This window comes from Salvelinus fontinalis, chromosome 13 (assembly GCF_029448725.1).
Source record: "Salvelinus fontinalis isolate EN_2023a chromosome 13, ASM2944872v1, whole genome shotgun sequence".
In the NCBI taxonomy this organism is placed as follows: domain Eukaryota; kingdom Metazoa; phylum Chordata; class Actinopteri; order Salmoniformes; family Salmonidae; genus Salvelinus; species Salvelinus fontinalis.
The window spans coordinates 53,674,190-53,950,011 of record NC_074677.1 but is presented as its reverse complement, the minus strand read 5'-3'; the positions used below and the strand labels follow the sequence as shown (position 1 = coordinate 53,950,011).

Below are 275,822 nucleotides of genomic sequence, written 5' to 3'. Positions count from 1 at the left end.
ATCCCCAGCCCCCCAGCCTGGAGGAGTGGAGCAGAGAGAGAGAGAGTGGAGAGGGGGGTGGGGGGGGTGGGCCAAGGCCATGTGATACGGAGAGCATGCGGGCACGGCTTCACCCCCAGGCAGAGCGAGCGGGGGCCTGCTGTGTCTCTCCTGCATGATTAATCTGGCTGAGGGGCAGGAGGACTGCCACAGCCCTGCCTGTGTGGTTAACTCCCTGCTCACCACGTCCTCACCATGTCCTCACATGCTCACACTAGCACACACTCCGAGATGTACACCTAAACGCACACACCTCTGTGGAAGACTGTAAAATACGGTCGGCAGGAGACAGTGGATTCACCTGCATAGAGAGCTCGGATTCATCCTCTCCGAGGTCCTACTATACTGTAGCTGTACTTTGCTTTAGCCAGCCTCCCAAAGTCACTAACAGAGCGATATACTGTATATCCACTGCCACTGTTATTTCTACCTACGGACAGTGTTCCCAGGCATGGCTACAGACATGAATAAAGAAGCTTTAAAAAGCCAACCTGTGGGAATGTCCACTGGACATGTGCTAGTTTCATGACATGATGAGGGACCATGTGATTAGCCCCCAGGTCTGTGACCGTCGTCTCATGTGACCGTCATCTCATGTGACCACCCTTAGTCATGTGACCATCATCTCCTTTGTCTCCGAGGCAACTTTGTGCCCGGTGTTTCATTATTATTTTCTTTACGTCTAGTTCACCCGAGGCAGACAGAGAGATTTGTCATACTCCTCCTTGTCTCTCAGGCACCAGTTATGTCATGGTCACAAATCACCATGACGGATACTCAGCTCCTTCGGCATCGCCGCGTTGTTTGAAAAAGTTACTCAGATATTCGCACCAACTTGACGTGACACATAGACGCAATACAAATATTAACATATCCTTTCAAACGGTGTCTTATATTTGGCCACTGGTCCGTTCTGGCGCTGTCCGGGCCTAGTGTTAGGTGTTTTCAGGTTGGTGTAGAGGCCTAGCACAGCACGAGGCCAGTGACCATGCAGCCAGGCAGGCATAGGGTTAACCTCCTGCAGTCCGCTCCGCATTGACTGGAAAGGAATGAAGTGTCAAGCGTGTTCTCACCGCAGCGAGACGGTCGAAACCCTGCCTCCTCCCCTCCAGCCGTCCCTCCACCCTCCTCCTCCTCCTCCTCCTCCTCCTCCTCCTCACCCCCCGCCCGCCTGCCCGCCCCCAGCAACCTCCCACAGCCGTGACCAAATTATTTTCTAGCCTCCTGAGATTCGCCTCGCCAGACAAAAATCTGCAGCGCAGCCCTGATTCAGTGCACAAACACGCAACCTCCCTCGTCTCTCAACGCCTCTCTGCCGCCACTTTGAAGAAAATAGGCCTTTTTTTTTTTTTACAGGGCCTCCACTAGGATGGCTCTGTCTGTTTACACTCGACAGATTTAAATGCTCCCAAAAACAGCACCCACAAAACAACTCTGCCTCCTCTCTCACAAGGTCCAGTCTCTCTCTCGCCTCTCTCACTCCATGTTTTTATGGCTGTTTTAGAGTACCATGATTTTAGAATGTTGTGTCAAAAAGTTGGTAATGACACGGTTAGTGTTTCGATCTAAAAAGTGCCCGAGTGTAAAGGGCGAATGAGAGTACGAGAGCGAGAAAGGGAAACCAAGACAGAGTGAGGATGGACACCCTGTGATTGAGGGGAGAAGAGAGCAGGGGGGAGAGAAAATAAGCCTCTCCAGTGGGTAGGACACACAGCCCTGCCAAACTGCTTTAAAAAAAAAAAAGCCCTCTGTTTTATTTATAGTGCGGTGTATCCATGGCAACCAGAGAGGTCAGGCAAGCTGGGTCTGCGCTTCACCCTGCTCTGGGGATTAGGATTTCACAGAGGTTCTCAGATGTGCGGAAGGTGGGCAAGAGCGGCTCGCTGCTCGCCGACGCAGGCAGCCCCGCTGCCTAGTGGGAAAGCTGGGCCCTCTGAGGGAAGAGAGGGGGAACAGCCAAGAGCCCAGGGAATTCTCTGGGAATAGCTGTGTGTGTGTGTGTGTGTGTGTGTGTGTGTGTGTGTGTGTGTGTGTGTGTGTGTGTGTGTGTGTGTGTGTAGGGGGTAGACTCATTCGCATGGAGAGAGGTGTGGAGCCAGATTTAATGAGCTAGGCCCTGTTCCACAGGGCTCGCTGGAGTTTGTTATGTATTTGGCTTTGTTTTTCACTCTCCTTTTCACCCAAATACAAGGACAACAAAAGGTCACACAAGGCCAGGGAACGCTTTGTATCCGTCAAACTCGCCTTGTGAATTATTTACACACACCTTAATTTACCCCTGGAAAGATATCAGTCTTGGCTCTCTATACAAAATATAGATACACATACAGCAGCAATTAAAGGGAAGATACAACTGGTCTGAAACAGGTTGGGAAAGTATTCTAGATCATTGTGACCCAATATAAGATTGAACAGTGAAAGACCAAACTGATATCGTGAAATTGTGATTCTCAGCAGTGTCATCTGGGAGGGTCATTATCCAGTGATCCCGAGAGACCAGCTGTGTTGGAGAGACGGTGCACCGTCGTCACTGCACGTCCAACCAGAAGAAGGAGAGCTCTGTGAGGCAGGGAGGGACATTTTTGTGGCCTTGTTATTTTCATCCCGAGGACTGCGTGAGAGAGCCCTTCCAAATCCTGGCGTGGGAGCCAGTTGGAGGAGACCAGCGTGAGGGAGAGGGGAAGAGAGCGAGGGAGAGGGAACGAGAGAGACACGGAGAGGGAGGGGGGAGTGGGGGGGGGGGTTGATTTGCCCTCCAAGAACTGCACCATGTGAGTGTTAGTGTACAGACCAACAGATTCCTCTCTGGGGCATGGGACGCAGTCAGCGTTGCTAGGAGACAGGCATTGGGGCTAGTGATGCCGTGCGTGGAGGTTGATAGTCTAATATGGAACTGGGATGGGACTCACTCTACCACTAAACCCCGTCTAGGAGTCAATGTGACAGGAAAACAAGCAGCACAAGATATGGGTGGCATCCCTATGCTGGAGTGTGTAATGTCTCGCCCTATCTCTAGGGGTCACCATCAACACCTGCGTCACATGGCTGGTTCAGCCAACATGGCCTCTGTGAGCAGTGACCACTCCAATAACTGTGGTTGCCAGGATACCGTTGATGTTGCGATCACATGATGGCTGTTGTTGCCTGGGGGGGGGGGGGGGGGGGGGGGGGGGTCGGTATGGCGTTCTGGGAGAAGGCCACAGTTCACGGGGGAAGGGGGGGGGGGGGGGTTAGAGAAGGGGGGGTGTCCATGTTTCTAGGAAATGAGCTCTGCCGGTGCTGGCTGCGTGTTAGGTTATTAGAGTGAGTGAGAGCAAGTGAAGCTAGCCAATCAAGTTCATTAAGCATGCCGGTCCAGAGCATGGAGATCAGGTCAGGGTTGTGCTCATTTTAATCCTCACCGACACTAGCTCAGATGACAGTGAGATTGAGGGGAAGACAGAGGGAAGTGAAGTATATGAGGAACTCGGTAAGACCAGGGTCTGTGTAGCTCTGTCCTTTCCCCAGGCGAGGGAGGGAGCAGGTCGCGTCAGTGCCGACCATTTCAGCCTCTTTATGGAAGGGGACACAGCAGGAACACATTAAACTGTGCCCTGGGAACAAAGACCACACGTAGCCAGACCACTCACACACACACACACACCACACACGCACACCAGACACCAGACACCACACACACACACACACACACACACACACACACACACACACACACACACACACACACACACACACACACACACACACACACGCACACCACACACACACCACACACACCACACACCACACACCACACACACACACACACACACACACACACACACACACACACACACACCACACACACACACACACACACAGACCATTAGCCATTCAGAATTCACACCGAGTAACACTGATACATACAAACACACAAACTCAGAGATTCTCTGAAATTTGTCTTTCAGTTTACACGTATGATTATGAGAAGTAACTGTCAAATTTCAGTTACCCAATTTAGAAAAGATAGGTTGTGATAATCAGAGGTATAAATATTGTAATACGCTTATTACCCAGCATCTCTGAGTTGTTTCTGATCTTAGCTGTAGGATGGAAAGTTTGGCAATTATCAATTGTTTTGTTATGATGACCAAACTGGCTATTTGGAAATGTTAGGTGTCTGAAGGTATTGAGTGTGTTTGATAATGCTGATGTATCTGTCTGGGAGTGTTGGGGTGTCTGTCTGGGAGTGTTGGGGTGTCTGTCTGGGAGTGTTGGGGTGTCTGTCTGGGAGTGTTGGGGTGTCTGTCTGGGAGTGTTGGGGTGTCTGTCTGGTAGTGTTGGTGTCTGTCTGGTAGTGTTGGGGTGTCTGTCTTGGAGTGTTGGGGTGTCTGTCTGGGAGTGTTGGGGTGTCTGTCTGGTAGTGTTGGGGTGTCTGTCTGGTAGTGTTGGTGTCTGTCTGGTAGTGTTGGGGTGTCTGTCTGGTAGTGTTGGGGTGTCTGTCTGGGAGTGTTGAGGTGTCTGTCTGGTAGTGTTGGGGTGTCTGTCTGGTAGTGTTGGGGTGTCTGTTTGATAATGCTGATTTATCTGTCTAGTAGTGTTGGGGTGTCTGTCTGGGAGTGTTGGGATGTCTGTCTGGTAGTGTTGGGGTGTCTGTTTGATAATGCTGATTTATCTGTCTGGTAGTGTTGGGGTGTCTGTCTGGGAGTGTTGGGGTGTCTGTCTGGTAGTGTTGGGGTGTCTGTCTGGTAGTGTTGGTGTCTGTCTGGTAGTGTTGGGGTGTCTGTCTGGTAGTGTTGGGGTGTCTGTCTGGTAGTGTTGGTGTCTGTCTGGTAGTGTTGGGGTGTCTGTTTGATAATGCTGAGTTATCTGTCTGGTAGTGTTGGGGTGTCTGTTTGATAATGCTGAGTTATCTGTATGGGAGTGTTGGGGTGTCTGTCTGGTAGTGTTGGGTTGTCTGTCTGGGAGTGTTGGGGTGTCTGTCTGGGAGTGTTGGGGTGTCTGTCTGGTAGTGTTGGTGTCTGTCTGGGAGTGTTGGGGTGTCTGTCTGGTAGTGTTGGTGTCTGTCTGGTAGTGTTGGGGTGTCTGTCTGGTAGTGTTGGGGTGTCTGTCTGTTAGTGTTGGTGTCTGTCTGGTAGTGTTGGGGTGTCTGTCTGGGAATGTTGAGGTGTCTGTCTGGGAGTGTTGAGGTGTCTGTCTGGGAGTGTTGAGGTGTCTGTCTGGGAGTGTTGAGGTGTCTGTCTGGTAGTGTTGGGGTGTCTGTCTGGGAGTGTTGGGGTGTCTGTCTGGTAGTGTTGGGGTGTCTGTCTGGGAGTGTTGAGGTGTCTGTCTGGTAGTGTTGGGGTGTCTGTCTGGTAGTGTTGGGGTGTCTGTTTGATAATGCTGTTATATCTGTCTAGTAGTGTTGGGGTGTCTGTCTGGGAGTGTTGGGATGTCTGTCTGGTAGTGTTGGGGTGTCTGTTTGATAATGCTGATTTATCTGTCTGGTAGTGTTGGGGTGTCTGTCTGGGAGTGTTGGGGTGTCTGTCTGGTAGTGTTGGGGTGTCTGTCTGGTAGTGTTGGTGTCTGTCTGGTAGTGTTGGGGTGTCTGTCAGGTAGTGTTGGGGTGTCTGTCTGGGAGTGTTGGGGTGTCTGTCTGGGAGTGTTGGGGTGTCTGTCTGGTAGTGTTGGGGTGTCTGTCTGGGAGTGTTGGGGTGTCTGTCTGGGAGTGTTTGGGTGTCTGTCTGAGCGTGTTGGGGTGTCTGTCTGAGCGTGTTGGGGTGTCTTTTGAGTGTTCAGTTATTTTTCTTTTGGGTTGTTGATCTAGTAGTGCTGGGATGTATGTTGGGTTTGGGGTATATATCGGTTGGTGGGGTATCAGTCTGCTATAGTATTGAGTTGTGTGTCTGGTATAGTGCTGAGCTATGTGTCTGGTATAGTATTGAGTTGTGTGTCTGGTATAGTGTTGAGCTATGTGTCTGGTATAGTATTGAGTTGTGTGTCTGGTATAGTGCTGAGCTATGTGTCTGGTATAGTGTTGAGTTGTGTGTCTGGTATAGTGTTGAGTTGTGTGTCTGGTATAGTGTTGAGTTGTGTGTCTGGTATAGTATTGAGTTGTGTGTCTGGTATAGTGTTGAGTTCTGTGTCTGGTATAGTGCTGAGTTGTGTGTCTGGTATAGTATTGAGTTGTGTGTCTGGTATAGTGTTGAGTTGTGTGTCTGGTATAGTATTGAGTTGTGTGTCTGGTATAGTGCTGAGCTATGTGTCTGGTATAGTATTGAGTTGTGTGTCTGGTATAGTGTTGAGTTGTGTGTCTGGTATAGTATTGAGTTGTGTATCTGGTATAGTATTGAGTTGTGTGTCTGGTATAGTATTGAGTTGTGTGTCTGGTATAGTATTGAGTTGTGTGTCTGGTATAGTATTGAGTTGTGTGTCTGGTATAGTATTGAGTTGTGTGTCTGGTAAATTATTGAGTTGTGTGTCTGGTATAGTATTGAGTTGTGTGTCTGGTATAGTATTGAGTTGTGTGTCTGGTATAGTGTTGAGCTATGTGTCTGGTATAGTATTGAGTTGTGTGTCTGGTATAGTGCTGAGCTATGTGTCTGGTATAGTATTGAGTTGTGTGTCTGGTATAGTGTTGAGTTGTGTGTCTGGTATAGTGTTGAGTTGTGTGTCTGGTATAGTGTTGAGTTGTGTGTCTGGTATAGTGTTGAGCTATGTGTCTGGTATAGTATTGAGTTGTGTGTCTGGTATAGTGTTGAGCTATGTGTCTGGTATAGTATTGAGTTGTGTGTCTGGTATAGTGTTGAGCTATGTGTCTGGTATAGTATTGAGTTGTGTGTCTGGTATAGTGCTGAGCTATGTGTCTGGTATAGTATTGAGTTGTGTGTCTGGTATAGTGTTGAGCTATGTGTCTGGTATAGTATTGAGTTGTGTGTCTGGTATAGTGTTGAGCTGTGTGTCTGGTAAAGTATTGAGTTGTGTGTCTGGTATAGTATTGAGCTGTGTGTCTGGTAAAGTATTGAGTTGTGTGTCTGGTATAGTATTGAGTTGTGTGTCTGGTATAGTATTGAGTTGTGTGTCTGGTATAGTGTTGAGTTGTGTGTCTGGTATAGTATTGAGTTGTGTGTCTGGTATAGTGTTGAGTTGTGTGTCTGGTATAGTGTTGAGTTGTGTGTCTGGTATAGTATTGAGTTGTGTGTCTGGTATAGTGTTGAGCTATGTGTCTGGTATAGTATTGAGCTGTGTGTCTGGTAAATTATTGAGTTGTGTGTCTGGTATAGTATTGAGTTGTGTGTCTGGTATAGTATTGAGTTGTGTGTCTGGTATAGTATTGAGTTGTGTGTCTGGTATAGTATTGAGTTGTGTGTCTGGTATAGTGTTGAGTTGTGTGTCTGGTATAGTATTGAGCTGTGTGTCTGGTAAAGTATTGAGTTGTGTGTCTGGTATAGTATTGAGTTGTGTGTCTGGTATAGTATTGAGTTGTGTGTCTGGTATAGTGTTGAGTTGTGTGTCTGGTATAGTATTGAGTTGTGTGTCTGGTATAGTGTTGAGTTGTGTGTCTGGTATAGTGTTGAGTTGTGTGTCTGGTATAGTATTGAGTTGTGTGTCTGGTATAGTGTTGAGCTATGTGTCTGGTATAGTATTGAGCTGTGTGTCTGGTAAATTATTGAGTTGTGTGTCTGGTATAGTATTGAGTTGTGTGTCTGGTATAGTATTGAGTTGTGTGTCTGGTATAGTATTGAGTTGTGTGTCTGGTATAGTGTTGAGCTATGTGTCTGGTATAGTATTGAGCTGTGTGTCTGGTATAGTGTTGAGTTGTGTGTCTGGTATAGTATTGAGTTGTGTGTCTGGTATAGTATTGAGTTGTGTGTCTGGTATAGTGTTGAGCTATGTGTCTGGTATAGTATTGAGCTGTGTGTCTGGTATAGTGTTGAGTTGTGTGTCTGGTATAGTATTGAGTTGTGTGTCTGGTATAGTATTGAGTTGTGTATCTGGTAAAGTATTGAGTTATGTATCTGGTATAGTGTTGAGTTGTGTGTCTGGTAAAGTATTGAGTTATGTATCTGGTATAGTGTTGAGTTGTGTGTCTGGTATAGTATTGAGCTGTGTGTCTGGTATAGTATTGAGTTGTGTGTCTGGTATAGTATTGAGCTGTGTGTCTGGTAAAGTATTGAGTTATGTATCTGGTATAGTGTTGAGTTGTGTGTCTGGTATAGTATTGAGTTGTGTGTCTGGTATAGTATTGAGTTATGTATCTGGTATAGTGTTGAGTTGTGTGTCTGGTAAAGTATTGAGTTATGTATCTGGTATAGTGTTGAGTTGTGTGTCTGGTATAGTATTGAGCTGTGTGTCTGGTATAGTATTGAGTTGTGTGTCTGGTATAGTATTGAGTTGTGTGTCTGGTATAGTGTTGAGTTGTGTGTCTGGTATAGTATTGAGTTGTGTGTCTGGTATAGTGTTGAGTTGTGTGTCTGGTATAGTATTGAGTTGTGTGTCTGGTATAGTGTTGAGCTATGTGTCTGGTATAGTATTGAGTTGTGTGTCTGGTATAGTATTGAGTTGTGTGTCTGGTATAGTGTTGAGTTGTGTGTCTGGTATAGTGTTGAGTTGTGTGTCTGGTATAGTGTTGAGTTGTGTGTCTGGTATAGTATTGAGCTGTGTGTCTGGTATAGTATTGAGTTGTGTGTCTGGTATAGTGTTGAGTTGTGTGTCTGGTATAGTATTGAGTTGTGTGTCTGGTATAGTGTTGAGTTGTGTGTCTTGTATAGTATTGAGTTGTGTGTCTGGTATAGTGTTGAGCTATGTGTCTGGTATAGTATTGAGTTGTGTGTCTGGTATAGTGTTGAGTTGTGTGTCTGGTATAGTGTTGAGTTGTGTGTCTGGTATAGTATTGAGTTGTGTGTCTGGTATAGTATTGAGTTGTGTGTCTGGTATAGTGTTGAGTTGTGTGTCTGGTATAGTGTTGAGTTGTGTGTCTTGTATAGTATTGAGTTGTGTGTCTGGTATAGTGTTGAGTTGTGTGTCTGGTATAGTATTGAGTTGTGTGTCTGGTATAGTGTTGAGTTGTGTGTCTGGTATAGTATTGAGTTGTGTGTCTGGTATAGTATTGAGTTGTGTGTCTGGTATAGTATTGAGTTGTGTGTCTGGTATAGTATTGAGTTGTGTGTCTGGTAAAGTATTGAGTTGTCTGAGACTCCTTTAGGTGCCTTTTGGCAAAATCCAAGCGGGCTGTCATGTGCCTTTTACTGAGGAGTGGCTTCCGTCTGGCCACTCTACCATAAATGCCTGATTGGTGGAGTGCTGCAGAGATGTTTGTCCTTCTGGAAGGTTCTCCCATCTCCACAGAGGAACTCTGGAGCTCTGTCAGAGTGACCATCAGGTTCTTGATCACCTCCCTTTCAAGGCCCTTCTCCTCCGATTGCTCAGTTTGGCCAGGCGGCCAACTCTAGGAAGAGTCTTGGTGGTTCCAAACTTCTTCCATTTAAGAATAATAGAAGCCACTGTGTTCTTGAGGACCTTCAATGCTGAAGAAAATGTTGGTACCCTTCCCCAGATCTGTGCCTCGACACAATCCTGTCTCGGAGCTCTACGGACAATTCCTTCGACCTCATGGCTTGGTTTTTGCTCTGACATGACCTGTCAACTGTGGGACCTTATATAGACAGGGGTGCAACTTTCCAAATCATGTCCAATCAATTGAATTTACTACAGGTGAACTCCAATCAAGTTGTAGAAACATCTCAAGGATGATCAATGGAAACAGGACGCACCTGAGCTCAAATTCGCATCTCATAGCAAAGGGTCTGAAAACTTATGTAAAAAAGGTATTTTTGTTTTTCGGTTTAAAAAACATGCAAAAAAAAATTTAAACCTGTTTTTGCTTTGTCATTATGTGGTATTGTGTGTAAATTAATAAGGAGAATTGTTTATTTAATCAATTTTAGAATAAGGCTGTAACGTAACAAAATATGGATAAAGGGAAGGGTTCTGAATACTGAATACTTTCCGAATGCATTGTATACCCTCCAGTGCTAGCTAGCTGTAACTTATGCTTTCAGTACTAGATTCATTCTCTGATCCTTTGATTGGGTGGGCAACATGTCAGTTCATGCTGCAAAAGCTCTGATAGGTTGGAGGACGTCCTCCGGAAGTTGTCATAATTACTGTGTAAGTCTATGGAAGGGAGTGAGAACCATGAGCCTCCTAGGTTTTGTATTGAAGTCAATGTACTCAGAGAGGGACAGAAGATAGCTGTCCTCCAGCTACACCATGGTGCTACCCTACAGAGTGCTGTTGAGGCTACTCCAGACCTTCATTGAAAAACAGTGTGTTTAAATAAATTATTTGGTGACATTAATATATTTACTACAGTTTTATCTTAAAAGGAAAACTTTTAAATATATATATATTTTTTAAATGAAATTCACTGAGGAGTATGAATTTCTGAGGAGCATCCACTGGTATAGTGTTAAGCTGTGTCCAGTCTAAGAAAGGAGGTTTGGGGCTCCGGTTATCAGGAGTGACAGACACAAAGGCCTCAGTGTGTTCCTCGGTAATTGGATCTGCACCATCCTGGTGCCCCCAAGACCCTAACCCTCCTGCTCCTTCTCCTCCTCCTGCTCTTGCTCCTGCACCTCCTCCTGCTCCTGCTCATCCTCCTGCTCTTGCTCCTCCTCCTCCTTATCCTGCTCCTTCTCCTCCTGCTCCTTCCCCTGCTCCTCCTGCTCCTCATCCTCCTTTTCCTCATCCTCCCTGCACACAGCCCCGTCACCCTGCCACGCCACGCCAATCACACACCCATTAGATTTGAGGGCTTTTGTATTATACGTTCCGTATTCCCACCCTCTAGCTAATGCAATGCATCAGAGTTGTCCTTCCTTATTTTCATCCACATCATCACGACAAATTGGACATTTATTTGTGTCATGCTTATGGTTGGCTTTACGAGTTCTTTATTAGGTTACACGTTTACCAGAGTCTCTTTAGTTCAGAAAGTATTTATAGTTAGGTCCTCATTATTCTACTAAACCTTACCCAGATTACAACAAACTGGTTCAATTGCCAACCCCGTGACTCCCCAATGTTTTCTTTTGTAGTTTCATTTTCTTTAAACAAAAATAAAACTTCTAGCCAGAATCGAGTGTTAAAGCACAACCCGGAGGTTATCAACCAAACAGTTGGGAAACACTAACCAGTGGTGTAAAGTCAAAATACTTTAAAGTACTACTTAAGTCGTTTTTGGGGGTATCTGTACTTTACTATTAACGTTTTTGACAGCTTTTACTTTTACTTCACTACATTCCTAAAGAAAAGTATGTACTTTTTACTCCATACATTTTCCCAGACACCCAAAAGTAGTCGTTAGATTTTGAATGCTTAGCAGGACAGGAAAATGGTCTCATTCCCACACTTATCAAGAGAACATCCCTGGTCATCCCTACTGCCTCTGATCTGGGAGACTCACTAAACACATGCTTCGTTTGTAAATTATGTCTGAGGGTTGGAGCGTGCCCCTAGCTAATAAAAAAAAAACTTGAAAATGTGTCCGTCTGCTTTGCCTAATATAAGGAATTTGAAAGGATTTGTACTTTTACTTATGACACTGAAGTACATTTGAGCGATTACATTTACTTTTGATACTTAAGTATATTTAAAACCAAATGCTTGTAGACTTTTACTTCAGTAGTTTTTTTACTGGGTGACTTTCACTTTTACTTGAGTCATTTTCTATTAAGGTATCTTTACTTTTACTCAAGTATGGCAATTGGGTACATTTTCCACCACTGACACTAACCACAACTTTCAACCAAAACCCTTATCTCCCACAGTGGTGTGTTACAGTAAAACAGGGATTAATGTATACTAGACCAGTGCTGCCGGCGGGATACAGTATGTCTGTCTAATGCACCCCAATGCAGCACCAGAGCAATTTGGGCATAAATAAACAGACACCACAGAAGAGTGGTGTCTGTTGTTACGTAATAAAGGTGTCTCATCTCATTACAGTAAACTCCTACTATTACCCTGTTCTGATGCATTCTTTCCCTACCCGGTCCCTCTACCTGTATTCATATTACTGTTCAGCATGCACTCTATGGGGATCAGACATTTTGCTTGGACGTTTCTCTAATTTGGCTTGGACAAGTGTCGTAATTCTGATTTTGGAAAACATATCTTGTGTGCGGCTACAAATGATTACAAATGAAAGTCAAATGATTTTGTATTGGTCTTCATTTTACTGCGTGACACTGTGTGGCCACACATCCAGCTGCTTCACTTGCAAACTCGAGGCAGAGAGATTAGTCCTCTCAAAATGGCTAACATTTTCCGTGAGAGCAGAGCGTGGCTTGAGAACGCAGTGTCCCATTTCTCTGCCGCAGCTTGGGTCCTGCTCCTCTCAGTTTTCTCTCTCTACATCTCTCCCTCTTGTTCATATTGTTCAACGATTCTGTTTGACATCACTTTTTTTTTGCGTTTCTCTTTTCCCCACCCAACACAATGAGCGGTGCTCACACCAGAGTCCAAAAGTCCAAAAGAAGCGCAGGGTGAGTGGGCGCCAGGCAGGCAGCTCTGCTCTGTGGGTCCAGAGAGACAGGCTCCAGCCAGCACTGTGAGAGAGAGGCTGAACTTGGTTCTGCTCCGGTTCTGGTGCTGGCTCACCGGCAGGCCCCCGCGGCTCGGGCCCCGCTCCAGGACGGGCGGCAGCAGAGCGGACAAAGGAGCTCAGTCTCTACAGGGGGTGTTGGGAGGGCGGGGGGGGGTGGAGGGGTGGGGGGGCGGTCTTATCCTCCCGGCTCAAACACACGCCACCAGCTGCTGCCCCCTTCCTGTGCTTTCATTAAAACAGCCTCCCTCCTGCTCCACTGCGTAATCCAGCGGGTTTACAGAATGTGGATGAGGTAAATATCTCTCTTTCTCTCTGTGTCCTCCATCTATTTCCCCATCCTTCTCTCCCGCTATAAATCTCACTTTGTACCTGGGTCTATCACTGGCTCTCCTCCCTCACTCTGTTTCAATGTTTCTTTCCTCCTCCAGTCCACTCCCCCAAATTCCTCTCCTTCTCTCTCTCAGTGCAGGGGCCAGAGCAGAGAGAGGTGGGAGTAGCCAGCTGTACATGCTTCTTCCTCTGCATCATTACCGTACAATGAAATATCTGTGTGTGTGTGTGTGTGTGTGTCTGTGTGTCTGTGTGTGTGTGTGTGTGTGTTTCGCTGTGGCTGCGCTGCGGTGGTGAACGGCAGTCCATTCTGTTCCATTGTGTGTGTCCATGGATCCTGTCAGAGCCTCAGTGTTTCCAGTGCTCAGCCCAAAGCCAAGCTGAAGCCAGGCACTGGCAGAGGGAGCGCCTGCAATGTAGGGCGCCCGGCAAGCTGGACGCAGGCAGAATATCAACGCTGCCTGCATGGCAGCCACTCCACCTCCCAGCAGCCCACCTGCCGACTTGCGCGCTCCAAGAGGAGGGGGGAGGATGGGGTGGGGGATAGGCTGAAGGAAATTGGCAGGTAGTTTCCAGACCCACTTCCCCGCGTCGCACCCAATTAATCAGAGCTGCATCCATGCTGGATGGACCCCTACCTCCAGGAGGGGGGGGGGGGGGGAGCCGGGGGTGAAGGGGTGTAAGAGAAAGGGAGTGTGGAGGTGAGAGTATGTTTAGGTGTGTGTGTGTGTTAGAGAGAGTAGGAGAGAGAGAGAGAGAGAGAGAGAGAGAGAGAGAGGGAGAGGGAGAGGGAGAGAGAGAGGGAGAGGGAGAGAGAAATAGAGAGGGAAAGACAGAGAAAGGGAAAGACAGAGAAAGGGAGAGGGAAACAACGAAGCAAGAGAGATGGGGAGAGAGGATGAGAGTATGGCGAGGATGAGGGTTGTCAGTGCTGGGTTGATTCCAGACTCACAGTCAGAACTACAATCATGTGCGCCCTTCTCTGGCCCGCTGCTCTCGTCCTCTTCCAGAGTGCTCTCTGTGTTCCAGGATGGATCAGCCTGGCTCTCTTTCTCTCTCTGCTGGGCCTCTCTCTCCAGGCACAGGATCAGGTTTCAGCAGCACCTGCGTAGCTGAGCGCCTCTATGTTTACTCCCCGTAGCTCCTAGCACACCTGGACTCAGGCTACCCCACCCCCCTTTGATCTCTCCTCTCCGCTTTTACTTCCCTCCTAATCTGTTGTCCCCTGAGTGGCTGGATGTTGCTCCTCCTGTTTCACCAAGTTCTCGTTCTTCATTTTCATTTTTCTGACCAATAACGTGTCACCTGTGAGTGTATTTGAGTTGGTGGTTGGGGCGGGGGGGTAATACATTCAAATGTGTGTGTTTGTGTGTTGCAGGTGTGTTTCTGGCATCTGCGTGTGTGTGTCTGGCTTGCATGTGTGTATGAGCACAGTATGTGTATGTGAGCAGTGTGTGTGGCACACAGTGCTGCGTGGAGGCCGGTTGAGGCACGGCGTGGCGCGGTGCAGAGCGAAGAGGGGAGACAGCTGCCCTGACAGATGCCGGGAGGCAGAACCCCACTGGGGAGCAGGGGGAGGGAGCTGGCACTCTCTCACCCCAACGGAAACACCACAGGCTGCAGAGGAAGTGGGCAGGGGGACAAACCAGGGGACCCAGAGAGAGAGAGAGCATGTATGTTGAGGAGATCTGCTTGTGTGCTTGTTCATTTGAAAGAGTAAATCCATATCACTGGTATATTCATTATGAACTCCATTAATAATGGTAAAGCTTGTATGTGACATAATTACTCATAGCTTTTGCAGAAGTACAAAGCATAGTAGCAGTGGTACTAATACCGTATTCATAGTGGTTGAGGGAGTGGGAGAGGTTGTGGTATAGGTAGTGGTAATGGTAGAGGTTGTGGTATAGGTAGTGGTAATGGTAGAGGTAGAGATAATGGTAGAGGTAGTGGTAATGGTAGAGGTAGTGATAGAGGTAGTGGTAGAGGTTGAGTAATGATAGAGGTAGTGGTAGAGGTAGTGGTAATGGTAGAGGTAGTGGTAGTGATAGAGGTACTAGTAGAGGTAGAGTAATGATAGAGGTAGTGGTAGTGGTAATGGTAGAGGTAGTGGTAGTGATAGAGGTACTGGTAGAGGTAGAGTAATGATAGAGGTAGTGGTAGAGGTAGTGGTAGTGATAGAGGTACTAGTAGAGGTAGAGTAATGATAGAGGTAGTGGTAGAGGTAGTGGTAGAGGTAGAGGTAGTGGTAGAGGTAGTGGTAGAGGTAGTGGTAGTGATATAGGTAGTGGTAGCGGTAGTGGTAGTGGTAGTGGTAATGATAGAATTAGAGGTAGTGATATAGGTAGTGGTAGTGATAAGGGTAGTGGTAGAGGTAGAGGTAGTGGTAGAGGTTGTGGTAAAGGTAGAGGTAGAGATAATTGTTGAGGTACTGATAGAAGTAGTGGTAGAGGTAGTGATAGTGATAGTGGTAGTGGTAGTGATAGAGGTAGTGATAGAGGTACATTAGTGGTAGTGGTAGAGGTAGTGATAGAGGTAGTGATAGAGGTACATTAGTGGTAGTGGTAGAGGTAGTGATAGAGGTAGTGATAGAGGTACATTAGTGGTAGTGATAGTGATAGAGGTAGAGGTAGTGATAGAGGTAGTGATAGAGGTAGTGATAGATGTAGTTATAGAGGTACATTAGTGGTAGTGGTAGTGGTAGTGATAGAGGTAGTGATAGAGGTACATTAGTGGTAGAGGTAGTGATAGTGATAGAGGTAGTGATAGTGATAGAGGTAGTGATAGAGGTAGTGGTAGTGATAGAGGTAGAGGTAGTGGTAGAGGTAGTGATAGAGGTAGTGATAGATGTAGTGATAGAGGTACATTAGTGGTAGTGGTAGTGATAGAGGTAGTGATAGAGGTAGTGATAGAGGTACATTAGTGGTAGAGGTAGTGGTAGTGATAGTGATAGAGGTAGTGATAGAGGTAGTGGTAGTGATAGAGGTAGAGGTAGTGGTAGAGGTAGTGGTAGTGGTAGTGATAGAGGTACATTAGTGGTAGAGGTAGTGGTAGTGGTAGTGATAGAGGTAGAGGTAGTGATAGAGGTAGTGGTAGTGATAGAGGTAGTGGTAGTGATAGAGGTACATTAGTGGTAGAGGTAATGGTAGAGGTAGTGATAGAGGTAGAGGTAGTGGTAGTGATAGAGGTAGTGGTAGTGATAGAGGTACATTAGTGGTAGAGGTAGTGGTAGTGATAGAGGTAGTGATAGAGGTACATTAGTGGTAGAGGTAGTGGTAGTGATAGTGATAGAGGTAGAGGTAGAGGTAGTGGTAGAGGTAGTGATAGAGGTAGTGGTAGAGGTAGTGATAGAGGTAGTGGTAGTGATAGAGGTAGTGGTAGTGATAGAGGTAGTGATAGAGGTACATTAGTGGTAGAGGTAGTGATAGTGATAGTGATAGTGGTAGAGGTAGTGGTAGTGGTAGAGGTTGAGGTAATGATAGAGGTAGAGGTAATGGTAGTGATGGTGGTAGTGGTAAAGGTAGAGGTAGTGGTAATTGTTGAGGTACTGATAGAAGTAGTGGTAGTGGTAGTGGTAGTGGTAGTGATAGAGGTAGTGATAGAGGTACATTAGTGGTAGAGGTTGAGGTAAAGATAGATGTAGAGGTAATGGTAGTGATGGAGGTAGTGATGGAGGTAGTGGTAGTGATAGAGGTAGTGATAGTGGTAGAGGTAGAGGTAGTGATAGTGGTAGTGATAGAGGTAGAGGCAGTGACAGAGGTGGAGGTAGTGGTAGAGGTAGTAATAGAGGTAGTGGTAGAGGTAGACATAGAGGTAGAGGTAGTGATATAGGTAGTGATAGAGGTAGAGGTAGCTATAGTGGTAGAGGTAGAGGTAGTGATAGTGGTAGAGGTAGAGGTAGTGGTAGTGGTAGAGGTAGTGATATAGGTAGTGATAGAGGTAGAGGTAGCTATAGTGGTAGAGGTAGAGGTAGTGATAGTGGTAGAGGTAGTGGTAGAGGTAGAGGTAGTGGTAGAGGTAGTGATAGAGGTAGTGGTAGAGGTAGTGATAGAGGTAGTGGTAGTGATAGAGGTAGTGGTAGAGGTAGTGATATAGGTAGTGATAGAGGTAGAGGTAGCTATAGTGGTAGAGGTAGAGGTAGTGATAGTGGTAGAGGTAGTGGTAGAGGTAGTGATAGTGATAGTGGTAGTGGTAGTGATAGAGGTAGTGATAGAGGTAGTGATAGAGGTAGTGATAGAGGTACATTAGTGGTAGTGGTAGAGGTAGTGATAGAGTTACATTAGTGGTAGTGGTAGAGGTAGTGATAGAGGTAGTGATAGAGGTACATTAGTGGTAGTGGTAGAGGTAGTGATAGAGGTAGTGATAGAGGTACATTAGTGGTAGAGGTAGTGATAGAGGTAGTGATAGATGTAGTGATAGAGGTACATTAGTGGTAGAGGTAGTGATAGTGATAGAGGTAGTGATAGTGATAGAGATAGTGATAGAGGTAGTGATAGAGGTAGAGGTAGTAGTAGAGGTAGTGGTAGAGGTAGTGATAGAGGTAGTGATAGAGGTACATTAGTGGTAGTGGTAGTGATAGAGGTAGTGATAGAGGTAGTGATAGAGGTAGTGATAGAGGTACATTAGTGGTAGAGGTAGTGGTAGTGATAGTGATAGAGGTAGTGGTAGTGATAGAGGTAGAGGTAGTGGTAGAGGTAGTGGTAGTGGTAGTGATAGAGGTACATTAGTGGTAGAGGTAGTGGTAGTGGTAGAGGTAGTGATAGAGGTAGAGGTAGTGATAGAGGTAGAGGTAGTGATAGAGGTACATTAGTGGTAGAGGTAGTGGTAGTGATAGAGGTAGTGATAGAGGTACATTAGTGGTAGAGGTAGTGGTAGTGATAGTGATAGAGGTAGAGGTAGTGATAGAGGTAGTGGTAGAGGTAGTGATAGAGGTAGTGGTAGTGATAGAGGTAGTGGTAGTGATAGAGGTAGTGATAGAGGTACATTAGTGGTAGAGGTAGTGGTAGTGATAGTGATAGTGATAGAGGTAGAGGTAGTGGTAGAGGTAGTGGTAGAGGTTGAGGTAATGATAGAGGTAGAGGTAATGGTAGTGATGGAGGTAGTGGTAGTGGTAAAGGTAGAGGTAGTGGTAATTGTTGAGGTACTGATAGAAGTAGTGGTAGTGGTAGTGGTAGTGATAGAGGTAGTGATAGAGGTACATTAGTGGTAGAGGTAGAGGTTGAGGTAAAGATAGATGTAGAGGTAATGGTAGTGATGGAGGTAGTGATGGAGGTAGTGGTAGTGATAGAGGTAGAGGTAGAGGTAGTGATAGTGGTAGTGATAGAGGTAGAGGCAGTGACAGAGGTGGAGGTAGTGGTAGAGGTAGTAATAGAGGTAGTGGTAGAGGTAGACATAGAGATAGAGGTAGTGATATAGGTAGTGATAGAGGTAGAGGTAGCTATAGTGGTAGAGGTAGAGGTAGTGATAGTGGTAGAGGTAGAGGTAGTGGTAGTGGTAGAGGTAGACATAGAGGTAGAGGTAGTGATATAGGTAGTGATAGAGGTAGTGATAGAGGTAGTGGTAGAGGTAGTGATAGTGATAGTGGTAGTGGTAGTGATAGAGGTAGTGATAGAGGTACATTAGTTGTAGTGGTAGTGGTAGTGATAGAGGTAGTGATAGAGGTAGAGGTAGTGATAGAGGTAGAGGTAGTGATAGAGGTACATTAGTGGTAGAGGTAGTGGTAGTGATAGAGGTAGTGGTAGTGATAGAGGTAGTGGTAGTGATAGAGGTAGTGATAGAGGTAGTGATAGAGGTACATTAGTGGTAGAGGTAGTGGTAGTGATAGTGATAGAGGTAGAGGTAGTGGTAGAGGTAGTGATAGAGGTAGTGGTAGAGGTAGTGGTAGAGGTAGTGATAGTGATAGAGGCAGTGATAGAGGTAGTGGTAGGATAGAGGTAGAGGTAGTGGTAGAGGTAGTGGTAGTGGTAGTGATAGAGGTACATTAGTGGTAGAGGTAGTGGTAGTGGTAGAGGTAATGATAGAGGTAGAGGTAATGGTAGTGATGGAGGTAGTGGTAGTGGTAAAGGTAGAGGTAGTGGTAATTGTTGAGGTACTGATAGAAGTAGTGGTAGTGATAGAGGTACATTAGTGGTAGAGGTAGAGGTTGAGGTAAAGATAGATGTAGAGGTAATGGTAGTGATGGAGGTAGTGATGGAGGTAGTGGTAGTGGTAGAGGTAGAGGTAGTGATAGTGGTAGAGGTAGTGATAGTGGTAGAGGTAGAGGTAGTGATAGTGGTAGTGATAGAGGTAGAGGCAGTGACAGAGGTGGAGGTAGTGGTAGAGGTAGACATAGAGGTAGAGGTAGTGATATAGGTAGTGATAGTGGTAGAGGTAGCTATAGTGGTAGAGGTAGCTATAGTGGTAGAGGTAGCTATAGTGGTAGAGGTAGAGGTAGTGGTAGTGGTAGAGATTGTGGTAGAGGCAGTGACAGAGGTGGAGGTAGTGGTAGAGGTAGTGGTAGAGGTAGACATAGAGGTAGTGGTAGTGATATAGGTAGTGATAGAGGTAGTGATATAGGTAGTGATAGTGGTAGAGGTAGTGGTAGAGGTAGTGATAGTGGTAGAGGTAGTGGTAGTGGTAGAGGTAGTGATATAGGTAGTGGTAGTGATATAGGTAGTGATATAGGTAGTGATATAGGTAGTGATATAGGTAGTGATATAGGTAGTGATAGAGGTAGTGGTAGAGGTAGAGGTAGTGGTAGAGGTAGTGGTAGTGGTAGAGGTAGTGATATAGGTAGTGATAGAGGTAGAGGTAGCTATAGTGGTAGAGGTAGTGGTAGAGGTAGAGGTAGTGGTAGTGGTAGAGATAGTGGTAGAGGTAGTAATAGAGGTAGTAATAGAGGTAGTGATATAGGTAGTGCTAGAGGTAGTGGTAGTGGTAGTGATAGAGGTAGAGGTAGTGATATAGGTAGTGATAGTGGTAGAGGTAGTGGTAGAGGTAGTGATAGTGGTAGAGGTAGTGGTAGTGGTAGAGGTAGTGATATAGGTAGTGGTAGTGATATAGGTAGTGATATAGGTAGTGATATAGGTAGTGATATAGGTAGTGATATAGGTAGTGATAGAGGTAGTGGTAGAGGTAGAGGTAGTGGTAGAGGTAGTGATAGAGGTAGAGGTAGCTATAGTGGTAGAGGTAGTGGTAGAGGTAGAGGTAGTGGTAGTGGTAGAGATAGTGGTAGAGGTAGTAATAGAGGTAGTAATAGAGGTAGTGATATAGGTAGTGCTAGAGGTAGTGGTAGAGGTAGTGGTAGTGATAGAGGTAGAGGTAGTGAAAGAGGTAGAGGTAGTGATAGTGGTAGTGGTAGAGGTAGTGGTAGTGGTTGAGGTAGAGGTAGAGGTAGTGATGGAGGTAGAGATAGAGGTAGTGGTAGTGATAGTGGTAGAGGTAGTGGTAGTGGTAGAGATAGTGGTAGAGGTAGAGATAGTGGTAGTGGTAGTGATAGTGGTTGAGGTAGAGGTAGTGATAGAGGTAGCTATAGTGGTAAAGGTAGTGGTAGAGGTAGAGGTAGTGGTAGTGATAGTGGTAACGGTAGAGGTAGAGGTAGTGATAGTGGTAGTGATAGAGGTAGAGGTAGTGATAGAGTTAGAGGCAGTGATAGGAGTAGTGGTAGAGGTAGAGGTAGTGGTAGAGGTAGTGATAGAGGTAGAGGTAGTGACAGAGGTAGTGGTAGTGCTAGTGGTAGTGGTAGAGGTAGTGATAGTGGTAGTTGTAGTGATAGAGGTAGAGGTAGTGGTAGTGATAGTGGTAGAGGTAGTGGTAGTGATAGTGGTAGAGGTAGTGGTAGAGGTAGTGATAGAGGTAGTGGTAGAGGTAGTGATAGTGGTAGTTGTAGTGGTAGAGGTAGTGATAGAGGTAGAGGTAGTGATAGAGGTAGAGGTAGTGATAGAGGTAGAGGTAGTGATAGTGGTAGAGGTAGTGATAGTGGTAGTGATAGAGGTAGTGATAGAGGTAGTGGTAGAGGTAGTGATAGTGGTAGTGGTAGAGGTAGAGGTAGTGATAGAGGTAGAGGTAGAGGTACATTAGTGGTAGAGGTAGTGATAGAGGTAGTGATAGATGTAGTGATAGAGGTACATTAGTGGTAGAGGTAGTGATAGTGATAGAGGTAGTGATAGTGATAGAGATAGTGATAGAGGTAGTGATAGAGGTAGAGGTAGTAGTAGAGGTAGTGGTAGAGGTAGTGATAGAGGTAGTGATAGAGGTACATTAGTGGTAGTGGTAGTGATAGAGGTAGTGATAGAGGTAGTGATAGAGGTAGTGATAGAGGTACATTAGTGGTAGAGGTAGTGGTAGTGATAGTGATAGAGGTAGTGGTAGTGATAGAGGTAGAGGTAGTGGTAGAGGTAGTGGTAGTGGTAGTGATAGAGGTACATTAGTGGTAGAGGTAGTGGTAGTGGTAGAGGTAGTGATAGAGGTAGAGGTAGTGATAGAGGTAGAGGTAGTGATAGAGGTACATTAGTGGTAGAGGTAGTGGTAGTGATAGAGGTAGTGATAGAGGTACATTAGTGGTAGAGGTAGTGGTAGTGATAGTGATAGAGGTAGAGGTAGTGATAGAGGTAGTGGTAGAGGTAGTGATAGAGGTAGTGGTAGTGATAGAGGTAGTGGTAGTGATAGAGGTAGTGATAGAGGTACATTAGTGGTAGAGGTAGTGGTAGTGATAGTGATAGTGATAGAGGTAGAGGTAGTGGTAGAGGTAGTGGTAGAGGTTGAGGTAATGATAGAGGTAGAGGTAATGGTAGTGATGGAGGTAGTGGTAGTGGTAAAGGTAGAGGTAGTGGTAATTGTTGAGGTACTGATAGAAGTAGTGGTAGTGGTAGTGGTAGTGATAGAGGTAGTGATAGAGGTACATTAGTGGTAGAGGTAGAGGTTGAGGTAAAGATAGATGTAGAGGTAATGGTAGTGATGGAGGTAGTGATGGAGGTAGTGGTAGTGATAGAGGTAGAGGTAGTGATAGTGGTAGAGGTAGAGGTAGTGATAGTGGTAGTGATAGAGGTAGAGGCAGTGACAGAGGTGGAGGTAGTGGTAGAGGTAGTAATAGAGGTAGTGGTAGAGGTAGACATAGAGATAGAGGTAGTGATATAGGTAGTGATAGAGGTAGAGGTAGCTATAGTGGTAGAGGTAGAGGTAGTGATAGTGGTAGAGGTAGAGGTAGTGGTAGTGGTAGAGGTAGACATAGAGGTAGAGGTAGTGATATAGGTAGTGATAGAGGTAGTGATAGAGGTAGTGGTAGAGGTAGTGATAGTGATAGTGGTAGTGGTAGTGATAGAGGTAGTGATAGAGGTACATTAGTTGTAGTGGTAGTGGTAGTGATAGAGGTAGTGATAGAGGTAGAGGTAGTGATAGAGGTAGAGGTAGTGATAGAGGTACATTAGTGGTAGAGGTAGTGGTAGTGATAGAGGTAGTGGTAGTGATAGAGGTAGTGGTAGTGATAGAGGTAGTGATAGAGGTAGTGATAGAGGTACATTAGTGGTAGAGGTAGTGGTAGTGATAGTGATAGAGGTAGAGGTAGTGGTAGAGGTAGTGATAGAGGTAGTGGTAGAGGTAGTGGTAGAGGTAGTGATAGTGATAGAGGCAGTGATAGAGGTAGTGGTAGGATAGAGGTAGAGGTAGTGGTAGAGGTAGTGGTAGTGGTAGTGATAGAGGTACATTAGTGGTAGAGGTAGTGGTAGTGGTAGAGGTAATGATAGAGGTAGAGGTAATGGTAGTGATGGAGGTAGTGGTAGTGGTAAAGGTAGAGGTAGTGGTAATTGTTGAGGTACTGATAGAAGTAGTGGTAGTGATAGAGGTACATTAGTGGTAGAGGTAGAGGTTGAGGTAAAGATAGATGTAGAGGTAATGGTAGTGATGGAGGTAGTGATGGAGGTAGTGGTAGTGGTAGAGGTAGAGGTAGTGATAGTGGTAGAGGTAGTGATAGTGGTAGAGGTAGAGGTAGTGATAGTGGTAGTGATAGAGGTAGAGGCAGTGACAGAGGTGGAGGTAGTGGTAGAGGTAGACATAGAGGTAGAGGTAGTGATATAGGTAGTGATAGTGGTAGAGGTAGCTATAGTGGTAGAGGTAGCTATAGTGGTAGAGGTAGCTATAGTGGTAGAGGTAGAGGTAGTGGTAGTGGTAGAGATTGTGGTAGAGGCAGTGACAGAGGTGGAGGTAGTGGTAGAGGTAGTGGTAGAGGTAGACATAGAGGTAGTGGTAGTGATATAGGTAGTGATAGAGGTAGTGATATAGGTAGTGATAGTGGTAGAGGTAGTGGTAGAGGTAGTGATAGTGGTAGAGGTAGTGGTAGTGGTAGAGGTAGTGATATAGGTAGTGGTAGTGATATAGGTAGTGATATAGGTAGTGATATAGGTAGTGATATAGGTAGTGATATAGGTAGTGATAGAGGTAGTGGTAGAGGTAGAGGTAGTGGTAGAGGTAGTGGTAGTGGTAGAGGTAGTGATATAGGTAGTGATAGAGGTAGAGGTAGCTATAGTGGTAGAGGTAGTGGTAGAGGTAGAGGTAGTGGTAGTGGTAGAGATAGTGGTAGAGGTAGTAATAGAGGTAGTAATAGAGGTAGTGATATAGGTAGTGCTAGAGGTAGTGGTAGTGGTAGTGATAGAGGTAGAGGTAGTGATATAGGTAGTGATAGTGGTAGAGGTAGTGGTAGAGGTAGTGATAGTGGTAGAGGTAGTGGTAGTGGTAGAGGTAGTGATATAGGTAGTGGTAGTGATATAGGTAGTGATATAGGTAGTGATATAGGTAGTGATATAGGTAGTGATATAGGTAGTGATAGAGGTAGTGGTAGAGGTAGAGGTAGTGGTAGAGGTAGTGATAGAGGTAGAGGTAGCTATAGTGGTAGAGGTAGTGGTAGAGGTAGAGGTAGTGGTAGTGGTAGAGATAGTGGTAGAGGTAGTAATAGAGGTAGTAATAGAGGTAGTGATATAGGTAGTGCTAGAGGTAGTGGTAGAGGTAGTGGTAGTGATAGAGGTAGAGGTAGTGAAAGAGGTAGAGGTAGTGATAGTGGTAGTGGTAGAGGTAGTGGTAGTGGTTGAGGTAGAGGTAGAGGTAGTGATGGAGGTAGAGATAGAGGTAGTGGTAGTGATAGTGGTAGAGGTAGTGGTAGTGGTAGAGATAGTGGTAGAGGTAGAGATAGTGGTAGTGGTAGTGATAGTGGTTGAGGTAGAGGTAGTGATAGAGGTAGCTATAGTGGTAAAGGTAGTGGTAGAGGTAGAGGTAGTGGTAGTGATAGTGGTAACGGTAGAGGTAGAGGTAGTGATAGTGGTAGTGATAGAGGTAGAGGTAGTGATAGAGTTAGAGGCAGTGATAGGAGTAGTGGTAGAGGTAGAGGTAGTGGTAGAGGTAGTGATAGAGGTAGAGGTAGTGACAGAGGTAGTGGTAGTGCTAGTGGTAGTGGTAGAGGTAGTGATAGTGGTAGTTGTAGTGATAGAGGTAGAGGTAGTGGTAGTGATAGTGGTAGAGGTAGTGGTAGTGATAGTGGTAGAGGTAGTGGTAGAGGTAGTGATAGAGGTAGTGGTAGAGGTAGTGATAGTGGTAGTTGTAGTGGTAGAGGTAGTGATAGAGGTAGAGGTAGTGATAGAGGTAGAGGTAGTGATAGAGGTAGAGGTAGTGATAGTGGTAGAGGTAGTGATAGTGGTAGTGATAGAGGTAGTGATAGAGGTAGTGGTAGAGGTAGTGATAGTGGTAGTGGTAGAGGTAGAGGTAGTGATAGAGGTAGAGGTAGTGGTAGAGGTAGAGGTAGAGGTAGAGGTAGAGGTAGTGGTAGTGATAGAGGTAGTGGTAGTGATAGAGGTAGTGGTAGAGGTAGTGGTAGAGGTAGTGGTAGTGATAGAGGTAGTGGTAGTGATAGAGGTAGTGATAGTGGTAGTGCTAGAGGTAGTGGTAGAGGTAGTGGTAGAGGTAGTGATAGAGGTAGAGGTAGTGAAAGAGGTAGAGGTAGTGATGATAGTCTTAAAAGAGTAGTCCACCCCAAATCCAATTTTGTTAGCGTCTATACACTGACTGCACAAAACTTTAGGAACACCTTCCTAATCTTGAGTTTCACCCCCTTTAACCCTCAGAACAGCCTCAACTCGTCAGGGCATGGACTCCACAAGGTGTCCAAGCATTCCACAGGGATGCTGGCCCATGTTGACTCCAATGCTTCCCACACTTGTGTCAAATTGGCTTGATGTCATTTGGGTTGTGAACCATTCTTGATACGTACAAGAAACTGTTAGGCTTGAAAAACCCAGCAATGTTGCAGTTCTCGATACACTCAAACCGGTGCGCCTGGCACCTACTACCATAACCCGTTCAAAGGAACTTAAATATTGTATCTTTCCCATTCATGCTCTGAATGGCACACAAATACAATCCATGTCTCAAGGCTTAACAATCCATCTTTAACCTAACAGGAGACATCAATAAGGGATCGTAGCTTTCACCTGGATTCATCTGGTCAATCTATGTCATAGAAAGACCAGATGTTCCTAATGTTTTGTACACTCAAAAAGTGGCATAGTCATGCCATTTTCCACGCCATCTGTTTGTGTAGATCCTGTTACATGCAATAGAAGACAGATACTGTTACATGCAATAGAAGAACTCTTTAGGTTTCAATCGCAAATGATTGGGAAAGATTGGCCACCATGTAATTCCAGCCCGAGTGTCGTAGTCTACATCCATCTCAAAGTTACACATGACTGGTTCATCCTTTCATTGATGTAACTTTAGAATTTGATCTCTGCATTAGAAGCCCGAAACGACCGATAAGGTGAACAACACGTCATCGTGCTCATGGAAGTGTAAGTGATTTTTAACCCCCCTACACATATCATGGTGAATTTAAATGAACTGTCCTCTGGCAGTTAGATTTTGCGTATCTTTCCTATTCGTTTGGGATCGAGACCTGAAGAAAACCTGTATACAGCGGGATCAACGGAACAGCTGCTGGGGAACGTGGACTGAGTTGACATCCCACTCTAAAGGTATGGAGATGTCGACCATTCATATTTTTTATGTACGCGAATGGTTGATGCGTGTGTACGTTACGCTCCTTTGTTTACATTGTGTATATCAATATCTGTAGATGTAATATACACCTGAGGGGAGAGAGAAAACGTGACACATGTTTTAATGGTGAAGCAAATGGATCTTCATTGAAAGAGCCAGGTTGAAATGTGATGATGGTGACCAGAAAGGTTTAAGGAAAGGCTCGACTGATGTAATGATTAGAAAGCAACATGCCAAGAATGTTTATGACTCAGTTTATGCTCTTACTTTTCCTTTTGTCTCCTTTCCACGGAGCATGTTCACCAACAGACATGATGAGAGTACAGCTCATCATGACTACATCAAGCTAATGCCTGTATGTATGAGTGTAGTAGAAGTTACAAGGTGTGTCCCTGTTTGATTGCGCGTGAGCTCTGCCGTATATACCACATTTGCAGTTAATTCCTGGATTCTGCGAATTGAGTGTCTGTTTTTGGACGTAGGGTACAATATCGTTCCCTGGGGTACAACAATATTCAAATACACATAATGTACCTTCAGAGGTACACACAATGATCTTACATGGTACTGTTCAGTAACTTTTAGGGTACATGTTTGGATAAAGAGTATAATGGTACATTTTTTGTTCCCAATGTTTTGAATTTAAAAAGGTACAATAATCACACTCTCACTCTTAAAAGAATGGGTACAGTGTGAAGGTACATTTCTGTTTCCCAAGGTAATTTTTTTTATTTTGAGTAGCCTCAATACCTACATATAATGTATAATTTTTGCCACCTAAAAGGAACTACTGGCTTTGTCTCTCGGGTGGTTCCCTAAAAAGGTCAAATTGTACCATAATAATTATCATTATAATATTTCCCACCATGCTCTACTGCAGGTGGATTATTATAATTTTATTTTTTGCATGTACAGTGATTGATTGATTAACGTTATATACACAAAGATGATTAACATTAGTATTTTTTTACAAAATCAATCAGTGTTTTCTAACCCTGGCAGTCATTATGAATGCAGGAACACAAATCCTAACTCTGGCTGGATTCCAATTACACATCACTTTTCAAACCAGCATAATGTGATTTACAGGTAGGGTTGCACAATCCCAGTAACTTTCCCAAATGTCCAAGGTGTTCCAGAAATCCAGCCTGGATGATTCCTGAAAACGAGAGGGAATACATGCCTGCAAAGCCACAACACAACACTAAACAAAACATTCATTGCAATATAACGGTGACAAACGGTGCCTACAAACTATTACATGAAAGCTGTCCCAACAGCAGAGCTTTCCTTTCAGCACCATGGAGTGAATCCTTACCACCGCTACACCTGGCTATCAGCAGAGCCTTGTCTGGCAGCGAAACAGTTCATTCAGCCTCATTTACTGCCTTTAAAAAAAACATAGCTGATATGGCTGACTTGCTTAAACAAATGTGGTTTCTACTGACTGCTTTTTTGTGTCGATAAGAACCGCATTCTCCTTCAATAATAACCAACGGCAAAATGAGTTTTGACTTTTGAACCATACACAAACGTTATTACATTTATGTTCAGTAAATTCACAATGTTTGCACTTATATCATTAACACTTAGCTCTAAGTATAAGCAAGTGCAAGCAGAGAGAGACTTGGTTATCCTACCATTTGTCTGACATTCTCTGGATTTATGGTGGTTTCAAGACAGGGAACGCTAAAAGCAACAAGTTTGAATCATGACATCAGTGATCTTCAGATCGGAGCTCTAGAAAGATGCCCAAGTTCCCGACTTGGAATTCCGAGTTGGATGACCGTTCAAAACAGTATTTTCCCAGTCAGAGCTCGTTTTATTCTGAGTTCCCAGTTGTCTTGAACTCACTGAAGTCTGAGATTTGCCAGTTCCGAGTTTCCAGTTGTTTTGAACGAGGCAGAAGTCATGCTGGATTGACAGCATGGTCGTTGTATTCAACCTTTTCTGGCCCATGGTGTTGTGTTTGAATGTTTGTCCTTTTAAACTTCGAAAAGAGACCCTTCCAGACACGGGAAGCAGAATAGGGATTGCTTTGCAACGCTTGCAGTTAGTCACTGATTCCTTCCAAATCACTTGTCACTTGTTCACCGATACGTTTTATCTATAATTTCTCTTCATATGACAAGGATTGAAAAGGATTTGCCAGTAGATTGTTGACTTGATTCATGATGATGACTGCTAGCTGAGATTTTGAAAGTATGATGTTGACAGGATCAGTCCAATCAAAGCTAAGGTAGATATAACGTGATTTAACGTCATTTTATCTGTGGCTAATGACCTTGAGCCTTCTTGGATGGGCACTTCTAATGGAAATTTATGGTAGCACCCAAGGGGGCTTGAACTGCCTAGCTCTCCCTGTAGATTCTGCAGTGACGTAGTGTCCCCATGAGTGACAGAACACTGAGCCAATCACGGCGCTACTAGAGAAGATTACCAAATCCTGCGCTCTGTATTTTCTGCTGGCTGCCCCTCCACCACAGAAAGCACTGAGCTAGGATGAAACACCTGCATTTTGAAGCTACCTTACTCAAGAAAGCAAGAAAGAGACCATATTTGTGTGTAGCTTTACTCACTCAATACATTTGTTTTTACAGTGTTTGCAAACTGATATGTGACACAAATTAATGCCAAAATAACATGCAAAATAGGCTAAAATAAATAAATAAATGTATTTAAAAAGGATGGGTCGCCACTGTATGTAATAGGTGGTAACTCTACAATTCACTCGAAAAGGCAAGGCACACTAGGAGATTATAGGGGGGGGGGGGGGGTTTGGCTTCCAGCTATTTATTTTTGACCACCCGTGAGTGGAAGTGTTGTACCAGTTTGTGGTCTATGGTAGAGGTACATTTATTGTCACTTACATATGGCTTTGTCACTGTGGTGGTTCCCTATAAAGGCAAATCCTACCTTTTCTAAAAGTACACTTTTGTACCTGTGGACTACAAACGATGACCTTACAGGGTCCACCCCTGTGACAAGCAGTTGTACCCCTTTAAGAACAACTCTGTATTTCTTAGAGTGTAGGTAGTGTGTGTGTGCGTGCGTGCGTGCGTGTGTGCGTTCGGCTACAGCCCCGGTTTACATGCAGTGCGCAGGCGGCTGATACAGCTGCAGGGCCTGCACAGTGGGAAGTGTTGCCATGGTGAGGCAGGCTGTCAGGGCCAGAGAGACTGTCCTCCCTGGTCCACTGTATGGTCACTGCAGCTGTCCTTGCAACGTGTGTCATCAATGTGTGAGTGTGATTGTCACTAAGTGCACCCAGCCTCTGTGTTTTCTGTAACATAAATACATTCAATAGTCTCTCTCTACCTGATGTTATGTGCGTCCACTCTTCTGACTGGCTCTTAGATTACCAAATGATCTGTCCTTTAACATTTATAAAGGGTCAAGTGTTTCTGATTTGTTTCTAGACTGTTAATCATCCCTTAACCTTAACCTATCCTTATGAATCAGTAATAAAATATGACTGTAGCTGTGCTTGACGTATGCAGCCATGACAAATTAGGTTGTATCATGGTTAGGTTGCATCATGGTTATCCTTAACCCTAACCCTAGCTTCTTGTCCATACCCCAGAATGCCTACACTTGATATGCAGATCAAAACACTACAAGCCATGTGATCCAATGAATGCTGAATAATCTAAAGATGATGAGAACTCTCTCACCTTGTTTACTGTAGTTTCATCCCCATAGTAGACCATCAAATATCACGCCCTCTATGCCCATCAGCCCTGTGGTTCTAGTCCAGCTGTCCTGAGGGGTCTGTCACTGTCCTGTTCTTCAACCCTCCATACTACCAGTCGATCTTCTGTGACTAGCGGCTCAGGGGACTGTAGGTGGACCTTGTCCCTGCTGCCCCAGGCTTCCTGTCCCAGCGGCGGGAGGGGAGCTGGGCCTCTCTGCTCTCAGCAGGGATAGATGAGTAGGGGTGTTTCTGATGTCCTTTACTTTGCCTGTCACAAAAGGCCCCTGGCCGTCCAATCACAGAGGGAGGATATCTGGTGGAGAGCAAGCAGCGTGTGTTTGGGGAAGCTCCTGCCCCATCCCACTGAAAAAGAAGCACGGAGACATTGTTGTCCACGGACACCATGTCCATGGAGACAGTGTCCATGGAGACAACACCCATAGCGGTCCAAGTACAAAGTGTCTATTACGGTTATCCATGTGTGACAGGTTGTGGATGGAAGGAGCTTATGGGATATGTGTATGTTTACTGGAGAAGAGGGGGGGGGGGGGGCACACCATAGACATTACATTGGCTATGACATCATCAGGAAGCATATCATATTTGTCATTACATCGACTATGACATCATCAGGGGAGCACATCATATTTGTCATTACATAGACTATGACATCATCAGGGGAGCACATCATATTTGTCATTACATAGACTATGACATCATCAGGGGAGCACATCATATTTGTCATTACATAGACTATGACATCACCAGTGAGCACATCATATTTCTAAGTGAGGACAACACTACATTCCAGTAACAACAATCTTCACCTGTTCAGTCCTCTGCTACCTAACATCAATTGCAACACAACCTCCATTCAGAAAGCCATGGCTTTGATGAATTCATTGTTTCACACTTATTTGTTGCAGACACCCTCAAGATTTGGAGTATACTTTCTTTGTTTATATTGTGCTGGTGTGTTTGTGCATGAAACTCTTGGGTTGTGCGTTGAGGTCTGTGTTGAGCTGCAGAGAGGCCCACTTCCTGCACTAATGAACTGATCCACACCTGAGAAACAGCACCTGAAACTCATTCTGACTGGCGCTGCCTCCCTTCTCTCTCTCACCCTCTCTTTTTCTCTCCCTCTCTTTTCGCTCATTGCCTCTGGACTCTCAGCCTCCCTCCATCCTGTATTTTTCTCTTCCTACTTCCTCTCACTCCCCTCTCGCTCTATCTCACTTTCCCCCAGTCCCCACTCTCTCCACCTCTACCTCCCTCTCTGTCCCTCACTCTGTCCTCCCTCGCTCTCCCTCCAGTTTCCCTCTATGGGCCTTATGCCTGACACTGTTGTCACCCTCCCAACCCCCCCGACATGCTCCACTTCATTTTACGAGCAGCACACGGCACCTCACCGTGAAAAAATAAGAAAAACTCCACAAAAAAGAGAGGCAGGCTAGGAGGGGGTGTTTGTAAGTGTGTGTGTGTGTGTGTGTGTGTGTGTGTGTGTGTGTGTGTGTGTGTGTGTGTGTGTGTGTGTGTGTGTGTGTGTGTGTGTGTGTGTGTGCGAGTGCGTGTGCGTGTGTGTGTGTGTGCGAGTGCGTGTGTGTGCGCGTGCGTGTGTAGGGGAGAGAAGGAAAAAAGTGAGTGTTTTCCAGGGAGAGGGAGAGGAGGGTAAATTAGAGGAAAAGGGAGAGAGTGAGGAAGAGAGGAAAGAGGAGAGAGAATGAGGAAGAGGGAGAGACTTTACGCATTTAGTCTGAGTTTGTTAATAATTCATATGTCACAGGTTTGCAAGATTGCCTGCCGCTTTCTTCCACCCTCTCCCTCTCTCCCTCTCTCCCTCTCTCCCTCTCTCCCTCTCTCCCTCCCTCTCTCTCTCCCTCCCACTGTCTTTATCTCCCTCCCTCCTTCTCTCCATCTTTCTCTCCTTCCCTCTACAGAATATATAGTCAGCCTAACTCCCAGGTGTATAGGAGAGGAGAGCAGAAACACGGAGGTAAAACACACTGGGGAGAGACCAGAGGGACAAGCTCTACCTTTTATCCCATCCAAGATGGCCGCCCTGACTCTACAGCCCATACTAGACGAAGACGACCAGAGAGTGGGCAGTGTTATAAACAGCCTCAATAGTACATGGCCCATAGGACTCTACCAAAACAATGAAATGGGAATGGGAACACACGCAGATTTCATTACACAGGACAAAGGAACAGGGACTATCCATACACGCATGATTGAGTGTTTTGTCAACAAACTAAAAAAAACATGCCTCACCTGATTAGAGTGAGAAATGAATTGAACAGTTGGTTGAATGTTATGGTCATGTGTCCCACACTTGACCAACTCCAACGCTGCTCTTGTCTGTGACCTGTCATCTCTCTGGTGCATATTAACATCACTGAAATACAAATGTTTATGAGCATACACACACGCATGCACAGACAGTAGTCTCGGAATATTTGAATCACATTTTGCAACTAAGTTTCCCTATATGTGTGGTAACTGACAAGTTTGCAGTATAATTGTGTTATACCTTTCTCTCTCTCTCTCCATCGCTCTCTTTCTGTCTCTCTCTCTCGCCGCAGTGCCCGTCACTATGCCAGCAGACTGGCGCTTCAGGGCGCTGGACTGCACGGGCGGCAGGTGACACGGATTTCAATAAAAGGGATTATAGATGTGGGGACTGCGGAGAGGAAAACACACACACACACACAGGCTTCCTCGGTAATGTACACACACGGCTACATGCGTATACTCTAGATACATGCTCATATGAATGACCACACCATTTGTCATTGATGCATACTGTGCATTCACATACTACACAAACAATGGCGTTCTAGGGAGAGAAACTCTGAAGAATCCTTGGAGACAATTAGATATTGTGCCCATAATGACGCTTCATCAAAGCACAGGAGGTTGGTGGCACCTGAATTGGGGAGGACGGGCTCGTGGTAATGGCTGGAGCGGAAAATGTGGAATGGTATCAAATACATCAAACACACGTGTTTGGTGCTATTCCATTTCACTCCGTTCCAGCCATTATTATGATCCGTCCTCCCCTCACCAGCCTCCACTGCACAGCAAAAATATCAGCTACTGCATCCCATTGCCACTAAATCAAACTTCAACTAAGAATCCTTCTCACCATGTTCCGCTCTTGGACCTCTGATCATGAGGCCGGTAGTCTACCTTGACGAAAAAGCCTCACCTGATCGAGTGTTTTCGCAAAGTTCACAATAGAATCTGCTGTCTATGGGAGTATTAACAGTGTGCCGGTAACGTCTGTTAGTTTATGTAATGGTACAGACAGGCATTCCCCTTCACTCTGTCCTAAGGGCAGTGTGTCTGGGCAGAGTGGTTAGGGTAGCAGGGTCTCAGTGGGTGGACGGCGGGAGAGAGCCGGACGGAGGGGCATGGCGTGACCTGCCACAGCCTCCGAGGACAGCCAGCCCTTCGCTGACATAATGAGGCCGGTAAACAAGCATCTGTCATCCCCACCTACAAGGAGAGGAGAGGAAGAGAACACTCGCCCAGACACGGCTCCCTATACCGCTCTTTATTACCCACTCTTGTCTTCTTCCTCTCCTTCTCCCTATCTGTCTAAATGCACTTCTTTCTCTATCTCTCCCATCCTTTCTGTCAACTGAGCCATTGCTATGGTCCACAGCCCACTGATATCAAATTAACACATCAGCAACTGGTCAAACTGGAAGATATTATTGGAGACACGTCCTCTGGAAAATGCCTGTATCCAAGACAATGACAGCATCTGACACAGGACTGAATTGAGTGAGTGGCATGTCACATAGAACTCTTTTGATTGTTTTCAAAAGAAATCTATGAAGCAAAGCTCACATGTATTCTTTGTCCTTTCCCTCTCTGTCCAAAATTACTGTGGAGGAATAGAAAAACAGAGAGGGGTTAGAGGAGGGGGCAGAGTGGGAGAGGGAGAGGGAGAGAGTGAAAGCTGGGGGAGAAAAGCTTGGGGCAATCTCAAGGGACTCGTGTCTTCTGCAGAAGGAAGGCGTGTTGACGAAACACAGCAGCGCCCAGCTTGAGGTCACCTCCCTGTGGCATCTCTGTCAGAGCCAATCCCCCCCAGCCCCCCACTCCCCCACTGCCTTTACACATGCACACACACTGGGCAATACACACACCACACACACAGGGCAATACACACACCACACAGACAGACAGGGGCTACCTCATTCCAGAATCCCCATTCCACTGCCATTCCACTTGGCTTGGTGCAGTGGACCTGGTTACAGAGAGAGTATAAGGGAGACCCAGGGACTAAAAACCTAATTTGCAAAGAGGCTGATTGATTCTCACAGATCAGTACAGTCATTTCCATGTCATTTGGGGAAGAAAAAAAGGCTGAACCTCAGATCTTTTAAAAAACCTGCCAGGAGATTTTTTTGTACTGCTACTGAGCAGGTAAGGAAAATAACACAAGGCAGAGACTGATCACGTCTTCTAAACACTGAGGACAAATTCCCAGCACGGCATACACCGCACGCTGCAGAGGACAGCTAGAAGTCAAGCCCATTCTTGTTAATGTCCCTCCTGATGCTAGAACACTGTCCCCAAAGTGACTAAAGGCCATCTTAGCAAGGGGACAAGTGAGGCAGAGAGAGGAGAGAGGGCCCGTGAGGGGGAGGACAGAGAGAGAGAGAGAGAAAGAGGGAGAGGGAGACATGCTGCAGAGAGGGGGGGGGGGGAGACATGCTGTAGAGAGAGAGAAGGGGGAGAGGGAGACATGCTGTAGAGAGAGAGGGGGAGAGGGAGACATGCTTTAGAGAGAGAGAGGGGGGAGAGGGAGACATGCTTTAGAGAGAGAGAGGGGGGAGAGGAAGACATGCTGTAGAGAGAGAGAGAGGGGGAGGCACATTGGCAGCCAGCCAGAACAGCCATGGGGCACCAGCGTTAGGCCGCAGTTGCAGCCACCACCGCAAAGATCAGCCCACGTAAGGGTCTTTTTTCCCCTTCTCCACCACGGCTGTGTGAGTCGCACAGAAACCAGGGGATTGGCAGAGATGAGATCAGGTTTTCCCGTTGGACAGTAGCCCGGGAGAGTGAGGCAGGCCGAGTGAGAGAAGGACAGAAAAAAAGAGAGAGAGGCAGAGAAACAGGGGAGGGATTGAAACTGTGAGAGAGAGAGAGAGAGAGAGAGAGAGAGAGAGAGAGAGAGAGAGAGAGAGAGAGAGAGAGAGAGAGGAGAGAGAGAGGAGAGAGAGAGAGAGAGAGGAGAGAGAGAGAGAGAGAGAGAGAGAGAGAGAGAGGAGAGAGAGAGAGAGGAGAGAGGAGAGAGAGAGAGAGAGAGAGAGAGAGAGAGAGAGAGAGAGAGAGAGAGAGAGAGAGAGAGAGAGAGAGAGAGAGAGAGAGAGAGAGAGAGAGAGAGAGCAAGGGGGGAGAATGGCGTCTCGGCCGGGCATAATTGGCAGTCTTTGTCGAAAGGGGCCCTTGATTTAATAGGCCCGGCTGGTGACTGAACCACTGGAGTGCGGAAATGTGCTGGAGCCTGGAGCCCTCCGGCCGGCCACCCCTCCCCCCTCGGTCTCTGAGGACAACTGACTCACAGCCTGACTGCCTGACTGCCTGCCCCGAGCCACACCGCATACCTCACACCGTACAGCCCAGCACACTATACTGCACACTCTCACACAGAGAGCACACTAAACTGCACACACACACACACGTACATCCACACACACTCACACATAGCAAACTGTACTACACATCACACACACTGCACATCACCCTGCGGAGTGTGAATTATACCTCTATTGAGTGAAACGTTTTTATGGGCCTACAAGTAAATACGTCATTTAAAGGTAAAAATGCATTACATTTTAATGTGGCATGAACACAGCCAGTCATTATGTGTTCATCTGATTGTCAAACGAATCACTTCCAAATGTGGCTACCTGCGCACGTTCGTCGACTCCAAAAAGAATTCCAGCATCCAAACAGCCATTTGATGAATGGAAAGAGACATCTGTTTCAAACACCTTAAGTGTAATGACATTAGGCCTACACAGCGGTGTGTTCACGGATGCCAAGGGAAGCCATGCTTCCCCAAACATTTTAACAATATAAACAAAATCAAAACGATGAAATCATTTTTCTTTCTTTGTCTCTCCATGTTTCATAATTTTCCTTCAATTTAGCTGAATCTATCTTACCGGACAAAGCATTTGAGGGAGCTACACATTGGCTACACATACTGAGATTTGCACTGTTTCGCTCGCTCGGATGCTCTCGGCAGTGACATTGACGTGTCTTGCACGTGCATCTAGGTCAAATTATCGATTTTTAGAGACCCCCCCCCCCCCCCAAAGTTTTGTTTTTGTTGCCTTTAGTTGAGCTTATGTCTCATTCATACAAGTGTATCTCAGCTGGTAATCACGATGTTTGAGGTACCACAAAGCAAAGACAGTGATGACGCTCATTGACATTGTTGCAAATGATGGGGAATAACCCATCCCAATGAGGCATCGCCAGCTGTGAACTCTATAGCACGCTTCAGACAAACACGTGAATGTGTCTGTACATCAAATGTTGCAATGGTAAAACGTTTGATATAACTTCCGCCTGACACGGTCACTTTGCCTATTCTTAATTATTGCCTAATATGTTAGCATGCACAACCTTTTAAAAAAATCAATTCTGAAGGTTGTTAAAAACGGAATTTTGACAATATTACCTATATCAACACACTTGGTAACTCGTTTAACAACTAAATCGTTTTGGCACAGTAGGCATCAATTCCCTTACCGATAATGTTGCATACATGGTTCGAAAGATCTATAATTTTCATTGAACACAATCAAAGTTAGCATAATTCATTCCTTCAATTGCCCAATTTATAGGTATGCCCAACGTAGGCATCTTTTTTAACAATCTGATGCTCCAACGGGTAACTTGAAATAACATACAGTAGGCAATTAAATAATCATAACAAAAATGTGTTTATTTATTAGCCTAGAAGTTATAAGTATTTAGGCATGTAACGTGAAATAGGCCTCTTGACAATAATTGTCAAAAGCGCAAGAGATAGCCGACTGGGCACAGATGTTAGTTCAACGTCTAGTTTTGATTTACATTTGGTTGAATTGTCAACTAACATGAATTCAACGTGAAATCAACACAAAATTCACCATACCATTGGATTTAGGTTCAAAGTTGGTTGAAAAAAATATGAAATTCCCTTACATTGATTTCGTTTTGCAAATCCAATCGGTTTCCTAAGTTGATTCAACATCATCACATTGATTTAGTTTGTTGAATTTTTTTTATTTTTTATTTTACCGTTATTTTACCGTTATTTTACCAGGTAAGTTGACTGAGAACACGTTCTCATTTGCAGCAACGACCTGGGGAATAGTTACAGGGGAGAGGAGGGGGATGAATGAGCCAATTGTAAAATGAGGCAGGGGGGCGGCAGGCAGGGTAGCCTAGTGGTTAGAGCGTTGGACTAGTAACCGGAAGGTTGCAAGTTCAAATCCCCGAGCTGACAAGGTACAAATCTGTCGTTCTGCCCCTGAACAGGCAGTTAACCCACTGTTCCTAGGCCGTCATTGAAAATAAGAATTTGTTCTTAGCTGACTTGCCTAGTTAAATAAAGGTAAAAAAAAAAAATATATATATATAAAAAAAAATGACGTGGAAACAATGTTGATTCAACGAGTTTTTGGGAGCCTACTGTTACACGTAGGACTTTGTTATTTATGGGTTGATCAGATCAAAACAGAAATATTAAAACGTTCTTTTAACCACCCCAAAGCAATTGCATGTGGCCCAGGAGGAACCACTGACACACTGCATTGTTCAATTATCAAGACATCTGCTGGTAACTCTTAACTGGTTAGGAGAGCTCATGAGGTCTCCTAAATATCTGTCAACTAGGTGGGAGTCTTATGACTAAAGAGGCTTCATGTATAGCTTTTTATTTTTACCCATAAGAGTAGGAGTAAAATGTCTACTCTCAGCTACGACCAATTTTCCACTCTGAGACTCTTTGTGGATATGGGCCCGGGTCTGTTTGGTATTTGAAGAAATGTATTTTGAAATAAGGATTTGAAAATACTTTCAAATAGTTGGCTATAGGAGTAGTTGTTTCGGGACATATTATTTGAAAATACAGAGAAAATAAGTAATTAAATAACAAATAATCATATACACATGTATTTGAACCCAGGTCTGGCGGTCTTACTCAGGTACTGGGGGAATGGTGAGTCAGAGGAGTTGTGTGTGTGAGGGAGAGAGAGGGAATGCGGTGCTGGGTACTGATGGGAGGGTAGAAGTGTAGAGTGGGGGTGGTGGGGGGCGGGGTGATGGGTTGTGAGGCTGGGCTGCGTCGTGGAGGCGGCCGTGATTAGTGCGGGCTGAGCTGCGCTCTTATTGATTGGCATAGCGGAGACACTGGGCTGCCTTCCACCACACTCTAATGAGAAGCCCTGACCTCCTCCAGTCAGCAAGGTCGCCAAAGCCTACTGTAATTGCGCTCGCTCTAATGGCGTCAGTCACGCACGCACTCCAGCCCCGGTAATGACAATTACCATAATGTCACTGGGCTCCACGGGGGCCTTTCAATCACACGACACTTTGGGAGAGGGGACGTTTGTCAGATGCCGCGTGGGAGATGAGGAACGACGTTGCGTCATTTTGGTCTGTTTATGTCTCTGGGACTGGGACTCGAGCTGTCACTGGCTAGCCGACGGTACAGGACAGGACAGCTATGGTTATATACAGTGCATTCGGAAAGTATTCAGACCCCTTGACTTTTTCCAGTTTGTTATGTTACAGCCTTATTCTAAAGTTGATTAAATACATGTATTTCCTCATCAATCTACACACAATATCCCTTAATGACAAAGCAAAAACAGGTATTTAGAAACTTTTGCTAAATAAAAAATGAAATACCTTATTTACATAGGTAGTCATACCCTCTGCTTGAGACTCAAAATTGAGCTCAGGTACATCCTGTTTCCATTGATCATCTTTGAGATGTTTCTACAACTTGATTGGAGTCCACCTGTGGTGAATTCAATTGATTGGACATGATTTGGAAAGGCGCGCACGACCCACGTGGAGTTCCAGGTCTCAGGCAACCTCTGGAACTGCCGATCTGCGGCCAACAAGGCAGAGTTCATCTCAGCCTATGCTTCCCTCCAGTCCCTCGACTTCTTGGCACTGACGGAAACATGGATTACCACTGATAACACTGCTACTCCTACTGCTCTCTCCTCGTCTGGCCACGTGTTCTCGCACACCCCGAGAGCTTCTGGTCAGCGGGGTGGTGGCACTGGGATCCTCATCTCTCCCAAGTGGACATTCTCTCTTTCTCCCCTGACCCATCTGTCTATCGCCTCCTTTGAATTCCATGCTGTCACAGTTACCAGCCCTTTCAAGCTTAACATCCTTATCATTTATCGCCCTCCAGGATCCCTTGGAGAGTTCATCAATGAGCTTGACGCCCTGATAAGTTCCTTTCCTGAGGATGGCTCACCTCTCACAGTTCTGGGTGACTTTAACCTCCCCACGTCTACCTTTGACTCATTCCTCTCTGCCTCCTTCTTTCCACTCCTCTCCTCTTTTGACCTCACCCTCTCACCTTCCCCCCCTACTCACAAGGCAGGCAATACGCTTGACCTCATCTTTACTAGATGCTGTTCTTCCTCTAATCTCATTGCAACTCCCCTCCAAGTCTCCGACCACTACCTTGTATCCTTTTCCCTCTCGCTCTCATCCAACACTTCCCACACTGCCCCTACTCGGATGGTATCGCGCCGTCCCAACCTTCGCTCTCTCTCCCCCGCTACTCTCTCCTCTTCCATCCTATCATCTCTTCCCTCTGCTCAAACCTTCTCCAACCTATCTCCTGATTCTGCCTCCTCAACCCTCCTCTCCTCCCTTTCTGCATCCTTTGACTCTCTATGTCCCCTATCCTCCAGGCCGGCTCGGTCCTCCCCTCCTGCTCCGTGGCTCGACGACTCATTGCGAGCTCACAGAACAGGGCTCCGGGCAGCCGAGCGGAAATGGAGGAAAACTCGCCTCCCTGCGGACCTGGCATCCTTTCACTCCATCCTCTCTACATTCTCCTCTTCTGTCTCTGCTGCTAAAGCCAATTTCTACCACTCTAAATTCCAAGCATCTGCCTCTAACCCTAGGAAGCTCTTTGCCACCTTCTCCTCCCTCCTGAATCCTCCTCCCCCTCCTCCCCCCTCCTCCCTCTCTGCTGATGACTTCGTCAACCATTTTGAAAAGAAGGTCGACGACATCCGATCCTCGTTTGCTAAGTCAAATGACACCGCTGGTTCTGCTCACACTGCCCTACCCTGTGCTTTGACCTCTTTCTCGCCTCTCTCTCCAGATGAAATCTCGCGTCTTGTGACGGCCGGCCGCCCAACAACCTGCCCGCTTGACCCTATCCCCTCCTCTCTTCTCCAGACCATTTCCGGAGACCTTCTCCCTTACCTCACCTCGCTCATCAACTCATCCTTGACCGCTGGCTACGTCCCTTCCGTCTTCAAGAGAGCGAGAGTTGCACCCCTTCTGAAAAAACCTACACTCGATCCCTCCGATGTCAACAACTACAGACCAGTATCCCTTCTTTCTTTTCTCTCCAAAACTCTTGAACGTGCCGTCCTTGGCCAGCTCTCCTGCTATCTCTCTCAGAATGACCTTCTTGATCCAAATCAGTCAGGTTTCAAGACTAGTCATTCAACTGAGACTGCTCTTCTCTGTGTCACGGAGGCGCTCCGCACTGCTAAAGCTAACTCTCTCTCCTCTGCTCTCATCCTTCTAGACCTATCGGCTGCCTTTGATACTGTGAACCATCAGATCCTCCTCTCCACCCTCTCCGAGCTGGGCATCTCCGGCGCGGCCCACGCTTGGATTGCGTCCTACCTGACAGGTCGCTCCTACCAGGTGGCGTGGCGAGAATCTGTCTCCGCACCACGTGCTCTCACCACTGGTGTCCCCCAGGGCTCTGTTCTAGGCCCTCTCCTATTCTCGCTATACACCAAGTCACTTGGCTCTGTCATATCCTCACATGGTCTCTCCTATCATTGCTATGCAGACGACACACAATTAATCTTCTCCTTTCCCCCCTCTGATAACCAGGTGGTGAATCGCATCTCTGCATGTCTGGCAGACATATCAGTGTGGATGACGGATCACCACCTCAAGCTGAACCTCGGCAAGACGGAGCTGCTCTTCCTCCCGGGGAAGGACTGCCCGTTCCATGATCTCGCCATCACGGTTGACAACTCCATTGTGTCCTCCTCCCAGAGTGCTAAGAACCTTGGCGTGATCCTGGACAACACCTTGTCGTTCTCAACTAACATCAAGGCGGTGACCCGTTCCTGTAGGTTCATGCTCTACAACATTCGCAGAGTACGACCCTGCCTCACGCAGGAAGCGGCGCAGGTCCTAATCCAGGCACTTGTCATCTCCCGTCTGGATTACTGCAACTCGCTGTTGGCTGGGCTCCCTGCCTGTGCCATTAAACCCCTACAACTCATCCAGAACGCCGCAGCCCGTCTGGTGTTCAACTTTCCCAAGTTCTCTCACGTCACCCCGCTCCTCCGCTCTCTCCACTGGCTTCCAGTTGAAGCTCGCATCCGCTACAAGACCATGGTGTTTGCCTACGGAGCTGTGAGGGGAACGGCACCTCCGTACCTTCAGGCTCTGATCAGGCCCTACACCCAAACAAGGGCACTGCGTTCATCCACCTCTGGCCTGCTCGCCTCCCTACCTCTGAGGAAGTACAGTTCCCGCTCAGCCCAGTCAAAACTGTTCGCTGCTCTGGCACCCCAATGGTGGAACAAACTCCCTTACGACGCCAGGTCAGCGGAGTCAATCACCACCTTCCGGAGACACCTGAAACCCCACCTCTTTAAGGAATACCTAGGATAGGATAAAGTAATCCTTCTAACCCCCCCCCCCCCCTTAAGAGAGTTAGATGCACTATTGTAAAGTGGTTGTTCCACTGGATATCATAAGGTGAATGCACCAATTTGTAAGTCGCTCTGGATAAGAGCGTCTGCTAAATGACTTAAATGTAAATGTAGTAAAAGGCACATGACAGGCCACTTGGAGTTTGCCAAAAGGCCCCTAAAGGACTCTCAGACCATGAGATACAATATTATCTGGTCTGATGAATCCAAGATTGAACTCTTTGGCCTGAATGCCAAGCGTCACGTCTGGAGGACACCTGGCACCATCCCTACGATGAAGCATGGTGGTGGCAGCGTCATGCTGTGGGGATGTTTTACAGTGGCAGGGGCTGTGAGACTAGTCAGGATTGAGGGAAAGATGAACGGAGCAAACTACAGAGAGATCCTCGATGAAAACCTGCTCCAGAGCGCTCAGGTTCACCTTCCAACAGGACAATGACTCTAAACACACAGCCAAGACAACGCAGGAGTGGCTTTGAGTCTAGTCTCTGAATGTCCTTGAGCGGCCCAGCCAGAGCCCAGACTTGAACCCGATCGAACATCTCTGGAGAGACCTGAAAATAGCTGTGCAGCGACACTCTCCATCCAACCTGAAAGAGTTTGAGAGGATCTGGAGAGAAGAATGGGAGAAACTCCCTAAATACAGGTGTGCCAAGCTTATAGCATCATACCGAAGAAGACTCAAGGCTGTAATCCCTGCCAAAGGTGCTTCAACAAGGTATTCAGTAAAGGGTCTGAATACTTATGTAAATGTGGTATTTTATTTTTTCATTTTTTATACATTTGCAAACATTTCTAAACATCTGTTTTTGCTTTGTCATTATGGGGTATTGTATGTACATTGTTGGGGGGGGGGGGGGGGCTATTCAATCCATTTAAAAAAAGGCTGTAACATAACAAAATGTGGAAAAAGGGAAGGGGTCTGAATACTTTCCGGATGCAGTGTAAAATAAACCCATGCCTGCTCAACTCACCAAGAGTCTCTCCGTAATTGCAGCCCATCCCTCTGCAATCAATATCTTTTGAACCCGACATTATCCATTTCAAAATGCCCATCAGCCAATTAACATCGTTGATTTACTTGCATATGATATGAACACTGAATTGTAGATGGTCCTATCAGATAACCTGGCACAGGTTAGTCCTATGTTAACCTCGCCAGATGACAGTCATTATTTCCTGTAACAAATTCCGTATCAGCCTATTAAAGACTTTATATCCACCAACCAATGGAATTGTCTTAAAATGAGTCAACTTGGCCACCAGAGGTGTATTTTAAAACCTCCAAATTCCACCTTTACTTTTGTTCTGACTGGACTGTAACAAAATGTTCTGTGCCAATATTGCACGATCATGCATCCTTGACTAAGCTACTAGCTACCGGTACTAATGTTAGACCAAAAACAATATGACAAGTTTTTGCTCATCCGTTTCACACATCCATGTGCCTTTACGAAGAAACTTAACGGAGGTCCTTCAATGAGGTACGTGAGTTTATTGTACGTTGTTAAAAAAAAGATGAGGAGCCTTATGGATTTCTGGATCAAACAGCTGTCATGTACCGTCATCGCCATCGCTTTAACTGTGACTTACAGCCCCCTCCTGTCAAGCTTTTTTTGTTAAGGAAAATACTGTTCCCTGCCGGTCCTCGATACTCGATTCAAATAACGCATATGACAAAGTGGTTGATTCTAATTAAGCAATAAGGCCCGGGGAGGGGGGGGGGGGGGGGGGTGGTATACGGCCAATATACCACGGCTAAGGGCCTGTTCTTATGCACAACGCACAACGTGTTCACGAGAAAGTGTTCGGTCACGTCCACCTATAGAAACCTTTGGAATTATCTGATGCAGAACTTGATTACAGATCACTGCCACTTGGTAATCACTGCCACTTGGTACGGTTAGCGTAGGACTAACATGTCCCCGCCTATCTGAAGGGACCAGACATAATGTAGCTTTCTATCACATGCAAGTAAATCAACGATTTGAATTGGCTGATGCCCATTTTGAGACGGAGAAACCGTTTCAAGTGAAACGTTTGTCTAATGTTTGCAAGTGTGGCCAGTACACCCTGACAAGTCCTGACAACCCCGCCGCTCCCTAACGCTTCGTTGCCTAACCTGCCAGCACGCTACCATGCCCTCAGTCATCTAACCCAGAACTTCTAATCTGGCATTTCCAAACATCTCTAGAAATCAGGAACAATCCACACACCCTATGTAAAAACCTCTGGCCACTTTATCTTACAAAAATATCATATAAATGAACCTTTCAATACTTGAATGAGATAATAACACCAGTAGTTATATAATGATATGAGTGACAAGTCTCTTTATGCGTTTGCAACACGTCCTCTGTCATCCTACATATCCTTCCTCTGTCTGTCTGGGAGTGGCTAAATATATCTGGCACTATTTGTAATGTGTTGTCGTTCGATGTGTGACGCAAACAGTTGCCTGCAATTTGTCGATGAACCCTGACAAACAAACTAGAGAATGTCTTGCAAACAGCTATGCAGCAATACATATTTCTATGGCCTGGACTTGGGCCCTTTAATCTAGGCCCAGCGTTTCCGACACTCGGTCCCCCGGGACCCCAAGGAGCGCACGTTTTTTGTTGTTGCCCTAACACTACACAGCTGATTGAAATGATCGAAGCTTGATGATTAGTTGATTATTTGAATCAGCTTTGTAGTGTTAGGGGGGGGGGGAAACTAAACGTGCACCCGGGGGGGGGGGGGGGGGGGGGGGGGCAAAGACCGAGTTTGGCAAACCCTAATCTAGCCCCACCTACAGGTGAAGGTGGTGAGGCCCAAAACATCCAAATCTCTATCATTATTGCAGGCAATGACCAGCAAATGACTAGATCTATACCTGTCATGTTGTAGAAGTGTGAGTAATGGTTCCTTCCTGCTTGAGTATTTCTTTTTTTTTTTTTATTGTTGCTAAGAGTGATGTATGAGGAAGTACCAAGGGATGATAATAACCCTCGCCGTCATTCACAACCAGGATCATGTTAACGCAACTACCTTTGTGTGCACGTGTTCACGTTTTATTAGACGCATGTACGGGATACGCGTGGCATACACCGCTCGACGAAGTGCTTGCTTGCAGGTTCCTTCTCGACAACGCAGCAACAATAAGAAATAATACAAGATATGAACGTAAAGTAAACGGCTCAGTGGAATAGAATAAACATTTTAGTATAAGTATAATACAGGAAGGCACAATTTAAAGTACAACATTTATACTTGTTTTGGGGAAGAGGGGATAAACTGAGCAGTATAATTAGAGTCTGGTAGCAGCAGTTGTGATGTGTGTGTAGCGTGAATGTATATGTGTGTGTCTGTGTGTGTGTGTGTGTGGGGGGGGGTGTATTTGCATGAGTGAGTGCATGTGTTGCTAAATTGTGGAGAATCCGAGCAGGTGTTCAGTCCAGCTCAAGTGTTCAGCAGTCTGATGGCTTGTAGATAGAAACAGTCTCTGAGCCTGTTGGTATTAGACCTCATGTTTCGATACCATCTGCCTGATGGTAAGGGAGAGAACAGCTCGTGTCTGGGGTGTGTGGGATCCTTGATGATGCTGCGGGCCTTCCTCAGGCACTGTTTCGAGTAGATATCCTGGATGGGTAGGAGCACGGTCCCAGTAACGTCCTGGGCAGTCTGCACCACCCGCTGGCGGGCCTTGTGGTCATGGACGGAGCGATTCCCGTACCAGGGTGTGACGCAACCGGCCAGGATGCTTTCGATGGTGCAGCGGTAATATTTGGCGAGGAACCCGGGGCGGCATTCCAAATTTCTTCAGCCGACTTAAGAAGTAGAGACGCTGCTGTGCCCTCTTGACAACAGTGGTGGTGTCGTTGGTCCTCTGTGACATAGAGTACCAGTCAAAAGTTTAGACACACGTACTCATATAAGGGTTTTTCTACATTTTCCCTATTTTCTACATTGTAGAATAATAGTGAAGACATCAAAACTATGAAATAACACATATGGAATCATGTAGTAACCAAAAAAGTGTAAACAAATCCAAATATATTTTTTCTTTGAGATTCTTCAAAATAGCCACCCTTTGCCTTGATGAGAGCTTTGCACACTCTTGGTATTCTCTCAACCAGCTTCACAAATCCCTCTTTTCTTTCTTTGTCGCCAGCGTAGCCTTCGGTCATCTCGGGCCAGGAGCGACAGGTAAGCCCGCTGTGTGCGGAACAAAAGAGCGAAGGTAGTATTCCTGATCCGGGAGGCTGAGAGACAAGTGTGTGGCTTCCAATTCATGATCCGGAAGAGTTTGTCGGAAGTAGGAAATTATTGCACGAACATTCTGAACAAACAAAGGAATAATTAACGCAAAAAATTGCCATAAATAAACAAAGTCGAGCATGAACCGGCAAGGCTCGCGCCCTCCTCAGCGCCGCCATCTTATCGTCTGTGTGCGTGCGTTTGCCTGCTTGTTGGGGTGTATTGCAGCAGAGACAGCGGAATTATAGCTGTGTGCTTCCCTGATGAGGGGCTAGGTTTATGGTGTTTGGCGGAAAGAGTGTGCGCTCAGCGTCCCAGATTTACTACTGCGTCTCTAATTTCAGCAGTGCGACGTATTTAAGAGCACGGGTCGTTAAGAAAAAAAGAGAGAAGGGGGAGAAAAAGAGTAAAAAAGATGGCCGGGGTTGGAGGTAGCTAAATCAGCGAGAACACAAAGAGGCAGCCGTCTGAGAGGTATTGACCCCCAAATTGATCTTCACAAGCTGCGTGCTCGTATTGACCAGATAGGGGAGAGACCTGAGGAGGCAGGCAGGCAGGCAGGCAGCACACTGCGCCCAACCACCCCACCGAGATACAGAGAGAGAGAAACACTGAGAGAAAAACAACCGTATATACACTTTGCGGACACTCGCTGTCCTACAAGTGTTCTCTCAGTATTTGCGTGTGTGTGTGTGTCCTACAAATTGCTGGCAGGAGGGCTCGGCTCATTCGCCGGTGTCCGAGGGCCTATCCCATCATGCACTAGTGAGAGGCTCCCTGCCCTGTCGGCCCTTGCTATCCGGGGACCGTGGGACGTCCAACTCTGACGTCACCCCGTTGATGTTGACATTTAAAATGGTTACGGTAAGGGTTAAGGTTAGGATTAGATAAAGGTTATGGTTATGGTTAGGGTAAGGGTAATGGTAGGGGTTAAGCTTAGGGTTAGCGTTTAGGGTAGAGACATCCCAAGGGTTAGTGCTGGATAGCACTAACCCTGCCCTGTCTTCTCTACGAGACCACATACAGTTTAACTGCTGACAACTAAAAGTGCAGCAATGCTCTCAACACAGGACTGTGTACCGCCTCAACCGTTTACCGAAACAAAACAAATTACTGGCGTCTTATGGCTGGCCATACAAGGTCTGAGACTGAATTTGCCAAAGGCAATCATATCAACAACAACAAAATCTCCTCCTTCCCCCTCTCTGCTTGGCGTGGAAGTTAGGGAGCATGGCGAGGGGAACACTACACTTCCTGTCTGTCCACTCAGCCGGAACCAAGGTCCACTGGTGCAGGTGACAGGAGACCTGGCAAACACGCAAAGACCAGATGGTCCCAGACCCCTCACACTGTCAAGGTGGGCCAGCTCAAGCCCAGGGTAGGGGACCTCTCTCTCTCTCTCTCATTAAACCCCCTGGATAATGTGAGGCAGCAAGTCCCTTATTAGTCCCTTCCACGGAGTAACAAACAAAGACATACAAAAAGTTACAAACCAAAGACTTCATGATCCATTTCGGTGTACAAATATCACTGTGTGTATGGCCCTGTAACAGGTTTTAGTTCAGAGATCCTTCAGCAAACCTTGACAACAGGTGCAGCAGCAGCCATGCTCCCCGGGGGCGATGCAGGATCTACTGCTGATAATTGGCGAGCAGGGCGTTACGTGGAACTGCAGCAGAGAGTTGTAGCGCTGGTGGTGGTGTGTGTGTGTCGGGGGAGGGGTGTTCTCTGAAGACAATGGAGACGTAAGAACGAGGAAACAGCTCTGAGCTCCAAGCACAGGAAAGTCGGGAGAGGAGGGGGGTCATTAAACTGGAAACCAGGAACCACATGGGAGGTAGAATTTTAAATGATCCCCCCCCCCCCCCCGTAGCAAGACCAGCCCAGCAGTACGTACAACTAAACCTCTCTTTTTCTCACTACCTCTCTCTTGCTCTCTCTCTCTTTCTACCCCTCTATCTCTCTTTCCCTCTCCCTCACTCCCTCTCTCCCTCTCGGAGATGCAATTAATTTGGATAGAGCCTGCCAAGAGTGCAGAGATAGAGGGATGCGGGGTGCACCCTCACACATGCAGGAGGGAGTATGGTCTCACAGTCACAGACACAGAACCAGACTCTTCGTCTCCTCCGAGTCCGCGACATCACAAACGCCTCTCTCTTCCTCCCGCTCTCTCTCTTCCTCCCCCCTCTCTCTCCCCCCTCTCTCTCTTCCTCCCCCTCTCTCTCATTCCAGGCCCTGCAACTCCCCGAGTCTGCCAGTGTCTGAGAAGCAGAGCAGAGGAGGCTCAATACAACAGATCTACACACAGTCCTGGGAGAGACGCCTCTCTGCACAGTAAACACGCACAGTGCGTAAACACACACAGAAACGTACATCAACACCATTACATCAATACCACTAAGCTATATCAGGGTACAAAACAGTTCTACCAAAAATATCAAAGTATAATAGGAAACATATATAGGCTAGTGTAGAGCATCTGAGCAAGGCTAGTCAAACTCTCACTGTGTGTATATTAGCAGACACTGTCAACTGTAGGACCTGATATAGACAGGTGCGTGCCTTTCCAAATCCTGTCAAATCAATTGAATTTACCACAGGTGGACTCAAGTTGTAGAAACATCTTAAGGATGATCAATGGAAACAGGATGCACCTGAGCTCAATTTTGAGTCTCATAGCAAAGGGTCTGAATACTTATGTAAATAAGGTATTTCTGTTTTTAATTTTTAATACATTTGCAATCATTTTGAAAAACCTGTTTTAGCTCTGTCGAAAAGGGAAGGGGTCTGAATACTTTTCAAATGCACTGTACAGTATATTGGCAGAGCACCCTGTTGGTGAGTCATCCATGCTCCTCCATATTGCTCTCCCCTAGGCCATAATGTGCATGGGACTGAACTGGACTGCAGGTGGGGAAAGCTGACGGCTGCCTGGCGGCTGGTGAGGGATTTGTTGTGGTGGATGGTCAGTTACTGTACCACCAACTGAATTTTGCTCTGCCCGGAGTACCCCTGAAGTACCCTCTTTTCCCGGTAAGCCTATGGTCTCATGAGTCCTCTCAAGTACCCCCTGTGGATTGGCCAAGTACCCCCAAGGGTTCTAGTACCCATGGTTGGGAACCACTGGTGTGGAAGATGTGTCATGGTACACAAAGCACGTGCCATGCAAAATGCAGGAGGGAGTGTAGCTCAGGGCCAGGGAAGCCGTCGATACCAGGGAAATTGATCGTAATCAAGCGAGCTGCAGAGAGTGAGCAGAGCACGGTCATCAACTCTCCTTCCTCTCCATCCCCAACCAGTCTCCCCATATGTACGTTTCTCTTGATTTCAAAGGAAATGTAAACAAGGGAGAAACCTTGTGATGTGGAAAGGGGTGCATCAGTATGTTACATGTATATTAGCTTGTATTTGTGTGTGTGTGTCTGTTTTAATTTCTTATTCAGACAAATTATTATAATTATGTTTGAATGACTCTTGCTGATAGGCTGTTGTCAATATTAAAATACAGATATTTGTGCCTTGTATCTTTCTGTATCATATTTTGAAGAGAGTAGACTTTACCTTTCACCATTTTGTATTTTGACATTTCTGAAATTCCCCAACAGAATCCTCCATCTATACTGTACCTGTCGGTTGTTACTGGACATAGCAAATTACACAGGAACAGAAAGGGAGGTGAAGGTCCATGGCTTTTTACATTTCTAATTTGAAGATTCTGGCCCAATTATAGCATAACACCTAGCCTTACGGTTACCATGGCTGCACGATGCATGCATCTGTCCCACGGGATGCACCATGGAGGAACGAGCGTCTTATCAGCCATCACCCTGGTAATAACACTCCCCCGTGTCTCAGCCGCCTGCATCAGGCCTTAACGAGAACCCTGGGCGAAATCTCTCTCCCATTCGAGCTACAGCCATTGATTTGGGCTTAATCTGTTTCTGTGTGTGCGTGTGCGTGTGCGCGTGTGTGTGTGTGTGTGTTTGGCTCGTGCGCAAGACAAGCTTAGATTTGCACGTGTTTTAGTGGGTGGGTAAATCTTAAATCATCTCTCTCTCTCTCTCTCTCTCTGTCTCTCTCTCTCTCTCTCTCTCTCTCTCTCTCTCTCTCTCTCTCTCTCTCTCTCTCTCTCTCTCTGTCTCTCTCTCTCTCTCTCTGTCTCTCTCTCTCTCTATGTTTTAACAGGTGTACATGTACCTAATACTTAATTCCTTTTCTGCAAACCTACACTGTCATTTATGTTGAAGTAGTAAACCATCCACACGATGCCCTATTTGGAATGCAGCATTGTTTGTCTGCTTAGGGTGATGCTGCATGCCAATTTTCACTATATCTATTTAAAAAAAAAACATTTGACATCAATACTGAAAAGTATCCTGCCATCATGAGGTATTAACGGTGAACTATTGTGTTATCATTGTGTATGCAAGTGATCCCCAAATAACAACTACAAGATGAATTGGTCTGGATGTAAATAAACACCAACCTATTGAAGAAGAAGAAGTCCCAAGTGGCCAGCTTGAGCATTAAATCAATGTTTCCAATGTGGTCTGTGGCCGTATCTACAAAGCGTCCAGGAAAGGTTCTAGGAATCCTGCTAAAACCGGTTTTAAGACTAAAATAACTCCCAGCTCAGAGTAGGTTTTAGGATGACGTTAACACACCGCCCAGACAAACTGAGCCAGGAGTAAAATCAACTCCTAACAGTTGATCTCGGTTGGTAATCACGACAGCTTGAGGTACTGCAAACGGAAGATAGTGGTGATAGACGCTCATTGACATTGTTGCAAGTGATAGGGAATAACCAATCGCGATGAGGCATCGCCATCTGTGGACGCTATACCAGCCAATCACGGTGAATGTGCCTGTACATCAAATGTTGCAATGGTAAAACGTTTGATATAACTTTCCCCTGACACGGTCCCTTTGCCTATTCTTAATTATTGCCTAATATGTTGACATGCACAACCTTTTTGATTTAACCAGTGTGTGCCCAGCGAGATGGTTGTTGTTAAAAGCAGATTTTGAATAACATTACTGTTATATCAACACACTTGTCACTCCTGTTCAACAGCTCTAAATTGCTTTGGCACAGTAGTCATCAAGTCACTTGCCGGTTGCATAAAACGTTTCAAGGGACTATCATTTTTACTGAACACAATCGAAGTTAAGCCCTGGACACAGTACCTTCAATTGCCCAATTCAGACATGTTTTTTTAACAACGTGATGTTGCACTCCAAAGGGATAACTTGAAATAACATGATGTAGGCTTATAATGAAATAATATATATATCTTTTAAGTGATTATTTATTAGCCAAGTGGTTTCAGTATTTAGGCATATCATGTGAATAAGGCCTTGTGAAATAATTGTCAAAAGCGCAATGGATACTGTTGCATCCCACGGGGCAAAAACGGATTGTTTCCACGTCATTTCAACCCCGAAAATAAATGTGACGACGTTGAATCAACGCGGAAAATCGATTGGATTTGCAAAAAGTCATCACCGTAAGGTCAATTCGTCTTTTTCTCACCCTACTTCTGACCTAAATACAATGACATGGTGACATGTGTTGATGATTGCAAGTGAAATTCACATTCGTTGACATCTCAACCCAATGTAAATCAAAACTAGATGTTTAACTGATGTCTGTGCCCAGTGGGATGTAGGTCTAGATTATTTATGGGTTGATCATATACAAATAGAAAAACTTTATTTCAACCACTTCCGAAGCAATTGCCTGTCTATGGCGCAGGAGGCACTGAATCGCTGCATTTTGCCATTATCAACACACCTGCTGGTAACTCTTAACTGGTCAGGACAGCTCACGAGGTCCCCTAAATACCTGTCGACTGAGTGGGACTCTTATGACTAAAGAGGCTTCAAGCGTAGCTTTTCTTTTCACCCATAAGAGCAGGAGTAAAATGTCTACATTCTCAGCACCAATGTTCTACTCTAAGATGCTTGGTAAATACAGCCCCTGACGTCCGAAAACAGGCTCCTTCCTTGTAAACGACAAATCCCCACTGACATAACATAACAGACTTAGGTAACGTAGTGATTGGCTTTTGGATGATCAATACATTCATCAATATATTCATCGTAGGCTGCCTTTTGTCTCATCTACATTTTCATCTATGGTGGATGTCTATAGACGCCCAGGTTTGGTCTCTCCTCATGAAGTTGGTCCTTGTTCCATATCAAAGTTATACAACCGGAACAAGTAGTGGAGATATTGTTGTGTATGTTCCTGCAAACAGTGAATTATTCATCTCTGTGACTGATATGGCAGTGGTGTTTTTTTTTTAATTCCTGGCCTGTCAATGTCCTCTTGTTACACAAGTCAGGCTTGTCAATATGATCTTTGCTAACTAACAGGATACAGGAATAGCCTGAGTGTGTCACTGAGCCATTATGCCTTAGTACCCTTCTATCTCCCTGCAGCAGCTCCCTCACAGCTCACACACAAACACAGGACAGGAGGTCCCCTGGGTAGTGGGGAGGGAGGTGTGTATGACGTCACCACCAGAGATGAGGCATAACCCCCCCCCCAGCTTTCAGACCCACACACAGTGTGTATAATTTGGTACGTTCAGCCGCTGGAAGCTCGTCATCATAACAGATACATTCTGAGGCTGGAGATTGACGCCTCTTGTCCTCATAGCAGACACCGTTATGCACACGACAAATAAGGGGGAGCGGTGTTGCTGGCCAATAGCACGAACTGCAAAGCCACGGCAGAAACAAAGATACAAGAGAGATGAGGGAAACGGTCATCACTGTTAGATTGATGTGCGTCAATCATCAGGACGTAACTGAGTTCACACCGCCTGCATCACCTAACCTAAGCCAGATGGAGGTCCGCTCAAAGTCAGTCACGCCAAAGCATAACATCTCACATACTGAGCAGTCACAGCGAAATCAGGCTTTTCCCTTCGCCACTGTCGACCATTGGCGGAGTATTAGCTAAGTTTGACGTTCATGCACAGTGGCTCTCAAACCAGCCAGGTATATTCACGGAGGTAAGTCATTTCATCACACCGAATAGTCATTTTAAATTCCTAAACATCTGTTTATTCTGGAAGCATACATCTTCCTCTTTCTTTTAAGACATTTCCTTTAGCCACAACAATAGAACTGCGTCGTCTCCTACTGTCTTCCCCTTGCGAGGAAGGAGGCGAGCGAAGCAGAGAGAGAAGGGGTCTGCCTGTGCAGGGGCATTTGGATGGGGGAATGGGGGAAGGGCACGTCTGCCGGCCAAGAGGGTGAGCAGATCAGTGCAGCTCAGTGTCTGCGAGGCGGTGATAAGATTCCAGGATTCTTACACTGTGACAGGCCCGGCTCACCCACTCTAGCACCACCCCTCTGTAGAGAAACACCTGCACCACCACCACTACCACCACCTAACCCTCAACTACAACTATACTGTACCACCTCACTGTAGTCACCAACCTCAATCAACTCTCTCCACACCTAGTGGTTTTGGACACTTGGGGGAGGAGGGTGGTTGGGGGGAGGAAGGTGGTCCGATTAATATCTGACCATTAGTGGTTTGTGTTCGTACCAGGGTTGGGGTCAATTCCATTTTGGAATTACAGTCAATTCCGAAAGTAAACCAAATTCCAATTCTACTTTTTTTTTTTTCATTGGAGAATTGGAATGTGAATATCAGTGTACTTCCTGAATGGACTAGAATTCAAATGGGATTTACCTCAACCCTGGGTCATACCACCATTTAAACCTATGAAGTAGTGTTTTTCTCAGCAGCAGGCATCAAATAGGAGTATAAGAATTAAACAGTGAGTCCACTCCACCTCAGATCCTCCTACACACAGGCACACAATCATTTTTGCTCTCTCGTTCTGCTGTCTTTCTTTATCTCCCCCCCTTCCCCTCCACCCCCCTCAATGATGACAGGTTGGGCAGTGAGCAGTGCTGTGCGGAGCGGTGCGGGCGGCGAGGAGCAGAGGAGGCGAGGAGGACGCCGCGGCGCACATTAATAATGCAGGGCCTCAGTCCCCCCCCTCGCCCCAGAGCCACAGCGATGGCACCAGCCCAGCGCTGTCACCAGGGGGGAAAGCTGGGAATACGCACTCTCCAACCCTCGCAACGCCAATCTGCTCACCAGCTCACGCACACGCACGTACACGCACACACGTGCACACTCACACACGCACTAGCTAGCCCACCACTCTCATTAGAAAAACAGACCATTATATCCACTGTAGAAACCTGTATCTACGTCCATAATGCTAACTCTAGTCAGGGTTTGCAATGATCTGATATCTTTATTATTTCTCAGGAATTGGACATTCACCTTCATGCCCTCTGTCCCATGTAGCCTACTAAGATATGCTCGGCAAAGCTCCGTGATCATGAAATTCCCATCATCGCAATCAAAGCCTCATTTGAACTGTTATACTTATTACCTCCAATACAATGTAATAACATCAGTTGAGGTCTTTTAGCCTACATTGGGGCTCATAAAGAGCGTGCGATTGGATAAAGGAACTGACTTTCGTAAAAGAGTGAAAACACACTGTTTACAACGCATGGCAATCCCTAGTTATTCGGATGTTCTCCCTGTTTGATGCAAAGCGAGGCTCAATGTGTTTCTTTAAGAAAAATGTAAGTAGAGTATTGTTGGTATGCCCAGAGATTTACTGAATTAATCTGTTGACTATCTTTAAATACAGCTGCTCCATGAAGAACAAAATCATGTTTAGTATGTTCCTGTGTCCCTTGCTCTTTCCCGTCTATAGGTAACGCCACACCTGTGTCACAGCAGCATGCTAGAGTGAAACTCCTGCCATCCAGAAAAGCCTCCCTTTGCACTTCAACAGCCCTCTCCTTCATGGCTTTGAGAACAAAGCCCTCCATCAGCGTTATTTAGTAAATATTAATTATTCATAGCTTTCTAATTGTGTGCTTTTTTTATTATTTTTTTACCTGTAAATGTCATGCGGCAGCAGGGGAGCAGGAGAGGACAGCTGAGAGACGTGGAGGAGCTGGTGACTCCATAGATTTGGAGGGACATTCCAGACAGAATCTTCTCCTCTATTCTTCTTTTAGATTTTGGTTCTACTTTAACGTTACAATGCTGCATCGATCCACCCGTTGCATGGGCCACACAGTCTGCGTACAATACCTTCAGAAAGTATTCACACCCCTTGACTTTTTCCACATTTTGTTGTGTTACAAAGTGGGATTCAAATGTATTTAATTGTCCATAATATGAAAGTGGAAGAAAAATTCTAACATTTGTAAAAAAAAAATACATATAAGAAAAATAGATGGTAATATATCTTGATTACATAAGTAGTCAACCCACTGAGTCAATACGTTAGAATCACCTTTGGCCGCGATTACAGCTGTGAATATTTCTGGTTAAGTCTCTAAGAGTGTTGCACACCTGGATTTGACAAGATTTGCACATTATTCTTTAAAAAATTCTTGTTGATCATTGCTTGACAGCCATTTTCAAATCTTGACATAGATTTTCAAACTGATAACCAGGCCACTCAGAAACATTCAATATCGTCTTGATAAGGAACTCCAGTGTATATTTGGCCTTGTGTTTCAGGTTATTGTCCTGTTGAAAGGTGAAGCATACTGAACCAGCCTTTCCTCTAGGATTCTGCCTGTTCTTAGCGGTTTCCATTTTTTTTTTGCTGATGAGAAGCATACCAATAACATGATGCAGCCACCACCATGCTTGAAAATATGAAGAGTGATACTCAGTGATGTGTTGTGTTGGATTTGCCTCAAACATAATGATTTGTATTCAGGACACATTTCTTGCAGTTTGACTTTAGTGCCTTGTTGCAAACAGGATACATTTTCTTGAATATTTTGAGTCTGTCGAGGCTTCCTTTTCATTCTATCAGTTAGGTTAGTATTGTGGAGTAACTACAATGTTGTTAATCCATCCTCAGTTTTCCCCTACACTATATATATATAGGTATGTGGAAACCCTTTCAAATTAATGGATTTGGCTATTTCAGCCACACCAGTTGCAGACAGGTATATAAATTGAAAACACAGCCATGCAATCTCCATAGCAAACATTGGCAGTAGAATGGCCTTACTGAAGAGCTCAGTAACTTTCAACGTGGCACTGTCATAGGATGCCACCTTTTCAACGAGTCAGTTTGTCAAATTTCTGCCCTGCTAGAGCTGCCCCGGTCAACTGTAAGTGCTGTTATTGTGAAGTGGAACTGTCTAGGAGCAACAATGGCTCAGCCGTGAAGTGGTAGGCCACACGAGCTCACAGAACGGGACCGCCGGGTGCTGAAGAGCGTGGAAATTGTTTGTCCTCAGTTACAACACTCACTAACGAGTTCCAAACTGCCTCTGGAAGCAACATAAGCACAATAACTGTTTGTCGGGAGCTTCATGAAATGGGTTTCCATGACCGAGCAGCCGTACACAAGCCTAAGATCACCATACGCAATACCAAGTGTCAGCTGGAGTGGTGTAAAGCTCCCCGCCATTGGACTCTGGAGCAGTGGAAACGCCTTCTCTGGAGTGATGAATCATGCTTCACCATCTGGCAGTCCGACGAACGAATCTGGATTTGGCGGATGCCAGGAGAACGCTACCTGCCAATTGTAAAGTTTGGTGTGGGAGGAAAAATAGTCTGGAGCTGTTTTTCATGGTTCGGGCTAGGCCCCTTAGTTCCAGTGAAGGGAAACCTTAACACTACAGCATACAATGACATTCTAGACAATTCTGTGCTTCCAACTTTGTGGCAACAGTTTGGGGAAGGCCCTTCCTTGTTTTAGCATGACAACGCCCCCGTGCACAAAGCGAGGTCCATACAGAAATGGTTTGTCGAGATTGGTGTGGAAGAACTTGAATGGCCTGCACAGAGCCCTGAATTGAAAATGCGGGCGGTGAGCCAGGCCTAATCGCCCAACATCAGTGCCCAACCTCACTGGCCTGCACAGAGCCCTGACCTCAACCCCATCGAACACCTTTGGGATGAATTGGAAATGCGGACGGTGAGCCAGGTCTAATAGCCCAACATCAGTGCCCAACCTCACTAATGCTCTTGTGGCTGAATGGAAGAAAGTCCCCGCAGCAATGTTCTAACATTAGTGGAAAGTACAGGCTTATATTGCAGCAAACTTCATATTAATGCCCATGCTTTTGGGGTGAGAAGTTTGACAAGTATGTGTCCACATACTTTTGGTCATATAGTGTATCATAGCCATTAAACTCTGTAACTGTTTTAAAGTCACCATTGGCCTCATGGTTAAATCCCTGAGCAGTTTCCTTCCTCTCCGGCAACTGAGTTAGGAAGGACACCTGTATCTTTGTAGTTACTGGGTGTATTGATACACCATCCAAAGTGTAATTAATAACTTCACCATGCTCAAAGGCATATTCAATGTCTGCTTTTCTTTTACCCATCTACCAATAGGTGTCCTTGTTTGCGTGGCATTGGAAAACCTCCTTGGTCTTTGTGGTTGAATCATTGTTTGAAATTCACTGCTCGACTGAGGGACCTTACAGATAATTGTATGTGTGGGGTACAGAGATGAGGTAGTCATTCAAAAATCCTGTTAAACACTGTTATTGTACACAGAGTGAGTCCATGCAACTTATTATGTGACTTGTTAAGCATATTGTTACTCCTGAACTTATTTAGGCTTGCCATAACAAAGGGGTTGAATATTTATTGATTCAAGACATTTCAGCTTTTCATTTTTAATTAATTTGCTAACATTTCAAAAACACAATTCCACTTTGACATTATGGGGTATTGTGTCTAGGCCAGTGACAAAATCTAAATGTAATCAATTTTAAATGCAGGCTGTAACACAACAAAATGTGGGAAAAGTCAAGGGGTGTGAATACTTGCTGAAGGTACTGTAGATCCTTCAGGTACTTGTCTATTGCCTGAGGAGAACTAATGTGTGTTTTTATACTTTCTGAGCTGTTCAACCCTTATTAGGGCATCCTGGGAAACACTGACCAAAATCGTGGTTCCTACCCTGTCACACTATGGCTGTTGTCTGTATTGACTATCTATGAATGAATGAAACCAAGGACTCATGGTGAAACTCACCATTTCCTGATTCTGCTTTAATGAGTTGTATTTCTCACCCCATCCATTTTATTATTATATCCAATGATATGAAAAGGGAACAAATGTTTAAGATTACCGGACATTTTCATACTTCAGAATTTTCTAAATTCCGTCATTGTTTTAGAAAAAAAACATGCAAAGACAAGTAAACAAACATCAGAACTGTAAATGTTTACACAAATACATGCATTCGTTTTTATTCACAAAACCAGTCCAATTTTCTAAATGAATACAAACATCGCTGTTGTTTCAAAAGATGTAGCTACCAGCAACATAAAGAAAGAAAAACGGGAAAAAAAACAAAGAGATCTTGTTTCAGTGCGTTCAAATGGGTAGACCCAGAGCTAAGCTATTCCAAGTGGAAGTGCTGTCTCCTAGTGCTGTCACCCTCTGTGCTATTCCAAATGGAAGTGCTGTCTCCTAGTGCTGTCGCCCTCTGTGTTGGGATCCTCATGACACACACTAGTTTGGGCCACAGGAACGTAAGGCTGCCAGTTTCACAAAATAAAAAGCTTGGAAATACAAGCGTGGAAAACACGGTTGGTTTGTTGGTTGGTTGGTTGGGGAGATCCCGGTTCTCTGGAGGATAGCATCATCCTGCTAAAGAGTCCCCTGGACGTCTGCCCGTTGGGATAACAGTTGCTATTTCATTTCGATAAGTATTTTTTTTACATTTTGAAATATTTCCTTTTTCTTTTAAAAGACAACCATTGATCCGTTTCAAAACAATATTCTTAAAACAAAACAAATCATGAAATAGACAAGGGTTTAAGTTTAAGAACAATGGTGCTAAAATTACAATAGTGCCTGCCATTAGCCACTGGTTTTAAAATATAGCCGTAAATGTACATTCTCTACACAAGTACTGTATCTTTCCACACGTGAACAACGTTAACACCAAACACACAAATGAGTTGATTGTCCAACACTCAGTCCGTCATTTCTGTTTGGCAATGAACAGTTCCATGTCTGAGAGACAGAAAAAACCTGCTGGAAAAAGGACAAAAGGTACCAAAATGGAAACATAGAAAAGGGAATGAAAGTTGCCATAGATATTTTTCTTTATGTTAAATTTTTGGTTCAAGGAATAAGCAGGTGCATCCATTACTCAATTGGTTATTTTTGTATAATTTCTGTTTAGTTCTTTTGTATATTTTCGTTGTTTGTTTGCTTGTCAGCCAGTGTCCGTGCCGAGACAATCCAAGCGAGAGTTGGCATTGCACTTGATCGCAGAGCTTTGGGTTTGGGTAGGTAGGGTTAAGGGTGGAGGAGGGTCAGAGTCTTACTGGAACCACCGGAATGCTGCTCCTGTAGGAAGCATCACCTTCTTAGAGAAACAAAAAAACAGAGAGAGCAGAGGGAAGGAGAGGGTTAGTAGATACAGGCTGAAGAAGACAACCCATCCTGAGACCCATTCTAAACTGCAACATCTGCAGTTTGTATTCTCTCTCTCTTTCTCTCTCTCTCTGTGGACGTTTTCCTCCCCCAGACTAATGATTGAATAGATTCAGAAAACATCAAATCTCCACATCAAACACATTTACAGACACCATAACCCTCCATATCTGCCGACTCCTGTCTTCTGCTCTCTCTCTCTCTCTCTCTCTCTCTCTCTCTCTCTCTCTCTCTCTCTCTCTCTCTCTCTCTCTCTCTCTCTCTCTCTCTCTCTCTCTCTCTCTCTCTCTCTCTCTCTCTCTCTCTCTCTCTCTCTCTCTCACTCTTGCTCTCTCTGTCTCTCTCTGTGTCTGTCTCTGTCTCTCTCTGTCTCTGTCTCTCTCTGTCTCTCTCTGTGTCTGTCTCCCCAAAGGCTCTATCAGTGAAATCACTGCGTCCCACACAGACATATTCCCAGCCCTCCATCACCTCTCTCTGGCCTTCTGGCCCACACCCCACCCTCCTCCCTCATCAGCCATGGGCAATGGCCTTGGCTCCACGCGAAACTCGATATGGCACATTCATTATTTAGTCACCACGCAGTCACAGACCTCTCCCACCACACCACACCACTCTCACGGGTGACACTGCTCTCTCTGTTCCTCCCTCACTCCTCTCTGTGTGGGATCTCCAGCTCTGACTGCATTGCACTAGGCAGGGCAGGCACCAATGCAATGCAGCTGCAGGGGTTCAGTGGTCGCCTGCCAGTCATAAGACAGAGGACCACTGGGGCTCAAGCTCAGTCCCCAGAGCTGCAGCACGGCTAGCGTTCTGAAAAGCACGACTCTACTGCGGCACAGAATCTCACGTTAGCTAGGACTGCCCGGGGCCAGTCAGGAGTAGCGCCACAAACACTTACGCACCCACGCACACTCATTCCCTCACCAGGGCTTGACTTGGACTGAAATAGGTGCCGGTTCTCCATTTGGGTACTGTTCATATTTAGGTGCAGGAGCTCCACAGTGCTGTTGAGCGAATATTCTACAAGAGGAACAGGAGCTGAAGCAGTAGAACATGTGAGGCTCCAGCGAGCTCCTGCCCGAGTCCAGCACTGTCCCTCACACACACTCACGCCTACCTCCACTCACGCATATGAACATGCAGACACACACCTCCACACACACAGGCACGAATCACAACCGCACAAAAAGCACACGATTCAGACACAAATCTAAACGACGTACACACCATACATAGTAAGAAGGTTGCAACTGGCTCGCCTGTCAGTCATACACACAGACAGCACGCGAAGGATTCGCACGTCAACACACACGCAGAGAAATACTGAAAATGTCATATATTTACAGCCAGGGCAAAAGTCCATCAATGTTGGACACTAGAAAAGCAACGAGGTCAAGGTGGTGCAAGGTCCATAAGCACCTCACTAATGACCTTTCACCTATGACACTCGGGCACATAGATGCTAACCTCAAGGTCTTTTTCACTGGGAACCGGTACATTTAAAAAGGAAAAAACTCTTGAGCCAACACCTGTGACCTCTACTCTGCATAAACACGGTTGTTTGTCATGTCTGGCCTAGGGGGAGGGGACTCCCAAGGTCACAATCCATTCCAGGTGTCCATTTCAATGTCCAGCATCTTAATCTCTGCTTATTGATTTAACTATGAATATGCTACTCCTACTTTCCTCAATGGACGCTGCATATAGCCTATGCCTTCCCCCACCCAGGGGCCTGCTAGCCTTCCTTCAGCACACATACTGAGAGAATTGGTTAGCAGAACAGGTCATACTCTGAAATGGCTCCAGTATCTAATTTGTTATCTTATTTGTCCTGGCACAGTTTGACTGTGGTGGGGACAGCTGATCCAGGACCTGCCCATAGGGGAGCATTCTCTTTAGAGCAGAGCATTAGGCTAAAGACTCCCATCAATCACTTCCCACTGGACAGCCCCAGGTCCACTTGTCACAAGAGCCCTTTCACCCTGACCCTTGATGCTGAGAGACCTCGGACAGTTTTAGACCGTGATGTCATCTCTCCCCTCTCGTAGGTAGGCTATGGGAGTCAATAACCCCACTGCTGTATGTGGGGTTAGCTGCCTGCAAGTACGTATGTCTGTCCGTACCTGTCTATCCTACTCCTAGCAGTTTGTGTGTCTGGCTGGCAACGTGCCTACTGATCTGTGCGTCTCAATGTCAGGCTGCATGCCTGTGTGTCTCTGCGTCAGTCTGTATGCCTGTGTGTCTCTGTGTCAGTCTGCATGCCTGTGTGTCTCTGCGTCAAGTCTGTATGCCTGTGTGTCTCTGCGTCAGTCTGCATGCCTGTGTGTCTCTGCGTCAGTCTGCATGCCTGTGTGTCTCTGCGTCCGTCTGCATGCCTGTGTGTCTCTGTGTCAGTCTGCTCTCCCAGTCTGCCATTTGGTTTCTGAGAGGGGGGGGGGGGTCACAACACTAAGTGAAAACTCTCTGGCTCCAGTGTCTGCATGCCTCAGACTGGCCATGTCACCAGACATCTAACGCCTGTAGTGGGTCGGCTTGATCTGTCATCAGACATACGATACTTGAGACACACCAACACAAACACACAGCCATAGCAGAATGTTCGTCAAGCAGTGATGTATACACTCAAACAAACAAACATTGACAAAAAAACAAAACAATCCCCCAGGCCCCAAGTGACCCTGACAAACAAATCCAAAACAACAGACCATAGTACAGAAACACACTAGCATTCAAATAAATACACAATATGAAAACCAATTTTGACCTAAAATCTATACTTTTCTCACCTAGACAGCAAATGGCAACAGTGAGACTGAGCCCGCTGTGAAAACGCAGCATGCTGCAGAAAGGGACTACTTCTCCATGGCTCCGTTTATTTCTGTTCGAACGTAGCGTTCCCAAAATAAATCCAGACATCTCCAGCCAGCGAGGTGTGAGGTGGCAAGGGCCTCGTCACGCTACCTCCCCCTAACTCTGTTTTTACAGCCATCTTTAGTCTGCCGTGAGGTTTCGACGGGAAACCTTCAACACCCCCAAAGCATCGAGCCGTCGGCCTCTCTTTCTACTCTCACATACACAGACCACATCAGACTGTATAAACTTCAACTAATGTCCACTCACGTGCATCAAAAACAAACAACTGACACACAGACCAACAATTAAAACCTGTAATAAAATCTGTTGCAAATTTGTAATAAAGGAATTATAAATATGTTATCAAAAGCAGTGATAGCCGCTGAGGTCTCTGAGAAAATGTATACAAAACACAAAAACAACCTGTTTTTCCCAGATTTCGGGCGTCTGAAGAGGTCAAAACAAACCAAGCATTAAAATACTTATTGAGCCATGACACATCTTTACGAACAAATACACTCACCCACCCCCCTCACTCACTCACTCACTCACTCACTCACTCACTCACTCACTCACTCACTCACTCACTCACTCTCACACTCACACTCACACACACACACACACACACACACACACACACACACACACACACACACACACACACACACACACACACACACACACACACACTACAAGCACTATGGCTAACAGTCTATGCCACCTCGCTAAGTGATCCCCATCCATTAGCCTCCCTGTTAGACAGCAGGCTGTGTGTATGTGAGATGTGACACTCTGGGGCTGTTTCCACTACACTCCAGCTGAAGCAAACAGCAGATGACTGTGGCGTGCTGCTTACGAGCCGGACCAGATGATCACGGGCATCCATTTTGTCCCGGGTGCTGCTGCCCTGGTGTCACTGAACATGTCCTAACCTCAGTGACCAAGAGTAATGAGTGGGTTGGGCAATATTTTTGAACCATTCCATAATTCCCCAGTTAACAGAACATAAAACAGAGTAAACTACATAATATTATCTGTACTGCCCACAGTGTGATGATGCTTAATAGGGGAATATAGGTTGATAGTACAAGCAGTGTAATCTACTGTACAGACTAAACGAACCCCCTCCATTGATGAACACAAACGGCAGTCCTCTCAGGCAAGCCCTAATAAATTATAAACACACAAATCTGGAAGATCAAAGTAGGATACTGAGGCCAAATGTGTTATTGTACAAAATATGTTTTGTGCCATTATTCTCACCTTTGACCTTCAGTACTATGAGGACACCTCGGTCTAACCTCTGACCTACTGACCGACTGTGCGAGTCTACTCTCTGACCTACAGGCCCGTGGACCAACGCTGGCCCTAACACAGAACAAGTTCTGGCCAGCATTGGCCTGCTGACGGCCAGTTCAGATCAGGCACACCATTTTTAAGACAGAAGAACTAACCCAATCTGAAGGAGAGGTCAACAGTTCATTCCATGCTAAGCTATTCCAAATGGAAACGCTAAACAGGTGTGTACATATTTGTCCCGTTAATATCACAGCAAGTCCCCTGCTATGACTGTACCGCCGATGCGCTGCATGAGGAAAACACCACAACAAGCAATCGGATTTTATTAGCAGCATAAAATCCTACTACTATCTGACATAAATCCATGGGAACCTGAGATTAGTTTGTGCGATTCTCCCTTGTGGTTTCGGGGGAACAAACGCAGACGTCGAGTTAATAGTAAAGGTTGCAGTCATGCATAGTGAATCACTTGTTGTTGATCCCATGCTGTGAACAATCGGTGGTCATTTCTACCATGTGACCATTGATAGCGTACTATCAATCCATATAACATACATACAGGAAATCATAACATACAGGGAATCCTATTACCAGCACACATCCACAAGCATCTGATTACTTAAGAGAACCGTTTCAGTGTAAGGTTATGGCTGTTCACAGTGAAACCATATGACGTGACATCTGAAGTGGAATCCTGTCTTGATCACAAAAGCGACGATGGGGGGGGGGGGACATGCGGGTCAAGCCCTGATTAATCTGAGTTGTTGCATGTGTGCACACACATATGCTCTGCCACACATACTACCCATCCAAAACATATACACACAAACACATCCACAATATCACGCACTGCAACACACACGGTCTCGGTCAAACATCTACAGAAACTCTTACAATCCTAAAAAGTCCATCACACCCTCTCTCGTTCTATCTCCTCATTCTTCCTTACACACAAACCCGCGAGGCCACACTAATTTAGTAACATACCACACAAAACATCACGCACACACACACATTTGTGTTAACAGAACATGCAGTGACCCCCCCCCCCCCCCCCCCCCACAGTCGAGAAACGCACAATCTACCTGTTCTGTGAGGGCGTAAAATAAGAGCTGTGTATCATGGTGGGTGTGGAGAGGGGTTTGCTCAGTGCGTGTGGAGGACAGATTAAAGAGACCCCATGGGGAATGTCTACCCCCCCCCCACACCCTCCCCCTCGTCACCACCTGTTATTCTCCTGCCCTGCTCAAAGCCTCGCCCCATCAAAAAGGCGCTCCACACCCTTCAGAGCTGTGTCACGCTCTATACATACACGCATAAAGTTGAGTTGTAAGTGTGTGTGGTTAAGGTAAACTCACAACACTCTTTCCACACCTATACTCTTTGGGCTCCAGGTAGAACCCTTTTTGGTTCCACGTAGAACCTTTTTGGGTTCCATATAGAACCCTCTGTGGAAAGGGTCCTACATGGAACCTAAAAAGGGTTGCACCTGGAACCAAAAGAGTTCTACCTGGGACTAAAAAATGGTTCTTCAAAGGGCTCCTATGGGAACAGCCGAAGAACCCTTTTAGGTTCTTGATAGCATCTTTTTTGTGTACTGTATTTTATTTAACTAGGCAAGTCAGTTAAGAACAAATTCGTATTTACAATGACGGCCTACACCGCCAAACCCGGACGACGCTGGGCCAATTGTGCGCCGCCCTATGAGACTCCCAATCACAGCCGGATGTGATACAGCCTGGATTCGAACCAGGGTGTCTGTAGGGACGCCTCTAGCACTGAGATGCAGTGTCTTAGACCTCTGTGCCACTCGGGAGCCCAACCTGCCTGACCCTTCTATGACACTCTATGACCCTCTATGACCCTCTATGACCCTCTATGACCCCTCTATGACCCTCTATGACCCCTCTATGACCCTTCTATGACCATTCTATGACCCTCTATGACCCTTCTATGACACTCTATGACCCTCTATGATACTCTATGACCCTCTATGACCCCTCTATGACCCTCTATGACCCCTCTATGACCCCTCTATGACCCTTCTATGACCCTCTATGACCCTTCTATGACACTCTATGACCCTCTATGACACTCTATGTCATCTCTTACCTCCAGAGCGGCAGACGGTTTCTTTTTCAGCTCCTCACATTTGCGGAACTTGCAGATCTGGTGGCCCGTTTTGCGGTTCCGGCAGCTGCTGCACGTCTCGCAGTTAATCCGCCGGCGGCAGGGCGGGCACATGCCGCAGCGTTTCCGCTTCTTTTTGCCGGAGTTGATGGCCGAGGCCAGCTCGCTCTGCGCCGGGTACTCGGCCAGGCCGGCCATGTGCAGCGCGCTGTCGGCCAAGAACACTCCTGCCGGTGTCATGATGAACAGCCCCGGGTTGAACGGGAAGCCGCCTCCAACACCGTACGGGAAGTCCGCAACACCGCCAACAGAGTCCACAGCAGACGCACCCTCCAAGTCGCTTGCCCCTGAGCCTGAATCGCTACCCCCCATCCCCATCCCCATGCCCCCCGGCAGCAGCATGTGCTCCATCCCAGCCCTCTTTAGCAGCTCCGCCGCCTGGGCAAAGTGCAGGAGGCCGTTCTGTCCCTCCAAGACCTGCTCCAGGGTCCGGTCCAGCTTGGCTGCCGCAAGCGCTGAGACGGTGGGCTGGGGCTGTGGGGGCGGCTGGGGCTTGGCCGGGTGGCTCTTGGCCTCTCCATTGTGGTGTGCGTGTCCATTAGTGTTGGTGGGGCAGGCTGCTGTGTACTGGGAGAGGGTGCGGGACCTCTTAAGGCTCTTACTCAGGGGCTCACTGATGATGCCACTGCGGTTCCTGCGCTCAATGACAGGGACATCCTCCGTGCAGCTGTTCCGCTCCAGGGCCTCGGCTGTCCGGTCTCGGCTTCCTTCCGACCGTCCGCTAGACATGGTCCAGTACGTGCAGGGCTGGGGGTCGGGGCGGGAGGGGGACAGGGGGCGAGCAGAGGAGGGGGAGCCGGTAGGTTCTCACAGTCTGCTCTGAGCCCAGGTGAGGTGGCGCCTCCCTGCTGTGGACGAATCGGCCAGCCAACCACAGGCAGGCCCTAGAGCCCTGGCTCTCGCTCTAAACCTCAGCCCTCATCCACATCCTTTCACTGGCAACCTACAAACTGACACAGAGAGAGAGGAGAGCGAGAAGGGTCCTTCAATAGCAGGCTCAGTGTTGGACCTAGACAGCATCTTAGTAAACAACCGACTCCATTGATATAAATGGGACAGCAACTCTGCCATGCCTTAATGTTTACCTGGTCATTAGATTGAACACAGCTCGTGGGGGGAAAGACAAAAGCTGCAAAAATAAGACAGCGTGTATCTTAACAACTCATGACCACAGTGTAATAGCCCGGGATGATGTGTCCACTTACACAACTAAATGTTCATCAACCCCCCCCCCCGGCTGCAATACACAATAGTACATTAAGAACAAAACATGAATTATACTACATGACGGCGACAGAAGAGAACAGACACCGCTATGTTTTCTCCTCCAATTTCACCAATTTACGAGCCAATTCCCACCCTTTAGGTTTAGGTTGAATGCGGCCATAGTATTTCCCACGAGAAAACCAAGAGGAGCTGGCCTGTGGAGACTCACTCTTTCCATCAAAGGGATTTGTAACAATAATTCCCACACACTACATGCAGACACAATTGAAATCCATTTTCACATGAATTAAGACATCAGACCATGAACAATCCCCACTTTGCCATCCCGCTCTCCTACTCACAGAAACGTAGACTTAGTGTTAGTGGTGGTACCGGTGCTGGTTAGGGTCACACTTCATGTTTTTGAAGGATCTCCTGGCATGTGGCAATGTTAAACATTTGTTTATTTATTTAATGGAAGAGTTTCATTCCAAAATGCAATATATCCAGTATTAGAAATATGGGGATATAAGCTTTTATTGTTTAAAGAACTTCTGAAAGAGATTGGTGTGTTTTTATCTAATCATGGCTTGGGGTGGTTCAAATGTGCTTGTTTGAAATCTATCACTTGATGGATTCATTTCAGAGAGACAAATAATCATGTTCTGCTGCAAAATGCTACATATCCGCCACACTCTCAGAGACATAATATTGCTTGGTTTTACAAAGTAAAATGTAACAAATAACTACATTTTTATTAAAGAACTATACAAATGATACATTTGTGACAAGCCCTTTTTTTCTCTCTCCAGTTTTACAAAATGTATCAGTAAAGTAATATGACTTCTGTATGTAAAATATGTACATTTTGTCATTTAGCAGATGCTCTTCTCCAGAGTGACATGCAGTTAGTCCATTCATCTTCAAATTGCTAGGTGAGACAACCACATATCACAGTCAAATATACAGGATATGAACGATCCATTCCAACTAAACAATGGATGTACGGCATTTTGCAACAAACCCCATTTTAATACTAAAATCCATGAATGAAAAATATGAGAACACTAATATTTTACAAACACATGAAGGTACCCATAAAAAAATACTTTCTGATGAAAAAATATGTGTGTATATTGTTCTGGAACAAATCTCTTCTATTGACTATAGCAAAGATGTTGACATAGTTTGCATATCTTGTGTATATAGGCATTCATCAAATCTTTGTAGATGAATAGTCACTTTAATAAATCTACCTACATGTACGTACATACAGTTAAAGCCGGAAGTTTACATACACCTTAGCCAAATACATTTAAACTCAGTTTTTCACAATCCCTGACATTTAGTCCGAGTAAAAAATCCCCGGTTTTAGGTCAGTTAGGATCACCACTTAATTTTAAGAATGTGAAATGTCAGAATAATAGTAGAGAGAATTATTTATTTCAGCTTTTCTTTCTTTCGTCACATTATCAGTGGGTCAGAAGTTTACATACACTCAATTAGTATTTGTTAGCATTACCTCAATTACCTTGACTTACCCGGTGCCCCGGCACATTGACTCTGTACCGGTACCCCTTGTATATAACCTCGCTATTGTTATTTTACTGCTGCTCTTTAATTATTTGTTGCTTTCATTTCTTACTTTTCAAAGGTATTTTTCCTAAAACTGCGTTGTTGGTTAAGGGCTTGTCAGTAAGCATTTCACTGTAAGGTCTACTACACCTGTTGTATATTCGGCGCATGTGACAAATAAAATTTGATTTTGAAATAACACACAAACAGCCATTTAGAAAAATAAACAAACACATCTTGACCACTTACAACACTGTAAGTTTGTTGGTTGTCATACTTCATGACATCATCCAACTCTTAAATAACATGTACAAAAGATAAGATACTAATGTTGTAATCTGAACTCATCATTATGCCTTGTGGAGGCCCTACTTTCGCTCCAATTAGCTGTATTCACATATAATGGTGGTATAGCCTATGATAATCAATACTGTTGTGTTCAAAAAAGAATGGAGGATGTGCACAGATAGTGGAGGACTCTTTTAACCCTCCTGCTGTGTTCAAGGTCAAATTGGACCGATTTACAAGTTCTCTCTCTGAAAAATGTAGTTTGTCCACACAGGGCATCTGAACACACAAGATACATTTGGATGATTTTCATTACATTTTGGGTGTTTTATTTAACTTTTGTGCACCTGTGGTGTTCCCGGTCAAAAATGACCAGTCATTAGGAATGAATGACTGAGACTACAATTAGTGCATAAAATTGAGTTCAGGCACATGCCCATTCATCAGATGGACACACTTCCTCTCCCAGACCCCCACATGCATGTGTGTTTGATCACACACACACACACACACACACACACACACACACACACACACACACACACACACACACACACACACACACACACACACACACACACACACACACACACACACACACACACACACACACACACACACACACACCTCACTCCCCTTCTTGGCTTCCATGGTAACCCCCCACGAGAACCTTTCCCCAATAGAATCTTTCCCCCATGGGAACCACACCTGTTGACATTCTCACAAACAATCACAACATTGTTTCAATAATATATAGAACTTTTCTCGCAGGTCTGGTATATAAAGCTTTTTTGAGGCATTGCTCACAATTCATTCTGTGGCAGCACAATGACCAAACGATATACTGTATGTGAGGCTCTTGATCATATCTTTGATCAAGACACTGGTGAGGAGGAGAGAGTCCTTGTTAAACTTTGATACAAAGTAGTCTGTGATAAATAGCACAAAATGTTTCATCTGAGTATTTGTTATTGTCATAATAATCCATACATTATGCTTTATTTACTCAAAAACGAGTTGTATGAGCTCAGGTCAATGAGGCCTACAGGCCATAAATAGCAAATAGAAGTTCAAAACTTGTAATGTTCATGATAACTTAAGTTGATAACGAGATCTAACACAACATTAGGTGATAATATATGTATTATTATGGATTTATATCCAGCTATAATGGGGCGGTCATTTTGGACCGGGAACACAGAATGAATTAACATGAAACAAACACAACAGGAGGGTTAAAATGCTGCTTGACAGTGTCTCTTGGGGAACATCTTATTATTCTCTATGAGTCCATTTAATTTGCACAATCCTTATTGAAAAACAACCAATTTGCTGGGTGGGTATTTTTCCCAATTCATTCATAAATTAAAATGGACTGAAATGGATTTGACTCCAATACTTTATCCAAAGATCTCAATGGCCAACCTCCTATGAAGAGACACACTATCCCACTGACCTGTCCCCACTCACAAACAAGCACCTCCCTGAGAAAAATGGAGGAAATGGCCGGGCCAGTCCTTATAAGGGAAACAAAGGGAAGGGGAGGGAGAGAGGATGGGGTCTGCGCAGTGTGTGGAAATTGGAAGGCCAAAATTAGTGGGAGGTAAAGCTTCAAAGGCAGGAGCGCAGCCCCCGCATTCTCACCAGCTCAGGGGTCCGTGGCGCCAGCAGACCGGAGCCAGCAACTCAGCTCCTCTCCTTGCTCTCCTGCTCTGAGTCTGACCAGGGCTCTGCTCTCTCTCGCTGCTGCTACAGGGCCGCCCGCCTGCTCCACTAACGTCTATGCCTGTGTGTGTGTGTGTGTCTCTCTCTCTCTCTTTCTGGTGTCCTTGCCTCACTCCATCTATGCTGAGAGTGTCTCTCTGTCTGTCTGACCCATATCCTTCGCACTCTTTCCATCTCCATCAAACGTGAACACGTCATTCACAGTCTATCTTTCCCAACCATCTCAATGCCTCCTTCTCACTCTCCCATCCGTCTTCCCATGTCAAGGCCATGACTTTATAATAGTCTCTGTCCCACCTCCATATCATTCACAGTGACTCCTTGCCCCTTAACCACATTCCTTCTTGTTTTCACTCGTTCTCCTAATATCAGTCTCACTCTGCTCCTCCGCCATGTCATTCACACACTCCCCCTGTGCAGGGGGCGGCAAGTAGCCTGGTGGTTAGAGCGTTGGGCTAGTAAGCGGAAGGTTGCTGGATCGAATCCCTGAAATGAGAAGGTAAAAATCTGTCGTTCTTCCCCTGAGCAAGGCAGTTAACCCACTGTTCCCCGGGCTTACAGAATACGTGGATGTCGATTAAGGCAGCCCCCCGCACCTCTCTGATTCAGAGGGGTTGGGTTAAATGCGGGAAACACATTTCAGTTGAATACATTCAGTTGGACAACTGAGTAATTATCCCCCTTTCCCATTCAAATGATATCTCTTCCTGACCCTAGACTGATCATCTCTTCTCTGTCACTCAACAGTCCCCCCAGTTTCTGTAACCAAAGTATTCTCTCTGAATTGAATTATCCCAAATGCTGATACTGTTGAGATGATGGTGATTAGAAAAGCAAGGATGAATGCATAATGAGGAACAGGTTGGTGCCAAAAAAACGTATATTACTGTGGAAAATGTATCTTCCTCCGTGACGTCATTACCCATCATGCGAATGGTAGCCGTAGGTTATAATTTCTACCACAGCTTCTTCCTCGTGCTCAACTTCTCCCAATAGCATCACAAATAGGACTGCCACTATAAAACATAATAATACTTTCCAACTATACTTCGACTGAAGCACCCACTCTCCCTGCTCGCGCACTGGTTACGTCAGGGGGGGGGGGGGGCTGCTAGAGACATGGCTCGTGCTTCATCCCTGGAGGTCAGCGCGCAGCGGTAATTGGCCCCTCTCTGCTGAATAAACCATCCCAAGGAGTCTGACCATACAGGCTCCCCAAGGCCAACGAGAAAGGGAGCTCTGTATGGAATATACAAACAAAATGGACTAACCCACTATCAGAACTGAACAATCTTTGAAATCTGCAAGTGGAAAAAGTCATACTGAAGTTTGCATGATATAGATATAGACCTAATGAATCATTTCGATTTTTAGAACATAGAATTAATATTCCGCAAAGTATTTGTATAAGTATAAAATCTTCATATAAAATCTTCATTAGGCCTATGAAAAATAACCACAGTCTATAAAAAGAGCGGGCCTAGTAGGCTAACAAATAAACAGATAGGCCTAAACTATTTGGGGTATTAAAATTGGGATAGATAATACTGTCAATACGGCATAATAGCGCCTTTATTGCAATAGTTTTCGGTCAATATTTGCTGTCAGTGTAAAAATAATATGTGGGCCTATTATTAAGAAATAAATATTCATTTTTGGCATCAATCATAACACCAAAACATCTAACAACAAGCCATGCCAAGTCTATGTTGTGGGACGCTGCAAGGTAGCTCAGCTAGAGGCTACTTATTGGTTCAGGTAATGCAGAACCAAAAACAACACTTGCCTTCCCTTCAAACGCACGATCACGCAGACACGCACACCTATCTTTCTAGTCCTCTCCCTCAGTCGCCCCCCCCCCCTGCTCTCTGGCACACACACTAGCACGCACACACGCCGTCAGGCACATTTGTGCACGAGACCCAAGGAAGTTTATAAAGACCAGAATTAAATATCCAACCTGCTGCGCCTCTCTGTTTTCCCCCCATTCCTGAGTTAAAATAAACAAAAGTATATCCATGCGATGGTGTGTTAAATCGTTACTAATTATTTGTGTTAAATCGTGACTAATTATTTGCATAAACATGCAGCATAAGAGCGCCACTACCGGTGGCGGATTGCGGCAGTACCAGGGGGGTCGCCGTAAATCCAGGCTTGCAGCCGCGATACAGCACAGAGACATCGCGCGCAAGAGACTGGCTGATCGTCGCATGCGGAACAATGAAGAACAAACACGTTCGCTCTACAATAAAATCACTCTGAGAACACCTGGCATACTGTTCTTCGGATGACTCGGCTATAGGCTAAATCCAAAACAAATCCCCAAAATCTTGCTCGTTTTTCAGCCATTAGGCTATGCATTTTCACAAAAGCATTTGTTGATGATTCAAGGGAACACTGCAGAAAATAAAAGTTCCGTTTAAATGTATCTCTAGGTAAAGAGATGCCTCATCTCCACCTGACATTAAAAGGATTACAACCATAAACGTCATCAAGACCCAATGCAAACTGACATAATTTCAATGGAAAATATTTCTGGAGAGCGTAGAGTTTCTTGAAGCGCATGTCATTAACAGATGATTCACACTTTCAATATTCACCCCACAAATCTTTGAATGAAAGAACAGCTCTCCACAATTCTACAAACCTCTAGAGCATTGCCAAATGATCGAAGAAAAATGTACAAATGAGGATAAAATGTGACAGCAGAATGACTTTTATGGCCATTCAAAAATAACAAGCCAATAACCGTGCATGCATCACATGCATCCGAGACCCGCGAATCCTAATTGTATCTAACATTAAAGCAGCACAAAAAAATACCTTTTGTCTGGACTCAATGATCTGAAACCCCGGTCCCTGCGGTGCCAGCGTATGGTCTGCACCAGCACGTTTGAGAAGAACCATTCTCCCATTCTCCCAGTTAACTTGATCGTTAGGAAGATGACATCCCAACTTTCAGCAGACTTCAACAAAGTATGATCCCCCCTCCCTCCTATGTATCTGCATATTTGCAAACACTGGCTTTTTTTTGTTCGCACCTACCAAAGCGGTTCCGAGTGGAGGGGAGGGCTCCCACTGTCCAAGCCGTCCGTCTCCAAGCCTACCGTAGAGCTTGATGTAAAAAAATAAATAAAGGAAAGAAACCTTACACTAAACCAATTAAATTAATATAGTCCTCGCCTGTATAGAACAAGAGGGAAATATAATAATAAATTATTGTAAAACGTACTTTCTCGGAAGCTGAGCGTGTGGGATCTCCAACCTTTTCGATTCTAGCAATTCCACCTACATCCCCGCTCGCGGAGAAGAACATGCGAACACATTTCATCGATTTTTGGAGCTTCTCGGAAAAACCGAACTGGACTTTCGGCAGCATGGCGACAGAAAATAATATATCACCTAAACCTTTTAAAATATAGAGATGTATTACTCTTCTCGAGGCTTTTAGGTGGTCGACTTTGAATATTCAAGGGGCGTGTAATGAAGAACATGTTTGTTATTAAAGCTTTACATATTTATGACTTTGAGATGCATTTAAGTGGTTGTTGTGGAGTGCCGGCTGTATGCACATTATGATGTGTTTCTCTCTGTATGAGCGCACGTTGATATTTCGTCATACCTCTTTAAGACTTAACTTTCCTTTAACATATTCATGTTTACACAAAACTTTTACAGTGCAATCCATCAATATGGAAACATATCCAATGGTTAATATTGCACGGACAAAAACGAATACTTTTCTCTTTTTTGATTTTCAGTGATGGACATCCACGTGTGTGTGAAACCTAGCCTGTTAATGCGAAGTGTCAAGGTCTAGGCTATTACCTTATTCAAAAAATCGCCTAATCCTACCAAAATATGGTAAATTGCGCTATTGCAATTCCCCTTTCCAGTAGCAATGAGTCTGATTTGCAAAACAACATAATTGTGTTGATGGTAGAACTTAATTATTATAAATTGACATCATGTTGTCCTTCATTAACATTTTAATGTTCTAATTTAGGATGATAACACGTTCGTGTGGCATGTCACTGGTGGTTTCTGATGGTAACCATGTTTATTTTACGCAGCGGCTGACGGTGCGTAATTAGGTAATTAGGCGATGGGTTGTTTTTCACACTCGAAGCGGTGTGTGCGCGCAGGAGTGGCCACACGGCGCTCAGTCGCTACTCGCTATGTTATCGCCCATGACCGGTGCGCTCGGCTCCTCTTCTCGCTCGAACCAAGAGTCCACTCCACCTCTTTCGAATGTCCTGTCTACTGGCAGGCAGCCAACCGAAGTGTGTGGAAATGACACCGCCAGGGCGGCAGAGATTTTCCTTCATTTCTCTCCTTCCCAATTGCAGACGGGCTGACATTGGCTAGAAAGTGGAGCAGCTCGTCAGGGACAATCAATGCGAATCGATCGAGCCGTGCGGTTGAGGTTCCGAGCTGGAAAATAACGCGGCAGCTTGAGAGAGAGGGAGGGGTGTTCAACACTGGCAGTAGTCAGCCAACCTCCCGCACACAAAAACACCCTCTCACTTGGACACACAAATATACACACACACAGTGAATAGTAAACCTTTATCTGTCACCAAACACAGCCTTGCGGTCACTATTACGCAGAGCAATTTCATGCGTAATGAGTAATGCATTAATGTGTAATTGTGTTCACATCCTCAAAAAGAAAAAATAAATAACCTATTTGGTAAACACTAATTGTAATTGACAAGTCCATGACCAACTTTATCATCCATGTTTAAGCATTGAATAATCCGCAAAAAAAAATGGGGTAAATTTGGGCACTTTAGAGCTATCCGTTGAAGCACCAAACATGGACTTAATTACTGGGTTTGATACCAAAGTTGAATTGTTATTACGCTCAATTCACACCTCACGTTCTGTGGAGGAATCACTAACGTGACAGGAGAGCACATTGATGGCCACCTGTGAATCGCTTGGTTTGGGATTCTTGTGATTACTTGTCTCCCTGTTTGTTTAACTCATCATGCAATTTGTTGTAATTTAGCCAAGCCAAACGTTTATATTCTCTCCATGTCAGTAGAATATAGGCTATAGGTTGGTGTTGTTAGACTACCTGTAGGGCCAAAATGTACCATTAATCTATTAAATTAATAGTGCTATTCCCCCATTTGGTTTATTATCATTTGAAAATTATTATTAGCATTTTTACCTGTAGGCTTCTGTGTTTACTGAGAGTGGCCGTGGGATAACAAGCAAGGGTTCCGTTCAAGGTAAGTGCACAATGGTCGCATCTATTCCCCCAAGACGCACTGCCGTGCATAAATTGGACACGCATTTCTCCGTAATCCCTGGAGTGTCTAGCACCGCTCTGGCAATATGCCTGGTCTCACCCTATCTCATATTAAGCAGACGTCAATCCCCTCGTCATCCCTTGCGCCTTTGGAAATCACTTTCATGCCGACCACCAGCCATACCAACTCCAAGCTCTGAGGCATGTGCATAGTGGAGTAGGGTGTGCACGAAATTTGAAGAACTGCGCGTATGCACTGCAAGGGGTCAATATTTACGACGTTACCAAAATATGTGTTATAACACTTATAACTGAACTCTTGTAATTGGTCACATGGGCCTATTCGTTTCAAATTGATTAAAAGCAGACATGAGTCCCTCACGTTGATTTGAAATATAGTGCAGAGGCGCCTGTGTATCCTTGTTATTTTAACATGTCCAGACTGACCACATTTTTCCTGTCCGCTCTAGGCTTGTCTACATTCCTGATCTGGACCCTCAGAAGTCAATCTCTCTCACACACTCACATACACACACACATAGGTTAGGCATCATAGTTTCCGAAAGGGTATTTTTTTCACGGGTATGGGGTGTGTCAGAGAGAGTGTTACATCGAGAGAGTAATGGGTGAGAGTGGCCATGGGTAGGAGGCAGCAGCAAGCTGTGACACAGGAGACGTTCTTGTGGGCGCGCTGAGCCCTGGGGCTGCAGCCACACTCAGCTCTTTGTTGTTTTCTCTCTGTGCTAAGCGAGGCAGAGTACTTTCCTGAGCCCGCCGGGGGGATTAGTGTTACACGGCCTCTTTCTCCAGCTGCACACATGACCAGCGCCACAGGATAGCCTCTAAAGGAAGCCTAAAAGAGGAGTGAGGGGTGAGAGGAAGGGAGAGAGGGGCGAGAGGAAGGGAGAGAGAGAGAGATGAACATCCGGTTTCTCAGACACTGAGTAATGTTGCAAGCCACGCAAGTTCTCCAAACATCACAGTGCAGCTCCCATTTCTCACCCCCAAACACCCTTATGAGAAGACAGTACCTCACCTCCCTGTGCAGCTGTCTTCCCCACCTTACACTTCCTGTTTTAGTCCAGAGGCTCATCCCATTCATCTGGCTGACCTCCCTCCACTCATTAGTCCCCTCAGTATTGCCAAATTCAAGGACACACAAAATGTGGAAGGGTATTGGGCCCTGCCTCGAGCCCCTGTAGTGAATGAAAGAACCATGGTTTTGTAGGTGATATGGGTTCTCTGTGTGGGTAAATGTCCTCGACCACAAGGTATATGACTCAAACATGCAGTAGAGTAGACTATAGTAGACTTAACCTGCGCCTCATCGCTCCAAGCTGCAGTGGGCTGCTGGCAGTCAGCACTGGCGTGATTTCAAGGATTTGCTGTTCAGACCGCAAGCAATCACATGTTCATTCTCTGCACTCAGAATGTGATAGGCCGCAAACTACCCTTGGGATCCACGGCAAATGGACATAGTCATTATATAGATTTAACATATGTTTACGGTATCTAATGGCATTTAACTAAGACATCTCATCCACCTCGTAATTGACTACAGCCACTGTAAATGCCACAGTGGCTAGCTGATTGTGGCCCTCAAATGAATGGCACAAGCCGTTAAGCATACATTATGAAAAATCGAACTAACAGAGCCAAAAACAATGATAGAGCGCCATCTAGTGGGAGAATAAAAAAAATATAATATGTTGCCTGGAAATAAAGACACCTTTATTTGTATATTGTACACAAGGTCTAACCCCTCCTAAATACATACTATAATTGAGCATCATGGTGAGACAGCTGAATTGGTGTAAGTATATTATGCGGCTCTTGGCCCAGCTTTAACCTTAAACTCCAGGACAGCGTTGTACAGTAGTCTCACAAATCAGACAGTTGTTTCTGAAACATTCCATACAACTTTTGGAGCAGCGTAGCACAAATATACAAGACTGGAATTCGGGTCCAGTGTAGTTGTAACTTTGCTTCAAATAATGTCTTAAATAATTGATTGAATTGGCTGGCAGTAATAAGAACAGCCAGGTCCCTAAATCTTAATGTAAAGTTTGCTGTAAAAGGGACCTGAGTGAGACAACATGATGGTGGGAATCAGGTGGAATAATAGGAAGGCAAAATGTTCCACAGTTGTATTAAAAAGGTTCATTTCGTAGGCTTCATTGTTGCTATCAAAACATCAGCAAAAACCTCAGACATGAATAGGGCACGTGAATGACTCGGCTAGCTAAATAAAAGGCTCAATCAACAAGAAAATACTAAAACAAACCGTACAAGACATTCATCTTTTCAAATTGACAAAGCCGTCAGAGAAATTTGTAATAGCACATATTTGAGCAAGGATATGAAATAAAACAGTGAAACCCACAACTTTAATAATCATGTTTATTACACAGTTTAATTAACACAAGCTCCATGAGCTCCTGGGTAATTAAATATACAGAAGTTTGTCGGTGTGGAACTCAAGTCCTTGAGTCCAGGGTTCTGAGATCCAGCCAATGAGTCATTGGAGCTAAGTCAACAATGGCAGCTCAAATATATAAAGTGTGAATACAGAATAATGAGTTCACTTTTTTTTTTTATGAAAATAACTGAAAATACACCCCAATCAGATCGTTTCCTTCAACTTAGCCCACTTGAGGGTAGACCGTTCAACTCTTATCATATTCGTCTAGTCTAGTGCTACTGTTGCTTAAAACATTTTAGAGCTTGTCTTGTGAAGTTGCCTTCAAATGTGATTTATTACTAATGTCAAAACTTTGTCCTTTCAGGCTAGATCAAATGGACGATCAAGCTGGATTAATACCATTTCAGTCACAAACTACTTGTACCCCCAACTTATCTGCCTAACATTGGCTTTTTCCAAATCAGACCTACACCAAAAAGAAAGATTTGCCACCATTGAGAGAAAATTTTTATAATGAAGGCTCAAAGGGCAATCTAAAAGGGTACTATTTTTATTCTTTAGCAAAAACAACAAGGAGTATATCATTTGACTAAGTTGAGGGAAAACAGTCATTTGGAAGTTATATTCAGATACTCCTATCAATAGATCGCTGTCTCATTATTCTATTTTCCCACTTCATACAGTGCGGATGGGTCCACGGGTACGTAACTATCATCTTAATGACAGTGATTAATATTGTGGTGGGGCTGAGGCGGGCTCCTGGGCATACCGTAGCCAAACAGAAAAAGTCCCCTAGAGGTTTCCAGAACCATGGTGACAGATTGAAAGCCATTTCTTATCATAGCCAAAAACACTCTCCGAGTCCCATCTCTCCCCACCCATACCATCATCTCACAGGATAGCTGGAAGCACAGAGGGAGGAAAAAATAATAAAAAATAAAAAGACAAAAAGACAAAAATCCCTCAACCTTGGGAAAGCAAACCTTGGGTTCATAAAAAAATTATAAGGAATGCTTCTTGGAATCAAATAAGAGTGGTCCTACATGGGTGCCGGTGAACATAGTGGCAGAAACAGACAGCGGGGTATACAATATGCAATCTGAAATATGTACAACACCGCAGCTGGACAGGTTTTGAAGGGGGTGAGGCAGGAGGATGGAGGTGAAGTGCGTAGGGATAGGGAGGGTGTGGCTCAAAGAAATCACTCCAATGGAAACCAACAAGACTTTTTTCCTCTTTTCGTTCAAAGCTCCATGCCTTTGAATATAAAGGCAGATTCTCTGCTGTTATGCCTTGCGACTACATTGCATATTTCTGCGTCCATTCCCGGGCTATTCTGTTGTATCTGGAATGACAGCAGGATACAAATCACTTTCCTTGTAGCAGACAGGTTATACAAAAATGTGTTGAATGTTGAAAATGTGTAAGACCTACTTTTCCCTGTCTGTCTTGTAGATGCGGGCGATCTCAGGAACTAGTGGGTCGTCTGGGTTTGGGTCACAGAGAAGTGAGCAGATGGACAGGAGGACTGTAGGACGACCAACAACAAGAGTCACCACAGTTCTGACAATCAACGTAAATCTCGGACCTCTTCCTGAGCATAATTCGGGACATACTTACCACAATCTGTTGTGAAAACTCAAACCATACTGGTTCAAGCCAACCAAAACAAATGATCTAGACCCACATACAAACATAAACCAAGAGCGCAATTTTGGATTTACCTTTGGAGATGGTGAGTGCTGGCGACCACTGCGACCTCAGGATGTCCAAGCAGATGCTGCCATTGCTGTTGATGTTTGGGTGGTAGATTCTTGTGGTGAATGCAACCTATAGAGAGGACATGTTTTTTTTCCTGTATCTTGCAAATGTATTACATTTACACCATCTCCTTTACCGCAATGACGAGACGTTGCATGCACTGAAAACAAACAGTCATGCATGACGGAATTTTATGATCAATGTAGATCTAGCTCATAGTTACATTAAAGGTCTGCCCACAAGTTCCAGGATACGTCCTTACCTTTGGTGGTTTGAAGGGATAGTCAGTGGGGAAGTGAATGGTCAAGAAGAACACGCCACCCTGATACGGACTGTCATTCTGCAGAAAGGAAAATAGATGGTTACTATATGAGCCAGAGTTAAAGGATGTGAACCCCTAAACTTTAAAGAGCAGAACAGGGGGGTCTACTTACAGGTCCCATTATTGTAGCCTGCCAGTGAAACACTAGATAAGAGAGGAGAAAACTGTTTTAATACACTATGAGCACCATTACAAGTAAATAGTGTTTCAATTAGATTTCCGTGCCAATATACAAATGACAACTGGTGTCACTGATGAATACCAGCATCAATCTTTATTGGCTCCCATCTACAGGCTACATTTCATCAACAGTAATCTTGGAGTCAAATACTGTTTTCTGTGATTAAAGATATGAACCATTAAGAATATTGATTGAAATTTGCGGGTGGTGGTGTTGTGTGATAGAGGTTGAGGTGACTTACTGTCATCCCCCACTGGTCCTGCGGAGCACTGTGCTGGAGGGTCACGAGCCAAATCATTTAACTCCTAGGAGAAAAAATAAAAAAAATAAAATTGAGTTCTGATTTCTTCCAAAAAGTATAATACTTCCATGAACAATGCCTGTATTGTATTAGTAATTCAGTCAAAATGCATACAATGTCTCCAATGCTGAATGTGGGCTGGTATGTAGTAGACTAGGCTCAGATTTGTTGCCAGAAGATAAAGACCTATCAAAATGTGACTCATTTCAAGGACTACAAACAACATTATGGCCAGACCTGTCCTGTACGGGTTAGCGAGATTCATGTTTACTACTGAGCATCGTTTCCACCACAGCCATAACTGAAAGTCAGTTAAATGTCCTCAATGAAACAGAAATAGTACTGGATTTAGAATAGCATGGAAGGATAAATATTTTCCTTTCAAAGTCTAACAATCTGTCAACTTCAATCGTTTTCGTGAATCATTGATCAGCCAGTGTCAGATGAAGGCAACAGAGCAACTTCATTTTGATACTGAAGACAATGCTGGTAAAACAATTGTATAGCTAATTACAGTAGTTAACTGGTTTGTTCAAGTCAAGTTGCTTAAGTAACTACTGGCATTAGACAGGTCAGGACCATGGTAGTTATGCCAAACGTGATTTTTGTTGGGGTGTAAACGATACCAGCAGCTGATGTTCATTTGTTTACTACAAGGAAGTAACGTTAGTAGGTAGTACTAACTAGGAAGGACTTTCCCGAAAAACGTTAGCTAGTTACACTTGGCAAGCTATGATTAAAGCTAGCTAGCTATTTAGCCAAACTAACTAGCTACACTGCCAGTATGCCAACTACCTAATTAACTAACTAACTAGCTTACTAATCAAATTAGTTAACGTCGTTGCCTAGCTAGCTAGTAGCCAACAACTCATAGTTTACGTTAGTTACCTTGTTAGCTAGCATAGCGCACTGTTATCGATGTCATCTGCCGCTAAACTGTGCTAGCTAACTGCCTAGTAGCCAGCTAGCTAACGCTAGTTAATAACAAAAGCAAATTAATCTGATCAGAAGTTAGCCACTGACCAGACGGCAGATGAGGAAAGCGGTCTAAATGTGGGCTAGCAAGCCGTTTTGCTTTAGTAGCCTAGCTCGTAATTGTGCCAAAAAGCGAAGGCCAAAAGGGGCTAGCTATTAGCTAGCACGGAAGTAAGATAACGTTACTTCCTTACCTTATGAATTCTTTTCAGGGCCATTGTTGTGTTCGTGCCGCTGTCAATGTATAGTCGGTTTACTTCTGCGAAACAACGATTATTGCCTCTCCACACAGATTTTACCCCCTGAGTTAAAATTATCTAGCTACGTTTTTTAATTGTTGTCTTACAGTACAATGCGGCGACTGACTATCGGAGTAGCCTAGCGAAACTGAAATACAGTGAGCTTCACCCGGCTCCTCCTAGCAGCTGTGGGCAGTGGGCACCGCATCACTTCTCGGTAGACTGTGACGCAATCGTCTGCTTGCGACACGCTACATCCGCTGGAAACCGTGGGACAGGTTAGAGCTATGCAACTGACATAAGTCTTTAGGCTACATAACTCCACTAGTTCCTCCCATATGACTCCATGATTTTATTAATTTGTGCTATATTTTCTAATGATTAGCTAGATGTATAAATAGGATAGCCCACTTGTATCCATAATTAGGCCTACCCATGTCATGGTCAACTTTATATTCATATACAATAACTGTGGAACCATATGTGTAAGAGATGGACCTGCAACATCATAGCTGTCAAAATGAAATAGGTCTACAGAGATTGTTTCACTGTTTTCAGAGCTTTATTTTGTTCATGTAATATGCATAAGGTTACATCATAGAACATTTAGCCAAGCACACACATTTCTACAGTCATCACAAAGTCCAAGCCCGTCATGCATACAAAATTCAGAGAAGACCCACCAATCCGCGACTTCTATTGTAGCCATAGGCCTACATGGGAATGAGCGGTGGTGGAAAAAGTACCCAATCGTCATACTTGAGTAAAAGTAAAGATACCTTAATAGAAAAGGCCTCAAGTAAAAGTTAAAGTCACAGAGTAAAATACTACCTTTGTAAAAGTATTTGGTGTGAAATATACTTAAGTATCAAAAGTTAAAGTATAAATCATTTCAAATTCCTTATATTAAACAAACCAGACAGCACGATTTCTTGTTTTTTAACAAATGTACTGATACCCACGGGCACACTCCAAAACTCAGACCTCATTTACAAACGAAGCATTTGTGTTTAGTGAGTCCACCAGATCAGAAGCATTAGGGGAGATGACCAGGTTCGTTCTATTGATAAGTGCATGAATTTGAGAATTTTCCTGCCCTGCTAAGCATTCAAAATGTAACGGCTACATTTGGGTGTCAGGGAAAATGTATGCAGTAAAAGGAAAAGTATTCTCTTTAGGAATGTAGCGAAGTAAAAGTAAAAGTTGTGAAAAATATATAAATAGTTAAGTACAGATACACCCCCCCCCCCCCCCCCCCCCCCCCCCCAAAAAAAACGACTTAAGTAGTACTTTAAAGTAGTCGTGCTTTTAAGTACTTTATACGTAAGTACTTTACCCCACTGGGAATGAGTAAGGCATCCCAGCCAAGTTGTTTGAGCTAAGTCATCAAAATTCGTTTCATTAGATGGATTCTTATGAGTTACAAATTGTAGAAATTACTAGAACAAAAATAAAATGTCACGGCCAATTAGGCCACATTATAGGCTGCACTGTATGTCTACCACCTGCCTATAATGTAAATTGTAAATGCTATTGTAAAGCGTATCCCCAATATACAGGTAGGTCTCTATAGGCTAAATTAAGATAGACCTACAATGTTCATGATCGCATCATATGCTACCTGTTTTTGGCCTGCTAAAAAGATAAATAAAAATAGTCTTCCAAGTGCTTGTGACACCACAGCACAGTATGTTGTTGAGGCGGCAAAACAAGTTGTCTGGTCTTTTGTAACTTACATTTTAGAATCGGCAGTGAATTTAGCCTACTGGAAGAAGCCCTACCTGCGCGCAAACATTCAGCACTACGCAGAGCGCTGCGATGAGCGCGGACTGACTGGTCGCTGATTTCAGAACCACGGACACTGAACAGCGCCGCGTTCTGGCAGTTCATATAATGAGAATATTCATTCAAAGCACCTGTTATGGGCTTGTGGCTGCAGGAAAACCTTCTGCTGTTAAGACTTCCACTTTCCTCTAATAGGCCTACTGATCGAAGATGGCTTTGGCATCCAGACACATTTGGTCTGAGAGGCAGAACAGTTTGCGCAACCACATGCCGTGGTTATTTGAACATTTCCAGGAAATGTGCTGTGTTGATTGGTTAGGTATTCAATGTGTTCTTGTCACACACACACACACACACACACACACACACACACACACACACACACACACACACACACACACACACACACACACACACACACACATATTTTGGCCTTGTCATCTCCTCTACGGATGCCACTTGTTCTCCCATAGGTCTCTCTGAATATTTAAAAATGTTGGAGAAATAACAAAAAATCAATGGCACAATGTTTTACCCCAGGAACCTTCACTGATACAACCATACTAAATACAGTAGGCGACAGACCTATGCGTCTCAGGCCACATCCCCACCCCTTTCAGCAAGCGCATAGAATACAAAAACATGGCGCGTGCGTGTTTTTGGGAAACCCCGGCTTTGCCTCCACCTGATGGCAGCATCAGGCAGCCCCGTGAAACATTTGCGTAGGAGTTCCCCTCAACGCCATGTCGGGGTGGTGCAGCGCGCAGTGAGGATCTCCTGAGCAGAGCTCTCTCTCTCTCTCTCCCACTCTCTCTCTCTCTCTTCCACCCCCTCCTAATTCGTTCCCTCCATCCTCCCCCACACGACAGCTTAGCACAGCACCCTCCTCAGCAGCATCCACCGTAACTGGGTAGCAGTAGTCATCCCCAGCGCAGGCAGTGATACACTGAGGGACGTATCCAAGTGATGCCACTGCACCAACCAAATCTCGCAACCGCGAAAACACACCGAGAATAAACAGTCACTTCCGCAAGGAGGACTAAAAACGAGTTTGCCTCAAGAGCGCAACTGCCCATGAAGATGTCTAACGTTGACATGGTCTTAAACGCCACCGATCGGGTAGTAAAAAGTGAGTGCATTTTCTTTGTTTTTTAATTATTTTATAGGCTATTAAGAGCTATACGCTATTAATTGTGTGCCGTTTAAGATCTCGTTTAGGGTTGGGTATTGCGGATGTGGATGTCTGATGTGCCATATACATAATTGTATTTTGCTCGGGACCTGTGATGTTGATAAACAGTGAAAGGCAGTGACTGTGTTTAAAGCTATAGCCTACAGACTGTGTGTGTGTGTGGAGGGAGGGGGGGGACTCTTCCTAATCGTGTCACGGCAATATGTTTTCTCTGTCCCAATGTGATTGAATTTAGTCATGGACAGGCAGAAGAAGAGACTAAATGAGGCCGTGTTGCCGTGGAGGTCTTTGCTGTTGAGGCAGTGATGCAGCATGATTTCGCTGGCGCTGTGATAGAGGGCGCTTGGTGAATACGTGGATCTACGTACTCACTTGGGGGATGGGGTGGGTTGCAATCTATATTGGAATTGTATGTGGCAGTTTTCACTGTCGATGAGTAAAACATATAGGTTATCTTTGCTTGGATCTTGAGTTTGGAACTACGCACTCGTTTCGATTAGGCCTATATTCACGTTTCTTTGGCACGTGTGCCAATAACGTCAATGCTGCTATGATGTAGGCTATTAGTATGCATATCATAGAAAATATAACATAATGTAGACCTGTAGTCTTTTCTTTCAATAGCCCTATTGTCTCTGCAATATCATTTTCTGGCGTCAAAAGTGCTGTAGTCTGCAATGATGTATAGGGGCTATGCCACTAGTAAAATAGTGTCTACTGAGCTTCAATAATACGTCACTGTCTTTGCAGTCTCGTTCATGTTAAATGGCGTTTTATTATAAATGTGCCATCCCGTGGGATTTATGACAGTTTTAGTCATTTTACGGTGGTGCGTCAGGGCTCCTCCTTGGGGTTGCCGCTTTCCAATATTGGAATAGTTTATTTCTGACGCATTTTATTTACAATTCGTGTCTCAATTGCACACCCAGCCCCATGGCACTTGTCTGCAATCATATTGCACTTGTCTGCAATCGCAGATGAGGTTTAATCTAATGTAAACGTGAGTTCGGTGCTGCAGCTATCCAGGCCCGGACAGCAGCATTGTGATATATTGAATATGCATTGTTTAAAATAAAAATACTATAGCACTTGATTGAAAATAGGGCTATAAATCTACTCTTCGGTTTATCGTAATGTAAGGGTGGGAACCTTATGTGGTCCGTGTTTCATAGGGGACTCTAATCTCTTGCAGAACATGTGCAAAGTATCTAATCAAGACGATCACTGCCTGCTAGACCCACCAAGCCCCTGACGACTGTCACATACAGGTCATGTGCACCTGCTCAGAAGTTGCATGCATCAACCAATGGCTGGGTGTCACGTCATCGACTGTTCTGCCAGGCACCAGATTGCTATAACATGTGGTTAGTTTATAAGTAAAATAACTATCTGGCATGCACTAATCTGTTGTGGAAAGATTCTGTTTGTAAACCAAGATAATCTGTTTGGATTTAATGGGATGCTAGGATAAGGAGCAGCACTAGTTCCCGTGTTTTGCTTGTCTTCACTGGTTATTTGGACAAATCACGATTTCGAAGGTGTTACAGGCTGACTACACCGCTCGCGCGACTCGAGCGTTGCAAAAGAAATGTAGAAATCTATATTATTCAATTATTGCACCCACACTGCTCGCGCGCACCAACGAGCGTTTGCGTTGCCAAGGGCTAAAATAGAAGTCAGTTCTATTTGTGACGCAGATCGCCCTGCCTCTCCCATCTCCTCATTGGTTTATAGAAGCAGGTACCCACGTGCCATCTCCTCATTGGTTATACGCGCGTGGGTGACTGAAAGACGAACGAGGTCAGTGGCGGTAATGCACCTAATTTATGAAAGTTGCCAATCGCAATATAAAGTCAAGAGAAGAAAAAGCCTGGAAGGAAGAGAGACTAGAAACGAGTCGGTTGACTGTTTTATTTGTGGATTAATTGGCGGTGTAGAGGACCTTGTGCATTTCAGGTAAAATAACTCAATGTTTATATCCCAGGGCAATTTAGCAACAGCAATCTAGCTAAATAGGACAAATTAGCTAGCAAGTGCAAGCTAACTAGCTAAATTGCCATAAATGTTTAATGCTTTTCGACCTGTCCCCAAATTAATATAATTGGTTCAGAGTTTGTTTTGATATTTTAACCTGCGTGTCATGATCGCATTTGGTGTGGGGGGGACAAAATAAATTTATGCATGATGGAGCACGCGCGCAACCGGTTTGGATTCCGTGTTAGCATTTTTCGAAATTTGGGAAGGGGATGTGGCGCATAACTTGTAAAGAGAGACGGTGGAGCTCCTCATTCTAACATTTCTTTATCTCTTCTCTTAACATGTATGGACCCAGAACTTCTTTTTTTTAAAGGGGTGGATCAGCTTAATATTGCGGAAAGATTGTTGCTTCCATCAATGTAATTGTCTGCATCATTTCCAATCCCCCATATGCATACATATACACATATATACATACACATACCTATATAGACATACATACTTTTTTTAGAATATACTTTTATTATTCCCCGCAAACCCTACCACCCTTCCCCCAATTGGAGTAAACCAATAAACAACAACACTTAGGCTTCTACCTTCAGTCCATACATCTTATACACATTTTACAGACAATCTATTTTACAACAGTTATATCTTGTTTGTTTTTAGTCCTTCCTCTTTTTCTGATATCCATCCAGTTTGATTTCCATTTGTAACTGTGCTATTTCACAACATTTCTGAACCCATATACATTTTACAGACCCCGTATGTTTTACGTTGGTTATCTTGATATTAGTCCCACCCTTCAGCTCCATTCAACCCCTCCCATCTCTCTCTCAACACCATCCATTTTGGATTTCTATTTGCCATATATTTTTCAACTGTGCTGTGATGCTTCACAAAAGTACTGGACCTTCCTATTCTCATAGCTTAAACAGATTGTAAATTAAAAATAAACATTTTTGCTAAAATAATCATTATATTACTGATTGATTGACTATGACTTTTCAAATCATCCAGTATTGCTATCTGCAGCGTTAGTTCTAGGAAAATGTTGCAATTCTTCAGCCATTCCTGGACCTGTGACCAAAAACGAGCTACATATGGACAATACCAAAATAAATGATCTAATGACTCTGCCTCCTCACAGCAAAATCTTCAGAGCTGGGAAGATTGTATCCCCCATATATATAACATTCTATTGGTTGCAAGAATTTTGTATAGTAATTTAAATTGAAAAATTAGAAGTTTTGAATCCGGCGTTGTTTTGCGTATCAGTTCATAAACCATGTGCCATGGAATGGATACATCGAAAATATCTTCCCAACTATTTTGCAATTTATATGGCACAACTGTCAGTTTTTGGTCCTTAAATGAAATTGGTATATGTTTTTATTTATCACACTTTCTTTAACCATTTATGTTCTTTAATACAGGGCCGACATACAAGTTCCTTACCTTTTTCCCCTTCTACTTGCCTCTTCCATTTTTGTGGTAATGCTGCAATTAGTTGGTTGTAATTTTCAGTAGAGCAGACATTTCCATATGTCTGTGTTAGCTGCATGTGTGACATAACTCCACCAGTCCTATTTATGATATAATTCACAAAAATTATACCTTTTTTAAAAAATTCTTCAAAAAATATGTTTTTTTAATCAATTAGTATATTTGAGTTTAACCACAATATTTGTTGTATTATTTGTTCTGTCTATTCAGGTGGATTAAACTGAAATTGCAACCAACTCTCTAAGGCTTGTTTAAAAAATAACGATATTTTGGAGATCGTCAAGATTGCCGTTGGAAGCTTACTCGGACCAACGCGCAGCGTGATATGGGTTCACATGTTTATTGAATGAAACGCACAAAAACAATAAAGAACGAACGAAACGTAAAGCTCATGCAGTGCTCACAGGCAACTACACAGAAACAAGATCCCACAAAACACAGTGGGGAAATGGCTGCCTAAATATGATCCCCAATCAGGGACAACGATAAACAGCTGCCTCTGATTGGGAACCATACCAGGCCAACATAGAAATTAACTACCTAGATAGGAACACCCCCCCCCTAGTCACACCCCGACCTAACCCAAAATAGAGAATAAAAAGGCTCTCTATGGTCAGGGCGTGACAATTATTTCCTTTTCAAACAACCGAAAGTGAGCAGGTGTAATCTGAATAAAGGGAAAAAGGCCATTCTTGAACATAGGATGAGACATTCCTACCAATTTACTAGAGAACCAGTTTAGATTTAAGCATAACTTTTGTATGACTGATGCCTTTAGTGAGAGGTCTTATGCTTTAATATTTAATCATTTCTGCCCTCCGAATTCATATTCGTTATATAAATAGGCCCTTTTAATTTTGTCTGGCTTGCCATTCCAAATAAAATTGAATATTATTTGTTCATATAATTTAAATAGCAGGTCACTAGGTGTAGGCAAAACCATAAGCAAATAGGTCAACTGTGATATGACTAAAGAGTTAATCAAGGTGATTTTTCAACAAATACAGATATTTTCCTTTCCATGGTAGCAAGATCTTATCTATTTTGCTAACTTTCTATAAACATTTATTGGAGTGAGATCATTTCTTTCTTTTGGGATTTGTATACTGAGTATGTCCACATCTCCGTCAGACCATTTAATTGGTAAACTACACAGTAATGTAAAATGTGAATTTTTTTGTGATTCAATATGGAATATAGTAAGTACACTTATCATAATTTGGTTTTAATCCAGAGAGGATAGCAAAAGTATCTAGATCCTCTAAAAGGCCGTGGATAGATTCTAATTGTGGTTAAAAAAGAAAACATGAATCATCAGCTTACAATGACACCTTAGATTTTAAGCCACGGATTTCTAATTCCTTAATATTATTGTTTGATCTAATTTAAACAGCTAACATTTCGATGGCAATAATAAATAGATATATTCTAGGCATTTATATATAAACTCCAGTCGTACTTTTTCAAAAGCCTTTTCAAAATCAGCTATGAAAACCAGGCCCGGTGTCCCCGATATTTCATAGTATTCTATTGTTTCCAGTATTTGTCTTATATTATCTCCAATGTATCGTCCATGTAAAAAAAACATTCTGATTAGGATTAATAATATCTGACAATACTTTAATTCTATGCGCCAAGCATTTTGCTATGATTTTTGCATCACAACACTGAAGTGTAAGAGGTCTCCAATTTTTTTTATGGACTAGATCTTTATATATATACACACTCATACATACATCACTTGGGTCCTGTTTCAGAAATAATGATATCAGAGCTTCTTGTTGCATGTCTGATAATCTACCATTTATATAGGAGTGGTTAAAACATGCTAATAATGGTCCTCTTGAGTATATCAAAAAAAGTTACTTCCACTGGTAGGCCATCCAGCCCTGGAGTTCCCAGCCTTAAAGGATTTAATTGCATCAAGAAGTTCCTCTGTAATTTGGCCTTCACATGAGTCTTTCTGTACAGATGTTAATTTTACGTTATTAGCAGAGACAAAAATCCATACAATTAGTTTCAGTTAGTGGAGATGAAGACTGAAATGAAAACATTCTTAAAGTACTTTACTTCCCCTTTCAAAATATCATTCGGTGAATCATGCGTGACTCCATTTGTAACAAGTTATCACATTTTTGGTAGCTTTTCTATATTGAAGATTGAAAAAGAATTTGGTGCATTTTTCCCCATCTTCCATCCAATTTGCTTTATTTTTATCATATATTACACTGGGTCTTTCTTGAATAAGTTCCTCCATTTCTTTGTTTTTCCTCTAACGTATTCGGTGCCTCTATGGTACAGCTTAAGTTCTGGACCCAGAACTTAAGCAGCTGACCAATTACATGAGACTTTAGTTCTGGGTTAACCGAGAGTACATATAAACCAGAGGCTGGTGGGAGGAGCTATAGGAGGACAGGCTCATTGTAATGGCTGTAATGGATTAAATAGAACTGTATCAAACATATTGAAACCACATTTGACTCAGCTCCATAAATTACATTCCAGCCATTACAATGAGCCCATCCTGCTATAGCTTTTCCCACCAGCCTCCTCTGATATAAACTGATAGGCCTATACAACATGGGAATATTTTCCAGTCTTGGATCTCGCCTCGGTTTGCTCTCCTCATGCAGGATTTGTAGGCGTAGGGTTTCGATTTGTTTCAGAATGAGCGAGCTCTTCAAATTGTCCCAGTGCGCCTACAGTACTACAATGGGCAGGGCAACATGATTTGATGATGCTATGCTGGGACCATCCCCACATCCAATAAGTCAAAGCTACAAAAACACAGATGTAGCCTATAATATGTTATACAGGCTCAGGCCTATACAGTTTAGATCGCTCCCACACATTAATATTGCCTACAGGTACTTGGGGAAAAATGGCATATATCATGACACAAGGTGAGACCCAGATGCAGATGGTTGGAGTCTTAATGTTTACTTATCCAAAAGGAGTAGGCAAGAGAATGGTCGTGGACAGGCAAAAGGTCAAAACCAGATCAGAGTCCAGGAGGTACAGAATAGCAGACAGGCTTGTGGTCAAGGCAGGCACAGAGTCCAGAAACAGGCAAGGGTCAAAACTGGGAAGACTAGAAAAAGGAGAATAGCAAAAAGCAGGCGAACGGGAAAACCACTGGCTGACTTGGCACATACAAGACAAACTGGCACAGAGACAGGAAACACAGGGATAAATACACTGGGGAAAACAAGCGACACCTGGAGGGGGTGGAGACAATAGCGAGGACAGGTGAAACTGATCAGGGTGTTACACATATATGACTGGTATTGGATATATCAACTTTTAGGGTGAATATGCATAGGCTGTCTTCTTGTAATGTGTTCCTGCATACTATCTAACTTCTTGTTAGTACAGTAGGTAACCAGTTCCATTGAAGACATCATCATTTATTTGTCATATGTTTAATCTTTTGGGGGCTATTGCCAATAGGGGAATTTAATAATAATCGCTTCAGAAGCAGAGCATATTTAAGTTGTAATGAGTTAGAAAAAGAATGTGCGGCAGGATCGTAAGTCAGCAAGCATTGCAAGGATGGATCCCTTCGTACTCAATTCCATTCTGAGAGGGCCTAGCTACATAGTTTTGGAAAGGGACTGTTTTGAACAGGTGACAATACAGAGACAGCAGACAGCTGTGTGTTGTCTGTGCTGCATCTCAACGAGTGAGCGTTTCTGCAGAGAGGACGAAGGGTTGACAGTGGAATGAGTTCACTCAAAGTTGACTGTAGTTGTTAATACAGAGCACAATTCTCTCCAAGGAACATCCCGTCTTCTGTGGGTCAGTTGCATCGTAAGGTAGGAGGGATATGCTGGATGAACCACTGCAACTGTGTATTGAATGTGAAGGGATTTCAGGATGACCACACCCAGATCAATGCCTGTGCCATCCCTGGCAGGACTGGTAAATGCAGCAATCTCATAGCACTAGAAATTCATTAACCGATCAATCAATTTGAGTAATATCTTCATGCTGCTCACAAAAACATCTCTTTTGAGGTGGCTGAAGATTGATGAATTGTGGTACTACTTGGTGCTTGTTTAGAGATCCTAATACTCTACACAGCTACAGCTGTGGCAAATACAGTACCAGTCAAAAGTTTGGCCACACCTACTCATTTTATATTTGATATTCTTCAAAGTAGACACCCTTTGCCTTGATGACAGCTTTGCACGCTCTTGGCATTCTCTCAAACAGCTTCATGAGGTAGTCACCTGGAATGCATTTCAATAAAGGTATGCCCTGTTAAATAGTGGAATTTCTTTCCTTCTTAATGTGTTTGAGCCAATCAGTTGTGTTGTGACAAGGTAGGGGTGGTAAAAGACCAAGTCCATATTATGGCAAGAACAGCTGAAATAAGCAAAGAGAAACGACAGTCCATCATAAAACAATTTTTGGACTGACCTTCAGTCAATCAGGAAAATGTCAAATAACAGACACATCTCAACATCAATTGTTCAGTGGAGACTGTAAATTAGGCCTTCATGGTCAAATCGGTGCAAATATGCAACTGCTAAAGGACACCAATAATAAGCTACTTTGAAGAATCTAAAGTATAAAATTTATTTTGATTTGTTTAACACTTCTTTTGGTTACTACATGATTCCATATGTGTTATTTCATAGTTTTGATGTCTTCACTATTATTCTACAATGTAGAAAATAGTACAAATAAAGAAAAGCTTACTTCATTGTTTTATTTTTTATTATTTTCATTGCATCAGGGATAGCGCGCAGGGTGCTGATTTCACACTAGAGTAGAGTACAGTATAATTGACGGTATTGTACTTTACTGTATTTTATACTGTACTGAACTATACTCTATTGTACTTTATCTACTGTATGCTGTACTGTGATGTCCAAACTTGTGAAACATAGATGTCTATGATTGGTAAAGATTTGGTCCACTCCGGACCAACCAAATCTTGAATTGATCTGGTCTTGTTTGGGTGCGGAGCTCATTAGAATAATAGCCAGTGTGTAAAAATAATATACAAACACTTATTGTAGTACAATAACCAAAACAGATACATTTTTTTAAAGTCAAGATGTCATAGCTGACACCCCATTCTTTCTACTGACATATTGGAATCTTAATTCGGAGTAGATATTTAACAGAGTTTTTGAAAAACACAGTCGCATAAAAATCGGTGGGAAGTTTGATTGTCATTCTGTTACTGAACCTTACATCTGAAGGTTCTTCTAGTAAATGTGTTGTTTTAAAATTTTCGGGGGAAATTGTTCAAAGTAGTCCTTGTGCGTAGAGTTGTATGGTTCGTTTAACTTTGCAACCAATGGTTTTTGTGTGGCAGAGTGTTAAAGTGAAAAATGGGAGTCTGCGTCATTCAGTTAACATGGAATTGCCCAGAAGCAGAGCTTAGCACACAGCTAAACATACTGGCCTATAAATGACTCACCTGTGTTTAAGCGTTTGTTTTCCCGTTTGATTTTACTCAGCGTTTATTTTTACAATGTCAAACTTACTCTTATGTTCTCTTACAGTTAGTTATATTTCAGGTGGTTAGATGTTAACCTCTGATTTTGTCACATAATTTCACTCTGGTACTCAGTGATGGATACTATCATATGTCCACTTGCCACATCCTCCCACGTAACAGGACAGCGTCACAATGGCATGTGCTACATTCACAGTGGCATGAGTACTGTTTCATTGGTTCAAGGAGAGCCCTCTATTTACAAGTAGGGTCTCGGGAGTGTGTATTGACCTCGCTCTTCAGCACTGTGATACATGATTGGCCCACACAGGAAATGTAACAGAGGGAAGAGGGTTCATTGAAAAAGCTGTCCTAGGTGCTGTTCTTCTGTTAATCAGCTGGACTACTGTATCTTCTCTGTGTCGGAGGGTGGGTGGCCACCAGGGATCATGGTGATTTTAGTCTTGGTATAGAGGAATGAGGATATTAGTGATGCCTATGAGTAGGGTTGTTGTGACCAGGACATGAACTGGCTATTGGAGGAGAGGAGACTGTCTGTCTGCCACTTGGCCTGGTCCCATGTCAGGGCATGTCTGGAGAGTGTGAACAAGCTAGGCTCAGAGCGGCCTACTTTCTCATAGAGTGATTCTAGGACATTATAGGTGTTAGTTCTGGTGGGGCTCGGTAAATCACTGTGGATTTTAAATCACGAATGCCTTTTGTCTGAGAGCGGGAACCCTCACAATACCAGATTTATTTTCAGAACAAAACGGAGACAATCATGGAAAGGGCTGACCTATCAGTAGAGGCACTTCTGGATTTAGACAGCCAGTCAGTAAGCACACAGGGGGAATCTCTCTTCTGAAATATGATTATGACATATGCAGTCGCTCAGTTTCTCTCTCCCAAAGCTTAGGCTGGATAGAGATCTTTCTAAAATTGGTGACCATCCTTTGGACATCCATATTTACAATAAACATTCAGCCGTTTCTGATCCGTTTCTCTACACCCACAATTAGATTTCTGACATTCACTGTGAAAATGCCCAGCTAGTTGTTGTGTGTTTGTGTTCCCACTGTTTGTGAAAGTAGTGGGATAGTGTGTTTTGGGTCAGATCGGGTTCACGTATAAGGGTCTGTGGGAGACGAGGCCTTTCCACCATTCTGCTATGCCTATGCTTGAGAAATGAGATTCACTTTTAGATGTCGTATAATGTTGGTATGATTCTGCTAGGTGTCTGTATCCATGGAAATGTCACTCTTTGTTGAATTATTTTCTGTGGATTTTTTTTGTTGTTGACGTGTCCTGTTCTCATAAGCGTTTGTGTGTTTTATTACTATCATGGATGCTATATAAGAAGGTGTGTGTGCGTTTTGTTTGTTTTTGAGAACAATATCAGTGACATGGTGGCTCATTGGCCAGACAGCGTAGAGCCCACCCCCAGAGATGTGTGGGCGTGGACGTGGTGGATCTTGATGGTGTGATACCCTGCGCCCAGCTTGCCCCCTCTGAAGGCTATCTGCATGCATGATACTCACAAGCTTTATTTAGCAGTGTGGGTGAATTATTTAAGGATTGGTTTGCAGCAGTGTTTTACTGCACACAGGCCTCTTACATAATGAAACTTCCCTGAGGTCTAGCAATGAGAGGGGGTAGAGGAGGGAGATGGAGTCAGAGAGAGTAGTGTAGTGGAGAGGACAAATCTAAAGGATAGAGTAAGGGGGGGTGGAGGAGAGACACTCGCACATGATTGCACACACGCATGAGAGCTCTTACAGTAGCAACAGTCATCAAGTTTATTTTATCCATCAGATATTGACTGAATTATGGCACATAAAACATTTTACTGGCACGTACAAATAATGAATGGAGTTCAAGGATTTTGGTGGGAATTTAGGTGTTCAATTTCCTGTCAAATTTCACTTTTGTTCACAGAATGTACTTATATAAGGTTTATATAAGATATACGTTGTGTCGTTTTTTTTAGATTTTGTGTTACAATAAAGAAAATGATGTTCTTAATTTGCATAAATATACGGTGTGTATTTGCATATACTGTATGAATTAATTAACGTAAAGGGGTGGAACATGGCTGCAAACACCAAAAATCGGGTAGGTGCACCCGATTCAGCTGCCCTGCACACGCCGGGTAGGCGACGTGTTCCCATTTTGAACCATTTATTATCTTTTTTTTTTTATACCCAATTTCGTGATATTCAATTGGTAGTTACAGTCTTGTCCCATCGCTGCAACTGCCGTATGGACTTGGGAGAGGTGAAGGTCGAGAGTCATGCGTAGGTCAAGAGTCAACACGACCCCGCCAAGCCGCACTGCTTCTTGACACACAGCTCGCTTAACTCGGAAGCCAGCCACACCAATGTGTCGGAGGAAACACCATACAGCTTGGTGACCGAAGTCGGCGTGCATGTGCCCGGGAGCAAATAAAATGCACTGTAGGCCTACCAATGGACAATCGGATGGCTCAGATTACCGTGTCTGCAGTAACGTAGCAGGCGTAAAAGAAAGCTACAGCACAATTGAGACTGAAATTTCAAAACTTTTAAAATTATGACTAAGAAGAGACTGTTAACGAATACAGCAAAGAGCTGCCATAAAATGTGCGTTCTACCTACTTCCACTCATGCTACAACCAGCAGTGAAGTTGCACTGAATGAGTAGGAGCGTGTATGGATAGGTTTACCTTGTTATTATTGGGTCTTTTTTTAATACTTTGGAATATTTCACTTTGTCAAGGCTCAGGCTAAGATCCAGATGCAGACACAGGAGGTAGATAATATGAGTCTCAGACTTTATTACAGTACAAGGGGCAGGCAATCGGTAGGTCAAGGCAGGCAAAGAGTCATAATCCAAATCAGAGTCAGGCAGGTACAGGATGGCAGGCAGGGTCAGGACAGGCAGAAAGGTCACAACTGGGAAAACTAGAAAAAGCAAAAACTAAAGCACGGGATCACGCTGGTAGGACTTGGCGGGAAAGACGGTGTCCCCTTTTGGTCAGTGTCAGTGGAGGAAAGTGAGAACAGAGGGACGTTGAGATGCGGACCCTCAGTCTGCTCCCCTCGAAGAGTGCAATTGGGGCCTGCAATTCGGCGGCGTTCCTGCATGTGGGTGTTCCTGCATCTCCGGTAACCCCTCTTTATTCTTCTATTGGTAACTTTTTAAACTAGGACAGGCAGGAGGTGGTGGTGCTCCAGTACAGTAGGTGGCGTTAATGCACAATAATGTTGGATGCCAGTCGCCAATAAACCCACAGAAGCAGAAGGAGCGAGGGTGACAACGGTACTTGGCTAGCTGTACACCAGTACTGTTTTTTAGCTAGCTGTCAGGCTCTGTTTTCCGGCAGTTCTGGTAATGATGGCGATGGCAGGTGGGAGCAAAGGACACTATGTTCTAGCTTAGCCAGCCAGTCCGATACACACCAGGCGGGAGGCGTGGCGACACCGGGTACTGGCTAGATAACTAGCATGCTAGCTTGCACACGGTGTCCCTAACTAGCAAGTTAGCTAGCCTTGATTTGCCTTGATGACAGCTTTGCACACTATTGGCATTCTCTCATCCAGCTTGACCTGGAATGCTTTTCCAACATTCTTGAAGGAGTTCCCACATATGCTGAGCACTTGTTGGCTGCTTTTCCTTCACTCTGCGGTCCAACTCATCCCAAACCATCTTAATTGGATTGAGGTTGGGTGATTGTGGAGGCCAAGTCATCTGATGCAGCACTCCATCACTCCCATTCTTGGTCAAATAGCCTTTACACAGCCTGGAGGTGTGTTGGGTCATTGTCCTGTTGAGAAACAAATGATAGTCCCACTAAGCGCAAACCAGATGGGATGGCATATCGCTGCAGAATGCTGTGGTAGCCATGCTGGTTAAGTGTGCCTTGAATTCTAAATAAATCCCAGACAGTGTCACCAGCAAAGCACCATCACACCTCCTCCATGCTTCACAGTGGGAACCACGCATGCGGAGATCGAATTGCAGCAATTCGACCATGAAGGCCTGATTCACTCAGTCTCCTCTGAACAGTTGATGTTGAGATGTGTCTGTTACTTGAACTCTGTGAAGCATTTATTTGGGCTGCAATTTCTGAGGCTGGTAACTCAAATAACTCATCCTCTGCAGCAGAGGTAACTCTGGGTCTTCCATTCCTGTGGCGGTCCTCATGAGAGCCAGTTTCATCATAGTGAGTGATGGTTTTTGCGATTCCACTTGAAGAAACTTTCAAAGTTCTTGAAATGTTCCTGATTGACTGACCTTCATATCTTAAAGTAATGATGGACTGTCGTTTCTCTTTGCTTATTTGAGCTGTTCTTGCCATACTATGGACTTTTACCAAATAGGGCTATCTTCTGTATACCACCCCTACCTTGTCACAACACAACTGATTGGCTCAAACGCATTAAGAAGGAAAGAAATTCCACAAATTAACAAGGAACACCTGTTAATTTAAATGCATTCCAGGTGTCTAACTGATTGTGCAAAGCTGTCATCAAGGCAAAGGGTGTCTACTTTGAAGAATCTCAACAACAAAAAAATGTGGTTACTACATTTATTTAACCCTTATTTGACCAGGTAAGTTGACTGAGAACACTTTCTCATTTACAGCAACAACCTGGGGAATAGTTAGAGGGGAGAGGAGGGAGAATGAATGAGACAATTGTAAGCTGGGGATGATTAGGTGACCGTGATGGTATGAGGGCCAGCTTGGGAATTTAGCCAGGACACCAGGGTTAATACCCCTACTCTTATAATAAGTGCCATGGGATCTTTAATGACCACAGAGTCAGGACACCTATTTAAATTCCCATCTGAAAGACGGCACCCTACACAGTGCAATGTTCCCAACCACTGCCCGGGGGTATTGGGATTTTTTTTTTTAGACCAGAGGAAAGGGTGCCTCCTACTGGCCGTCCAACACCACTTCCAGCAGCATCTGGTCTCCCGTTGAGGGACCGACCAGGACCAACCCTGCTTAGTCAGAAGCAAGCCAGCAGTAGGATTCCATATGTTATTTCATAGTTTATTCTACAATGTAGAAAATAGTAAAAATAAAGAAAAACTTTGGAATGAGTAGGTGTGTCCAAACTTTTGACTGGTACTGTATATTTTGAAATGGTCTGAGATTTAACAACAATGCATTGGCAGGGCGATTCAAGCACAGCCAATATGTGGTGATAATGCACATACCTTATTACTACAGAACTGTTTTTAATAGATTCAAAAATCTGAACAGTAGATATCGCTTGCATTTTGAAAGTCCTCTTGACTCAGAAAAGGTTGGTGTCCATTGATCTAGAGCTAGGTCTACCTGTGTCATGTAAAAAATCTTCCCAGCGTGAAATATTTCCAAGTCGTTCTGATCGTTCGGTGTTCTGGTTGTGACGTCATGCTGTAAAACTTCTCCCAGCGTGAATATGTTCCCAGTTCAATAATTGGACGCGCAGCTCTTTATGTGGATGGCTGAGCTCGCGCGGATTTTTCTCGCACACCCTCCTTCGACCTAGGAAAATTGTTCTGTAGGTACGCGCATTTGCTTCACACGTCTGCCAATTAATGGTGGCCAGGAGTATTGACTGACCAATCAGAAGCTTGTTGAGGCGTGAGGTCAGCATATAAATACCCAGACTCGCGCGTCGAAGTGCGGAGGGTTGATGTGAATGATTGTAAAGATATGGGCGTTTACGATTGACTGTGTGTGTGTGTGTGTGTGTGTGTGTGTGTGTGTGTGTGTGTGTGTGTGTGTGTGTATATATATATGAGGTATGTGCATTATCACCACGTATTGGCTGTGCTTGAATTGCCCTGCCGATGCATTGTTGTTAAATCTCAGACCATTTCAAAATATACAGTACCAGTCAAAAGTTTGGACACACATATATATATATATGAATGAATAAAATATTTGTTAGCTATACAAACAAGTTAAAATTGCACACTTCTGAGAACAAGCCATTAAGACCAGTTTACAGCTAATTATGCTAGTTAGCTAGCAAGGGCGAGGGGGTGTGAGAAAAACATCTGCACGAGCTCAGCCATCCACACAAACGCGCGTGCAATTATTTTCACGCTGTGAAAATGTTTACAACATGACGTCACAATCAGAACAATTGGTAACTATTTCATACCGGGAAGATATTAACAGGACAACCTGCCCTCACCTGCGCTGTCTAGACTGCTGCATTAATTACTGTTGTTGTCACGTTCTGTTGCATTATTCAACAAGTGTGTCAATAGCAGGATACCCTCGGATTAAAAATCAACAATCTTGGCTCCAGATTACACATATCTATACATACTTTACATTGTTTGTAAAATCACACATAATATCACTATAATCCAAGTGTTCCTTTTGGGAGGTTGCTTTCATTTCAGCGCATCTAATTTGGAAACATTTCAACTGTATTATATATTTTCTTTGCACAAAAAATGAACACCCCAAATAATCTTTCTTTCTTGTGATGCAAGAGTCGAGACAATATGTTACACCCCCGACAAAGTGTTAGCATTCTTATAGATGTAACGGAAAAACAATGTATTTAATTGAGCCCATTTCAGCCATTACCAGGATGTGTTTGATAAGCATTTCCACGGTCGCAATGTTTATTAAAGAAATGGCAGGCACAAGCAAGAGTATGAAAGAGTCTCAGGAGTAAAATGAAAGCAATCAATCCAGCGAAATGTAAGTGACAAGTGGACCCCTCAAACACAGGAAATAGATGGCTGAAATGTGCTACTTAAAGTATACAGTTTGGAGGGGGAGACAGCCTACCCTACGTGGTTTAATAGGGGACAGAACACTAACGGAACACCTAGAACATAGCACCTAGAAGATGGGTCATAGAACCAACTCCTATAACCATTACGGGGTGTTGACAAAAAGAGACATGAACCGATGACTGAGTTCTGCCATTTTGTGAATGTCCAAATGTATGCTCTGTGCATAATTGAGCTGAGTTTACCTGTTGTGGTTTTGGGACATTATCATCAGGATTGTAGGCTGGTCAAACAAACACTGCCTAGTGTCTACCCTGGCTGCTCTGTTCAGATCCCCGCTAACATGGCTTCCTCCTTGGCTCCTTCTCTTCCCAGTCTTTAGCATATTGGGTTTTCATGCATGGGCTGATCTGTGGGCCGCCAGCTGCCATACGGCCTGGCAGACTCCGTGCATGCAGGCAGAATGCACTTTAGGGCTCTGCACATTTGGGGTTTTGCACAGGAAAGAAACCGGGTCAACGTAGGTCCAATCAGTGAACACACTCATTTAGACATTTCAAACATTCGCATCACAGGCTTTTGAGTGCTATGATAACAAACCCTTCAGTTATCCCAACAGCACACAGTCCCAATTAAATTGAGTACGGTGATGATCACAACAATAATAACAGACGAAACAAAATAGATGGAACGTCAACATTGGTATTGAATGGACTCTTTAAAGGTCAGAGTAATTCACAGTGCACACAGGTACCGAACACAACATCTTGTCACCCAAGTGATTAGGCAACATTGTTTGCCATGTTATTTACAATATCTCCACGTGTCTCTAGTCTTGTCTATTGAGTCAAATACAAGCTTGCTGGCAACACTGCATATGGCTTCGACGAGAATCTATACTTAGGTAGTAAATTCTACTCTTAGTTATGTGCAATGTCCCTTTACAAAGTTAGGATGACATAAACCACAAGAGCCCGAGTCCTGGAGCAACGTCCTTCCCTGCCGCATATTCCTGTGTGGTAATGAAGACAGTCACAGGCCCAGATAGAGGGGGGACAGCAGGTTTGGTAGAAGCAGGGCTGAGACAAGTGACAGGTGCAGCTAGCTAACACAAACCTGGGCGAGAGACGTGACAGACAGACAGACAGACAGACAGACAGACAGACAGACAGACAGACAGACAGACAAGTGCACATAGATCCAGATGGACAGTAGCTACACACCTAGAGGATGAGTAGTGTGCTGTACGTGTTTACAAATTGACAGGATGCCAGGGCTGGATGGAGAGTATTCACTGCTGCTGTTGTATTAGTTAAGTAGAAACCTGGGCAGTGTTCGACCAACAGTTCCCCCGTCTCTCTCTCTGCAGCATCCAGCCTGGCAATGTTTCATGACAGCTGAACAGGTTGGTATACAGTAGTGGCTGTTAAAAAAGGACCTAGGCAATAAGGCATACATTACCATTTATTAATGAAGGTACAGTACATGTGTCTGGTGGTAATTAGTGTAGGCTGTGCAATGATGATAAGTCCATGGAATAGCAGAATGGGTGAAAAGCTATATGTGTTTTGTCAGTCTCCTGTTTATTGAAATCCTTCCACAATTATTAAGCTCCCTGCCCTTTCTGCGTTGTCTTGGGGAAATTGTGCTTCATAAAAGGAGAGAACGAGAGAACGTCTCTGATCCTCCCATGCAAATCGCAGTATTTCGCGCTGACACTGGCTGTACTCCAAAAGTTAGCTGCTGTTGCCCGGCAACATACACCACAGTTCAACTTAGCTTGGGCGCCCAGTTGAAGTGAGCTGTCTCCCATCTGAACCCCCCCCCCCCTCTCTCTCTTTCTCTCTTGTGTGTTTTCACCATGCCTGGTGCTCTCTCCCTCTAAATCCTCCCTCCTTTTTTCTGTTTCGTTATCTCTTGCTCCCTTCTACACTCTCATCTCTCTCCCTCTCGCCCTCTTTCTCGCCCCCTCTCTAATGTCCACCAGTAATCTCCCTGACTTCTCAGTCTTTTAGCATTGGAGAGTATCAGAAGGACAGTACTGTCTGTTGTGTAAAAAAACACACAGAAGGAAATGATGCACACTCTCAAACACATACAGCCATGTCTACAAACATACAGGACATGCAGTATCTCTAGTCTCTTTATTAGGCACAGTACCTACCACTGCAGTTCTACCATTAGGGCTGTTTTGAGTGTATTATAGTGGCTGTTCAGTGACGTCTGTAGGTAAGACTGAGATATAAACACACCAGACAGGCCACTGAGATTGTGACACGTTCTTTTGATCACCCAGCTCTGCCTCATCTCGCTCCTGCAATCTGTGACAACACAATCTGGTTTATAGCGTTGAGAGGGGAACTTTATTTGCTCCGAGTAGTTGCACAAACTCGTACATACACTGAGTGTACAAAACATGAAGAACACCTTCCTAATATTGAGCTGCACCCCCCTTTTGCCCTCAGAACAGCCTCAATTCGTCGGGGCATGGACTCTACATGGTGTCGAAAGCATTCCACAGGGATGCTGGCCCATGTTGAATGATTCCCACAGTTGTGTCAAGTTGGCTAAATGTCCTTTGGGTGGTGGACCATTCTTGATATACACGGGAAAGTGTTGAGTGTGAAGAATCCAGCAGCGTTGCAGTTCTTGACACACTCAAACCGGTGCGCCTGGCATCTACTACAGTACCATACCCCGTTCAAAGGCACTTAAATATTTTGTCTTGCCCATTCACACATACACAGTCCATGTTTCTGTTGTCTCAAGGCTTAAAAATCCTTCTTTAACCTGTCTCCTCCCCTTCATCTACACTGACTGAAGTGGATTCAACAAGTGACATCAATAAGGGGTCATAACTTTCACCTGGTCAGTCTAGGTCATCGAGTGTTTTGTACACTCAGTGTATATTTGGAAACACAATATAGTCAGGTATACACACCTACTGTATATGTAAGCACAGAGACAAACACGTTAAGATGCACCGTTCAGGCAAATACACAAGCCCAAAACATACGCACATAGACATATACTAACATGGACTTTCACACACAGACACATGCACAGATAAAACACAAACACACTGTTGAATGGGATTAATTTAACCTCAGTGAAAATCTCATGCCAGGCCTGGGCTCATTATCCCAGCAGCAGGAACATGAGATTTCTCTCTTTTCCCCCTCTAGTCAAGCATCCATTATTTAACAGCATGTTGATCACGTTGAGCCTCAGCTCGGAGAGCTCTCTGCTCTCTCCTATTCCCCCAGCGCCCCCCGCTCAGCAGCTCCCCATCGCCACATGCACTGAGCAACACAACTCTCTAGCCGACAAACTTGGCCATATTGCTATATTGCTCTGTGTACGTGTGTGTGTGCGTGTTTTCACGTCTCAGACAACCATATTGCAGGGGCTGGAGCACCACTCTGCTTTATGTCATGGTATCAGCTGGTTTTTATTATGACTTTTCAGTCAGCAACAGGTTTAGAGCTGAGACACTGGTGAGGGAATCACTATCCAATCAAATACTTTTATTGTAGGTTTGTACAGTAGTGTTATTGGCCGATGGAAACAATCAAGACCCCCAGGCCTATATAGTTGTGAGTTCACAGGTGCATTGTCCTATGGGTCAAAGGACCTGCCTGATGTGTGCTGTTTTCATTCTAACTGATCTGTCACGTTCTGACCTTAGTTCCTTTGTTTTGTCTTTTGTTTTTGTTGGTCAGGGTGTGAGTTGGGTGGGTAATCTATGTTTTCTATTTCTGTGTTGGTTTTCTGTGTTTGGCCTGATATGGTTCTCAATCAGAGGCAGCTGTCAATCGTTGTCCCTGATTGGGAACCATATTTAGGTAGCCTGTTTTCTGTTGGGTTTTGTGGGTGGTTGTTTTCAGTCTTTGTGTGTCTGCACCAGATAGAACTGTTTCGGTTTTCACTTTTGTTGTTTTGTATTTGAAGTGTCCTGGTTTTTGGGGATTTATTATTAAATTAAGATGAACACTAATCACGCTGCGCTTCCACCGACGAAAGCCGTTACATGGTCTGTGATATAAGAGCACAATGGTGTTGGATTTAGTATCCAATCTGAATCAAACATAATTGTCCATGACCGATTGATTGGAATGCAAACCTGCTTTCATAGTAAGGCCACAGGTCCAGCAGTGAGAAAGGCTGCTGCATCAGTAAGCGTGGCTACATGACCTTTTTGTATTATGCAGCACGCAAAGCCAACACCAAAGTCTTTTGACCACTGACGCAGATAGATTAGCTTCAGTGCAGAAAACTCCCTTTGTTGCTCCCAAAGCAATGGATGTGATGTTGGATGGGATGTTTTCAGAGGATGTCTGGCAGACAGGCGCTGTCTTATTCATGGGTTTAGATTTGTATTAACGACCCAGTGAAGTTATTCCTTCAGACTAAAGTTTTGTTCCCTGTCGTATTACAGTATTATTGGCTTCCTCATCAGAAATGACTGCACCCCCTGGTTGGAACACAACACAATCAGTTCCCTCTTTTTAAGGATCGGAGATACATACAGTAATTACTCGGATAGAGGGCTTCATTTGCCACCGCTATGTTCAGCAGACTTTTGTTAAGCTGTTCATACATACTGGATTGTTGACTCTCACTAAAAAAGAGGTTGTGTTATCTGGGGAAAATCACGTGGATATTTTTATTCCACACATCCGATTGTACATTTACAGCGATTCATAAATTTATAATATACTGTGGAAGCATCCATAATTAAAGTAGGCCACATTTTGGAAGAATTTGTTGACAGAACTTTTCCCCTCTGCAATTTCTGCATAAAGAAAAAAAAGCTTGACTTTCTTTTAGGTGTCTTGAAGGGCGGGGTTAGCTTTATGCATATAAGCACCATAATTGAACTGGCTGAGCAGTTTTAACCAAAGTATTGGAGGATAGAGTATCTGTTTTAGGCATTAGTTGTAACATGAATTGTAGAAGCCGGTACAATGAAGACATCTAACTAGCCTGCGGCAATCCCTTGTTGTGTCCTTATAGTGGTACACAAACGTTCAGCACCAGCACGAACTGAAACAAGGGGCTGGTCGCCGATTCAGCACCACGGCCATTAAACAGCGCCAGGCAGCTCATAATGAAATGTTTCAACGCACCTGTGTTGTGCTCTGTGTAGGTCTGCTGATAGACACTCTGCGACACTTTTATTGCCATACTGCTCTCAGACTATTTGGAATCCGGCATCTGAGGATGTCTAGCGGTTTCCCTCTGTGAGCTGGCTGTACAACTGATGCTCTGTATTCAACTGATATACAGTGTGAGGGTCTCTAAGTGGAGTGGTCTTTGTTCCCTGTCTCATGATGGTTTGATGGGTCTGTTTCCTCTTCTCATTGGCTCTCATCTGTCCCGCCCCCTATATCTGGGGCCCTCAGCGATTGGATTGTACATGAAGTCATGTTCCCTGGTACAATACATCCCGCAGAGGGAACTAATGTCATAGGAAGGACAAGCTAGCCAATGTAGAATAAACCTCTGCACCATCAATCTGGACCAGAGTTAAAGTAGCTTCCAAACATTATCACAAAGTAATTGGCCAGCTATTATTATTTTTTAAACAAAACATTATGCGATTAGAATTCTCTGGGATCTTTCCCCCGTGCTTAACTTTAAGTCTGAAGTATTTGTGTCCTAGTCTCAGAGCAGGTGATCACGGAATGTCTTGACGTCCCATTGGGGTGTGTTGTCTCACTGTGTTGTCTCCACAGCCGTGCCCTTCCCCCTGAGTCATCGCCTCACATTGAAGGAGGTTTTTGACAGTGAGGGGAAGCCCAGGGTGGACCTGCTCAAAGCCCACCTCACCAAGGAGGGCCGCGTGGAGGAAGCCGTGGCACTACGCATCGTCAACGAGGGCGCCGCCATCTTGCGCCAGGAGAAAACCATGCTGGACATAGAAGCACCAGTCACAGGTGAGGAAAAGAGATCACCTTTACCTTTTTGACTTTGGTGAAACAAACGTTGACTAACATTCACAGCGTTCATATCATGGTCCAACAGGAAGGAAGGAAGGGAGTCATATCAAAATGTTGAAGACAGACCTGTCAGAATAGATATGATTTCTTCTGGTCATTTGATCCAGTGGCGAGTGAGAAAGAGTATTATGAGTGACTAGGTTGCTGTGAGAGTGGGTCTGTGGGTCTAAAGTGGTTCAGACTGAGGGACTCTTATAAGCAGGTTAGCGTGAGAGTGAGTCTGAGCTCTGGAGTAAACCTGCACTGTAGAGAAGTTGGTATTTTGGCTATCTTGGAGAATGTACTTTCGTTTGATGTATAAATGTATGTGTGTGAAGGTGTCTTACTGTACTATGTCTGTAAGCAAATATTTGTGGGCAAGTAGAGTGTTTTGAAAGTGAAACAGGAAGACAAGCATAGAGAGACTGGGAGTGAGTGTGCAAATGAATGACCTGAAATACAAAAATAAACTCCAAAGCACCTGACTGGAGTTGAAATGAAGATGAAAAGTAGAGACAGCAAAGCAGGACTCTCTATATGCAGTGTCCCATAGCAGGTAGCTGTCACTTTCAAGTATTATAGTCATGTAAGAATAATACATTTTTCAAGCGCTCTGTATCTCTCTTTATCTTTCTTTTCAAGTATCAGAGCATCAATGTTGAGTGTTGTTTGAAGATACCTCTCAGACAGGCACTTATACATGATGAGGACCAGAGTACACTGAGGCTTGTTCAACCAATCATAGAAGTACAGCGGTTTGTCACCTCACCTGCATATAAAGGGTTTGATTCCAAAACGCAATAAACACACATTTTTCACATTTAGCATTTAAAAAAATCCCTGTCCCTTTCTATGAACATTTACTTTAGATGTGTTTTGTTGCAAAACGCAATATCGGATACTATGCGCTGTGCCCTGAGCCATGTGTTTAGACAGTTGGGACATTGAGGTTTCTGCATTATGATGCATTTACATGACACTACAACATTCTATGGCAGCCATGTTAGCTCCCGTTAACAGAATGAGAATTATGATGCCTTTAGCCTACATGACACTTCAAACACTTCAGCCATGGTAGCACCCCGTTAACATCACACATGGAGTTTAGTAAAAAATAAACAACAACATTAAAACAATATTACGAATTCAAAAAGTTGGCCAAACTCTCTAAATATATAGCTCTGGCTATATCCACTGTCCAGATGCATGGAACATTCCATATGTTTCTTGTCACTAGCGTAAAAGTGAATCATTTAGCGAATAATTTCCATTATATTTGTCTGTTCAGTCATAAGTTAGTTTTCTTTAAATATCTTTTCCACACTTAGGAACGTAATCGTATTACAGTTTTTTTTTTTATGCAATCGCTAGGACCCAGTTCTCAATACTTAGGTCACTTTTTCAAAACTCTTCACACAGTTCTCCTAACCAACTTTCAGTTGGCACAGCAGTTAATTTCACACCCAAAATGCACTAAAACTACCAAAACACTTCATACATGTCTCAAATAAACTCATTCTTCCATAACACTAGCAAAGGTTGTCACCCAACAAGTACACTGTCACTCATAAAACAACGACCTAAAAAACACTAACAACAGGTAGCATTACACAATGGTTTCTTTCGTCAAATTTCTTTACAAAACCAGAATGACACCTCTCCACTGTTTAGAATTCATTGCAGTATATGTTACAGGAATGAATCAGACATGATGCAATATGTTATGTCATTCTTTGGCATTGAGTAATTCCAAAATACAAGATTTTGTATATACACCATTTACAGGATACAGTAGCAATGCTGGTCAACCAAGTCTTCAGCATTTGGCCACAGGTTCTCATCCACATCACATCTTATGTCATCTTGGGCAATACACCTAGGAAAGAATCGTTTGGCATGCCTGGTCCATTCCTGGCAATCTTCCTCTGTCAGCCACTTCTCTATCTCCGGCTGGGTCCATGTTTACATTACAGTACAGCATTATTCCTAACATGTTCCCTTTTGTCTAGATGGTAATGAAATTGAAAGACTAACACCTGTGTAGGTGTTCAGCTACAATGGGAATCAGCTGTGGTTGGTCTAATTGATTTTATAGTATTTCCTTTTTTATATGTGGAATATATTTCAATACAGTATTACTGTAGAAATGTAGCAAATTGCTGTCTTATTCAATGTTGTGTTATGTTAGGTTTTGAACTTAAGTTTAACAGTTTTGAAAAGAGTATGTAAAAATGTGCAAATTGGCCTGTAGGTACATAGAGTTTTGGTGGTGCTCGTGAGTGAGAAAATAATTCAGGAAATTTGAAAGATGTAGTCATTGCTTTGGCATTTTGTGCCAAAGCAATGAACAACGATCAACAGTTTAGCCCACATAGACTGCTGTTGTACTCACTGTGTGAAGAGTTTTGAAAAAGTGACCTAAGTATTGAGAAATGGGTCCTAGTGATTATTAAAATGCAAACAAATTTAGGCTAACCGCTATCTTAGTCATCCAGATGCGGCGATAGACAGCTGTCACTCTCAGCTGTTAGCCAGCTGTCTACCTAGCATTACATTAGCTTTCAGCTCTTCGCTTTGCTCACACTTTCGCTGCTATTGCAGTCGGTGCATCCCAGAGATTGTTTCACGTTCATAAATCTGAAGGATACGTATTTTCATGTGGCTATACATCCTCCCCACAGAAAGTTTCGGGGGTTTCATTTCAAAGGTGTGGCCAAGAGTTTCTGGTCCTGGCTTTCGGGCTCTCCCTATCACTCCGCACCTTTTCTATGGTAGTGGAGGTGGCTTTGACACCGGTGCGGTGACAGGGGATCAGCGTATTGGCCTATCTGGAGCTCCACACTGCTGCGGTGATTTCCCAAATTAAGTCTCAGAGGTTCATAGCGAATCATGAGAAAAGTTGTTAGACTCTGGCTCAGCACTTTCAGTTTCTGGGTCTCATTCTGGACCCGGTTCTGAATCATGTGTTTTTGTCCCAACAGAGGAGAGTTGCATACTGGCTCTATCTGGCACGGTTTCAGCCGGGGCTTTTCACTTGTGCCAGTGATTATTGGGTCTGATGGCCAGTATAATAGCTGGGGTGCCTCTGGGACAGCTGTTGATGCGTCTGTGTCAGCGCTGGGTGACTGCTATGCATCTCGACAGAGCCATCGGTTGCTCAACGTATCCCTGTCTTGTCTAAGGGCGTTGACTCCTTGGAAGGACCCGTGTGGGTGATGGCGTGCATCAACAGGTAGGGACGGATGCGGTCTAAGGTCTTCACTTTTTTCCACAGACGCGAAATTCAGAGATCTGACCTGGGATCCGGGTCCTATATTCAGACTTTTGTCTCGGATCTGGGTCAGGTCTGATATAATTGCCACGAGTCTCGGGCATGTGCAATTAATATTGATTTACCGACTCGACCCGATTGGAACTGTCCTCTGTTAATTTAGTGTGTTGAGAACTGCTCAAATGTGTTATCTGTGTCAGCCAATTGAAACTCAATAAAACGTATAGCTTATGTCCAGCTGAAACTGGTTCCGGCTGCTCATCTCACTTACGCCTGCTGCTGAAGAGATATAGCGAGAGAGAAGGTGTGTAAAAAGAGCCTTGGTCTAGGCTACTGTTGATTGTGAAGATGGAGTCCTTTTTTGTTGAAGTTAAACAGAAGTTAGAGGAGAAAGAGTATAGTGAAAAGATGCCGAGTAGGAGAATGTTTTTATATTGTAGTGGACAAAGATGAGAAGAATGTTGGAGCGGCCAAATGGACTGTGTGCAACTCACTATTTTCTACTTATTTTCGTATTTGTTATAAATTCTTTAGTCATTATTATCATTGTAATTATTATTGTAGGCCTATTTAATCATCTAAACCAGTTATTTAAATAGCCTGTGCAAAAAGTGTTTTGTTTGATTTTGTTGAGCCATTTTTCTTGGCTAAATTAAGTTCCAAAGGCAGTGCGCACCGGCACACAAAACATTTTTTGATCATTTGTTTTTGTTTTTAAGGACACGTAACTGTGGATCATTTGGCCAATATCGCTTGTTAATTGATGGCGCTGGGAGGGCCCAGTTGTAGTTTTACAGTTGTTGTTTTTCTCCTCTCGGATCTGAACCAGACCCAAACGGGTCTGTTTGGGTCTGTTTCCCACGGTCCTTGTTGCAACAGGGCTGACTGTCCTGGGGTCTATTTGGAACGTGTCTATGTTTTATTTTATTTCATCTATGCATATGGGGGATCCATTTCCATCTTTTTAGACCCTTGAAGACCTCTAACTGGTCTCTCTCTCTCCTAAACCTGGCCCATTATCTGCTCGCGTGGAGCAGTGCGCATTTCCTATCTCTCAGGTTGACTTATCTTCCCAGGTCTCTCAACATGGATGCAGATATACGTTCCGGGGGTCCTATCTCTAGTAGTTGCCCAGATATGGTTCCAGTTCAGCAGGATCAACGTAGATCTTTACGCATTGCGAGAAAAAGTGCATTGTCGTCTGTTCTTCTCAATGAAGGATCTGAGCGCTCTGTTGGGAATGGATGCTTTGGCGTATTAGTAGCCTCTGACCCTGCTCTATACGTTTCCTCCGGTGGACCTGATTCAGGCAATTGTGGAGAGGGTCCGTCAGGAGGGTCTGTTGTTGATTCTGGTGGCTTCCCGTTGGCCCAGACAATCCTGGTTCCCGGAGATCATCCTCTTGTTGGGCGGGGACCCGTAGAGGGATATATTGTCCCAGGCGCACGGGAGAGTTTGGCACCCACAACCGCAGATATGGGATCTGTGTCCGGTGTGCGCTTTACGCATGTACACTACATGACCAAAAGTATGTGGACACCTGCTCGTCGAACATCTCATTCCAAAATCATGGGCATTAAAATGGAGTTGGTTCTCCCTTTGCTGCTATATCAGCCTCCACTCTTCTGGGAAGGCTTTCCACTAGATTTTGGAACATTGCTGCGGGGACTTGCTTCCATTCAGCCATAAGAGCTTTGGTGAGGTCGGGCACTGATGTTGAGCGATTAGACCTGGCTCACAGTCGGCGTTCCAATTCATCCCAAAGGTGTTCAATTGGGTTGAGGTCAGGACTCTGTGCAGGCCAGTCAAGTTCTTCCACAACGATCTTGACAAACCATTTCTGTGTGGACCTCAGTTTGTGCACGGGGCATTGTCATGCTAAAAGAGGAAAGGGCCTTCCCCAAACTGTTGCCACAACGTTGGAAGCACAGAATCGTCTAGAATGTCATTGTATGCTGTAGCTTTACGATTTCCCTTCACTGGAACTAAGGGGCCAAGCCCGAACCATAAAAAACAGCCCCAGATCATTATTCCTCCTCCACCAAACTTTACAGTATGCACTATGCATTCGGGTAGGTAGCGTTCTCCTGGCATCCACCAAACCCAGATTCATCTGTCGGACTGCCAGGTGGTGAAGCGTGATTCATCACTCCAGAGAACGCGTTTCTACTGATCCAGAGTCCAATGGCGGCGAGCTTTACACCACTCCAGCCGACGCTTGGCATTGCACATGGTGATCTTAGGCTTGTGTGCGGCTGCTCGGCCATGGAAACCCATTTCATAAAGCTCCCGACGAACAGTTCTTGTGCTGACATTGCTTCCAGAGGCAGTTTGGAAATCGGTAGTGAGTGTTGCAACCGAGAACAGACAATTTTTAGGCTCTACGCACTTGAGCACTCAGCACCCCGTTCTGTGAGCTTGTGTTGCCTACGACTATGCGGCTGAACCATTGTTGCTCCTAGACGTTTCCACTTCACAATAACAGCACTTTCAGTTGACCGGGGTAGATCTAGCAGGGCAGAACTTTGACGAACTGACTTGTTGGAAAGGTGGCATCTTATAACTGTGCCACGTTGAAAGTCACTGAGCTCTTCAGTAAGGCCATTCTACTGCCAATGTTTGTCTATGGAGATTGCATGGCTGTATACACCTGTCAGCAACGGGTGTGACTGAAATAGCCGAATCCACTTATTTGAAGGGGTGTCCACATACTGTTGTGTATATATAGTGTTTACGGATAGGACCAAGGATATCTGCATTGTGAGCAGCTTTTGTATATATTTTTTTCTAATCCAGCTCGGTGTAGAGCGCTTTCTAAGCCGCGTCTTTCTCATTGCATCGTGGAAGCTATGTCCCTGGCATATGACACCAAAGAATAATGGTTGCCTAGCGATATGCATACTCACTCCACTAGGGGTGTGACAGCTCCTTGGGCATTGTTCAGGAGCATGACAATTGGTGATACCTGTGCTGCAGCAAGTTGGGGTTCCCCACATACCTTTTGTGAGGTTTTATCACTTGGATGTAACTGCTCCTAGTGTGGCTCATAGTGTTCTTATGGCTGGGACCGGGAGTGGGTGTTAGGCAGCATGTAAATTGCGCATTATCAGGGTTACCACAGTTTCCTTTGGGCTTGCGCCTTGAGCTGCCGTGGCAGTGCGCGAGTATACAAGTTACTGCAGGTTTCCTGTGGGCTTGAGCCTCCAGCTGCCGTGGTTCATCGATGCTAGGCAGAGCACGTGTGCGCAATACCCAGTCACGACAGGTGTTCTGTTTTTTTGGGACTTGCAATTCCTTGTACGAGTTCTGACATTTCAGGCTCACAAGGTAAGTATTGTTCTTGGAACCGTGGGGTCTGTGGACTTAAGCTGTAGTGGCAGCGTGTCAGTACACATAGCCAAGTTGCAGCAGGTTCTTGTTCCCTAGATGGGGCTCTGACAGTTCAGTCCTCATCAGGCTCTGACAGTTCAGGCTTCAACGGTAAGTATTAGGGAAAAGGGTGGCTTCCGTAACCCCTTTTTGGAGTTGGTGAAACGTGTGTGTGTTTGGGCTGCCATGGGCCTCCTAGTTTGGTACCATCTGAGCCGGCTTGTGGCGTGATTGTATATCCCTTAGTATGTTATTCCGAGTGACCGATTGAAAGGGAACGTACGGTTATGAATATAATTACTGTTCCCTGAAGGTGGGAACGTGGTATAACATATGTTGGTCCAACATATTTGGGATCACTGAATTGAGGAAATGAACGGCAGCCCCAGTATTATAGCCAGGAAGGCGGGGCTTCCGAGGGCGGGCTCAGCATCCATTGGTCCGTTGGGCGTGATTTCAGTTTTCTTCAGGTGAAAATGATTGGTCGTTGTTTTTCCGTAGTATGTTATACCTCGTTCCCTCCTTCAGGGAACAATAGTTATATTCATAAGTGTTCATTCTCTTGTACAGTGACTCCACTCAGCCCACAGCGATGGTAGAGCTGGACAGTCCAGACAAATCCACAGCACTGAGCATGAGCACATCCCAGCGAAAGCTGCTTGGCTGCTGGAGCACCCAGGTGGTTCAAATGGACTAAGATACCCTTTCAAAACACTAGGCACCTTTTGGATATTGTAAACATGAGAAGCAATTGCGAGAGACGGAGAGCGTTTACGTGAGTGTGCATGCGTGTGTTTGTTGTAGATAGATATGTGAAATAGCTTTCTGGTAGCACTGGAGAACAATAATACAAGTAATAGTATTTACCATTACGTCTAATCACATAGCATATAATGTATACCTATTTAGCATTACGTCTAATCACATAACAGGTAGACCTATTTACCATTACGTCTAATCACATAGCAGGTCGACCTATTTACCATTACATCTAATCACATAGCATATAATGTATACCTAATTACAATTACGTCTAATCACATAGCAGGTAGACCTATTTACCATTACGTCTAATCACATAGCAGGTCGACCTATTTACCATTACATCTAATCACATAGCATATAATGTTGACCTATTTACCATTACATCTAATCACATAGCATATAATGTATACCTATTTACCATTACGTCTAATCACATAACATATTATGTATACCTAATTACAATTACGTCTAATCACATAGCAGGTAGACCTATTTACCATTACGTCTAATCACATATCAAGTAGACCTATTTACCATCAAAACAAATTTATTTATATAGCCCTTCGTACATCAGCTGATATCTCAAAGTGCTGTACAGAAACCCAGCCTAAAACCCCAAACAGCAAGCAATGCAAGTGTAGAAGCACGGTGGCTGAGAAAAACTCCATAGAAAGGCCAAAACCTAGGAAGAAACCTAGAGAGGAACGAGGATATGAGGGTGTGCCAGTCCTCTTCTGGCTGTGCCGGGTGGAGATTATAACAGAACATGGCCAAGATGTTCAAATGTTCATAAATGACCAGCATGGTCAAATAATAATAATCACAGTAGTTGTCGAGGGTGCAGCAAGTCAGCACCTCAGGAGTAAATGTCAGTTGGCTTTACCATGACATCTAATCACATAGCATATAATGTATACCTATTTACCATTACATCTAATCACATAGCATATAATGTATACCTATTTACCATTACGTCTAATCACATAGCATATAATGTATACCTATTTACAATTATGTCTAATCACATAGCATATAATGTAGACCTATTTACCATTACGTCTAATCACATAGCATATCATGTATACCTAATTACAATTACGTCTAATCACATAGCAGGTAGACCTATTTACCATTACACCTAATCACATAGCAGGTCGACCTATTTACCATTACATCTAATCACATAGCATATAATGTATACCTATTTACCATTACACCTAATCACATAGCAGGTCGACCTATTTACCATTACATCTAATCACATAGCATATAATGTATACCTATTTACCATTACATCTAATCGCATATAATGTATACCTATTTACCATTACATCTAATCACATAGCATATAATGTATACCTATTTACCATTACGTCTAATCACATAGCATATAATGTATACCTATTTACCATTACGTCTAATCACATAGCATATAATGTATACCTATTTACCATTACGTCTAATCACATAGCAAGTAGACCTATTTACCATTATGTCTAATCACATTGCAGGTAGACCTATCTACCATAAGCATTCTCAAAGCTACTTGTTTATTTGATACGGACTTGACATTAATAATAGACCATTTTCACGCATACTTTATTCATCTTTGTTTTGGCTTATCTGACCAAGTCATTATGAACAGATAGGGTTATACTAACTCACAACACGTGCACAAAAACAACCAGCACACAAAGCCGCTTACTGTACAAACACTCCCATATGCACGAGTCTCACGCACACACGCATACACAAACCTGCAAACACAACAGCACAGCAAAAGCACACTGGCACTCACACTCATTGGACATTGCTGGTTCACTCATATGCACATCCTTATCGGATTTAGTCTGGCCTCTGTCATTAAGACCAGCATTCATGGGATGCTAGATGCAGACTAACTTACACAATACTTCCTCAGCGAGAGAGAGAGAGACGAGGTTATCTTCTGTACACATCAGCCTTTTCTACTCTTCCCCCATGTCTGAATCCCCCGTCATACTATGGCCATGGAGGGAGTGGAAGGCTGGAGTGAGGCAGTAGAGGACACAGGAACTCAGCAGCTGGTGTCCACTTAGACTGGGCTGTAATGTGAGTCCCGACCCATTTGCTTTGTCAGATAACTGCCTATTTATCCTGTGTTTATACAGGTGATTACATTGAGATTAGAAATCTATTTGTACGGGGGTGCCTGCCTGTCCTTGTTCGTGTGCTATAATTGAGTTAAAAATAGGCACACTGTGTGTCACCGACATTAGGGGCCATAGGTTCTTCTAATTCTAGTTATTTCATTTGGTATTAGTACCCATTTTCATTTCATTCCTGCTCTGAAAAAGGCATTGGTTACCATTGTGCAGCATGTGTTACCAAGGTATACTAGGAGTTGTGAACATGATGAATAGACATAGCCCAATGTACAGATGGCTCCTCCCCTGGCACTGAGTGATTGATTGGTGGACTGACTGATTGATTGGTGGGAGATGGTAAATGGAGACGGGATACCTTAGTTACAGTACAGGGGTAGTCCTTCGACCCTCTGGTGAACAAGCGCCACAAACATGAGGGTCATATGCTTCATTTGTTGAGCATGAAATTTGGATGATGTGTGTATCAGTGCAAAGACATTCTTAAGAATAGAGTTGCAAGTGTGGATCTCTATGTAAGACGACTGTATTCTTGCTGTTGCTAGCACTGTCTTTGGATGTCTGTGCTTAGTCTTACGTTTGTGTGTGTGTGTGTATTTAAGCATTAATGTAATAGTGTATGTGCGGTGTGCATATGCTATTTGTGCGTGTGCGTGCAAGCATGTGTGCGTGTGTTGATTGCTTTACTCACACAAGCAGAGGCTCCCAGCTTTGAGTGGACAAAAGGCCACAGTGGAGCTGATAGAGGGAGACCGAGGCAGACAGAAGGAGGAGAGGGAGGGTGAGTGGGAGCGAGAGAGTGGTGATGATGAAAGAGAGGAGACGGGGAAAGATGACGAAATGAGATGCAGGTTTAGGCTGTAAAGCCACAGTGTTGAGTACCCAGGGTCCAGTTGTTATTGTCTCCAAGGGATTGGAGCCAGCCTCCCAGAGTCCCAGCCTCCCAGGCTCCCTCCCCAGGCCCAGGGTCCCTGAGCCACACCCACCTCCTACTGGGGGTAGAAAGAGAAAGGCCTCTGGGGGCAAACACCCAGGCAGCATCTCCATGCCAACACCATGCGAGGGCGAGATAAATAAAAACTCCCATTTATTTCATTATTTATTCTCATAAAAATCATATCACCATGGCAACAGGAGTTTGCAACTTCTCTCATCTCTCTCTCTCTCACACACCCTCTCTCTCTCTCTCACACTCTCTGAGAAAATCACTGAGCTGAGAAACAGCATGAATCTTCTACAGTCTAATTTACACAGGAAAAGCATGCATCACACAGGCACTCTCTTTTTCTCAGTACCACACACGCAGACTTACAAGAATGCAGACACACGCACACACACATACATACACACACACTTTATCATACAATTGAAGTCGGAAGTTTGCATACGCCTTAACCAAATACATTTAAACTCAGTTTTTCACAACTCCTGACATTTCATCCAGGTAAAAATTCCCTGTCTTAGGTCAGTTAGGATCACCACTTTATTTTAAGAATGTAAAATGTCAGAATAATAGTAGAGAGAATGATTTATTTCAGCTTTTATTTCTTTCATCACATTACCAGTGGGTCAGAAGTTTGCATACACTCAATTAGTATTTGGTAGCATTGTCTTTAAATTGTTTAACTTGGGTCAAACATTTTGGTTAGCCTTCCACAAGCTACCACAATAGGTTGGGTGAGTTTTGGCCCATTCCTCCTGACAGAGCTGGTGTAACTGAGTCAGGTTTGTAGGCCTCCTTGCTCGCACACGCTTTTTCAGTTCTGCCCACACATTTCCTATGGGATTGAGGTCAGGGCTTTGTGATGGCCACTCCAATACCTTGACTTTGTTGTCCTTAAGCCATTTTGCCACAAGTTTGGAAGTATGCTTGGGTCATTGTCCATTTGGAAGACCCATTTGTGACCAAGCTTCAACTTCCTGACTGATGTCTTGAGATGTTGTTTCAATATATCCACAAAATTTAGCTTCCTCATGATGCCATCTATTTTGTGAAGTGCACCAGTCCCTCCTGCATCAAAGCACCCCCACAACATGATGCTGCCACTCCTGTGCTTCATGGTTGGAATGGTGTTCTTCTTCTTGCAAGCATCCCCCTTTTTACTCCAAACATAACGATGGTCATTATGGCCAAACAGTTATATTTTTGTTTCATCAGACCACAGGACATTTCTCCAAAAAGTACGACCTTTGTCCCCATGTGTAGTTGCAAACTGTTGTCTGGCTTTTTTGTGGCGGTTTTGGAGCAATGGCTTCTTCCTTGCTGAGTGGCCTTTCAGGTTATGTCGATTTAGGACTGGTTTTACTGTGGACATAGATACTTTTGTACCTGTTTCCTCCAGCATCTTCACAAGGTCCGTTGCTGTTGTTCTGGGATTGATTTGCACTTTTCGCACCAAAGTATGTTCATCTCTAGGAGACAGAATGTGTCTCCTTCCTGAGCGGTATGACAGCTGCGTGGTCCCATGGTGTTTATACTTGCGTACTATTGTTTGTACAGATGAACTTGGTACCTTCAGGCATTTGGAAATTGCTCCCAAGGATGAACCAGACTTGTGGAGGTCTACAATTTGTTTTCTGAGGTCTTGGCTGATTTATTTTGATTTTCCCATGATGTCAATCAAAGAGGCACTGAGTTTGAAGGTAGGCCTTGAAATACATCCACAAGTACACCTCCAATTGACTCAAATGATGTCAATTAGCCTATCAGAAGCTTCTAAAGCCATGACATCATTTTCTAGAATTTCCCAAGCTGTTAAAGGCACAGTCAACTTAGTGTATGCAAACTTCTGACCCACTGGAATTGTGATACAGTGAATTATAGATGAAATAATCTGTCTGTAAACAATTGTTGGAAAAAATGACTTGTGTCATGCACAAAGTAGATGTCCTAACCGACTTGCCAAAACTATAGTTTGTTAACAAGAAATTTGTGGAGTGGTTGAAAAACAAGTTTGAATGACTCCAACCTAAGTGCATGTAAACTTCCGACTTCAACTGATATAAAATGCCCGCTGTGTACTGTATGTAGTGCTAACAGATCCAGTAATAATGTGCTCATCTTTTCTCCTGCTGTGGGATTTGATGTTTTGCAGTGTGCGGGGACATCCATGGGCAGTTCTTTGACCTTATGAAGCTGTTTGAGGTGGGTGGCTCGCCGGCCACGACGCGCTACCTCTTCCTGGGAGACTATGTGGACCGGGGATACTTCAGTATCGAGGTAAGAGACCTTTAGACTGGGAGGCATTCCTGTCGTTTCCACATGGAATGAGAGACAAATGGCATCTCTGTCCTGCTGCCTCCCTCCCTGTGCCACTCCGTGTGCTATGCTGCTTCCCCGCGCTGCTACAGTGGAGGAGCTATAGTGCACTGAAGCGCCGCAAAAACACCAGCGCTGCACTCGCTGTCACGCGGCCAGCTTCCCCCGGAATCTTCCGTGAGGAGGAAGGAGGAATCATCCCATCACATGCAATCGATGCTGACAAGTTGCATTTGCATAAAGGAAGGCTCTCCCGCTGGCCTGAGAGGTTGATTATCTGCAAACAGACTGGCTACACCAATTCTCATGACTAGCACACTATCTTTATCAGCTGTCAGCAAATCAATGGCTGGGGGTCCTCATCTGATATACACTGAACAAAAATATAAATCTAACATGTAAAGTGTTGATCCCATGTTTAATGAGCTGAAATAAAAGATCCAAGAAATGTTCCATGCGCACAGAAAACGTATTTCTCTAAAATGGTTGTTTACATCGCTGTTAGTGAGCATTTCTCCTTTGCCAAGATAATCCATTCACCTGACAGGTGTGGCATAGCAAGAAGCTGATTAAACACTATGATCATTACACAGGTGCACCTTGTGCTGGGGACAATAAAAGGCCACTCTAAAATGTGCAGTTTTGTCACGCAATGCCACAGATGTCTCAAGTTTTGAGGGAGCGTGCAATTGGCATGTTGATTGCAGGAATGTCCACCAGAGCTGTTGGCAGAGAATTTAATGTTCATTAATCTACCATAAACCGCCTCCAACGTCATTTTAGAGAATTTGGCAGTACGCCGAACCGGCCTCACAACCCACAGATCATGTGTAACCACACCAGCCCAGGACCTCCACATCCGGCTTTTTCAATTAGGGGATCGTCTGAGACCAGCCACCCAGACAGCCGATAAATCTGAGGAGTATTTCTGTCTGTAATAAAGCCCTTTTGTGGGGAAATACTCATTCTGATTGGCTAGGCCTGGCTCCCCAGTGGGCTGGGTTGGCTCCAAGTGGGTGGGCCTATGCCCTGCCCTCCCATGGCTGCGCCCCTGCCTAGTCATGTGAAATCAATAGATTAGGGCCTAATGAATTGTATTTCAATTGACTGGTTTACTTATATGAACTGTAACTCAGTAAAATCGTTGAATTTGTTGCGTTTTATATATTTTAAATAAAGGTCAATTTTCAGGCCCTTTCTGGTTTGAGCTCAAGGCAGTCATTGATCGTGATACGGTCTGATTTTATATCCAATGTCACGTTATATAACGTTGACGTTGTTATGGCCAAGCTGCAGCCTGATGCAGGCCTTTTTTCTTAGGTCCCAAACAGTGTATCATATCATTCCGTTTTTTTTTTGTGTGTATGTAAACTGATCTAATAACCCTTTATCTACTCTCTTGACAGTGTGTTTTGTACCTTTGGTCGCTGAAAATCCTCTACCCAAAGACGCTATATTTACTGCGAGGAAACCACGAATGTAGACATTTGACAGAATACTTCACCTTCAAACAAGAATGTGAGTACTCTCCAGAGATGTTCTATTTCTCTGTCATCTCGTGCATTGTTCCCTGAGAGGCTATGAAAGGATTCTTGAAAATGAACGCGTGCAACATTAGAGAGAAGTAGTGGATGGATGGTTCGAGCGGAGGTATCCCATGAGGAGAAGCAGGCAGGAGGCTACAAGTACAGGTAGACCTGGAACCTATTTCCGTATCTTCTCCGGTGGCAGATCACCATGGTTACCAATGCTGTGAAAGGTTGGGGATTAGAAGTTAATGAAAAAAGACTGCCATGGCATACAGACACACACAAACAAAGATGAAATCGGGCGAGCCTGGGGAGAAGTGTGAGAAGGTGTTGTGATGAATATCCGAGATCCCTTAGCTGGGAAGGAATAGGACAGAAGGTAGAGAGGTTCTCTGGGTCTTAGGTGATTTACCCAATAAATTACTGGGAGTTTATATATGAAGTGTGCGACTCTTTATTTTTATAGTTCTCTGGGCCTCTAACATCCATGGAGAAGTGCATGACGGGAGTCATCTTGTTCTTCTCTGCTCTGTCGGATCACACAATACAGTATATCTTCTTGAGAGAGGATGGTTGGATGTTATTACAAAAAAAACGTATGCACTCACTACTGTAAGTTGCTCTGGCGAAGAGTGCCTGCTAAATGACTCAAACGTAAATGCTTTTGACTGTGAGATATTGTGTTTGCTCTTACTCGGACTGTCTATTCCAGGTGGAAATCTCTCTTAAGCGTGAATCATGCATTAATGCCAATGGACAGCTTATGTAACAGTCAAAGTTATTAGCCCGTATCTCACGTCAGGATTTAACCTCGATGGATGACCTGTGTGGTCCCTGTCTGTATCGTTGCACTGATCCAGTTGTCTCTGTCTGTCGCTCTCTGTGGTGGACAGGTAAAATCAAGTACTCGGAGCAGGTGTATGACTCATGCATGGACGCTTTTGACTGCCTTCCCCTGGCTGCCCTCATGAACCAGCAGTTCCTGTGTGTCCATGGAGGACTCTCACCAGAAATACACAACTTAGATGACATAAAGAAGGTATTGAACTACCACCGTGGCACTGACAAGCCACGCATAGGAAAATCAAGTTAAATGTGTTTCACGTCTTTGCGTACTTCAGTATAGCACTCGTGCATTTTGTGTGTGTATTTTGTGGGTGAGTGCATGCGTGAGTACCTGTGTAGGTGCGAGAGTGTTGTTTTTGTGTTTGAATATTTGCTCGTGTTTGAATTCAGTATGTTTTTCTCTGCTGTAGATAGACCGGTTCAAGGAGCCTCCAGCGTTTGGGCCCATGTGTGACCTACTGTGGTCTGACCCTCTGGAGGACTTTGGCAATGAGAAAACCCAGGAGTACTTCAGCCACAACACAGTCCGAGGCTGCTCCTACTTCTACAGGTCAGCTCTCTCTCGCTCCACCTCAACACTTTCTTTCTTTCATAGCTAGTCCTCGTGTTTTTGAGATGTCAATTATCCCACTCTGGATCTGTCGACCAAACAATTACCTCCAAACCAAACAGCACGAAGCCTATCTCAAATTGTACACACACAGGGAAGTACAGCACATACACAGCCCCGATGTGCATCTGTGTTGCCGTGGTTCTGTATCCTGTCAGCCATAGTGTGTGCCGTTTGTATGTCATGTCTGTGTGAGATGCAGCCGCTGCACTGACCTACATTCTGGGTGCCGAGGGTATTTGGGCGGAAAGCCGTGGATGTATAGGGGCTGCATTCGGTAGGCTCTCAGTAGGTGCTCAGAGCACGGACGTTATTCGTTGCTTTTCTTTCCTGCCCAAAATCTTTGAACACTTAAATATTTCACACGCCGATGACAACTTAGATGGGGCGTGGCTGTAGGGAGGGGTAGAGGTGATGGTAGGATGGGATGGATGGAGATTTTGGTACAATACATGGCTGTGGTAGGTGAACACATCCTCATAAAAGGCTTCTTTTTTTTTACACACATAAGCAAGTACACACCTCAGGTCATTGGTCAGTCAGTTTGAGAGAGGGCATATGGGATCCCTGGGGATTAGTAGGTATTATTGGTGAATCTCAGCTGGCTTATGTCCATGTTTTAAAGGCTTTGTGTTCTTTTGTGGACTGTATCATTCTGACTGACCACAGCAATACATTAAGGGAACTATCAGACAGCCAAATAACACTGTATGTAGTCCCACCTGGCATCCTTTTTGTTAGGTGGTGGACTGGGCTTGTTTTGATATGATGAGGTGAAAGACCTACGGTCTGGTTTGTCAGTGAGGAGTTACAATAGTGTCTCTGGGGGAACAGTTCAGTAGTGCTTCTCATCTGTCACTCTGTAACCCGACGGCTTCAGCACCTGAAGGTTTCAGCACTACAGTGGTCCAGAGAAACGCCTCAGGAGCCAAATCTGACACAGACACGAGAGACCGACCTTCTCTGACCAACTGAGCCATGGATTTTAAAAACTGCAGCACATTTGGGTACAAATGCACAATCAATATGCCGGCTTGAGTCATCAGTATGTGCATAAACATTGTTTATAACCATGATGAAAGTAATCTGTTATTTTCAGATGTTTTTTTTATCATTTACCACAGCAATTTGCAGGTTCTATTCATGCTGATTGTAGTCTCTCTTTTTTATGTTCATGATCTCCTTGTATATAGTGAAAGTAGCATAGGGAAGCACTGTCGTAATTAGTCCGAGAGCTAGCTAGCAACCAGGGGCAGATTAAGAAATCATAGGCCCTGGGGCTTTGTTTTTTTTTATAACCTTTCCACCCTAACCGGCCTAACCGGCCCACCATCATTTTCTGTAAACAAATCCCTGCGCCAAGATGCAATTGGATGCGTGGTAATTTTACTGTTGAAGAGAAGAAAAAAAGCGTTATAATAAAACCATTATTTTTTTCTTTTTTTTATTATTTAACTAGGCAAGTCAGTTAAGGACAAATTCTTACTTTCAATGACAGCCTATGAACATTGGGTTAACTGCCTTGTTCAGGGGCAGAACAACAGATTTTTTCACCTTGTCAGCTCAGGGATTTGATCTGGCAACCTTTTGGTTACTGGCCCAACGCCCAACCCACTAGGCTAACTGCCATGACACAGATAGGTTACAGTTGAGCAGAGGCATATTTAGGATCCCCCCCCCCAAAAAAAATCTGCCTTTTCTAAACGCATTTCATGCAGTTCTAAGTAATGTACATGACAAAGACATTAGCGAAATCTTTTCTAATACCACACAAATGACCGAATTAACTGGCTACACTGACACTGACAGACTGAGATCAATATGGTCTTGAATTTAACAAACAATAGCCCAGGCCAATGAAGCGACACACAGAATGTACAATATTAGGAGGCAATATATACTGTATATACAGTATATATTGGCTACTAAATCAAAATTCCAGTTGTACGCTGACTCCCAAGTGGCGTAGCGGTCTAAGGCACTGCATCTCAGTGCAAGAGGCCTCACTACAGACCCTGGTTTGAATCCAGGCTGTATCATATCCGGCCTTGATTGGGAGTGCCATAGGGCGGCGTACAATTCGTCCGGGTTTGGCAATCATTGTAAATAATGTGTTCTTAACTGACTTGCCTGGTTAAATAAATAAAATAACCTAATGATGAAGATATAGGCTATTCACGGTGATGGCCCTATGTGCTCGTTGTGGCAATAGCCAATCTCAAGATGAGCTACTTTGAAAAACAGTGTTGCTGTTAGCTACAAAAAAAGTTATATTGGTTCTACAGGCAGATTAGTCTTCTCTTTTCAGCATTTGCTTTCCAAACTTTACGTTTTCCCTGATTTGTATTTTGAAATCTGCAAAAGGTAAACCGGTTTTCGCTTTGTCATTATGGGGAGTTTTAGAGTAAGGCTGTAACGTAACAAAATGTGGAAAAAGCCAAGGGGTCTGAATACTTTCTGATGGCACTGTATATAATATATACTGTATATCGTTCCTTCATCAGCCCCAGTAAGCCCCTATGTTCATCTTGCCCTGCTAACATCCACCACTGCTGTTTCCAAAATTGCCACCTTCGTTGGTCCTTTCAATCCCTGTGAATATGCCTGCAGAAGAAACACATCGACACACACTATGATTTTTAACCATATACACATCCTGGCTTCTTAACGTCTGTTAAGCTCATAGATTGAGAGGTCAAATTGGAGCTTCAGGAACTGGAATAGAATGGAGCTGAATCTCTATCAGCATCTCGGTCTGTCTGGATCAGCAGGATGGAGTGAGATACAGAGGGGGGTGGATATATTAGACAACTGCTGTTGTGAGGTTAAAGGAGAGGAATGTGGAGGAGATGAGATGGGGAGTAGGCGAGTACACGGGGATCTCCTACTCCACACCAGGCGGTTGAAATGCACCGTGGGTGAGGCGGAGTCGAGCGTGGAATAAAAGAAGGGCCAGTATCAACTCAACACTGCCGTCTATCCCACAATCCCCCTGGGGCTCTGCAATGAGCTGTTGCTATGACAACTCCCTCCTCCAGCCCAAACCGGAGCGAGTGATAGGAAGAGGGAGAGCTACAAGGGAAGGAGTGATCTGTGAAGAGGGAGAGAGGCGGAGGACCAATGCTGTCAAGCAGGCCGTCTCGTTAACAGTATGCCTAAAGGATGGTGGAAAATGTCCTAATCCTCACGACTTCCTGTCGGGTAGAACTGACAGCCAGTTAGCCGTCAAATGAGAGCTGACATGATGGTTTGTTGTGTTTTTTAAGGCCCAGTGAGTGGCATTAAGTTGCTTTGGGCGACCTGTGAGCCATGGGCTGGGATGGGCTGTTACGTCTCGCATCATGCTGGGCAGTGATCTGATAACAGCACACTGACGACTGCTGATGTTTTGTTTTAGGACAATGTCGATGTTCTACTCTGTGGCTGGACCAGGGGTGTCATGCTCGGTCATGCTCTGTTTCGTGAATGTAATATGCAGAAAAGAATGTTTGTATTCATTTGAATGTAATGTGTATGCTCTGTTATACACAATACTTCTGCATTCGGCACGCTGTTCGATTCCATAGGTCAGGCTGTGTTGCACTGCGATGTGTGTCAAACAGTGTAAATGTATCTATGACATCCCTAAACCCTCTATCTCTCTCGTTTCTGCCTTGCAGTTATCCAGCTGTATGTGAGTTCCTACAGAACAATAACTTATTATCAGTCATCCGAGCACATGAAGCACAAGATGCTGGGTAAGTACCCACACACACCTCTCTCTCTCTCACACACACACTTTTCAGTAGCTTTTATACAATTGATGATTCATCCAGATTATTAACCTGGAAACACCTCCCACTCTCTCTGTGGTGTCCAATAGCTACCGGATGTACCGCAAGAGCCAAACCACCGGCTTCCCCTCCCTCATCACCATCTTCTCAGCGCCAAACTACCTTGATGTTTACAACAACAAAGGTCAGTCTATCTGCTCCATGTATTTGTGGTGCTACTTTACGAATCTATGTGAACCAGTAAATATTTGTAGGGAATGTATGCTGGAGCAAGTGTTGGCTGGTGGGTGGTGTTCAATGTGTGGCTGGTGGAGATGAATAGTGGGACATGGGGAGAGCGTGGGAGGGACTGTCGGTATGACTGACTGTCTCCATGTGGCTTTATCTCTCCTGATGGAACTGTAACGGCATTTCTGGGGCTCAAGAGGGGCACCTAGTGGTTGATCATCGCATCTCATCTCTCTCTATGGGTCTCTGCCTGTCTCTTTCTTCCTGTGCCTCTGTTTCTCTCTCACTCTGTCTCTCTGCCTCAGTTTCCCTCTCACTCTGTCTCTCCTTCTGTATGTCTCTGCCTCTGTATGTTTCTTTGTCTGTCTCTGTGTTTCTGTGTCTGTCTCTCTCTCACACTCAAACACATATCAAGATGTGCACCCCCATAAGACTAAGAATGTTGCTACATGGCATTTTTGGGGCTCAAGAGGGGCACCTAGTGGTTGATCTCATTTCATCTCTCTCTATGGGTCTCTGCCTGTCTCTGTTTCTTCCTGTGCCTCTGTTTCCCTCTGCCTCTATCTGCCTCTGTTTCCCTCTCACTGTCTCTTTCTGTGTCTGTCTTTGTCTGTTTCTGTGTCTCTCTGCCTCTGTTTCCCTCTCACTCTGCCTCTGTCTGTCTCTGCCTCGTCTGTCTGTCTCTGTGTTTCTGTGTCTGTCTCTGCCTCTGTCTGTCCCTGAGTGTCTGTGTCCGTCTCTCTCTCACACGCAAACACATATCAAGATGTGCACCCCCATAAGACTAACAATGTTGCTCCAGCCTAGTATCTCCTTGCCACTCTGAAGAGACAGTGTGTTATACGAGCTCTACTCTTGGTTTCATTTTTTGCTTATTAGATGTCTTTCATTGTGGTGGTGTTTTATACAGTCATTCAAATAACGTGTGTTTTTAGATGTCATGGATTGTTTTACAATTTTTTGTAAAAAGGATCCTTCCTAAAGCATATATTTGTCAAGAGACGAAACTCCTATATCAAGCTTATACAGTATATAGTGGGAGTAGCATAGGGAAGCATTGTCATAATTATCCTAGTGCTAGCTAGCATCAGCCGCTGCTGCTGTTTCAAATACATGCAACAACAACAAAACATCAAAAATCAATCTCTGTGAATATCCCTGGGGAAGAAGCACATCAGATGCTTTGTGTTCTGTCTGCAACTGAAGGCATTAAACGTTGGTGTGAGAGGGGTGAAAAAACCATGGCGTCTTGGGACTTGACAGGATTTCGAACGCATTTCCATGCATACGCTCGCAGCAAAATAAACCATGCTGCGTCATTGACATAGGAGGGGGCTCAAAATGGACAATGTGATATTGAACCGTGAGCTGGAAGACATACAGGGCTTTAATAATGTATCACTCAACACACTGATGGTCATTTTTACTGTATTGTTTCTGTACATCTATGTTTTGTGTAGTATGTGTGTGTCCATGTAGAAATGTTTATGTTCCCGTGACCCCCTCAGTTGTTCTCCCTCCACAGCTGCAGTGCTGAAGTATGAGAACAACGTGATGAACATCCGCCAGTTCAACTGCTCCCCTCATCCCTACTGGCTGCCCAACTTCATGGACGTGTTCACCTGGTCCCTGCCCTTTGTGGGGGAGAAAGGTACCACCACCACCCTTTCTTATTCAGGAGTAGCGCATTTATCTGTGTAATGACTGATGAGTACAGTGGTGTTTTAATACTGGTTCATCACACTGCGCTAAGTTAGGGGTTCCCAAACCTTTTCTGCACACAACCCCAAATTGACACACAAAACAATGCAGGGGATCACTTTTTGGATTTTTAAAATGTATTTTCCTGACCCCAAGTTTGTGTTAAAAATCATCTTGATTTGATAGTATAGACTATGTTTGTATAGACTAACATTCAGCGCGACATATGCAGGCTCTTAGACTGCTACGATATGCAATGACTGTGTCCTTCCTCTATTTACCCTCGTACTACATTTGATCATAAACAAATATGTACGGCAGCACCCTCATCTGAGAACCTTTGACCCTTGTCCAGTCACAGAGATGCTGGTGAACGTGTTGAGCATCTGCTCTGACGACGAACTCATGAATGACGGAGACGACCAAGAGATCCTTGATGGTGAGTCACTCATATACTGTACTGTTAAGAGTCCAATGCAGCCATTTAAAAAAAAAAATCTCAATATCAAAGCATTTCTGGGTAACAATGAAGTACCTTACTGGTCAAAAAGAAACAAAAAATGCTTCTTAGCAAAGAGCAATTTCTCAAGCAATAATTTTGCTAGGACTGTCGGAGTGGTCTGAGTGGGGAGGGGAAAACTGAGAACTAGCTGTTATTGGCAGAGAGGTTTGGAACTCTTTCTTATTGGTCTATTAATGAATTTAATTGAATTCAGGTGGTCTTTTCATACAGCTCTTACACTGAAAGGGCATTGTCATAATTTTCACAGTATTATTATCCAACCTCAGAGAGTGGAAATATATACACTACCGTTCAAATGTTTGGTCACTAAGAAATGTCCTTGTTTTTGAAAGAAAAGCAATTTTTTTGTCCATTAAAAGATCAAATTGATCAGAAATACAGTGTAGACATTGCTAATGTTGTAAATGACTATTGTAGCTGGAAACGGCTGATTTTAAATGGAATACATAGGCGTACAGAGGCCCATTATCAGCAACCATCACTCCTGTGATCCAATGGCACGTTGTGTTATAAGTTTATAATTTTAAAAGGATAATTGATCACTAGAAAATCCTTTTGCGATTATGTTAGCACAGCTGAAATCTGTTGTGCTGATTAAAGAATCAATAAAACTGGCCTTCTTTAGACTAGTTGAGTATCTGGAGCATCAGCGTTTGTAGGTTCGATTACAGGCTCAAAATGGCCAGAAACAAAGACCTTTCTTCTGAAACGAGTCAGTCTATTCTTGTTCTGAGAAATTAAGGCTATTAAATGTGAGAAATTGCCAAGAAATTGAAGATCTCGTACAACGCTGTGTACTACTCCCTCCACAGAACAGCTCAAATTGTCTCTAACCGGAATAGAAAGAGGAGTGGGAGGCCCCAGTGCACAACTGAGCTAGAGGACAAGTACATTAGAGTGTCTAGTTTGAGAAACAGACGCCTCACAAGTCCTCAACTGGCAGCTTCATTAAATAGTACCCGCAAAACACCAATCTCAACGTCAACAGTGAAGAGGCGACTCCGGGATGCTGGCCTTCTAGGCAGAGTTGCAAAGAAAAAGCCATATCTCAGACTGGATAGTAAAAAGAAAAGATTAAGATGGGCAAAAGAACACAGACATTGGACAGAGGAACTCTGCCTAGAAGGCCAGCATCCCGGAGTCGCCTCTTCACTGTTGACATTGAGACTGGTGTTTTGCGGGTACTATTTAATGAAGTTGCTAGTTGAGGACTTGTGAGGCGTCTGTTTCTCAAACTAGACACTCTAATGCACTTGTCCTCTTGCTCAGTTGTGCACCGGGGTCTCCCAATCCACTTTCTATTCTGGTTAAAGCCAGTTTCCGCTGTTCTGTGAAGGGAGTAGTACACAGCGTTGTACGAGATCTTCAGTTTCTTGGCAATTTCTCACATGGAATAGCCTTCATTTCTCAGAACAAGAATAGACTGACGAGTTCAGAAGAAAGGTCTTTGTTTATAGCCATTTTGAGCCTGTAATCGAACCCAAATGCTGATGCTCCAGATACGCAACTAGTCTAAAGAAGGCCAGTTTTATTGCTTCTTTAATCAACACAACAGTTGTCAGCTGTGCTAACATAATTGCAAAAGGGTTTTCTAATGATCAATTATCATTTTAAAATTATAAACGTGGATTAGCTAACACAACATGCCATTGAAACACAGGAGTGATGGTTGCTGATAATGGGCCTCTGTACGCCTATGTATTCCATTTAAAATCAGCCGTTTCCAGCTACAATAGTCATTTACAACATTAGCAATGTCTACACTGTATTTCTGATCAATTTGACGTTATTTTAATGGACAAAAAAAAGGTGCTTTTCTTTCAAAAACAAGGACATTTTTAAGTGATCCCAAACTTTTGAACGATAGGGTATATAATACACAGGACAAATCAAGTTTTTGACTGCACTAGGCCTTTAAGAATCCATTCGTGCTGTAGTGTATCACATTCCCCTCCCTGGCATAGATCCTGATAAACAATTTAAATACAATGTATGTGTACAGTATATTAAATGGCCTCTGGATATTTGTTTGTTATGAGGGGCTCTTTGAATTACCTGTAAAGAATAGAAATGGATCACTTCAATGTGGCCCATAGACTCACTCCTGAGATCTGAAAATGAGTGTTCTCTCTTTCTAGCCAACGCAGCTGCAGCTCGGAAGGAGGTCATCAGGAACAAGATCCGCGCCATCGGGAAAATGGCCACGATGTTCAAAGTGCTTCGGTGAGAACGTTCTTCACCTCACTTCACATGAGCTGGTACACATCTCTAATGCGGAATAAGGATGCCCTTTGTGGATTCCCTCTGACCTGTGTGTGGTGATGTGTGTGTGTGTGTTGTCCTGCAGGGAGGAGAGTGAGAACGTGTTGACGCTGAAGGGCCTGACGCCTACTGGCATGCTGCCCAGTGGGGTGCTCTCTGGGGGAAAACAGACCCTGCAGAGTGGTGAGGACCAGGCCCAAGCCAGGCCATGGCTTTTCTATCCTCCCTCCCCCCGTCCCGCCTGCCCTCTCCTCCTCTCCCACCCTGTCTATCCGTTCCTCTTTCTATCACTGTGACTCTTACTCTCTTTCTGTCACAGTCTCCGTCGCTCTCCATCTCTCCCTGGGTCTTTGTCTTCGTATCCGTCCTCTGGTCCCTTTGTTTCTGACCCAGGTTTGTGCAGCCACCCGTGACTCTGGAGAACTGCAGATTCTGCCCTCTTTAGCTATAGCTCGACACTAGAGAGAGAGAGACAGTCATCTCACCTGTATTCACTCCCATCGAGTTGCTCTTTGAAAAGCTGGGTGAGGTGTCTGTGGGCCTCCAGAGTCACTCTAGCCCAGCCCTGGGGTGTTCCCCAGTCCTTTGGTCACTCAGTCTGTTGTGTTCTACAGAGACTGGAGTGGGCTGCTGATCCAGCCTGCCTGGCTGTATTGCTGGGTTACATGTGTGTCTCACTGGTCTCTGGCCAGCTGCCTACCTACCGCCGGGGGGCTGCATTCTACATTTGCATGGCTTTGTCAGAAGTAACTCGCTACCCTCCTTTCCCCCTCCCCCCAGCCACCACCGAGGCCATCGAAGCCATCGACACAGAAACTGAGGACGGAGAAGGTAAAGCTGCGTCCCCCACCCCACCCCTTTCAGCAGGACATGCACTGGGTCAACTACCCATCAGTGACAATAGCAGTTCATATTCAGCCTGCGTCGAACATCTCAGGGGGACAGTTGGTTTAGAGTGGGTAGCACGGAACTTTGCAGTACCTTGATTACCAGATATCTCAACTATATCAGTTATGATATAAGGGTCAGGATATATAACAATAATTACATAGTGTGCTCATGAAAAACAACGCTTTTTCACAAGTTTGATACCTTCCATAAAAATACAAATGCACATATATTAACAAATATACCGGTACATATAAACACATGGATTTGTATGGAAGTAATTTAAGCCATGCAAAGTGAGGTGCTACCAAGAGATGCATGATGGTTTCGGGTGCCTTTTTATGCTCAGGCATGATTCCTTCTTTTATTTTGGGGATTTGGCTTATCTTCCGCCCCCATCTGGTTGAAAGATGCATCGCATGCAGGGAGAACAGGACACAGGTGAGAGCGCTAAGGTGAAATACAGTATGCATCATGATGTCAACTGAATGATATCATGAGCGTGATGCTATCTGTGTGAACCATCGAGTCTCTGGACACTTAGTACCCATTTGACAGCTGCAGTTAAACAACTGCCTGCATCACGACAGGGTTGTGATGAACTAACACACTATCAGGACTACGTATGTAGCAGTGGAGGCTGCTGAGGGGAGAACGGCTCATAATAATGTGTAGAATGGAGTCAATGGAGTGGTATCAACCACATGGAAACCAAGTCTTTGATGTGTTTGATACTATTCCATTGACTCCATTCCAGACATTATTATGGGCCGTCCTCCCCTCACCAGCCTCCACTGGTATGTAGTATGACATGCTTATGCCATGTAGCTGGTACTGTAATGTCACGTTGGCTTCATGATGCATAATAATAACAACCGTAAAAGAAGGGTGCCCTTCAGGTAAAGGAGGGTGCTATTGTGGTAAACAAGGCTCCCATTTGAGTAAAGGAGGGTGCCATTTGAGTAAAGGAGGGTGCTGAGTGCTATTGTAGTAAACAAGGGTGTCATTCTAGTACAGGACACGAGGGTGCTATTATAGCCATGGTTGTTTCTCTGAGTGGCTGGGTGAGTCGTTGACTCATTATCTCAGATGTTTCTCTTAGAAGAGCCTGTGAACACCCCAAGGGTTCTGATATTACTCTGTCCACAATTAAATCTTATTCAAATCGTCTTCGTCTTAGTCGAAGCTGTGTTCAGACGTTCTCTCTAGACGCGTGTCAAATGATGTTTGAAATCACAATGCTAGCTTGTACTGCTGTGTGACATGAGAACGCTGTGTTTAAGGGACTGAAATACTGTAATGTTCTATTATGTTCAGGCCCAGTGTGGTACTTCCCAATAATATTTATTATATGAGCGTGCACAGAGAGGAATTTCAAAGGATTTCAAATCCAGGCTTATTATTTATGAATGCTGTCATGAGACAGGGATTCTGATCCCCTGTGTGTCCCCCCCTCTCTCCTCCCACCTGTCCCTCCCCTCAGCCATCCGTGGGTTCTCTCCCCAGCATAAGATCGCCAGCTTCGCAGAAGCTAAGGGGCTAGACCGTATCAACGAGCGCATGCCACCCCGCAGAGTCGGGGTCAACCACGTGGGACAGTCCATGGGGAAGATGAACATGTCCGAGGCCAACGGCACCGACGACAACGACAATGGCAACGTCCAGTGATGCTGAGGCCCACCCCAGAGCTCATGCTACTGCTGCGCTGTGCGACAAGACATCGCCAAAATCGTGATATCAGACCTCAGAATAAAGATACAACAAAACACAGACACAACACATCTGCATCTACCGCTGCTGCGCCTACATCCAATTAGAGAAACGAATCAAATGTTAAAGTCTCTTGTACAAATGGGTAAGGTGGTATATTTTTTGACGCCAGGTCACCACATGGGGGAACTGAGCTCAGAAGGGGAGCTCTGTGGTCTGTGGATTGGGAGGGGGTAGTGGGTTTGAGATTAGGGAAGGGACATGGAGGAGAGGCGAGCGGGGCGGGATGCAGGGGAACTTGTTGGGATGAAGGCCAGGGGGTATGGTCCTGTGGGTGTGTCTGCTGTTCCCTTTCTCAGTCCAATCGCAGACCGAGTAGGCAGGGTTTCGAGTCCTGAACTCTCTCCCATGTCCGCTACATCCTCAAAGGGTCTGATACGAGACACTCGTGTACAGTACCCATGCCACACACACATTTTACTATTTTGATTAAGAGTTTCACTCATGAACTCATCTCATACAGAAATAATCTCGCTACTCAACATGTTTTGCTACTAGTAGTAATAAAAACAAATACAAAAAGACAAAATGTTATTTGTAAGAAAGGGCATTTGAGAAGAAAAATATGTACATTTTACTACTTGCAATGCAATCTTACCTGAGAACGTTTCTTTCTTGATTTATTTTGTGGTAAGACGCCATGAGCCTGCAGAGGGTAGGGGTGGAACGTGGGCTTGACTGTGGCCTCTCCACCAACCAAAGCCACAGTCTGTCATGTTTAGGGGCTGCAGTTCCAGCTACCTTCTACCTACCTTCTACCTGATTGTTTTTCACTTGCCTGTAACTAAAGAGAGAGAATGCATATGGTATGTCAAATCTGCTGTCGCAGTAAAAAAAAAATCTTATATCTATATATATAATTCATTATAAAGATGGACAATAACAAAGATAATGATTTTTAACAGCATCTACGTTATGGAACGCATCAATGCATGCAATTAAGTTCCTTATTGATATGTACAATTTTTATTGTGATGTGTTTCAATAGAGTAGACTTGAATTATTTCCCTCTTCAACGATATATATTTTTTTTTTTATATATAATTTTTCATTCTTGCTTCCTTTTGATTTGTTTTTGTACATTTTTTTCATCAATATTATTTTTAATTTTATTACTGTTTTGTATTTTTATATCATTTCGCTCTACAGACACAGATGCTCTCTTTTTAAGGTGTGAAGCCTTGTTTTTTTTCCTGTTCTGTTGGTGTACAGAAGTTATTCAATCATTTGAATGAACATATTACTCCGTGATAAGCAACATTCAGGCTACCAAAGCATGCTCGCATGGTTTGTTCAAATGTAAACAAATTGGACATAATGAAAATCCTGTGTCTCACTTTCTTTTAAAAGGAAAAAATATATATTCTCATTATAGTTCTTGATGATATTCTTATGATTCTAACGATTAAGCTTACAGTTTTTTCCCCCCCTTCCACTGTTTTCTGACCCTTGATTGGTCTAGACATGGTTTATTTCAAGGAAGGAATTTCATGGATTTTAACTTGTGACAATTTTTCTTGTAATTTTCTCTGGAACTAATTTTTGGCATTTGAATTCCTAAACGATACACATATTGTAAGCATGCCCTATGGGACAAATCACATTTTTTACTCTTGAATAAAATATGCATGAACCAATAGTGTGGCTTCCAGTTTCTTATCAATAGATAGGAAATGTGTGCAACATGATGTAAATAGGATGTCTTTTCACAATTTATGCGAAGCCTAAACAGCATGCTCTGCGTGATGAAGTGTGTGTGTCTGCTGCGCATATTTCAACTTCTGCTTTTAAAAATCCACCTCTCTAAAAACAAGTCTCTCACCGTTGCCGCCTGCTATAGACCACCATCTGCCCCCAGCTGTGCTCTGGACACCATATGTGAACTGATTGCCCCCCATCTATCTTCAGAGCTCGTGCTGCTAGGTGATCTAAACTGGGACATGCTTAACACCCCAGCCATCCTACAATCTAAGCTTGATGCCCTCAATCTCACACAAATGATCAATGAACCTACCAGGTACCACCCCAAAGCCATAAACACGGGCACCCTCATAGATATCATCCTAACCAACTTGCCCTCTAAATACACCTCTGCTGTTTTCAACCAAGATCGCAGCGATCACTGCCTCATTGCCTGCATCCGTAATGGGATAGCGGTCAAACGACCTCCACTCATCACTGTCAAACGCTCCCTGAAACACTTCAGCGAGCAGGCCTTTCTAATCGACCTGGCCCGGGTATCCTGGAAGGATATTGACCTCATCCCGTCAGTAGAGGATGCCTGTTTTTATTTTTTTTAAATGCCTTCCTCACCATTTTAATAAGCATGCCCCATTCAAGAAATTTAGAACCAGGAACAGATATAGCCCTTGGTTCTCTCCAGACCTGACTGCCCTTAACCAACACAAAAACATCCTATGGCGTTCTGCATTAGCATCGAACAGCCCCCGTGATATGCAACTTTTCAGGGAAGTTAGAAACCAATATACACAGGCAGTTAGAAAAGCCAAGGCTAGCTTTTTCAAGCAGAAATTTGCTTCCTGCAACACAGACTCAAAAAAGTTCTGCGACACTGTAAAGTCCATGGAGAATATGAACACCTCCTCCCAGCTGCCCACTGCACTGAGGATAGGAAACTGTCACCACCGATAAATCCACTATAATTGAGAATTTCAATAAGCATTTTTCTACGGCTGGCCATGCTTTCCACCTGGCTACCCCTACCCCGGTCAACAGCACTGCACCCCCCACAGCAACTCGCCCAAGCCTTCCCCATTTCTCCTTCTCCCAAATCCAGTCAGCTGATGTTCTGAAATAGCTGCAAAATCTGGACCCCTACAAATCAGCTGGGCTAGACAATCTGGACCCTTTCTTTCTAAAATGATCTGCCGAAATTGTTGCAACCCCTATTACTAGCCTGTTCAACCTCTCTTTCGTTTCGTCTGAGATTCCCAAAGATTGGAAAGCAGCTGCGGTCATCCCCCTCTTCAATGGGGGGGAACACTCTTGACCCAAACTGCTATAGACCTATATCTATCCTACCCTGCCTTTCTAAGGTCTTCGAAAGCCAAGTCAACAAACAGATTACCGACCATTTCGAATCCCACCGCACCTTCTCCGCTATGCAATATGGTTTCAGAGCTGGTCATGGGTGCACCTCAGCCACGCTCAAGGTCCTAAACGATATCTTAACCGCCATCGATAAGAAACAATACTGTGCAGCCGTATTCATTGACCTGGCCAAGGCTTTCGACTCTGTCAATCACCACATCCTCATCGGCAGACATCGGCAGATAGCCTTGGTTTCTCAAATGGTTGCCTCGCCTGGTTCACCAACTACTTCTCTGATAGAGTTCAGTGTGTCAAATCGGAGGGCCTGTTGTCCGGGCCTCTGGCAGTCTCTATGGGGGTGCCACAGGGTTCAATTCTTGGACCGACTCTCTTCTCTGTATACATCAATGATGTCGCTCTTGCTGCTGGTGAGTCTCTGATCCACCTCTACGCAGACGACACCATTCTGTATACTTCTGGCCCTTCTTTGGACACTGCGTTAAAACGTCTCTAGGGTAGGGGGCAGCATTCGGAATTTTGGATGAAAAGCATGCCCAAATTAAACTGCCTGCTTCTCGGGCCCAGAAGGTACGATATGCATATAACTGGTAGATTTGGATAGAAAACACTCTAAAGTTTCCAAAACTATTAAAATATTGTATGTGAGTATAACAGAACTGATTTGGCAGGCGAAAACCTGAGAAAAATCCATTCGGGAAGTAATTTCTTTTTTGGTTTTGTAGTTTTCTATTCAATGCCATTACAGTATCCATTGACTTCGCACTCAAATTGCAGTTCCTATGCCTTCCACTAGATGTCAACAGTCTGTAGAAATTGTTTCAGGCTTGTATTCTGAAAAATGAGGACGTAAGAGCAGTCTGAATGAGTGGACCCTAAAGTGTCAAAGAGCTTTTTCATGCGTACGACCGAGAGAAATATAATGCTTATTTTTATACAAAATATCCTGATCGAAAGCGAACGAATTAACCTTCTACTGTAAATATATATATGTATGGAAGACGCAGTAGCCATCTGACATAAAGAAATGCATGTCGGTGTCTCAGATCGCGATATGCAGGCCGCATGCTATCTCTCTTAGGATAGGCCTAAGCTTCTCTTCCTTTATATAGACTATATTTTTTGTAAATATTAATATCATACAGTGGACATCTAAGCCTATTTGCCTATGCATGCAATTCACTCATGCATTTAGCGCTCAAATCTCCGACAGCTGAACCAAAAAATAGGCTATAAAGTTTTGCATATGCTACACATCGAAACAAAAGGAATAGTGTTTTTTTATGTGTTATAGTCCGTTTTTAAGGACACGTAAATGTGGTTCATTCGGCCAATATCCCTCGTTTACCAAATGTCTGGTAAATTAAAATATTCCCGGTCACGTTGTCCAGCGTCAAATCTTCCTGAAGGAAACCCTTAAATGTATGTGTCTATTGTTTTTATGCATATTTTAGAATATTCGCATGAAAATCGGTCGACAATTGCATGGAAACCTATAGACACACTAAAGACTATAAATGCGCTAGTCCAGTGTCACTTTGATTATGCCTGCAAATCATGGTTCACCAGCAGCCCCAAACATCTAAAGAATAAACTACAGACTAGGTTTGAATGTTTTAACAGTATTTTCATTTGGAGAATAATCACTTTTCTCCACGGTAACCATGTTTTCCCCGCTCAAACCGGAAGTGTAATTCTAAAGCATATTTCTTGATTTGATTAGCTTTGATCGGCATGACAATTCAAGTCTGATGCTACCTGAGCCTGACGAGCTAAAATACATTTTATGAGCCCAAGTCCAAAAAAAATAATGATTGTGTCCTTATCCAAAACATAGCCTATGTTATAGGCTACCGCACATTTCGTACGACAGAAAACCCCAAAGATGTAGCTATGTTAAAAAAACAAGACGACCCTGGAAGGCCAGGTGGAGATATGTAAGTTAAACGTGCATTCAGTCCTTATATTACTGTAGCATATGCTGCAGCAAATGTAGGGACCACAATGGAAATAAGTACCCAGCTTTATTGCGTAATCCCGACCACTTTTTAAATTATTTGTGTTTATACAGTGGGTTTTACGTTGGGGGGGGGGGGGGGTGCATTTTTTTAATGATATGTTGAGTTGGACCAGTCTCCCCCTCCCCCAGTAAATTTCACTTACATATGAACAAATATGAATGACTGTTTAGACAATTATTAAATACAGGTTATTGGTAAATTTTTTACTATTACCTCGGGGGGGTTTATTTAGAACGGTAAAAAAAATCCGTACCCCGGAAGTGATTGGTTAGGGCTGTGGTAACCTGAAACAAACCACACCAGTTCAATAATGTCGGTATTACATTTCTCTCAGTCATGCATGTATTTTTACTGCTTCAGTTTTGTATGTTGACTTGAATAGGCGCAATAGCACCGGTGTTCGTCTCTGACTTGTGGCAGTCGCCATCATCGCTATGATACCTGATAGTTACGGCGAAATCTCGTAGCTAACCGATTGCTGGCTAGCTTAGCTAACGTTAGCTTGTTATCTGGATGTAAACAAAGCTAGTTAGTTACCGTTAATTGAGTTGACATACAACGTCCAGGTACTTCTGAACATAAGATAGCTAGCTTAGCTAAAATATTAAAATTTCAGGCAGTCAACCGCATTTGTGTAGCGAGCGTACTGTAGCTAATTTGGGTTGCAGCCTCTGTGAGAATAAGCTAACGGTAACAAGCTAGCTACTGTAGTTAGCTATCGAACAGCTGTCAAAATGGATAAAGCGGAATCAGATCGGTTGATAGAGAAAGCAAAGCTGTGCTTGCGGTCAGGGCGGAGAGAAAAGGCCGTTCAACTGTTGTATGAAGCCCAGAAAATATTTCCCAGTACTCGGGCCAGAGGTAAGTGTCCCGTAATGGCCGTCTTGTTAGCCTTGCTTGCCAACTTGAATGTTAAAATAGAAAGTGCAACGTCTGTATCTTGTGAATTGCATAATGTATGCTCGAATCAGCGAATGTGTTATGCATGTCATCTGAATATTTACATGGTCAGGCTTATAATAAACAATATTTGTAGATGGCATGTTTGTGCCTTTTAAGTGGATTAACTTTTTCTAACCTGTAGGCCACACTACAATGTATAGCTACTGTAACTAGTAATTTTTATTTGACTTACTTGCCGTGTTATTAGTCAACCTGGAGGTGCAGCTTTCAGCCAGTCAAATTGTTTGTTATTGTTAATATACACGGAGTGTACAAGACATTTGGAACACCGGGGCGGCAGGTAGCCTAGTTGGGCCAGTAACCGAAAGGTTGCAGGATCAAATCCCCGAGCTGACAAGGTATAACATCTGTTTTTCTGCCCCTGAACAAGGCAGTTAACCCACTGTTCCCCGGTAGGCCGTCATTGTAAAATAAGAATTTGTTCTTAACTGTCTTGCCTAGTTAACATTAACACTTTGCCTTCCCGGCGCTAGGGCTGCTGAATCAAGTACACCTACCGCCAACAGCGCGAAACAAAAATAAATAGGAACGCAAGGCTTTATCGTTGGGTTTTTACAGAAATGTTTGGTGATCGACTAGGAATGCCTTAGAGATCGACCAGTTGGTGACCACTGGTGTAGATGAAGGGTAGGAGACGGGTTAAAGAAGTATTTTTAAGCTTTGAGACAATGATGGTGTATGTGTGCCATTCAGAGGGTGAATGGGCAAGACGAATGGCCTTTGAATGGGGTATGGTAGTAGGTACACCGGTGTGAGTGTGTCAAAAACTACAACGCTGCAGGGTTTTTCATGCTCAACTGCTTCCCGTGTGTATCAAGACTGTTCCACCACCCAAAGGACATTCAGCTAACTTGACACAACTGCGAGAGTCAACATGGGCTAGCATCCCAGTGGAACGCTTTTGACACCTTGTAGAGTCCATGCCCCGACAAATTGATGCTGTTCTGAGGGCAAAAGTGGGTGCAACTCAATATTAGGAAGGTGTTCCTAATGTTTTGTACACACAGTGTAAGTAACTAATCTTCGGAAGACAAGAAGGGACTAGGTTAGGGGAATACATGTTTCAGGTACATAATGTTACTTACACACCAAAAGTTAGGCCTGGCCAGACTGTCTATTTCTTCTATTAAAATGTGTCCCCATTCCTGATCTCTCCATCAGTGCTGATTGATGCCATAGTGAGGAATGGGAGCTCTGCTGCTCCAGAGGAGCCCCACATACCCCCACCGCGTGGCTTTCGATCCAATGAAGAGGACGGGGATCGAGAGGAAGCGCGCAAAGGGGCCAACGAGGAGAAGAAGACCTACACAGAGGATCAGCGTCAGGGTGTTCTCAGGTACCTGAGTGATAGGCCTACGTTCATTTTGAGCACTTTCAGACCATCGCTACATTTGTCAAGATATCCGCCCAGTGAAAGGGCAAATGCACGTTGCCCTGTTGTGGTATCAGATTTTGCACTAATCTTTGTGGGGTTTGATCCATTGCAGGATAAAGAAATGCAAGGACTTCTATGAGATCCTGGGCGTTCCTAAAGACTCTAGCGATGAAGATCTGAAGAAGGCATACAGGAAGCTGGCACTGAAGTTCCACCCTGACAAGAACTGTGCCCCGGGAGCCACTGATGCATTTAAAGGTAACCTGATCCAGGCCTCATCTGATTCACATCTTTCTCTGTGAGCTAAAAAAAAAAAAATCTAACAACAAAATAGATGAATAAATAGAGCCTCTGTATTTTGTGGGACCGCTGGTGCAGATAATTAGCTTCTTAATTATCATGCTATTGTGGCCCTGTATGTGCATCGAGTCAGACAACGTCACACTAAGCGCATCAGTCATAGGCCTGATAAGTGTTTTTTTCCCTCTACAGCCATAGGCAATGCGTATGCAGTGCTGAGCAATGCTGAGCAGCGTCAGAAGTATGACCAGTATGGAGAGCAGGCTCCCTCTGAGAGCACCACCCACCCCTCAGCCCAAGCTCGCCACGGACACTACCGCAACTTCAACAGGGACTTTGAGGCCGACATCTCCCCTGAAGAGCTTTTCAATATCTTCTTCGGAGGAAGATTTCCCACAGGTAAGATTTGCACGTGTGGGGAAGTCGAGGTTATTAGAGGAAACTGAAAAGGCTACAGCGTGATTGAAATTGAAAGGAAACATTCACGGGAAACGCTGCATATGTTCGGCTCAATCAGAAATGACCTTTACATTTCTATTCCGTAATCTGTAACGCTTCAGCGGTAGATTGAATGGAGCCCTAAAACAAATCATGAAGACTTTTGTGAACTGAAATAAAATGAAGAGACCCATTTGAAAAACTGAAACTAACTCAAATATGAAAAACCTCAAATTATGTTCTGTTTTAGTTTGTTTTCTTCTAAACTTTGGGCAAAAATGAAATGGGGATTTCAAGCTTTTTTCCCCCCAATGGGATTCTCATGCTTGCTGAATCTGGCAGGTAAATGCCACCAGGCGATGACCATGTTTCAAATAAGCCTAGCTTGTGCATCACTAGTCTCTCAAGACTTGACAGGTGGCCTCCCGCAATGTACCGATGTTCCTGCATACACGTCTGTAGAAGTGTCTGCGTCCGTTGGGACAGAGAGGAGTCGGAAATGGGATGCGTGTCACCGCCGTCTCTGCTTGTTGCCCAAGTGTAAAACATTCCCGCCGGATACAACGTATTATCTAGTTAGCAAGATGTAGAATGGTTATTTGTAATGAGTGCTTTTCGCCAGTGGCTAGTTTGGATCTACCTTCACTAAAACCAGTGCAAAGGCTTTGCCTGCTAACTTTAGTTTCTAATCGTGATGTTCTGGCCCGCCTACCCAAACTCATGAATTGTAGAGAGTTGTGTGTCTTAAGAAGACCGACCTAGCGCTGCTGTTGCCTAGGTCTGGGATTTCCGAGACTAGTGCATCACTATCACTAGCTAACAAATGTGCCATGACTTAATTTGTTGTTTTTTTCCCTCTTTTTCAGATATAGGTACTTGTTTCTTACATGTACTACTAAAGCTGAAAAAGCTTTAAAAATATTAGTGTAAAAATGGGCACGTTTTCTCCCATATTTCTGCAACCAGTCTAGGCACTAATTGTTTTAAATCCAAGTCACAATGAGGTTGACTTTACAATTTAAACCTATCCATTTATGTATTACTGCTCTGTGGCAAAAAGTCACATCACCCAAAATTATAGGCCTACAAAACTGAAATGTCTCTTAGCCTCCCACGCCTACTCTACTTTGTCCTTAACATTAGAACTGAAACTAAATAATATGAAAACTAAAACTAGTAAATCAAGTCGGAAAACAAACTTAAACACACATTTTAAATAAACATAGAAAAATGAATAGAAATAAAAACGCTAACCTGTGTGCATGTATGTGTCTGAAAGAGAGATGGCGTGTGCGTTTTCTCTTGTTCCTTTCATTTTGGATTAGTCACCTTGTCGGTTGTTGCGTAGTAGTTACGAGTATGTTCTGCTCCCTCAGGCAACATCCATGTGTACACAAACAGAGGCGCCACCTACTCTAACTTCTACCAGCCTCGTCGGCGACGTGCATATGAGAGGCGCGATGAGGAAGTGGAGGAGAACCGCAGTCCGGTCAGTCAGTGCCCACATGAGGAGGAATCTCCTAGAAACTCCCACCAGTTCACATCATAGATGTTCTGTAGCTGTGTGATTAACCAACAGAGCTACAGCGGATTGTTCTATGGGCGTACAGTTGAACTCACATGGCTACGGCGTATGTATTTCCTATGTGTTCACAATTAATGCTGGGCCTTAAATTTAGAGCCACCACTCTTTAAGGTTTGGTTTTTGATCCTGTCTCCCCCATTTTAGATATTATTTCCCTTTATACAGTGCTACAATAGGCAATAAAAATGAGAACCATATGCTGCTCCAGGAGGGTCAGTTACAGTAGGGGTTAAAGGTTGACCAATGAAATGGACCAGCTGTGAAAATGAGTAAACAAGCTTTTCTTTTCTTTTTTTGCAATCGAGTCCTAGAAACATTACTGCGGATTTGATTTTTAAATATATTTACAGGTATATGGTTTGTTGTAAACTTTTGCTTTAACATTTCTTTCTGGCTTTGCCTTTCCTCAGCAGAACACCTTCACGGCCTTCCTGCAGCTTCTTCCTGTGCTGGTGCTGATCCTCATATCTGTTGTGACCCAACTGATGGCCAACAACCCTCCCTACAGTCTCTTCTACAAACCGTGAGTCAACCACATCAACCAAGCATCTTAATGACACGTTTGTCTCTAAAGTAGACTGCGTATGAACCTCATTCAGACTAGTTCCATGGTAACGGCTGGGTGCAGAGTGCATGAGGACCCTTTTAAGAGCAGGGGTGGGCAACTCCAGTCCTCGAGGGCCTGATTGATGTCACACTTTTTCTCCATCCCTAGCAAACACAGCTGATTTAGTCAAATTGCATTCTAAACTGAAGATCATGATTAGGTGATTGGAGTCAGGTGTGTTAGCTGGGGAAAAACTGTGACACCAATCAGGACCTCGAGGACTGGAATTGCCCACCCCTGCGTAAGCGGGTGAGGTGTGACGTGTATTACCCTCTAAGTCTGCCTGTAGTGGGACTGACTGTATATTTGTCTTTCAGGGCCATGGGCCTGGTGGTCTCCCGGGAGACCCAGAATATGGGTGTGCCCTACTACGTGGACAAGGGCTTCCAGAAGGAGTACAGTGGGGAGTCCCTGGAAGAGCTGGAGAAGACCATAGAGAGTGACTACATTGAACACCTGCAGAGCAGCTGCTGGAAGGAGAAACAGCAGAGTAAGTCCAGCTGCAGTCAGGTCCTGGCAGCTTGGCGCTGTCCCCATTTGGAGACATGTTGACTGAGGCAGCCACGCATGGTTTATTCATGTTGCAGAGTATATATAAGAGTATATATATATATATAAGCTGATATGTTTTTCTCTCCATCCTCGTTCAGAGTCGGACTTGGCGAACCTTGCCCAACTGTACCGTGATGACAGGCTGAAGGCGAAGGCTGAGTCTCTGAAGCTGGACAACTGTGACAAGCTGTACCGCTTTGTGGGCCGACAGAGAGGAGAATGAGGGGCTTAGACAGGAGGAGAGGGAGGCATCTCTTTGCAGCTGGGAATTCGACACTACTCGTTTAATTTATTTTATTTTATTTATTCAAATCGGGTCACTTTTTTTTTTTTGAAGAAAAAGAAGAAGAATCGTCTCTTCTCTCTGGTTAGAGCACCGTGGCAGCCAAAGCCATTTTGAATTGAAACATTGTGCCTTCTCTCCTCTCGGGTGGAAGAAAGTGGAGGAGCATGTACTGTAAGCTGCCAAGCCTGGCTCTTTGTAGATAACATGAAGCCCTGCCTGGCTGGCTCTGGGATTGTTGTATTGATGTACAGGAGCCTTGTTTCTTCTTCCTTACATTAAGGAATATGGGCTTGCTTACAAGGTTTGAGAATATGGTTCTGTTCATACGTACACTTTCTGTTAGTCACCTGTTTGAAGCATGTTTAGTACTGGTGGGTTACTCATTTTTATCTTGGTTTCTATGGCGTGGGTTACATTGGAGTACATTGAGTAGGTATTGGGAAAGAGCATAGCTAGAGTCGTGAGTTTAGTTTTTGAATTGGGAAGAACGTTTTAATTGCGACGAAAGGCAAGGACCTGAAAGCCAGTAAGTTCTCGAAAAGGTTCAGATACAGAGGCAAACGACGTGAGAGATTCTATTTGAAAAGACAGATCTATATGGTCTTAAACTGTGAAGGAAAATGTGTAGATTTGTCACGCCTGCTCGTTAGAGAAACAAAGCAAGGCAAGAGCTATATATATCTCTAGCATATTAGATCCACTTACAATTTAACTGCGGATCTCTGTTTTATGTGAAGACAGATGCATTGATCCATTTTTTTTCTCTCCTTTTAATTTGCCGTGCATTAAGACTTTGCCAGACAGCGTTGCTGTAGTTGTATTTATTGTCCATTATTTGGTCATTTTGGTTCCTTCGAGCACATTTTTGATGCCGTTTTATTCTGAGCCCTACGTCCCTATTCCCTGATGCATGCATAGTTGATCCAGGTCTTTGTGTTACATCAGGTGCTCAGTCAGCCACTACACCACAACTCTCTGTGAAGGACTATTACGAGCAATCCACACATCCTGCCCATTTCATGTAATCGACTTACTTTACTAAAGAGCTTTTAAACATGCTTTAGGTTTGGTTTCTCCAAAGGAACAGTTGTTTCAGTGATAGTTTCAATCTTCTAATGCTTGACCTTTCCTTTTAGTCAGATCATAAATCCAGCAGATGGAGGGTTAACGGCCACACTAGTGGCAGACCGACAGGATGGGGTTGGGGGCGGTAATGGATTACAGATTAGACCTGATGCTAACTGGAGACCCATTGGCCTCTTGGCTAAACTCTGGTGTCCTGTTGATTTGTGATGCCAGAGCAGGTTTTCAAGCTGGTTGAATAAAATCTTAAACAATCTATTGGTGTCTCTGGGGAGCTTTTGTTTTGTTTCCTGATGCTATACTCCCATTTTCCCCAACTGATTCAGAATGTTTAATAGTCACATGTACAGGGTTACAGGTGTGATTGCAGGGTACAGTGAAAATCTTCGGCTTTGAGCTTCAACATGCAGTGAAATAGTGAAACTAGTGAAATAAAATAGAAATACAACTCTCTCTCTCATATACAGTTGAAGTTGGAAGTTTACATACACCTTAGCCAAATACATTTAAACTCAGTTTTTCACAATTCCTGACATTTTAATCCTAGTAAAAATTCCCTGTTTTAGGTCAGTTGGGATCACCACTTTATTTTAAGAATGTGAAATGTCAGAATAATAGTTGAGTGATTTATTTCGGCTTTTATTTCTTTCATCACATTCCCAGTGGGTCAGAAGTTTACATACACTCAATTAGTATTTGGTAGCATTGCCTTTAAATTGTTTAACTTGGGTCAAATGTTTTGGGTAGCCTTCCACAAGCTTAGCACAATAAGTTGGGTGAATTTTGGCCCATTCCTCCTGACAGAGCTGGTGTAACTGAGTCAGGTTTGTAGACCTCCTTGCTCGCACACGCTTTTTCAGTTCTGCCCACAAATTTTCTATAGGATTGAGGTCAGGGCTTTGTGATGGCCACTCCAATACCTTGACTTGGTTGTCCTTTAGCCATTTTGACACAACTTTGGAAGTATGCTTTGGGTCATTGTCCATTTGGAAGACTCATTTGCGACCAAGCTTTAACTTCCTGACTGATGTCTTGAGATGTTGCTTCAATATATCCACATCATTTTGCTTCCTCAAGTCCGACTCCCATTTATTTTGTGAAGTGCACCAGTCCCTCCTGCAGCAAAGCACCCCCAAAACATGACGCTGCCACCCCCGTGCTTCATGGTTGGGATGGTGTTCTTCGGCTTGCAAGCATCCCCCTTTTTCCTCCAAACATAACGATGGTCATTATGGCCATCGTTATTTTTGTTTCATCAGACCAGAGGACATTTCTCCAAAAGTAAGATCTTATATGTATATACACACACACACACACACTCAGCAAAAAAAGAAACATCCCTTAAGGACCCTGTCTTTCAAAGATCATTTGTAAAAATCCAAATAACTTCACAGATCTTCATTGTAAAGGGTTCACACACTGTTTCCCATGCATGTTCAATGAACCATAAACAATTAATGAACATGCACCTGTGGAACGGTCGTTAAGACACTAACAGCTTACAGACGGTAGGCAATTAAGTTCACAAGGTGTGAATGGAGGACCACCAGATCAAGACCCTGTCATGGCCAGTCCGATCTCCAGACCTGAACCCCATTGAAAACCTCTGGAATGTGATCAAGAGGAAGATGGTTAAAAGCCATAAAACAAAGCCAAGCTGCTTTTTGCGCCAGGAGTGGCATAAAGTCACACAACATCAATGTGAAAGACTGGTGGAGAGCATGCTAAGACGCATGAAAGCTGTGATTGAAAATCAGGGTTATTCCACCAAATAATGATTTCTGAACTCTTCCTAAGTTAAAACATTAATATTGTGTTGTTTAAAAATAAATATTAACTTATTTTCTTCGCATTATTCGAGGTCTGACAACACCATCTTTTTTGTTATTTTGACCAGTAATTTTATGCAAATAAATGCTCTAAATTACAATATTTTATTTGGAATTGGGAGAAAATGTCAGTTTATAGAATAAAACAAAAATGTTCATTTTACCCAAACACATACCTATAAATAGTATGTGTTTGCAGTGGTCTCTTAATTATATATATTTACCTTTATTTTTGATTAGGCAAGTCAGTTAAGAACAAATTCTTATTTACAACAACAGTCTAGGAACAGTGGGTTAACTCCCTTGCTCAGGGGCAAAACGACAGATTTTTACTTTGTCAGCTCAGGGATTCGATCTAGCAACCTTTCGGTTACTAGCCCAACGCTCTAACCACTCGGCTACCTGCCGCCCACTAATATATATTAGTGTACCAGTCAAAAGTTTGGCCACCTACTCATTCTATGGTTTTTCTTTATTTTTAATATTTTTACTATGAAAATAAACAAAGTTGACAGTGAGAGGACATTTCTTTTTTTGAGTTAGTACCAGTCAAAAGTACAGACACGCCTACTCGTTCAAGGGTTTTTCTTTATTTTTAATATTTTCTACATTGTAGAATAATAGTGAAGACATCAACACTATGAAATAACACATATGGAATCATGTAGTAACCAAAAAATTATTAAACAAATCAAAATATATTTATATTCGAGATTCTTCAAAGTAGCCACCCTTTGCCTTAATGACAGCAGTACGGACATTGCCTCCTTGCATCATGTCTAAGGCACGTTCACGCAGATAAGCAGGGACCCTGGGCATCTTTCTTTTGGTGTTTTTCAGAGTGCATAGAAAGGCCTCTTTAGTGTCTTAGGTTTTCATAACTGTGACCTTAATTGCCTACCGTCTGTAAGTTGTTCGTGTCTTAACGACCGTTGCACAGGTGCATGTTCATTAATTGTTTATGGTTCATTGAACAAGCATGGGAAACAGTGTTTAAACCCTTTGCAATGAAGATCTGTGAAGTTATTTGGATTTTTACTAATTATCTTTGACAGGGTCCTGAAAAAGAGACATTTCTGTTTTTGCTGAGTTTATATATATATATATATATATATATATATATATATATACACACACAGTCCATTTGGAAAGTATTCAGACCCCCTTGCCTTTTTACAAATGTTACGTTACAAACTTATTCTAAAATGTATTAAACTACCCACAATACCCCATAATGACAAAGGGAAAACAGGTTTTTAGAAATTTATTCAAAATATTTAATGCAAATTTATTGAAAATAAAAAACAAATACCTTATTTACCCTTTCCTATGAGACTCAAAATTGAGCTCAGGTGCATCCTGTTTCCATTGATCATCCTTAAGATGTTTCTACAACTTGGAGTCCACCTGTGGTAAATTCAATTGATTAGACTATATAAAGGTCCCACAGTTGACAGTGCAAGTCAGAGCAACAACCAAGCCATGAGGTCGAAGCAATTGTCCATAGAGCTCCAAGAGAGGATTGTGTCGAGGCACAGATCTGGGGAAAGGTACCAACACATGTCTGCAGCATTGAAGGTCCCCAAGAACACAGAGGCCTCCATCATTCTTAAATGGAAGAAGTTTGGAACCACCAAGCCTCTTCCTAGAGCTGGCCAAACTGAGCAATCGGGGAAGGGCCTTGGTCAGGGAGGTGACCAAGAACCCAATGGTCACTCCGACAGAGCTCCAGAGTTCCTCTGGGGAGATGGGAGAACCTTCCAGAAGGACAATCATCTATGCAGCACTCCACCAATCAGGCCTTTATGATGAGAGTGGCCAGACGGAAGCTACTCCTCATTAAAAAGGCACATGACAGCCCAGTTGGAGTTTGCCGAAAGGCACCTAAAAGGACTCTCAGACCATGAGAACAAGATTCTCTGGTCTGATGAAACCAAGATTGAACTCTTTGGCCTGAATGTCAAGCGTCACGTATGGAGGAAACCAGGCACCATCCCTACGGTGAAGCATGGTGGTGGCAGCATCATGCTGTTGGGGTGTTTTTCAGCGGCAGGGACTGGATCGGATCAGGATCGAGGGAAAGATTAACGAAGCAAAGTACAGAGAGAGTCTTGATTAAAACCTGCTCCAGAGCGCTTAGGACCTCAGACTGAGGCGAAGGTTCACATTCCAACAGGATAACGACCCTAAGCACCCAGCCAAGATAATGCTCAAATGGCATTAGGACAAGTCTCTGAATGACCTTGAGTGGCCCAGCCAGAGCCCAGACTTAAACTCGATCGAACATCTCTGGAGACCTGAAAATAGCTGTGCAGCCACTCTGGGGTCTGAATACTTTACGAATGCACTGTATATACTGGTGTTACACCCGAGCTTATGGCGGGATTTGGTTAAAATCACACGCTGTCGACAATGTGCCCATTTTCGATTGAGCCGACATGCAGCATTTACCATAAATGCCATCTCCACGAACTTGGGAACATTGCCTTTAAACAGCGCATTGTCGACAATGCTCAGACGGATTGCCTTAGAGTCCAAGCCTTAGTCCCTTTTGTTGGATTTCTTTAAAACAAAAATCACACACTAACTGGTTTGCTAAGTTGGGGGACCACAATCTTGCAACAAATATTTATTATTTTGAAACATTCATTGCCTTTAAAAAAGGCACCATATGTACACAAAGGGGCATGCCTGTTCAATACTATACAAAAGGACTTCAACTCATGAAACACATACACAATGCAAGGTATTTCAGTTTTGTGTTGACCGACACATACAGTACGACCCTAGTCATCTCATTCAGTCAACTGTTCCTCACTCTGTTTATCTACGTCACAATGCCTTGCTCAGTTTAAGAGGGGACTCGATTCAGGAGGTGGAGTGTGTGTTTCTCAGTGCTGGGGTTGCGTTTACTCTAAGCTGCAATTCAGGAACTGCATTGCTCTCTCAGCCAGACATACCATGTCCAGTTGAAGTGAGAGGACATGAAACGACATTGACCCAGACTTCGTTACCTTCATCAACTGGGACATGACCATGGATAGAGGATACCAATCAGTTGTACTCCATCCAGAGTCATCTGCAGGTGCTCCCTGCGACTCATTTCTTCATCTTCAGGTCAGCTTCTATGGCACAACGGCGCCCCCTGGTGCCCCCATCCTGTAGAAGCACAGAGAGGAGACGGGTTAACTCTGGTCCAAAGCCATCAACCTAGACAACACCGGACAGACCTCATATTTAGTGTTTGTTTGAACATGATAGGAAACATGGCTCAACATTTTGATTCAATGCAACTTGCAAACGCATGTGTCAATTAGCTTGTGTGCATGAAAGTTAGCGATCCAATTTGTGTTTCTTTGCCTGCATGTGTTTTTAGGAGCGTATGTGTGTGAGAGAAAGAAAGAGGGCGAGAAAGAGAGGACATTTAAGAAAGAGAATACTATAGAGCAGGGGTATTCAATTTGCCTGTCTACCCATCCGCATCGCTCCGGCCAAACGCCACTCCCACTAACGTTTCTTCTCCATGATGAGTCTGGATTTGCTTCTCGAATGAAAACACATTCTGACCGCTTTGATTGGTCCCCAGAAACCGATGGGGCTAGGCCAGAGCTGGCCTACACGAATCACGTCATTTTTGACGACAGCACAAACAACTTCCAGGATAGCAGGTTCCGCATGGAGCGATCGATAGAGCAACGGAATCAAATTCAGGATGAGTCGTCAGGCAAGTATTCAATCTGAATTGGGGCCAGAATGCAAATACCCCAGCTGTAGTCTTGCAGCTCATAACCTGCAGACTGGGTACTTACAAAGAGAGAGAGAAGGAAGGCAGGAGAAGCCATGGGGACACTGTCCTGTGAGAGGACAGAGGATAGTCAGAGAGAGGGAACAAAGACACACAGAACAAGGAAAGAAGAGGAGTAGTGGAGCATACACAGTGACGACACAGTGACGACACACTCCAAAAGAAAAGAGAACTGCATTAAAAAAAAAGAAGATAGACCCCCCTCCAAAAAGATGGAGAAATGAGGTGCATCATATACAGAAAAACATGGAGGGTATAAAATAAGTGAACACCACTACTCATGGACATTATAAATACTGTATTGAATATAAACCTGTGGGAACGCATACTGAAGCAGGACCCATCTTCTCACAGGAGTGGTCCAAGAACTGACCCAACTCCTTTACTTAAACGCAGGTGGGTGACCAATTCCTCACTTGGATTGTGACCATATCGTTGGAGCCTTTTTTGTGATTAACTAAATATAAGCGTTCCATCTTAAAACTTGAGCTCCAAAATGCAACAACAAGTACCAAGTGACTTTTGGCCAAATATGAAATTCTGTAGCATTGCAGATACTTATATAGTTGTAGTTTCAAAATACTATAATATAATACTCTTAGCAAAAATATGTATCTTTCATTTACAATCTGTAGAAACTACGAGAATAGAAAGGTTCAGAACTTTTGTGAAACATCAGTGGAAAATATGTGGCAGCTAGAAATCAAAACTGGATGAGACAGAGATAGATGGGAGGGGTTGGGGGTAGCTAAATCTAAATATATGTTATATTTGCGATTCTCCAAAGTAGCCAACCTTTGCCTTGATGACAACTTTGTACACTCTTGGCATTCTCTCAACCAACCAGATTCATGAGGTAGTCACCTGGAATGCATTTCAATTAACAGGTGTGCCTTGTTAAAAGTTAATTTGGGGAATTTCTTTCCTTCTTTATGCACTTGAACCAATCAGTTGTGTTGTGACAAGGTAGGGTTGGCATACAGAAGATTTACCAAATTGGTCTAAGACCAAGTCCATAAGACCAAGAACAGCTCTAATAAGCAAAGAGAAACAACAGTCCATCATTACTTTAAGACATGAAGGCCAGTCAATGTGGAACATTTCAAGAACTTTGAAAGTTTCTTCAAGTGTATTTGTAAAAACCATCAAGCTCTATGATGAAACTGGCTCTCATGAAGACAGCCACAGAAAAGGAAGACCCCGAGTTACCTCTGCTGCAGAGGATACGTTCATTTGAGTTACCAACCTCAGACTGGAGCCCAAATAAATGCTTCACAGAGTTCAAGTAACAGACACATCTCAACATCAACTGTTCAGAGGAGACTGCGTGAACCAGGCCGTCATGGTCGAATTGCTGCAAAGAAACCACTACTAAAGGACACTGATAGAAATAAGAGACTTGATTTGGCCAAGAAACACAAGCAATGGACATTAGACTGGTGGAAATCTGTCCTTTGGTCTGATGAGTCCAAATTTGAGATTCTTGGTTCCAACCGCCGTGTCTTTGTGAGACGCCGAGTAGGTGAACGGATGATCTCCGCATGTGTGGTTCCCACCGTGAAGCATGGAAGAGGAGGTGTTATGGTGTGGGGGCGCTTTGCTGGTGACACTGTCTGGGATTTATTTAGAATTCAAGGCACACTTAACCAGCATGGCTACCACAGCATTTTGCAGCGATACGCCATCCCATCTGGTTTGCGCTTAGTGGAACTATAATTTGTTTCTCAACAGGACAATGACCCAACACACCTCCAGGCTGTGTAAAGGCTATTTGACCAAGAATGGGAGTGATGGAGTGCTGCATCAGATGACTTGGCCTCCACAATCACCCAACCTCAATCCAATTAAGATGGTTTGGGATGAGTTGGACCGCAGAGTGAAGGAAAAGCAGCCAACAAGTGCTCAGCATATGTGGGAACTCCTTCAAGAATGTTGGAAAAGCATTCCAGGTGAAGCTGGTTGAGAAAATGCCAATAGTGTGCAAAGCTGTCATCAAGGCAAAGGGTGTCTACTTCGAAGAATCTCAAATATAAATATATTTTTTTGTTTAACACTTTTTTGGTTACTACATGATTCCATATGTCTCATTTCATAGTTTTGATGTCTTCCCTATTTTTCTTTATTTTCAATAAAGAAAAACCTTTGAATGAGTAGGTGTGTCCAAACTTCTGACTGGTACTGTATTTTGTTTAAACATAAAGGGGATTGGAAATGATGCAGACAATTACACTGATAGAAGCCACAATATTAAAGCTGACCCACCCCTAAAAAATATATTTAAAAAAATACTATAATACAAATTGGATTTGCCCTACTAAATCCCAAATAACTAATTCTACCCCCCCCCCACCCCTAAACCTTGACCCTCTCTCCTGCTTTGATACTATCTACCAGCCAGAGACACTGGAGGAACACAAGGTCGGAGCGCTGCCATGGCTATGTCTTTACACACATTGATGCACTGAAGTGGGGTACACACACACACGACAGACACAAACACAGATCAATGAAGCTAACAAAAAGCTAACACACACACAAGCGTAGACACAGAGGCAGTGAAAAGATGAAGGATGAGAAAGAAAATATCAGTATGAGTGTGTGTGTATCAGATTGACAGTTGAGCGAGTTGAGAGAAATTTAACCAGATTACAAATGCATAGCCTTACCTAAACTTTCACCAGTATCCCTGACATTGATTGGTAATGTACTGGTTCTGATCTTGTATACAGTGTATTTTCTGGTGTGTATTTATTTTACATGACTCTCAACTGCATGTTGAGGAAGAGCTTGCAAAGCAAGCATTTCACTCCCCTGTTAACACCTGCTGTATCCTGTGCACGTGACAAATCAACTTTGATTTGATTTCAACTGCGTGGACTCGCAGGGATCTCTGTCTCGCGTTGTCCCTATATCTGCACAGGTATGGGTGCAGTGCATGCGTCGGACTATTTTGTGTTCTTGTCTGTAATGCAATTCAACAGCATTAGCAGTATTATCAGAGGGAGTCAGGTTCCTATCTACTTTCATGAGTTTATCACCATCTAAGCCCATGAAGCCCACCCACAGTATGGCCTCCATCGATGGCAACTCAGAATGGAGACGAGAGAAGGATGTCAGTGGGGAAATGGATAAAATGAACACCGAAGCACATGATCATGCATTAGGAAAACACCATGACTGACATACATGGCGCCCTCCTATAAAATCTAGGAATGTGTTCAGCTGCCTTCCAAAAGGTTAGAGACTTGTGTCCTCTCCTTTCCTCTGCAGTTAAACAGATCCCTAACCTGTCTCTTCTTGCATCCCCAAATCCTCACTTTCCTTTCCTCTCCTCGACACTCCATTCCCAATACTCTCTCCTCCTATTCCCATCTAAAGACCCTCCATCCCGTGCGGTCCCACTGAGAGGAGCACCTTGTCCGAGGGGTCCTGCTTGCGGGTGCTCTCTCGGCCCCTCAGGCTCTTGGCGCTGACGCCCGACTCGGAGGTCTGCATGATGAGCTGTGTGGCCAGGAACTGCTGGATCTGTTCCAGGACGTCCCTCTGCATCTCCAGGGCCATGTGGAACACGTCGTGGTCACAGCTGTTGTACATCACCGCGTTCTGGAACATCAGCATGATGTCCCGCTGGAACTCTGCCGTGGTGCGGATCAGACCGGTCTCAATGTTCTTCTTAATGGTGGACAGGTCCATGGGCCTGGGGCGGAGGAGAACGGAGGGGGTCAGAGTGTCCAACAGATCCACTAAGTGGGGCGACCAAGCCAGCAGAGAAAGCGCCTGTCCCCTGTGTCAGTGGTCAGTGCTTACCTGTGCACAATACTGTGATACCCCGGGGCAATGTCATCAGTCACAGGCTGCAGGAACACATTAGCATACCTGCGCCAGGAAAACAGCAAGGGCATCACTTTCAAAAGCTAAAATGAGAGGCAGGCTGCATGGTGCATGGTCCTGCTGTAGACCTGGGTTCCATGAGCGAGCTTGTTACCTGTGATTGGCGGCTGCTCGCCATACCAGCATGATGGCTTTCCTCCAGATCTTCTGAGCCTGCATGGCCTCCTGGTCCTCACTGCACATCGAACTGCATAGACCAAGAAAAGGAAGAAGGCGTTTTGACATGATATAGACATGCTTGGTGGTGTGTGTGTGTGTGTGTGTGTGTGTGTGTGTGTGTGTGTGTGTGTGTGTGTGTGTGAGAGAGACTCACAACTGGGAGGAGGCAGGGCTGCTGGGGATAGAGTCTGCAGTGGTGTGCAGCTGCAGAGAGGAGGAGGCTGTGTGCAGACTATAGCTGTCCTCACTCTCACTGGCTGGGGGCTCCAGCTCCGTCTCCCCTTCTGCCTCAGACAGGTAGGCCTCCTCATCCCCCCCATCCAGGCCCTCTTTAGTCTCTGAGGCACTCCTCTCCTCTCCGTCGCTCACCCCCTCCTCTTCCTCCTTCACACGCAACACGGGTACAGAGAGATGGGGACAGAGACTGTGTTAGATACCTACAGTAGAAAAGAGGAGGATTCTTTGTCCTCCTAATATTGAGCAAATTCCACTCATCAGAGTATCTCACACAGGCTTTGAAAAAGGACCTGCTAGTCTTACGAGTTCATACTTCCTCTTCCAATTATAATGTGTGGGAGGTCAAATTAACGAAAAACTATCTACCAAATCAATTCATTTGAAAATGTTGATTACTTCTTCTTGTCATTACCACTCACCTGATAATTCACCTTTTACTCCTGTTGCACCCTCTACAACCACTGTGATTATTATTTGACCCTGCTGGTCATCTATGAACATCTTGAAGAACAATCTAGCCTTAATGGCCACGTACTGTTATAATCTCCACCCGGCACAGCCAGAAGAGGACTGGCCACCCCTCAGAGCCTGGTTCCTCTAGGTTTCTTCCTAGGTTCCTGCCTTTCTAGAGAGTTTTTCCTAGCCACCGTGCTTCTACGTCTGCATTGCTTGCTGTTTGGGGTTTTAGGCTGGGTTTCTGTATAAGCACTTAGTGGCATCTGCTGATGTAAAAAGGGCTTTATAAATGAATGTGACTGATAATAAGACAGGACCTTTTTTTGTTAACTTATGATGGGGTTTCCCTGGGTTGCCTGGGTGGGGGTCCCTTGGCAAGAAAAGGTTGAAGAGCCCTGTTCGAACAAAAGGAAAACAGGTCTCAGCACAAGTCTGTTCTCTCTTCAGTGGGACGTGTACCTTGGAGTGTTCTCTTGTCATGGGGCCACCCTCAGAGTCTGAGGGGAAAAGTGAAAAGAGAGAGAGAGAAACAGGCAGTCATGCTAAGAACATAACAGGTTGATTTTGGCATCTTGTATGGCTGTCAGTTTGATGTGCCGGGGCTATGAGTGTGTCTATACCTGCGTGTGGTGTGTTAGCTCCTTGCTGCGTCCACTCTTCACTCTCACACTTGATGGTGGCATGGGGAGAGACAGGGCTTCCCTCCCCATCGGCCCCGCCCATGACCCCATGCTGCAGACGAGCGCCAATAGGCTGGCTGTGCTCCAGCATCATAGACGAGCAGGAGGGAGGAAGGCCACTGATGCCCAGGGGGTGTGTGTACCCTGAGGTACAGATGTCCTGGCTGTCACATGCAGAGGCCCCACCCCGTATCTCCAGTCTCTCCCTCTTCACCTCCAGACTGCCGTGGATGGAGGAGGAGTAGGAGGAGGCTTGTGGGGCCCGTGTGGGGGCGGCAGGGTTACACTCAGGGGGCTTGAAGGGCCCGGGCTCCCAGGGGGGGCCAGACAGGGCGTGGCCAGTCTCCTCACACAGGGACAGAGCGGCCTCCACTGCAGCCGCATCCAGAGCCTCTGCATTCTCATCACCCTATAGGGTGAGAGGTTAGAGCCTGTCACTTCATTTTGACATTTTTTGTCATTTAGCAGGAGCAATTTGGTTTAAATGCTTTGCTCAAGGGAACATAAACAGATTTTTCACCAAGTCTGCTCTGGGATTCGAACCAGCGACCTTTCGGTTTCTGACCCAATGCACTTAAAACGCTAGGCTACCAGCACAACTTCAGAACACCTCAGAAAGACCTATTATGTAGTTATTATTAGAGAGAAGGCTGATATAACTATGGCTTTATAGGCAGAACAGGTATCCATCAACGTTTTTAGGTGCGTGAGGCGGAAGACGAGCACCTTATCCTCAATGATGGCGATGATGTCCCCCACTGTCTCCAGGTCCAATTCATCTCCCATGTAGGGCACCGTCACTAGGCCCTCTTCTGTCCCCTCCCCTGGGCCAGGCTGGGAGGCCTCCACCTCATCCCTGCCTATATACAGACACACACATATATAGGTAGTATTAACAGCCTTATAATATGATTCATATTTAATCTCCGTGTAAAGACAACAGATGGAGGACATGATCATGGTGACAGGCTTCACGTTCATGTCGGAGGAGATGAGATGGAATGAGATGCCATGTACAGTAGTGTGACGGTCAGATGAAAAGACACAGAAAAGATGCTGGGGAGGAAGTGACGAGAAAAGAAGGAAGAGGTTCTGTATAAAAGCAGAGAGAGGGAGGGAGGGAACGGGAGAGACCTGTGTGTAGTGAGGCGGGGGAGTCCATAGTGGGGGGTGCAGCAGCAGTGAGAAGGGCACTGGAGGAGTCTGTGCTGCTGGCCAAGGAGCCCAGCGGAGCTGAGAACTGAGGCCCAGCCTCCAGCAGACGAGAGAGTGTAGGGGCACCTAGCGCACACGGACACACACACACACGCACACGCACAGCGCACAGAGCCTTGATCTATAATCACAAATGCCACGCTAAGCAATACAACATTTGTACTATTTGACTACCTAAGTTTAGCAAACGCATACATGGACAGGTACACATCTGCAAACATTCTAGAAGCAAGCTTTTTGCTGGGTGTTTATGCAAAAGCACAAGTGTGAGTGTGTGTTGTGTGTGTACCTGTTGCTAGACAGCCAGGGAGAATGGAGCCTGTGAGCTGTAGGTCATGTGCTATTGTCATATTACCAGGCAGGTCACCATCTCCAACCTATAAGACAAACACATCACTCTGTAACTGCAACAGGAGTCATCTGACGACGAGTCTGAGATGTTGAAACGGCTATGGGTCGTTACATGTGGATGTTTTTAAATAGTATGGAAGTGAACAATCCCTATGGCATAATATAGTGTTTCCTCTCGGACATACCAGTCTGGGGCTTGTGGGTATGAAACTGCCTTTCTTCAGTAGCTCAGAGAGGAGAGGGGATGGTGGTGGCGTGGCTTTCTGGCCCAAGAGCTTCTTTTGTGGGGAGTCATCCAGAAGAGTGCCCAGGCCTGACTCTGCACCAACCAGCCCACAGGCTTCAGTCAGGTGCATGAACCCTGCTGCTTCTGGGGCCTACGGAGAGGAGGGGGGAAATGAAGTTGGGAAACAGGAAAAGGAGGGATATAACATGCAAGGGAATAGGGCAGGCAGACCGAAGAAAATGCATTTTGTGTAGCATGTGGCAGCACATCAAATCGACAATGACAAATTGACAAAAACAGAATGTTTTTACTGAACTCCAATCATCTCTCTACCTGCCCCTGCCCCTGCCCCGTTCCCCTGTAGCTGACAGGGACTCACAGTCACTGAGGTGCTGGGGTCCTCGGGTGTGCTCTGGGGTGTGTCCCCTTGGCAGAACTCGAGGCTTGGCGAGCCGCACCCCGGGGGAGAGCGCACGGTCACACTGGGCACTCTTTTAGGGGTGTTCTTCACCGCCTGTCTGGCTGGAAGGGGGGTGGGGCGTCGGGGTGAGACTGTTCTTAGTTTGACCAATCACACTACAGTTGATCCACTAATTACTTTGACCAGCGTTTGTGGCTGTGTACACATCTATCTCAGCCTGAGACATACTTTCTGATAGAGCTCCTCATCCAAACCCCGTGGCATGATTTTTATTTCAACATCCCCTGTGGGTTTATTGAATCATTCAAGAAACAGAAAACGCATCTGAATCAACCTGTATACTGCCTGGTATATTGAGTTCTACAAGGTCTGGAATAAGACGGATATAAAGGGGTGACCAAGGAGCAATAGCAGGAAATACTGTTATATTTACTGAGCAGATAAAGAAAAGCTACAGGCAAAAGCAGCTGGTGGTGTGCATGAAGTGGGTTATCTTTTACCTAGATAGGCTGTCTCTATGGCCTTTCTTTTCACGTCTGCCTCGTCCTGTTCCTGTTTCTCCTTCCTGACAGGAACAGAAAGTCATTTTCCCCCCAGAAAAACACAAATAGATACAGGTAATTAGATACAGAAATAGGAACAGAAAGTCTCATACTGCACAATCTCTCCCGATAGCTCCTCAAGTTTGGAGTCCAGGTGTCCGGCTTGGATCAGCTCTGCCTCTTTCTTCAGCTTCCTGTGAATGCAGCAGACCAACAGTTTACATCAGCTTTGGGTCAATAAAGCGGCAGCAAAGATCTACTGAAGGCCGTGGGTCTCTTGAATAGATAGTCCCACCTCTATCAGAGATAGCACAAAGCCTGTGTACCTGTGCTTCTCCTGTGTGTCTTTGATCAAGCGCTTCAGCTCCTCGATCCTCTCGGCCGTGAGCCTGCGGACGATCACGTCCTCCACCGTCTCCACCGCCTCACCTTTCTCGCCGCGCTTCCGTCTGGCGAGAGATACCCGTGTCATGAACATGAACCCATCCAGACAAGATCATGTCATCCATAAACCATTTGCCTGCCTCCTTCAGACTAACACGCTAGCCACACTATCCGTGTTCTCCAACCGCCTCTGGTCATAGGAAATGCAACAGCAGAACCATCACAGACCCAGTCGCACACAGGAAAAGACATCAACACAACAGTTACTGCTGTGCTCACTTTGGGGTCTCTGTCGTCTCCAGGAGTTCTGAGTACTGGGAGGCACAGTGCTAGATGAAAAAGAGAGCGATAGGGAGAGAGAAGAATAAGGCAGTTATTTCCTTGAATTCAACAGGCTGCATATACACTGAGTGTACAAAACATTAAGAACACCTTCCTAATATTGAGTTGCACCACCCCCTTTTGCCCTCAGAACAGACTCCATTTGTAGGGGCATGGACTATACAAGGTGTCGAAAGCGTTCCACAGGGATGCTGGCCCATATTGACAATGCTTCCCACAGTTGTGTCAAGTTGGCTAGATGTCCTTTGGGTGGTGGACGATTCTTGATGCACACGGGAAACTGTTGAGAGTAAAACACCCAGCAGCGTTGCAGTTCTTGACACAAACTGGTGCGCCTGGCACCTACTACCATACCCCATTCATAGGCACTTAAATATTTTGTCTTGCCCATTCACCCTCTGAAAGGCACACATACACAATCCATGTCTCAATTGCCTTTGGGCTTAAAAATCCTTCTTTAACCTGTCTCCTCCCATTCATCTACACTGATTGAAGTTGATTTAACAAGTGACATGAATAAGGGATCATAGCTTTCACCTGGATTTACCTGGTCAGTCTATGTCATGGAAAGAGCAGGTGTTCATAATGTTTTGTACACTCAGTTTGACAGTCCAGGGCAGTGGAAGAGGAAAATGAACATGGCTCGGGAAAGTATTTAATGCAAAGTACCAGTGTTTTCCCAAGGATTTTTTTCAGCAGCAGTGGCAAAGTTAGTGTGAGGGGGGCGGGGCTGTGGGTGTGACCATCAGCACCGTTTTAGAGGCCCTCCTCTTGGCAGCAGAGACAAAATGTTGCTGTTTTAAAGCTAATTTCCTGCAATTCTACATATTCTTCCATGGCTTATGCCATGTTCTTATGCTATCTGAGTGACTCAAAGATTATAATTAAATCAATGGGGGTCCCATGCCATCTTTTTCATTTTAGATTCTCCTCAACTGTCTAGTTTTTATTTTGATAATTGTTAGTTCTCAAAGATGATCTTGTTTAAAAACATATTGGTCAATTACATTTTCTACATACTTTATATCTGGTATTAGTTGTTCAACTTTACACTTAAAACATGTAACCATCCCAAAAATTATCACTTTTTTTTTTTTTTTTTTTTATGAATACAGCGGTGTGCTGTTGTTAAATGCATATAGGCGAAACGTTGAAGGACGCATGCCACCTATCTCACTCAATCAACCATTTCGGCAAGAGTCCATAAGGTTACTGCATTGTGGTCACCAAGGCTAATATGTTTTAGATGCTATCATCAGGTTCTTGTTTGTTCATGGCGTTCATCTATTGAAGCATAGCCTACCTTTTGTGAGAACCAGTCAGGGGGTCGTCCTGGCTCTGCAAATGGTTTGATGGCTCGACTGACAGACACCCTGTGGGTATGGATATCCTATAATTGCATCATCACAATTCCTGTTCGACTGACCAGTTCTATTCGAAAATCTTTCCTCACATAATCAATTGCCCGACAATTACCCTATTGCTTGTTTCCATTAATGGAAGTCTTACTCAGTGAAAGTTGGTGGCTGGCTAAGATTCGACTGGTCTGTCCCAAAAAATTATTACAGTAACATGATGTAGGTCGACAAGCGTGCTGCATTACCAGTTCTGGTCCCCACTCTTCATGACAGAGGTGGCCAAGCACAGCTTCTCCCTCACCGACCATGGCTCCGTTGGCCCCATGGCAAGCAACTTGTGTTCTGCAGATAAGGAGTGGATAGGGGGGGGACGCCCACTTATTAGTCAGGACAGGTAATATATATATTTTTTGACACATTTATGGTAGTCACATTATATTTTACAGCTCAGAATGTCCCAAGATCCTGCAAAACAAATCCCGTTGTGTTAACTAACAATTATGAAAGAAGACCTCAGACAAATAACTAAGAAGGTTAGGCCACACTGAATATGTACGGACGGGTGAAAATAAATGTTGCGCTAGCTAGAGCTAGCTACCACCTTGAGAGCAGTGTTACGAAATGCCCTACGAATATTTCAAAAGTCATGAAGCACCCATATCAACACCTTTCTAAGCGGACATATGAAACTACTAACTTCCGCACAAATACGCACAAGCACATACTAGCAATGTTTTGCTGGTGACTTACTACAGCTAACTAGCGAGCTTCTGCTAACTGGTCAGCTAACGAAGAGAAGAGTGAGCCATTCATTCAAAGCTCGTGCTAGCAGGGGTAGGCTAGTAAGAATTGACCGATCTGCAATGCCGTCTAACTTTAGATAAATTACATGACTATCGTGTGCAAACGGTTCATGAACACTTGGATGCCATGCATTAAAAAGCATATACAGTATCTAATTTGACAGCAGGCTCATTTACTCACTTCCAACCCCGCTCGCCATCTTCTGGTCATACAATTACTCCACCCACCCAATATGACTCAGTACAGTATAAGCCAAATTAGATCGTTCATATGAAAAAGGGAAATGTTAATTTTGCGCAGACTCACTGTGGCTGCCGCTGTGTAGAAGTAATAAGTACATTAACTGAACAATTGACATCACCATAGTGATGTGTTTGATAACTATTCGTTTATAAACTCATATGGTCCCGTACCGACACATCGGGGGATTAGCTCAAATGGTAGAGCGCTCGCTTAGCATGCGAGAGGTAGCGGGATCGATGCCCGCATCCTCCAATATTTTTGTGAATTAAAAAATGTCCACCTTGTATTGATGTCGCATCTTAATAAAATAGATACCCTGCCCTGTGTACAGTTCATTTTTAAAATGGTTATTCCTCTCCGTATGGAAGAGGTCGGCGATGCTGCCTGGTTCAAGTTTTCTTTTCAAACCCTCATTGCTACATTGGTGACATAAATCCCATCCCTGTACTCACAGCATATAGTGTTTTTGCTCTCTAACCACAAAATCACCATTTCCCTCATTCAGCAGTTCCCCTTAGATTTGATAGACTAAACCTAGTCATAGTCTTGGACTACAACCGGTCCGGATTATCTTTTATCCAGGACAAGGGTCCATGCAATGGCATTTTCCTAGATAACAGACAGTATTAGAACATTTGTATATATAAAATAACCTACAAATAACAAAAACATTCAAATGATAAAAGAAACACTTTCTAAATTCGCATTCTTTAGTCATTTTAGTTGACCAATAGAATACTATGTCTGTAGCCACGAACTTCGTATTGGTCGGCATTTGTGTAACCTTTTTCCTGTGATTGGTTGTGCACATGAAGCGCGATGTTTGAATTGGTTGAATCAGTAGTCGCGTTGGGGGAAGTGGCTGTGCGCGAAGGCTAACAAGGGGACATTTGCAAGGTGGAGTTTCATGGCTAGATCGAGTAAGTTGTTTCGGTTTCAAAAGTTCGATTTTTGGCATTTACGAGGATAACTCACAGACGCCGCTCATCCCCTTGACTGACGAGGTAAATAATTCAGCATTGACTTGATAAAGAAGCCTGAAGGGAAGGACCTTGGCTTTGCTAACATACGTTAACAGTAACTGTCTACGGTAGCAACTACTAGGATATCTTGTTTTTGCTAATCCGCTAGCTAGACTTGAAGAAAAAAAAGAACCTTCAACACATAGCTAATTAGTTTTATTATTATTAAGAAACGATGTTAACTATTAAAATGTTAGCTAGCTAAACAAACCAGGTAGTCTGCTTGCGTGTGACGTTACCTGCCATTAACAGACAGCCAATGGATTGCTTTAGGTGGGTTCAAAAATCTTGGCTGCATTTTCAGCTCTGCAGCAACAGTCCTGTAGCTACTTTTATGTCTAAAAGTAATAATGCCGTCGTTCCATTTTGGATTGAGGCATAAAAATAACGTTAACTGGCTCTACACAACAGATGAGGTGGGACTTAGTTGGACATTAAACCACTTTTGAGAGAGGAAAACAAACGGGGATAACAACCCTCTCTAGAATAACCACCAGTCTTGTCTTTTGCAGACCTGCAAACTTGACTTTTGGCTCTCAATTTATGTAAGATCCCCTTCTAACAGATTGCCTTGTGTGTGTATATATGAAAGTGGACCCTTTTCACCAACTAACTAAGTAAACCTGGAAAACATGTTGATGTAGATCTCACTTACCCGTGACAGCTCTGTGATCCCAGAATCTTCATTCAGTCACCCAACAGGTTGTTATGGCATTATCTATGGCGTCTCCGTGTGGAGTCCTGTCTAACGAGGAAGATGGCATGGCTGTGTTTGAATCCACGGCAGCTGACATCGGAGGCCGACTGAACGGGGTCACTCTGCCTGAGCTCTCCATCATCTCCCCGGGGCTAGAACATCGGCCATCCATCAGAGAGGTGAGGCCTTCACTCTGAAGTAATAACATTGCGCTCAAAAGATATCCAAGGTTCCTTTTATTACAGGCCTACTGGTACATCAGCGAAAGTAACACGACATTGTGATGACTTCCTGTTTCCGGTGACCGCTTTTATCAATGACTCTTCTGCTACAGTTGATACAGCTGTTTAGCAGTTAGTGAAGTTGGAGACTATTTGTGAGTGTTTGAGTTTTCCCAGACTGTGTCCCTTTTCTTTGCAAAGGGCTTTAGGGTAGACGCTGGACAGTTATTTATTGGGCGTGATGCCCTCCAACAACTTGTCACACAGCAACGAGAGAGGCCATCTTTTCACAATAAGAGCTTTATAACACACAAACACTGTAATCCTTTATCCTCTGGTCAAACCATTTGCTTAGTGACCATTTTCTCGGAAATGCTCAGAGCCATTCTGACCTATCAATCCTGTCTGTCGTTTTTTTCTTCTTCTTGTCATTTATTCATTCGCAAACATTTTGCACCTCGAACACCGCTTTCCATTGATACTTTCTAAGTGTGTAGCTGATTTACACAAAAGGGGATCGGGGATAGGCCTATAGTATGAAAATGTTCAACGATACATACAACTCCATTGCTCATCACAGAAATACAGTACTGTCGCACATATCTGTCCGATTTATTTAGAAAACGTTGGTGAAGCCTGGAGTGGCCAGAAAAGGCAACGGTGACGAGGGGAGCACTGACAGAGTGAAGGTGTTTCTGCGTATCCGCCCTCTGACCGAGGGAGAGAAGGAAAGAGGAGAGGAACAGGTACGATCTGCACTTAATCATTGCGTCTCGCTCATTATGACATTCCCCGCGTCAAGGCGTGTCATTTTCCTCCCTCTCATTTCAGGGCTGTGTGTGTGTGCAAGATGAAGAGAGCCTGATGCTCAAAGCCCCCAAAGACTCCCAGAACATGAAGTGTGCAGAGAGGGGAGTCGCCCAGAGCGTGCACAAATTCAGCTACTCACGGGTAATAGATTCCCGTTCATAAACAACCTGCGAGATGAAAGACTTTACTATGACGCACATAATACGTTGTAACATACACGTTCGCGATGCTCACTGGCGTCTTTTCATATGTACCTCTGCAGATCTTTGGCCCGGAGACCACACAACAGGATTTCTATGAGAGCACAATGAAGGAGATGGTGAGAGACGTGCTTCGTGGAGAGAGCCGTCTCCTCTACACATACGGCGTCACCAACTCTGGCAAGACCTACACCGTTCAGGGTGAGATTGGATTGTTGATGTAACCACAGAAAGGCAAACGTTTCTACTGCAGTGTGTTTATCTGTTTGGTAAGTATATGACCATATTAACAGTGGAGATCTCACCGAGCGCCGACGTGACCTTTCCCCCTTTAGGAGTGGGTCGAGAGGCAGGCCTCCTTCCCAGAGCCCTGGTGTCTGTGTTCAGGAAGCTGCAGGGCCGCCTCTACGGGGCCATGGACCTCAAGCCTGTCCTCTACCGGGAGGTACGCCAGCTGAACGCCGGTGAGGTCCGGGCTGAGGAGATCCGCAGAGACTCTCTGCTCAAAGAGGTGAGGGAGACTGGGAGAACGGGTCAGGAAGTGAAGTGTGGAAGTATTTTACGGCCAGGTTGCTGTAAGTCACGTTGTGACACGTGCACCACCCCCTCCCCCCCTCTATCACAGGAGGGTGGCATGACTTCTCGGATGCGTGACGGCACCAGTACCTGGGACAGCGGCATCGGTGGACTCTCCATAACCAGCCACATCGCCACCCAGCTAGAAGGTAATGTTCTGAATGTAACATTGCTCGGGTCTCTGACGCCCAGTGGGCCCTAAAGCAGAGTCTAGAGTTAGGCCTATGTACACAGCTTTACAAAGCTGCTTATTATTATTATATAGGCATTGGAAATATGTAGTATTTTCCTTTTTGTATAATCCTGGTGGTTGCCTATCCACCGCTCAACATGCCCTTGTCTCTCGCTCCCGGCAGACTCAGACAACAGTGTGTTTCTGGAACCCGACAGCCTGTCCCACAGTGGAGGGGAGGACCTGGAGGAGGGAGTGCAGTTCTCTGTGTGGGTGGCCTTCTATGAGATCTACAACGAATTCCTGTACGACCTGCTGGAGGCTCCGCCCTCCCTGCAGCCCAAGAAGAGGGCCACTCTGCGGCTGAGTGACGACAAGCAGGGGAACCCTTACGTGAAAGGTAACACACACACTTATATTCACAAAGAGAATGGTTTCTAATCGTGATTATATTATGCAGATCATCTTGGAGAGCTTTTCGTTGTAGTTTGTTCACATTACTGACAGTTTTGCTACTGTTTGTGTTGTGCAGACCTCACCTGGGTGCAGGTCCGCAGTGCAGAGGAGGCTTGGAGAGTGCTCAGGGCTGGCCGGAGGAACCAGAGCTTTGCCAGCACTCACCTCAACCACAACTCCAGCCGCAGCCACAGCATCTTCTCCACCCGGATCCTGCACGTCCACCCAGAGGCTGACCAGGGCCAGGCCACACTCGTCAGCGAGTACGTCCCATCCACGCTTCTCATTCTCCGGCCCACTGTCTTATCCTGAGTGTCCGTGGCCTGGCAATTAGTAACAGTGATTCTGTCCCACTAGGCTGTCTGTCTGCGACCTGGCTGGCTCAGAGCGTTGTAAAGACCAGCGCAATGGGGAGCGGATGAAGGAGGCCAACAATATCAACACCTCCCTCCACACCCTGGGCCGCTGTATCGCTGCTCTGAGGCACAACCAGAACAACAAGTAGGCCACACACTCTATTCCAGAACAGGAATTCATCAAATACATCAATCAAATGAAATTTAGAAAGCCTTTTTTTACATCCGCATATGTCACTAAGTGCTTGTACAGAAACCCAGCCTAAAACTCCAAACAGCAAGCGATGTAGAAGCACGGTGGCTAGGAAGAACTCCCTAGAATAGGAAGAAACCCAGAGAGGAACCAGGCTCTGAGGAGTGGCCAGTCCTCTTCTGACTGTGCCGGGTGGAGATTATAACAGTACATGGCCATTAAGGCTAGGTTGTTCTCCAAGATGTTCAAACGTTTATAGATGACCAGCAGGCTCAAATAATAATCACAGTGGTTGTAGAGGGTGCAACAGGTCAGTACATCAGAAGTAAATGTCACTTGGCTTTTTATAGCCGGGCTGTCGAAACAACAGCAGGTGTGGTAGAGAGTTGGTTGAAAACAGCAGGTCTGGGACAAGGTAGCACGTCTGGTGAACCGGTCAGGGTTCCATAGCCGCAGGCAGAACAGTTGAAACTGGAGCAGCAGCACAACCAAGTCGACTCGCAACAGCAAGGAGTCATCAGGCCAGGTCGTCCTGAGGCATGACCCTAGGGCCCGACAGCCCCCTGGAGAGAATTAGATTAGAGGGAGCATATTTGCATTCACACAGGACAAGACAGGAGAATTACACCAGATAACAGACTGAGCCTAGCCCCCCGGCACATCGACTGTTGCCTCATAGATACTAGAGGCTGAGACGGGGGGGGGGGGGGGTATAAAATGTGCTGTCCAGATGGTCTCTTGATGAACCCATTCTCCTGTCCCTAGGCCTCGAGCCCCTCAGGTGGTGCCGTTCAGAGACTGTAAACTGACCCGAGTGCTCCAGGGCTTCTTCTGCGGCCACGGGCGCTCCAGTATGGTGGTCAACATCAACCCCTGTGCTTCGACCTACGACGAGACCCTCCAGGCCCTCAAGTTCTCTGCCATCGCCACACAGGTACAAACCCATCTCACCATGCCTTACCTTGCAGTTACACAGCCCTGGCATCAGAGAGAGCCGGCCAGTGGGTGTAGTTGGGACGTTTGCCGGGGTCGTGTTTAATGCAGGATTTTGCGTTTTTCGCGCAGAAAAGGGAAGGTAAAACGGCAAAATATCTTGCTGTGTTTTTGTAAACGCAGATCTAAAATGCTTCTTGTTGTAAATTTTACTCGGCTTCAGTCGGGTCGGCTCCAAATCATGAATGGAAAAGGACTGCGTTTGTGCTTCAGTTGCACCTCCTCTTGGATAAAATATCTTTGTTCTTGTATCACCAGACAGCGCTCTGACTGATGTATAGGCTATTTTTCTCCGGTACCTTCCTCCAGTGTAGTTTTTCTACAGTAGCAAGTTAAAATGCAAGATTAACTTCAATCAAACATTTTGAAATGTAGCTGGCTAAATTCTTACTCTGATAAGCATTAGAAATGATGGCCATGCATGTTTTTTGCAAAAAAAATACCCTGCATTTTAATTTTAATCTAATTTACTTGTGTGGCTGCTAGTCAAATAGCGTTGCACTTTCATCTGATAAACGATTTCCTGACAAATGTGTTGCACTAATGTATTTTGTTTGAAGGAAAAACTATAGGTGCACTGTTTTGATGATCTGCGTTTTGAAAGTGACGATTTCTGAAAGCTAATGCGGCCCCTGCGTCGGTGTGGTCTGTCTCCTCTCTCAGCTGGTCCATGGGCCGCCGACTAAGACCCGGGTGGCCTACATCCTGTCCCTGCTGCGGGAGCCCCAGCCTCACTCCGATGACACCACTCTGATGGAGGACAACGAGGACAGTGATGGTGAAGAGGGGGACATCACCATGTTCGATTCAGATGTATGTCGCCCCTCCACCCCCCTCTCTCTCTTTGTGAAGAAATGGTCAACCTGTTTGCATGTGGAGACCTGTAAGCTCAACCAGTGTGCATGACTGAGTCACGTCTGTGCTGTGTTCAGGCTCTGCTGCGGGCCATCGAGGTGCTGAAGAGGGAGGTGCAGCGGCAGCGGGAGGAGAAGGAGGTGCTGGAGGCCAACATCAGGGAGCAGGTGTTCTCTGAGATGATGGAGGTCATCTCTGGCATGGAGAAGGACTTCAGCCAGACCCTAGAGACAGAGAGGGCTCTGTTGGAGGAGAGGTTTGAGGACAAGATCAACAACCTTCAGAAAAGTCTCAAGAGATACTACAACCAGGAAATCGAGGTGAGAGGGATAGGACAGTCTTTCGGTGATGAGTTATCAGCTACTTCGGTTGGTTTTAAAATGGTGACGTTCTCATGCTACGGAGGGTTGAGTATTTCCCACATTCCCACCCATCCTAGGAGCGTGATGAACAGATAGTGGCTCTGAATGCTGCCTTGGAGAAGGGAGGGGTAGCGCTAGCAGAGCCAGCCCCCCTTCCCCTCTTCCCACCCATGGCCCTGGGAGGAGTCTCGGAGGGGCCCGCCCCCCGTCGCTCCCAGCGCCTGGCCTCCACAACCACAGGAGAGCTGAGCAGAGTGCAGGCTGAGCTGCTGGAGAAAAAACAAGGTTAGAAGAAAGGGAGGGACAGGATGATGAGTGTGGGAACAAGAGGGAAGTCTAAACTGTTGTGTTGATTGGAGCTGGGTCTTTCTAACTAGGATTCTCTTTTTGTCTCCCAGAGCTGAGGTGTTTCCAGGGGCAGCGCACACCACCAGAGCCCTCAGACGCCCTGACCAACACTGCCAACCGCAAGCTGGTGGAGGGCCAAAAGGTCAGTACCCAGAGGCCTAGTCTTCTCTCAGACATTCTGTATGAAACACTATAACCGGGTATGGTTACTGGGGTTGGAACGTGTTTGTGCCTCTCCTGCAGAACCTGCGTCAGTTGCGTCTGGACCTGCAGAAGCTGGGTTTGAACCTGCAGTCTGGAGAGAGGGCATGCTGCCGCAACACAGACGGGGAGAGGCTGCGCCATGCGCTCGCAGCTGCAGACGGCACGCTGGCCAAACAGGTACACGTCTATTCTAGCATAGAATTCTCCCTCGAGCCAGGGTTGGACTTTGTTGAGGTTGGGCGGGGCTGCTGCTAGTTTGTGTGTCTTTGCATCGGACGTTTCTGTTACTCTGAAAAGTAACTTATTTATTCAGGTGGGAGTCAGCATTAGTTTCCCCTACCATTTCTATGATTTCCCACAGTGTGAAGAGATGTTTCAATCTGTAGACACTGCCCTAGACCAATACCTTTTCATTGTTTCTCCCCATCTTCTTCTTTCCTCTTACTCAACCCACTGTCAGGTTTAACACTAAACTAAAAAAGACTTAACACAACTGCACCAGGTGGCGTTTCTCCTTCCACTCACCCGCCCCGCCATCCTCTCTAACCCTGTCCACTCCTGTCCGTCTCCTCCTGTCCCTCCCTCAGGACCAGACCTTGGTGGAGCTGCAGAACGGCCTGCTGCTGGTCAAGGCTGACCTGAGGAGGAAGGCAGAGTGCCTGGCCCAGATGCAGATGCCCCCCTCTGCCTCTGCTACCCCCGGCTCCTGTAAGAAGAGGGGCTGTGGGGCAGGGGCAGCAGCAGGCAACACTGAGAACCAGCCCCCAGAGAAAAGACCCTTCTTCCTCTCCTTTTTCCCACAACGCACCCCGTCACGAAACAAACAGGGACGCCGTGAGGATCAAACCACACGCCACTCACGGATTCTGTGCTCCCACCTGACTCCTTCCTCTAGTCCCTGCCCCTCTGGCAGGTACAGGGTCACAAAGTGTTAACTTGAGAGCTGAAAATCAGGAGTCTGTATTTATATTCTTATCCTATTATGCAAACCAAATTGTAAATGTGTACTGTTGTAATGGCACATTTCAAATATGTCACTTTATTTTATACCAAATGTTACTGTAAATACACGAAGATGTGTTTTTGTAGAGCAGTGCTTCAACTCTTGTGGGCCCCTAGACAGTTCCATTTTTTTTTGTAATCCCGAACTAGCACACCTGATTCAAGTGTCTTAATGATTAGTTGACAAGGGGAATCGGGTGTGCGAGCCATGGAATAGTTAATATACATGGAACAGCTGGGGGTTGTAGAGGAGAGGTTGTTGTAGAGGATTTCAAATATCTTGTTTGAGTATTAAACACATTTATGATCTGAATAAATGAGTAATGTTTGTCAATGTAGGATAACTTGAGATTCTAGTTGTATGACTTAATCTCCTTTTGTCCATTTTTAAAATGTCTTAAAGATGAACTGTTATATCCCCCCAAAAATAATTTGTTGACTGATGCAGTATTATTAACTAGATTGTTCCTCAATCTTGGAAAGAAGTGAATTTATTCTCCATGCCATTTCCACTGACACTTCAGACCGTTAGTTCATCTCATATTCAAAAGTGGCAACTCCTGCACCTCACTATGTAAACTTACACAGATAATATTTACATTCATTTGGAGAGACAAAAAGGGCTAGTCATTTCCAAACAATCTCTTCGATGACAATGCACAGATGAGGTTGTCCCATTATGGAGTCAAAGTGAAGCGGGGCTTTTTGCTAGCCAGTGGGGTAGAGAAGGTATCGTGTCAGGGGGTGAAGGAGGACAAGTCGAGGGGGGACACCCTCCTGATGGGAGTGTTGTTGGAGGAGAGCGGTCCAAACAGGTCTGTGGTTGAGGACTCCGTCTGGTCTCTGACCTGGGAGAGCTGTCGGAGCAGAGCCTTCCCTTCCTCACGAGCCTGGTGGAAGAACGCACCGTACCTCAGACAAGACTGACACATTACCTATACAGGACAAGCAGTACGCGTGTATCTCATTATCAAAAATAAATACTTTACAGGTAACGAACACTACTGGTTCAATTTGAAGAGTGAGGTTGTACAGGGAGCGCTTACGTCGTTGTAGTCACAGCAGCGTTGTGCACAGAGTGACGCCTCGTCATAGAGCTTGTTTTTGAAGTAGTACTGGCCCAGGTACCGCAGGGCCGTGCTCACCTCCGCATGCTCCAGCTGCTCCTGTTGGCACAAACCTCTTTCACACCAAACACTTGGGGGGGGGGGGGGGCCTTTCCATAGAGACTGACTCGATGGTCAAAACATACCTATATACAGTCAGGTCCATAATTATTGGCACCCTTGATAAAGATGAGGAAAATATGATTGATTTTACACTAATACAATTTCTCAGAAAGATTTTATTAAAACAAGTAATCTCTACAAGATGGGGTGTCACTTGTTAAAGTCAATGGCATCATGAACTCTACCAAGTATCAGGACATTTTAGACAAAAACTTGGTTGCCTCTGCCAGGAGGCTGACACTTGTCCGCAAGTGGAACTTCCAGCAAGACAACCCCAAGCACTACTCAAAACTGACATTTTGCAATGGCCATTCAGTCTCTGGACTTGAACCCCATTGAAACCCTGGGGTTTGAATTGAAGAGGGCAGTCCATAAGAACAGATGAAGGATAACTAGGATCTGGAAAGATTCTGTATGGAGGAATGGTCTAAGATCCCTTCCAACGTGTTTCTCCAATCTCAAAACATTTTAGAAAAAGGAAATCCCAAAAAATATTCCTTACACAAGAACATTTAAACTGGTGACTATCCGGGAGAACAAAGAAAAAAAGGTGCACTCAGTTGCTGCGTAAATTTGACAGATTTATTGACGGGACATGTAAACAAAAGTCGGCTTACGTTTCGGCATGAAATCGCCTTCATCAGAGCTTTACGTAGGAAGAAAAGGAAGCACCTAGAGTACATACGCTCGCAGGGGACTGTCCCACTCATGTCAATAGTACCAACTGCACAGGTTATCAAGCAAGAGTATGACCATCATTCAAGATTCCTACGCATACATTCCACTTGAATAGCAAAAAAAGACAGAAATAAACAAAGTAATTACAAAAAAGGATGAGAAAGAGAGCTGTTCATTCAGACACTTTGGCTCGACACAATCTAAGCAGTCGATTCAAAGTGCCTCTCAAACAACTTTCTCAATTCACCAGAATTTCAAAGTTGAGGCTGAGGCATGATTAGCATTAAGGTAATGCTACGCAATCAAATGGTCCATATTTTTGTGCGGACAGAGGTGGTCTTCAGCTATTGCTAATTTGTGCGCGTGTTTCGGCTGACCAATGCAAACAGGCCAACATGGGATGTTGAGCATGTATTGTACTACAACAGCCTGTCATTACGTTTAACCTGGGCTGCGTTTACCTTCTTTCCATTTTAGAAAGAGGCGCAGTGTCGTTATCCTCGCAAGGAGAGTGTGCTATAGCAGGGATGGTAAACTCGAAAGTCTGGGTCTCAATTTACTGTTGTGAGTTGGCAAAGTAGAATATACTTGCTTTAAAACTGCAACATATTCTCTACAACCATGGCAAAATTGTGTAGAGCTGCACAAAATAAACTCCAAAACGTTATCTTTGCTGTCGAGAGGGGACCACTAAAATGTTTTGCTCGCAACGTGGATGTGGGTACGCAGACCCACGAGCAACTGCAGCCCCTCATGAGTTCAGATTTTCTATGGCCCCCACCCCCATTAAAGTTGCCCATCCCTATACTGAAAACAGGGTGCCAATAATTTTGACCCCACCCCCCATCTTTGAGATTTGTTTTGTTACTTGTTAAACAAAATCTCTTTCTATGAGCAATTGTATTACTATAAAATTATATAATTCCAGGGAAAAAAACGTGCATAAAATGTTGCTCAGTATTTGTATTTATTTCATACAGTCTTTTTTTCTCATCTTTATCAAGGGTGTCAACAATTATGGACCTGACTGTATATACACACACACACACAGAGGACAGTTAGGTTGCTCACCCCACAGGAGAAGATGTCTTGGATGTATATGATATAACACTGGGCCGCGTCGTCAGATTCGTTAAGCTGCTCGTGAAGTCTGTCAACAAAAAAAACATGTTAGGGGATGTTAGGTCGGGATTCAACCCGATCAGCGGTAGATCCACGTTATAGTCCGCTTGACATTTAAAAAGTCCTATCTGATTGAGCCAACATCTGCAGCGTTCACAGTGAACGCTGTCGCCGCAAACACAGAATCATTACCTTTAAAAAAAATAAAAAAAATAAGACCAAGCGTAACTGGATTGAATCGCGGCACCAAGTCACAAAAACACATCATTAAGCAGGTACACACAAGTACACGCTAAGATCTCCTTACTTTGCCAGCTTCAGTAGGGCCATCCTCTCCACGTCCCCCACAGAGTACGCCCTCCAGTAACACTGGCCAAAAAGGAAGAATAGAACTTAAATGACAACTTACAGGAGTGACAAAAATATGACATTGAAATATACAGGAAAAGGAAAACTAGTGACGGGAATACAATGGTGCTGTTGCTAACCTTCTTGGCCTCGACGTGCTGTGAGAGTTTCTCGTAGCTCTCTCCCAGAGCAACCAGCATACGAGAGTCATTGGGCCTGAGGAGGGCCACAGTGACACGTCATTCACACTACAGTATGTGACCATTTGGTAATACACTTAACTACACGATAAGAAGCACCAGCAAGAAAAACCCTCTCCCTTGTTTTTTACACAAATGCACACCTGAGCTGGTGGGCTTTTCGATAGTAGTACAGGCAGTAGAAGGGCATCTTGAGGATCTCATAAGTCTGTCCCAGGCCATACCAGGCACGGTAGTCTCGCTTGTTCACTTCTATAGCGTGCCTGAACAAAGAAAACATACACAGAACTATTAAAAAAAACAAGAGGATCAACTCCCCCGGGACCCATAGGATGAGCCATGCCATAGTGGAGTGTCAGTCTGACCTGTAGGCCTGGATGGCAGCGGAGGTGTTCTTCATCTCCATATACTCGTGGCCCATCAGAGTCCAGGCCCCCAGGCAGCGAGGGTTCAGCTTCAGAGCCCTCTGGAAGTACAGCGCTGCCTTTTCGTGCTGCGACCGCAGGCTGTAGTAGTTCCCTACACACAGGACAGACAGCACTTGGTCAGAGACAACACTTCTTAAGACTGTTGGAAGGTCTAGTTTCAGTCTCATTGCGTGGTCTGGGTCTTGCACTGAACGTAGTAAGAGTTTTGATATGGGTTTATGTCTGGAGTTGAGGTGTGGCTTTCGGGTCCGCTGTGTGGTGGCGGGACCCTTACCGATGACACAGCAGGTCTCTACCCTGTACTTGTCTATCTCCACCAGGTTGTGGGCCAGGTAGCTGAGCTCTGGCTTCATGCTCTGTGGAAACAACAGACACAGGTCAATAAAGACGGAGAGACTTCCGGATGGAGACAGGCATTACTGTGGTGCAGCAGTGGGGTCTCACCCTGACATAGAGCAGGTTGGAGAATGTGTCCATGTTCTCAATGCGAAAGGGATCCTGCTTCCGCAACTCATTGAACAGAGCCAGAGCCTGGTCAATATCTAAATCACAAAGAAAAGCACAGACTGGAAAATGGATAAAATACTTCGGACCTGCTTGAGAAGGTTAATAATATATTTTTTCACATTGCTCATTTAAATTGATACAGCAAAGCATGAAATAAACCCACCTCTGATGTTGTGGTAGGCCACAGCAATCTGTGACATGATATACGTGCTCTTGGAGAAACCTGCCTCTATCAGGCTCTGGTATTTCTGCAGCGCCTCCTTGATCATCTGCAGCTCTGTGTACATGTGGGCCATGAAGAAGTCTCTGATCCAACAGTCTGGCAGAGACAGGGACTTCAGCTGACGAAATGGAGAGGAGACACAAGTATATCAGTGGAATATGCCATAGAAGCTCATGGACATGTTTTGTAGTCTAGTAGATCTGGGAACTATTGTAGTGGGTACAAAAGAGAATCTGTTTAAGTTGTGAGTATGTGTGCATTACCATTTCAATGTTGGTGATGAGGTTACAGAGCTCCAACCATGCTCCCCAGTGTAGAGGTAAGGCATGGGTCGCCTCCACAAACACATCCACCGCCTCCTTCAGCAGATCCAGCTTCCGCAGCACCACCCCATACCTGTAAACACAAACACGCGCAAAGACATTACAGCTTTAAGAGGTTAAAGACTGACTAGACATGTGTGTCAGGCATGTCCAAGTCCACTGAGTGGGTGTGTGTGATATTGTGGGAGGGGCTTACAGGTACAGAGCGAATCCATCCAGCTCTCCAGCACTGTGTTTCTTACTCAGCTCCACCCTCAGCTCTCGCAGAGCCTCGTTCCGCACCTGACCTTTTTCCAGAGGCCCTGCAGTCAAATCACAGACCAAAACAAATAGAACCAATCAAGACATTGAACTCTGTCTAGAGACAAAGCTTTGATTGAGGCAGCAGAGAAAGCTTAGCTCCTCACCCAGGCTGTCCACTGTCTCATCATCTTTTTTCTTTTCCCCAGACTGGAAAACAAAGGAAAAATAAGAGCCTGACAGAATTGACAGGCTACACACAGGATGGCCATCGTGGAGGAGTTGCAAGGATTCAGGCAAAAATCTCTATTCTCATTTTTAAAAAGTAGATTTCTAGAGGCGATGTTACTGTGAATGCTGAAACCTCATCTCACCAGATAGCGGGAGTACATGTACAGGAAGTATGCTTTCTGGCTGCAGCAGCCCCGAAGGAAGTAGGCAGCTCGGTCATACTCTTTCAGGTCAAAGTAGGACTTGGCCAGGCCAAGAGCATCCAGGTCCTGAGCATCCTCCTACAACCAGGAGGTCAGACAGAGTAGAGAGAGACAGTAACAAACATTCAAATGATCTCCAATTCAACGGCGATCAATTCAAAAAGATCAGCAGCTTGTTCATGCATTTGTGAGGACAATATTATCGTGAACTAGCCATTACTGGGCACAAACCTCAGTAAAAAATGTGGGTGGGGGTAGTTCATTCTTGGGCAGGGGGTCCAGGGCAAATGCCAACTCTGATGCCCTGAAATAATGTCACACAAACATCGGTGATATCACTGACGTGGTTAATTCCTTGTGTTATCTACTTCAATGTGAACCCTGTATTCAGAAAATATGAAGGCTTCATGTCTGACTCTGAACAAAATAGATTCGACTAAACTTGCAAGCTGTCATTAGCTAGCTCGTCAGCCAAAAGGATCCGACTATTTCCCCTTCTATTTTTTTTAGTCGGAATGGTGCTATGTCGGAACGTGGACAGCCAGAGCCCGGAGTGGTATATGGCTGCGAAAACGTAACTCAATCCAGGGATGGAATGTCGTTATACGCATAATCATCCCGAAATGATTAAAAGTTAATTGAGAAGACTGAAATACTGTTCGTTTTTAATTAAATTGCCGTTTTCACCAGCATGCTAGGGTAGCTAATGCTAGAGCAGCCCATTGGATTCTATGAGAATGCAACGCGTAGTGTTGGAGTGAGTAACTACCAGAAGAAGTGTTGTTAAATCCACTGGGTTGCTTAGCATTAACTAGCCTAATATGCTTACGAAAACGGCAATTTAATTCAAATCTACCAGCATTTCAATAACGTTATTCTCGATTCACCTTTCATCATTTGAAGATTATAGGGAGTACAAAAACATATTCCTTCCCTGGATTGAGGTACGTTTTCACAGCCATATAATTTACAGCTCTGGCTGTCCACATTCAGACAGCACCATTCCAATGAATTAAGACAAGCGATAAATGAACGAAAATGTTGGATCTTTTTGGCTAGCTGGCTAACAACTGTGAGATCACCAAATCTAGCTATTCTATACTGAAAGGAACAGTGATCATAATAACATCAAGAAGAGCGCTACTTACCATTTCACGCTATGTACAAGTCCTCTTTCTTTACAAAGCGATATTACAGATATCAGTTGTTTTTTTATTTGAACTAAATCACCAAACTCACTACACAAGGCCGCCATTTTTCATACCATGATTGGTACGTCATGAAAACACAAATTGTGATTGGACAGCGTTCTTGACCAATCATATTTTAGCTCTAGTTTTTCTGCTTATTATCTGAAGTGATTCATTACATAGTTTTTATTTTTAACAATTTAAAACAGTTTTCGAAATCTGTGGAAGTATTTTAAGAATAGGCTACCTAAATAATAAGATGTAAATCAACTACAATGCAGTTCAGAATGTATCCACGGGGTGGCAGCATATACCACAGAACACAGTTAACTTTACAGAATGCTGCTTTGAAAGACAGCTAGACTGTGTACCCGTGTGATAAAATGAGAGAAAGCAAGCAATCACAAAATCCCAATTCCCCCTCTAATACTTACTGTCCTCAATTCAAGGTACAATCAATTTGCCCGTACCTGGCACATTGATTGGCTTTTGCATTGAGGACAGTGAGCTTCAAATCCAATCAAGGTCCATTTTTGGTGCGTTCAGTTTGATTCAACGTTTGCTACGTTGCGTGACGATTTCAACGACACGTTTCCCCTAAACGGTGCGCACAGTTCTTCCACAAACATTGAGGTCCGTTTACTCCTGTTTGATGGGTTTGGTAAGATGTGGCCTCATCAATATGGGTGTGACCTTTTAAATTGCAAAACTCGTGCAGCACACAAGTCCCTCTGGGCCACCATAATCACAGCATTCATCAACTGGTCGTTCAGTACAGTACCGTTTCCGTTGAATGAAATGTTGAACACATCGTTTTGTCTTACTGAATGCACCCCTGTTGTGTCTGCTCATGCTGTGCCCTCTGAACTTTACACATGAATTGGCCCTTCACAAACATGGCTGACAGGTTGAGAGCAAGATCATAATGCATTTTAGGTTTAAACATGACGCAAAACATCTTTGCCGTTGTTGCTTTCTGAACAGAATGTTGCTTTGATAACAGCTTGTGGGAGTATGTTTTACCCACTGTGTCTGATGCTGCTAATCTGTAGTTTGTTATGTGGAGCACAGTCATGGGTTTGTGGCATGCTACAGTGGCATGGTTCTCCCTAGAAGCCTCCTCTGGAAGACCTTAAGATCTTTTAGCAGGACGCATGGTTTGGAACATTCAGACAGAAATATGCTAGGTAGAACAAACATGCGTCTCTGACTTGTAGAATAAGGAATGTAAGCTTTATTTGTAATATTTATATCTGCAACCATAGCCGAAGGAAGTAGGGGCGCTGAAAAGAAGAAAAAAATATATAATATATATTATTTAAAAAAATGTATGTTTTGACAAAAGTAGTGCTCTGGGCCTTTACTAGTATTAGTGGACCAATATAGACCTCTGTAGCACAGGCAACAAAGGCAACAAAGCCACTCCACTTTGGCAAAAAAAGGTAGTTGTATCATTAAGAACAGAATCTTGCAGGTTTCAATAGTTGGAACTGTAAGAGTTGTTGCCCCGTCCCTTTCTCTGTGACTGTCATTAGAATGGAATCCAGAAAGAACAAAATCCTGCCCTCAAACATTTACATCAAAAGGTGCAAAGTTATGGGAAAAGTCACAAACATCCACATCAAATGAAATATTTTTCTTGATCAAATAACAAGGAAAACAACCACATTTTGTTGTGCAGTATTCATTTACCATCCTTAAAAAAACACTTAACGTAAATGTACATTACTGTATTGTACATAGGCTGGTCATCTAGGTTTGTACCTGTAGACTTTATCAGCATGAAGAAAAACAATGACCAATACAGTAACTGAGTACATTGAGACATCAAGTGGTTTGTGATGATGTAATGTGATGATGTGGCTCAGTTGGTAGAGCATGGAGCTTGCAATGCTATGGTTGGAGGATTGATTCCCATGGGGGGGACCAGTATGAAAATGTGTGCACTCACTACTGTAAATTGCTCTGGATAAGAGTGTCTACTAAAAAGGAATGAATAGACCATTTCAGCATAGAGATACGTAGCATTTCAAGAAACTGGAAAACGTATCAAGCATTTTTATATTCCACAAGTATTATCAGATTAACTGTTTTGTACAGATAATTATCAGACTCAATTTACAAATGCCGGTAAACACTCGAATACATTTAGTTAAATATTTTTCACAAAAGTAGTGCACTGGGCCTTTACTAGTCCTGAATTAGCGGACCTATATAGACCTCAGCGTGGGCAATTTATTTTTCCTGCATCCCCTAAGTCCACCTCCCCTCAGTTGCTTCTCTCTCTCTCTCTCCATTTCCCTATATCTCCTCCAGTGTAAAAGCCGCTTTAATAGACTGACAAGGTAATAAAGTATTGTCAGAGAGTTTACAAGTGCAACCACATGGCTCACTGAACAGGTTGAAAGATTCACAATAAGACAGGTTATACACCCGCTCCCCATCCTCCTCTTTCTTTCTTTCTCTATTTCTATCTCTATTTCTATCTCACACACACACACACACACACACACACACACACACACACACACACACACACACACACACACACACACACACACACACACACACACACACAGTCATGCCCTGGAGGTAGAGCAGTGAACTGCGTGAGTAAGTTGCTCGGAGACTTTTGAGAATGCCGCGTAATTAAAAGGGACAATATCCCACTAGTGTGCCTGGCTCTATTTCTGTGCTCCACAGAGCACTACACCATGGGACCCAAAGCTGTGTACACAGAGATAGCCTCCCCTGCCACCTCCACCTCTCTCAGTCACACTCTCTTTCATTACACGTCCCTATTCTCTTTCACGTCAGATCAAATTTGTCTTCATCTAATGCAGCTCTGTATCCTCACCCCTTCTTCTCTTCTGGTTGTGTGTGTGGGCTGAGGGCACAAAGTATGCAGTATATTCTATGCCACCTCATCTCTGAGCGTTGTGAATGTGTTCCTGCTGTACTGGCACGGTCCGTCTAAGCCAGACCTCAGTACTCGGAGGCCAAGTGCAGGACTGTGATGAGGCTGTGATGATGCCGTCACATTGGATTGAGGACAGCAGCCAGCAGCTTGGACTCATTAGGGCAGCCACCACCTGAGCCCCTGGCTGCACCACAGACACAGCCAGAGTCTGGCCAGCATACTGACTGCCTGACTGCAGCCCAGAGATGGGTTCTACTGTACTTATGATCGTATTTTATATTTAGCATACAAAAAATGTGAACGACATACATTTAAGATATCAACTGAAACATGTCTTACTATACTACTCCCTAACCCCTAACACAACTCTAATCCTTACCCTAACCCTAACCTTAACTCCTAACCCTAATTCTAACCCTCACCCTAATTCTAAACCTAAAACCTATGCCTAAAAATAGCCTTTTTTACAAGTGAGGAATGGCAAAATGTCCTAACTTCTCTGAATATTTGTTGGTTTACTATCATTGTGAGGACTTTTGGTATTCACAAGTACAGTAAAATGCACACACACACACACACACACACACACACACACACACACACACACACACACACACACACACACACACACACACACACACACACACACACACACACACACACACACACACACACACACACACACACACACACACACACACAGACGGTGAGAGGTAGTGGACAGATCCTTTATAGCAAGGTGCTGTATGATGTCTTCCAGAGAGGTGTCAGGCTGTGGATAATGATTGAGACAGAAGTATAATGTCTGGGCATCGAGGCAGCCAGTGAGGGAAGGGGGCCGTATTTAGGGCATGTGATTAATATGCCCCCTGGGACAGTTGGGGGTGGAGTTGGAGGAGAAGTGTGTTTGAGTGCTAACCTGAGTTAACAGGGGGAAATCATAACGGCAAGCCTAACATGAGCATCTGATGGGGGTTAGCTATCGATGAAGTATGTCACTGACATTCCTGTAAATATGAAGAGCTGCATCTCATTCATACGCAATAGCTCAGTCAACACCCTGTTTGACCCCAGGGTTATTATTTATTGTAATGTGATACACTCCCTTGTTTTGGTCCCTTGTTGAGGACTGTGGGTTTTGGGTACAGAGTTAGGAAATGCTGCTCCCAGATGGACGTTCAGCTTAGAAGTTGTCTGCCGGTGAAAATAGGGAACCAAGGAATACATTCCTGGCTATACATCACATTAAATCAGTCAGCTCGTCACAATTTACGTGAAAGAAGGTCAACTTTTCCCCTCAGATTTGATTAAAACCCAGTCTTTGGTTATTTCATATTGTACGTAACTCACTGGGTCCTGTGTGTATGAGTGTGTGTAAGGCTAGCAGTGCGGACAGCCCACTTTAACTTAATTCCCCGACAGATGTAACTCATCGGGTGTACCAAGGAGGCAAGCCGCAAAGCGAGAGAAAGAGAGAGAGAGAGCGAGAGAAAGAGAGAGAGCGCAGAGAGAGAGAGAGAGAGAGAGAGAGAGAGAGAGAGAGAGAGAGAGATAGAGAGAGAGAGACACAGCAGAGCAGGGTGAGAGAGGAGTCATCATCCTTGAACTTCTGTCCCCCTGTCCTGCCGTTCTCTAGATCTGTTCCCTCCTCCATAATGCCAGCATAAACATAGATCTAGAGGGGGGGGGGGAGCAGGAAATAAATTGAGGGGAGAGAGAGAAAAAGAGAGCGAGAAAGAGATTATTGGAAGGCTGTCTGTATGTTCCACTGAAACAGGTGGAGGTTTGGCACACAATGCTCATGTTATCGAATCACAACAATAGTTGAATCATGCAGGACACTAAAGGCTGTGTAAACTTTCAGAATGTATACTAATAGTTTTCCGGAGCAAATCAAGTCTTGGGATTTCTCCTCATTTACAGAACCCTGACCTAGCATTACCAAAATCCAGCAGAGCCGCTTATTCACAGCTCAGTAGAAAGAGTTACAGCCCGTACGGGAAAAAATACATTTAAAATACAGTGCATCCGGAATTATTCAGCCCCCTTTACTTTTTTCACATTTTGTTATGTTACAGCCTTATTTTAAAATTGATTAAAACAAAAAAAAATCCTCATCAATCTATACACAATATTGCATAATGACAAAGCAAAAACAGGTTTTTAGACTTTTTTACACATTTATTAAAATATTACATTTACATAAGTATTCAGACCCTTTACTGAGTACTTTGTTAAAGAACCTTTGGCAGAGATTACATTCTCAACTCTTATTTGGTATGACAAGCTTTGCACACCTGTATTTGGGGAGTTTCTCCCATTCTTCTATGCAGATCCTCTCAAGCTCTGTCAGGTTGGATGGGGAGTGTTGCTGCACAGCTATTTTCAGGTCTCTCCAGAGATGTTAGATCGGGTTCAAGTCCGGGCTCTGGCTGGGCCCCTCAAGGACATTCAGAGACTTGTCCCGAAGCCACTCCTGTGTTGTCTTGGCTGTGTGCTTAGGGTCGTTGTCCTGTTGGAAGGTGAACCTGACCGCTCTGGAGCAGGTTTTCATCAAGGATCTCTCTGTACTTTTCTACGTTAATCTTTTTTTCATCTTTCCCTTGATCCTGACTAGTCTCTCAGTCCCTGCCGCAAATAAACATCCCCACAGCATGATGCTGCCACCACCATACTTCACCGTAGGGATGGTGCCAGGTTTCCTCCAGACGTGACGCTTGGTATTCAGGCCAAAGAGTTCAGTCTTGCTTTCATCAGAACGGAGAATCTTGTTTTTCATGGTCTGAGAGTCCTTTACGTGCCTTTTACTGAGGAATGGCTTTCGTCTGGCCACTCTACAATACAGGCCTGATTGGTGGAGTGCTGCAGAAATGGTTGTCTTTTTGGAAGGTTCTCCATCTCCATAGAGGAAGTCTGGAGCTCTGTCAGTGACCATCGGGTTCTTGGTCACCTCCTTGACCAAGGCCCTTCTCCACCGATTGCTCAGTCTGGCCCGGGCGGCCAGCTCTAGGAAGGGTCTTGGTGGTCCCAAACTTCTTCCATTTAGGAATGAGGCAGTGTGTTCTTGGGGACCTTCAATGCTGCATAAATGTTTTAGTACCCTTCCACAGATATGTGCCTCGACACAATCCTGTCTCTGAGTTCTACCTACTATTAATTCGACCTCATGGCTTGGTTTTTGCTCTGACATCCACTGTCAACTGTGGGGCCTTATATAGACAGTGTGCCTTTCCAAATCATGTCTAATCAGTTGAATTTACCCCATGTCGACTCCAATCAAGTTGTAGAAACATCTCAAGAATGATCAATGGAAACAGGATGCACCTGAGCTCAATTTCACGTCTCATAGCAAAGGGTCTGAATACTTATGTAAATAAGGTATTTCTGTTTTTCTTTTTAATAAATGTTTCAACATTTCTAAAAACCCTTTGTCGCTTTTTCATTATGGGGTATTGTGTGTAGACGGATGTAGACGGATGAGGGGAAAAAATCATGTAATACATTTTAGAATAAGGCTGCAATGTAACAAAATGTGGAAAAAATCAAGGGGTCTGAATACTTTCCGAATGCACTGTATATTTTTGTTTAAAAAAATGTGGATGCATGTGAAATATAAAACATTTGCAAAATAATGTATTTAAAAACAATCGATTTAATACATTTGAAATACATTCCAACATATATTACAGAATGTATTTAAAATGTAGATGTAAATATATGTATAATGCACATCAGAATATATGTTAAATGCATTGCAAAATGTATTTCAAAATACATTCAGACATATTTTATAATATATATAACATGTATTCATCAATATATTTGGTACATATTTTTTTGTAATGTATTTGTAGAGAAGACATCAAAACTATGAAATAACACATACGGAATCATGTAGTAATCAAAAAAGTGTTAAACAAATCAAAATATATTTTATATTTGAGATTCTTCGAAGTAGCCATTCTTTGCCTTGATGACAGCTTTGCACACTCTTGGCATTCTCTCAACCAGCTTCACCTGGAATGCTTTTCCAACAGTCTTGAAGGAGTTCCCACGTATGCTTGTTGGCTGCTTTTTCTTCACTCTTCCAGGTCTGTACCCAAACAATTTGAACTTCTACTTTAAAAAAAACATCTCTCTAAAAACAATTCTCTCACCGTTGCCGCCTGCTATAGACCACCCTCCGCCCCCAGCTGTGCTCTGGACACCATATGTGAACTGATTGCCCCCCATCTATCTTCAGAGCTCGTGCTGCTTGGTGACCTAAACTGGGACATGCTTAACACCCCGGCCATCCTACAATCTAAGCTTGATGCCCTCAATCTCACACAAATTATCAATGAACCTACCAGGTACCACCACAAAGCCGTAAACATGGGCACTCTCATAGATATCATCCTAACCAACTTGCCCTCTAAATACACCTCTGCTGTTTTCAACCAAGATCTCAGCGATCACTGCCTCATTGCCTGCCTCATTGCCTCATTGCATGCATCCGTAATGGGTCAGCGGTCAAACGACCTCCACTCATCACTGTCAAACGCTACCTGAAACAATTCAGCGAGCAGGCCTTTCTAATTCGAGCTGGCCCAGGTATCCTGGAAGGTTATTGGCCTCATCCCGTCAGTATGCCTGGCTATTTTTTTGAAATGCCTTCCTCACCATCTTAAATAAGCATGCCCCATTCAAGAAATTTAGAACCAGGAACAGATATAGCCCTTGGTTCTCTCCAGACCTGACTGCCCTTAACCAACACAAAAACATCCTATGGCGTTCTGCATTAGCATCGAACAGCCCCCGTGATATGCAACTTTTCAGGGAAGTTAGAAACCAATATACACAGGCAGTTAGAAAAGCCAAGGCTAGCTTTTTCAAGCAGAAATTTGCTTCCTGCAACACAAACTCAAAAAAGTTCTGGGACACTGTAAAGTCCATGGAGAATAAGAACACCTCCTCCCAGCTGCCCTGGCTTCCTATTTCGCAAACAAAGCATCCTTCACTCATGCTGCCAAACACACCCTCGTAAAACTGACCATCCTACCGATCCTCGACTTAGGCGATGTCATTTACAAAATAGCCTCCAATACCCTACTCAATAAATTGGATGCAGTCTATCACAGTGCCATCCGTTTTGTCACCAAAGCCCCATATTCTAACCACCACCGTGACCTGTACGCTCTCGTTGGCTGGCCCTCGCTTCATACTCGTCGCCAACCCCACTGGCTCCAGGTCATCTACAGACCCTGCTAGGTAAAGTCCCCCCTTATCTCAGCTCACTGGTCACCATAGCAGCACCCACCTGTAGCACGCGCTCCAGCAGGTATATCTCTCTGGTCACCCTCAAAACCAATTCCTCCTTTGGCCGCCACTCCTTCCAGTTCTCTGCTGCCAATGACTGGAAGAAACTACAAAAATCTCTGAAACTGTAAACACTTATCTCCCTCACTAGCTTTAAGCACCAGCTGTCAGAGCAGCTCACAGATTACTGCACCTGTACATAGCCCATCTATAATTTAGCCCAAACAACTACCTCTTCCCCCTACTGTATTTATTTATTTGTTTATTTTGCTCCTTTGCACCCCATTATTTAAATTTCTACTTTGCACATTCTTACACTGCAAATCTACCATTCCAGTGTTTTACTTGCTACATTGTATTTACTTCGCCACCATGGCCTTTTTTTGCCTTTATCTCCCTTATCTCACCTCATTTGCTCTCCAGGCAAAAAAAGGCCATGGTGGCGAAGTAAATACAATGTAGCAAGTAAAACACTGGAATGGTAGATTTGCAGTGTAAGAATGTGCAAAGTAGAAATTTAAATAATGGGGTGCAAAGGAGCAAAATAAATAAATAAATGAATACAGTAGGGGGAAGAGACTTATTTTTCTACTGTATTATTGACTGTATGTTTGTTTTACTCCATGTGTAACTCTGTGTTGTTGTATGTGTCGAACTGCTTTGCTTTATCTTGGCCAGGTCGCAATTGTAAATGAGAACTTGTTCTCAACTTGCCTACCCGGTTAAATAAAGGTGAAATACATTTTAAAAATTAAACTCTGCAGTCCAACTCATCCCAAACCATCTCAATTGGTTTGAGGTCAGGTGATTGTGGAGGCCAGGTCATTTGATGCAACACTCCATGACTATTATTCTACAATGTAGAAAATAGTACAAATTAAGAAAAACCCTTGAATGAGTAGGTGTGTCCAAACTTTTAGTGGTACTGTATTTGTAAGAAATATATTTTTTAAATAAATAATAAATAATATTAAACATGCTAAATCATATTGTAACAAAATAGTGACTGTCTTGACAATTCAACTTTAGTGGGCTCTTTGGTATGACATGCATTTATGTCAGTCTCACTAACATTTATGTCAGTCTGCACTAACAACAAGCTCACATTTTAAATACAAGAAAGCTAATGAGACCATTGGGAAAAACTGAGAGTTTTCTCAAATGTTTTTATTGTTTGGCTAAATAATTTAACAGTGTACCAGGGTACTTGCTACTGTGATTCCTGAAATGCAGATCCTGTTGATGGAGTATTTTTAATATACTTTTGTTACATTGTTCGCTAGCTCAGGTGGTTAGCTAGCTCTCAGTTTTATTGACCACCAAACATCGCTAATGCTAGCTAAATAGCTAGCTACTTCATATATCCTGTTTTCTGAAAATGTATGTTAGTTAGCTAAATTAGCCAAACTCCTATTTGCTGTTGACATCAGGATATGATTTGAGAGCACCCGTGTGCTCCAAAAGTTGTTCTAGCTTTGACTGCATGCTCACAGTGAATTCAGAGCCATTCAGTGGCTTACCAAGTGTGATACTACAAACATAGCTCATTTTACCAGGTTCCTGTGAAGCAATTGTAATGACAGTCCATCACAAAATACTTTCCTGATTAGCAAAGTGTAGTCTGTGTTTAATTTTTTTTGTCTACCTCTACGGGTTTGGTGACCCTAAACCGGGACGGTTGTTGCTAACGTGCGCTAATGTGACTAGAATGACATTGTAAGTAACAGCCAACTTTCCAGGACATAGGCATGTCTTATATGGGCAGAAAGCTGAAATTCTTCTTAATCTAACTACAATGTCCAATTTACAGTAGCTATTACAGTGAAAACATACCATGCTATTGTTTGAGGAGAGTGCACAACAACAAAACACTTTTATCACGGCAACTGGTTTGATACATTCACCTCTGAAGGTAATAATAATAATGTACTTACCTTCAGGAATCTTGCTCTGATTTGTCATCCTGAGGGTCCCAGAGACTAAATGTAGCATAGTTTTGTTTGATAAAATCCGTTTTTTATTCAAATGTAGGAACTGGGTTCTACAGTTTGAATCCCTGCTATCTCTGGACCCACACGCACCCCGTGTTTTTTCTGTAGGGAAGCTAATTATCAATCATGTATGACATTCCTAGATGAGTGTAAACGTGAATTTTTTATTACCATAGCATTTTTGTAAGTTCTCTATAGTTATGTACTTGAAAATGTATCAATTGACCAATTCGGCACTTTTGGGCAAACTCCTGGCAGACTTGATACAAAATATAGTGTAGTAATGTAATGCTTCACTGGATCCGTCTGAAACTTTGCACACACACTGCTGCCATCTGATGGCCAAAATCTGTATTACACCTAAACTCCTATCTGATTGTATGGCCTTTCTCTTGCATTTCAAAGATGATGGAACAATTATATTATTATGAACAATTGTATTATCTTTTACGAGGTCTAATGTGTTATATTCTCCTACATTAATTTTACATTTCCACAAACTTCAAAGTGTTTCCTTTTAAATGGTATCAAGAATATGCATATCCTTGCTTCAGGTCCTGAGCTACAGGCAGTTAGATTTGGGTATGACGTTTTAGGCGGAAATTGAAAAAAAAGGGTCCGATCCTTAAAAGGTTTAACCTGTTGATATGAGGAAATCTTTTTTTGATGAAGTGGAACATATGGCGGGTCACACAGGATGCCTGTCTTGCTGTGGCAGGGCTCGCTGGGCATCCTGTGTCCTGTTAGGACCCAGGCCACCCCTTTTCTATTGTTTATTGTCAAGTTTGAAAGTTGTCACTGTGTTGATGTTGTTGTCTTTGTAAATGGAAAATGAACAAGTATAACTACAAAAAGTTGAACATGTGCTCTTCATGACCGAATGTTAAAATCAGGTGAAATCAAACAGATTTTTTTTTTTTTACCCACCGTCACAATTGAAATTATATCACTGCCAAATGTTTGGCTTGTTGGCCCAAAGAAATATCTCAATTGATCAATATGTAAAGAGTAATTTAAGAAGCCGAATAAGTAACCACTTTGGCCACCCTGTAGACTTGATGTCACAGCCATGGATTTTTCTGGAATATTGTCAGGCATTACACGATGAAAAATATTCTACATGTATTTGAAATACATTTCATTTTGAATAAAAACCTATAAAATATGATATTCAACTGCTCCTCCTTTAGGAATATGATTTCCCTTCAACGTCATGCTTCAATCAAGTGAACCAACTGCTATTTTCTTCACATCTTACACAAGCATGAACTAATGCTGACATTTCCAAGCTGTTTGTAACGGTGGAAAACGAATTTACAAAAGTCCTAAGATCAATGTGGGAAACAAAGGCATGTGAAAAGCTTTCAAAAGATGACTGCCTATATACAATCTTCTGACAGCTTTGAGGTTTTTGCTTTGCAAGTAAACATCATTATCTCTTTTGAAAGTGTTGGCTGTTTTTCTGTAAAAGAGAAAAATAAATAACAACACATTTACTGTGGCCTCATACAACATAATAGCCACAAAAACATTTATATGACAGAGCACAATGGGAGCTGATTGCAAAACACATCAAGAAGCAAGTAAATGTTCCTGAGTGATGAAAACAGGTCATATAACAGCAGACACGTCAGAGAAGACAATGATACATACTGGCAATTGCTGTCAACGAGACAGAGAGGCAAGAAGAATTGAGCTCAGTTGAGATTAAATCAGAGATTAAAAGTCAAGAGAAATGGAATCGAGATGAAAACAGTAGCTTTTCAAATTAACAGTCTCTAATGTAGCGCAACATTGGACAAATCAAAAGCTCTTTAGTTGTCGGTTTGATATTGAAGAGGATGTGTTTGTGCCTGGTCAATGCACAAGGCTGTGGAAGCCTCTATTTAAACCAAGCTGGTGAAACGGAAAGGAGAAGGAGAGATGGGAAGTGATAGAATCCTGGGAGACCTTCTGGTGTGACAAATAAAGCTATGAGACTCCTGACGTGACAAATGAATAGGGTGCAATATGTCAAAATGCTCCAGTAAAATTCAGTGGCCCATTTTTTCTGTGGCTCTTGTCTGCAGCCTAAGCGGCATGAAAGAGTTGATCCTTGATCAAATGGATATGAAGATCCATTTTTCATCCTTAAAAATATTTCAGGACAACCACAGGCAGTTCTTAAGGAGATTGCCAAATGCCTTTTCACTCACTCTCCTCCCTCTCTTGTCTTTTCCTGGGATCCTTCCCCACTGGGCTCAAATGTCAGTTCAACGTCTAGTTTTGATGGTTGAGTTGTCAACTCACGTGAATTCAACGTGAAATCACCCAATCACCCTGCCATTGGATTGAGGTAAAAGTTGTCTGAAAAAAAATACAAAATTCCCTTCCGTTGAGGACTTTTTTGCAAATCCAATCAGTTTCCCACGTCGATTCAACGTCATCACGTCGAATTAACTTGGTTGAAATGACGTGCAAACAACATTGACTCAACCAGCTTTTGCCCAGTGGGTCCCTTCTGCCTCAGTGGAGTGAATTAGTAAGAAGAGAGCACTAATAAAAGACTGGCCAGGCGGAGCTGGCTGATTGAATTAGCGGAGATACCGTCCCCTGGCTAATCTGGAACGCTATCTCCCGGACAGTGCATTAGGAGCATTAACTCTGCTGCTGCTACCTGCCTCCCTGTCCCATCTCTAAATCTGGCCCCCTCCCCCAGTTCCAGCTGATATGATCCATTACTGTCAGCCTCCTCTCCTCCTAATTGCTGTAGATAGGAGATTACTGCTGCTGGTAGAAGAGAAAACTTGCAGCCCCCTCCATTTATTTTAGCACCCTGATATAGGGACCATAATTGGAAGGCTAAAAGCAGATCTCAGCAACAGCCTCTCTGCTCCCCTACACCTGTAACAACATGAGTGCACTAAATTTACCCAGAAAGCATGCTCTGCGCGCGTGTACTTTTCATTCATCTCGACTCTCAGGTTCAATGCAAGTGTTGAGATGACGAGTCGTGACTTGAGATGGCAAGTCTTGTAGGCGGAGGCAACAGCTTATGACTGCGTGATATAAGGTTGGCAGGTTGTGTGCATGTGTTTGCGTGTAAAAAGGGCGATTGGGGCGGTGAGGCTGGAGTGGGAGAGAAATCCGGTGCCGATTTGTTGCCGCTCTGAAAGGTTGCAGAAACCAGTGCCATACCACATCTAGAAATGTGAAGCGGAGCAGAGGTCAGAAAGATAGACTTTTGATAAGAACTCCGAGCACCTTTTCAATCTCTCTCTCCTCCACCCTGACCCCCTAGCTATTCCATCGTGAACTGAAAGGTCCAGCTAACCTCTCTGGCATTGTATACAGGTCAGCCTTGATGGGTTCTGACTTTTAGATATTAAATATACTTGTTCATGTCACTGAGGGAGAGAGAAAAATGTATGACGTCAATCAATTATGTCAGGATATGTTAATGTTAGCCACCAGGGATCCTATGGGAGGAGAAGAGACACAGTCTGGTACCAGTCACCATGACAGCCGTGTGCTGGGGAGCAGTGAGCAATTTGGGGCAGAAGTCAGGTTAGATGAAGTGAGGAAGAACATATGTCACTAATCTTCTGGTTAGCAACAGAGTTGTATTGGCTGTTCAGATGTGTAAGGAGGGGCTCAGCATAGGAGAAAGGGTTAAATACCAATGCTTGTGTGACTATGTTCTTTGTCTGTGCAGCTGTATGACCCAATGGGTGAATAAACTTGGTTTGAGCTTCACTAATCGTCCGTGGAATTTTATAGGGTTCATTTAGAACCTAACAGCATACAGTACAGTGTGCCTGCAGTGTGTTGAGGTTAAACAGAGCAGAGCAGGGAGAGCGTTGTGTCTGTCTCAGCCCTGGCAACACAACACTGAGGTACCAACCCACATGACATCATCCACGCACGCACGCACGCACGCACGCACGCACGCACGCACGCACGCACGCACGCACGCACGCACGCACGCACGCACGCACGCACGCACGCACGCACGCACGCACGCACGCACGCACGCACGCACGCACGCACGCACGCACGCACGCACGCACGCACGCACGCACACACACACACACACACACACACACACACACACACACACACACACACACACACACACACACACACACACACACACACACACACACACACACACACACACACACACACACACACACACACACACACACACACACACACACACACACACACACACACACACACACACACACTCTGACATGTCTCCTTACAACACACACTGAAACACACAGACACAGATGCACACGTGCACAATCCCTTTGAAATCTCTCCTGACAAAAGCAAATACTCTCATTCCATAACACGAAGCCATTGTAATCTTGCTCACCCCCTCGTCGTGCGTACTGATGCCGTCCGCCTTGACCTCTCCGCGTTATTTATTCCCAGTATCAGTGTTTATTTATTCACAGAGGCCGTGTAAGTGATCAGGGTGTCCGTGGCGACTCACGATGACAAGCAGTGCCGGGTGATATCCAGCCTATTAACTTGTTGACACTTTGGGGTCAGGCTGACGCTGGGCTAATGTCGAGTGTGACAGAGCGGAACCTCTTCATTATCCCACTGTAATGTTCTCATTGCTGAAGGCTTGCTCACTCTCTCATTCCTCTCTTTTTTCCCTCTCTCCCTCTGTCTCTCTCTGGCTCAACCTCTCAGTCTCGCTCTCTCTCTATTCTTCCCTGCCCTCTCATCTTGCCCCTCCATCTCTTGGAACGTCCGGGTACTCTTTTTCCACTTTCCCTCTTTTCTGTCGATCCCAGCTTTTTTCCTCTCTCCATCCCTCTCTTATTTCATCACCTCTCACTCACCTACTTGCCCTCTTTTTTCTTATTCTCATTTGGCTCTGCCTTGAGATGGTCCCATCAGTCTGCTCTATCCCCTTTCTATTATTTGTACATCTTCTTCCCATCTCTCCTCCTGGCCTGACACCCTCCCTATTTGTCTGCAATTCTCTCTCTCTCTCTCTCTCTCTCTCTCTCTCTCTCTCTCTCCTCTCTCTCTCTCTCTCTCTCTCTCTCTCTCTCTCTCTCTCTCTCTCTCTCTCTCTCTCTCTCTCTCTCTCTCTCTCTCTCTCTCTCTCTCCTCTCTCTCTCTCTCTCTCTCTCTCTCTCTCTCTCTCTCTCTCTCTCTCTCTCTCTCTCTCTCTCTCTCTCTCTCTCTCCTCTCTCTCTCTCTCTCTCTCTCTCTCTCTCTCTCTCTCTCTCTCTCTCTCTCTCTCTTCTTGTTGCGACACAAACCACTCACTTAGAGGTTTGGTAACAGACTCACCGGCTGCATGTCCGCATGCAGTGGAAACTATGGAGAGAGTTAACAACAGCCGAATCATAATGCGTTACAAGCACAATGAGTAATACTGAACTGCCAGGAGAAATATCTCTCACTCTCTCCTCTCCCTCTCCTCCTTCGTCATCTTGTCACTTGTTCTCTCTTACTGTACCTCCTGAATGATGCTGGCGTGCATGCATATAATGTACACTTTATTTATTTTTTAAACTTTTTTTGTAAAACTGCATGTAAAAGTTTGGTGCAGTTCTCCTTATTATATTGAAAGGAAGTATGGAGGTTGAGTGTGAGAGAGAGAGAGAGAGAGAGAGAGAGAGAGAGAGAGAGAGAGAGAGAGAGAGAGAGAGAGAGAGAGAGAGAGAGAGAGAGAAAGAGAGAGAGAGAGAAAGAAAGAGAGAGAGAGAGAAAGAGAGAGAGAGAGAAAGAGAAAGAGAGAGAGAGAAAGAGAAAGAGAGAGAGAGAGAGAAAGCGTGAGAGATAGTGAGAGAGAGTGATAGAGAGTGAGAGAGAGTGGTGGTAGTTCAGTTTATCATAGAAGAAAGACCTTGATGTGGGCAGGTAGAAGGTGATGAAAATGTCATGCATGAGTGCTATTGTCGTGGGATGTTGTTTTGTATTCATTCACTCATTCGCCTGAACAGCACAATTGGTAAATGTGTGACAATTATTTTGGCAAAAGATCAACTGGTCATAGCAATATACTGTACATCTGACGAAGGGGAGGTCACAAAAACCATATACATGAGGGAAGTAAAGTTATTGGCTGTCATTATTGAAATAATTTGTGTGCACTTTAGTATGTTTGTGTGTGTGTAGTTTTGTGCTTACGTGAGTATGCTCATTAATGTGTTTGTACATTTTGCCAGTCCCCACGATGAAAAATGCTATTTTAGACTTTTAGGTTGGTTTTAGGGTTAGGGTTACAATTAGGGTTAGGGTTACAATCATGGTTAGGGGTTAGGAGTCAGGGGTTTGGGGTTAAGGTTAGGGTAAGGTTAGGTTAAGGGTTAGTGTTAGGGTTAAGCAGTGGTGTGAAGTACTTTAAAGTACTAAAGTCATTTGGGGGGGTATCTGTACTTTACTATGTATATTTCTGACAACTTTTACTTTTACTTCACTGCATTCCTAAAGAAGATAATGTACTTTTTACTCCATACATTTTCCCTGACACCCACAAGTGCTCATTACATTTTGAATGCTTAGCAAGACAGGAAGATTGTCATCCTTACTGACTCTGATCTGGCAGACTCACTAAACACAAATGCTTTGTTTCTGAATGATGTCTGAGTGTTGGAGTGTGCCCCTGGCTTTAAGGAATTTGAAAAGATTTATTCTTTCACTTTTGAAACTTAAGTAAAAGTTTGCAATTACAATAACTTTTGATACTTAAGCACATTCAAAACCAAATACTTTTAGACTCAAGTAGTATTTTACTGGGTGACTTTCCCTACTTTCCCTATTACTGGGTGACTTTCCCCGGGTGGCAGGTAGCCTAGTGGTTAGAGCGTTGGACCAATAACTGAAAGGTTGCTAGATTGAATCCCCGAGCTGAAAAAGTAAAAATCTGTAACTCTGCCTCTGAACACGGTAGTTAACCCACTGTTCCTAGGCCCTCATTGTAAATAAGAATTTGTTCTTAATTTTACCTTTATTTAACTAGGCAAGTCAGTTAAGAACAAATTCTTATTTACAATGACAGCCCACCAAAAGGCAAAAGACCTCCTGCGAGGATGGCGGGCCTGGGATTAAAAATTAAAAAAATAAATACCAGATAGGACAAAACACACATCACAACAAGAGAGACAACACAACACTAGATAAAGAGAGACGTAAGACAACAACATAGCAAGGCAGCAACACATGCCAACACAGCATGGTAGCAACACAACATGACAACAACATGGTTGCAACACAACATGATAGCAGACCAAAACATGGTACAAACATTATTGGGCACAGACAACAGCACAGAGGGCAAGAAGGTAGAGACAACAATACATCACGCAAAGCAGCCACACCTGTCAGTAAGAGTGTCCATGATTGAGTCTTTGAATGAAGAGATTGAGATAAAACTGTCCAGTTCGAGTGTTTGTTGCAGCTCGTTCCAGTCGCTGGCTGCAGCGAACTGAAAAGATGAGCGACCCAGGGATGTGTGTGCTTTGGGGACCTTTAACAGAATGTGACTGGCAGAATGGGTGTTGTATGTGGAGGATGAGGGCTGCGGTAGATATCTGAGATAGGGAGGAGTGAGGCCTAAGAGGGTTTTATAAATAAGCGTCAACCAGTGGGTCTTGCGGCGAGTATACAGAGATGGCCAGTTTACAGAGGAGTATATGTGATGTGTCCTATAAGGAGCATCGGTGGCAAATCCGATGGCCGAATGGTAAAGAACATCTAGCCGCTCGAGAGCACCCTTACCCTCTGATCTATAAATTCTGTCTCCGTAATATAGCCTGGGTAGGATGGTCATCTGAATCAGGGTTAGTTTGGCAGCTAGGGTGGAAGAGGAGTGATTACTATAGAGTAAACCAAATCTAGATGTAACTTTAGCCTGCAACTTTGATATGTGCTGAGAGAAGGACAGTGTACCGTCTAGCCATGCTCCCAAGTTCTTGTATGAAGTGACTACCTCAAGCTCTAAACCCTCAGAAGTAGTAATAACACCTGTGGGAGGAGGGGCATTCTTCTTACCAAACCACATGACCTTTGTTTTGGAGGTGTTCAGAATAAGGTTAAGGGTAGAGCATTTAACACAAAATCCGGGGAGGGGCCAGCTGAGTATAAGACTGTATGATCTGCATATAAATGGATGAGAGAGCTTCTTACTGCCTGAGCTATGCTGTTGATGTAAATTGAGAAGAGCATGGGGCCTAGGATCGAGCCTTGGGGTACTCCCTTGGTGACAGGCAGTGGTTGAGACAGCAGATTTTCTGACTTTATTGTAACGGCAGCCTTCCTCCTCTTCGTCTGAAGAGGAAGTGTAACAGGGATCGGACCAAGACGCAGCGTAGCTCGTGTTCAACATGTTTAATTACAAATGAAAACTGTGAACACTTACAACAATTACAAAATAACAAAACATAACAAACCGAAACAGCCCTGTCTGGTGCAGAGAAAACACAGAGACAGGAAACAACCACCCACAATCCCCAACACAAAACAAGCCACCTATATATGATTCCCAATCAGAGACAACACAAAACATCTGCCTCTGAATGAGAACCATATTAGGCCAAACATAGAAACGGACAAACAAGACACACAACATAGAATGCCCACCCAGCTCACGTCCTGACCAACACTAAAACAAGCACAACACACAAGAACTATGATAAGAACGTGACATTTATACACTGCACTCTTTGAGAGGTAGTTAGCAAACCAGGCCAAAGACCCCTCAGAGACACCAATATTCCTTAGCTGGCCCACAAGAATGGAATGGTCTACCGTATCAAAAGCTTTGGCCAAGTCAATGAAAATATCAGCACAATATTGCTTAGAATCAAGGAAAATGGGGACATCATTAAGGTCCTTTAAGGTTGCAGTGACACATCCATAACCTGAGTGGAAACCAGATTGCATACCCGAGAGAATACTATAGACATCAAGAAAGCCAGTCAGTTGATTATTAAGTGTACATTTTTTCCAACACTTTTGATTAACAGGACAAAATAGAAATAGGCCTATTACAGAGGATCAGTTTGATCTCCCCCTTTAAATTAAGGACGAACTGTGGCTGCCTTACAAGCAATGGGAGCCTCCCCAGAAAGGAGAGACAGGTTAAAAAAGGTTGGAGATAGGCTTGGCGATGATAGGGGCAGCAACCTTAAAGAAGAAAGGGTTTAAACCATCTGACCCAGATTGTTTTTTGGGGTCAAGATTAAGGAGCTCCTTTAGCGCCTCGGACTCAGTGACTGCCTGCAGGGAGAAACTTTGTAGCAAGGCAGGGGAAAAAGAGGGAGAAGCATCGGGGGATAGTCGCATTAGAAGGGGTGGGAGATGAGGAAATGTTGGACGAGCAAGAAGGCATGACTGAGTCAAATAGGAATGCTGACTTCATGAAGTGGTGATTAAAGAGCTCAGCCATGTGCTTCTTGTCAATAACATCCGCATCATCAACATTAAGGGACATGAGCAGCTGTGAGGAGGAGGGTTTATTCTCCAGGTCTTTAACCATTTCCCAGAAATTCTTGGGGTTAGACCCACAGAGAAAGAACTGCTCCTTAAAGTAACTAACTTTGGCCTTCCGGATAGCCTGAGTACACTTATTTCTCATTTTCTTGAACGAGAGCCAGTCAGCCTGAGTATGCGTGTGCCGAGCCTTTCGCCAAATGCAATTCTTGAGGTGGAGTAACTGCAAGATCTTGGTCGAACCAGGGGCGTGTTTGTTAACAATACCACTGAAAATATCAAAAAGAAGGTCCAAGCGTCTTCGACAGAGGGGATCAAGCTGATTCTATACCATTTTACAGAGGCCAGTTCATGAAGGAAGGCTTGCTCATTAAAGTTTTTTAGCAAGCATCTATGACAAATCAGGTCAGGTAATTTCACTGAGCAGCCATTACGATCACAGGCTGTAAAACAGTGATCACTAAGGCCATTACAGAAAACACTAGACTGATACCTATCAGGATTACTTGTGAGGATAACATCGTGGAGAGTAACCTTTTCTGTGTGTTTGGAGGCATTCCTTGTGGGATTGGTAATAATCTGAGAAAGATTTAGGGAGTCCCGTTGCTTTTTGACTTGGTCAGGTGATTTAAGCATGTCCCAGTTTATGTCACCTAGCAGGACAAATTCAGCCTTAGTGTAAGGGGCCAGGAGAGAGTTTAGGGCAGGTAGGGTACAGGCCGGTGCTGATGGAGGACAATAGCATCCAGCAACAGTCAACAAAGAGCTATTTGAAAGTTTAATGCTTAAACCAGCAAATCAAATTGTTTGGGGACAGACATGGTGGAGACAACCGAGCACTGAAGGTGATCCTTGGTAAAGATTGCCACTCCCCCAACTTAAGAAGATCTGTCTTGTCGAAAAAGACTATAACCAGAAAGGTTAACATCAGTATTCAAAACACTCTTCCTTAACCACGTCTCAGTAATGACCATCACATCTGGATTGGAGCTGTGAACCCACACTTTCAATTGATCCTATTTAGGTAATAAGCTTCTAGTGTTAACGTGCAGAAAACCCAGGCTTTTACGGGAGCAGAAATCAGTGAAGCAGATTTAAGAGCACAAGTCAGAATTGGGGCTAGCAACAGTAGATGGGCCAGGGTGTACATGCACATTTCCAGATATCATCAACAGTAATACAATCAAGGCACGGCATAGGACAGGGAGAGCTCTGCACTGCTGATTTATGACATCTGAATGTGGATTAGATGGCAACAAGATCATATTGAACAGCAATTTCATCAGGCAACATGAATACAAAGCCGGCGAGAGGTGATTCGAATAGGATGGGAGGCCAAAAGCCTGTGTAACCAATAGAGAGTCCCGAGTGTGGGAACAAACATAGGCTGTCCCACGGTCAGGTAAAGAAAGTTTGTAATCAACAAAGTATGCAGGAGTCATGAGGCAAATAGCAAAATGCACAAGAAAAAATCTAATATATAACAACTTGGGGCTAGCCATTGTAAGTTCAGAGTCCCTCGCCCCAACAGTGCGTGTGTGCTGGAGGCGAGCGAAAGCTCGGGAGAGAGGGGTGAGTGTGGTGGAGGTACCTGTACCAGACAGGGGGAGACAGGCCAGGGCAGACGGTGAACAGATCACCAGGTGGAATCCAAGCAGCAGTGCAGCAGTCAACGGGCGTAGGCGTCACACCCACTTGGGAGAAGCTGATCGGCTATGAAAAGCCAACTGACATTTACTCCTGAGGTGCTGACTTGCTGCACCCTCGACAACTACTGTGATTATTATGATTTGACCATGCTGGTCATTTTTGAACATTTGAACATCTTGGCCATGTTCTGTTATAATCTCCACCCGGCACAGCCAGAAGAGGACTGGCCACCCCTCATAGCCTGGTTCCTCTCTAGGTTTCTTCCTAGGTTTTGGCCTTTCTATGGAGTTTTTCCAAGCCACCGTGCTTCTACACCTGCATTGCTTGTTGTTTGGGGTTTTAGGCTGGGTTTCTGTACAGCACTTTGATATATCAGCTGATGTAAGGGCTATATAAATACATTTGATTTTGATTTAGAAAATGCCAGTGACTGGTCTTTGAACAGCAGGAGGGGGCTTCAGAGGACGCTTCAAAGACTCCTGCCACTTGTTGGGCCCAAAGGCCTTTACTTCACACATTAGTGCTAATTGAATTTGTATCTGGCCTGTCCTTACAAGCCTGGGAGCCTTCACTCAGCATTCAGTCCCCATAAAGTAAAATATGTCATTGTAATGTACTTTATTTTTATTTCTTTTTCTTTTTTCTTTTTCTTCTTAGCTTTCGAAATAGCATCAGACCAAACACTACTCACTCAGTTCCAGGTTGGAATGGTGTCCTCAGGTCTCTGCTGTTTGTTTGCTAGAGCACCCTCCGTATAACTTGGGCAAAGAAAGCCTTGGAAGCAGTAATCTCTCCTCTTAATTTTGGTCAAAATTAGGTTGTAGGTTTGGAGTTTTGATCTGGAGCGAAGGCCATGCAGTGGAGGGTAGCATCCTGTATGTGTATCTGCTGATAAATCCAAGTTGATCTAACTCCAAATCTATACTTTTGGAAAAAACATGTTGAAAAATGTGAGAGCTCACATCCAGCTGTGTCTCTCTCTGAGTGGGGTGTGTATTAAGACTTTCCCTGTTCAGGTATCTTTACTTTTCCTCAAGTATGACAATTGGGTACTTTTTCCACCACTGGGGTTAGGGTAAGAGAATCAGTTGTTTGGTCCCCACAAGGATAGTAAAACAAACATGTGTGTGTGTGTGTCTCTGTGCTCTGATTGCCTTTGCATTGATCATGGCGCTAATCAACGCCTCCTCCCTGCCTGATTAACTGACATGCAGACACATTCAAAACATCACATCCTAATTGGCCCAGCGGTTAAAGTGCATTAAAGTCAACTAGCAGGCACCAGACTTCCAAGAGCCATGCATCATTAGTGTGTCTTGTTGACAGTCAGTCAGCCCTATATATGGACCGGTGGGGATGACTGACAGAGTGGCTCTCCATCTGACCTGCCTGGTACATAAGTAACCCTTTCTTGTATGGGGCTCCCTGGCTGCATAGACTCCATACCCAGTGGACCAGTGCCCCTGACCTCAGTGCCCTCTACGCGAGTGCACCTGTCCTGGTACATAAGTACCCCTGACTTGTATGGGTCTCCCGTCCCTGCACAAAGTCTCCATAATCAGTTAGCCAGTGCCCTTGCCCTCAATGCCCTCTATGCCAGGGCAACAGTCCAGTTAGAGTGGCTGCCTGGTCTCAGTCCCCCCAGCAGTGTTCCAGTGTGAGGATAGGTGTCTGTGAGATGTGCTTTCTGCTCGTCTTATGGGTTATTCATTAGTGCAGTAAATGAGGTGTCAGAGTGGTCCAGAATGATTTCTCTCTGTCTGCCCCCAACCTGCCATACGCAGCTCTTATTGATTATGATGAGGCCTTCATCTCTCCAGTTATTCAAATATTGATCTCAGGCAGATGAAGGTGAGAGGTGTAGAGGAGTGTGACTGGAGAGGGAAGAAGTTCTGGACAGGTAGGAGGAGTCAGGATTACTGAGAGGGAGTGGGATAGATGGTATGGGAGTAAAGCACACAATCGAAAGGGGGGTAGAATACTAAAGGAACAAGTCAGTGTGTGGGGCTTGGGTAGGCTGTGAGGGTGAGTTATCTGGATGACACACAGCTGTACATTTCAATGAAACATGGTGAAGCCCCAAAATTGCCCTCGCTAGAAGCCTGTGTTTCAGACATAAGGAAGTGGTTGGCTGCAAACTTTCTACTTTTAAACTCGGACAAAACAGAGATGCTTATTCTAGGTCCCAAGAAACAAAGAGATCTTCTGTTGAATCTGACAATTAATCTTGATGGTTGTACAGTCGTCTCAAATAAAACTGTGAAGGACCTCGGCAATACTCTGGACCCTGATCTCTCTTTTGACGAACATATCAAGACTGTTTCAAGGACAGCTTTTTTACATCTACGTAACATTGCAAAACTCTGAAATTTTCTGTCCAAAAATGATGCTGAAAAATGTATCCATGCTTTTGTTACTTCTAGGTTAGACTACTGGAATGCTCTACTTTCCGGGTGCCCGGATAAAGCACTAAATAAACTTCAGTTAGTGCTAAATACGGCTGCTAGAATCCTGACTAGAACCAAAACATTTGATCATATTACTCCAGTGCTAGCCTCTCTACACTGGCTTCCTGTTAAGGCAAGGGCTGATTTCAAGGTTTTACTGCTAACCTACAAAGCATTGCATGGGCTTGCTCCTACCTATCTTTCAGATTTGGTCCTGCCGTACATACCTACACGTACGCTACGGTCACAAGACGCAGGCCTCCTAATTGTCCCTAGAATTTCTAAGCAAACAGCTGGAGGCAGGGCTTTCTCCTATGGAGCTCCATTTTTATGGAATGGTCTGCCTACCCATGTGAGAGACACAGACTCGGTCTCAACCTGTAAGTCTTTATTGAAGACTCATCTCTTCAGTAGGTCCTACGATTGAGTGTAGTCTGGCCCAGGAGTGTGAAGGTGAACGGAAAGGCACTGGAGCAACAAACCGCCCTTGCTGTCTCTGCCTGGCCGGTTCCCCTCTCTCCACTCTCCATTACAGGGGCTGAGTCACTGGCTTACTGGTGCTCTTCCATGCCGTCCCTAGGAGGGGTGCGTCACTTGAGTGGGTTGAGTCACTGACGTGGTCTTCCTGTCTGGGTTGGCGCCCCCCCTTGGGTTGTGCTGTGGGGGAGATCTTTGTGGGCTATACTCGGCCTTGTCTCAGGATGGTAAGTTGGTGGTTGTAGATATCCCTCTAGTGGTGTGGGGGCTGTGCTTTGGCAAAGCGGATGGGGTTATATCCTGCCTGTTTGGCCCTGTCCGGGGGTATCATCGGATGGGGCCACAGTGTCTCCTGACCCCTCCTGTCTCAGCCTCCAGTATTTATGCTGCAGTAGTTTATGTGTCGGGGGTCTAGGGTCAGTCTGTAATATCTGGAGTATTTCTCCTGTCTTATCCGGTGTCCTGTGTGAATTTAAGTATGCTCTCTCTAATTCTCTCTTTCTTTCTCTCCCTCGGAGGACCTGAGCCCTAGGACCATGCCTCAGGACTACCTGGCATGATGACTCCTTGCTGTTCCCAGTCCACCTGGCCGTGCTGCTGCTCCAGTTTCAACTGTTCTGCCTGCGGCTATGGAACCCTGACCTGTTCACTGTGATTGCTATTATTTGACCATGCTGGTCATTTATGAACATTTGAACATCTTGGCCATGTTCTGTTATAATCTCCACCCGGCACAGCCAGAAGAGGACTGGCCACCCCTCATAGCCTGGTTCCTCTCTAGGTTTCTTCCTAGGTTTTGGCCTTTCTAGGGAGTTTTTCCTAGCCACAATGCTTCTACACCTGCATTGCTTGCTGTTTGGGGGTTTAGGCTGGGTTTCTGTATAGCACTTTGATATATCAGCTGATGTAAGAAGGGCTATATAAATACATTTGATTTGATTTGATCTGATGTGACCAAGCAACAAAAGTGTAAATACGGATTGCAGTACTTTCCCTCCAGTTTTCCTGTAAATACATTCTGTAGTGTATGTCTGGGGAGGACTCCTCCTTCCTCTGCTTCATTCATATGTGTGGCTGTTTGCTCTCCTCTGTGCTACAAACACAGCCTCCCCTGGAGTGCGACCTCAATTACAGAGACAGGCAGATTAGGGGCCAGAATTAATACCACTGTTAATCTGTGCACACACTCGTCTCGCTCTCCAGCTCCCTCTATCTCCCCCTCCTCTATCGCAACTTCATTGTGAGCGTGTCGATCCAGTAAACAGGAGATAGCTTGACCGCTCAATGCACTCGCCCCCCTCCTCCCCTCTATCTCGCCCCACTTCCTCTATCATGTATCTGTCTATCACACACACACACACACACACGCACGCACGCACGCACGCACGCACGCACGCACACACACCTGTCTCTGCCAGTCCCGTCTCTCCACCCCCCTCCTCTCCTCTGCAGTTTTAGATTTTCTATCGAAAACTGTTTCTCCTCCACACCTGAGAAAATTGTTTCTCCTCCACACCTGAGAACCCTGTTTCTCCTCCACACCTGATAAAACTGTTTCTCCTCCACACCCGAGAAAACTGTTTCTCCTCCACACCTGAGAAAATTGTTTCTCCTCCACACCTGAGAAAATTGTTTCTCCTCCACACCTGAGAACCCTGTTTCTCCTCCACACCTGAGAAAACTGTTTCTCCTCCACACCTGAGAAAATTGTTTCTCCTCCACACCTGAGAAAATTGTTTCTCCTCCACACCTGAGAAAATTGTTTCTCCTCCACACCTGAGAAAATTGTTTCTCCTCCACACCTGAGAAAATTGTTTCTCCTCCACACCTGAGAAAACTGTTTCTCCTCCACACCTGAGAACCCTGTTTCTCCTCCACACCTGAGAAAACTGTTTCTCCTCCACACCTGAGAAAATTGTTTCTCCTCCACACCTGAGAAAATTGTTTCTCCTCCACACCTGAGAAAATTGTTTCTCCTCCACACCTGAGAAAATTGTTTCTCCTCCACACCTGAGAAAATTGTTTCTCCTCCACACCTGAGAAAACTGTTTCTCCTCCACACCTGAGAACCCTGTTTCTCCTCCACACCTGAGAAAACTGTTTCTCCTCCACACCTGAGAACCCTGTTTCTCCTCCACACCTGAGAAAACTGTTTCTCCTCCACACCTGAGAAAACTGTTTCTCCTCCACACCTGAGAAAACTGTTTCTCCTCCACACCTGAGAAAACTGTTTCTCCTCCACACCTGATAAAACTGTTTCTCCTCCACACCTGAGAAAACTGTTTATCTTCCACACCTGAGAAAATTGTTTATCCTCCACACCTGAGAAAATTGTTTCTCCTCCACACCCGAGAAAACTGTTTCTCCTCCACACCTGAGAACCCTGTTTCTCCTCCACACCTGAGAAAACTGTTTCTCCTCCACACCTGAGAAAACTGTTTTCTCCTCCACACCTGATAAAACGGTTTCTCCTCCACACCTGAGAAAACTGTTTCTCCTCCACACCTGAGAAAATTGTTTCTCCTCCACACCTGAGAAAATTGTTTCTCCTCCACACCTGAGAAAACTGTTTCTCCTCCACACCTGAGAACCCTGTTTCTCCTCCACACCTGAGAAAACTGTTTCTCCTCCACACCTGAGAAAACTGTTTATCCTCCACACCTGAGAAAATTGTTTCTCCTCCACACCTGAGAAAATTGTTTCTCCTCCACACCTGAGAACCCTGTTTCTCCTCCACACCTGAGAAAATTGTTTATCCTCCACACCTGAGAAAATTGTTTCTCCTCCACACCTGAGAAAATTGTTTCTCCTCCACACCTGAGAAAATTGTTTCTCCTCCACACCTGAGAAAATTGTTTCTCCTCCACACCTGAGAAAACTGTTTCTCCTCCCCCCTTGAGAACCCTGTTTCTCCTCCACACCTGAGAAAACTGTTTTTCTCCTCCACACCTGAGAAAACGGTTTATCCTCCACACCTGAGAAAATGGTTTATCCTCCACACCTGAGAAAATTGTTTCTCCTCCACACCCGAGAAAACTGTTACTCTTCCACACCTGAGAAAACTGTTTCTCCTCCACACCTGAGAACCCTGTTTCTCCTCCACACCCGAGAAAACTGTTTCTCCTCCACACCCGAGAAAACTGTTTCTCCTCCACACCTGAGAACCCTGTTTCTCCTCCACACCCGAGAAAACTGTTTCTCCTCCACACCCGAGAAAACTGTTTCTCCTCCACACCTGAGAACCCTGTTTCTCCTCCACAACTGAGAAAACTGTTTCTCCTCCACACCTGAGAAAACTGTTTCTCCTCCACACCTGAGAAAACTGTTTCTCCTCCACACCTGAGAAAGTGCCCAATCTTCCACATACAATACACTTCTCCTCCAACCCCCTCACTCAGCACATCTCCCTCATGTTGCAGAATAGGGAACATAAACACACTCATAAAAAATACAGAATAAGTTTTATATTGATACACACACAGATACATACGCCCCCCCCCCCCAGCCCCCACACACACACACACAGTCTAAGACATAGACATTATACAGTACAGTAATACTGTTCTCTTTCAATCTTCCTCAAACACTCTCACACTCATTTTCTTTCACTCCATCTCACACCTGTACAGACAAAGGTCTGTACATAACATACACACACCCAGACACACACACACACACACACACACCCACACACACACCCAGACACACACCCAGACACACACACACACACACACACACACACACACACACACACACACACACACACACACACACACACACACACACACACACAGGCCAGTGTTGTGAGCCTTGGGCACCCAGGCAGCATGCGAAATTAGAGTGGAGGCAAGCTATTAAAAACATGACACCATACATCAGAGAGGAATTTTGTGTTCCCGACTTATCTCTCTGCTTTCTACGCAAACCGCATCCTAATAAAACTACAACAGCACTGGCAACCATGAATAAAGAAGAGAAATGTCACTGCTGTGGGGAATTCCAAAGCTCCAGTCAGGCCCAAGCATTTATTGCATGAGGGCAGATATCGGAGACAAGAGATGATAACGGGAAGGGAGTAGGTGTGGAAAATGAAGAGACACAGAAAAATATAGAGAGAAAGAGGGACGCCAAGGGATGTTCTGAGGAAAACAAAAATTGAGAAATGTTTTTATGTGCCTCCATCTTCACAGGAGAGAAATTGCTTTTGATACCCCCCACAATACACACACACACACACACACACACACACACACACACACACACACACACACACACACACACACACACACACACACACACACACACACACACACACACACACACACACACACACACACACACACAGTCACGTTCCTGACCTTATTTCCTTTGTTTTGTCTTTGTTTAGTTGGTCAGGACGTGAGCTGGGTGGGCATTCTATGTTATGTGTTTCTATGTTGGGTTCATTTTCAATTAGCCTGATATGGTTCTCAATCAGGGGCATGTGTTTTACGTTTCCTCTGATTGAGAACCATATTAAGGTAGGCTGTTCTCACTGTTTGTTGGTGGGTGATTGTTCCTGTGTCAGTGTTTGCGCCACACGGGACTGTTTCGTTCGTTCGTGTGTTCCTTCCTGTTCGTGCGTTCTTGTTTTGTTCTCAAGTTCAGGTCTGTTCACGTCGTTTATTGTTTTGTAGTTTGTTTAAGTGTTTTTCCATCTTCGTTTAATAAACATTAAGTATGTATTCAAACCACGCTGCATATTGGTCCGATCCTTGCTCATCCTCAGACGAGGAGGAGGACGAGCGTTACACACACACACACACGGTCACCCTGCAACTAGTCACTAGCCGCCTGCCCTCCCCCTACCCATCCCCTTGGGCGGTAATAAAATGTAAGAGCCAGGAGGGAGAGGAGGAGAAGAGGAGGATGAGAGAAGTGGAGGAGAGGAGGCGGGGGAGATGGAGAGTGGGAAGCAATGCTCTTAGTAAAATTGTTATTTCCGATTAATGTGCAGAATAGATAAACTGTTGCCTCCCCTTCCCCCCTTTTCCTCCTCAATTTCTTTCTCTCCCACTCACCCATTATTTTTTTTACTCCCAGTCGCCTCTCCCTTTCCCACTATTTCTTAACCCCCCCCCCGACTCTCCCTCTTTCTTTTGAGATGAGCGGTATCAATCTGTCCTTTTGCTAATTCAATAACCTCTTATCCACTTATCATGTGTCGCTGCCGAGGCTCCCAGGGCCAACCCAAATATTATTACTGACAGAGACGTTCTATACAGATTCACAGGCCAGAGGGCAGGGGTGCAAGTGAGTGTGGGGTGCTTTGTGATGATGTCATGATATATCTGCCCAGAAGGGTGAGAATACACACATGCCGACCCCAGAGGCAGACACACGGGGGGACGACAGGGTGGAGAGGGGGGTAATGTTGCTTAATGGCGTACAATAAACTGGTGCTGACCCCAGCCGCAATGATTATTACCTCTCTTCAGTCTGGACAGGAGCTCGTAACTTAGTGGTTTTTATTCCTTGGCTCCTTTGTCAAACCCGCAGGCCTTCCTCCATCTACTGTGAAATGTACTGCAGCATAAACATCAGGCAGAACGGAATTCAAATACTCTTTCAATGATATCTGTGGCCACATTTGTATACTGTAAAAAAACTCATGTTCAATCATAGCATAACACTAGGTATAAAACAGACAAGGTTCTCTGTGTCAACAGTGGCCTACTGTCACAGAGCTAATATGTACTCCTCTCAATCTTCATAATTACCTTCCATAGGGGAAATTGCTCATTGACATAACCAGTCCGTGTGAGCAGCTTGTAGATGTGGTACACCCACACGCCCTGTTCTCCTCTGTTAGTAGGCCAGGACCAAGTCTTCCCTGCTCTCTGTCCCAAACACCACCGCCCGCTCACCTACAGCACGTTCACCGGGATCCCACCTCAAACGACACACATGGATCGTTGTCAGAGGCATGGAGATGATCTCAGGTCTTCCCCTCTCTCCCCTCCTCTCTGTCATTTCCTCCACGTTGTTTATGTCAGGACTATAGGAGATGAAAGGTAATGAGCAACAGCTGTTTCTCCGTGTTATCACTGTTTAATGGTTACTTCATTCGTTTCACACAGAATTCAATTTGAAAAAGCCCTGGGGTGTGGTTTATATTTAATAAAGTTGCATTTGAGAGTGAGTGTCTCTGTGTGCATATGCGTTTGTGTGTGTGTGTGTGTATGAGTTTGTGTGTGTGTGTGTGTGTGTGTGTGTGTGTGTGTGTGTGTGTGTGTGTGTGTGTGTGTGTGTGTGTGTGTGTGTGTGTGTGTGTGTGTGTGTGTGTGTGTGTGTGTGTGTGTGTGTGTGTGTGTGTGTGTTTGAGTTTGTGTGTGTATGTGCTGTCTGGGTAATGGAGTGATCGAACAGGGCAAACCTGGGGCAGCGATTCAATTACTTCAGTCTGGTATCCCTCAAACAGAAGGCCTCCCAGCACTACCCCGACAGGGACGATGGGGACAGGAGAGGATCTCATCTCATCCTCATCTCAGGTGGTACAACCCTTTTGTCTCAATTCAGACAAATGAAACACAACTCATCATATCACTGACGTTGTAAAGTCCCCGATCTTCTTTTACACGGGAGGTTACAGTGAGTCCGTGTGCGTGTTTGCATATAACACTTGACTTTATGGATGTGAGCTGAACAAGATCAAGCCATCAGCAGATGAATGAAAGTGATTCCATAAAGATAAGAGCATTAAATAGAGAGGGACCTAAGAGAGGGAGAAGGACGGTGACAAAAATCAAAATTGAATGTGAGCTAAAAGGAATAACAGATTTGAGAATCCCCCCAGGAATCGATACCTCTCACTAGCGAGCCGGGGCAGAGAAAATTAGATGTCCATTGAAGAGGCATCATTATTTGTATCATTTTCATTTATATGGTTTTAACTTCCTTACCACAGGTCTTACAATAAAACGGCCATCGATTCCAGTAATATCCGTGGGAGGCACGTTGTTTATGAACATCTACCCACTCAGAGCAATTAGGCCCTGCAGTCTGTGTTTGGTCATTAGAGCGTCCCTTACCTGAGCTATTATGATGATAGTGTTCTAGTAACACCTCGCTGTCGTGTAACATGTCATAGCACATCTGTCTCTACCACAACGCCATTAGTCTCTACCACAACACTTTATGACAGCCGTTAGTCATTCAACGTCTATGAATATGTATGAACTCCGTAACATTCTACTGTACGAGCATTATGAATGTATGGATTCAAGAAGGTAGAAAATTCCCAAAGCGGCATATTCCCAATCTAACGTGCCAGGGTTTTTTTTTCTTCTTGGGGGCCTTAATTGTCAGCTGTTTTCAGTGGTGTAATCTAAATGTTTGTCTATTTCTGACACAAAGGCTATAGCTAATTGCTGGAGATGTACCCTTTTAGTCCAGGAGCACCTGGCCACATCTACAGAAGTCCTGGAGACATGCTGGGAGGATCTCAATGAACTACATAATGGACATCAGCTCTCTGGCCAGAGGTCCAGTGCTCTAACCGCTGGTACTAATCGCTGGTCCACTGGGCCGTTTTGTAGCTGGGCACTTCAGATGGACGCTATAGGATCATCGGACCTCAGATAATGACACCAGCGCTGAGCTCCTCTCACGATAATTGTCTCCACAGAAAAACTCTTTATGTTCTTTTACCATCAACTTGAGAACATATTTTCTGCTTCTCCTAATCCTTTTGTGCCCCTCCATGTGAACGTGCGGGATGCTTATGGGCAGTGTAACAGTGTAATGTGTGCGTGTGTATGTGTGTATGTACTGTATGTATGTGAGAGAGATACACACACACACACACACACACACACACACACACACACACACACACACACACACACACACACACACACACACACACACACACACACACACACACACACACAGACAGACAGACAGACAGACAGACAGACAGTCTTCTCGGCAGGAAAGAGGCAGGATTAAAGCTCTAAAGCCCCTGGCTCCATCTTTACCGCTGAGATACCCCATCTTCCCTCCTCCTTTCTCTCTCTCTCTCTCTTTCTCTCTCTTTCTTGCATGCCTTTATCCCTCTGCGACCCTCTATAATCCCTAACAATGTGGTGCATTCTCTCCATCTCAACAGAGAAGCACTGAGAAGCATCCATTAGGTTGCATAATTTACCCACAAAGCACAAAAAATCAACAACAAAAAAAGGGCCACTTCCATGGAGTGCATTTCACTGCTGAAAATGTGCATTTGTGCCCCACTCACCCAGCCAGGACGCAGACTTAAAGGTACAGACCTCATACATGAGAGCCAAATCCCCACCCTCCTGCCTCGCCACTGACCCCATCTTCACAGAGCACTTAATGGTCACACACAGATTAAATCACTTATGGTCCAAGTTTTACACACATTTTCACAGTAGAAAACCGTGGAACAAAGTAGCAACATATCCTCAGAGCAGTTGAAGCAACGTGTGTGTGTGTGATGGTACTTTTGTATAACAGCGTGCCATCTTTGGGGACAAGATGGAACTGTCATGCTCGTGAAACGCATTCCAACAGAACCAAGTTCTCAGGCACACGCTGGCGTATTAACCGTACCATAACAGTCCCATCTGTTATCCACGTGTGTGTGTGTGTGCATGTGCGTGTATATGCTTGTTTGTGTGCACGTACAGTACAAGTCAAATGTTTGGACACACCTACTCATTCCAGGGTTTTTCTTTATTTGTACTATTTTATATATTGTAGAATAATAGTGAAGACATCAAAACTATTAAATAACACATATGGAATCATGTAGTAACCAAAAAAGTGTCAAAATATATTTTTTATTTGAGATTCTTCAAAGTAGCCACCCTTTGCCTTGATGACAGCTTTGCACACTCTTGGCATTCTCTCAACCAGCTTCATGAGGTAGTCACCTGGAATGCATTTCAATTAACAGGTGTGCCTTGGAAAAAGTTAATTTGTGTCATTTCTTTCCTCCTTAATGCGTTTGAGCCAATTGTGACAAGGTAGGGGTGGTATACAGAAGATTTGGTAAAAGACCAAGTCCATATTATGGCAAGAACAGCTCAAATAAGCAAAGAGTAACGACAGTCCATCATTACTTTAAGACAAATCATTTTTTCAAGAACTTTTAACATTTCTTCAAGTGCAGTCGCAAAAAACCTCAAGCGCTATGATGAAGCTGGCGCTCATGAGGACCGCCACAGGAAAGGAAAACCCAGAGTTACCGCTGCTGCAGAGGATAAGTTCATTGGAGTTACCAGCCTCAGAAATTGTAGCCCAAATAAAGTAATAGACACTTCTCAACATCAACTGTTCAGAGGAGACTGCGTGATCCAGGCCTTCATGGTCGAATTGCTGCAAAGAAACCATTACTAAAGGAAACCAATAAGAAGAAGAGACTTGCTTGGGCCAAGAAACACAACCAATGGATATTCGACCAGTGGAAATCTGTCCTTTGGTCTGATGAGTCCAAATTTTAGATTTTTGGTTCCAACCGCCGTGTCTTTGTGAAATGCAGAGTAGGTGAACAGATGATCTCCGCATGTGTGGTTCCGACCGTGAAGCATGGAGGAGGAGGTGTGATGGTGTGGGGGTGCTTTGCTGGTGACGCTGTCAGTGATTTATTTACAATTCAAGGCACACTTAACCAGCATGGCTACCACAGAATTCTGCAGCAATACACCATCCCATCCGATTTGTGCTTAGGGGAACCAGGCTGTGTAAGGGCTATTTGACCAAGAAGGACAGTGATGGAGTGCTGCATCAGATAACCTGGCATCCACAATCGCTCAACCTCAACCCAATTGAGATGGTTTGGGATGAGTTGGACCGCAGAGTGAAGGAAAAGCAGCCAACAAGTGCTCAGCATATGTGGGAACTCCTTCAAGACTGTTGGAAAAGAATTCAAGGTGAAGCTGGTTGAGAGAATGCCAAGAGTTTGCAAAGCTGTCATCAAGGCAAAGGGTGGCTACTTTGAAGAATCTCAAATATAAAAAATATTTAGATTTGTTTACCACTTTTTTGTTACTAGATGATTCCATATGTGTTATTTCATAGTTGTGATGTTTTCACTATTATTCTACAGTATAGAAAATAATAAAAAATAAAGAAAAACCCTTGAATGAGAAGGTGTGTCCAAACTTTTGACTGGTACTGTACGTGTTGTGAAAGTTATAAAAGCAACAGAAAGTGCAGAGAATAAAAAAACCAGGAGATGAGGAGATGCGTATTGATTAGCTATATAGCCAAGGTGGTAGTGAAAAACAAGACACTCCAACAACACTGCTGTCTGTGATAGAAGTAGAGGCCCTGACTCCAACAACACTACTGTCTGTAGTAGAAGTCAGAGGAAGGACAGGTTTGGGAGCCCTGGAAGCAGGGCAGGCACAGAAAAGGCCTGCAGCCCAAACACAGCTGCCCACTGAATAAGTCAGGCCACCCAGAGGACGAGAGGAGCCAAAAAAGAAGAGGGGAAGAGAGGGAGAGAGAGAATTCCCACACACTCTATCAAAGCAACAGCACGAGAGAGAGAGAACGAGTGGGAGGAAAACAAAGATCCTCCCCTCTTTGTTTCTCAGACATATCCTCATCATCAAATAAAGAGAGAGTGAGTGAGAAGAACATTGATGGAAGCAATAAATATTAATAGCAGATTAAAAATGAGGAAAAATAAGAAAACAGTATATGTATGGTGTTTACGTTGTTGCAGTACATTGCCACTATATACACAGGTTACCTGAAACCACAGATGTACCTAGTGAAGGACTGGCAGGACGAGTTAGTGAGACACGAGAGAGGGAGAGAAGAAAGTGATAGCGTGGAGAGGAGTGAGAGACATGAGGTGACAGATGGAGAGAAAGGAGCTATGGGGCTGACAGAGAGGTGACCCTCCAGAGAGGAGAGAATAGAAGAGAGGAGAGTAAAGGAGAGAATAGAAAAAGATAGATGCTGATTCTAAATGATTGAGAAATAGATGTAGACTTATAGAGAGGAGGCCAGGCAGTGAGACAGAGCAGGTGCTTGAGTACCGGAGAAAAACAGACTCAATCATAAATGCAATTCATTGTTAGAGCAGCTTTGCTTCACCTTATTACAAACATTGGAGGAAGAGAGATTGCATTATAAAAAAACAGAGCTGGTGGAAGGTGTGGGAGATGAAGTATGTTTGTTTTTGCGACAACAGGAGTTATAAACAAACACTTCAGAGATTAAAGGGGTTAAGAATCCACAATCTCAATAAAAAAATATATACCTGCCTCGATAAGTGAGTTGTAAAGATGCTGAACAATCTTGCATCTCTGCCAAAAGCATCTGTAAGTTGACAGCTTGATCAACTCCTGTTCCTCTACAGAGTGAATTGCCTCTACTGTTGTGCAGATAGATTTATGAATCATATATCTAGACACCTAGTGATATAGTTGTTCATGGTGATGTAAGTATTGCGATGATATTATTATAACACTACTCTGATATACTAGCTGCCGTGGCAGTAAAGTAGTAGTACAGTAATGGATGTAATTGTATGGGTGGTAACCAGAGGAATATATTTATAATAAGGTAGGCTAGTCTTTAAACTAAGAAAGTGACAGGCAGCAATCCCATAGCTATACAGCACATGTAATCAGAAAATAGCTCAAAATGCCATTTGGTAAATGCTGCATGAGCAGAAGCTGGCATAGCAGTGATGGGATCCTCTGAGCAGAGGGAACTCAGGTCTGGACACAGATGGGAGGTCATCACCCTCTAATGGAAAAAAGATTATATTCCAACCCAAGTCTTCTTTTGGGGGATTTGTATCTTGTCCAGGCAAAGACAGCAATCTGAATGTGCAGAACTTTTCTCAACTTCACTGGGATTTAAATGGTTCATCTCGCCAGGCTGAATTTACAACACTCCAAAATAGGAATCAATATTTATGGAAGTTGGAAAATAACTGAGTTAGAGGAATAGAGTCCATTCGGTAATACTTCATTTTAAGGGGTCCGTAATTACAGTGTAATTACATGTGTAAATACATTAAAAGTATTGTAACTAATTGTAATAATTCATAGTTACACTGTTTTCACAAGTAAATGGTGGTAATTGTGATCTGTAATTACAAAGGTGCAACAATGAACGCTTGTTACCGGGCTTGTTACAAATGTTCAAGTTTCCGATAGCATCCAAATGCAAAAACGTTCAGCCTGCACAAGCCATGTCATAAGTGTTAGCCAATTGAAAACCAACCACTTCATTGACACAACTCTGCTATTAAAGGCTCTGGAGTCTGATGCCCAGGCCCAGATCAAGATTTCGTTTGAAATGCATGGACGCTTATGAGCACTACGGCAAAAACAGAGGACTATCAACAAAAATGGTTTCAATTGTCAAATCATTTAACGGTGCATTTGATCTACATAGCGACAGTAGCTAAGCAGGGCGGGGCTTAACCATCAATCAATACATGTTAACACATTAATAAGCAGTCATGGTTAAAGCTGCAATCCATAGCAGTGAAACTGCCACGTCCGTTTGCAACATTACAACAACAAAGACTTCAAACAACAAAAAACAGTTTTCTTTTGTACATCATTGCAGGGGCGATAACACAGCAGAGTACAGTATGTACAGTATGTACAGGATGGTCATTAGTAGCCTACCAAACTTGCTAACTGCCTGGTACTCAGCACTCTATTGTCCCTCTAATGACTCTGACATCAATGTAAATGTAATTGAAAATCTAATCAAACACCTCCTGAGTGCCCATGACCTCATGTTGCGCAACATTTCTATAAGCTAAGCAATTGTGTGAGAAAACAGAGTTTTTATGGCCTCAATTAAAAAGAGGAGGATCCCATCAGCTTTCTATAGGCTAGGCCTGTTACATTTTATTTGTCAACTTTCCTATTTATAGCCTACCTGGCTGGCATGAAAATGAACCATGTGAAAAGAGTCCTCCATTTTTATTTAAGTGCGACGATTCAATGTTTTTTTCCCCCCAGAACGAAATGTACCTTTATAATACCTTTATAATAGAAATGTACCTTTATAATAAAGCAAATACATGCATAATTGCATTTGCCATCACTTTCGAGAACAGTGTTTTCCCGCTAATTGATTGAATTTTAGGGTGGCACGTAGCCTAGTGGTTAGAGCGTTGGACTAGTATCCGGAAGGTTGCAAAATCAAATCCCCGAGCTGACAAGGTAAAAATCTGGCGTTCTGCCCCTGAACAAGGCAGATAACCCACTGTTCCTAGGCCGTCATTGAAAATAAGAATTTGTTCTTAACTGACTTTCCTAGTCAAATAATGGTAAAATTAAAAATAACAAAATTATAATTTTGTAACATTCGCGCTTATAGCCTACTGCCGTATGTGCATTGCTGAGCTTATAATGTGAAAAAAATGTAATAATAGTTTAACAACATTTTAAGCTAAACAATCAGCCTCATTGCTTTTAAACGTTTTTTTTGATGCGAGTGGTTGTATTCATTTGGAATCTATCACATCCCACAATTGCCCCAAAGTATGTTTGGAATATTAATTTATTGCACAGAAGAACAAGTTGACCAATAGAATACACTTTGTATTCAGGACAAAAAGATAATTGCTTTGCCAATTATTTTTGCATTATTAATTGAGTGTTTTTTTGCCAACAGGATGCATCTTTTGGATTCATCTTTTGGATTTGTATTCTGTACAGGCTTTCTTATTTTCACTCTGTCATTTAGGTTAGTATTGTGGAGTAACTACAATGTTGTTGATCCATTCTCAGTTTTTTCCTACCACAGCCCTTCAACTCTGTAACTGTTTTAAAGTCACCATTTCCCTCATGGTGAAATCCCTGAGCAGATTCCTTCCTTTCCAGCAACTGAGTTAAGAAGGATGCCTGTATCTTTGTAGTGACTGGGTGTATTGATATTGATCATTATTAGCTTCACCATGTTCAAAGGTATATTCAATGTCTCTGTTTTTTTACCCTTCTACTAATAGGTGTCCTTCTTTGCGAGGCATTGGAAAATCTCCCTGGTCTTTGTGGTTGAATCTATTTGAAATTCACTGCTCGACAAATAATTGTATGTGTGTGGTACAGAGATGAGGTAGTCATTAAAAAATCATGTTAAACACTATTATTGCCCACAATTTATTATGTGAGTTATAAGCAAATGTTTACTCGTGAAATGATTTAGGCTTGCCATAACAAAGTCATTGAATACTTATTAACTCAAGACATTTCAGCTTTTCATTTTTCATTAATTAGGAAACAATTCAAAAAACATAATTCCACTTTGACATTATGAGGTATTGTGTGTAAGCCAGTGACAAATGCATCTCAACGTAATCCATTTTCGATTCAGGCTGTAACACAACAAAATGTGGAAAAAGTCCAGGGGTGTGAATACTTTCTGAAGGCACTGTATAGGGAGGAGGTCAGAGACCTGGATGTGTTGTGCCAGGAAAACAGCCTCTCCCTCAACGTGGGCTAGAAAAATGAGCTTATTGTGGACTATAGGAAATGGAGGACCGAACACTCCCCCATTCACTTTGACTTGACTGTAGTGTAGCGGTTCTTATTTATCCTTTCGCCAAGTCACTTTACACCTACCTCTATATGTACATACCGTATCTACCTCAATTTCCTCGTACCCCTGCACATCGTCTCCATACCCCATATACTATATATAGCCAACCTATTATTGCTCAATGTCTATTTATTCCTAGCGTTCATTTTTTCTCTTCCTATTATTATTATTATTGTTTATTTTGTATTGTATTCTGCATGGTTGGGAAGGGCCCGTAAGTAAGCATTTCACTGTTAGTCTACACGGATCTGGACAGTGAAACCATTTAAACCATCATTATCTCCCCTTTAAAAATCATTGATAGGTGGCACCATTGATTTATGGCATAAATATGTTTTTATTTTATTTTACCTTTATTAACTTGGCAAGGTTAAGAACAAATTCTTATTATATGTCTTAAAATAAATAAATAAATATAATTTTGAAAGACTAGCTGTCAAATCATTTTCATACAGGGAATGTGGTCAAAATGTCACATTTTAATACCAAATGTAGCACAGGAGGTTGGTGGCACCTTAATTGGGGAGGACAGGCTCATGGTAATGGCTGGAGTGGAATGAATGTAATGGTGTCAAATACATCAAACACATGGTTTATATGCATTTGATGCCAGCTCCCCTCAGCAGCCTAGACATATTTTAAAAAATGTGGGCACAAACAGAATGTGGGCAAGATCAGGGCAAAGGACGAATGTTAGCACCCGGTACAGTATAAACAAGGCTATAGTGAGACAGTGCGCAAAGAACCGCGATCAAGAAGATGGTTTTGTGCAATATCCAGCTAGCTATCCAACTACCTTAGTTGTCCAGCGGAATGCCAAAAACGACCTAGCTAGCTAGCAAACGTTAGCTGCCATTTTTATAGGCCTACCAACTAGGATAGCTAGCTTGCTAGCTTCGTTTTTGTATTTGAATTTATTAGAGATCCCCATTAGCTGCTACCAAGGCAACAGCTACTCTTCCTGGGCTCCAAACACATTAAAACATTGTTTTAAAAAATCACGATCGACCAGTTGGTGACCACTCCTGTCGGTCGTGATTTTTTTTAACCATTTCATGTGTCTTAGGTTAGAACTCCGCTTACCCGGCAGTCCCAGAGAGCAAATCAAGTGCACGTATTAGTCTACAGCTGGCCAACCAGACAGCTCAGATCACTGTGTCTGTACAGTTTCCTCGTACTGTAGTCTGTAAGAAGAAGCCTCGAACGCACAGCAAAGTTGATCATGTGAGATTTCAAAACTTTTAAAACCATGGCTAAAGACTCAACGAATACAGCAAGGAACTGCTGTTTTTATGAGTCAGTTAATTTTAAAGTTTTTATTCAGCACTGTCAACACTTTATCCAACACTTTCATAAGCCATGAAATGTGAGTTTTCCCTACTTCCGCTCATGCTACAACCAGCAATGCAGCGGCAATGAATGAGTAGGAAAGTGTTTCGACAAGCTTGCGTTGTTATTGTTAGCGGCTTGTGTCTTTTTTAATATCGAGGAATATTTTCCTTTCTCTGGTCATAGGAGTAACAACATGAATTGGTGCATGAGGCAGAAATAATGCGGTGCGACTTAAGTTTCGCCATCAGCTGGAAGACTGTGTCCTCTTTTCTCAGGAGAGAGGAGGGAGGATGATTCGGGTGAGAGGCAACCTCACAGCTGCTCCCTCCCCTCAGACTGACCATCAGATGCAGGCCATCAGTTCAGTAAAAAAAAACTCATGATTATGCTCTCTCAGCTGTGCCTCACAAGTAATACAACCAATTATCTATTACCAGTGTGATCATATACAGTACCTAACATTTTTAAATATAATTTCAAAATGGTCTGAGAAGAACAACATTGGCAGGCCAATTTAAGCATAGCCAATATGTAGTGGGAATGTATTGGGTCTATAGCCTACTGCACAGACCTCATTGCTACATAACTGTTTTTAATTGGTTAATGTTGCATAGACTTAAGTTTTTTTTAAGCTACTTGTGTCAACACACCTCATTTTCAATAGCGGAGGTGCATAGCAGAGGTGCACTTACCAAAAATATTGGTAAGTATGCCGTACCCCCTAAAAAATATAAAAATAAAGTTTGCGGGATTGTACATTGTACTTTATTACTCTTTTTTTGGCAATGATTATTAGCACAGTATATATGATCCTAAATTTTGCTTCAAGACGCCTGGGAAATTGAAAAAAACGGAAAACTAGATTGTGCTGATTTAATGGCACATATTGGCCATAGTTTATAAACTCAGTGGATAGTGCTGAAACAATGACGTCAAACCTGAATCTTTAAGCACGTTCGCCAATGAAACACGAGCTAGCTTCTTTGTGCTAGCAAGCAACATTTTTAGTATAATGCTTGCTGGATAACACAACAATTAGGTAGCTAGGCCTAACTATAGGCCTACACCCCAAATGATAGAAATCATGTCAGCTAATGAATATAGAAGAGATATTGGAGGAAGGTCTCTATATTGTCTCTGACAATAGCTAGCTAGGCTAATTGAAGAGAGTCTTTGCTAAATTGCCATACATCATTCTTCTCTACCACAAAGTCCCACAAGGTCTCAGACTCCAGGATGGGAAAATGCTTACAAGAAAGAAACAGGTGAAGAGACAGATGTTGTCGATTTCCATTGTTACTTGTAATGTGGATTTCCTGTTTTCTCTGAATTGGCTAGCTAGTATTTTCACTTGCTAATGAGTAGTAAGTAAGTATATGTTAATTGCTATATATGTAGGTAACTTACTATGTAGGTACACAATAATCACAAGTACCACTCAATATACACTTCATTCTAAGTAGCTAAATCCTGTGCAACACCTAGTAATTATAGTACATTGTACTTAAGCAGATATTACATGTACTCTGTGTTGTACTAGTGTGTTTATCCTCCAACTTGGATGGCAAGGAGGTTTAAGTTGTCATAACTGGTAACGTACATATTAATTACATATATGCTTTTTAAAAAGGGATCACAACTGTATGACCCCCAGCGATGTCGACCTATATTTGAGCTGTTTCTGTAAACACAACCAAGTTAATCCATACGGTACACTTTTTGGTGCTAGTTGAGGGGAGATTTTGAATAGTGCATTCACGGGTAGGTAATTAGAGCCCATTAAGCCTCCGACCTTTGTAATCGAGGACACCCACAGCACATCTGTCCACGAGAGACTACCTTTGACCGTTGCTACTGAATTGGATGTAGTTGAGAGGAAACAAAACACTAAGTTCAAATCTCCTAAGCTTTATCACGTGATAGACAGAAGAACTGACCAGGTGACTAATAAGTGAATCAAAATCAAAGCTGTGCTCCATTGGGCATAACACACGTAGTGTGTTATTCAGTGTTGTATAACACAACATAGGAGCTACTCAGCTATCATCAACCAGCACGCAAAGGGTTACACCTCATCCTTCACAACTCCTTATCCAGGCCCGAGGGGGCCTTCTGTATTACCCTCAGTCCCCTTTCCCCAGGCTCCTCTCTGAAGTAAGCTGGCCTCTACCAAACTTTTAGATATTCATTCACTTATTTATCTTTTTCTGCCTGCTCCAGCAGGTATATTTAATTTATTTACATTTTACCGATTTTCTTTTCTTCTGAGAGTTTGTAAGGGTTTCGCTTCGGGACTGCGAGGAGAGATAACTCTCAAAACCTTTTCCGTACACACATGCGAGGGCGCATACACACGCATACACACACACGTCACACAAACACGAACACTCCCCTTCCCTTCATCGGTGGGAGTCAATCTCTCTCTACCATGTGCAGTTATAAAGACTGCATAAGCCACATTCACTTGGTACTACTAAACTTCAGTTAAAGTGGAAGTAATCTTTCACACATTTGCCTTCCAAACATTTTTGCCTGCCCTCATGAACAACAGTGGAGTACCACACACCCCCGCAGTGAGGGGGGACCCACAAGCTCTGGGGGCCCCCTGGAGGTCGGGGCCTTTCCCCCAGATAGAATATGAACCAATCATAAGACTTTTTTTTTTGGAATAACAGGACATTAGTTTTAAAGCTGTAATAATATCTCTCAGCCTCATGGCTAAGTGTGTAGAAGGCCTAGCTGTTAAGAGCGTTGGGCCAGTAACTGAAAGGTTGCTGGTTCGAATCCCTGAGCCGACTAGGTGAAAAATCTGTTATTGAGCAAGACACTTAACCCTAATTGGTCCTGTACGTCACTCTGGATAAGAGTGTCTGCTAAAATGCAATATGTAGGACTGCAGGAAATTAGCTATGAAACAGCACATTTTTCTCTCTGTCCCATGGCAAAATCTGCAGAATTGCCTGAAATTTGCTGTTTATTTTGGGGGGACTTGTTCGGACATTGCAGGTGGGCGCTGCGAAACTGCGGAATGCCAGTGTGAAAAAGGGCTATGATCACACTGCTGTCCTCCTTAAACCCTCTGTACATATATTCTCATGATTCCAAAGTCTTTGAGTTTGCGGATCCTGAATTAGCTTCAAGAAAAAAATGACTCCTCCATCCACCCGTTTAATCAGGCCAACTCCAACTACAGATGTGCCGCAGGAAGCATGCATGCCCAGTCCTCTTGTACACACCTGGCTGGCTAGCTGTGTGCCCACTTCCCACCAATCCTAGGACTTTCTTCGCCTCAGGCTGATAGTACAATGTCCCTCAGTCCAGACAGACATACTGTCACAATGTATTACTATGAAGGAGTTATTCACCCAGTCTCTCACAGACATCTTAAAATCCCCACTATTCCCTGCTTTTTGGTTTCTGTTATGTGTTTGTGTCCTTAGCTTGGCCTAGGTCTATTTAGGCTGCTCTTTATGTGGTCCCTCACCACAAAATGGCAAGTGTATTCTGATTAGTATATAGGCTACATGCTGCATGCATTAGAACATTTACAATATAGGCCCATTTGAGACCCAGAGAATGAAATGCTCTTATTAAGGATATACACTATATATGCAAAAGTATGTGGACACCCCTTCCAATGAGTGGATTTGGCTATTTCAGCTGACAGGTGTATAAAATTGAGCACACAGCCATGCAATCTCCATAGACAAACATTAGTAGTAGAATGGCCTTATTGAAGAGCTCAGTGACTTTCAATGTGGCACCGTTCTAGGATGCCACCTTTCCTACAAATCAATTCGTCACATTTCTGCTCTGCTAGAGCTGCCCCGATTCAACTGCAAGTGCTGTTATTATGGAAACGTCTTGGAGCAACAACGGCTCAGCCGCGAAGTGATAGACCACACAAGCTCACAGAACGGGACCGCCGAGTGCTGAAGCGTGTAGTGCGTAAAAATCATCTGTCCTCGGTTTCAACACTCAATACCGAGTTCCAAACTGCCTCTGGAAGAAACATCAGCACAAGAACTATTCGAGCTTCATGAAATGGGTTTCCATAGCCGAGCAGCCGCACACAAGCCTAAGATCACCATGTGCAATGCCAAGTAGTGTAGTGTAAAGCTCGCCCCATTCGGGCTAGGCCCCTTAGTTCAAGTGAAAATAAATCTTAAAGCTACAGCATACAATGACATTCTAGACGATTCTGTGCTTCCAACTTTGTGTCGAACGTTTGGGGAAGGCCCTTTCCTGTTTCAGCATGACAATGCCCCTGTGCACAAACCGAGGTCCATACAGAATTGGTTTGTCGAGATCGGTGTGGAAGAACTTGATTGGCCTGCACAGAGCCCTGACCTCAACCCCATCGAACACCTTTGGGATGAATTGGAATACCGACTACGAGCCAGGCCTAATTGCCCAACATCACCGACCTCACTAATGCTCTTGTGGCTGAATTGAAGCAAGTCCCCGCAGCAATGTTCCAACATCTAGTGAAAACCCTTCCCAGAAGAGTGGAGGCTGTTATAGCAGCAAAGGGGGGACCAACTCCATATAAATGCCTATGATTTTGGAATGAGATGTTAGACGAGCAGGTGTCCACATACTTTTGGTGTGTAACCAAATATGGACCTATAGGCATATGGCTTTTAGTCTAATAATTCTTGCTATTATAATTCTGCTCACAGATGCAGGCAGCTCTGATAGAATGTCGCCCATTACACAAAGCCATTAACGGATTAAAAGCTTTCCGTGGTCTTCTGGTTGCTTCACCTACCTCATCCTTTAGAGCAGTCAAAAGACAAGATGGGCTCCCCTGAGAGTTGAGCAAAAAGGGAATCAGAAGATATTTCACTGTGCACGCGCCAAAGACTGGTGAGGGCGGAACTGAATCAGCTCAAATAGGACGGGAGACATCCCAGGTGTGGAGGCTCTCCTGTTTAGAAAATTACCATGATAAGTACTTATCATGCACTTTCGCAGGGTAAATCATTGGGCCCCACCATGGCAGCGATATGGACGTGAGGAGATAAGAGTGCTGAGTAGTTGAATTAAAACAGCTTATATGCATTCTGGAGCTCAGGGTTGTGGTTCGGGATAGACTAGCAGTCACCGATTTGGATCCGTAATGGACTTGTTTGTTTTCTATGTGTTTGCATTTTGCACAAATTGGCAAAGGTTTTCTAGGTTATTGCAAAGATTATCTATTATATTACCAAGACAGTCGTGTGACCGTACTAACAATGGAAATACCTTGTCCTCAAACATTTCTAATAACCTGTTTTCGCTTTGGATTAAAATAAAAATGTGATCCATTTTAGAATAAGGCTGTAACGTAACAAAATGTGGAAAGTCAAGTGGTCTGAATACTGTATATCAGTGCATTTGCAACAGCCTAAACATTACGAAACTTCTATTCGATCAAATAAGCCTCATGTACAGTAATTCAGCACTCTCATAGACTTTGATACAAAAAAATCCACACTTAGGTCGGCTTAACTCACGAGGGCAGTTTTTGGGGGGAATAAATCTGGCCTGATGTCCTTGATATTTGTCCTCAAAGCTTTTCTGAACATTATCATGTCAACTCATAGATTTGGGGGGGTTGGCAAGTCAGAAGGGTCCGCGTCTTTCGTCCTTCCTGATTCGTCTACTTTATGCACCTGCAATAACACTGCATCACACAGTCATTGAAACCATCTATTCTTCTAACCTTTAATATGCTCAGATAAAACTGTGGAACACCATTGATCTATGCGTCAGACAAAGGGGTCGGCACGTTAGTGAAAAGTCAAATCATCCAGATCCCCATCCAGACATGCAAAAAGTTCCACACCGAAAACAATAATGTTTTACATTTTTATTATTGTACGTAGTCTTTTTCACACAGCATTGTAAATTCTCACATTTGATGGAGAACCACACAGTGCTCACACCTGATTGTAAACTCACACCATCAGGCATGAATAGGGCACGGCGGAACTCATGGCCATGAAGGTGGATGGTGTGACACAGGTAGGGATGAGGAGGGCACTGTGTGGCTTAAAGCAGCGGCGATGGCTGGGACATTTTGGCATTGCTGGACACTGAAGTTCGAGATACCTCATTGTCAAAATAAGGATCGATATCGCCCCTAATCCGGTGGCTGTTTCATGTTAAACTCAGCCCACTGTAGTGTCCTTCATTCCTTTCTCCAACTGAAGTCTACATAGGCACGGTCAGTGCAATGTGCTTACTATGTTACTTGGATAGTTTCTAAGTGTCTCACTGGCCTCATCCATAAATAACAAGGGTCCATTTTCTAAATGGCGACCATTTTGATACTAATGGACAGAGCCCAAGACTGTTTGAGAGGGCTGGCAGAGAGGCCGGCAACTGCTCAAGTTGAAAGTATTAACCGGCTTGCCAACTGAGGATCACTTTCAAGAAGTGGCCTTACACCATATCCACAGAGTGTTCATTCAACAACTCTCAGGAGTGGTGTGATTCAGACAGCTAATCCTATTTTACACAACTGTGCGGGGCTTGGTGGCGTCGGCTTTGTAAATGAGCAGTTTGATTCTAATGTGGAACATGATGATCATATACCATACTAAAAATGACCATCAACATGGATATCAAGGTCAACACAAGCAGGACACCGCAGAACAACAGTGTTTCACTGTTACAAACAGACAGAGAGACTGACAGATGCTTGACCATAATCTGTACATATACACTTACAAGAGGCATACATAAGATCCTGTAACAGGGCAGATCCAGCCCTATATGGCACAGCTCACTCTCAATGATAATTACAACAAGAGAAAAGAAAACACAAAATATATATACACATTTTCTGTTTAAAGCATACATAAGCCTACCATAAAATAAAGCTTTGTACAAGTATTTGATGGTACAGTGTTTGTTGTTTCAACATGAAAGGAAAAGAGTAGTAGATGTAGAGGCATGTTGTCTGTGAGGGGCAGCAGATGATGGTAAAATACACACGGCGGCAGAGAGTGATGGGCATGCATGTACGGGAGAGTAGCGTTGTCTGTCTGTGAGGCCAAACTGAGGTGGAGGCACACAGTTCAGGACGTTAAAGCACACGAGTAATAGAGTGGAACAGACACTCGCCTCATAGCCACGGGCATGAAAGTCAATCTGAGAGGGCCTGACTACAACAGCAATGCTACTGAAAGCTTTAAGAGCCCTTTCTCTCTCTCTCTCTCTCTGCATCTACGTCTGTCACTCTCCCCATCTTTCCCAAATCCCCCACTGTCTCACTTTTTCCATTCGCTCCCTCTCTACCTCTCCCTTTAACTGTGGATTTATTTGAGTACAAAAACATTATATCAACTCTGCATTGGGTATGGTAATAGATTACAAGATATTTTTGTTCTGAGTGATTAACCAAAATGATTTGAATTTCATTTAGTTCATTTTCTTTCTGTGAGCCCGTTGCTAAGTTTCTGTAGAGGTAAATCAGATCAAGCCCAAACTGTGTGATGTAGTAGAGAGTTGTAGTTTCCAACAGGCTAATATTCTACATAGTTTAAGGCAGAAAATGTGGTAATTAACCACAATGACCATATTCCAAACGGAGAACTCGATAATGGAGATGGAGAGAAGAGAGGACGTACGAGATGGATAGAAAGCAGTTGCTTTGTGAGGTATCTCTACATGAAAATACATGATTTAAGTGATTGATAGTTGGTATTCAGCAGTCATAAAAGTATGCCTTATTTACTTTGAAGAATTACTTAAATAGTGATTTTGTCAGACAGCATAGGCGGCCGCTCTATAGAGATAAGATGATGACTTGGAATGAAATAATAAAACCATCAAATAAAACAAAATATTGTATTAAAGCAAAGTAATGTGAATAAATGATGGTTAATAAGTGATGAGCAGTAATGGACAGTCACTACCACCATGGGACTTTTACTTGACTTTTTATTCTGTGTTACAGAATTCAACCCACATAATGCTTAGTGCATTTAATGTGTAAAAAAAAAAAGATTGAAACCGAAATCGAAAACCGCGATTACTTTTTAAATAATCGAATCGAAACCGAACCGACCTCAAGAAGCGCCCTCATGGGTCAGCACTAACGTCATTGGATATTATTAAAACCATTTGGCCATGGGGGAAATATGTGTGAATACAGCTGTACAAACAAAACCAACGTGATACATTTAGAGTTGGCACGCTCGTTCTCTCTTGCTGTTCGCTTGTATGGCTTATGCTCATATTTATTTAGGCTGCTTCAGTGTGTAAATCAAGGCTTGTCGCTCTCACATCATCTCTTGTGCGGTCACTCACTTTGATGACCACTAGCAGAAGGATCCATTGCCAGGCAGTGAGAAATGACAGTGCCTATTAAAAAAGAACAGCAGTCGTCTTGAACGTCACTGTCCAGATTGGAGATGGTGTTAGACTGCACTAATGCCATCTTGCCTGCTTAATTAATACTCAGAATTAAGTCCCAGCGACTCCCCTCACTGGTGGCAGATGAAGTAAAGAGCTGCAGCACAAATATGCCCTGTAAATATTTATCTCGTTTTAGCATCATGTAGTATCTGTGAGAGCATGAGTCAGATCTAACATCTCTCTCTAGAACGGAAAGAAGTCGATGAATACAAGTCACGTACACAATTCCACAGTCGAGTAGTTTCCCCCTTTAACTATCACCGACAGCCCTTTACCTACTTCCCCTCAGGTGGGAGTTAATTTTGCAAGTTCACAAGAAAATGAGCGATGCAAGAAAGAAAAACATTAACATCAGCAAAAGATTTATCAGGCAGCGAGAAAGAGGCTCAATGTGATGCTCAATGATCAGAGCTGCCAGAGGCTCTATAGTACCCCCCCCCCCTCTCCTCCTACTCAAACACAGGCAGGAAAGGTATAGCTACGTGTGATAGTGTCTCTCCAAAACTATAACAACACCTAGGGATAGAGAGCACTTGTGAACTGCAGACAGCAGTAAATTGGTTCCTCTATCCCCTGAGCTCAAATCCAGACGGCCCCAGCACCTGCCCGCTGAGCCATCTGATTTCATGTTTTATTGCTTATGTTGTTTTCCTCTGCCATTGTCATTATTCGAATTTGGTATAATTATTGTGCCTGTGGTGGGTTTCTCAGATCTCCTCCACAGGGCTGAGAATAAGTGGTGTACAAACTGGAGAGGTCATTGGCATCTAGTCTGAGGTGGTGAAGAGGGGTGCAAACAAGGAGAGCAACAGAGAGACAGGAAGGAAGTGCAACAGAGGTCTCTATGGTTTAGCACAGAGTGGCTTGCCCAACAACCCTCGTATCCAAGGGATGATGAAAGAAAGGAAGTTAACGAAGGAGAAAGAAAAGGTGAGGTGAGGCATGGCACAAAAATCAAAGGAATGAACTGTCATGGTTCCACCAATCACTGGTCATGTTTTCTTTGAGAAGGGTGCTGTTTACTGGCCTTGGGCGATGAGCTCCTCATGAAGAGGGAGAGTGGAGCTGGATAGCCAATCTTGAGACAGGCACCGGACAGACAGCCATATCGATTCATCCAGACAGACCTTATTAATTCAGCCATTGACTTATTTATCGGCCCAGGTTGTTCAACTACGTCTACTTATGTGAGAGAGGAGCAAAGAGATGGGCAGCTATGAATACTAAAACAGATCGCAAGTAGACAGAGCAGGAGAGGAAAGATAGAGATTACAGAAAAAGACCAGTTGTTGGAAAGTAAGAAAGTAAAACAGAAATCATGAAAGTAATGTAAAACAGAAGAAATGTCCATTTCCTCCTTGTGGTCGATCTTCCCTCAGCCTTAAGTCTCCCCATCAGTCCATTCTATCTCATTGCCATGGTGGAGGTGACCCAGTGGATGTGATACTGTAGCTGAGCATAAGGGAGGTAGAAGGGGGGTTCGTTAACCCTGACACCCCCAGCCCAGCATGGCAGCGGGCAGCAGCAGCAGCAGCAGAGGCAGCATGGGTACTGTTTGGCCTGCCGCTCCTCTATGGCCCCCTCGGGCCCCAGAGCCCACACTAGACTTCTCCTTCTCAGAATATTGAGGGATAACGTTGAATTCCTGACTTTCCTCCTCTTCTTCCTCTTCAGTGTCTTTCACCTGAGAGAGAGAGGGAATGTGATAATTCAGAATTCAAACAGAGCCAGGGGCGCACCTTTGGTTTTAGAAGTGGGGGACACACATTGTTTTTTAAATATCCGGTCGGATAAACACTCCAAACAGCCTACCCGACTGCTTGGTAGGCGTCCGCATAGTCCTAAAGCACACAATTGCCTCGTTGTGTATCACATTCCAATGATAAAACTGGTGGGGGACAAAAATGCAATTTCAGAATGTGGGGGGGGGACATGTCCCGCCCGTCCCCTGTGAAAGTTGCACCCCTGAATAGAGCGAATGGAATTTGCAGGTAATTAACCATCACATACAGTCAGTCCATAGTGTATCTGCTTGTTGTAAATATGAAACATCTTGGCAGTAAACAAGCTCGTTAAAACGATTCATTATTTGTGTGGAATAGGTAGGCTATCATGAGCCTCCTGACAGAGGGAAAAAGCAACTCAGCGTTAAAAGTTGCTTTTCAATGTAGGTGTTGAATCCCGATTCGAAAGGTGTCAGCATCTTTATTATTAGAAAGAAAGGTGAGCGTCTTGGTCACGGAATAAGATCACCAGAGTGAGGAGAAGAAAGTGGAAGAAAATAAGTGTATTACATAGGAACATCTACAACCTGCACTCAGAGGGAGGGAGGTTTAGAGGTTAGGGGGAAAGAAGAGAGGGGAGGGATTGGAACGGTGTAAAGGATTGTAGCGGAGGAGAGGAGAAAGCGAGTGAGAGGGATTAGGGTGACAAGAGAAAGGGGGAGAGGAGACAGATGGGTGTGAATAAATTAACATCAACACAAGAGGATTGATGCTCCCTCCTGCAAACACCTCTGGCTAATCCTCACGCACAGTGAGTGAGAGAGAGATAGGGAAAGGGACAGAAAGATTGGGAGAAATAAAGGGATGTAAAGGTAAAAAGGGAGGTGCTGGGTCTTGTTCAACGCAACAGTAATGTGTTGACGCTGACCGTGAGCCGTGTGTTGAGTCAGATGTGTTGGGAGTATATATCAGATCAGTTCTGTGCGTGAACTTTGACACCCAGGCAGCTCTGTTGGCACTCACGTCACACCGTAGGTCATCATGCAAATCACAGAGCATCTCAGTGAGAACCTACCGAAAAAAGCTTTTCGGCCAGCTGTTTTTAAGTTACTGTACGGTATTTAAGTAGTCTGGGTTTGGTGAGGCAACGAAGAGTACTTATACTCACACTGTTGCGTTCTGATAAAACGTTGACATTGATCTTGTCCTGAAAGATGCGTGGGGAGGGGGTGGCAGACGCGTGGCGACGAGGTGGCAGGGTCGTGCTCTCCACAGGGCGAGGGGAAGCGCCACCCAAATAACTGATAGCATTACCTGAGACACAACAGCATCATTACCACCACCACCCACATTATCATCAGCATTATCATCATCCCCATTATACCCACTGCCGATGAGGCCAAATGTCCTCAGAACATTCCATTATTCATAGCAGCCATGAATGCGTTAATCAACTGGGCATTGAGGCATGGCAATCGTTCAGCTATTCACCTCAGTTGCAATATGGGAATCAGACACGAATGAAACAGTTTCAATTAACACTGCTGTCCATCAATATTGTAATTAAGTACTGGGCTACAGTATACCATACAGAACAAGTAGGCAGCTCTCTTGGGCTACAGAGCGCCCGCTAATCTATTTGTGTGATCTGCTGATTTCAAGTGGGCTCACAGGACCAGGGATATTGCTGGAGCAGCCTCTAGGGGATGTCATTGTAGGCGGTTGAGGGAGTGTTACTCACGCAGACAGACATTGCTGTCAAACATGTGCAGGATGCGCAGACAGTCCTGCCACTGGTTCCCACTGCCCTCACAGCTGCACCACTGGGACACGTCCATACTGATATTGTTCACGTAGTTGGGGGTCATGATGGTGCCTGGAGGAGGTTGTTGATTAGAGATGTGTCAGCAGGCCTGACTTCTATACGAACTTTGGAACGTTTGATCCAAAGCCAAACAAGGCAATTGGCTATGAAATGAGTGCCTACCTATACCCTGGGGTTAGCAAGAGCTAACAACATTGATCTGATTATAAGGTCATTGGAGTCAACTCAGAACTCTATCTCTAGCATTGTTCCTTCCTTGTGTTGTTAATCCCTCTTCCATCCCTTCCCTCCATCTCATTTCATCCACCCCCTCGATCCTGTTCTTTCGCCAGCTCACCTATGAGTCCAGCGTAGGCCTTAAGGCAGACGGCTCCACTCTCTCTCATGCAGCCAGAGGGAGAATGGGACGAGGGCTGGCAGTTGTGCTGGAAATCAGCCAGCCGAGATCTGACAGACACACACACCAACACAAACATTCACACAAACCCACACAAAGGGAGACAAACATAATTGTAAACAGGTGCCAATATTGGGTTGGCAACTTGGCGATGTAATTTTCTGAGGGCACCTTTACAATTGTGTTTTTGGGGGATTTAGTACCTAACGAAAGGCAGAATCCACAGCACATGAAAGCCTACAGAAAGATAACTTTCCACCTAGGAATCTTAGTGTTAGCACACGCAATGTTTATCTCATAGACAATTTAAAAACATTATCTGAAGCATGATGAGAGGTGCTGCATCATTATCATGAACCAGTGTTAATTTTGGCACTCTTTTTTTTAGATTTAGTCTAGACTTAGTCATTTTGACTAAAGTATCATTTAGTCTTAGACACATTTGTGTCATTTGAATAATGATTTGATCTAGTTATTGTCCAAATGATGAAAACAGTGGGCCATTTTAGTAAACTAAATGTCCTTTCATTTTTGTCACATTTTAGTCACATCACATTTGTGTTCCCTCAGTAACCTACAGTAAACATAAGTCACTGACATCCATGTGCACCAACATACATGTCATTGTCTTACCAACGTACAGTATTTTTCTGCATAACATCCTATTCTCTTCCCAACAGAATAAATATATATAACAATTATATATGCCATGTAAATTCCTAATTCAGCCTACGTAGATATTACATACAAAACAAACAGACACACAGGAGTGCAGAGAGAGAAAGAGAGCGAGAGTAGCGCAATCACCAGATGGTGCTGCAAAGTATTGGCAAAGTGGAATGGGTTGCACCTCCATCACTTGGTTGTGTCCTTGCCATTGTTATCAGCATTCCACAGACGCCGCAGCCACACGGATGTCCAAAAGTAGAACAGGGGCTAATGACTTTGAACTGGAGTTAATGACTGTTTCGCCCAATGATGTAGTCGAGTCACTAAACCTCGAGTCCAAATCGAGTCCCAAGTCCCCTGTGCTCGAGTCACGAGTCCCTATGGCTGAAGTCAGAGAGCCAGTGCTCAAGTCGTGATCCAAGTGCTCAAGTCTGAGTCACCGGGTCAACATTAACTTAAAATAAAGTTACTTACCCAGTGTGATATAGTGTAGTAGCAAGTGGAATTTAGTCAATAAACTATTTGCTCTCCCTTTTCCATTCTTTCTGTGCCACCAAATATTTGCATTGAGGCTACTGGTAATGTTGCCAGGGCCATGTTTAGTTGCAAGACATTCTAGAACGTTGCATATGAAAATACCATGAATAAAGCCAATGTTATTCCTTATTCAACATGTCAGAGAGACATGTTTGTTCTACATAGCACATTTCTATCTGAAAGTTCCAAAACGTTGAAAAACTAGATGATTACTTCTAGATTTTTTTGGGTCCCCTTTCTGCTTTCTCAATGACATTCAAATCAGCATTGAAAAAAGGCACACGTTTAAGTTTGTTCCACCTAATCGAGTCTGACCACAAGTCAGACACAACTATAATACCATATGCGTTTGATGGATTGCAGGAAAAGAGCAGGAATAGCCATTTATCGTAGGCTATAGAGGTTGACCGATTATGATTTTTCAACGCCGATACCAATACCGATTATTAGAGGACCAAAAAAAGCTGATGCCGATTAATTGGACGATTTTTGATAACAATGATTTTTAATGACAATTACAACAATACTGAATGAACACTTTTATTTTAACTTAATATAATACATAAATAAAAAATCGATTTAGTCTCAAATAATGTCACGCCCTGACCTTAGAGAGCCTTTTTATGTCTTTATTTGGTTTGTTCAGGGTGTGATTTGGGGTGGGCATTCTATGTTTTCTTTTCTATGATTTTGGCCGGGTATGGTTCTCAATCAGGGACAGCTGTCTATTGTTGTCTCTGATTGGGAACCATACTTAGGTAGCTCTTTTTCCCTCCTTTCGATGTGGGTAGTTGACTTTTGTTAGTGGCACTTATGCCCTGTAAGCTTCACGGTTGTGCTTTCGTTTCTTGTTTTGTTGGCGACATTGAAATAAATGGAAAATGTACGCTCACGGCGCTGCACTTTGGTCCACTTCTTACAACGGCCGTGACAAATAAATAATGAAACATGTTCAATTTGGTTTAAATAATGCAAAAACACAGTGTTGGAGAAGAAAGTAAAAGTGCAATATGTGCCATGTAAAAAAAGCTGTCCAAAAGTTCCTTGCTCAGAACATATGAAAGCTGGTGGTTCCTTTTAACATGAGTCTTCAATATTCCCAGTTAAGAAGATTTAGGTTGTAGTTATTATAGGAATTATATAACTATTTCTCTCTACACCATTTGTATTTCATATACCTTTGACTATTGGATGTTCTTATAGGCACTATAGTATTGCCAGCCTAATCTCAGGAGTTGATAGGCTGGAGGTCATAAACAGCGCTGTGCTTCAAGCATTGCGAAGAGCTGCTGACAAACGTAGGAAAGTGCTGTTTGAATGAATGCTTATGAGCCTGCTGCTGCCTACCACCGCTCAGTCAGACTGCTCTATCAAATCAAATCATAGGCTTAATTATAATATATTAATGGATATAATATATATATGGAACCATTCCGTATTTTATCGAACGGGTGGCATCCATAAGTCTAAATATCGCTGTTACATTGCACAACCTTCAATGTTATGTCATAATTATGTAAAATTCTGGCAAATTAATTACGGTCTTTGGTAGGAAGAAATGGTCTTCACACAGTTCGCAACAAGCCAGGTGGCCCAAACTGCTGCACAGAACGCAAGAGAAGTGACACAATTTCCCTAGTTAATATTGCCTGCAAACATGAATTTCTTTTAATTAAATATGCAGGATTAAAAATATATACTTGTGTATTGATTTTAAGAAAGGCATTGATGTTTATGGTTAGGTACACTGGTGCAACGACAGTGCTTTTTGCACGAATGCGCTTGTTAAATAATCACCAGTTTCGCGAAGTAGGCTGTGATTCAATGATAAATTAACAGGCACCACATTGATTATTTGCAACACAGGACAAGCTAGTTAAACTAGTAATATCATCAACCATGTGTAGTTAACTAGTGATTATGTTAAGATTGATTGTTTTTTGTAAGATAAGTCTAATGCTAGCTAGCAACTTACCTTGGCTCCTTGCTGCACTCGCGTAACAGGTGGTCAGCCTGCCACGCAGTCTCCTCGTGGAGTGCAATGTAATCGGCCATAATCGGTGTCCAAAAATGCCAATTACCGATTGTTATGAAAACTTGAAATCGGCCATAATTAATCGGCCATGCCTCTAGTACGCTAATCGGTCGACCTCTAGTACGCTACAATCCAAAGTATGTCTTCCAATGGTGCGACTGCTATCGGCATCCAAAGATTATCCAACTTGAATAAACACTTGGAGGTATACGACAGCAGTGGTGTAGCCTACGGGCGATACGGATATAAATGATTATTGATATCGACATAGCACATTGATGAGAATTACACTACTGCTCTCTCATTTAGCTATTTGTGCCTTAAGGATTGTGGCTGTTGTGTATGGCTGTTCACAAATGTGTACATGTATTTTAACCCAATAATGGTTGAATTTAAGAAGTTTAAGCTGCTTATCAATCATTGTTTTTTTGACTAGTGGACAGCCAGTGAAAAATGCGCTCTTGGAACAGCTGCAGTGCGGATCCCAGCCTGTGGAATAAAAGTTTAAGGGAGTTCCTCCATTCTAAACTCCCCCGTGGTGTTGTGCATTTTTTCCCAACTCGAAGCAATGAGCCCAATCAGTCCTCAATGACTACAAAATTATAAACAACAGAGTAGGCTAATAAGTCCTTCGTTTTTGGGTTATACTCAGGCAAAACCGTTTGGCTATATTTATATATATTTTGCCATATTTCCAAGTCATATTCTTGAAGATCAAGGGATATTAAATTAATTGGAATGACTTTTTAAAATTTTATGCAAAGATATAGCCTAATAATATTATTATCTGTAGTAGAAGCCTACATATCTAAGTAAAATGCAACATCCATTATGGCCAGCTATGTAAACTCTAACATTGACTTATCCTGCAATAGATGTCGTTCAATTGGTAATATTTTTTTATTCTTCATTTAATGCCTCTTGAGCAGGTTAACATTTATTGGGATGAGTCTTGTCCTTGAGGCAGAACTAATTCCGCTAGATGGGCCAGCTGCAAAGTCAAAATGGACTATATTGTACAAATTAAGGAAAACACAAATTTGCATAAATGTAAGCATTAGGATTAGCCGTGTGGTTAAGTTTAGGGTTAGGTTAAAAATCATCAGATTGTATGACTTTGTGGCTGTGCCAGCTAATGACCACTCTGCAAAGCTGACTCCAGAACAAGATTCATGACGAAGCACGCTAACCTGCGCCTTGTTAGGGGAAAGTAATATAAAAGTAACTGAAAGTAATAAGATTACAGTGCCTTTAGAAAGTATTCACACCCCTTGACTTTTTACAAAAAAAATTGTGTTGCAGTCTGAATTTACAATCGATTAAATTTAGATTTTTTGATCACTGGCCTACACACAATTCCTCATAATGTCAATGTGGAATTATGTTTTTATTCATTTTTACAAATTAATTAAAAATGAAAAGCTGAAATGTCTTGAGTCAATAAGTATTCAAACCCTTTGTTATGGCAAGCATAAATACGTTCAGGAGTAAACATTTGTCAAATAAGAAATTGCATGGACTCACTCTGTGTAAAGACTGAAAAGATTTGGCATGGGTCCCCATATCCTCAAAAAGTTATACAGCCACACCATCGAGAGCATCCTGACCGGTTGCATCACCGCCTGGTATGGCAACTGCTCGGCATCTGACCATAAAGCTTTACAGAGGGTAGTGAGTACGGCCTAGTACATCACCAGGGCCAAGCTTCCTGCCATCCAGGACCTATATAATAGGCAGTGTCAGAGGAAAGCCCATAAAATTGTCAGATTTGATTTGTGTGCAATAATAGTTGTTTTTTGTTGTTGTTTTTTTTACCCCATTTTCTCCCCAATTTCGTGGTATCCAATTGGTAGTTACAGTCTTGTCTCATCGCTTCAACTCCAGTACGGACTCGGGAGAGGCGAAGTTCGAGAGCCGAGCATCCTCCAAAACACAACCCAACCAAGCCGCACTGCTTCTTGACACAATGCCCACTTAACCCGGAAGCCAGTCGCACCAATGTGTCAGAGGAAACACCGTGCAACTGGTGACCGTGTCAGCGTGCACTGCGCCCGGCCAGCCACAGGAGTCTCTAGTGCGCGATGGGACAAGGACAGCCCTGACGGCCAAACCCTCCCCTAACCCCTGACGACGATGGGCCAATTGTGCGCCGCCCTATGGGTCTGAATGACTGCCTCATCTCGGAGAGGAAGAAAACCACTCAGGGATTGCACCATGAGGCCAATGGTGATTAAAACAGTTACAGACCTTAATGGCTGTGATAGGAGAAAACTGATGATGGATCAACAACATTGTAGTTACTCCACAATACTAACCTAAATTACAGAGTGAAAAAAAGGATGCCTGTACAGAATACAAATATTACAAAACATGCATCCTGTTTGCAACAAGACACTACAGTAAAATTGAAAAAAATGTGTCAAAGAAATTATATTTTTGTCCTGAATACAAAGTGTTGCGTTTGGGGAAAATCCAATACAACACATTACTGAGTATTACTCTCCAAAACATTCACTGTTTTGCCAACATGAATGAGAGGAGGATGGCATTGGTGTTCAACTAGTCTACAAGTATTATTACAATTATTTTACTTGCGCACACAAACACACAGCCTTGTACAGCTAACCTTGTGGGGGGACACAATTCAGTCCCATCCAAAAACCTTTTTTCCTGTCACGCCCTGGCCTTAGTTATCTTTATTTTCTGTAATATTTTGGTTAGGTCAGGGTGTGACAGGGGGGATGTTTGTGTATTTGTCTCGTCTTGGGTGGTTGTATGGTATAGGGGGTTTTGGGTAGAGTGTATGGGTTTGTGTTGAGTGTAGGTGTCTATGTGCAGTGTTTAGTGTCAGCACTATTTTGTTTGAATAGCTTCACGGTCGTCTGTTTGTTGTTTTGTTCGTTTATATAAGTATTCGTGTTCGTCTTCTTAATAATAAAGAAGTATGTATTTCTCTCACGCTGCGCCTTGGTCCACTCTTCTTCAAAGTTACGACGATCGTGACATTTCCCTAACCCTAACCCGTACTCTTACCCTAACCTTAACCCAAAAACGTAACCTTAACCCTAAACCTAACCCTAGCTCCTAGGACTTCTGGTCTCCACAAGAATAGTTAAACACGTACACACACACACACACGCACGCACGCACGCACGCACGCACACACACACACACACACACACAGACATAAATCAGTACCATGCACAGCCACATGATCTTTAGCAACATTGATTGGACTAAATTGTTTTTAGTTGGCTGGATGTCCTTTGGATGGTGGACCATTCTTGATACACACGGTTGAGGGGGGAAAATCCAGCAGCGTTACAGTTCTTGACACAAACTGGTACACCTGGCACCTACTACCATACCCTGTTCACAGGCACTTAAATATTTTGTCTCGCTCATCCACCCTTTGACTGGCACACATACACAATCCATGTCTCAATTTTCCCAAGGCTTAAAAATCCTTCTTTAGCCGGTCTCAGTATACAGCCTTGTTGATTTGATGACGTTTAAATGTTTAAGTGTAAATGGTGCTGGAATAGCGGAGGCAGGGCTCCTGTAGTCTTTGTGCTGCCTTGCTGCAACTCCATGGTTCTAAATCAGTCGTTGTTTATTTAGTAAACTGTCGAAAACATGAACGTGCTTGACCATGCTGCAGGTGATATAACTGTTGGTATGCAATATTTGCTTTGTGGACTTCACCGGACAGATGTTGATGAAACAAACGTATGTGTAGTTTAATTTATTCCGCCACTGTGTGACAGTTGTCTTTTTGTTGTCACGGCCTTATTGTATATCACGGTGGCATATGAACGAAGAGTTTATAGAGCAAACAACGCAATTATCCCCCACAGCTCACGAAGCTGATGTAGGCTGTGTGTGGCGGGTGTGCTGTGTCCTTCCCACTGCTGAACACAACTGCCCTGCGCATCTGGGCTGCTAATATTAGTTGTGCTTATCACAAAAGCTTTCAATCTCTCCAAAAACTCCTGTCCAGTCCACTTAGTAGTCAGATTTTAGTCAGAGATCATTTCATCTTGTCTCGTTTTAGTCAACTGAAATTATTTTTTTGTTGTTGTTTAGTTATATATTTTTTTGTCTATTTAGTCAGTTATAGTCTCCTCAATTGCAACTGAAAAATGTGTGTGTTTGACAAATATTTTAATCACTATTTCTGTTGACAAAATTAACACTGTTATAAACATATCGAATATTAGCTTTGGATGTTACCTGTTGCATGAATATTGACTTTATAGGAACACTGGGAAATAGACTCTGCTAGTCAAACCCAGTGGTGCATTCATAATTCACAGACTAACACCTCTAAACCTGCTCCCCAAGCATACTCATCCATACAAAACACCTCTGAGCAGCCGGCGGAATAAAAACACTGCAGCCTGGGACAGAGCCAGACACAGAGACGTATCGACATTAGTCTTTATTTTTATGAATGTCATCAATGTTTCCATCCAGCCATTTATGTGAATAAAATACCTAGCGCACGAAAAAAAGTCATGACCGGGCTGATGGAAACATTAACAATTTGTTTGGTGGATATGGTAGGATCTTATTGAGGGTCTTATTCTGGTAAGATAATGCTCGATGCTTGGCTGTCATTTGACAAATACAGATAATAGCGCTCTTATCCATAATAATCTCATTTAGGTAGCCTACCCCCACTCTATCTGTGAGCTGTTGGTTAGAGCACATGTACCAAGACCAGAGTTGGGACATTTTCTATATAATGCAATAGTTTTTGTGACAAAACCATCAGTAGAGTTGAAAGTGCGACGGAGATCGATTTAACTTGTATTTTTCATTCGTTACCATGGTATTTTAATGGAAAGGGTTATTTTTATGTTAACTACGTCATCACGCATAGCCATTTATGCAGATTTTAGAATGTTCGCATGAAAATCTGTCGCAAATTGGATGGAAACCTAGCTAATTATGAAGATTATTGAAAAACAGGGCCTTCCGAGTGGCGCAGTAGTCTAAGACACTGCAACGCTGTGCCACTAGAGATTCTGGGTTCGCGACCGGGAGACCCATGGGGCGGCGCACAATTGGCCCAGCATCATCCGGGTTAGGGGAGGGTCATTGTCTCATCGCGCACTAGCGACTCCTGTGGCGGGCTGGGTGCAGTGTGTTTCCTCTGGCACATTGGTACGGCTGGCTTCCGGGTTAAGTGGGCATTGTGTCAAGAAGCAGTGCGGCTTGGTTGGGTTGTGTTTTGGAGGATTCGCGGCTCTCGAGTCGGTACTGGAGTTGCAGCGGTGAGACAAGACTGTAACTACCAATTGGATACCATGAAATTGGGGAGAAAAATTAAAAAAGATTATTGAACAACCTCTTCTTTGTAGGGAACTCGAACCTCTGAACTCTTTGTACTGTAACTATTGTACTGTATTTAAGGATCTGAAGATTCAGGTGGTAGTTCATGAAATACTTACTGTATGTACATCCAGTCCTCTCCACCTCTGTCTACCCTCACACTCGCTACAAAACCTCCCTTCACACTCATGAACTATAATCAAATCAGTTAAGCCCTCTGCAAATACTACGCTTGTTATGAATCTTTGCATTGTGATTATAACTGTTAATATGCCTCAATACAGTACTTAGAGTTGAGTGGAAAAGTTTAGTCTGATGTCACACCTCCCAGTAACCATGTTTCCCCAGCCAGCTCAGCTCACCTACAGAGCTTGTCCCTGGCACAGTAGCCCTGCAGGCTGAGGCAGTTGGGCTTGCCGTCTCTCTCCTCATAGGAACACGACGGTACGATGGTCTTCCGCCGGCGCTCCCCACAGAGGGCATCGGAGCAGGGACAGAAGAGCAGGGCAAAGCTGTACTCCTCTGGTACCCGCTCCAGGAAGCGCCGCAGCGCCCGGTGGCACTTCTGTCTGTTACAGCTGCCGTCGGAGCCCGGTGGCCGCTTGGTGCAGGCCACAACATACTCCGACCTCAGAGAACCACACTTCTCATACAGACCACAGTCCTGGGCTGCCTTCAGACACTGGTTCTGCCCATCCAGAGGCAGAGAGGAAGCTGGGAAGAGAGGGAGAAAACACAGAGAAGAATGGAGGAAGGTGGTTGTGTTTTGGGAAAAGGGGCAATGAATAACAGAGAAAGGAAGACAAAACCATAAAATATATGATCCTGGAACACAAAAACGTCCCAGACTGACATGTGGTGTGTTCGTAAATTCACTCTGGGGTGCCAGAGTGTGCTCAGAGTGCGCTCTGGGCGTACGTAAATTCAGAGCGTTGTCAGATTGTCCGTTCGCAAATCCTGAGCGTTTCGCTCTCGGAGCGTCCAGAGCGCACACTGGACGCCCGGACCGAGGAGTAGGGTTGATCCAAGCGTTCTGACCACACATTGGCAGTCAAGCACCCAAGCTAACTGGCTAATGTTGGCGAGCTTGCTAGCTGCTTCCAGACACAAATGAGAGAACACCTCACTCTGACCATTTTACTCGCCCTAGCAGAGCTGGTTAGGCTGTTTTTATGTTATCCAGAGCGTTGGTGACTGTATCTGCTACTGGCAACAATTTAAATACACTTTTTTGCCGACGTTTACTGACACCGGCCATATTCCATGGGTGTTGAGCATTCGTAAATTGATCAGTTATTCTGCACTCTGGCACATTCAGATGAGAGTTCTCTGAAATTGGAGTAGATAGCCAGAGTTATAATAATCTCCAAATTATTCAGAGATGTTTCAATAAGAGAGAGCTTACGGAGCAGTGAGCAGTATTTACCTGCCATGATGGAGGCCATACGTGTCATCTCTATGTGCCTCACAAACTCCACCTCCAGATCCTCATACGGAGAGACCTCGTTCTCATCGTACACTGTGAAAACACAGAGGCCGTAAGGACAGAAACCACCTCACACGCACCAATACAATCGCACACATAAAATACAAAACATAAACACAGTCAAACCCACCAGCGAATCTGACAGTCCAGTAGACCCTGAGGCAGAGCTCCTCCCGGCGGGAGCCGCGCTGACACTTGCAGGCCTGGAGGGGGTGGTAGTGCTGCAGGGCGCTCTGGGCCTCCAGGCACTCACGTCGGGCGTCTGGGCCCAGGGGCGACACAGCCTCCTCAGCAGCACAGTACTCCAGCACCCTGTACACCCCCATACAGCCCTCATCCTGTACACAGCCTCGTTCCGCCTCCAGACAGTCTATGGAGCCAGCCAGCACACTACCTGGAAGAGGTAGAAGATGGGTAACATGATTGTAATTGGTCACCTGTGTTCCTGAACAGCTATTTTTTACAGATGAGAATTGTTCTGTCGGTCAGCACCTGTGTCGTTCCACGAAAAGAGTGCCTTTTGCGTCCCTTTGATATTTTAAGTAGAAATTGTGCACCAATATTGAATTTTAAATGCCCGTTATATTAAATCAAGTGCCCTTTAATATAAACCACATGGAGAATTCAATAATTCTATAATTTTTTATATGAATAAAGACTTGCTGAAGTGTCCCTCCATACATGATGGAAGATTTGAACCCACTTAACTCCAAACTTTCTCCAAGTTTTCACCATCATTGTAAAGCTGTAGTTATTTTTGTTTCCTTGATCAAGTCATTCATGAAGATTATTATTTATTTAATGTGATAAGTGATTCATTCATATGTGAACTGAACTCTCGATTTGAATATGGTTAAACTATTCCTTTTTTAACTATTGTTTTTCAAAAGAAACATTGAACATCTAATAGTCAATTCATAGTGTAAAAGAAGGTGAGCTGGTTCTATTCTTTTCGGCAATGTTCTGATGTTGTGTGGTGGGAAACGGAGCGGGTCGAGCATAACATGTCAACCCTGTTCCCCACAAATAGACAGGCTAGAACTGTTAACAATGTCTTTTTTTTGTGAAGCTTGCATTCAATTGCCACTCCCTGTTGCACACACCAAGCACCCATTCCTCCTGTTACAATATATATATATATATATCTATCTATCTATCTATATATATATATACACTGCTCAAAAAAATAAAGGGAACACTTAAACAACACAATGTAACTCCAAGTCAATCATACTTCTGTGAAATCAAACTGTCCACTTAGGAAGCAACACTGATTGACAATACATTTCACATGCTGTTGTGCAAATGGAATAGACAAAAGGTGGAAATTATAGGCAATTAGCAAGACACCCCCCAAAACAGGAGTGATTCTGCAGGTGGTGACCACAGACCACTTCTCAGTTCCTATGCTTCCTGGCTGATGTTTTGGTCACTTTTGAATGCTGCCGGTGCTCTCACTCTAGTGGTAGCATGAGACGGAGTCTACAACCCACACAAGTGGCTCAGGTAGTGCAGTTCATCCAGGATGGCACATCAATGCGAACTGTGGCAAAAAGGTTTGCTGTGTCTGTCAGCGTAGTGTCCAGAGCATGCAGGCGCTACCAGGAGACAGGCCAGTACATCAGGAGACGTGGAGGAGGCCGTAGGAGGGCAACAACCCAGCAGCAGGACCGCTACCTCCGCCTTTGTGCAAGGAAGTGCACTGCCAGCGCCCTGCAAAATGACCTCCAGCAGGCCATAAATGTGCATGTGTCTGCTCAAATGGTCAGAAACAGACTCCATGAGGGTGGTATGAGGGCCCGACGTCCACAGTTGGGGGTTGTGCTTACAGCCCAACACCGTGCAGGACGTTTGGCATTTGCCAGAGAACACCAAGATTGGCAAATTCGCCACTGGCGCCCTGTGCTCTTCACAGATGAATGCAGGTTCACACTGAGCACATGAGCTACATGTGACAGACGTGACAGAGTCTGGAGACGCCGTGGAGAACGTTCTGCTGCCTGCAACATCCTCCAGCATGACTGGTTTGGCGGTGGGTCAGTCATGGTGTGGGGTGGCATTTCTTTGGGGGGCCGCACAGCCCTCCATGTGCTCGCCAGAGGTAGCCTGACTGCCATTAGGTACCGAGATGAGATCCTCAGACCCCTTGTGAGACCATATGCTGGTGCGGTTGGCCCTGGGTTCCTCCTAATGCAAGACAATGCTAGACCTCATGTGGCTGGAGTGTGTCAGCAGTTCCTGCAAGAGGAAGGCATTGATGCTATGGACTGGCCCGCCCGTTCCCCAGACCTGAATCCAATTGAGCACATCTGGGACATCATGTCTCGCTCCATCCACCAACGCCACGTTGCGGATGCTTTAGTCCAGGTCTGGGAGGAGATCCCTCAGGAGACCATCCGCCACCTCATCAGGAGCATGCCCAGGCGTTGTAGGGAGGTCATACAGGCACGTGGAGGCCACACACACTACTGAGCCTCATTTTGACTTGTTTTAAGGACATTACATCAAAGTTGGATCAGCCTGTAGTGTGGTTTTCCACTTTAATTTTGAGTGTGACTCCAAATCCAGACCTCCATGGGTTGATCAATTTGATTTCCATTGATAATTTTTGTGTGATTTTGTTGTCAGCACATTCAACTATGTAAAGAAAAAAGTATTTAATAAGAATACTTCATTCATTCAGATCTAGGATGTGTTATTTTAGTGTTCCCTTTATTTTTTTGAGCAGTGTATATATATATATATATATATTTATTTATTTTTACCAGGTTACACTTTGCAAAAGTCACCGAATTGGTGGAAGGACCCACCTGTTTGACAATGAGCATCAGTGCTTATTTGTTGAAAAGCAAGAGCCTAACATCAGAGGTTGACAGACAGACAATCTACAAAACACATCACTTCCGAGTATGTTCTATGAAGAATCGGCAGCCCATCAGTTGTTAAGGATAAATGCCAGGCAGAAGCACAGACTGAAGAGGTTGAGTAAAGCAGTGGCTAGCAATGTTGTTTAATTCACAACTGTCCTTTTTCTGTTCTCAGGGGGGACTTAATTCAGTTCATCTGTGGTAGCATTGAAATAGTTCCTGGCAAGTGGCAAATGCTGCTTTTTCCCTGAGGGTTTTAAGGATCAGACTACAAATGGAATCCGGATTTGCAGTTATATCCTCATTCAACATGTTGGTTGTGCAGACTCTCTCTCTCTTGCTCACACCCGCACATACCTGCAAACAAATAAATCTACTGTATAATACAGTACGACTATAAGCCCACATTCAACCACGCTCCTATATATACAAATACAAACGCACACATACAGAGGGGAATACTGATTATGGTTACGCACTTCAATTAAGCCCATGCTGGCTAGGAGCGCACAGCACAGCTGAAATCAAACTCCAGTGGCGCGTGGTTACAATCACAGACGCCCCATGAGTTCCACATCTCACTCTGGCAGGAAACAAATCAAAAACAGATGGACACGCTCCGTCACCATAGGCAGGGGACCCTAGCAGACGAGGCCGGCAAGGCAGGCACATAAACTCTGGAGTTCCCACCAAGATACAGGGTGATGAGGCATATAAAGTCAAGTTCATAATTGTTGGCACCCTCAATAAAGACCAGCAAAAAAGGCCGTATAAAATAAATAATAAAAATACTGAGCTATATTGTATGCTCAATTTAAAAAAAAATATATTTTATACTAATACATTTGACAATTTTTGTTTATCAAGTAATAGTTATTTTTTCTTAAAAAGAGGGGTTAAAATTATTGGCACCCCTGTTTTCAATACCTCAGCTTGCAAAGATAATGGCACTGAGCCTTTTTCTAAAGTGTTTTATGAGATTGGAGAAACACTTTGGGAGGGATCTTAGACCGTTCCTCCATACAGAATATTTCCAGATCCTTGATATTCTTTGGACTGCCCTCTTTGATTCAAACCATAGGTTTTCAACCCCATTGAACAATTTGGATGTTGTGGTCAATGAACCATTTCTTTGTGGATTTTGATGTGTGCTTGAGGTTATTGTCTTGCTGGAAGATCTATTCGTGGCCAACCCACTGGGCACAAACGGATTGCATCAAAGTTGTTTCAACGTAATTTGTCAATGTATTGTGACGTGGAATCTACATTGAAAATACATTGGATTTGAAAAAAAGTTATCAATGTCAGCTGTTGTTTTGAGGGTGACCTTTAAAAAAAAAAAGAAAATTATATATATTTTATTGATTCATTTCCTGTTTTACAAGCAGACAGATAATAACAGCAAACAGTACATCAAGAATACCCCCCACCCCTGAACAAGACACAGAAAGAAAGAAAACAGAACACAACATTGCTCTTAAAGAATTAGCACCTTGCTTCATTGATATTTGGCATACTCTACAGTAGAAGGATTATGCTCGTCATTAAAAATAACTACTATGGATCAGGGTGGGTTGCAGGTTGTATGTTGTGTTGCCCATCATCACGTGAAAGATACGCTATAAAGGGCTGTCATATCTTAACGAATGTATTAGGTCTGCCAGAGATATCAATGGCGAATTTGAGGGTGGCTTTTCAACCACAGGATTATGTCATCATGGTAACCACATTTCAACATTGACAAACCTTGTATTAAATATGTGTAATTTGTACCGGTAAAAATAAAGTCAGATCTTCAACCTTATTTCCACTGGGCTGAGCCTCCTACTGGAGAATGTATCTATATAGAGCTTTCCTTTGGTCTCCCATCCAGGGTTTTAACCAAGCCCAGCTTAGCTAGGATATTTGACACTGACAATCACCAATGTGCTATTGTGAGAATGATAGTTCAAAAACCAAAATAGATTCACTGTTGCTATCGAAGTCCTTCCAAAGGGTAGGTTTAACAGAGTAAATGAAATGTGACCATACTTTATCCCTCATACTGTCCACTGAGTGTACAAACCATTGATGTATATCATCAATTATGTTCATTAGGTCTACGTAGCATTTGCAAAGTCATCAACAACTATTTTTTTCAATTCTACCCAGAATTCAACTAAAAATAGACAATACAATAGGCTTAGGGTTTCAAGCTCTGGTTGATTTAAAATGTCATGATATTTAGTGATATTGAATTGTGTTTGGTTGTCAACGCATCCAAATACAACATTTGATATCTTCTGTTTGGCACAGATGGATACATAATCAAGTTGGATTCGATTTAGTCCTATTCTTGAACTTAGATTTTTGGCTGAAATTGAGATGTGAATCCAACATGTTAATTATTAATGTGCAGTCAAACTGGAATTAAAGCCAGACTAAGTCAGTTGCACAGATGGAACCTTCCAAGCAGAAGATACTTCTCCTTCACATGTTGATATTTGGTTGCATTGACAACCAAACTCAACACCACTTTTGAAATACAATACATAGCCTATTTTTTTATTTCACCTTTATTTAACCAGGTAGGGAAGTTGAGAACAAGTTCTCATTTACAACTGCGACCTGGCCAAGATAAAGCAAAGCAGTTCGACACATACAACAACACAGAGTTACACATGGAGTAAAACAAACATAAAGTCAATAATACAGTAGAAAAATAAGTCTATATACAATGTGAGCAAATGAGGTGAGAAGGGAGGTAAAGGCAATAAATAGGCCATGGTGGCGAAGTAAATACAATATAGCAATTAAAACACTGGAATGATAGATTTGTCAGTAGATGAGTGTGCAAAGTAGAAATACTGGGGTGCAAAGGAGCAAAATAAATAAATACAGTAGGGGAAGAGGTAGTTGTTTAGGCTATTTATAGATGGGCTATGTACAGGTGCAGTGATCTGTGAGCTGTTCTGACAGCTGGTGCTTAAAGCTAGTGAGGGAAAGGCCTCCCGGGTGGCGCAGTGGTCTAAGGCACTGCTTCACAGTGCTAGCTGTGTCACCAGAGACTCTGGGTTTGAGCCCAGGCTCTGTCGCAGCCGGCCGCTACCGGGAGGTCCATGGGGCGACGCACAATTGGCCTAGCGTCGTCCGGGTTAGGGAGGGTTTGGCCGGTAAGGATATCCTTGTCTCATCGCGCACTAGCGACTCCTGGCGGGCCGGGCACAGTGCACGCTGACCAGGTCGCTAGGCGTATGGTGTTTCCTCTGACACATTGGTGCGGCTGGCTTCCGGGTTGGATGCGTGCTGTGTTAAGAAGCAGTGCGGCTTGGTTGGGTTGTGTTTCGGAGGACGCATGGCTCTCGACCTTCGTCTCTCCCAAGTAACGACTAACAATTGGATACCACGAAAAAGGGGGTAATAATAATAAAAAATAAATAAAAAGCTAGTGAGGGAGATAAGTGTTTCCAGTTTCAGGGATTTTTGTAGTTCGTTCCAGTCATTGGCAGCAGAGAACTAGATGGAGAGGCGGCCAAAGGAGGAATTGGCTTTGGGGGTGACAAGTGAGATATACCTGCTGGATCACGTGCTATGGGTGGGTGCAGCTATGGTGACCAGCGAGCAGAGATAAGGCAGGACTTTACCTAGCAGGGTCATGTAGATGACCTGGAGCCAGTGGGTTTGCGACGAGTATGAAGTGAGGGCCAGCCAACGAGAGCGTACAAATCGCAGTGGTGGGTGGTATATGGGGCTGTGGTGACAAAACGGATGGCACTGTGATAGACTGCATCCAATTTGTTGAGTAGGGTGTTGGAGGCTATTTTGTAAATGACATCGCAAAAGTCGAGGATCGGTAAGATGGTCAGTTTTACGAGGGTATGTTTGGCAGCATGAGTGAAGGATGCTTTGTTGCGAAATAGGAAGCCAATTCTAGATTTAACTTTGGATTTGAGATGTTTGATGTGAGTCTGGAAGGAGAGTTTACAGTCTAACCAGACACCTAGGTATTTGTAGTTGTCCACATATAGTCAGAACCGTCCAGAGTAGTGATGCTGTACGGGCGGGTAGGTGCAGGCAGCGATCGGTTGAATAGCATGCATTTAGTTTTACTTGTATTTAAGAGCAGTTGGAGGCCACGGAAGGAGAGTTGTATGGCATTGAAGCTCGTCTGGAGGGTTGCTAACACAGTGTCCAAAGAAGGGACAGAAGTATACAGAATGGTGTCGTCTGCGTAGAGGTGGATCAGAGACTCACCAGAAGCAAGAGCGACATCATTGATATATACAGAGAAGAGAGTCGGCCCAAGAATTTAACCCTGTGGCACCCCCATAGAGACTGCCAGAGGCCCGGACAACATTTACATTTACATTTAAGTCATTTAGCAGACGCTCTTATCCAGAGCGACTTACAAATTGGTGCATTCACCTTATGACATCCAGTGGAACAGCCACTTTACAATAGTGCGACAACAGGACCTCAGATTTGACACACTGAACTCTGTCGGAGAAGTAGTTGGTGAACCAGGCGAGGCAATCATTTGAGAAACCAAGGCTGTTGAGTCTGCTGATGAGGATGTGGTGATTGACAGAGTCGAAAGCCTTGGCCGGGTCTTCATCAGATGACACTCATAGGACTTCATGTTACACAATACATGTATGTTTTGTTCGATAAAGTTCCTATTTATATCCAAAAATCGTTTACATTGGTGCGTTATGTTCAGTAATGTTTTGCCTCCAAAACATCCGGTGAAAGTGCAGAGAGCCACATCAATTTACAGAAATACTCATAATAAACATTGCTAAAAGATACAGCTGTTATGCATGAAATTATAGATAAACTTCTCCTTAATGCTGTGTCAGATTTCAAAAAAACTTTTCGGAAAAAGCACACCATGCAATAATCTGAATACGGCGCTCAGACACAAAAACAAGCCATACAGATACCCGCCATGTTGTGGAGTCAGTAGAAGTCAGAAATAGCATTATAAATATTCACCTACCTTTGATGATCTTCATCAGAATGCACTCCCAGGAATCCCAGTTCCAAAATAAATGTTTGTTTTGTTCGATAAAGTCCATAATTTATGTCCAAATACCTCCTTTTTGTTTGCGCGTTTAGTACACAAATCCAAACTCAGGAGGCGCGGGCAAATCCAGGCAAAAGTTCTGACGAAAAGTCATATTACAGTTCGTAGAAACATGTCAAACGAAGTATAGAATCAATCTTTAGGATGTTTTTATCATAAATCTTCAATAATGTTTCAACCGGAGAATTCCTTTGTCTGTAGAAATGCAATGGAACGCAGCTAACTCACGGGAGCGCGCGAAACTGAGCTCGTGGCACTCTGCCAGACCCCTGACTCAATCAGCTCTCATTCCCCCCTCCTTCACGGTAGAAGCATCAAACAAGGTTCTAAGGACTGTTGACATCTAGTGGAAGCCTTAGGAAGTGCAATATGACCCCATGGACGCTGTATATTCGATAGGCAATGACTTGAAAAACTACAAACCTCAGATATCCCACTTCCTGGTTGGATTTTTTTCTCAGGTTTTTGCCTGCCATATGAGTTCTGTTATACTCACAGACATCATTCAAACAGTTTTAGAAATGTCAGTGTTTACTATCCAAATCTACTAATTATATGCATATTCTAGCTTTTCAGACTGAGTAGCAGGCAGTTTACTCTGGGCACCTTTTTATCCAAGCTACTCAATACTGCCCCCCAGTCCCAAAGAAGTTGACTTGGCTTTCGAAGACCTTAGAAAGGCAGGGTAGGCTAGATATAGGTCTGTAGCAGTTTGGGTCAAGAGTGTCCCCCCTTTTGAAGAAGGGGATGACCGCAGCTGCTTTCCAATCTTTGGGAATCTCAGACGACACGAAAGAGAGGTTGAACAGGCTAGTAATAGGGGTTGCAACAATTTCGGCAGATCATTTTAGAAAGAAAGGGTCCAGATTGTCTAGCCCGGCTTATTTGTGGGGGTCCAGATTTTGCAGCTCTTTCAGAACATCAGCCGACCGGATTTGGGAGAAGGAGAAATGGGGAAGGCTTGGGCGAGCTGCTGTGGGGGGTGCAGTGCTGTTGACCGGGGTAGGGGTGGCCAGGTTGAAAGCATGGCCAGCCGTAGAAAAATGCTTATTGAAATTCTCAATTATAGTGGATTTATCGGTGGTGACAGAGTTTCCTATCCTCAGTGCAGTGGGCAGCTGGGAGGAGGTGCTCTTATTCTCCATGGACTTTACAATGTCCCAGAACTTTTGGGAGTTTGTGTTGCAGGAAGCAAATTTCTGCTTGAAAAAGCTAGCCGTGGCTTTTCTAACTGCCTGTGTATATTGGTTTCTAACTTCCCTAAAAAGTTGCATTTCACGGGGACTGTTCGATGCTAATGCAGTCAGGTCTGGAGAGAACCAAGGGCTATATCTGTTCCTGGTTCTAAATTTCTTGAATGGAGCATGCTTATTTAAGATGGTGAGGAAGGCATTTAAAAAAAAAACAGGCATCCTCTACTGACGGGATGAGGTTGATATCCTTCCAGGATACCCGGGCGAGGTCGATTAGAAAGACCTGTTAGCTGAAGTGTTTCAGGGAGCGTTTGATAGTGATGTGGAGGTCGTTTGACCGCTGACCCATTACGGATGCAGGCAATGAGGCAGTGATCGCTGAGATCTTGGTTGAAAACAGCAGAGGTGTATTTAGAAGGCAAGTTGCTTAGGATGATATCTATGAGGGTGCCCGTGTTTACGGCTTTGGGGTTGTACCTGGTAGGTTCCTTGATAATTTGTGTGAGATTGAGGGCATCAAGCTTAGATTGTAGGATGGCCGGGGTGTTAAGCATGTCACAGTTTAGGTCACCTAGCAGCACAAGCTCTGAAGATAGATGGGAGGCAATCAGTTCACATATGGTATCCCAGAGCACAGCTGGGGGCAGAGGGTGGTCTGTAGCAGTCGGCAACGGTGAGAGACTTGTTTTTAGAGAGGTGGATTTTAAAAAGTAGAAGTTCAAATTGTTTTGGGTACAGACCTGGATAGTAGGACAGAACTCTGCAGGCTATCTCTGCAGTAGATTGCAACACGGCCCCCTTTGGCCGTTCTATCTTGTCTGAAAATGTTGTAGTTAGGGATTATTAAATTGCAGACAAGTTAACAAATTATATGTTGGATTCACGTCTCCATGTGAACTCTATGAAAATAAAGCTCTTTGGCCATGCACACCAGCGGAGGGTTTGGTGGTGAAAATAGGAATCACATGTAAAAAAGAACCCCATATCAACTGTAAAATATGGTGGTGAATTTTTAATGTTATGGGCATTTTGGGCATTTTGCTTCCACTGGTCCTGGGGCCCTTGTTAAGGTTAACGGCATCATTAACTTTACCCAGTACCAGGATATTTTAGCCAAAAACCTGGTTGCCTCTGCCAGGAGGCTGTGCAAATCATGAAAATCCACATTTTGCAACGGTCATCTCAGTCTCCAGACTTGAACCCGATTGAAAACCTGTGATTTGAATTGAAGAGGGCAGTCCATAAAACAGACGAAGGATATCAAGGATCTGGAAAGATTCTGTATGGAGGAATAATTCAAGATCCCTCCCAAAGTGTTCTCCAATCTCATAGAACATTTTAGAAAAAGGGTCAGTATCATTATCCTCGCAAGGTGAGGTATTAAAAGATATTGAAAACAGGGGTGGCAATAATTTTGACCCCTATCTTTTTTAGAATTGTTTTTATTACTCGTTGAACAAAATGTATTTTTTGGAGCAATTCTATTTGTATAAAATAATATCTTTTGTGTAGCATACAATACAGCTCAGTATTTGTATTATTTATTTCAGTCTTTTTTGCTCGTCTTTATCAAGGGTGCCAATAAATTTGGACCTGACTGTATATGGTAACGAGACCAAGCATGTAAGTGTAACTGATCATATTAATGACACCAAGTACTTAAATACATTCATATTAAACTAAATGCAAGATCTGCATCTTTATTAAATCCAGAACGCCATACACATCCTAATGAAACATGTTCAAATGAATAATCACATTCTCAGCTCATTTGATAGTTTGGGGACTATGGAGACCTTGGGGACTATGAGACCAGCCAGCATGTTCATACAGATGAGAGTGCTGCCCTTTTCAAAGTCCTCTGGTAACAGAGAGAAGATATTGGATTGATTGAAATGTGAAGAACATTAATTCCCAAAGAGTTCAACTAGTCAGTTTGCTTTGCTATTGTTGTCTTTCAGCGATCGCCACGTCATGTCCCTAGCAAAGTGTGGTGGGTGAGGCACAGGTAATAGGAGATGTGACACACACACACACACACACACACACACACACACACACACACACACACACACACACACACACACACACACACACACACACACACACACACACACACACACACACACACACACACACACACACACACACACACACACCATTGTGAGTTCTTGACACATAATAAAGTAATATCACAGAAAAGCAGGCGGGGCCCGAGGCTTAGGTTGTGCAATTAAACAGCCTGCCAGTAATTTCCATTATGGGCAGTGGTTTGTTCATTACTCTCCACTCCAGCATGTACGCTCCCTAAGGCTGACCAGGCCCAAGATAGACACCATCAGCAACGTTTGTTTCAGAAGGCCTATCTTAATGCACAGGCACATAATTAGAACCCATGTCAGGTACAGACCAGCTCGGTTAAATCTTGTCAGGCAGAGAAGTTATAATTATGGTAATAACTTGAGCGTTCTTTATTGGCACGATGATGAAGAGTCGCCACGCTACATTGGGCAGTTTCACTTACGACAAAGTGGGCGGGGTGGAGGAGGGAAGGGGTGTGATGGGTGAAAAGTAAGGGGTAAAAAAAAAATCTTAAGAGTGAGGAGGAGAGATGAACACCTGTGATATGTGAGGCTTAATGTGCACTATTGATTTCTCCGGGGGGGCGATTTATAGAATTTGTAAGGCAAAGCTGATGGCTTGCTAGCTCAGTGACCCGCCTTAGGTTAATGTCATAAGAGCAGCACCACACCGCATATCAACACACACAGACCCACACACTGAACCACATCATTTAAAGTAAACACACATTTACTTACTCATCCGTTCTCACCGCGAAATAGTTAGTTAAACACACAAAACCACTACAATTGCCTAGCAACATAAGAGGACAAACACCCAGAGGGAGCAATTCCGCAACCAATGAATTCCACCATCTAGCCTCTCTCGTCTACAACAATTCCTTAGAGGGGTCTTGGTAACCATTTTGTAAACATGGAAACGCTGGAGGAGTTTCAGGATCTAATATGCTCAGCGCTCACCCAGGGCACACCAGCCTTGTTTTACTGGGGTAATTGAGGGTTGAATATTGGATAATAACTCTGCTACAAACATAGGGGCAAAAGAGGAACAAAATTAAATAAATTAGCTCAACCTCAGCGAACTCTGTAAATTGGTGATGATGACAGACATGTTGGAAGGGCTGGGGTCCACTTCAGAGCTTCTCACTCCCGGGGTTTACATTTCACAGGGCTACAAGGTCGGCCCAGTATACGGTTTCAAAAACAACTCCATACCATGGGGGAAAGACATGGAAATACACTTTACTTAAAAAATAATGAGAAGAACAAACAGTAGGCGAGACAGGGGGATATTGTAACACCTTGAATTTCTTCAAACAGAAACAAGGTAGAGTGATAAAATGATCTTAGTACGTGCCCATTTAGGTTCTCTCCCGAAGCCACATATCTCACTCTTTGCACGTTTTATGCGGCATTTGGGTGTCCACTCCAGAGGACATTTCTTGATAAACTCTTATTTAGCTCTTATTTAATGTGGAAAAAAATTGTACACAGTCCTGACAACTCACTTAACTATTCCTGAGATATTCACTTACTAGAAAAAAAATCTGAATAACAAACTCACAGAAATGATCATTCATAATTACACACACTTATTTTCAAATTTCCAGAAAATGTCAGCCATTTTTTAAGAACCAGGATGATAAAGTTGTCAAGGTCACACCCCCACATGTGTGGAATCATTGAAAAGACAGGAACATCCTCTCAAAGGGACAACAGTACTTAATACGGTGGCTTGTATGGCAGAGATACGGACCAAGAACTGACGTGCACTAGAGAGGACATGGGTCTCAGGAGGCTATATGTTGGCTAAACATTGACATGATTGTCATCTCACTATTGTTGTCAGTGTGATTTTAATTTAGGATTGTATGAATTATACAAAAACGAACTTTAAATAACAATGGGGACCTGTAGAGTACAAAATAAGTTGTATATACTATAGTTTGGTTATCATCATACTATTCAGATGTTTTGAGAGGAACCGAATGGCCATCCACAAACAGAGGTGTCACTGTAAATAATGTTTCTTGGTGGTCTTAAACAAATCTACTTTGAAATAAAGTATACACCTCATACACGTGGTCATGGGCTTTAAAAAAAGAAGACACCTGTACCATGTCAGATATAGAGTTGAGATGTATTACATTTTGAGTTTGCATCCCAATATTACACTTTCTATACATCAGTGAAGACTGAAATATAACAAAACTGTTGGACGTAGAAACACAGGATTTTCGTCGTTTAAAAAAAAGGTCATCTTCATTCATTCTGAAATTCTGAAAAATATTAATAACATTCCACCCTTGAGGCCAAAAAAGGGCACTTTTGGTCATTGACTGCAGGAAAGAGCAATGTGAATTTATTTGGTTTATTCTTTAGGTGTTATATTTGACCCCAGCTACTGTTACAATTGCCCCTGGCACGAGGGCAAATGTAATGTCCGGACTCCGCACTTTTCATATTAGTATCAATATAGTGATCCAACTAGTGTGGTCACGATACCAGAACTTTGACTTCGAAACAGAGACAAGGTTTAGTATCACGATACTCGATACCATCACAATACTCAATACCAAAACAGTACCAAAACGATACCATGCAAAAAAAGAAAGCATATTAGCCAAAGTCACAGAATGGCACTTGATCCAGACAGATGAACTCAGCTACTGCTCTGATCAATCGTTTAAGTTCAATATCATTATATTTGACATTTTGTACGTCAACATTTTCCAGAGACAGCCATGTATGCATTAATGAATCAATTACACAATCAATTTGACTTTGTTTATACCAATCTAACTACGTAACAACATAATGGTAATCATGTATTTCAATAGCAAATCTCTATTGATAAACTGGGTAATCAAGATGTAGTCTAGGCAATTCACAATATAGGTGAATGAGTATTCAATAGGAGTGTGTGCATGCATTGAGTTATTGAGCTTATTTTGGCTGATTTCATGGGGCTACAGACAGATGACAAACAATCTGTTTCCCTTCTATTTGGGACTTATTTTACTGTACTGATCAACAACATTAGCATACATCTGTCTCTTTAACCGGCAATGACGTCATTCACGAGGCAAGAGAGAAGCGGCCCATCGGAGCCCTATTCACATACACAGTCAGTTCACTGAGGCAATAGATCATCTTAGGGAGAGACGTGAGACAGGGACCGATTAAGTGAATGAATAAAGTTTTGGTGGCTTTGAAATCAGCATATTTTCCATTATGGTTTGCATATTATCACAAACAAAGTACCTGGATATAGGGAAGTGGTGGTCATTAAATTTTGTCAGCCGGTGATTGCCAAGCAAATAACTGCCGGTCTCACGGTAATTGACCTATAATTAACATAAACACATTTAGCATCTCATGGCTTCCATGCTCAGCCTACAAGCCACTGATGCAGACCTTTGCAACATCTGCATGTTAGAAAGTCTAATAAATCCATGTAATATAGCCTACACCATCACAATAAATCCATTATAAATTTCAGACAGGTCTAAAGAAACACGATATGAAGAAAATGTCGTCTATTTCAGAAGAACAGAATAGCATACTCTGAGTTGTCCTTATGTTGGGCTCCCGAGTGGCGCAGCGGTCTAAGGCACTGCATCTCAGTGCAAGAGACGTCACTACAGTCCCTGGTTTGAATCCAGGCTGTATCACATCCAGCTGTGATTGGGATTCCCATAGGGCAGCGCACAATTGGCCCAGTGTCGTCCGGGTTTGGCCGGGGTAGGCCGTCATTGTAAATAAGAATTTGTTCTTAACCGACTTGCCTAGTTAAATAAAATAAAATAATGTTAACATTAATAATGTTATGCTAAAATAAAATAAAATGTTTGGCTGATCTGACTATGCCATATGGCTGTGGTCTACACTAGTTAATTTAGCGGACAAGATTTGCTTAGAATTCTGTGGCATTATATATTTGATATATTCTCGTATGAGGAATACAATTGAACATAGCTGAATAAAAGTTTAGGGAGCGCGCACATGTGTTGAGCGGTTAACAAAGAAACAGGTACTCCTATATGCTTAATTTAGAGTTATTTATGTAACTAGTTGTGATACAAACATTGGGCTATATGTTTAGATTTTTAATACATTCTAAGGCTGCATGATGCGACTGTAAAGATGACTTGAAAAAAGTTGCATGGAAGGCATGAGCTCTGCTTAGTTTTTTGCTCAGGCTGTACACACTTCATCAGTCTCTCATTTACAATTTGACAAGCATTTGATAATGCCTTGAATTTCCCGGCAGCATCCCCTTTGTGTGGCCGTAATGCTCCCTTTTCCATGGCTTTTGCGGCCAGTGGGCTTCATGTCCTTGGGCTGAATATAATCATTATACTTCCCTTGTCCCGGCTGCACGCTCTGAAGAACCTCTCACTCACATGGCTCTCTGTCACATGATCGGGTTTTTCTCACAGGCTACAAGTGAAGACCGAGACATCGGGGACGCAACTGCGCGCGTCCTTATCCAATTCCGAGGAGCATGTTGAAGATATAGGAAGAACTGTCCACATTTACTTTCATCAGCCAACAAGATGAGTAGACCCAACGAACAGCAAAAGCACTAGCCTATGTCAATCTACTATCCCCCGTAGTACAAAAGTTGACCTATTCTATTCTGTGCGATAAATAAATATTCAAACATAGTCTGGGAGAGTTGTGGGATGCGGTAGATCCCAAATGAATACAACCACTAGCATCATTTTTTTTTTTAAGTAATGAGGTTGACGCAACAGATCAGAACATTTAGCTTAAAATGTTGAGAAACTATTAGGCTATTTCTTCACATTATACACGCAGCAATGCGCACATGGTAGTAGGCTATAAGGGCAAATGTTCCATTAGCAGGAAAACACCATTCTCAAAATGTATCACAAATGCAATTATGTATGTAATGCATTTATTTTAAAGGTGTATTTTTATGGTGAAAATGATCTTCCCCAAACTTGAAACTCCCGCTGCATATGTATGCCAGTTAGGCTCTGCACCCATTGTAAAGCGGCTTCATTTTAAGAAGTTATTTGGCTACTTTAGTTGTGATACAAACCTTATCAAAACATATAGTCCTCTCTGCTAGGCTGCATGAGGTGTGAGACTATGATTTGAAAAACGTGATAGGCTAATATTGTCACCCATCAGACCATTCTCGATTTAATCCTGTCTTTACATATACTAAACAATATATGTGTAAGGTTCTGCTTTTCTTTTCTTAGTCAACCTTTTGATCCTTTTTCTTTGTGTTCTTGAACGTAGCCCTGTTTCTTTGTCTTCTGGAACGTAGCCCTGTCTTTCATTTTTGTTCATTGATTTCACCTGTGTTCATTTCTCACCTGGTCTCATCAGCTCCTTATTTAGTTCAGTTGTTGTGAGGTATCGTTTGTTTTTGACTACCTACCTGTGTTTGACCATTGCCTGCCAGTGACCATGATTCCTGCCTTCTGCAAAGGCTTAATAAACATCTGCCGCGCTCTGCGTGTGAATCTACACCTTTTTCTCCCTGAGTATTCATTACAATATGTGTGACATTTGTCTTGATTTAGAACGGATCATTATCATGCACCTGTCTGGAAACGGGCAGGGGGAAAAAATACATGTCATCTATGCACTTACATAGCGAATGGAGGTCTCTATCCCGTGGTTCATTTTCATGCCAGCCAGGTAAGCTATACACCTGTTGTAAAGCGAACCAATGTGCTTAATATTAGGAAAGTTGGGAAATAAATATAGTAGGTGTAACCTAAAGAAAACTGATGGGATCCTACTCTTTTGAATAGAGGCCATCGCTCTCTTTTCTCACGCAATTGTATAGCCTATAGAAATGTTGCGCAACATGAGGTCATGGGCACTCAGGAGGTGTTTGATTAGATTTTCAATTACATTTACATTGATGTCAGAGTGATTAGAGGGACAATATAGTGCTGAGTATCAGGCAGTTATCACGTTTGGTAGGCTACTAATAACCATAAGGAGCATCAGAGCTTGGAGAAGCCTAATTACCGTGACTAAACGGTCGGTCACATGGAATTTGACTGCCATCATGACTTGTGACCGCCTGCGTGACAGTAATATGGTCACCGGTCATCATAACAGGCCTACCTGGGTAGTGAATTTATGTTCGCTTCAGCTGTGAACTACCAAGGAAAGTTATCCTACAAAGCTGGAAGCTACTGGTATCTTCTTGCATTGTAAAGTGTTTTGCAAACAGCAATTAACTGTTTCTACATGCCGTGTTGCATTATTCAAGTGTGTTAACTTCTGTGCAGCGGGGATTAGCTCATGTGGGGATTAGCTCATGATGCAGCCCAGACACCCAGTGCAGGCTAAATGGAGCAGGCACGGTGCACTATAACTGGGTCATCGGCTGTGCTAATAGACAGACGTGATCCATGAGACACATTTGACAGAAGTACAGAAAGTAACAGAAATTGTAGTACCGAACCGTTTTTCCCATGTTATAGTATCGAAAAGGTACCGAAGTTTTGGTATACCGTGCAACATTAGATCCAACTGTCTTGTTTACAGACCTATAAATGATTAGGAGACAGATGTAAGTTTCTTATATAAAAAAATTGCTGGCTTAGCTGAAGTGGTCTTTGAGCAATGGAGTAAAAGACAAAACAATTTACAATTGCCCCCAGTCTCCTCTAATACAGGTGTAGGATCTTAATTTGATCACCCTATTGCAGGATAACTTCCCTGCATTTTTTACTTGTAGTGTATTTGAAGTTTAAATGTCCAATGCAGCCGTTTTCATCTAAATATCAAATCACAATTAAGTACCCTACTATGATTGTTTTCAATTAAAATGGTCAAAAATAGCTAAAATGCAGACCCACTATGAGCGGAGGGAATTCGCGTGTTATTATCACAGCTGTGTACATACTGCCACTAGAAAATATCAAGACGGCAATCAGCGAACTGTACAAGAACATTAGCCAGCAAAAATTCTCTCACCCAGAAGCATACATCATTGTCGCGGGAGATTTTAACCAAGCAAGTTTAAAGCAATTTATTGCAAAATATCACCAACATGTAGGGCTGGGTGATATGACCAAAATATCATACACAATATATTTCAAGTTTTTGACGTTATGGCATGTTTTTGAATAACTAAAGTTCTAAATATGATTTATGAGTAGTTCATGACCCTAGGGTGGCAACACATACATTATATGTGATTTCAATGGGGCTTTCTCTATTCTGATTGTTTTATACTGTTAAATCTAACTTCAAACAAAAACTATTTTTCAGCATTTTCAGCAATTTCTGCATTTCCTGCACTTTGTTATCATTTACATTATGTGTCTTGCAGGGCTGCATGATATGGGCAAAACATCTAGGCCTAGTTAAATGGTGAACTGTTGGACTCATGGAAATAGAATGATTATTCTAATTCTAAAGTTGGAATATAGTGCATTGTTGTTTGACGTGACAATTAATTAATAAGCCAGGGAGGAATTATTGACAGGGTAGGTCAGTGTTTTCAGGTGACCCTAATTAGATGTTACATTACATGTTTTCTTACCTCATGTAGCTAGCTAACATATTCATGATTCGCCTATTCCTCTTGATTTAGAAGATACCGTTGCACAGACAACATGCTTATCTAGGCCTACACGGGCACTGGTACCAGGCTGTATTAGAGAGCCATATTTGATCTGACTCTTAGTAAATATAGCAAGCTAGCTAGCTAGCCTGCTAACTAGCAATTAGCATTGGCGGCTAACAATACTTATTTTAGCCACATCTTGCTAAGAAAAGACAAACTAACAGACAGTAGTTTGCAGACAGTAAGATACACAAACTAATAGAGTAATTATAGAACGCTTGTGCAAAGCAGTATGTCACCAACATCTAGTTGCATCTATCTGACCTTTGCAGAGTGAACGTCAATAAAGTGACTCCAGGGTCGAGCAACTGCTCTCTCCTTCAGTGACAGCGGGCAGGGCTTGGTGTGTGAGTCGACATGCAGTAGGAGGAGACAGAGAAAGATGAATCAACTAGCACACGAATTAAACTCTAAAAACTGACATTACACAGGCGTATCACATTCAACAAACCAAATATTGAAATACCGTTATAGAAGGTAAAGTAAAAGCCTAAACCGGTCCGTGCATCAATACCGGTATATTGTAATATACGCTATACCGCCCAGCCAACATGTGCCCCACGAGAGGAAACAACGTACTGGACCATGTGTATACAAACATAACGAGATGGCACTGCAGTAGATAGCAGCCATCTTACGGGCTACTGACCAATTCTGCTATTTTGTGAGGGGGTTTTACGCTGATCGTAAGTTTTGTTGTACATAATGTCTCCGCCATCATTTCCTATGACCGAAAAAAGCATCTGGAAATCAGAACAGCAATCACTAACCTCAATTTGGATGAAAATGTGTACTTCAACGAGTCTGCAGATCTGGACGTTCTGTTTACTCCAGACCAGATCCCCGGGACTCAAAAGAGGAAGCGGCAGCGAAAAGAGGCAGGCAAGGCAGCATCCTGATGAGACTACATCGGTGAACAAATAGACCGCCATTGCCCTCTGTTCTGTTGGCGAACATGCAGTTGCTGGAGTACAAACTGGATGATCTCCGTTCGAGACTATCCTATCAACGGGACCTGAAAAACTGTAATATCATGTGTTTCTCAGAGTGTTGGTTGAACGAGGACATGAATATACATCTCGCTGGTTTTTCTATGCATCGTCAAGACCAGATGGCAGACTTGGGTAAGACGAAGGGAGGAGGGGTGTGTCTCTGTTAAAAACAGCTGGTGCACAATCTCTAATATAAAGGAAGTCTCAAGTTTTTGCTTGCCTGAGTAAGAATACCTCATGATAAGCTGCAGACTATACTATTTACCAAGATAGTTTTCATCTATATTTTTCATAACTGTCTGTCTATTTACCACCACAAACTGATGCTGGCACTATTACCGCACTCTACGAGCTGTACAGGACCATAAGCAAAGAAGAAAATGCACATTGAGAGGCTGCGTTATTCGTGGCCTGTGATTTTAATGCAGGGAAACTGAAATCTGTTTTACCTCATTTTTACCTCATTTCTACCAGCATGTTAACTGTGCAACTACAGTTGACAAAACTCTGGATCACCTTTACTCCACACACAGAAACACATACAAGGCCCTCCATTTGACAAATCAGACCATAACTCTATCCTCCAGTTTCCTGCTTACAAGAAAAACTCAAACAAGAAGTTCCAGTAACACGCTCAATACAGAAGTGGTTCGATGAAGCGGATGCTAAGCTACCGGACTGTTTCACTTACACAGACTGGAATATGATCCGGGACTCAAAAGAGGAAGCGGCAGGGAAAAAAGAGGCAGGCAAGGCAGACTGGAATATAACATTGATAACATTGAGGAGTTTACCACATCAGTCACCGGCTTCATTAATAAGTGCATCGATGACATTGTCCCCAAAGTGACGTACATACCCCAACCAGAAGCCATTGATTACAGGCAACATCCGCACTGAGCTAAAGGCTCGAGCTGTCGCTTTCAAGGAGCGACTTCCGACGTGCCCTCAAACAGGCAAAGCATCAATATAGGACTAAGATTGAATCCTGCTACACCGGCTTTGACGCTCAATGGATATGTCAGGTCTTGCAAACTATCACAGCTTACAAAGGGAAACAGCCCTGGGATGCCAAGCGACGCAAGCCTACAAGATTAACAAAATGCCTTCTATGCTCGCTTCGAGGCAAGCAACCCTGAACCATGCTGGAGATCACCAGCTGATCCAGAAAGACTGTGTGATCTTGCTCACCATGGCCAATGTGAATAAGACCTTTAAACGGGTTAACATTCACAAGGCCATGGGGCCAGATGGAATACCAGGACGCATACCTTAGAGGTAACTGACAAGTGTCTTCACTGACATTTTCAACCTATCCTTCAACTGGTCTGTAAAACCAACTTGTTTCAAGCAGACTACGGGAGTCCCCGTGCCCATGAATGCCAAGGTAACCTGGCTAAATGACTATTGCCCCATAGCACTCACAACTATAGCCATGAAATGCTTTGAACCACTGGTCATGGCTCACATCAACACCATCATCCCAGACACCCTGTACCCATTCCAATTCGCATACAGCCCCAACATATCCACAGTGTGGAGTACAAATCTATATTGTACCCCACACTGCCCTCGCCCACCTGGACAAAATGAATACCTATTTAAGAATGCTGTTCATTGACTACAAATCAACATTTAACACCGTAGTCCCCTCCAAGCTCATCACCAAGCTCAGGACCCTGGGACTGAAAACCTTCCTGTATAGCCATGTTTTTTACTTGTCATTGTTATTCTTTATTCACTGTGTATTTATTCCTCCTGTCATTATTACATTTTTTGGTTATCTTTAACTCTGCATTGTTGAAAAAGGACCCGTAAGTAAGCATTTCACTGTTAGTCTACACCTGTTGTTTTACGAAGCATGTAACAAATAACGTTTGATTTGATCCCGGACGCGTAGAAAGCTGTTCCCCGTTCCCACTTCGGCCAATCAGATCACGCCTCTCGGTTCCTACTCCCTGCTTACAAGCAGCAACTCAAGAGGGAGCCACCAACACAAAGAATAGTGAGGCGCTGGACAGAGGTAGACTCAAATCTGCAGGACTGTTATGAGAACATTGACTGGAATTGTTTTCAAAGATTAATCCGCCCAGGACTCATTGATCAACATTGAGGAATATACATAGTCAATAACTGGCTTCTTTAGAAAATGCATTGATTATGTTGTACCCACAATAACAATCCGGACCAACCAAAACCAAAAACCCTGGATGAATGGAGAAATCAGTGCTGCGAGCCCATAGTACAGCATTCAAAGTCAGCAGAAAGAACCTCGATGACTCGGTGGCGCGTGACGCGTTCAAGACAAGCAGGTACGAGCTCCGCAAATCCATTGGGGACACAAAAAGGCAATATAAACTCAAACTTCTTCAACAACTCAGACTCCTGACGGGACACATGTGGCAAGGACTACAGACTGGCATGGACTACAAAGGCAAATCCAGCAGTGTTGTGCCCACTTAAGCACATTCTATGCTCTCTTTGATGCAGACAATACCAAGCCATCCAGGAAGGCGCTCGCTGCTCCGGACGACGAGGTGTTATCGCTCTCTGAGGCCGACTTGAGGAAAACTCTAAAAATAGTTTATACTCAAAAAGCTGCCAGCCCAGATGGCATCCCTGGCCGCGTGCTGACCAGCTGGCAAGCGTCTTCTCGGACATCTTCAACCTGTCCCTGTCCCAGGCTGTAGTCCCCACTTGCTTCAAGGAGACCACCATCGTCCCAGTGCCCAAGAAAACCAAGGTGGCATGCCCAAATGACTATCGCGCCGTTGCATTCCCCCCGGTCATCATGAAGTGCTTTGAGGCACATTGGACCCACTCCAATTTGCCTACCACTCCAACAGATCCACGGAAGATGCCATTTCCATCGCTATTCATACGGTTCTAACACATCTGGACAAGAGGGACACCTACAGTATGTGAGAGTGCTGTTCATTGACTACAGTTCAGCATTCAACACAATTGTTCCCTCCAAGCTCGACACCAAGCTCAGAGCCCTGGGTCTGGACACCACCCTCTGCAACTGGATCCGGGACTTCCTGACGGGAAGACCACAGGCTGTGAGGATCTGCAACAACGCCCCCTCCACATTGAATCGTAACACAGGGGCCCCCGAGGGGTGTGTCCTCACTCCCTGTTCACCCACAACTGCATGGCTTTGCATGACACCGACTCCATCATCAAGTTTGCTGACAACACCATGGTTGTAGGCCTGATAACAACAATGACGAGTCAGCCTATAGAGAGGAGGCAAGTGAACTGGCATTGTGGTGCCAGGACAACAACCCCACCTTCAACGTTAGCAAAACAAAGTTGATTGTTGATTGTTTACTCCAGGAAGCAGAGAAGGAAACACACCGATGGGAATGCAGGAGAGAGAGTCAGCAGTTTTAAGGTCCTTGGAGTCCACATCACCAAGGACTTGACATGGACCAACAATACCACCACTCTTGTCAAGAGGGGGCAGCAGTGCCTCTACTTCCTAAAGTGGCTGAATAAATTTGGAATGCCACCTTGGCACTGTTAATTCATCAACAAAAATAGAGTATTCATCAAACACCTATTTTTCGGGGGAAATCGACGAGACTATAACCCAGCTTACACATAACGTTCTGAGAAGCATATGTTGGTGAGAGAGTGGTGAGAGCGTAGTTGTCCTATGGTTATTTTGCATACATCCTTCCCACAACTTCCTGGGAATGGTGCAGGATAGTTGCTTGGCTTTGGACTATTCTCATTACATTCAAGGAAATTGACAACAACAAAAAATCTTGGTATTTCAATACTTCAACAGAACGTTTCCTAAAAGTTCAAACCTTCAAATAACCATCATTTTTGTTTTCGTTTTTCATTTTACCTTTCAGGAAACTTAAGGCTTTGTTCCAAGAACCAATGGGATACCCAAAACCTAAAACACGCCACAACTTCCAAGGAACCTAATGTGCTATCTGGGAACTAACTGAATAGACCCAGAAAGGTCAGTTACCTGAAACGAGACGAGACAAAATGATCTCTGTGACTAAATTCTGACTAAGTGTACAGGACAGTAGTGATAATCAGAATTAATATTAGCAGCACATGTGCACAGCACAGTTTTGTTCAGCAGTGGGAAGGACACGCCACATACCACACACAGCCTACATCAGCTGGTGAGCTGCGGGGGAACAAACAATGAGTGTAGGCAGACCGGCACACAGGCTTCGCTCCGGCTCCACCTCCTAGCTATATGTAATAACTTGGGGGGCGGGGCATTCACTAGGATGCAAAGTTTTGGAACGTTCAGATAGAAATATGCTATGTAGAACCAACATGCCTCTCTGACATGTTGAATAAGAAATAACATTGGTTCTATTCATAGTATTTCCATCTGCAATGTTGAAGATTATTTTGCAACTGAACGTGGCCCTGGTACCATTTCCAGTAGCCTTTATGCAAACATTTGATGGTACAGAAAGAAAGGAAAAGGGATCCCCCAAAAAAATGTATTGACCAAATTCCTCTTGCCATTACACTATATCTGACTGGGTAAATAACTTTATTTTGAGTTGATGTGGACCCAGTGACTCAGACTTAAGCACTTGGACAAGGACTCGAACACTGGGACTCGGACTTCAGCCATAGGGTTTGTCGACTCGTGACTCGACCATTGGTGACTCGGACTTGAACTCGAGCAAAGGTGACTTGGGACTCGATTCGGAACCAAGGTTTAGTGACTTGACGACATCATTGGGCGAAACAGTCATTAACTCCAGTTCAAAGTCATCAGCTCCCAGTCTACTTTTGGACATCAATGTGGCTACGGCATCTGTGTAATGTTGATAACAATGGCAAGGACATAACCAAGTGATGGAGGTGCAACCCATTCTAATTTTCCAATACTTTGCAGCACCGTCTGGTGTTTGTGCTACTCTCTCTCTCTGTGTGAATAAAATTGAAGTTGGACGTTTACATACACTTAGGTTGGAGTCATTCAAACTCGTTTTTCAACCACCCCACAAATGTCTTGTTAACAAACTATAGTTTGCAAGTCGGTTAGGACATCTACTTTGTGCATGACACAAGTAATTTTCCCAATAATTGTTTACAGACAGATTATTTAACTTACAATTCACTGTATCACAATTCCAGTGGGTCAGAAGTTTAAATACACTAAGTTGACTGTGCCTTTAAACAGCTTGGAAAATTCCAGAAAATTATGTCATGGCTTTAGAAGCTTCTGATAGGCTAATTGACATCATCTGAGTCAATTGGAGGTGTACCTGTGGATGTATTTCAAGGCCTAGCTTCAAACTCAGTGCCTCTTTGTTTGACATCATGGGAAAATCAAAAGAAATCAGCCAAGACCTCAGAAAAGAAATTGAGGACCTCCACAAGTCTGGTTCATCCTTGGGAGCAATTTCCCACGCCTGAAGGTACCACATTCATCTGTACAAACAATAGTACGCAAGTATAAACACCATGGGACCACGCAGCCGTCATACCGCTCAAGAAGTAGACGCGTTCTGTGTCCTAGAGATGAACGTACTTTGGTGGTCAAAAAGTGCCAAACAATCCCAGAACAACAGCAAATGACCTTGTGAAGATGCTGGAGGAAACAGGTACAAAAGTATCTATATCCACAGTAAACGAGTCCTATATCGACATAACCTGAAAGGCCGCTCAGCAAGGAAGAAGCCACTGCCACAATAAAGCCAGACTACGGTTTGCAACTGCACAAGGGGACAAAGATTATACTTTTTTGGAGAAATGTCCTCTGGTCTGATGAAACAAAAATACAACTGTTTGGCCATAATGACCATCGTTATGTTTGGAGGAAAAAGGGGGAAGCTTGCAAGCCGAAGAACACCATCCCAACCGTGAGGCACAGGGGTGGCAGCATCATGTTGTGGGGGTGCTTTTCTGCAGGAGGGACTGGGGAACTTCACAAAATAGATGGCATCATGAGGAAGCAAAATGTTGTGGATATATTGAAACAACATCTCAAGACATAAGTCAGGAAGTTAAAGCTTGGTCGCAAATGGGTCTTCCAATTGGACAATGACCCCGTGCATACTTCCAAAGTTGTGGCAAAATGGCTTAAGGACAACAAAGTCAAGGTATTGGAGTGGCCATCACAAAGCCCTGACCTCAATCATATAGAAGATGTGTGGGCAGAACTGGAAAAGTGTGTGCGAGCAAGGAGACCTACAAACCTGACTCAGTTACAGCAACTCTGTCAGGAGGAAGGGGCAAAAATTCACCCAACTTATTGTGGGAAGCTTGTGGAAGGCTACCCGAAACGTTTGACCCAAGTTAAACAATTTAAAGGCAATTCCACCAAATACTAATTGAGAGTATGTACACTTCTGACCCACTGGGAATGTGATGTGAAGAAATAAAAGCTGAAATAAATCATTCTCTCTACTATTATTCTGACATTTCACATTCTTAAAATCAAATCAAATCAAGTTTATTTTATATAGCCCTTCGTACATCAGCTAATATCTCGAAGTGCTGTACAGAAACCCAGCCTAAAACCCCAAACAGCAAGCAATGCAGGTGTAGAAGCAAAATAAAGTGGTGATCCTAACTGACCTAAGACAAGGTATTTTTACTTGGATTAAATGTCAGGAATTGTGAAAAACTGAGTTTAAATGTATTTGGCTAAGGTGTATGTAAACATCCGACTTCAACTGTTTATTGATAAAAGTCACGTTGTCCGAGAGAGATTTACATGGTTATCAAAACGTCACGCCAGGGTAAGACTACACAAAACACAGCCCTTATTTTAAGTGTTTTTAAAATCCCCTATGGTAAAAACAAATGGTGTAAAAATGACTCCGACCATGGCAGATTAATTAGGGCCGATTTGAAATTTTCATACCAATCGGTAATCTGCATTTTTGGACACCGATTACGGCCAATTACATTACACTTCACGAGCAGACTGCGTGGCAAGCTGACCACCTGTTACGCGAGTGCAGCAAGGAGCCAAGGCAAGTTGCTAGCTAGCATTAAACTTATCTTATAAAAAACAATCAATCTTAACATAATCACTAGTTAACTACACATGGTTGATGATATTACTAGTTTAACTAGCTTGTCCTGCGTTGCAAATAATCAATGCGGTGCCTGTTAATTTATCATCAAATCACAACCTACTTCGCGAAACGGGTGATGATTTAACAAGCGCATTCGCGAAAAAAGCAATGTCGTTGCACTAGTGTACCTAACCATAAACATCAATGCCTTTCTTAAAATCAATACACAAGTATATTTTTTAAACCTGCATATTTAGTGAAAAGAAATTCATGTTAGCAGGCAATATTAACTAGGGAAATTGTGTCACTTCTCTTGCGTTCTGTGCAGCAGTTTGGGCCACCTGGCTTGTTGCGAACTGTGTGAAGACCATTTCTTCCTACCAAAGACAGTAATTAATTTGCCAGAATTGTACATAATTATGACATAACATTGAAGGTTGTGCAATGTAAGAGCAATATTTAGTCTTATGGATACCACCCATTCGATAAAATACGGAACGGTTCCATATTTCACTGAAAGAATAAACGTTTTGTTTTCTAAATGATAGTTTCCGGATTTTACCATATTAATGACTTAAGGCTCGTATTTCTGTGTGTTTATAAATACAATACAATACTATGGTGCCTATAAGAACATCCAATAGTCAAAGGCATATGAAATACAAATGGTATAGAGAGAAATAGTCCTTTAATTCCTATAATAACTACAACATAAAACTTCTTAACTGGGAATATTGAAGACTCATGTTAAAAGGAACCACCAGCTTTCATTTGTTCTGAGCAAGGAACTTTTGGACAGCTTTTGTTACATGGCACATATTGCACTTTTACTTTCTTCTCCAACACTGTGTTTTTGCATTATTTAAACCAAATTGAACATGTTTCATTATGGGTTGTTGGGTTGTTGCCCTCCTACGGCCTCCTCCACGTCTCCTGATGTACTGGCCTGTCTCCTGGTAGCGCCTGCATGCTCTGGACACTACGCTGACAGACACAGCAAACCTTTTTGCCACAGTTCGCATTGATGTGCCATCCTGGATGAACTGCACTACCTGAGCCACTTGTGTGGGTTGTAGACTCCGTCTCATGCTACCACTAGAGTGAGAGCACCGCCAGCATTCAAAAGTGACCAAAACATCAGGGAGGAAGCATAGGAACTGAGAAGTGGTCTGTGGTCACCACCTGCAGAATCACTCCTGTTTTGGGGGGTGTCTTGCTAATTGCCTATAATTTCCACCTTTTGTCTATTCCAATTGCACAACAGCATGTGAAATTTATTGTCAATCGGTGTTGCTTCCTAAGTGGACAGTTTGATTTCACAGAAGTGTGATTGACTTGGAGTTACATTGTGTTGTTTAAGTGTTCCCTTTATTTTTTTGAGCAGTGTATAAAAATCGGCATATAGCAAGCCCCAAATATCTAGGGTGTGAGTTGAGTTATTTTGTTTCAAATAGAATATCCAAGTCAAGTAATTAAATCTGAAGGCTCCCACATACACAAAGGTAGATAATTTGTTTCGTTATTTTGACCTGAATCATAAGTATGATGAAATATGAATGAATCTTGAAATCATTGATAATCAATTCCCTTTTACAGGCAAAAGTCAAAACGGCAAGGGATGACCTCATTCACTTCTTCATGCTGACAAACAAAAATGGAAGGATGAAGATAAAGGGACGGGGATAAGAGGAAGGGTAACAGGATGATAGCAGAAATAATCTCTCCTTATCTTTGTGTTCCTTAGAACAGTCTTAAAAAGAGAAGGACATATGCATTGATTAGTCAGATGGAAGGAAACATGAAAATAAATGTAATCTACTGGGATGTGTGGAAGTTTGTCTTGTGCTCCTGTAAGTATTTAATAAGACCGGTCAAGACATACCCTTGACAGTGCAGGGGACGAGGGGTGCATCTTGTGGGGAACAAATTTGATGAACACAGCCAAATACTGGTACAAAGTCACAAGAACACACCCATGCTCACCTAGGCCAAAGATGTGATGTGCACAATTATATACATGCAATGAGGGCAAAACGTATCTAAGAAAACAGACACACAAAAACATACAAATGCAAGACACACACAAGGCTTACACACAATGGCACACAGACAGACACACCCACTCTGGGCTACCCTCCCAACCATGGATAGAGCTCTGTGCCATCTGCTCCTGGAGACCAACAGTGTGTTCCAAATCAAGGTTATCAACAAAACACACACATGCAAATGTTCCCTCTACCGACTGACTCCCTGACTGTACTGCATGTCTTTGCCTCTCCACTGGTAAGTCACTTTCAAACATCTGCGTTTACATCATGTCAACATTACCGCCAGCTGCGGCCCAGTTTGTGACTTAGTGGTCTCCCAGAAGTCGTTGATGACACTTTTTAAAGGTGACATCATTTCTTGTATCAATCTCCAGAGATAAGTGCAGATTGTACATGGCTCCTGGTAGCAGTGAAGTAATCGTGTCGGTGTGTATGTGTGCCCCACAAAACCAAGATTTGACATGCCCTGTCTGCGATAGACAAAGGCGTTTATGGATTCGATTTTACAGTTACAAAGGAGCTCATAGATTACTGTTTAACAAAAAAATGAAAACAAAGGAAGTCGTCATTGGATACAATGGACTAGCATAAGCAGCAACAGCAGCACCAGTGTGTGTTCCTGATTTATTCTGTAACAGGTTTGACTTGTAGGTACATTGACAACGCACACTTACAGTAGGTTGTTGTGGTGTTATTCTGACCGTGTACTGTCTGAGGTGGTAGAGAGGTGTGGCTGAGTACTGATAGTACTACTAGATTATGCATGTCCCTTGCCATATAATTTGTAGGTACCAGACAGGGATAGAAATGGGCATCACAGGGAAACTGACAGGATTAACTCTACATTGCAGATGACGGGTCTGGACCATTCTGAAGAATGGTCAGCCTCAGGAGCAAAATGGCTGTCTGTCAATCTCTGATCCATTAAAACAATTGTAAAGACGATCGAGTGCTCCAGTGTCATTACATTGAGTCCAAGTCTTCAAAGTGACCTAAGGTTCTTTCTGCTAATTGTAGTCCTTGCTATGTGGACACCTTCTTGCCACTTTATTCGTTTCTGGGCAGAGGCACACAGTTATTCCTTTTTTGTTTGGTCTGGTGACTCACATTTTGTTTTGGAGGGATTCTAGCATACCTCTAACTTTATTATATTGATGTCAGAAGTAAGAGGGTGACTGATGAACAGCTCAATGAACAATGACAACCACATTGTTCATCGTTCAAGACAATCATTCAAAGAGAAACGTCCTGAACAAACACAGCAATTTAAATACACTGATTTAAATATGTGAATGTTGAGGAACATCAAATAAAATTGTATTTGTCACATGTGCCCGAATAGAACAGGTGTAGTAGACCTTACAGTGAAATGCTTACTTACAAGCCCCAAACCAACAATGCAGTTTAAAGAAAATACTTTTAAAAAGTAAGAAATAAGAATAACAAATAATTAAAGAGCAGCAGTAAATAACAATAGCGGGGCTATATACATGGGGTACCGGTACAAAGTCAATGTGCGGGGGCACCGGTGTCGGAATATATAGGAATAAGTTGGAATCCTATTACACAGGCTCTGACACCCGCCGAATGTGACAGGGGCTACAGTCCATTACGGATCACAAAGGAAGACCCAGCCGTGATCTGCCCAACCATGCCTCTCTACCAGATAAATGCAATGCATTTTATGCACACTTTGACAATAACAACATCATGGCGGGTGTGAGGGCCGCCACCGACCCAGAAGATTGGGTGATCTCGCTCTCCGAGGCCGATGTGAGCAAAGTCTTTAATAAAATAAATACCGCAGGGCCCGATTGGTATTCCAGGGTGTTTTCTCAGAGCATACACAGAACAGCTGGAAGGTATATTCACAGTCATCTTCAACCTCTCCTTGTATCAGTCTGTAATCCCCACATGTTTTAAGATGACCACCATCATTCCTGTCCCCAAGAACTCTAAGGCTTCATGCAACAATGGCTACCCTCCTGTAGCACTCACATCTGTAATCATGAAGGTCTTTGAGAGGCTGGTTATAGCACACATCAACTCCATCATCCCAGACATCCTAGACCCACTCCAATTTGCATACCATCCCTACAGATCCATAGACGCAATCTCATTTGCACTCCACACAGCCCTCACCGTTCCAGATAAAAGGAATACCTATTTTAGAATGCTGTTCATTGACTACAGCTCAGCATTATCACCTCCAAGCTCGTCAACAAGCTGAGGAACCTGGGACTGAACACCTAACTCTGCAAATGGATCCTGGACTCCCTGACGGGCTGTCTCCAGATGGTGAAGGTAGGCAACATCACCTCCGCCACGCTGAGCCTGAACACGGAGGCCCCACAGGGGTGTGTGCTTAGTCCCCACCTGTACTCCCTTTTCACCCACGACTCCAACACCATCATCAAGTTTGCTGACGTCACGACGGTGGTGAGCCTGATCACTGGCGACAATGAGCTTAAAGGAAGGAGGTCAGTGACCTGGCAGTGTGGGGCCGGAGCAACAACCTCTCCCTCAACGTCAGTAAGACCAAGGAGCTGATTGTGGACTACAAAAAACAGGGGGGCAAGCACACCCCCCTCCACATCGACGGGGCTGCAGTGGAGCGGGTCGACAGCTTCAAATCAATAAGAACTTAAAATGGTCCACACACACTCACTCAGTCGTGTAGAAGATGCAACAGCACCTCTTCCCCCTCAGGAGGTTGAAAAGGTTTGTCATGGGCCCTCAAATCCTCAAAAAGTTCTTCAGCTGTACCATTGAGATCATCTTGACTGGCTGCATCACAGCTTATGGCAATAGCACCAGTCTCGATCACATGGTGATACAGAGGGAGGTGCGGACAACCCAGTACATCACTGGGGCCGAGCTCACTACCATCCAAGATCTCTATATCAGCCTCTGTGAAAGGAAGGCCTGGAAAATTATTAGACTCCAACCACCCAAGCCATAGACTGTGCTCTCTGCTTCCGCATGGCAAGTGGTACCGGTGAATCAAGTCTGACACCAACAGGCTCCAACAACATGCCTCTCATGGCAGAATGCATTACATTTGATAGCAGCCTTCTGGTTCACACCTTTGTGATAATTTGTCTTGGACGAGCGGTCAGTGGTTTTTCCAATGACATCACAATTAACTAGGGTAAGAGCATGATGAGCTCTATCTGTATCAGTAAAAAAAGAATGGCCAGGAAAACAAGTCATAAAAGCAGATTAAAGCTGTAAAAGGACCAGGCAGAACACTTTTTCCACTCTAGTCGTGTAAGTAGTAAGAGCAGGACAAGACCTTCAAAATGATGTCATCGAGCTATGGTTTTAACTGAATCGATATCCATAGATCATACTGTCTCATGTTCTCGCATGTCTTCGGGAGTTGATTTAAGATCTTCAATTTTAGTCACAAAATCTTGGTATGAAAGATTACAACACATTTTATAGAACCAGCGATTAAATATATAGCTCCGTTGTCAGCTATAGCAAGAGAGGACACATACATGAGTTTCCTGTGCTAAATGAATATGCTAAATGAAAATGACCTCAGTAGAGAATTCATTTTGGATAGGGATCATGAATCCAATTCTACATTCAACGCTGCATGCAATTCTTAACTTTGTGTGAATTGCAATTTCATGAAAACACATGAAACACTATCGATATTGATCCTTCTGAGTGCTTTGATTAAAAACATTTTTAAAAACGGGAGTTTCCTGCCTAAAATAGAGAATTGAGCTGAAGTGAGAGTTTTGATGTCGCTTTAAAACTAATACTAGGCCTAGCCTACTGTAAATTATTAATATTGTCTAATTATAAAGGATTGTCAATATTCTATTTGTCATAGAATTGTTATAAAAGTCAACTAAAACCATTGTAGCCTGTTTAACTTTTTGTCTCATCCAGTGAGTGCTTTCTGAACCAATGACCTGCTATATTTAGAAATAAAAGCACGCTATTAGGATCCCTGGAGATGCCTTTGAAAAAAATCACTCCCCAGACCGACTGTCCATCGGTTGAACCCTATTTTGGAAAGTGACAGAGAACTAGAAATTTTGATAACGGCTTTTACAGCATTACAGTTTGGAGAGACTGGATTTTCTAAACAAGGGGAACATTTAGTGCAAAATGCGCCGGGTAATATTTCATCCCTTTAGAATTGACTACATAATAAATAAACAATATTATAGTGACTAACGAATTTCGCTTACCATGACTGAGGACATTCAGAAGTATTCCAAGGACAATCATCATGCACGGCATCAGGTAAGAGAGGTCGGGGAGTTGGGGACTTCGGAGGCACTTTGTCCTCGCGCTCATTGACCCGCATGCAACATCCAGCCACACCGCGTATGTCCCAGGATCGACTGAGTGAATAAGCCAAGCCGATTATCGCAAATTTGTGACAATTCCCAAACGTGGACTCGCAGGGATGCAACGTTTGCAGTTGTCGCGTTTTTTTCAAAGAGAGGACTTGCAGTAAAATAAATTACATTTATATTATAATTAGACGAGTGGTCAAGAATAGGTTACCACAAATACCGTGCATCACACACTGCAAGCGTTCCGCGGTCTTTTCAGAAAAATGTCCCTCCAAAGTTTCCTAAAAGCTTAAGCGACACAGAGGCTGAATTTGTTAAGAATAATTCTCAATTGCACTTATGTCGCCTTGCGTCGTCGGTCCTCAATTGCGTTTGCAAGACTTGAAAATAGAATAGTCAGACTGCATGGTGCAGCTCAAACACAGAGCCGTGTTGTGATTGGCCCCCGAGTAGCCTAATACACATACAGAAAAAGTCGATGAATAAAATAACCATACTCCACAGTGATGCTGCGCGCCTCTGTGTGTGTGCGTTTACTTTGTGTGCGTGTGTGTGTGTGTGTTTACTTAAAAGAGCGCTACATATTTTGTTTACAACTGTAATTACACTAGAGGAAAAAAGATGTACACATATCTACACCTGCAATAACATCTGCTAAATATGTGTATGCGACCAATCCAATTTTATTTGATATACTTCCATTTTGAGAGGATAGAGTATGCTACATATGTCCTTCAGTATGATGAGCTGGAGTGACTACATTTTTTATTTCATCCGAACGTAGGTCTCAGTTGTGCATGCATATTCTGTACAGTACTTTTGGGGCAAATATTTAAAATATGATAGGTCAGAAATCAGCGTCTGAAAATCAAATTGGCAGAAAATACATGATTACCACATTAAATGTAGGCCTATACCTCACACATACAGTGGGGCAAAAAAGTATTTAGTCAGCCACCAATTGTGCAAGTTCTCCCACTTAAAAAGATGAGAGAGGCCTGTAATTTTCATCATAGGTACACTTCAACTATGACAGACAAAATGAGAAGAAAAAAAATCCAGAAAATCACATTGTAGGATTTTTAATGAATTTATTTGCAAATTATGGTGGAAAATAAGTATTTGGTCAATAACAAAAGTTTATCTCAATGATTTGTTATATACCCTTTGTTGGCAATGACAGAGGTCAAACGTTTTCTGTAAGTCTTCACAAGGTTTTCACACACTGTTGCTGGTATTTTGGCCCATTCCTCCATGCAGATCTCCTCTAGAGCAGTGATGTTTTGGGGCTGTTGCTGGGCATCACAGACTTTCAACTCCCTCCAAAGATTTTCTATGGGGTTGAGATCTGGAGACTGGCTAGGCCACTCCAGGACCTTGAAATGCTTCTTACGAAGCCACTCCTTCGTTGCCCGGGCGGTGTGTTTGGGATCATTGTCATGCTGAAAGACCCAGCCACGTTTCATCTTCAATGCCCTTGCTGATGGAAGGAGGTTTTCACTCAAAATCTCACGATACATGGCCCCATTCATTCTTTCCTTTACACGGATCAGTCGTCCTGGTCCCTTTGCAGAAAAACAGCCCCAAAGCATGATGTTTCCACCCCCATGCTTCACAGTAGGTATGGTGTTCTTTGGATGCAACTCAGCATTCTTTGTCCTCCAAACACGACGAGTTGAGTTTTTACCAAAAAGTTAGATTTTGGTTTCATCTGACCATATGACATTCTCCCAATCTTCTTCTGGATCATCCAAATGCTCTCTAGCAAACTTCAGACGGGCCTGGACATGTACTGGCTTAAGCAGGGGGACACGTCTGGCACTGCAGGATTTGAGTCCCTGGCGGCGTAGTGTGTTACTGATGGTAGGCTTTGTTACTTTGGTCCCAGCTCTCTGCAGGTCATTCACTAGGTCCCCCCG

At 43.9% G+C, this 275,822-nt stretch overlaps 8 protein-coding genes, 1 long non-coding RNA gene and 1 other non-coding gene across 20 annotated transcripts; 5 read left to right on the top strand and 5 right to left on the bottom strand.

Moving 5' to 3' along the window:
• Positions 1–57,913: 57,913 nt before the first annotated feature.
• LOC129869046 (CXXC-type zinc finger protein 5-like) lies at positions 57,914–73,825 on the bottom strand. 5 transcript variants are annotated; one of them, XM_055943503.1, is made up of 4 exons: positions 73,708–73,823; positions 73,521–73,589; positions 65,604–66,631; positions 57,914–59,271 (listed from the first exon to the last, which is right to left on the bottom strand). In XM_055943503.1, the coding sequence occupies exons 3-4, from the start codon at positions 66,408–66,410 to the stop codon at positions 59,227–59,229; spliced, it is 852 nt and encodes a 283-aa protein (XP_055799478.1). In that variant the 5' UTR covers positions 66,411–66,631; positions 73,521–73,589; positions 73,708–73,823; the 3' UTR covers positions 57,914–59,226. The 5 variants fall into 5 exon arrangements, with proteins under 5 accessions (XP_055799478.1, XP_055799481.1, XP_055799476.1 ...); XM_055943506.1 differs by having other exon boundaries at positions 57,914–59,268; positions 73,521–73,825; XM_055943501.1 differs by having other exon boundaries at positions 73,517–73,824.
• Positions 73,826–78,118: 4,293 nt separating this feature from the next.
• On the bottom strand, positions 78,119–82,153 carry LOC129869045 (ubiquitin-conjugating enzyme E2 D2). Its single transcript, XM_055943500.1, has 7 exons — positions 81,892–82,153; positions 80,663–80,726; positions 80,353–80,384; positions 80,181–80,258; positions 79,882–79,987; positions 79,592–79,685; positions 78,119–79,502 (listed from the first exon to the last, which is right to left on the bottom strand). Exons 1-7 carry the CDS (start codon positions 81,913–81,915, stop codon positions 79,457–79,459), a joined length of 444 nt encoding a protein of 147 aa, XP_055799475.1. The 5' UTR covers positions 81,916–82,153; the 3' UTR covers positions 78,119–79,456.
• Positions 82,154–84,506: 2,353 nt separating this feature from the next.
• Positions 84,507–135,138, top strand: LOC129869042 (protein phosphatase 3 catalytic subunit alpha-like). Of its 2 annotated transcripts, XM_055943498.1 has the most exons (14): positions 84,509–84,850; positions 106,319–106,519; positions 119,206–119,330; positions 120,776–120,887; positions 121,792–121,937; positions 122,155–122,294; positions 126,014–126,091; positions 126,217–126,311; positions 127,881–128,006; positions 128,412–128,495; positions 130,718–130,802; positions 130,927–131,024; positions 131,622–131,672; positions 133,213–135,138. In XM_055943498.1, the coding sequence occupies exons 1-14, from the start codon at positions 84,796–84,798 to the stop codon at positions 133,395–133,397; spliced, it is 1,581 nt and encodes a 526-aa protein (XP_055799473.1). In that variant the 5' UTR covers positions 84,509–84,795; the 3' UTR covers positions 133,398–135,138. The 2 variants fall into 2 exon arrangements, with proteins under 2 accessions (XP_055799474.1, XP_055799473.1); XM_055943499.1 differs by lacking the exon at positions 131,622–131,672 and having other exon boundaries at positions 84,507–84,850.
• Positions 84,861–93,442, top strand: LOC129869044 (uncharacterized). Its single transcript, XR_008761846.1, has 2 exons — positions 84,861–85,297; positions 86,106–93,442. It is a non-coding gene; the product is annotated as an uncharacterized LOC129869044 (long non-coding RNA).
• Positions 135,139–138,833: 3,695 nt separating the features above from the next.
• LOC129869041 (dnaJ homolog subfamily C member 18-like) lies at positions 138,834–146,034 on the top strand. 2 transcript variants are annotated; one of them, XM_055943497.1, is made up of 8 exons: positions 138,834–139,450; positions 140,714–140,888; positions 141,040–141,185; positions 141,420–141,626; positions 143,042–143,154; positions 143,664–143,773; positions 144,175–144,347; positions 144,508–146,034. In XM_055943497.1, the coding sequence occupies exons 1-8, from the start codon at positions 139,324–139,326 to the stop codon at positions 144,630–144,632; spliced, it is 1,176 nt and encodes a 391-aa protein (XP_055799472.1). In that variant the 5' UTR covers positions 138,834–139,323; the 3' UTR covers positions 144,633–146,034. The 2 variants fall into 2 exon arrangements, with proteins under 2 accessions (XP_055799472.1, XP_055799471.1); XM_055943496.1 differs by having other exon boundaries at positions 143,661–143,773.
• A 362-nt stretch (positions 146,035–146,396) lies between these two features.
• LOC129869039 (bromodomain-containing protein 8-like) lies at positions 146,397–162,866 on the bottom strand. 2 transcript variants are annotated; one of them, XM_055943492.1, is made up of 20 exons: positions 162,659–162,866; positions 161,920–162,016; positions 161,620–161,689; positions 160,254–160,303; positions 159,917–160,039; positions 159,704–159,784; positions 159,549–159,613; positions 159,007–159,149; positions 158,587–158,778; positions 158,340–158,427; positions 157,970–158,116; positions 157,562–157,695; positions 156,776–157,244; positions 156,615–156,652; positions 155,617–155,846; positions 155,398–155,490; positions 155,220–155,288; positions 154,827–155,109; positions 151,417–151,461; positions 146,397–150,766 (listed from the first exon to the last, which is right to left on the bottom strand). In XM_055943492.1, exons 1-20 carry the CDS (start codon positions 162,675–162,677, stop codon positions 150,707–150,709), a joined length of 2,496 nt encoding a protein of 831 aa, XP_055799467.1. In that variant the 5' UTR covers positions 162,678–162,866; the 3' UTR covers positions 146,397–150,706. The 2 variants fall into 2 exon arrangements, with proteins under 2 accessions (XP_055799467.1, XP_055799468.1); XM_055943493.1 differs by lacking the exon at positions 151,417–151,461.
• A 34-nt stretch (positions 162,867–162,900) lies between these two features.
• trnaa-agc (transfer RNA alanine (anticodon AGC)) lies at positions 162,901–162,973 on the top strand. The gene has a single exon. It is a non-coding gene; the product is annotated as a tRNA-Ala (tRNA).
• Positions 162,974–163,578: 605 nt separating this feature from the next.
• On the top strand, positions 163,579–171,505 carry LOC129869038 (kinesin-like protein KIF20A). 3 transcript variants are annotated; one of them, XM_055943489.1, is made up of 17 exons: positions 163,579–163,725; positions 164,435–164,619; positions 165,282–165,407; positions 165,493–165,612; positions 165,734–165,872; positions 166,007–166,182; positions 166,297–166,396; positions 166,604–166,819; positions 166,952–167,138; positions 167,233–167,376; positions 168,190–168,358; positions 169,081–169,230; positions 169,350–169,592; positions 169,712–169,919; positions 170,033–170,124; positions 170,226–170,363; positions 170,774–171,505. In XM_055943489.1, exons 2-17 carry the CDS (start codon positions 164,452–164,454, stop codon positions 171,119–171,121), a joined length of 2,724 nt encoding a protein of 907 aa, XP_055799464.1. In that variant the 5' UTR covers positions 163,579–163,725; positions 164,435–164,451; the 3' UTR covers positions 171,122–171,505. The 3 variants fall into 3 exon arrangements, with proteins under 3 accessions (XP_055799464.1, XP_055799463.1, XP_055799466.1); XM_055943488.1 differs by having other exon boundaries at positions 163,582–163,641; XM_055943491.1 differs by having other exon boundaries at positions 163,582–163,641; positions 170,647–170,866.
• On the bottom strand, positions 171,210–178,208 carry LOC129869040 (cell division cycle protein 23 homolog). Of its 2 annotated transcripts, none has more exons than XM_055943494.1 (16): positions 178,069–178,208; positions 177,152–177,224; positions 176,861–176,998; positions 176,654–176,696; positions 176,443–176,548; positions 176,187–176,319; positions 175,864–176,041; positions 175,638–175,735; positions 175,468–175,549; positions 175,131–175,284; positions 174,909–175,028; positions 174,706–174,781; positions 174,525–174,586; positions 174,167–174,245; positions 172,235–172,354; positions 171,210–172,078 (listed from the first exon to the last, which is right to left on the bottom strand). In XM_055943494.1, exons 1-16 carry the CDS (start codon positions 178,173–178,175, stop codon positions 171,926–171,928), a joined length of 1,722 nt encoding a protein of 573 aa, XP_055799469.1. In that variant the 5' UTR covers positions 178,176–178,208; the 3' UTR covers positions 171,210–171,925. The 2 variants fall into 2 exon arrangements, with proteins under 2 accessions (XP_055799469.1, XP_055799470.1); XM_055943495.1 differs by having other exon boundaries at positions 172,235–172,348.
• A 45,892-nt stretch (positions 178,209–224,100) lies between these two features.
• Positions 224,101–274,359, bottom strand: LOC129869037 (GDNF family receptor alpha-4-like). Its single transcript, XM_055943487.1, has 8 exons — positions 273,793–274,359; positions 240,811–241,074; positions 240,621–240,713; positions 239,557–239,908; positions 230,557–230,666; positions 230,136–230,270; positions 229,563–229,708; positions 224,101–228,354 (listed from the first exon to the last, which is right to left on the bottom strand). Exons 1-8 carry the CDS (start codon positions 273,899–273,901, stop codon positions 228,154–228,156), a joined length of 1,410 nt encoding a protein of 469 aa, XP_055799462.1. The 5' UTR covers positions 273,902–274,359; the 3' UTR covers positions 224,101–228,153.
• Positions 274,360–275,822: the final 1,463 nt, after the last annotated feature.

Bases quoted from the DNA above. Each gene is read 5' to 3' on its own strand.
- LOC129869040 (XM_055943494.1), bottom strand. From the start codon at position 178,175: ATGGCGGCCTTGTGTAGTGAGTTTGGTGATTTAGTTCAAATAAAAAAA. The intron at 176,549-176,653 runs GTGAGGAGCTAA...ATTTGACTGCAG, and splicing joins TGAGACAGTGGACAGCCTGG to GGCCTCTGGAAAAAGGTCAG. The intron at 174,246-174,524 runs GTAAGGAGATCT...TTTTGTTGACAG, and splicing joins GCCCTACTGAAGCTGGCAAA to ACTTCACGAGCAGCTTAACG.
- LOC129869039 (XM_055943492.1), bottom strand. The intron at 157,696-157,969 runs GTCTCTCCCGTT...GTCTGTATATAG, and splicing joins CCCCGCCTCACTACACACAG to GCAGGGATGAGGTGGAGGCC. The intron at 155,289-155,397 runs GTAACAAGCTCG...TTCCTGGCGCAG, and splicing joins CGAGCAGCCGCCAATCACAG to GTATGCTAATGTGTTCCTGC.
- LOC129869046 (XM_055943501.1), bottom strand. From the start codon at position 66,410: ATGTCTAGCGGACGGTCGGAAGGAAGCCGAGACCGGACAGCCGAGGCC. The intron at 59,272-65,603 runs GTAAGAGATGAC...TGTTTCTCTAAG, and splicing joins AACCGTCTGCCGCTCTGGAG to AAGGTGATGCTTCCTACAGG.
- LOC129869038 (XM_055943488.1), top strand. The intron at 165,408-165,492 runs GTACGATCTGCA...CTCTCATTTCAG, and splicing joins AGGAAAGAGGAGAGGAACAG to GGCTGTGTGTGTGTGCAAGA. The intron at 166,183-166,296 runs GTGAGGGAGACT...CCTCTATCACAG, and splicing joins GAGACTCTCTGCTCAAAGAG to GAGGGTGGCATGACTTCTCG.
- LOC129869041 (XM_055943496.1), top strand. From the start codon at position 139,324: ATGGATAAAGCGGAATCAGATCGGTTGATAGAGAAAGCAAAGCTGTGC. The intron at 140,889-141,039 runs GTACCTGAGTGA...GATCCATTGCAG, and splicing joins CAGCGTCAGGGTGTTCTCAG to GATAAAGAAATGCAAGGACT. The intron at 144,348-144,507 runs GTAAGTCCAGCT...ATCCTCGTTCAG, and splicing joins CTGGAAGGAGAAACAGCAGA to AGTCGGACTTGGCGAACCTT.
- LOC129869037 (XM_055943487.1), bottom strand. From the start codon at position 273,901: ATGAGCGCGAGGACAAAGTGCCTCCGAAGTCCCCAACTCCCCGACCTC. The intron at 241,075-273,792 runs GTAAGCGAAATT...TACCTCTTCCAG, and splicing joins TCTGAATGTCCTCAGTCATG to GTAGTGTGCTGGCTGGCTCC. The intron at 239,909-240,620 runs GTAAATACTGCT...CTCTCTTCCCAG, and splicing joins TATGGCCTCCATCATGGCAG to CTTCCTCTCTGCCTCTGGAT.
- LOC129869042 (XM_055943498.1), top strand. From the start codon at position 84,796: ATGAAGATGTCTAACGTTGACATGGTCTTAAACGCCACCGATCGGGTA. The intron at 128,496-130,717 runs GTGAGTCACTCA...CTCTCTTTCTAG, and splicing joins CGACCAAGAGATCCTTGATG to CCAACGCAGCTGCAGCTCGG. The intron at 131,673-133,212 runs GTAAAGCTGCGT...CCCTCCCCTCAG, and splicing joins AGAAACTGAGGACGGAGAAG to CCATCCGTGGGTTCTCTCCC.
- LOC129869045 (XM_055943500.1), bottom strand. From the start codon at position 81,915: ATGGCCCTGAAAAGAATTCATAAG. The intron at 80,385-80,662 runs GTAAGTCACCTC...TCTCTTATCTAG, and splicing joins AGGACCAGTGGGGGATGACA to TGTTTCACTGGCAGGCTACA. The intron at 80,259-80,352 runs GTAAGTAGACCC...TCCTTTCTGCAG, and splicing joins AGGCTACAATAATGGGACCT to AATGACAGTCCGTATCAGGG.